The sequence below is a fragment of the Xiphophorus hellerii genome, chromosome 1, assembly GCF_003331165.1.
Source record: "Xiphophorus hellerii strain 12219 chromosome 1, Xiphophorus_hellerii-4.1, whole genome shotgun sequence".
NCBI lineage: Eukaryota > Metazoa > Chordata > Actinopteri > Cyprinodontiformes > Poeciliidae > Xiphophorus > Xiphophorus hellerii.
Window position 1 is genome coordinate 80882 of NC_045672.1, and position 231308 is coordinate 312189.

Consider the following 231308-nt stretch of genomic DNA (forward strand, 5'->3'; position numbering starts at 1 on the left):
TTTTTTTTAACCCCTCCAGGGGGTCTTTTTTTGGCTCTAGAGTCCCTTTTTATGAAATGAAATGGGTTTTATTTGCTTGTAAGCCTAACTGGCGCTGGTCTTACTTTTATATAACCTTTCTATTAAAATGCAAGGCCTCCAGGGAAACAGTTACATTGTGACACTATGTGCTGTCCAAAAAATTTTAAACTAAAGCTGAATGAAGCAATCGTACAACAAAGGCCATTCAAGAGTAATGGGGAGATTTTTAAGATAAGAAATTCCACCCTTGGTAATGATTTGGGGAGTCAAGTCATCTGCTAATGTTGGTTTTATCACAATTAAAGTCGGCACAGATCTCTGCCAGGAAATACTGGAGCAAATTATGCTTCCTTCAAATCACTGAGGTTAAGCTGGTCAGTTTTTGTACATGTTGTGGTATGTTTGGTTTTTTTTTTTAGTTCATGTTTAACTGTGCAAATAACATTGTTAGTTAAAACACAACCGGGAATAATGGCTTACCATATTCTTTTAGTTTTCCTACTTCCTTCCTGAGCTGCTTCACCTCCTCCTGTGCTGACTGCAGCTCAGGCTCTGAAACACAGAAAGCAGAAATATTACATTTAAATGTAATATTACACTTACAGCCACTGTTTTCTTCTTAAAACAGTGGCTGGCAAAAAGAGCCGTGAAAACAATCGTTTCAATTCATAGTCTTAGGATCAGCTATGAGAAATCTTAAGATTTCCTCTGTTCTTTTTTTCCACAGATTTTCAGAACATGAAAGTTTTACTTCAGACAATAATCTAATTAAATACAAGACGGTAGTTTTCAGGAAACAAAGCTACTCAAACCAACCTGGGCTTTTGTAAAAACGTAATTTCTTCCCAGTTAAATCATGGATTAACACTAATTTTGGGACACCTAATGTTATCTAAAAAAATGAAAAACAATCTAAAGAAATTCTAGTAAAAAAGTTTTTGCCTGGGAAGGGTAACAAAGCCACTTGTACAGCTTACCAAAAATACTCTGAGTGCATCAACAACTCATCCAGGAAGTCACAAAACACTAGTGATGTTACGTGATGTGCCGAGGCTTCGAGGCGTGTGTCGAGTAATGGAGGGGGAATTTCCGTAAAGCGCGTATCGAAGCTTGCTTCATTTAGGGGAGGAGCCGAAAACGATGACGTCCGAAGCCTCGCTGCCCGGCTGTACCACGTGACTGTTTCGGGAAGTGGCTCAGAGTTTGGCGCGGGGTTTGACAGCTTTAGAAACCCCACAGGCTCCATTCAAAATGTGGGTTGTTGTAGGCGAGTTGCGGTCAGTTGAGAGAGTGGATAGAGTTTTGATAGTTTGGATAGCAGAGTTTGGATAGTGGTTATTTAGTTTGAGACAGTTGGTTTGGTGTTTGGAGAGTGTAGGTAGGTAGGTAGGTAGGAGATTTAGGAGCACAGGACAGGATAGGAGTAGGATGGAGCCGGCGAGAAAGAGGAGGATTTCCCCTATGTGGGAACATTTTGATTTGATAAGCCCTAACAAGGTAAGGTGAACTGAACATTTGCAGATGCATTATGTTTGCTTATGAGGAACTGTATTTTTCACTGTTTCTTATTTTCTGTAAAGGTGAGGTGTTTATTGTGCTCCAAGGAGTTGGGGTACAATAATAACACCTCATCCATGTAGTGTCAAAAAAGAGAAATCGTTTGAAACCAAAAACTGTGGAGAAATTGCATTTCATGCATTTTTATTAAGTCTAAGTTACACAAGCATTAGCCTATTCACTACCCCCTCCCTAGTTCCACAAGCACTTTCACTGTCCTCTGCCTGATTAAGCCCATGCCATTTTTCTAGAGTCACAGAAAAACATTATTACACAACATGCCATATCACATGACACTACTATTTTGGGAATAATTACACACAGAGAATACATTCAAACAATATTTTATTATACACATATGTGTATACATAATTTATGTAGACAAATGATTTCGTCCTACACCTTTTGTGACGTCATTCCCAAGAGCCATAATAGACAAAAATTCAATGCATCACACATGTTAAGATACAGCTGGCTGTGATTATACACCTGGCCAGTAGGTGGTTTCGTGTGCACATGAAGCCTCAAGAAATGAACCCTTTCTCGAACCAGTTGGCTCAAGTGGTTCAATGCCTCATGAGGCTTCATCTCACCATCACTACAAAACACCCAGAGACTATTGTGCAGCAACAACTATATATATACATATAATATATAGTTGTTGCTGCACAACACTCCTCCCCCCCCCCCCCCCCCCCCCCCAGATGCCCCGCCCTTCTTCCCCCTATGAACTAGCCAGACTGAGCAGCCTGCAGCCAACTAGTTTCACAGAGCACACCTGTTAACAGTCACTCTTTCTCTTTATTACAGCTTGCACTTGTTACTGAACCAGGTTGGTTTTAGTGACTCAGGTCGAGTCCCAAGGATGTTGTTTTATATATAGTTTTGGGCTAAAAGCAACCTATAAAATATTTTACACCTTTTCCTCCCCAGAATCAAATATCATAGCTATTTTTCAACCATCAAAGAACTCTGAGGTGACTCATTAATTGAATGTCCACAAAATCTTTTAGATTTTCTTTATGCTAAAGATCTTATTAGTAAGGCAATTTTGCAAGGGTCAGTACAGCTTAATTAATCAGCAAAAATAATCAAATAAGTAAAATCAATCATTTAGCCTATCTTTCCCTAATGCTGACACTGAGAACTAAAAAGGAAACCTTTGAGAGAGATGGATGGAGTTTGGCGTTTCGAACCCCAGAACTGGCCTGATGATGAAGAAGGTGTTGCAGCAGGAGGAGGAGGAGGTTGATCGTCGAAGGCCGGATCTCTGTAGGTCTGATGAGCTTTCGTCTCTGCATGGATGGTGACTTGGGCGTCTCTGGACTTGGGTGCTGGCAGAAAGAGTACCGAATTAGAGCAGTAGGTCTCAGGTCTTAGGGTGACTTCCTCATATGTGTAGCGTTCCTCAGCTTCTTGTCTTGCGGCTCTGAAGCTCAGTTCATCTTGTCTCACGATCTTTCTGGTCGGTTGAGATGTAGGCGAGCTGACATCATGGAAGGAAGGCACCAGTTCTTCGTCTTTGCCTTTATCTTCATCTTTGCCTTGGTCTTCATCTTTGTCTTTGGGGTCTGAACCCAGCTGATGAGAGAAGTGCGATTTGAAGCCACATGTTGCGAGCTGACGGGTTGGTCCCCATGTGCAGGACAGTCTTCGGCTCTGTGGCCCCAGCTCTTCTTCAGCTGCAGAGTTTTTTTTGTCCATCTCGATCTTGGCTTGAAGCTGCCTGAAAGATCCAACCAAAGGTTCCTCTGTTGGACCCACCTTTTATAGGGTTTATCCACCCTTTTGGTGAGTTTGCATTGGCTAGCACTGTTACTGTGTCTGTTTCATTGGCTGTCCACTTGGATAGATCTCATATCCATCTTTGTCTTAGAGACATTATGTCTTGATGTCTGTGCTAATGTCTCAGGGTTGCTCAGCGGTCCTCCTACGTCCGTTGCCTGCACAACCTTGTCTTTGAAAAGTTTAAGTTGTTCAACAATCTGTTTCCAAGTAAGGCATTGGTCATCCCTGCTCTCCTGTTAGTTCCCCTTTTTCCCCTAACCTTTTATCTACCATCTACCTCCAACATATCAGTGATCTTTAATTGCAGTTACACGTTTTACACCATTTCAAGTTCAATATCAAAATCACATTTATTACTTCTTTAGCTTCTCTGATTTAGCATTCATTTATAATTTTATGATAACCATTACTTATTAGTTACTCTAATTATAATCTTAATGTGAGTTATTACAGATGGCCCTCTGAAAAGAAACCAAGAATAATCTATTATTGTAATTATTTGATACCAAAGTTACAGTTACTTGTTTTACTTGTAAGTGTTCCCACAAATGTAAGTATTATTATTATAAGTAAACCAATATCAATAGAAGTATTTTACTTTGGGTCTTTATTTATTGTTACTGTTAAACTAAAATCTCCAGCATGGGGAAGTGGGATGATCTTGTTTTTTAATACTATATATATATATATGTATATATATTTTTGTCTAACATTATATTTATTTAATTTATTTGATTGGAAACATTTGGGTGTTACCAAAAAACACAGACAAGTAATCTGTAACAGACTATTTTTACCACTCTGTAAGTGACTGACTAATATGTTTTACCATATGTTTTCTGGGTAAAGTGAGCAGACTCCAGTTCATCTTTCAAATGCCGGATCTCGTTGTGGGCCATGGCCAACCTGCGGGAACCTTCTTCCACATCCCGCTCCAGTCGGGAACACTCCTTCTCCAAACGTCTTGGTTCACCGGCCAAAGGTGTCTCCCCACCCTGGAAGGGGATGAAGACACATGCTACCAAAATGGACAAATCTGAAGCAATTTAAATGTTTGCAAATAACAAAGAAAGACTTGAGTAAAAATATCCAAAAACAAGCTGAGACAGAGACAACACCTTGAGGTACGATCTGGAGAAAGATGCATGAGTGGTGTTGGACCTTGAACTTCTGTCATGCAAAGTTTATCTGCTGCTGGCAAGATTAGTATCACTGGAAAAGGCAAAACAAAGAGTGACGTTAGAGAATAAAAAAACTGGCATGCAGAAGATGCCCACAAAGTCAGTTTCATGATCATCCAAATGACAAAAAGCAGTTTCATAGTTTGTTAGTCCATGCAGAATACAATGCTGCTTAGTATGAAAGTGCTGTTACAAGATCAATAAAGATATTTTACAGATTTTCTCAGTCGCTTCGGTGCATTTCTCGAATCATTCTCAACATTTGCAAAACGGTAAACACATTTCTCAAAACAGTTTGTACAAACAGAACACCATGGATTACCTGCAAAAACCAATGTCTTTCTCAAAATCCTTAGCTCATTTCTCAAAATTAAATATCTGTGTCAGTGAACACGTCAAAGCCTCAATAAGACAAGTCCTTATTTCATCGAGTACAAATAAGACAGTCAAACTGATTAGTAATGTTGTCAATACAAGAGTATCCTGTCCAGTCCCTTGTCTTTTCATTGTCAGAAACGTAACATCGTCTTGTGCTCCAGCTATACAGTATAATCTATATACCGGACAGTTGATGGTTCATGAGATGCAACTTTGAGCTACTTCAGAAAATTGCTCGATCTTTGGTTGAGCTGATGCCTCACACATTTTGAGAACGTCAGGATTCACCTGGGAGCAATGTACCAACTCAGGACAGACTTAGTAAGAAAAGACTAATGAAAATGTATAGAAATATGCCCAACATATTATTACAACTTTGCATGTTAAGACTTTTGCTTAAATGTTGTTTAGGTTGAGATGATTCAAGAGATAACTACACATTTCAGTCAACGTGACATAAGCAACAGAAAAGGTAGGAAAAAGTAGAGAACTGTACATAATCACTTTCATGGATATATCAAAGCATTTCAACTGGTTGAAAGAAATGAGAAACTGCTTTTCTTGATGTGCATGAGAGACGCAATAATACGAAGGTTGGGCAAGTAGCTTTGAGAATTACAGTTCTGTTCTGAGAAATGCACCAAAGTAATTGAGAAAAACTGTAATACTGGCCAAATGTTCTGAGAAAAGAAAGTTATCCAAACCAACCGAGCTCTATGTTAAAAATCCCCCAAACACTCATCAAAACCTGGTACTAGCTTTAGTGAGCTATTAGTTTTTAATATTGAGCTGACTTGGCTTGGATAGTTTTGTTTCCCATCCATAAATTAAATCAGAATTTGAAAACTGTATTTTGTATTTACACAAGTTTTCTTTATGTGATATTTTTTTTCTCGCATTTTTAAAGGGAACACAGAAGCAAAAACAGAAGAAGTCTGTAAGAGGGCTAAACATGTTTCCTTAGCACTGCAGTTAGAAGCTCGTATACATACAGGTACGAAGGTGTGCTTGCTCTGCAAAGTCTTATGGAGTCCAAATATTTTCTTCCAGGAGCTTTGTAAAGGTCGTGGGGACCTCTTGTGGGTGGGCTGCAAAATTACAATTAATACCAGAAATTATTCATATAATAATCAAGAAAAAGGAAAACATGTAAACTTTACCGCTGCAACCTATCATTCAATCAATCAAATGCAAAGTGCTTTAATGGGGATAACAGCTTAAGATAAATTATGCAAACAAAATGTTCAGTCTACTACAGATAAAGTAAAATAACTACTAAGCAAATCCAACTAAATAATATATAAATTGTAAAATTGAGGAAACAGAGTATGTAATAAGTATGTATTGTAAAGAGGAAATAATTTAGAAATATTACAATTCTAAATTTGTAAGATTTTACTTCATTGTAAGAAAAACAAATATTACCGGTAACTGAACAAAAAATCTTTGTTTTATAAAATTGTAAAGACTCAAAAATAAAAAAAGGGCTTAGATCATATTAAAAATGCAACAAAACCAAACAAAAATAAAGCTTCAAAAAAATTATAAATGTTCTAAAGATGAATATCATAGTCAGCATATCTAATTCAACATTTAGTTTAGGTTTTTACATGATAAGAGTCACAAAAATCCTTCTCATGTGACCTGAATCGTCATAGTCAGAGGATTTTGACTATGACTAATTAATACTTTCAAAAAGCAATTAAAGCACCTTAAAATTGGTTCAAAAATGCACTTGTCACTCCCGCAGAGACTTTAGAATCAGTGTGGTGTGAACTCACTTTTTGGTCTTAATCAGCATTATAGACAAATGTTTATAATGGTCAGGTTGCAGACCAGTGCAGCAGAATTCATTAGAGTCTCAGCACTGGACTGGACTGAGATAGAAAAAACATTCTACTCCAATAAATCTCACTTTTTTACCTTGACAGTTTTTATCTGTGAAGACTTTAAAAATTAAACCCACACACCACGAAAATAATAGTACTACTGTTTCACCTACCGCACATATGACGGGGTTCAGTGGTTCTGCGTGGGTCCTCAGTCGACTCTCTGGGTCTCCATCACCAGGATCCTGATTCATCTCAAGCAGGGAAGCCCTCTCCACCAGGAGATACGCCACCTGCTCACTGGGGGAGCTGTGAATCAGCTCAGTGAGACCCTGCTGGTACAACATTTTAGCAACTTCATTTATCTGGGAATCTGGAAGAAAGGAGTAGGAGAGGTGGATGTAATTTAACTCATAATCATTACATTTCTGGGGTTAAAAGTGTTTTGGTGATTTGGTGTTACATGAAGACAGATATTGATAGCAAAAGCAGCACATGTTGCATCAATAAAGTGCTACATTTAATTAATTAAGAACAGAAAATAGATAAGAGAAAAGGGAGAAGGTGGCTCATTCCTATGTAATATCATACTGCAGTCACAAATAAGCACTGAAAATGTGCCAGAGGTTTCGTCAACTGTCTATAATTACTCAAACTTTTACACAATGTGCAAGTAAAAGTCCTACCTTGCAGTGAAACGAGGTGCAGCAGCTGCTTTCTGAGTTGTTCGTTCTCATCTTGTATCTCCTGAGCCAAAACGTCTTTCTGCTCTGTGAAGATTTTGATCTGCTCCAAGGACTTGCGTACCTTACAGACAAAAAGATCGCCTTGCTCATCATTACAATCCCAGACAGCGCTGATTAACTGAGCAGTGATAATCTACCTCTGCCATCTCCGCAAAATGTTGCAAGCGTTTTGCTCCCAGATCCTTAGTCACACTGTCCAGACAGCTTCGTGTGTGAAGGAAGGTACGCCACAGAAAAGCCAGCTGAGCCTCTTTGGAGGCCTCGGGTGCAAAACCTTCCTCAGTCAGCCATGTCAAGATCTGCTCCAGCTCCTGGAAGAGGAAGCATAGACAGGATTATGTGAAGCAATAGACAGCACTTTTATGCCTGTAAAGCTTGTATTTATTTATTTAGCTTCTTGAAATGAATTAGAATCCACAAAGGAAATAAACATCTTCCTATACTTTTAATCAAATACAATGATAAAAGCACCATTCAGTTTTTATACTTCACTAATCTGGAACACACTTATAGAAAACTGCAAAACTGATTAAACAGTTTTTTAAATCAAGGCTAAATCCATTTTGCTTAGAGATGCCTTTGATTAATAATACCTGGAACATCATAAAGTCTACTTTATGATGATGTTCACTTTATGATGTACATCATTGTTTATCCTTGCATTTTGTCATTGCAATGTGATTTTATTGTTGTTTTATTTTTCCTTCTAGTCATGTAAAGCGTTTTAGAAAATATGTTCTTATAGGGTCTTGCCTTGTCAATCTTCTTTATGTTTTCAGGCACAAATTTAATAAATAATAAAATAAATTGATAAAATATACTGTAATGACGCCAACACCGCAGCTGTAGTCCCGCCAAACAGGGTTTATTAGAAATAGGTACACGCTGCTATTCCTGAGGCTGCAGCTTACGCCTCTAACAAACGGGCACACTCAACTGTTAGCTTCATTGCTAACTCCCCTCTGAACTCTCCCCCACTTCCGGTCCTGGTACTCCCGCTCCACCTATCCCCCGCCCACATGACAGGCCTATCACATGAGAGTGGGAGCCAGCAGAGTCAGACAGGGAAAGCCCATAACACTCTAACAGAAAGGATCACAATGTAACTTATAACAAATACAAATAACCATATGAACCCCAGCAGAACTAAAACACAGAATCGTTACACTACCCCCCCACTACAGAGTTCCTTGCCCACGAGGGAACAAACAAAGTCATCAAACCGTCTCGGGGCCCTCCTCGTCCGCTGTGGGCGCGCTCCCTGCGGCGCTTCAGACGGCATCGCTGGGACATCATTCGGCAACAGCGGTATGGCTGCTGGAGAAGCTGGTAGCGATACCGGCGACCCCGACTGATGGCCTTCTGGGGCCTGTGGTGCAGCTCTGCCTTGGTAGGGGGCCAACCTGTCCCTGTGCAGTGCTAGTTTTCTCCTGTTCTGGAGCATCTGCACTCTGTAAACAACCTCCCCCATGCGCTCCAACACTCTGCAGGGGCCCACCCACTGACTGTCCAGCTTCGGACAACGACCCTTCTTTCTCCGAGGGTTGTAAACCCAGACCAACTCTCCTGGTGTAAAGTGTCGGCCCTTAGCTCTTACATCATAGTTCCGTTTTTGACGCACACCTGCTTGTTCCTGTTGTCTCCGAGCAAATGCATGTGCTGTCTCCAACCTATCCTGAAGCTTTCTGGCATACTCAGGACCAGCTGAAACAGCAGGTGCATCCGGAGGGCATCCAAAAGACAGTTCAGCTGGTGTGCGCAACTCTCTCCCCAACATGAGGAGCGATGGAGTGCACGCTGTGGAGTCCTGTACAGCTGAGCGGCATGCCATTAGCACCAGTGGAAGGTGCTAGTCCCAGTCCCGCTGATGCTCCGCTGTGAGAATGGCCAGCTGCTGTCCCAAGGTGCGGTGGAGTCTTTCCACCAGTCCGTCGCTCTGGGGATGTAGTGGTGTCGTTCTTGTTTTCTGGATGCCAAGACGGCTGCACATGACAGAAAAAACCCGTGACTCAAAATTTCTGCCCTGGTCACTATGAATAATGTCTGGCACCCCAAACCTGCTAATAAATCCCCCCAACAAGGCATCTGCCACTGTCTCTGCCTCCTGATCAGGGATGGCGTAGGCCTCTGGCCATTTTGTAAAATAGTCAATAGCTGACAAAACATAACAGTTTCCCTTGTCTGAGCGTGGCAGTGGACCCATAACGTCCACCGCCACTCTTTCCATAGGGGCCCCTACAACAAACCGTTGCAGGAGGGCATGCGACTGACCTGTCGGCCCCTTCCGTGCTGTGCAGAGGTCACAGCGGCGGCAGAAGTCCTCCACGTCCCTCCTGCACCGGCCCCAGTAAAACCCCTGCCGGAGGCGGCGGAGTGTTTTTGTGGCGCCAAAATGTCCGGACCCAGATGCTCCATGCATGGCCTGCAGGACTACGTCTTTCAGGCCTTTGGGGACTACAATTTGCCACCGCTCCTCACCTGTGGCAGGGTCTTTCCATGCCCTCTGCAGCACCCCGTCTTCCAGACGCAGAGCCTCAAACTTGGACCACAATCCTTTAGTTGCCAGCGAGAGCCCAGCCACCTCCTCCCATGGTGGTTTCAGTTGTCTCTCCACCCACTGTAACACAGGCTGGATGTCAGGATCCTGTTCCTGTTGATGCCTCCAGCTGTCTGTGCCAACCGCCTGCAGCTCCCTGCAGATTACTGGGTCACCCCGACATGATCCTGGCTGGCTCCGTTGCAGCTGTTCCTCCTCCAACCTCTCCCTCCGGTCACAGTAACTGCATCCCCATGCAGCACAAGGGCGACGGGAGAGGGCATCGGCATTAGCGTGCTTAGCTCCAGCCCGATGGACAACTGAGAAGTTGTAGGACTGCAGCTCTTCCAGCCACCGGGCCACCTGACCCTCAGGTTCCTTAAAAGACACCAGCCATTGGAGAGCAGAGTGATCAGTCCTTATAGTGAAAGGCAGGCCACACAGGTAGTACTTAAAATGACGCACAGAAAGCACCACCGCCAGCAGCTCCCGCCTTGTCACGCAGTAATGCCTCTCTGCTTTGTTAAAGGCCCTGCTAAAATACCCCACCACTCTCTCGCCTTCTTCCCCCAACTGGGAAAGGACACCCCTGACTCCCACGTTACTTGCATCCGTGTCAAGAATGAAAGGGAGAGAGGGGTCAGCAGGAGCGAGCACTGTGGCCTCAGTCAGACTTTGCCGCAGACAGTCAAATGCTCCCTGGCACTGTTCAGTCCACACGTAGTCTCGGTTCTTCTGGAGGAGTTAGAACAGGGGAGCCGCTATACTTGCAAACCCCCGCACAAACCTCCTGTAATAAGAAGCCAGGCCCAGGAAACTTTTAAGATCTCTCTGGGTTGAGGGGATTGGCCACTCTGCCACCATCTTTACTTTGTCCTCCATCGTGCTGATTCCCTCCCTTCCAACCCGGTGACCCAGAAATGTCACTTCTTGTTGCATGAAGTGACATTTATCTGGGTGGAGCCTCAGCCCTGCTGCTCTAATTCTCTCCAGCACCCGACGGAGTGAACCCAGGGCCGTTGCAAAAGAGGTGCCATGGACCAGTATGTCATCCAGATACACCAGGCACTCTTGGCGAGGGATGTCAGCCAGCACCCGGTCCATCAGTCTGGAAAAGGTGGCAGGTGCATTGCACAGCCCAAATGAGAGCACTTTAAACTGCCAAAGTCCCCGTCCCGTGCAAAAAGCAGTCTTTGGTCTGGCACTCGTTGATAGGGGGACCTGGTAATAACCGCTGCGAAGATCCAGAGACGAGAACCAGTTGGAGCCTGACACTAGGTCCAGTGACTCATCGACCCTAGGTAGTGGATATGAATCTTTTTCTGTCACCCCATTCAGCGGCCTGTAATCAGCACACAGGCGCCACTCTCCATTCTTTTTAGGCACCATGACAACAGCAGCCACCCAGGGACTGTCCGAAGGCTCAATAATGCCAGCCTGCAACATGTCCAACACTGCCTTGTCACATGCTTCCTGCCGGGCCAGGGGGAGCCGACGGGGCCGACATTTTATCGGGGGTGCATCTCCTGTCAGAACGTCGTGCTCCACCAACCGAGTCCGCCCCACCTGGTCTTCACTCAGAGCAAAACTGTCCTTAAAGTCCACGAGCAGCTGCCACAGTTGTTATTCCTGCTGGGTGTCCAAAACCCTACAGTTCTCTGCCCAGATCTTCTGCATCATGGTCACCGATGCATCTTCTGTCTCATGAGGCATCCAAACTGGGGGTATAGGGTATGTAGGTGTGGGGACTGTTGCGGCAGCAATCTGGTTGATCTGAGGTGAGATGTGCTCAACAGCTGCAATCTGAGGTTCTGTGTGACAGACCACAGGCCCCAGCAGAACTGGGTCAGAAACTGCGGGCATCAGCGGAATGAGGGGGCCTTCTTTAAAGCTCCATGTCCCCCCTCCCAAATCCAACTGGCACCCCGCAGCCCTTAAAAAGTCCAATCCTAATATGCACATGTCCTGCACCTCTGCTACCCACACGGGGTGGGTGATAGATCGGCCACCTACATTAACAGTCATTGTCCCCCTCCCCTTCATAGGTGCCATGTCCCCTGTGACTGTGCGCTGTAGTGGGCTGAATCCAAGTCCAGTCTGGCACCACATCAGGCCTCACTAGCGTTATGGTGGAACCAGTGTCAATCAGGGCCGTGCAGGGAATTCCTTCCACTGTGACATAACAAAAATCCCCAACACAGGTGCGGCCAACCACTGCAACCATGGTCGGTTGGCTTTGGCTTGAGTGCATGTCTGGGGGAGTCTGGGCCAGGACCCCCTGATGACGCTGTCGGGCCCCGCCTGCTGGCAATGAAGGTGTGGAGGCTACGGCAAGGGTCTGCGATGCCTCCCCCATGCAGACCCCGTATCGTTTCCCTGCTTCTTGACTGCTTTAGGACACCGTCTGAGGAGATGCCCTGGTTGACCACAGCCCCAACAAAGGACAGGGGCTGCGGATTTCCGCCAACTCTGAGGCCCAAGCAGGCTTCTCCAGGTTCCACTCTGCTTCCTCCACAGATCTGCATGCTGGTGGTTGTCCTCTCTGGTCCTCTCCAGCTGCTACTCCAACCAAGCACTCCCTCTCCACAGCTAAATCCAAAGCATCCTGCAGGGTTTGGGGGTGCATCAGCTGGACCTGCACAGCAGCTCCGGAGGTGACAGAGCTCTGATGAACTGATCTTTCGCCAATTTGTTCTGTACACCTGACTGCATGTGTGCATACGCTCTGCGTGTGAGGCTCTCAATGTCATTAGCTAAAACACGCAAGGGTTCACCCGGCAACCTGCTCCTGCCACTGACTTTATTTTTAAAGATGTCGGGCTGTACACATTGTCCAAACCGCCTCTTTAGAGCTCCGATTAAGGCATCATAGTCTTTTCTGTCCTCTGAACCGAGCAGCAATAAGCAGTCCAATGCATCATCTTGTAGGCAGAGAGCTAGCTGCAGGGCTTTATGCTCCACTGTCCAACGTCCAGCCTGTGCCAGCAGCTCAAACTGTGCATGGAACGCCTCCCAGCTTGACCTACCGGAGTACTTGGGCGTCTTCAACTGAACAGCCATGCTATGGACGCCACCATCATTGCAATAGTCCTGCCCGCCACCACACTTGTTGACAAGATCGTTCGGCGCTTCCTGGGACAATGGCGTCGACGGGCGCAACTTCGCACCGGCACCCAGACCTGCTTCGGCAGCCATCCTCGCTGCGGAGCCGTGCAGGGAAGCCTTCGCCCGAGCCATTTTATTAAGCTCCGCACACCACGCCTCACTGTCCTCCTCTCTTTCCGACTTAACTCTCACGTGGGGAAACGTGCCGTCCATGATGCTAGCGCAGCCGGCGGAGATAACGAGCTAACAAGACCCACTCGGCTCCGCTCGTAATGGTTTACTTCTGACACCGATGTAATGACGCCAACACCGCAGCTGTAGTCCCGCCAAACAGGGTTTATTAGAAATAGGTACACGCTGCTATTCCTGAGGCTGCAGCTCACGCTTCTAACAAACGGGCACACTCAACTGTTAGCTTCATTGCTAACTCCCCTCTGAACTCTCCCCCACTTCCGGTCCTGGTACTTCCGGTCCTGGGACTCCCGCTCCACCGATCCCCCGCCCACATGACAGGCCTATCACATGAGAGTGGGAGCCAGCAGAGTCAGACAGGGAAAGCCCATAACACTCTAACAGAAAGGATCACAATGCAACTTATAACAAATACAAATAACCATATGAACCCCAGCAGAACTAAAACACAGAATCGTTACAATACGTTTGTTTTTAATATATCCGGACTATAACATAAACACTGCATTTACACTTCGTCTTAAGTTTCTGCTAAAAAAAATGATTAGATAATTTCACTTTTACAAGAAGTTTGTGTTGTTGTTTTTTTTTTTTTAATGAACGTACATGATTTTTGTTTTTAAAAGCAACCATGACACAAACGTTTCTGAAAACGGTGTTATTCTGATTGTCCTATTAAGGTCTGCAGTGAGAACTGCGTCCTCTGTTAGCTGGAGGAGTCGCTGTTTACTTTAGCTGCTGAGATTGTCTGCAAAGTTCAGCTTCGGATCCATCCGAAAACACCATGTGACGTTTCTACTCTTGTTTTTGCGGAGAACCGTGTTTTCAGAAGAGCTGCTGCGTCTTAAAAGTTTCACGCTTCGGCTCTTCCAGCTATTAAGAAAAAATATATATGTTCACTACCTCTGCTTGAGCCATCAGTCCTGAATCGAGAAACAACTTTGAGTGGTGATGTGTGAACAAAGACGCCCTTTACTTGGAGTTGTCTATTCGTCCAGGTTACTACAAAATGCTAACACCGAGATTCAGAACCATAAACGTATGAGAAGTTTTTTCTCTTTCCGTCGGTCAACAGTTATAAACTCGGACCGAGAGATGCGTTCAATGTACTCCCTAACGTAGGATTTAGTAACCCGAGCCCTGAAAGTGCCATGTGATGACAACTTGAAATGTGAACTAAAATGCAGCATGGCATGAGGTGAATATTTAAAGTATATATAATCACGTTCTGTGGTAGTAATGACAGCAAGAGAGCGATATTAAGTTTGAACCGCAGTGATTTGTCCGGTGGTCCCTGAAGGCGTCACAGGTTACCAAACTGTTCGGTACGTCACGTTGTTTGGGTGACGTGTTGATCATTTCTCCTACCTTTTTTTTTCTTCCACAACTTAACTAAAAACAAAACAAGAATCCAAAAGGGGTGGATGATAATTCTTAACATATTTTAAAACCCTCTTCTGAACTGAGTTTAATCAAATTCGGCTTTGCACATCAAGAGACTGTTGTTTTTTTTTATTATTTCCACATTCTTCCATGCAAAAAGACTCAGTTAGATGGAAGCTCATGTATAAATATAAATGTCCAGGTCCAACCATAGTCTTTTATATTTAGTTCTGAACACCGATATGTCATTGTTCTATTTCATTGTTGAAGGAAAGCGAGCATCAGCATCAGTCCAGGTTTCTCTTCCATCTGTTTAACCATCAGCTCTGACCAGCTTTTCTGTCTTTGCTAAGCAGGCCCACAGAATAAAGCTGCCACCAGGGTGGGGATGATGTGCACAGGGCTATGTGTTGCCAGTTTAAATAATATTGCACACTTAAACACCTCCATGCATTTCAAAATCCAAATATATATTTTCAGTTTATTACTCCTGTAAAGTTAAAATAAATAGCCATAACACCTATATGATGTACGGCAAGCCAATTACAAAAAATGTAAGTATCTTACACACATAGCATAGGAATGATTAAGCATCTGATGACATGTTGGTAACGGGGTCCCTATCATATACAGAACTCTTACTTTATGTTGCTGTTATTTTGTTACTCTAACTGTGGTTATTGCAGAAGACTCTTGGATGCACAAGCGCTGTGTGTGAGGTTCGGGGTGAATACCATTAGAGATGTCGTGTGTTTTTCAACAGTCAATAAAGCTGACTTATAAAAGATAAAACTAAAGCTCGTCCATTCCACAGTCCCCATTTAAAAATCTGCTCAGGGCTAAAAAAAATGGCTTGGCTCCAATTTACCCATTTAAAGACAAACTCCAAGGATTTTCTGCTTTATTCATTTTTATTTTAAAAGACTGAGAACATCCCTGTAAAGAAATCAAAATGGTCAGCAAGGAATTCCCAGGAATGAAAGGGAACCAGGATGGATGGAGGGAGGGAACCAGGCATGGATGGATGAGTTCATCTGGGTCAGAAGGCAGCTTCTTATCAGGACGGTATAGTTAAATCCTCATTTTCTTCTCTCAGATCTGCCCAGCAGGAGAAGCTCGCTGCGTCTCCTCTCTTCCAGCGTCCATCGGCTCAGTGTGACATAGCGACTCAAACTCAACAGGCGAGGCCGTTTTCAGGCTGTTTGATCTCAAATCTCCCCCACCAGTGGCGCCTCAGATGAGCGAGTCGTAGCGACACACCGCCGACCCGTTCGGCTCATTACTGACGGTACCACAGCCCGATTCTATCAAGCTGCTGTGGGACACCTGATGAAACTCTCCCTGCTCAGACCCAAATAAAAAGGAGAAACAGGAACTCAGACATGAATTATTTTCATCAACATTTGTAAGGTTGTTGTGATGGAAAATAAAAATCCAACTGAGAAAAAAGAAGCTGCTGAGTGGAGGACCGAAGGGAAAGAGTCCTCTTCTTCTGGTCCTAACAGGAAGAAGACATTTAAATTTATTCTGGACACTTAAAATGTCTTCGGGTTCTAGTACTAAATGTTCATTAGAATTTAAAGTTTATTGATATTTGAGAATGTGTTTTTGCATCATTGTGCCATAGCCACTATATTAGTTGACAATGGTATTAAAACAACATTATCGTTTATGGCAATAACTTCTGGGACAATTTATTGTCCAGCAAAATTTATGTTGACAACCGTCACAATAAGTTTTGCTGGATGATAAATTGTCCAAGAAGTTATTGCCATAAACGATAAAACGGTAATGAGACCATTTTCAACCAATACAATGGCTAAAGCATAACAATGCAAGAACACAGTCTCAAAGATAAAACTTTAAAAACCAAACTGAGAAGAAAGAAGCTTCTGAGTGGAAGACTGAAGGGGAAAAGTCCTCTTCATCTCAAACTTTAAATTCTAATGAACATTTAACACTGGAACTGGAAGACATTTAGAATATCCTAAATACATAAACAGAATCTACAAAATAAAAGGAATTATAAAGTGCATGGTCTCAATTAAACCTTGTTTTAAAAGAACAATTTTGTTAACAAAACACCAGATTGAAGACTTTATTTGTCCAGTTTTTGGTAGAAACAGAGAAACAAATCAAATGGAAATTGAGGACAGGAAGGCGACAACAGGACAGGTGCAGGTTCTAGGTCAAGCCCTTTAACGACTCAGAATATAATCACCACTTTTCAAAAACTAACTTCTAAATATTACTTAAATAAACAGCAGAATACCTGCAGCATTCCTTAAGAAAGATTGCCAAGAAAGTTCCAAGTCAACAATCAGGAAGCGACACCTGGGAAAACTTTCAGGGTTTCCTACAGAAAACCTGTGTCCAGTGGAAGAGCTGCTCTTACATCAGCGGTCTGCTGCGTGTTTCGGTTATAAAATGTCAAGTTACAGAAAGTCTGAGGTGCAGGATCAGGAATCAAAACTCAGAAATAACAGCATGTGAAGCCAACGGAAAACTGATGGGACGGCACAATTGGTTCACAACTCCTCAGTCAGTTCAATGTCTTAACTATAAACCTTTACTTTAATCTGTCTTTACCATCACTGGTGGAGAAAATCCCCATCTAAAATAACAACCCAAAGCTTGGTGAGGGGAGGGAATAAAGCCTGGTGGCCCCGCCAGGGTGATAAAACACTTGGAGAAACTGACTTCAGTCTATAGCTCTGGTGGTAAGCGGGAACCCTGTATATATCGTCATCTCTAAATAGGAACACTGTATCTATATTTCTAAGCAATCTTTGGGCTGCTCTTGGTCAGATCCCTCACCTAGGACCGTTTGCCCCGGCAGACCCAACCCAAATAGATGCATGAAGCCTCCGACAGCCCTAGGATCACTGGGACACTCAAACCCCTCCACCACGATAAGGTGGCAGCCCACGGAGGGGAAAAACAAAGACAGAAACAGTTCCATTCTCTGACCTGAACTGATCTGTAGAGAGGCCAGAAGGTGGCGCTCTTGTGTTTCTAACTAAACAACAAGTTTAGTTAGAAACTAAACCTTTTCTAACTAAAAAGCTTAGTTAGAAACTTAGCTTTTTGTTTTCTCAGTTATTTTTCTCTCCACAGAAGCTACACCTGGTCTGGTGTTCTGACTAGCTGTGGTTGCTTCCTGGAAAAGGTCATTGGCTGACATGATGCTGCCATCACCTAACCGTTCTCCCTCTCCTTTTCATTTCCACGAACATGGAAAGTTCTCCTGATCAGTTGACCTGTTGTTGTGTCTCTGCTCTGTCTTCTCTCACCTCCAGTCGGTCATAGCAGGTGGCTGCTGGTACTGAGCTCGGTTCTGGTTCTGCTGAAGATTTCTTCCTGGTAGAGCGGAGTTCTTCTGCTGCACTGTCGCTACATGCATGCTCTGTGTTAGGGACTGCTGTAAAGTCAACAACTCAACACAAGCGATTTGCTGTCGCCCCCTGCTGGTCAGATGGAGTGAATGCTGTAAGTAACGAATCCATACAATCTGTTGGGTTTTATTTGGTACAAACTTTTTCAACTACTTTATAATTAAGTGAACCTAATGAATTGATAACTTGGATCAATAGTAATCTGACTAAATTGAAATGACTTTTTATAAAATGCCTCAACAACATCGTTGTGAATTAGCGTTATAATTATAAGCTTTTAATGTTTTGGTATCTATTTTGGGGGTTTTGAATGTTTTGGTATCTATTTTGGTGTTTTGGTATCTATTTTGGGGGTTTTGTATCTATTTTGGGGGTTTTGAACTTTCTTGTATTGGTTGTTGGGGTTTTTGTTTTTTTATATTGTTTATTTTTGGGGCTCATTTATTAGTTTGAAAGTTCAATTTTATATATTGCTAATTCACAACAAATGTCATCTCAATGCACTTTGAAGTAATTTTACTTCAATCACATGTATTCATATTGCTAATGCTATAAGCTCAATTGATTATTAAAGTAGTCTAAAAAGTTTGTACCAAACTAAACTCAGCAAATTGTAAGGAGTCGTTACTTACAGCATTCACTCCATCTGACCAGCAGGGGGCGACAGCAAATCGCTTGTGTTGAGTTGTTGACTTTACAGCAGTCCCCAATACAGAGCATGCATGTAGCGACAGTGCAGCAGAAGAACTCCCCTCCAACAGGAAGAAATCTTCAACAGAACCAGAACCGAGCTCAGTATCAGCAGCCATCTGCCATGACCGACTGGAGCTGAGAGAAGACAGAGCAGAGACACAACAACAGGTCAACTGATCAGGAGAACTTTCCATGTTCGTGGAAATGAAGAGGAGAGGGAGAAATGTTAGGTGATGGCAGCATCATGTCAGCCAATGACCTTTTCCAGGAAGCAACCACAGCTAGTCAGAACACCAGACCAGGTGTAGCTCCTATGGAAAGAAAAATAACTGAGAAAACAAAAGCAGTTGACATAAATTATATACAAAAAAAAAAAAAGACAAACAGCATAAATACAGACAGATCACAATAAACCAGTCTAAGCCTACTCATAATAAATGCCATAACCATGGTAACGCTAAAATGATGCAAAAACACACCCTCAAACATCAATATACATTAAATTCTAACATTTAACATATCTAAAATAAATAAAACTAAACAAAATTGTTCATAAAAAAAGAGAATGGCTAGAGAAGGCCAAAGTACCAGACTGAAGACTTATCCAGTTTTTGGAAGAAAAAAAAAAAAAAAAGATAAACTGAAGTCGTTTTGATAAGCGTTTCAAGTTCAGTTATTTCTTCTGTCTGTCGATGGTGGGGGCAATGAAGTACAAAATCCAAAAGAAAAAGAAAAAAAAAAGACGATCCAGGTGGATTCCTGAACGACAACCGGACAGGTGCAGGTTTAACTCTTTAGCAACTCAATGAATAGTCACTTTTCAAAACTCACACTTGTAAATATCAAACAGCAAAATACCTGCAGTATTTCTTGAGGAAGATTACCGACACTGATGATAGGGTAATTAATGTCATCCATCAGCAGGGGGTTGGAGGAGGAGACGAAAGCCTTTTCTGGTGGATGATGGGGATCCGATGAAGGGCGAATCCGAGACGAAAAACTAGATGATCCAGGAGAATTCCTAAAGGACAAAAGGACAACAAGACAGGTGCAAGTTTAAGGTCAAACCCGTTCTCTGAAGTCATTTTCAAATACTCAAAATACCTCTCTAATAACAGCAAAATACCTGCAGCATTTCTTGAGGAAGACATCTGAGCCCGATGGCAGGGTCACTGAGGTCATCCATCAGCCGGGTGGCATTAAGGTTCTTTTCCGTTGTTGTTGGGGCAATGATCCAGGAGGGTTGCTGAAGGACAACCGGACAACAACAGGACAGGTGCAGGTTTAACTCTTTAGCAACTCAATGAATAGTCACTTTTCAAAACTCACACTTGTAAATATCAAACAGCAAAATACCTGCAGTATTTCTTGAGGAAGATTACCGACACTGATGATAGGGTAATTAATGTCATCCATCAGCAGGGGGTTGGAGGAGGAGACGAAAGCCTTTTCTGGTGGATGATGGGGATCCGATGAAGGGCGAATCCGAGACGAAAAACTAGATGATCCAGGAGAATTCCTAAAGGACAAAAGGACAACAAGACAGGTGCAAGTTTAAGGTCAAACCCGTTCTATGAAGTCATCATTTTCAAATAGTCAAAATACCTCTCTAAAAACAGCAAAATACCTGCAGCATTTCCTGAAGAAGACATCTGAGCTCGATGGCAGGGTCACTGAGGTCATCCATCAGCCGGGTGGCATTAAGGTTCTTTTCCGTTGTTGTTGGGGCAATGATCCAGGAGGGTTGCTGAAGGACAACCGGACAACAACAGGACAGGTGCAGGTTTAACTCTTTAGCAACTCAATGAATAGTCACTTTTCAAAACTCACACTTGTAAATATCAAACAGCAAAATACCTGCAGTATTTCTTGAAGAAGATATCTGAGCTCGATGGCAGGGTCACTGAGGTCATCCATCAGCGGTGGGGGAGACGAAGGCCTTTTCCGTCGGCCATTGTTGGGAGCAGTCGGGGAGTGGATGGGTCACTTGAGGACTTTTCTCCCCCATCAGTCGCTGGGATTTTTGTTGTCACTGCAATAGTTTTCAAGCATTTACCTGTCGGCCGGGTTCGTTTTCACACAACCCCGACCGAAAGGTAACCAACCCTTTACCCGTCGGGAGAGTTCGTTTTCACACAAACCCGACCGAAAGGCAACCAACCCTTTACCCGTCGGGAGAGTTCGTTTTCACACAAACCCGACCGAAAGGCAACCAACCCTTTACCCGTCGGGAGAGTTCGTTTTCACACAAACCCGACCGAAAGGCAACCAACCCTTTACCCGTCGGGAGAGTTCGTTTTCACACAAACCCCACCGAAAGGCAACCAACCCTTGACCCGTCGGGAGAGTTCGTTTTCACACAAACCCGACCGAAAGGCAACCAACCCTTGACCCGTCGGGAGAGTTCGTTTTCACACAAACACCACCGAAAAGTAACCAACCCTTGACCCGTCGGGAGAGTTCGTTTTCACACAAACCCGACCGAAAGGCAACCAACCCTTTACCCGTCGGGAGAGTTCGTTTTCACACAAACCCGACCGAAAGGCAACCAACCCTTTACCCGTCGGGAGAGTTCGTTTTCACACAAACCCGACCGAAAGGCAACCAACCCTTTACCCGTCGGGAGAGTTCGTTTTCACACAAACCCCACCGAAAGGCAACCAACCCTTGACCCGTCGGGCGAGTTCGTTTTCACACAAACCCCACCGAAAGGCAACCAACCCTTGACCCGTCGGGAGAGTTCGTTTTCACACAAACCCGACCGAAAGGCAACCAACCCTTTACCCGTCGGGAGAGTTCGTTCTCACACAAACCCGCCCGAAAGGTAACCAACCCTTTACCCGTCGGGAGAGTTCGTTTTCACACAAACCCGACCGAAAGGCAACCAACCCTTTACCCGTCGGGAGAGTTCGTTTTCACACAAACCCGACCGAAAGGCAACCAACCCTTTACCCGTCGGGAGAGTTCGTTTTCACACAAACCCCACCGAAAGGCAACCAACCCTTGACCCGTCGGGAGAGTTCGTTTTCACACAAACCCCACCGAAAAGTAACCAACCCTTGACCCGTCGGGAGAGTTCGTTTTCACACAAACTCCACCGAAAAGTAACCAACCCTTGACCCGTCGGGAGAGTTCGTTTTCACACAAACCCGACCGAAAGGCAACCAACCCTTTACCCGTCGGGAGAGTTCGTTTTCACACAAACCCGACCGAAAGGCAACCAACCCTTTACCCGTCGGGAGAGTTCGTTTTCACACAAACCCGACCGAAAGGCAACCAACCCTTTACCCGTCGGGAGAGTTCGTTTTCACACAAACCCGACCGAAAGGCAACCAACCCTTTACCCGTCGGGAGAGTTCGTTCTCACACAAACCCGCCCGAAAGGTAACCAACCCTTTACCCGTCGGGAGAGTTCGTTTTCACACAAACCCGCCCGAAAGGTAACTAACGCTTTACCCGTCTGTAGGGTTTGTTTTCACACACTCGACCGAACTGTATGTGAAAAACACCTAACACACAACCTTTTGTTACCAAGGGTAACCCCTTTTGTAACCAAGATCAAAAGTTAACATAGCCTACCGTGTTTTTCATGAGTGGAGCATTGTGCCTGGAATAGATCAACCCCTTCGTTGTACTCATTTGTAACTAAATACCTTAAACTCATCCGATGACTTCATAGCCTTGAGTACCAAACCACATTTCCTGGCGTTGTATTCACATTCCTACCTACCTTTCAGTCCGAGGCCTTCTGGCGTCTTGAGTCGTCGTTCCATCTCAACAAAAACTGTTGATTGGCTTCCATATCTTCCCGGTCCATATACCATACCTTCCCGGTCCACATACCATAGCTTCCCGGTCCACATACCGTGTGGTGCTGAGAAGGCCTTAAATTCTCAACCATGACCTCAAAACTATCATTCACCACCATAGATACTGCGGATGCATGTGGTGACAGGGGAGAAAAAATCTTCCCTTTAACAAGAAGATTTCCAAAAAAAAAAAAAACGGCCATCAAACATTGGCTAAAAGTCATAAAAGCTTAAGCTTAACACTTTCCAAAAAGAAAGACTTCCCTTTAACAGGAAGACTTTCCAAAATAAGGTTAACGCTAAAACACTTATTTAAATTGGTTAGTAGTTAAGCTAAAGCGATGACTTGTACTGAATATAAAATTGGCGACAGTGGAGAGGAAAGACTCCCCTTGACCAGGAAGATTTTCAAAAAGAAAGACTTCCCTTTAACAGGAGGACTTTCCAAAAATAAAAACTTCCCTTTAACAGGAAGACTTCCAGAAACACTAACACTGCACCAATTACGTAAATTAATTATAAATAAGCTTAAACAATGCCTCCTACTGAGAATCCACGTGGTAACAAGAATGGAAACATTTCCCTATAACAGGAAGATTTTCAAAAACAAAGACTTCCCTTTAACAGGAAGACTTTCCAAAATAAGGTTAAAGCTAGAACTATTATTTAAATTGGTTAATAGTTAAGCTAAAGCAATGACTTGTACTGACTATCCAACTGGTGACAGTGGAGAGGAAAAACTTCCCTTTACCAGGAAGATTTCCAAAATAATAATTAAACACCACACCAATTATTTAAATTCAATAAAAGTAAAGTAAGCTTAAGCAAGGCCTCCTACTGAGGATCCAAGTGGTGACTGGAGAGGAAAAGCTTCCCTTTAACAGAAAGACTTTCCAAAAAGAAGAACTTCCCTTTAACAGAAAGACTTTCCAAAATGAGGCCAGCACTGCACCAATTATTTAAATTGGTTAACAGTTAAGTAAGCCAAATCAATGCCTCATATTTAGAATGCATGTAGTGACAGTGGAGCGAATAAACTTCCCTTTAACAGGAAGAACCCTCCAGCAGAACCAGAAGTTGGCTCTGTACGAAAGCCATCTGTCACTACCCCCGGGGGATTTGAAAGAACAGAATAAAGAGAGAGACAGAAAAAAAAGAGCTGCTTCAGGAGTGTTTCTATAGGAGAAAAGGGAGTTAGTTGTAGTAGAAGCTCCTGTGGTGGCTTCATCCGAGAAGAAAAAAAAATTATTTGCAACAAAAAGTCCACCAGTTGCTTAGTCTAGGAGGGAAAATGGGTTAAAAACAAATTTAAACACTGAACAGGTCCCAGTTGATCCTCTCCAGATGGAAAACAAGGAGCTGAAAACCTGTAAATAAGAAATGGTGGATTACAGTGTGAACATTACCTCTGCATCCTCCGGCCTGCAGCTCCAGGAGATCTCGCCGTTGTCCGCTGTCGTCCAGAAGAAATGAAGTCCCATGATGAAATTAAAATTTGTTTGAATTAAGTTATGAAAGTATGGATCCTAAATTTCAAACTAAATTTTAAGTATCGGTAGGTACAAAAAATAAACGTATGTTGAAATGTAAAGACCTCATCTTCACTCAAAAACTGTATTCATTGGAAAGATAACCATCCTAATGCAGCTATACTACTGTGAACATAGCCACAGTATATTAGTACTAATAAGTAGGTAATCAAGGTTTATTATAGTGATATTTACAAAGCCTAAGATGAATCCCTTCCTACAGCCTCTAAACTGTATTTGCCAAGTCTTTGGCAGCCATTCTAGATATCAGATTCTAGTTACACCTAAACCTGCACAGGTCACAAGACCACAGCAACTGATTCAAACACTAAAACCCAAAGACAGAAGGATTTAAAACAGCAGAATCCTTCTCAGCTCATTGACTCTCAGCAGAGAATCAAACCAAACCAGCACAGCAAGAGGCCTAGCGTTGGCCTTCAACAAGCGATAGCATCAGCGGAGTAGCACAGCAAAACCCGCAACAGCTCCTACCCTGAGATGTCTTCTGGACCCGCCATTGGAACAGTTCTTTGACTTAAACCTTTGATGGGTTGGGCGGATCCGCCAGGCACCTTGTAGCAATTCCTCAGCTTGATTGAAGGGAATCCTCAGCTTGATTGAAGGGAATCCTCAGCTTGATTGAAGGGAATCCTCAGCTTGATTGAAGGGAATCCTCAGCTTGATAGGAGGGAATCCTCAGCTTGATTGAAGGGAATCCTCAGCTTGATAGGAGGGAATCCTCAGCTTGATTGAAGGGAATCGTCAGCTTGATTGTAGTACATCCATAATCGATCAACTGCTGGCGATCCTCAGCTTGATTGTAGTACGTCCATAATCGATCAGCTGGCAGCTCCAGCTGCCATTTTATCTCCTCAGATGTTTCAGGGACGCCAGCAACCAAACAAACCGCCGCTGAGAGGCCATGGTCGGGTCTCTCCTTGTGTGCTGCTCTGTTTGGACACAAAAAATTACTTCACTAACCAGGCCCAGCGGCAGAATCAGCTGTGTGCCGCCTCCCCCTCCCCCGAACTGGAAGCCATTTGTTGTTTTCACTTTAAAGTGGCTAACTCTCTGTTATTCCTATATTGATTTGATACAATAAGGGCTTCCGCACTTCCCATAACTGTAGCTTCTGTCACTTTATTCAGCAATTAAAACTGTTTAATCCATTGTTAACACGTCGTAACCTGCTTTTCCAAGCCGCCTTTAAACGTAACATGATCGTCAAGATGCTCGCCCTGGCTCTACACCTGTGCAAAGGAGACCAGCTGCTGCTGTGCAGAGCTGCACACGTGTGTTAGAATCATGGCAGCAAACCAGCAAAATGCAAAGACCTTTGCACGGTTTTCCCCTCAAACTAACCGACTAACTGAGTAATGCTGTTGGATGCAGGTAATGTTAGCTAAGAGATGACAAGCTAATACCAACACAGCACCTTAAGCTTGTTAACAAGCAGCCTGTAGGCTACTGGTGTTTTTGTTCAAAACTGGGAAGTACTTGTTACATTCGAGTAGCTTTTTTGGGGGGGGGGAAGGTACTTGGAGTAGTTTTATTGCACTGTACCCTTTTCTTTTACTTGAGTGATATTATTGCTACGTAGATTAATTTTACACCCACAGAATAAGCCGATGCTATATGGCAAGCCGTATTAACATAAATTCGGTTTCTTCTGACTATCCGTAATTACGTTCTAGATATCTAAAAATGCATTTTGACTAGACAAAACTACATTTTGACTATCTGGAGCGGTAACTTAAGATATCTGCATTTACATTCTGACTAGTAAGAATAATAATTCGAGATATCTTCAATTACATTTGACGAGTCAAAATTCCTTTCAAGATATCTCAAATTACGACACTGGTTCCGTCATTAATTACAATTTAAGATATCTTTAACTTAATTATGACAAGTCAAAATAACAATTTTAGATATCTGAATTAAGAATTGCGTGAAAGCCGCTTTGTGCTGTCCAAACAGTTGCCTGCAGAATTTTATGTTTCCCGCACAAAATTGTCGATAAATGCCACAACATAGAAAGAGCTCGGCCATGTTGGATATGCAGAGAACTCAAAACTTCATCAACTATAAGACTGCTTCTCAAATCTGCAAAGAATTTCCTGTTTATTCGTTTCCGACAAACCGAATGCACTTAAAAACTGCTTTGAAAAGCTAAAATTGCTATTGTCAAAGCATTTTCAACATATGAAATGTTTTTTTCTATTTTTTTTTTCTTCTATTTGTCATTGCTTTATTGAACTTTCAAATTGCCGCGTAAGTCAGGGTCGTTTTGACTACACATAATACATATTCAAGATATCAGTTAATGTCATTCTGACTAGTCAGAATGTTAATTTAAGATATCTTAAATAGAAAAGCTGTGTAATTCAAGATATCTCCAAATCATTCAGAGATATCTTAAAAAGAATTTTGACTAGTCAAAATTACAATTCAAGATATCTTAAATTTAGTTTTGTCTAGTAATTATTTGCTTTTAAGATATCTATAATTTAGTTTTCACTAGTCAAAACTACAGATTTCCTATTCAAAATAAATGTAAGATATCTCGAATGTTGTTGTCATTCGAGATATCTTTAATTAGAATTATGACTAATCAAAACTAAATTCGAGATATCTCGAATTTACTTTATGATTAGTCATAATTTGATTGTAGATATCTGAAGTGTGCATTTCAGATAGTCAGTAATTCATTGTAGATATCTTGAATTGAAGTCTCCATACAACTCTATGATAAATCTGACGTCATTTCGACTAGTCAGAATGTAATTAGAGATATATCAAATAGGTATTTTATCAAGTCAAAATATAATTAGAGATATCTTAAATCGCTAAAACGTCTAGTCATAAAACAATTTGAGATATCTGGAATGTAAGGGCGGCAAAACCGAATTTATTTTAAAACGGCTTGCCGTAGGTTAGCCCCCCTGTTAAACTCGTCTGGAGCCGAGCCTGTCGTCGATGGAAAAAGACAAAAACTAAAAGTAAGGTTTCCGAAATATAACTTACCGAATAACCAACGCAGCAATTTCAAACATGGCACTCCAGCGGCCTACTTGCCGTCACTGCAGCCTCCTCGTAGGTCAAGTAGGCCTCGATGTCCATAATCGATCAGCTGGCAGCTCCAGCTGCCATTTTATCTCCTCAGATGTTTCAGGGACGCCAGCAACCAAACAAACCGCCGCTGAGAGGCCATGGTCGGGTCTCTCCTTGTGTGCTGCTCTGTTTGGACACAAAAAGATTTTCACCATTTTCACACATCCACCAACCCTGGCATATCACACATCCCCGCACTCAGGGCTACGCCCTGAGCGGACGGAAAACCGACTCCCAGCTCGATCCGACGCTCCTAGCGAAACTTGAAAAATCAATGGGAGTCTATGGCAGCTATAGGAAGGGGAGGGGCCAGGGCCACCAAACTTTCAGGGAAGGTGGGTGGGGTCGAGACATGTATACACACCAAGTTTCAGCCCAAGAACCCTTACCGTTCGGGACTTACAGAGAGTGAACCGTTTTTTTTTTATAGGGTGTCAATGGCAGCTAGGTCAAGGGAATGAGCTACAGCCACCAAACTTACAGGGTACCTGGGTACCCTCCACGAGTACCTCGAGGCCAAGTATGGGCCCCATAAGTATTTTACTTTTTGACTTACAGAGAGTGAACCACTGACTTTTCTGGTTTTCATCCTATATCCTAACCCAAACACAAGATTCTTCACTTAACCTAACCAAACACAAGATTCTTCACTTAACCTAACCTCACAGGAGTAAGAACGTCTCACAAAAACCTCTCCCAGGACCACTCTCAATGCACTCAGGAGACTCCAAAACATACTCTGGTAAGGTTCCCACAAGTACCCCAAACTACAACACTTGGAGCAATTTTTACACTTTTTGCAAACTCCACCAACCATGGCAAATGACATGTCTGCGGACTCAGGGGGACCGGCTGAGCACGGAAAACACAACCCCACCTCGATCGACGCTCCTATACAAACCTGAAAAATCAATGGGAGTCTATGGCAGCTATAGGAAGGGGAGGGGCTAGGCCCACCAAACTTTCAGGGAAGGTGGGTGGGGGAAAGGGGTGTATACACACCGAGTTTGGTAACTGTACACCTTATGGTTCGGGAGTTATAGAGAGTGTACCCTTTTTTCAAATGCATGGGAGTCAATGGCAGCTATGTCAACGGAAGGGGCTACGGCCACCAAACTTACAGGGTACCTGGGTACCCTCCGTGAGTACCTCGAGGCCAACTATGGGCCCCATAAGTCTTTTACTTTTTCACTTACAGAGAGTGTACCATCGATTTTCTGGTTTTCATCCTATATCCTAACCAAACACAAGATTCTTCACTTAACCTAACCTCACAGGAGTAAGAACGTCTCAAAAAACCTCTCCCAGGAACACTCTCCAGGCACTCGGGACACTCCAAAACACACTCTGGTAAGGTTCCCACAAGTACCTATTTTCACAACACTTAGTGCGATTTTCACCATTTTCACACATCCACCAACCCTGGCATATCACACATCCCCGCACTCAGGGCTACGCCCTGAGCACGGAAAACCGACTCCCAGCTCGATCCGACGCTCCTAGCGAAACTTGAAAAATCAATGGGAGTCTATGGCAGCTATAGGAAGGGGAGGGGCCAGGGCCACCAAACTCGGTGGAGACCTGGAGGGGGTCGAGACATGTATACACACCGAGTTTGGGGAGGATGGCACTTACGGCTTGGGAGCTAAATACGATGAGACGATTTTTCAAATGAATGGGAGTCAATGGAGCTATGTCAAGGGAATGAGCTACAGCCACCAAACTTACAGGGTACCTGGGCACCCTCCATGGGTCTCTCGAGGCCAAGTATGGGCCCCATACCTCTTTTACTTTTTCAGCCAAATACGATGAGACGACGACTTTTCTGGTTTTCATCCTATATCCTAACCCTTACCCTAACCCTAACCTACCCTCCCACAAGTACCTATTTTCACAACACTTAGTGCGATTTTCACCATTTTCACACATCCACCAACCCTGGCATATCACACATCCCCGCACTCAGGGCTACGCCCTGAGCACGGAAAACCGACTCCCAGCTCGATCCGACGCTCCTATCGAAACTTGAAAAATCAATGGGAGTCTATGGCAGCTATAGGAAGGGGAGGGGCCAGGGCCACCAAACTCGGTGGAGACCTGGAGGGGGTCGAGACATGTATACACACCGAGTTTGGGGAGGATGGCACTTACGGCTTGGGAGCTAAATACGATGAGACGATTTTTCAAATGAATGGGAGTCAATGGCAGCTATGTCAAGGGAATGAGCTACAGCCACCAAACTTACAGGGTACCTGGGCACCCTCCATGGGTCTCTCGAGGCCAAGTATGGGCCCCATACCTCTTTTACTTTTTCAGCCAAATACGATGAGACGACGACTTTTCTGGTTTTCATCCTATATCCTTACCCTAACCCTACCCTTACCCTAACACAAGATTCTTCACTTAACCTAACCTCACCCAAGATTCTTCACTTACCCTAACCAAACACAAGATTCTTCACTTAACCTAACCTCACAGGAGTAAGAACGTCTCACAAAAACCTCTCCCAGGAACACTCTCCAGGCACTCGGGACACTCCAAAACACACTCTGGTAAGGTTCCCACAAGTACCTATTTTCACAACACTTTGGGCAATTTTCAGGATTTTCACCAACACTGGCCGCACTCAGGGCTACGCCCTGAGCACGGACGAGGCACCTGCCGCACTCAGGGCTTCGCCCTGAGCACGGAAGACACTCCAACAACTCCAATTTTACTTCACCCAGGAACACTCTCCACGCACTCGGGACACTCCAAAACACACTCTGGTAAGGTTCCCACAAGTACCTATTTTCACAACACTTAGTGCGATTTTCACCATTTTCACAATCCAACCCTGGCATATCACACATCCCCGCACTCAGGGCTACGCCCTGAGCACGGAAAACCGACTCCCAGCTCGATCCGACGCTCCTAGCGAAACTTGAAAAATCAATGGGAGTCTATGGCAGCTATAGGAAGGGGAGGGGCCAGGGCCACCAAACTCGGTGGAGACCTGGAGGGGGTCGAGACATGTATACACACCGAGTTTGGTCAGCTTGCCGCTATACTTTGGAAGTTATCGAGCTTGTCCGAACTCGTCCGATGAATGGGAGTCAATGGCAGCTATGTCTTAGGAAGGGGCCACAGCCACCAAACTTGCAGGGTACGTGGGTCCCCTCAGACGATCTCTCGAGGCCAAGTATGGGCCCCATACCTCAAATACTTTTTGAGTTATCGAGCTTGTCCGAACGCGTTTTCTGGTTTTCATCCTATATCCTAACCCTAACCCTAACCCTAACCCTTACCCTAACCCTAACCCTTACCCTAACCCTAACCCTAACCCTAACCCTAACCCTTACCCTAACCCTTACCCTAACCCTAACCCTTACCCTAACCCTAACCCTTACCCTAACCCTTACCCTACCCTACCCTTACCCTTACCCTAACCCTTACCCTTTTCTGGTTTTCATCCTATATCCTAACCCTTACCCTAACCCTAACCCTACCCTACCCTCACTCGGGACACTCCAAAACACACTCTGGTAAGGTTCCCACAAGTACCTATTTTCACAACACTTTGGGCAATTTTCAGGATTTTCACCAACACTGGCCGCACTCAGGGCTACGCCCTGAGCACGGACGAGGCACCTGCCGCACTCAGGGCTTCGCCCTGAGCACGGAAGACACTCCAACAACTCCAATTTTACTACACCCAGGAACACTCTCCAGGCACTCGGGACACTCCAAAACACACTCTGGTAAGGTTCCCCCAAGTACATATTTTCACAACACTTTGTGCAATTTTCAGGATTTTCACCAACACTGGCCGCACTCAGGGCTACGCCCTGAGCACGGACGAGGCACCTGCCGCACTCAGGGCTACGCCCTGAGCACGGACGAGGCACCTGCCGCACTCAGGGCTTCGCCCTGAGCACGGAAGACACTCCAACAACTCCAATTTTACTACACCCAGGAACACTCTCCAGGCACTCGGGACACTCCAAAACACACTCTGGTAAGGTTCCCCAAAGTACATATTTTCACAACACTTTGTGCAATTTTCAGGATTTTCACCAACACTGGCCGCACTCAGGGCTTCGCCCTGAGCACGGACAACGCACACTGGCCGCACTCAGGGCTTCGCCCTGAGCACGGACAACGCACGGACAATGCACCCTGGCCGCACTCAGGGCTACGCCCTGAGCACGGACGAGGCACCTGCCGCACTCAGGGCTTCGCCCTGAGCACGGAAGACACTCCAACAACTCCAATTTTACTTCACCCAGGAACACTCTCCACGCACTCGGGACACTCCAAAACACACTCTGGTAAGGTTCCCACAAGTACCTATTTTCACAACACTTAGTGCGATTTTCACCATTTTCACACATCCACCAACCCTGGCATATCACACATCCCCGCACTCAGGGCTACGCCCTGAGCACGGAAAACCGACTCCCAGCTCGATCCGACGCTCCTAGCGAAACTTGAAAAATCAATGGGAGTCTATGGCAGCTATAGGAAGGGGAGGGGCCAGGGCCACCAAACTTTCAGGGAAGGGGGTGGGGTCGAGACATGTATACACACCAAGTTTCAGCCCAAGAACCCTTACCGTTCGGGACTTACAGAGAGTGAACCGTTTTTTTTTTATATGGGTGTCAATGGCAGCTAGGTCAAGGGAATGAGCTACAGCCACCAAACTTACAGGGTACCTGGGTACCCTCCACGAGTACCTCGAGGCCAAGTATGGGCCCCATAAGTATTTTACTTTTTGACTTACAGAGAGTGAACCACTGACTTTTCTGGTTTTCATCCTATATCCTAACCCAAACACAAGATTCTTCACTTAACCTAACCAAACACAAGATTCTTCACTTAACCTAACCTCACAGGAGTAAGAACGTCTCACAAAAACCTCTCCCAGGACCACTCTCAATGCACTCAGGAGACTCCAAAACATACTCTGGTAAGGTTCCCACAAGTACCCCAAACTACAACACTTGGAGCAATTTTTACACTTTTTGCAAACTCCACCAACCATGGCAAATGACATGTCTGCGGACTCAGGGGGACCGGCTGAGCACGGAAAACACAACCCCACCTCGATCCGACGCTCCTATACAAACCTGAAAAATCAATGGGAGTCTATGGCAGCTATAGGAAGGGGAGGGGCTAGGCCCACCAAACTTTCAGGGAAGGTGGGGGGGGAAAGGGGTGTATACACACCGAGTTTGGTAACTGTACACCTTATGGTTCGGGAGTTATAGAGAGTGTACCCTTTTTTCAAATGCATGGGAGTCAATGGCAGCTATGTCAACGGAAGGGGCTACGGCCACCAAACTTACAGGGTACCTGGGTACCCTCCGTGAGTACCTCGAGGCCAACTATGGGCCCCATAAGTCTTTTACTTTTTCACTTACAGAGAGTGTACCATCGACTTTTCTGGTTTTCATCCTATATCCTAACCAAACACAAGATTCTTCACTTAACCTAACCTCACAGGAGTAAGAACGTCTCACAAAAACCTCTCCCAGGAACACTCTCCAGGCACTCGGGACACTCCAAAACACACTCTGGTAAGGTTCCCACAAGTACCTATTTTCACAACACTTAGTGCGATTTTCACCATTTTCACACATCCACCAACCCTGGCATATCACACATCCCCGCACTCAGGGCTACGCCCTGAGCACGGAAAACCGACTCCCAGCTCGATCCGACGCTCCTAGCGAAACTTGAAAAATCAATGGGAGTCTATGGCAGCTATAGGAAGGGGAGGGGCCAGGGCCACCAAACTCGGTGGAGACCTGGAGGGGGTCGAGACATGTATACACACCGAGTTTGGGGAGGATGGCACTTACGGCTTGGGAGCTAAATACGATGAGACGATTTTTCAAATGAATGGGAGTCAATGGCAGCTATGTCAAGGGAATGAGCTACAGCCACCAAACTTACAGGGTACCTGGGCACCCTCCATGGGTCTCTCGAGGCCAAGTATGGGCCCCATACCTCTTTTACTTTTTCAGCCAAATACGATGAGACGACGACTTTTCTGGTTTTCATCCTATATCCTAACCCTTACCCTAACCCTAACCCTACCCTCCCACAAGTACCTATTTTCACAACACTTAGTGCGATTTTCACCATTTTCACACATCCACCAACCCTGGCATATCACACATCCCCGCACTCAGGGCTACGCCCTGAGCACGGAAAACCGACTCCCAGCTCGATCCGACTCCTATCGAAACTTGAAAAATCAATGGGAGTCTATGGCAGCTATAGGAAGGGGAGGGGCCAGGGCCACCAAACTCGGTGGAGACCTGGAGGGGGTCGAGACATGTATACACACCGAGTTTGGGGAGGATGGCACTTACGGCTTGGGAGCTAAATACGATGAGACGATTTTTCAAATGAATGGGAGTCAATGGCAGCTATGTCAAGGGAATGAGCTACAGCCACCAAACTTACAGGGTACCTGGGCACCCTCCATGGGTCTCTCGAGGCCAAGTATGGCCCCATACCTCTTTTACTTTTCAGCCAAATACGATGAGACGACGACTTTTCTGGTTTTCATCCTATATCCTTACCCTAACCCTACCCTTACCCTAACACAAGATTCTTCACTTAACCTAACCTCACCCAAGATTCTTCACTTACCCTAACCAAACACAAGATTCTTCACTTAACCTAACCTCACAGGAGTAAGAACGTCTCACAAAAACCTCTCCCAGGAACACTCTCCAGGCACTCGGGACACTCCAAAACACACTCTGGTAAGGTTCCCACAAGTACCTATTTTCACAACACTTTGGGCAATTTTCAGGATTTTCACCAACACTGGCCGCACTCAGGGCTACGCCCTGAGCACGGACGAGGCACCTGCCGCACTCAGGGCTTCGCCCTGAGCACGGAAGACACTCCAACAACTCCAATTTTACTTCACCCAGGAACACTCTCCACGCACTCGGGACACTCCAAAACACACTCTGGTAAGGTTCCCACAAGTACCTATTTTCACAACACTTAGTGCGATTTTCACCATTTTCACACATCCACAACCCTGGCATATCACACATCCCCGCACTCAGGGCTACGCCCTGAGCACGGAAAACCGACTCCCAGCTCGATCCGACGCTCCTAGCGAAACTTGAAAAATCAATGGGAGTCTATGGCAGCTATAGGAAGGGGAGGGGCCAGGGCCACCAAACTCGGTGGAGACCTGGAGGGGGTCGAGACATGTATACACACCGAGTTTGGTCAGCTTGCCTTATACTTTGGAAGTTATCGAGCTTGTCCGAACTCGTCCGATGAATGGGAGTCAATGGCAGCTATGTCTTAGGAAGGGGCCACAGCCACCAAACTTGCAGGGTACGTGGGTCCCCTCAGACGATCTCTCGAGGCCAAGTATGGGCCCCATACCTCAAATACTTTTTGAGTTTCGAGCTTGTCCGAACGCGTTTTCTGGTTTTCATCCTATATCCTAACCCTAACCCTACCCTACCCTAACCCTAACCCTAACCCTAACCCTACCCCTAACCCTACCCTTACCCTAACCCTAACCCTAACCCTACCCTAACCCTAACCCTAACCCTTACCCTTACCCTAACCCTAACCCTAACCCTAACCCTAACCCTAACCCTTACCCTAACCCTAACCCTTACCCTAACCCTTACCCTACCCTACCCTTACCCTTACCCCCTAACCCTTACCCTTTTCTGGTTTTCATCCTATATCCTAACCCTTACCCTAACCCTAACCCTACCCTACCCTCACTCGGGACACTCCAAAACACACTCTGGTAAGGTTCCCACAAGTACCTATTTTCACAACACTTTGGGCAATTTTCAGGATTTTCACCAACACTGGCCGCACTCAGGGCTACGCCCTGAGCACGGACGAGGCACCTGCCGCACTCAGGGCTTCGCCCTGAGCACGGAAGACACTCCAACAACTCCAATTTTACTACACACCAGGAACACTCTCCAGGCACTCGGGACACTCCAAAACACACTCTGGTAAGGTTCCCCCAAGTACATATTTTCACAACACTTTGTGCAATTTTCAGGATTTTCACCAACACTGGCCGCACTCAGGGCTACGCCCTGAGCACGGACGAGGCACCTGCCGCACTCAGGGCTACGCCCTGAGCACGGACGAGGCACCTGCCGCACTCAGGGCTTCGCCCTGAGCACGGAAGACACTCCAACAACTCCAATTTTACTACACCCGGAACACTCTCCAGGCACTCGGGACACTCCAAAACACACTCTGGTAAGGTTCCCCAAAGTACATATTTTCACAACACTTTGTGCAATTTTCAGGATTTCTACCAACACTGGCCGCACTCAGGGCTTCGCCCTGAGCACGGACAACGCACACTGGCCGCACTCAGGGCTTCGCCCTGAGCACGGACAACGCACGGACAATGCACCCTGGCCGCACTCAGGGCTACGCCCTGAGCACGGACGAGGCACCTGCCGCACTCAGGGCTTCGCCATGAGCACGGAAGACACTCCAACAACTCCAATTTTACTTCACCCAGGAACACTCTCCACGCACTCGGGACACTCCAAAACCACTCTGGTAAGGTTCCCACAAGTACCTATTTTCACAACACTTAGTGCGATTTTCACCATTTTCACACATCCACCAACCCTGGCATATCACACATCCCCGCACTCAGGGCTACGCCCTGAGCACGGAAACCGACTCCCAGCTCGATCCGACGCTCCTAGCGAAACTTGAAAAATCAATGGGAGTCTATGGCAGCTATAGGAAGGGGAGGGGCCAGGGCCACCAAACTTTCAGGGAAGGTGGGTGGGGTCGAGACATGTATACACACCAAGTTTCAGCCCAAGAACCCTTACCGTTCGGGACTTACAGAGAGTGAACCGTTTTTTTTTTTATATGGGTGTCAATGGCAGCTAGGTCAAGGGAATGAGCTACAGCCACCAAACTTACAGGGTACCTGGGTACCCTCCACGAGTACCTCGAGGCCAAGTATGGGCCCCATAAGTATTTTACTTTTTGACTTACAGAGAGTGAACCACTGACTTTTCTGGTTTTCATCCTATATCCTAACCCAAACACAAGATTCTTCACTTAACCTAACCAAACACAAGATTCTTCACTTAACCTAACCTCACAGGAGTAAGAACGTCTCACAAAAACCTCTCCCAGGACCACTCTCAATGCACTCAGGAGACTCCAAAACATACTCTGGTAAGGTTCCCACAAGTACCCCAAACTACAACACTTGGAGCAATTTTTACACTTTTTGCAAACTCCACCAACCATGGCAAATGACATGTCTGCGGACTCAGGGGGACCGGCTGAGCACGGAAAACACAACCCCACCTCGATCCGACGCTCCTATACAAACCTGAAAAATCAATGGGAGTCTATGGCAGCTATAGGAAGGGGAGGGGCTAGGCCCACCAAACTTTCAGGGAAGGTGGGTGGGGGAAAGGGGTGTATACACACCGAGTTTGGTAACTGTACACCTTATGGTTCGGGAGTTATAGAGAGTGTACCCTTTTTTCAAATGCATGGGAGTCAATGGCAGCTATGTCAACGGAAGGGGCTACGGCCACCAAACTTACAGGGTACCTGTGGTACCCTCCGTGAGTACCTCGAGGCCAACTATGGGCCCCATAAGTCTTTTACTTTTTCACTTACAGAGAGTGTACCATCGACTTTTCTGGTTTTCATCCTATATCCTAACCAAACACAAGATTCTTCACTTAACCTAACCTCACAGGAGTAAGAACGTCTCACAAAAACCTCTCCCAGGAACACTCTCCAGGCACTCGGGACACTCCAAAACACACTCTGGTAAGGTTCCCACAAGTACCTATTTTCACAACACTTAGTGCGATTTTCACCATTTTCACACATCCACCAACCCTGGCATATCACACATCCCCCGCACTCAGGGCTACGCCCTGAGCACGGAAAAACCGACTCCCAGCTCGATCCGACGCTCCTAGCGAAACTTGAAAAATCAATGGGAGTCTATGGCAGCTATAGGAAGGGGAGGGGCCAGGGCCACCAAACTCGGTGGAGACCTGGAGGGGGTCGAGACATGTATACACACCGAGTTTGGGGAGGATGGCACTTACGGCTTGGGAGCTAAATACGATGAGACGATTTTTCAAATGAATGGGAGTCAATGGCAGCTATGTCAAGGGAATGAGCTACAGCCACCAAACTTACAGGGTACCTGGGCACCCTCCATGGGTCTCTCGAGGCCAAGTATGGGCCCCATACCTCTTTTACTTTTTTCAGCCAAATACGATGAGACGACGACTTTTCTGGTTTTCATCCTATATCCTAACCCTTACCCTAACCCTAACCCTACCCTCCCACAAGTACCTATTTTCACAACACTTAGTGCGATTTTCACCATTTTCACACATCCACCAACCCTGGCATATCACACATCCCCGCACTCAGGGCTACGCCCTGAGCACGGAAACCGACTCCCAGCTCGATCCGACGCTCCTATCGAAACTTGAAAAATCAATGGGAGTCTATGGCAGCTATAGGAAGGGGAGGGGCCAGGGCCACCCAAACTCGGTGGAGACCTGGAGGGGGTCGAGACATGTATACACACCGAGTTTGGGGAGGATGGCACTTACGGCTTGGGAGCTAAATACGATGAGACGATTTTTCAAATGAATGGGAGTCAATGGCAGCTATGTCAAGGGAATGAGCTACAGCCACCAAACTTACAGGGTACCTGGGCACCCTCCATGGGTCTCTCGAGGCCAAGTATGGGCCCCATACCTCTTTTACTTTTTCAGCCAAATACGATGAGACGACGACTTTTCTGGTTTTCATCCTATATCCTTACCCTAACCCTACCCTTACCCTAACACAAGATTCTTCACTTAACCTAACTCACCCAAGATTCTTCACTTACCCTAACCAAACACAAGATTCTTCACTTAACCTAACCTCACAGGAGTAAGAACGTCTCACAAAAACCTCTCCCAGGAACACTCTCCAGGCACTCGGGACACTCCAAAACACACTCTGGTAAGGTTCCCACAAGTACCTATTTTCACAACACTTTGGGCAATTTTCAGGATTTTCACCAACACTGGCCGCACTCAGGGCTACGCCCTGAGCACGGACGAGGCACCTGCCGCACTCAGGGCTTCGCCCTGAGCACGGAAGACACTCCAACAACTCCAATTTTACTTCACCCAGGAACACTCTCCACGCACTCGGGACACTCCAAAACACACTCTGGTAAGGTTCCCACAAGTACCTATTTTCACAACACTTAGTGCGATTTTCACCATTTTCACACATCCACCAACCCTGGCATATCACACATCCCCGCACTCAGGGCTACGCCCTGAGCACGGAAAACCGACTCCCAGCTCGATCCGACGCTCCTAGCGAAACTTGAAAATCAATGGGAGTCTATGGCAGCTATAGGAAGGGGAGGGGCCAGGGCCACCAAACTCGGTGGAGACCTGGAGGGGGTCGAGACATGTATACACACCGAGTTTGGTCAGCTTGCCGCTTATACTTTGGAAGTTATCGAGCTTGTCCGAACTCGTCCGATGAATGGGAGTCAATGGCAGCTATGTCTTAGGAAGGGGCCACAGCCACCAAACTTGCAGGGTACGTGGGTCCCCTCAGACGATCTCTCGAGGCCAAGTATGGGCCCCATACCTCAAATACTTTTTGAGTTATCGAGCTTGTCCGAACGCGTTTTCTGGTTTTCATCCTATATCCTAACCCTAACCCTAACCCTAACCCTTACCCTAACCCTAACCCTTACCCTAACCCTAACCCTAACCCTAACCCTAACCCTAACCCTAACCCTTACCCTAACCCTAACCCTTACCCTAACCCTAACCCTTACCCTAACCCTTACCCTACCCTACCCTTACCCTTACCCTAACCCTTACCCTTTTCTGGTTTTCATCCTATATCCTAACCCTTACCCTAACCCTAACCCTACCCTACCCTCACTCGGGACACTCCAAAACACACTCTGGTAAGGTTCCCACAAGTACCTATTTTCACAACACTTTGGGCAATTTTCAGGATTTTCACCAACACTGGCCGCACTCAGGGCTACGCCCTGAGCACGGACGAGGCACCTGCCGCACTCAGGGCTTCGCCCTGAGCACGGAAGACACTCCAACAACTCCAATTTTACTACACCCAGGAACACTCTCCAGGCACTCGGGACACTCCAAAACACACTCTGGTAAGGTTCCCCCAAGTACATATTTTCACAACACTTTGTGCAATTTTCAGGATTTTCACCAACACTGGCCGCACTCAGGGCTACGCCCTGAGCACGGACGAGGCACCTGCCGCACTCAGGGCTACGCCCTGAGCACGGACGAGGCACCTGCCGCACTCAGGGCTTCGCCCTGAGCACGGAAGACACTCCAACAACTCCAATTTTACTACACCCAGGAACACTCTCCAGGCACTCGGGACACTCCAAAACACACTCTGGTAAGGTTCCCCAAAGTACATATTTTCACAACACTTTGTGCAATTTTCAGGATTTTCACCAACACTGGCCGCACTCAGGGCTTCGCCCTGAGCACGGACAACGCACACTGGCCGCACTCAGGGCTTCGCCCTGAGCACGGACAACGCACGGACAATGCACCCTGGCCGCACTCAGGGCTACGCCCTGAGCACGGACGAGGCACCTGCCGCACTCAGGGCTTCGCCCTGAGCACGGAAGACACTCCAACAACTCCAATTTTACTTCACCCAGGAACACTCTCCACGCACTCGGGACACTCCAAAACACACTCTGGTAAGGTTCCCACAAGTACCTATTTTCACAACACTTAGTGCGATTTTCACCATTTTCACACATCCACCAACCCTGGCATATCACACATCCCCGCACTCAGGGCTACGCCCTGAGCACGGAAAACCGACTCCCAGCTCGATCCGACGCTCCTAGCGAAACTTGAAAAATCAATGGGAGTCTATGGCAGCTATAGGAAGGGGAGGGGCCAGGGCCACCAAACTTTCAGGGAAGGTGGGTGGGGTCGAGACATGTATACACACCAAGTTTCAGCCCAAGAACCCTTACCGTTCGGGACTTACAGAGAGTGAACCGTTTTTTTTTTTATATGGGTGTCAATGGCAGCTAGGTCAAGGGAATGAGCTACAGCCACCAAACTTACAGGGTACCTGGGTACCCTCCACGAGTACCTCGAGGCCAAGTATGGGCCCCATAAGTATTTTACTTTTTGACTTACAGAGAGTGAACCACTGACTTTTCTGGTTTTCATCCTATATCCTAACCCAAACACAAGATTCTTCACTTAACCTAACCAAACACAAGATTCTTCACTTAACCTAACCTCACAGGAGTAAGAACGTCTCACAAAAACCTCTCCCAGGACCACTCTCAATGCACTCAGGAGACTCCAAAACATACTCTGGTAAGGTTCCCACAAGTACCCCAAACTACAACACTTGGAGCAATTTTTACACTTTTTGCAAACTCCACCAACCATGGCAAATGACATGTCTGCGGACTCAGGGGGACCGGCTGAGCACGGAAAACACAACCCCACCTCGATCCGACGCTCCTATACAAACCTGAAAAATCAATGGGAGTCTATGGCAGCTATAGGAAGGGGAGGGGCTAGGCCCACCAAACTTTCAGGGAAGGTGGGTGGGGGAAAGGGGTGTATACACACCGAGTTTGGTAACTGTACACCTTATGGTTCGGGAGTTATAGAGAGTGTACCCTTTTTTCAAATGCATGGGAGTCAATGGCAGCTATGTCAACGGAAGGGGCTACGGCCACCAAACTTACAGGGTACCTGGGTACCCTCCGTGAGTACCTCGAGGCCAACTATGGGCCCCATAAGTCTTTTACTTTTTCACTTACAGAGAGTGTACCATCGACTTTTCTGGTTTTCATCCTATATCCTAACCAAACACAAGATTCTTCACTTAACCTAACCTCACAGGAGTAAGAACGTCTCACAAAAACCTCTCCCAGGAACACTCTCCAGGCACTCGGGACACTCCAAAACACACTCTGGTAAGGTTCCCACAAGTACCTATTTTCACAACACTTAGTGCGATTTTCACCATTTTCACACATCCACCAACCCTGGCATATCACACATCCCCGCACTCAGGGCTACGCCCTGAGCACGGAAAACCGACTCCCAGCTCGATCCGACGCTCCTAGCGAAACTTGAAAAATCAATGGGAGTCTATGGCAGCTATAGGAAGGGGAGGGGCCAGGGCCACCAAACTCGGTGGAGACCTGGAGGGGGTCGAGACATGTATACACACCGAGTTTGGGGAGGATGGCACTTACGGCTTGGGAGCTAAATACGATGAGACGATTTTTCAAATGAATGGGAGTCAATGGCAGCTATGTCAAGGGAATGAGCTACAGCCACCAAACTTACAGGGTACCTGGGCACCCTCCATGGGTCTCTCGAGGCCAAGTATGGGCCCCATACCTCTTTTACTTTTTCAGCCAAATACGATGAGACGACGACTTTTCTGGTTTTCATCCTATATCCTAACCCTTACCCTAACCCTAACCCTACCCTCCCACAAGTACCTATTTTCACAACACTTAGTGCGATTTTCACCATTTTCACACATCCACCAACCCTGGCATATCACACATCCCCGCACTCAGGGCTACGCCCTGAGCACGGAAAACCGACTCCCAGCTCGATCCGACGCTCCTATCGAAACTTGAAAAATCAATGGGAGTCTATGGCAGCTATAGGAAGGGGAGGGGCCAGGGCCACCAAACTCGGTGGAGACCTGGAGGGGGGTCGAGACATGTATACACACCGAGTTTGGGGAGGATGGCACTTACGGCTTGGGAGCTAAATACGATGAGACGATTTTTCAAATGAATGGGAGTCAATGGCAGCTATGTCAAGGGAATGAGCTACAGCCACCAAACTTACAGGGTACCTGGGCACCCTCCATGGGTCTCTCGAGGCCAAGTATGGGCCCCATACCTCTTTTACTTTTTCAGCCAAATACGATGAGACGACGACTTTTCTGGTTTTCATCCTATATCCTTACCCTAACCCTACCCTTACCCTAACACAAGATTCTTCACTTAACCTAACCTCACCCAAGATTCTTCACTTACCCTAACCAAACACAAGATTCTTCACTTAACCTAACCTCACAGGAGTAAGAACGTCTCACAAAAACCTCTCCCAGGAACACTCTCCAGGCACTCGGGACACTCCAAAACACACTCTGGTAAGGTTCCCACAAGTACCTATTTTCACAACACTTTGGGCAATTTTCAGGATTTTCACCAACACTGGCCGCACTCAGGGCTACGCCCTGAGCACGGACGAGGCACCTGCCGCACTCAGGGCTTCGCCCTGAGCACGGAAGACACTCCAACAACTCCAATTTTACTTCACCCAGGAACACTCTCCACGCACTCGGGACACTCCAAAACACACTCTGGTAAGGTTCCCACAAGTACCTATTTTCACAACACTTAGTGCGATTTTCACCATTTTCACACATCCACCAACCCTGGCATATCACACATCCCCGCACTCAGGGCTACGCCCTGAGCACGGAAAACCGACTCCCAGCTCGATCCGACGCTCCTAGCGAAACTTGAAAAATCAATGGGAGTCTATGGCAGCTATAGGAAGGGGAGGGGCCAGGGCCACCAAACTCGGTGGAGACCTGGAGGGGGTCGAGACATGTATACACACCGAGTTTGGTCAGCTTGCCGCTTATACTTTGGAAGTTATCGAGCTTGTCCGAACTCGTCCGATGAATGGGAGTCAATGGCAGCTATGTCTTAGGAAGGGGCCACAGCCACCAAACTTGCAGGGTACGTGGGTCCCCTCAGACGATCTCTCGAGGCCAAGTATGGGCCCCATACCTCAAATACTTTTTGAGTTATCGAGCTTGTCCGAACGCGTTTTCTGGTTTTCATCCTATATCCTAACCCTAACCCTACCCTACCCTAACCCCTAACCCTAACCCTAACCCTTACCCTAACCCTACCCTTACCCTAACCCTAACCCTAACCCTTACCCTAACCCTAACCCTAACCCTTACCCTTACCCTTACCCTAACCCTAACCCTAACCCTAACCCTAACCCTTACCCTAACCCTAACCCTTACCCTAACCCTTACCCTACCCTACCCTTACCCTTACCCTAACCCTTACCCTTTTCTGGTTTTCATCCTATATCCTAACCCTTACCCTAACCCTAACCCTACCCTACCCTCACTCGGGACACTCCAAAACACACTCTGGTAAGGTTCCCACAAGTACCTATTTTCACAACACTTTGGGCAATTTTCAGGATTTTCACCAACACTGGCCGCACTCAGGGCTACGCCCTGAGCACGGACGAGGCACCTGCCGCACTCAGGGCTTCGCCCTGAGCACGGAAGACACTCCAACAACTCCAATTTTACTACACCCAGGAACACTCTCCAGGCACTCGGGACACTCCAAAACACACTCTGGTAAGGTTCCCCCAAGTACATATTTTCACAACACTTTGTGCAATTTTCAGGATTTTCACCAACACTGGCCGCACTCAGGGCTACGCCCTGAGCACGGACGAGGCACCTGCCGCACTCAGGGCTACGCCCTGAGCACGGACGAGGCACCTGCCGCACTCAGGGCTTCGCCCTGAGCACGGAAGACACTCCAACAACTCCAATTTTACTACACCCAGGAACACTCTCCAGGCACTCGGGACACTCCAAAACACACTCTGGTAAGGTTCCCCAAAGTACATATTTTCACAACACTTTGTGCAATTTTCAGGATTTTCACCAACACTGGCCGCACTCAGGGCTTCGCCCTGAGCACGGACAACGCACACTGGCCGCACTCAGGGCTTCGCCCTGAGCACGGACAACGCACGGACAATGCACCCTGGCCGCACTCAGGGCTACGCCCTGAGCACGGACGAGGCACCTGCCGCACTCAGGGCTTCGCCCTGAGCACGGAAGACACTCCAACAACTCCAATTTTACTTCACCCAGGAACACTCTCCACGCACTCGGGACACTCCAAAACACACTCTGGTAAGGTTCCCACAAGTACCTATTTTCACAACACTTAGTGCGATTTTCACCATTTTCACACATCCACCAACCCTGGCATATCACACATCCCCGCACTCAGGGCTACGCCCTGAGCACGGAAAACCGACTCCCAGCTCGATCCGACGCTCCTAGCGAAACTTGAAAAATCAATGGGAGTCTATGGCAGCTATAGGAAGGGGAGGGGCCAGGGCCACCAAACTTTCAGGGAAGGTGGGTGGGGTCGAGACATGTATACACACCAAGTTTCAGCCCAAGAACCCTTACCGTTCGGGACTTACAGAGAGTGAACCGTTTTTTTTTTATATGGGTGTCAATGGCAGCTAGGTCAAGGGAATGAGCTACAGCCACCAAACTTACAGGGTACCTGGGTACCCTCCACGAGTACCTCGAGGCCAAGTATGGGCCCCATAAGTATTTTACTTTTTGACTTACAGAGAGTGAACCACTGACTTTTCTGGTTTTCATCCTATATCCTAACCCAAACACAAGATTCTTCACTTAACCTAACCAAACACAAGATTCTTCACTTAACCTAACCTCACAGGAGTAAGAACGTCTCACAAAAACCTCTCCCAGGACCACTCTCAATGCACTCAGGAGACTCCAAAACATACTCTGGTAAGGTTCCCACAAGTACCCCAAACTACAACACTTGGAGCAATTTTTACACTTTTTGCAAACTCCACCAACCATGGCAAATGACATGTCTGCGGACTCAGGGGGACCGGCTGAGCACGGAAAAACACAACCCCACCTCGATCCGACGCTCCTATACAAACCTGAAAAATCAATGGGAGTCTATGGCAGCTATAGGAAGGGGAGGGGCTAGGCCCACCAAACTTTCAGGGAAGGTGGGTGGGGGAAAGGGGTGTATACACACCGAGTTTGGTAACTGTACACCTTATGGTTCGGGAGTTATAGAGAGTGTACCCTTTTTTCAAATGCATGGGAGTCAATGGCAGCTATGTCAACGGAAGGGGCTACGGCCACCAAACTTACAGGGTACCTGGGTACCCTCCGTGAGTACCTCGAGGCCAACTATGGGCCCCATAAGTCTTTTACTTTTTCACTTACAGAGAGTGTACCATCGACTTTTCTGGTTTTCATCCTATATCCTAACCAAACACAAGATTCTTCACTTAACCTAACCTCACAGGAGTAAGAACGTCTCACAAAAACCTCTCCCAGGAACACTCTCCAGGCACTCGGGACACTCCAAAACACACTCTGGTAAGGTTCCCACAAGTACCTATTTTCACAACACTTAGTGCGATTTTCACCATTTTCACACATCCACCAACCCTGGCATATCACACATCCCCGCACTCAGGGCTACGCCCTGAGCACGGAAAACCGACTCCCAGCTCGATCCGACGCTCCTAGCGAAACTTGAAAAATCAATGGGAGTCTATGGCAGCTATAGGAAGGGGAGGGGCCAGGGCCACCAAACTCGGTGGAGACCTGGAGGGGGTCGAGACATGTATACACACCGAGTTTGGGGAGGATGGCACTTACGGCTTGGGAGCTAAATACGATGAGACGATTTTTCAAATGAATGGGAGTCAATGGCAGCTATGTCAAGGGAATGAGCTACAGCCACCAAACTTACAGGGTACCTGGGCACCCTCCATGGGTCTCTCGAGGCCAAGTATGGGCCCCATACCTCTTTTACTTTTTCAGCCAAATACGATGAGACGACGACTTTTCTGGTTTTCATCCTATATCCTAACCCTAACCCTAACCCTAACCCTACCCTACCCTAACCCTTACCCTAACCCTAACCCTTACCCTAACCCTTACCCTAACCCTAACCCTAACCCTAACCCTTACCCTAACCCTAACCCTAACCCTTACCCTTACCCTTACCCTAACCCTAACCCTAACCCTAACCCTAACCCTTACCCTAACCCTAACCCTTACCCTAACCCTTACCCTACCCTACCCTTACCCTTACCCTAACCCTTACCCTTTTCTGGTTTTCATCCTATATCCTAACCCTTACCCTAACCCTAACCCTACCCTACCCTCACTCGGGACACTCCAAAACACACTCTGGTAAGGTTCCCACAAGTACCTATTTTCACAACACTTTGGGCAATTTTCAGGATTTTCACCAACACTGGCCGCACTCAGGGCTACGCCCTGAGCACGGACGAGGCACCTGCCGCACTCAGGGCTTCGCCCTGAGCACGGAAGACACTCCAACAACTCCAATTTTACTACACCCAGGAACACTCTCCAGGCACTCGGGACACTCCAAAACACACTCTGGTAAGGTTCCCCCAAGTACATATTTTCACAACACTTTGTGCAATTTTCAGGATTTTCACCAACACTGGCCGCACTCAGGGCTACGCCCTGAGCACGGACGAGGCACCTGCCGCACTCAGGGCTACGCCCTGAGCACGGACGAGGCACCTGCCGCACTCAGGGCTTCGCCCTGAGCACGGAAGACACTCCAACAACTCCAATTTTACTACACCCAGGAACACTCTCCAGGCACTCGGGACACTCCAAAACACACTCTGGTAAGGTTCCCCAAAGTACATATTTTCACAACACTTTGTGCAATTTTCAGGATTTTCACCAACACTGGCCGCACTCAGGGCTTCGCCCTGAGCACGGACAACGCACACTGGCCGCACTCAGGGCTTCGCCCTGAGCACGGACAACGCACGGACAATGCACCCTGGCCGCACTCAGGGCTACGCCCTGAGCACGGACGAGGCACCTGCCGCACTCAGGGCTTCGCCCTGAGCACGGAAGACACTCCAACAACTCCAATTTTACTTCACCCAGGAACACTCTCCACGCACTCGGGACACTCCAAAACACACTCTGGTAAGGTTCCCACAAGTACCTATTTTCACAACACTTAGTGCGATTTTCACCATTTTCACACATCCACCAACCCTGGCATATCACACATCCCCGCACTCAGGGCTACGCCCTGAGCACGGAAAACCGACTCCCAGCTCGATCCGACGCTCCTAGCGAAACTTGAAAAATCAATGGGAGTCTATGGCAGCTATAGGAAGGGGAGGGGCCAGGGCCACCAAACTTTCAGGGAAGGTGGGTGGGGTCGAGACATGTATACACACCAAGTTTCAGCCCAAGAACCCTTACCGTTCGGGACTTACAGAGAGTGAACCGTTTTTTTTTTATATGGGTGTCAATGGCAGCTAGGTCAAGGGAATGAGCTACAGCCACCAAACTTACAGGGTACCTGGGTACCCTCCACGAGTACCTCGAGGCCAAGTATGGGCCCCATAAGTATTTTACTTTTTGACTTACAGAGAGTGAACCACTGACTTTTCTGGTTTTCATCCTATATCCTAACCCAAACACAAGATTCTTCACTTAACCTAACCAAACACAAGATTCTTCACTTAACCTAACCTCACAGGAGTAAGAACGTCTCACAAAAACCTCTCCCAGGACCACTCTCAATGCACTCAGGAGACTCCAAAACATACTCTGGTAAGGTTCCCACAAGTACCCCAAACTACAACACTTGGAGCAATTTTTACACTTTTTGCAAACTCCACCAACCATGGCAAATGACATGTCTGCGGACTCAGGGGGACCGGCTGAGCACGGAAAACACAACCCCACCTCGATCCGACGCTCCTATACAAACCTGAAAAATCAATGGGAGTCTATGGCAGCTATAGGAAGGGGAGGGGCTAGGCCCACCAAACTTTCAGGGAAGGTGGGTGGGGGAAAGGGGTGTATACACACCGAGTTTGGTAACTGTACACCTTATGGTTCGGGAGTTATAGAGAGTGTACCCTTTTTTCAAATGCATGGGAGTCAATGGCAGCTATGTCAACGGAAGGGGCTACGGCCACCAAACTTACAGGGTACCTGGGTACCCTCCGTGAGTACCTCGAGGCCAACTATGGGCCCCATAAGTCTTTTACTTTTTCACTTACAGAGAGTGTACCATCGACTTTTCTGGTTTTCATCCTATATCCTAACCAAACACAAGATTCTTCACTTAACCTAACCTCACAGGAGTAAGAACGTCTCACAAAAACCTCTCCCAGGAACACTCTCCAGGCACTCGGGACACTCCAAAACACACTCTGGTAAGGTTCCCACAAGTACCTATTTTCACAACACTTAGTGCGATTTTCACCATTTTCACACATCCACCAACCCTGGCATATCACACATCCCCGCACTCAGGGCTACGCCCTGAGCACGGAAAACCGACTCCCAGCTCGATCCGACGCTCCTAGCGAAACTTGAAAAATCAATGGGAGTCTATGGCAGCTATAGGAAGGGGAGGGGCCAGGGCCACCAAACTCGGTGGAGACCTGGAGGGGGTCGAGACATGTATACACACCGAGTTTGGGGAGGATGGCACTTACGGCTTGGGAGCTAAATACGATGAGACGATTTTTCAAATGAATGGGAGTCAATGGCAGCTATGTCAAGGGAATGAGCTACAGCCACCAAACTTACAGGGTACCTGGGCACCCTCCATGGGTCTCTCGAGGCCAAGTATGGGCCCCATACCTCTTTTACTTTTTCAGCCAAATACGATGAGACGACGACTTTTCTGGTTTTCATCCTATATCCTAACCCTTACCCTAACCCTAACCCTACCCTCCCACAAGTACCTATTTTCACAACACTTAGTGCGATTTTCACCATTTTCACACATCCACCAACCCTGGCATATCACACATCCCCGCACTCAGGGCTACGCCCTGAGCACGGAAAACCGACTCCCAGCTCGATCCGACGCTCCTATCGAAACTTGAAAAATCAATGGGAGTCTATGGCAGCTATAGGAAGGGGAGGGGCCAGGGCCACCAAACTCGGTGGAGACCTGGAGGGGGTCGAGACATGTATACACACCGAGTTTGGGGAGGATGGCACTTACGGCTTGGGAGCTAAATACGATGAGACGATTTTTCAAATGAATGGGAGTCAATGGCAGCTATGTCAAGGGAATGAGCTACAGCCACCAAACTTACAGGGTACCTGGGCACCCTCCATGGGTCTCTCGAGGCCAAGTATGGGCCCCATACCTCTTTTACTTTTTCAGCCAAATACGATGAGACGACGACTTTTCTGGTTTTCATCCTATATCCTTACCCTAACCCTACCCTTACCCTAACACAAGATTCTTCACTTAACCTAACCTCACCCAAGATTCTTCACTTACCCTAACCAAACACAAGATTCTTCACTTAACCTAACCTCACAGGAGTAAGAACGTCTCACAAAAACCTCTCCCAGGAACACTCTCCAGGCACTCGGGACACTCCAAAACACACTCTGGTAAGGTTCCCACAAGTACCTATTTTCACAACACTTTGGGCAATTTTCAGGATTTTCACCAACACTGGCCGCACTCAGGGCTACGCCCTGAGCACGGACGAGGCACCTGCCGCACTCAGGGCTTCGCCCTGAGCACGGAAGACACTCCAACAACTCCAATTTTACTTCACCCAGGAACACTCTCCACGCACTCGGGACACTCCAAAACACACTCTGGTAAGGTTCCCACAAGTACCTATTTTCACAACACTTAGTGCGATTTTCACCATTTTCACACATCCACCAACCCTGGCATATCACACATCCCCGCACTCAGGGCTACGCCCTGAGCACGGAAAACCGACTCCCAGCTCGATCCGACGCTCCTAGCGAAACTTGAAAAATCAATGGGAGTCTATGGCAGCTATAGGAAGGGGAGGGGCCAGGGCCACCAAACTCGGTGGAGACCTGGAGGGGGTCGAGACATGTATACACACCGAGTTTGGTCAGCTTGCCGCTTATACTTTGGAAGTTATCGAGCTTGTCCGAACTCGTCCGATGAATGGGAGTCAATGGCAGCTATGTCTTAGGAAGGGGCCACAGCCACCAAACTTGCAGGGTACGTGGGTCCCCTCAGACGATCTCTCGAGGCCAAGTATGGGCCCCATACCTCAAATACTTTTTGAGTTATCGAGCTTGTCCGAACGCGTTTTCTGGTTTTCATCCTATATCCTAACCCTAACCCTACCCTACCCTAACCCTACCCCTAACCCTAACCCTTACCCCTTACCCTAACCCTACCCAAAAATGTCCAAAATGTCCAAATTGTCCAAAAATGTCCAAAATGTCCTAAATGTCCAAAAATGTCCAAAATGTCCAAAAATGTCCAAAATGTCCAAAATGTCCAAAAATTGTCCCCATCACAAAATTTGTCACTTATGCTAACCCTGAACCCTGGGTCCAAGATGTCCACCATGTTCCCCATATACAACATGTCCCCATGTCCAAAGATGTCTCCTTAACAAAGACTCTTCACTTACCCTAACCTCACCCAAGATTCTTCACTTACCCTAACCTCACCCAAGATTCTTCACTTACCCTAACCAAACCCGGGTTAGAAAGTCTCCCAAAAACCTCTCCGCGGACCACTCTCCAAGCACTCGGGACACTCCAAAACACACTCTGGTAAGGTTCCCACAAGTACCCCAAACTACAACACTTGGAGCAATTTTTACACTTTTTGCAAACTACACCAACCTTGGCAAATGACATGTCTGCGGACTCGGGGGGACCGGGTGAGCACGGAAAACCGACTCCCAGCTCGATACGACGCTCCTATCGAAACTTGAAAAATCAATGGGAGTCTATGGCAGCTATAGGAAGGGGAGGGGCCAGGGCCACCAAACTCGGTGGAGACCTGGAGGGGGTCGAGACATGTATACACACCGAGTTTGGGGAGGATGGCACTTACGGCTTGGGAGCTAAATACGATGAGACGATTTTTCAAATGAATGGGAGTCAATGGCAGCTATGTCAAGGGAATGAGCTACAGCCACCAAACTTACAGGGTACCTGGGCACCCTCCATGGGTCTCTCGAGGCCAAGTATGGGCCCCATACCTCTTTTACTTTTTCAGCCAAATACGATGAGACGACGACTTTTCTGGTTTTCATCCTATATCCTATATCCTAACCCTTACCCTAACCCTTACCCTAACCCTAACCCTAACCCTAACCTTACCCTACCCTAACCCTTACCCTAACCCTAACCCTTCCCACAAGTACCTATTTTCACAACACTTTGGGCAATTTTCAGGATTTTCACCAACACTGGCCGCACTCAGGGCTACGCCCTGAGCACGGACGAGGCACCTGCCGCACTCAGGGCTACGCCCTGAGCACGGACGAGGCACCTGCCGCACTCAGGGCTTCGCCCTGAGCACGGAAGACACTCCAACAACTCCAATTTTACTTCACCCAGGAACACTCTCCACGCACTCGGGACACTCCAAAACACACTCTGGTAAGGTTCCCACAAGTACCTATTTTCACAACACTTAGTGCGATTTTCACCATTTTCACACATCCACCAACCCTGGCATATCACACATCCCCGCACTCAGGGCTACGCCCTGAGCACGGAAAACCGACTCCCAGCTCGATCCGACGCTCCTAGCGAAACTTGAAAAATCAATGGGAGTCTATGGCAGCTATAGGAAGGGGAGGGGCCAGGGCCACCAAACTCGGTGGAGACCTGGAGGGGGTCGAGACATGTATACACACCGAGTTTGGTGACATGTCATCCTACGGTTCGGAAGTTATGGAGCTTGATCACTTTTTTTTTTGTATGGGTGTCTATGGCAGCTATGTCAACGGAAGGAGCCACAACCACCAAACTTACAGGGTACGTGGACATGTTCCCAAGGACTCTCGAGGCCAAGTATGGGCCCCCTACCTCAAATACTTTTTGACTTATTGAGCTTGATCACACTCATTTTCTGGTTTTCATCCTATATCCTTACCCCTAACCCTAACCCTTACCCTACCCTACCCTAACCCTAACCCCTAACCCTAACCCTAACCCTTACCCTAACCCTAACCCTAACCCTAACCCTTACCCTAACCCTTACCCTCACAGCATTCCATGTCAGGAAAATATCAAGCAAGCAATACAAGTCATGGCTCATAAAGTCATATTACAAGAACCAAAGTATATCATAGATTGCTTTAATGAAATTTTCAAAGACATTGTATAAATGAAGGACATCAGCTGGATGAGACAGATTTAATGCGAGTCCAAAAAAACAACAAACAAAAAAGTAGTTAACATGCTGCAAACAGAGTCTTTGTCCCTGTCACAGAAAGAGCAGACAACATTCACTTACTTGCAAAGGTACATTAGGAATGCAGATCAGCGCAAACTAGAGAAATTCTTGCGATTTTGCACAGGGTCCTCCGTTTTATGCACAGAAGAAATTAAGGTAACATTTAATGCTGAAACAGGTTTTGGGAGAAGACCTGTTGCACACACATGTGGAGCAATCATTGATGTGCCTTATACTTACAGTTCCTACCCAGAATTTAGAACAGAGTTTGACAGTATCTTGGCAAGCAATTTCATGTTGATGGATATTATTTAAGCTTTTAAAGGTAGTTGACATCTTTGCTAAAATAAACACTATTATTCTGTATTATATACCATGTTCATGATGCTGTGTGATTGTTAGTGGTATTCTATTTTCAATGCTTAAAAGCTGTGCAGTGTCAAAAGGTTTGTGTTAGCATGAAAAACCAAAGGGTGAACAATTTCCAATTTTGTATAATTTCCAGAATTGTTATAACCGCCTGTTGCGATTAGACCAGTAGTTAGTTTTCACATATGTTTTAATCAAGTTCTGACACTCAGCTTAAATTTTTAGATGTTTTAATAGTCCGGGTGTTTACAGAAAAATGGTTGCAATATAACCAAATTCAAAGTTTGACTAATTCATCAAAATACATTCATTTTTACCCTTTCTTTTCTGTTGCACAATGTTGACAACATAAGATGTTAACACTGGTTTAAAAGATGTGTTGCTTTTAAAATGTTCTAAAGCGATCCAATGTTAAAGGGTGTGTTTAAGAATTAAACTAAAGAGCAAACAATTCCCAGTTTTCTTGTAGTGTTGACAATTTTATCTAATAGTTCCTGCTAATATTTGAGCAGTACGGTTGCTGTGTTTTTGTCTGTACCCGAGTAGGTTTACAAATTCAGAAAGTTTATTTAGATGGTTGGATAATGCAATGAAGTAAAGAGAACAATACTTAAAATACAACAAAATTCAGAGGGTTTGTAACATCCTCCAACTTCGATTTTATGGTGATCTTTGTGGTGTTTTTTTTGTTTTGTTTGTTGCTGTATTGGAGGGGCAAAAATGTTTTAAGTTATTCTTAAAAATGAAGTAATATTTGTAACATTTGTCTTGCAATGCTTATATTTTTGATACATGTTTGGATTTCCTGTCAATGTTCACAATAAATGTTTACACAATGATGCAATTTGTTTCCAGTGCTTTATGTAAATTATGAATTGTATTTTCAGGACTTTCTTAGTCATTTGATTTAGCTACAGCTGTGAAAAGTAATTTAACTGTGTGCGTGTTGACTTCTGCATTTTGAAAAATTAAATCCAATCAGGACTTCTTAAATGGAGAAATGTTGTCATAGGAACATTTAGTTTTCTGCTTCAATTTTAATACATTAGAAAGGCAAAAAAAAAACTGTCAGATGATTTTCAAGTTTAACAGTTAGAATGCATGTTAATGTCTGATAATAGAAAACAACCAGATTACTTTCAGACATTTGGAACCCTACTAACATAGCAGGCTCTTTCCAGTCAATACTCACAGTAATGCTCCAATGGTATCTCTCAGTAACATGTACAGTTTCATAGAATCATATGGATCTGATGGTGTCATCAGGCCATACTCTGCCATTAAAACATTGCAAATGTCATATATAGCTGAATCACATGGTATGGTCTGCCGAAAGGTGCATGCACCTCCACACAGTTGAATATGTTCAACTTGGAACAGGAGTGAGGAAGTCTGTAGTACTGTACAGTTCAGGTAGAGCATACATCACATTGGGCCGACTGCTGGGAACTTGCAAGTTTTTGGATGGCCTGATGTGGTGTGTGTTCCATACTTGTACTGTGTCATTCAGCTCATTCTGTAACAGATAAAACAGAAAAATTTAGTACACTTTTGTTAACCTCAGCTGGAAAAAAGGATTAGGCATAGTCATTGTCATAAGAGTCAATGAACTTCGGACCCTTTGAGAAGTAGTTTCTTCTTTGAAGATGTCTGGCTTGCCTTGAGGACACTCCGGCTGGATCTAATTCTCTCATGATCAGACGGACATCCTCCTTTCTTACACGAAGTCCATGTTGCCTGCATTTAGCATACATCCAACGATATCCGTGAAGCTGTCCAGAGGACTGAAGTTCTCTCCTGACGAATTCCACCAGACTTGCCAAGTCAGCATAATACACTGCTCAAAAAAATAAAGGGAACACTCAAATAACACATCCTAGATCTGAATGAAAGAAATATTCTCATTGAATACTTTGTTCTGTACAAAGTTGAATGTGCTGACAACAAAATCACACAAAAATCATCAATGGAAATCAAATTTATTAACCAATGGAGGCCTGGATTTGGAGCCACACACAAAATTAAAGTGAAATAACACTACACGCTGATCCAACTTTAATGTAATGTCCTTAAAACAAGTCAAAATGAGGCTCAGTATTGTGTGTGGCCTCCACGTGCCTGTATGACCTCCCTACAACGCCTGGGCATGCTCCTGATAAGCTGGCGGATGGTCTCCTGAGGGATCTCCTCCCAGACCTGGACTAAAGCATCCGCCAACTCCTGGACAGTCTGTGGTGCAACGTGACGTTGGTGGATGGAGCGAGACATGATGTCCCAGATGTGCTCAATCGCATTCAGGTCTGGGGAACGGGCTGGCCAGTCCATAGCTTCAATGCCTTCATCTTGCAGGAACTGCTGACACACTCCAGCCACATGAGGTCTAGCATTGTCCTGCATTAGGAGGAACCCAGGGCCAACCGCACCAGCATATGGTCTCACAAGGGGTCTGAGGATCTCATCTCGGTACCTAATGGCAGTCAGGCTACCTCTGGTGAGCACATGGAGGGCTGTGCGGCCCTCCAAAGAAATGCCACCCCACACCATTACTGACCCACTGCCAAACCGGTCATGCTGAAGGATGTTGCAGGCAGCAGACCGCTCTCCACGGCGTCTCCAGACTCTGTCACGTCTGTCACATGTGCTCAGTGTGAACCTGCTTTCATCTGTGAAGAGCACAAGGCGCCAGTGGCGAATTTGCCAATCCTGGTGTTCTCTGGCAAATGCCAAGCGTCCTGCACGGTGTTGGGCTGTGAGCACAACCCCCATCTGTGGACGTCGGGCCCTCATACCATCCTCATGGAGTCGGTTTCTAACCGTTTGTGCAGACACATGCACATTTGTGGCCTGCTGGAGGTCATTTTGCAGGGCTCTGGCAGTGCTCCTCCTGTTCCTTCTTGCACAAAGGCGGAGGTAGCGGTCCTGCTGCTGGGTTGTTGCCCTCCTACGGCCTCCTCCACGTCTCCTGGTGTACTGGCCTGTCTCCTGGTAGCGCCTCCAGCCTCTGGACACTACGCTGACAGACACAGCAAACCTTCTTGCCACAGCTCGCATTGATGTGCCATCCTGGATGAGCTGCACTACCTGAGCCACTTGTGTGGGTTGTGGAGTCCGTCTCATGCTACCACGAGTGTGAAAGCACCACCAACATTCAAAACTGACCAAAACATCAGCCAGACAGCATAGGTACTGAGAAGTGGTCTGTGGTCCCAACTGCAGAACCACTCCTTTATTGAGTGTGTCTTGCTAATTGCCAATAATTTCCACCTGTTGTCTATTCCATTTGCACAACAGCAGGTGAAATTGATTGTCAATCAGTGTTGCTTCCTAAGTGGACAGTTTGATTTCACAGAAGTTTGATTTACTTGGAGTAATATTGTGTTATTTAAGTGTTCCCTTTATTTTTTTGAGCAGTGTAGTTGCGAGGAGTGTGTCCTCTTGCACTAAGTATTCTTTTTAAATGTCGCACATGTGACAGTCGTGCTTTTTGGCAAGCAGAGACTGAATATCCTTATATTGAAGGAGAATTTCAAAATAAAAATCCACAAAACTCACACATGAGTGTACTGTCTGCTCCATTGTCATCTGGTTCCGGAACGCTGCCTCAAACTTTTGCGTTACCTCGCAAAAGGTTTTGAGAGGTAGCGCAAAACTTTTGCGAGGTAACGCAAAAGTATTGCGAGGGAATGCAAAAGTTTTGCGAGGTAACACAAAAGAAAAAAAATTTCCCATGTCCCATAGACCAGTGGTCCCCAAGCTTTTTAGTCGCAATGATTATACAATGAAATACTCCATAATACATTGAAACCAAAGAACAAAACCTTTTTACAGGCCCAAACATTTGTTTAACAAATAAAAAGTACTGTATAAACAATTTTTTTTTTTTTTTTACAAATACCTACTGTACTGTAAAATAAAAATTTTAAAATGAACTGAAAGCGGATTCCCGTGCCAGAATTGCGGAGATCAGCGCCGCCCCACCGCGACCTGAGTTATTGGATTAGAACGGGAGAAAATAAAAAATGATTATGGAAAAAAAACAAAACAAAGTACAGTAGGACAAATAGTGACTCGTGTATTTCACTGCTCTTCTGACTGAGCCGCTGCATCCTGACTCCGCTCTGTAGCAGTTTTTTTTCTTTTCTTCTAAAGCCCGCGGTGCAGGTGTGTTTTTTCGAGAGAAGAACATAGTTATCGGTAGTTGTTGTCGCTCTTTTTTCTTCTGGCCAAAAAGATTCTTATAAACCGACATGCCACCATCGATTATGTTAAATATGGCAAGCTGTTTTACGTATGTGTACATATTTAACCGCAACGTTGTTGACACACAGGTAGAGAAGAAGCGGAGAGACTGTTTAGCCAATCAGAATGCAGAACACAATGCACGATGCAAATCCGCAAAGCACCGAGACCGTGAAAGGTGAACCGCGAAATAGCGAGGGTTTACAGTACTCCGATGTTGTTTTGTTACTCATTCTGCTGCAAGTTGTCTCAATTTTGACGCGCAAGAGGTAACCAGTAAAATCCGGTTTAGGATTTTCAAAATAAAAGATCCGGAAGTAGTTCATTATTTCTTGCGCGGCCCGGTACCAATTGGTCCGCGGACCGGTGGTTGGGGACCACTGCCCTAAGGGCTCCGTAGCTCCGTAAAGAAGAATATATGACAGAGAATAAAAATCAATTTGGGAATGGGAATTAGTTGTCTTTGCAAATATTAAACTATCCCTAATATCTGCTGATAGGGCTCGTGCTTATAATAGAAATAGCAACACGACTAAATTTCAATGTTTTTGACAAAGTAAAACGTTACCAACAAAACAACTGTGTCCTGTTGCCGTCCGCGTATTATCGCGGGACTTTAGAGTCAGCTCAGAAGGTTTTTCTATCGTTCTGGAACCTGCTGTTGTCAAATATCGCGGGAGCCGCCTCCCTAATCACTACGTAATGTGCCGTGCTGCTTCTAGCGGCGCTGGTGACAGTGCTGAAAGCTGTTGGGGTAAGTTTTTGTTAATAATTCAATTTCGCTAAATGGTAAAATGCACTTTTGTAACGTAAAGTGGCGAATTTTCGTTTTATCATCCAACGAAGCTCTTGAAGTAAGCTTGGTGCCTGTCGTTTGATGTTAACGCAGGCGTCGGGCCTAGGTGGGGGCGCCTCGGCATAAATCTCACACAACGGGCCGGGGAGTACGGCAGCATGATCGAGCTAACTGAGGCTAGCCACTTAGCTCCAAGAACGACTCAGCGACTTTGACCAAAACTTGAATAAACAAGTTCGTAATAACTACAAAATGTCCCCATAATATGCAAGAGATGTTTTTGTCAAACCGAAGTCAAATCCAACAGAAATACTCAAAACTGTCATAAACGTGTGCTCGAGCCTCGTACGTGCTTTCTTTGTTTTCCAGTCCTCGTGCCGTTAGCCTAGAGACTGTTTTGTTCTCTACTTGCTGTCAGACAAAAACAAATACTTTAAATTTAATGGACCACTGCTCACATTAGTCTGGAATGAAGATTTATATAATCTCAGACTGGTTTTGCTGTAGATTTTCCTTCTATTTAATGAATATAGCCATGGGAGGTTTAGTGTGATTAGGAATCAAATAGATTCTGTTAAATGTCTTACTTGAAAACCAGCATAGTTGATTTAGAAATAATTCACCATTAAGTTCCGAGTTACATTTTATTACCAACCTTGAAACCACAAAGAGTAGAAGATTATTTTTTCCAATATAAAGTGGTTTTTTTTGGTGACTTAAAACTAAAGCAGGGTAACCTAATGCATATGCCTCACACTAACCAAGTACACACATACTATTCCTCTCCTCGTTGATGTTTAAATTTCTCTTGGTGGGAAAGGCCTGTGGCGTAATGACTGTTTGTAAAGCGATATTCTAATCCTGTCATTAAGGCGACGAGTCATTAATGCTATCTCTGTTGCTTTCTTATACAGTTATCCGAAGGGGAGTTAATGTCCCCGTGTTTATGTTCTGACACAACCCAGTTTAGTGTGTTTTTCAGTGGAACCTGTTAGCTTAGGTTAGCCTGGATGTGACGTTTTCGATGGCGTTGCATACTGCAACGTGTTGGCTCAGGCCGTTCCAGCTGAGGATAGCGGATTGTCAGGAAGTCACATGCCTGGCTCTGTCAGAGCGCTTGTCTTTAGGGCCCAGGAATAGTTCGAGTCCCTGGCCTTATAATAACAGAGAGGTTGTATTGGTTTTCCTTCTTTTTGTTTAGTTGCTATCAGGCCAAACTGTACTAACGCCAATGATTAGCCTTTCTAAGCTTGTCTGCTCACATATTTTTTGCTTTAAGAGTACTTTTTCTCCAGGGCTGTTTTCACTGAAATACCCTCTGTTCTCTGACCTTTAACACACTAGCAATTCATAACAGCTGATAATTTAGTGTAAGGTTAATGTAAATGGATTTTTAAAACAAATCCAACAACCTGTGAGCTTCACATTAACCAGGTTGAAGCTTGTTATGACTTCACGTTGTAGCCTTTGGGATGTGGATCAGACCCATTGCGACACAGGACGTCATATCAAGTATCACTGGGGTGCCTGAGTGTTTACAAAACAGTTCATTTAGGTCAATAACATTCTCCCCAACCCCACTAGTTGGGTTTGAGTTACAAAATAAATCAGTCTTCACACATGTGTTCCCTGGATTTATTCTATTGGTTTCAAAAACCAATGGTTTTAATGTTAGATTGTATCCGTAGTAGAAAAAGGAGTTTGGTCTAAAATGGAGCAATGAATGTCACAAATGTCACAGCAAGTGAATCTATTTGTCTTTGGTTCTTCTCAACATGTTTGCTTTATGATATTGTTCACCTGTTAGATATCTGAGAATATTTTTCTTTTTACTGTAGCAGTTAATAATTGTGTTTTCTCTAAAAGCCTTAGAAGACGTGCTCAGGGTTGTGGTCATCTTTTTGTTCAGAAAAAATGTGAAACTCCTGTTATCCAACGTCAAAACAACATGAAATGATATCGGTATAAGTGAATTAAATTCACCATACTTGCATAAAGTATGAAAAGAACATGTGACATGACCTAATCACTTAAAAAAAAGGTAACTATTGTTCCTACTGTTTTTCTTGCCTGAAAATGTTATGACGCAGCCCAGTTTTCTTACTTGTAAGCGAGGAAAAGCGGCTTGCTTTCAGCTAACTGACCAGCAGAGTTCAGGGGTAATTGAGGTGATGGTTGTACAGAGAAGACTGCAGTCAGCACTTTTTCTCGCATCTCATTAAAAAGATTGTAAAACATGGTAGCGGTATGGATGAAAATTTAAGTAATTTTCAAACCGTTCTCATAACTCAAAAAGTAATTTGTTGTCTTTTTGAGGTTTATGTCAGGTGTCTTGGAGTCTTCTCACTTCTTTTTTCCTCTTTACATTAACCTTAGACGTTTACCTGAATGCATTGCAGTTGGTTGCATCTCTAACCTAATCTTTTCTTTTTTCCCCCCTAACAGTATGAAGTGAAACCGAACTGAATTTTTGTACCATCTGCAACTGCTTCAAGTTCAGATCACAACTAAAGGAACTGAAGACAAACCTCCCAGATTAAAAAAAAGTTGTAACACTGAAGCCACGTGGGGGGAGAAAAGGATCACTTCAAGGATTTAAAAACACAAGAGAAACAAAAATCCTGAAACGACCAAAGAACACGCACATCAGCCCAACTGAAACGTGAAAGAGAAGCAATCCTATGCCCAAGCATATTCTATGAAGAAAACTGATCTGAAACCAGAAGTTTGTGCCTACTCAACAGCTTTGACAAAGCACACGTCCCAACGCTGCTCCTAGCCCTCCTCATCCCAACTACGCCGCCGACTCGCCACTAAGGTGTAGAGTAGGCTGCTCTCTGCTAGTACCCTCCCATAGTCTCCCCTGTCTCTCTACTCCACCTTTTTGTTCTCTGTAACTTTTCTAAGCAGTGCTATTGCACCTGCAACTGCCTTTTGTGTGCTAGGTTTCGTTTTTCTTTTCTTCTTTTTTTTTTTACTTGATGCAACCACCTTGGTCTTGTGCCAGAAACATGTTAGGAGTGTGCATGTGTTAAAGTGTGTGTATGTGTTTGTGTGTGTGAAGCTCTGCGAAGTCATCAAGATCCAGAGACAAAAGACAAAAGAAACGGTAAAGGTGAGTCACAGTTATTGTCACCACTGTTTAAAATTGTATGCTTTTACTTGTTGTCATGCTAAGGGGATAGACTATCCACTGCACAGTGATAAAACACGTGGCTCCTTTTTTGTTCCTCAAAAACTGTGAAATGGGTTTTCCCCAACTTTTTGTTTTCTTCTTCTGATTTAATTTCTAAGAAGTTCACTGACATAATAAAGCTAATATTGATCCTTCCAGAATGTTGTAATGTTTACAGTTTTTGATTGTTGCGATCTAAAATTATTGATTTTTGCAGCACTTTTTTCAAAAAGTTCTAGGTTTGATTTTTGACATATGATCTTAGATAAAAGTTTAAACTGCTGCATATTGCCTTTCCCCTAAAAAAAGACATAATTTTAACATAGCTAATATTTAAACTGCAAATAACATTTTTAAGTACCTTCTTGAAATGTCACCCTTAATACAACTACAACCACGTCCTGAGGAGTTGTTAAAGTCGAAAAGAAGAACTCCATATTGGTGATTCAAGTTAACATGAACTGTATGTAAATCATACAGGACATCTCAAAATTGTTTTTGGAAGGAATAAAAGAAAACAAAAGTCAAATATTATAGTTTAGTTTCACATTCTTCCGTCTTCCAGATTTGTCTTTCAAGAGATGTTGTCATGAAGCAGAAAGTTAGAAGGGGTTAAGATTGGTCAAAATTCAGCCTAGTTGAGGTGATGGGTCAGATTTGCAGAAAAGTTACAATAACTGGTCAAAATCCATGCAGGTCCATGCAAAACATGTGAAAGATGAGTGAATTAGGATTAATATTTATGGTTGTAACTTCCCGGAGGGCCTATTTTATGAGGTTTTCTACCAACAGTAATGTCACTAAGTGTGGTGTTGGTGTCCTGGTAGCAGTAAGGTGTCACTGGTTCACTGAACTGTAAATGATTTTGATCTGGTGACCAGGCTGTTTCTCTGCATCGCTACATGAAACATTTTTCTGTCTGTTTTTTTTCCTGCCTCTAAATCATTTAGGATTTACTATTGAATCAGAAAATAAGTGAATCCTTATGTTGATTTTTAGACTTTTATGCTTTCCAAGTAGAAGGAGCATCAGGTTTTAGTTAGAAATGACCAACTTTTCATTGCATTTTCTTGTCTCAGTGACTTGTAGCCTGTTTTATAAATAAGACGAACTGGCCCGTCCAACCAGTTGCCCCCACCTATGCTGATAACTCAGTTTTGTTGAATGTTTCAATTCACACAACCAACTTTGCATCGATTTTTTTACTCAGTCGTTTTCTCCAATGATGCACTTTTGCTCTTCAAACCCCCTCCATTTGGAGGGGGTTGAATTTTAAAATTTTCCCCTCACAATTCCCGGAGAGTCCACATCGTTGTTTTCTTTTTTTAGTGGCACTTAGTACACTGGCTGACCTTCCTCACCCATCATGTTTGTTCCTCTCTTCACCCTTGCAGACATCCAGCCGTGTATCACTGGGTGGTTACTTAACTGTTGTCCATTTAAAAAAAAAAAAAAAAAAAATCAAGCAGAAATTCTAACAAGTGCTCAAGCAACTTTGGTTGAAGTTTATGGGAAAATATGGGCAGCCCCTGGAAAGGCTTTGTTGAGTTTACCTTGCCTGCGTCACCACCCACCACATTTGTTAGTGCTGACCTGAGCAGCACCTCCCCTGTGGGACTCAGCCTGTCGCCATATGGCCGATCCGTAAGTTTCACCTTCCCGCCTCCTTTTTCTACCGAGTTCCCACCCATCAAACACCCATCCATCCACCTTGCCCTGCATCTTTGCTGTGAATGGCCTAATTTTCCATTCTTTCCGGGCTCCCGAGACTAGCCTCTGCTCAGTTGCGCTGTTGCAGGGTGAGAGATGTGTCGGCGAATAAACTGAATGATTTTTTTATTTTTCCTCACAATTCCCGGAGAGCCTTTATTTTTCTTTTTAACTTTTCGCTTATGTTTTTACTTTGCAGAACAGGCTCCTTAGGACATTTGGAGCAAATCATGTTTGGATTGCATGCCCCTGCCTTTTTCCCCCTTTTTTTCAAAATAAACAAGAAAATTGGAGAAATGGTGCGTGAAGTGCCCACCCATCACTAAAACCCTGTGTGATCTGATTTCCAAATGAAAGCATAACAAAATATTTAAATCTCCTCTAAGAGTACCTGATGCTCGTCGCAATAATCCAGAACATGATTACAAAGAAGAGGCTTTTCTGGGATTCCCCTTCATTACCCATAATCCATCACCAGCTGTGTTCACTGTAGATGCATCACTGTTTGAACTGTTTGTGTTTTCTGACTCCTCATCTTCAGTAGTATTTGTTTTTTATATTAATTAGCAACAATGCACTTGAACCATTTTATAATAACTGGTTGTGTCAAGATGTTCCTTTTGCTTTCTCTGTGAACTTTTCAGGTTTTAAAAGCATTGTTATTGTCATGGCTATTGGTGCTAAACATTTCTTTAATCGAAGGTTGTCATGGTTGCAGATCTGTTCTTTTCTCTGATTTTTAGGCTATGGTGTTTCTAAACACGTGGCTTTATTTTTACAAATAACTCTGAAAGTACCGTCTGAAATATTTGTCACTGAGCGTCTTCTTAAAATATAAAATCAGGAAATTGGTGAGAAGTGAAGCTGCGGAATACACTTTTGACATTAAAGGGATAGTCTGGAATTTTTTTAATTTAAGTTTTGTATCGTAGATGGATGATATATCGCTGAGTTTGTAGAAAAGTAAATAGAACAGTGAAAGGCTAGTATCCAGAGGGGTACTATTTATACTATTAATGAAATAAAATGACCAAAGTCAATCCTGGCAACCAGATGGAAATGATCAATATTAACCATTTAAAAATGTCAAAACTTTCACGTTTGTCTTTTTCTCAGCTAAAAGATTGAGTTATGTGAAAGTTACATTGACCAACTGTCTATCCACCTGATTGGCTTATTGTGGGTCTAATGGGGTAAATTCTGGTGAAAACATGGAAAATACACAAAAACAAGTGACACTGTTGCAAAATCCAAAAGTTTACTTTTCTATTGGCCAACCTACAGCAAAGCGATGAGTCACAGCTCATGATCGATCCACCTGGTGGTAAAGTTAGCGTAGCAACATGAACATTTTGTGTTTGACTTGGGAAAACGCCAAGAAAACTTGAGACTAATTTATTGACTAACATCTTTTCATATTGTAATGTGTGCTTCAAGTGTGAACATTTCCAGTTTGTTGTTTAAAATGGCTAAAATGTGTCATTGCAGCCTACCACCTCTGAGGATTTGACTTTTTCCCAGTCGGGATGATGTGACATTTTTCTACTACAGTATTCATTCATAGAACCTCATTTGAAAAAACCTGAACTATCCCTTTAAGACATTGTTTTTCTTTTTTAAACATTCATAACAAGTGACGACCAGTAATTGTAGGTAAATTGTGAATAGCAACATACATAAAGCTTTGCCTTTCCCAACAGCGAGTTGCGGCTCTGTCCCCCGTGTCAGAAATGGAAAGGGGCTCCTCTGAACCCCCTGTTACCCGCAGCAGTGGCTCGGCCCCCGATACCGCCACTGCTCCCATACCCATACCCCGTTCCGCCTCTGTCTCTTGCCACCCTCACCCTGGAAGTAAAAAGTACAAGCGGACTCCTTTGTATCAGAGATCAGTAAGGGGAAATGTTGAGCAGTGGCCATGTTGGCAGAGCTGCTCTGCTGTTACGTCGCCTTTGCTAACAGCATGGCGTGTAGATGTTAGCAGAATTAAAAAAATTAACCAGGGTGTTGGAAGTTTTTGCAGCTTTTTTACATAAAGTTCTAGCATATTAACTGATGTTGGTGATTAGATGAATTGTTTGACCCTGCAGCTGCATGAAACTACTCAGTCTGCGCTTGGATGTTTTAGTTGGTAGTTATTTGAGTGAATTTGTGTGTTGGTTTTTTTTGTTTGGTTTTTTTTGGGGGTTTTTGCATGATAAAATTGAGAATATTCACAAGGTGTTGGACGTTGTGTGTTTTCAGCTACACTGACGTTATTTTTCCCCCAGAAGGTTCTAATGTATTTTTATTTTAATGTTTTTCTCACCATATTCTCTAAATGTTGTTATTGCATGTTTTTTCTTTTAAAGTTTTGCATCAAAAACTGCATTAATTTGGCTTTTCCACTCCTTTTCTGTGTTTGAAAATGCTGATGCCTTCCAAATGCATTTACCAGTTTGTTCTCGTTTCAGATGAGTTTTGACCCAGGCATGCTTCATAACAATGGACACACTGCATATGCCAACGGCTCAGGGCCTGGCATCAGAGAAACCGGTGTGGTGGAGAAGCTGTTGACTTCCTATGGATTCATCCAGTGCTCAGAGCGCCAGGCTCGTCTTTTCTTCCATTGCTCCCAGTACAACGGGAACCTGCAGGAGCTTAAAATAGGAGGTGAGATGCCTGGGAAGAGCAAAATCAAAGCCTCTGTTGCTACTTCGAGTGGCTCTAAAGTTTTGTCTGCTTTTTCTTCTTCTCCTCTCAGATGATGTAGAGTTTGAGGTGTCCTCTGACAGGCGCACTGGCAAGCCCATAGCAGTGAAGCTGCTTAAGATAAAGCCAGAAGTGCTGCCAGAGGAGCGCATCTCGGGCCAGGTGGGGCCAGACCTGCACGTCTATCCCTTTACTGTGCTGCATGGTTATATTCATCCAGTTAAGAGCACCGTTTTATTTTTGGTTGTCATTTGTCTGTCGGCTTTACTGAGAAAATCAGTTGTTTTTCTGTTTCCCCTCTCTCCAAACATATGGGTGACTTTTTTCTCCCCTTACGTTTACATGACTTGAATTTCTCTCTCTTTGTCATTTTGCTTTAGGGATGTCCTGATCCATCTGACTTTAGTATACCCAACTAAATTCTAATCCTGATGAATTTTGCTTTTTTAAAGTTAGCTTTTTCTCTCTGCTACAACTCTCAGTAATACATGCTGCCATTTTTGCCTTTTTTTGTTTCTTTTTAGGTTTTCTGTTTAAACAGTTTGCTAAACTGTATTACAGATTGTCCAGATTATGCTCTTTGTCACAGTTTACCTTGTTTTTTTTGAGTTATCAGACTGTGTCATGTGTGCTTATAAATGACTTTATATTTGTTGCCATTGACCATAAAATTGTCCAAATTGGAATTCCAAGAAAACATTTGCTTAATGGAAACACCGCTATTTTGAAAAGAAACAAACCCCTCAGGTTTTTGGAAAAGTTCTTGCACCAGGATGAGGTGATTATTCAGCTGTTGTATTTTGCCAAACTGCAGTGGAAACATTGTTTCACATCACACCAGTCATGTGATCAACTGCATGTAACTACTGGTAGAAAAGACCAACAAGACGACAGGAAGTGGTAGGAAGAACATGGTACAGCATTTTTTTTTTTTTTGACAAACTAATTCACATACGATTTTAATTGCATTTCTTATTTATGGAAACACTGAAATTGCGGATTATCAAAGTTTTATGCATATATGTAATGGAAACAGATATTGAGGGGTATTTTGGACTAAAGGTTCTGACTGGGACATCCCTACTTTGCACACCTGATTGCTGAAGGTTATTGCATGAACTGAACAATGAATGGATCAATGTCTCTGGGAATTATGTTTTTAGTGTCTTAGTCTAAACTCAAATGCATATTAAATTTGACCCATTGAGCCATCAGTTGCTCAGATTTAGTTTGTCAAGTTCAGGGTTCAGAGCGCTTCGTCAAAGTAACTTAACATTTATCAACTCATGGATTCATACATGAACATCCAAAACACATTGAGCTACACACAGTTAAGTTCATTCTAATAACTTTTCTCACAAATTGACTCATCATTAAATGTGGGATGTGATCTGATGAATTTTGCTGTGATTTGCAAAGCAGTGCGTGTTGGCCTACACCTGAAATATTGCCCCTTTCTTGCAGGTCGTCTCATCTGTCCCACTGAACTTGGATGGCAAGGCCGCTCCGGGTCAGGTTCCCACTGGGAGTGTATGTTATGAAAGAAATGGAGTAAGCAAAGAGACACTTTCTATATTATTATTATTATTTTTGTTAATTTGTTTTCCAACCCCCCTTTAATGCTGTTGGATGTTGACTGCAGGAGGTTTTTTATCTAACCTATACTCCTGATGATGTGGAGGGGAATGTCCCTTTGGAGACAGGCGACAAAGTCAGCTTTTACATGGAGACAAACAAGCAGTACGTTTTAATATGAATTCAGGAGATCATCGTGGCTTGGACTTGATTTCATAGTAACAGCCTGTTTGTGTTTCAGTACTGGTGCAGTGAGCGCTCGCAATATTCAGCTTGTGAAGAAAAAGCAGGCAAGGTGCCAGGGTGTGGTATGTGCTACAAAGGTAAGTGTTGCTCTATAACAAAGATGTATAATACTGCAAAAGTATTGGATTGAAATCTCAGTGTACTTTGTTGGCATTTTATGCAGTGGAATTGTACAAACTCTCCTTTTCTTCCACTTCAAAATTCTACATGAATGTAACATTGTGGGTGTTTGGCTAATGAAATCCCAGTCGTGTGCATTAAAGGTTGTTGCAACCTAATAAAAGTTCGGTGTGTGAATACCTTTTCAGTCTACTACCTTTGGTATCATTGTAAGTATCAAAGTTGTGTTTTATCATTCAGGAGGCCTTTGGGTTCATTGAGAGGGCAGATGTGGTGAAGGAGATCTTTTTTCACTACAGCGAGTTTAAGGGTGACCTGGAGGCTCTTCAGGCTGGAGATGATGTGGAGTTCACCATCAAAGACAGAAACGTGAGCTGCTGTTTCTGAATAAAACATGAATCTGTGCTGTTGAATGTCCACCTGACCGATTCCTGTTCCCACAGGGCAAGGAAGTGGCTACGGACGTGCGCCTGCTCCCTCAGGGGACCGTCATCTTTGAAGACATAAGCATTGAGCAATTCGAAGGCACTGTTGTTAAAGTTATTCCCAAGGTTCCCACGAAAAACCAGGTGAGTAGAGTACAAACACAGAGCGTTTTAAAAGGGAAAAAAAGAGAATAGAAATGTATAAACTGGATATGCTAACACGTCCTTCCTGTTCCTGCAGAGTGACCCTCTGCCTGGGCGCATCAGTACGAGGATTGGTTTCTCTGAGAAGGAGCTTCCTTTTGGAGAGAAGGACACAAAGTCTAAGGTGACTCTTTTGGAAGGAGACCACATTCAGTTTAATATCTCCACTGACCGCAGGGACAAACTAGAGAGGGCTACAAACATCGAAATCCTCCCAGACACCTTCAACCTGACCAAGGAGACCCGTGAAATGGTTTGAGTTTTATTTTTTACCTGACCTTTTGTTCATCAAGCAGAGTGTCTGATCCTCAACCCTCACTCTTCCTCAGGGCGTGATTGCAGCCATTCGCGACGGCTTCGGCTTCATAAAGTGCGTGGATCGAGATGCCCGAATGTTCTTCCACTTCAGCGAGGTCCTGGAGGAGAGCCAACTGCACATCTCGGATGAAGTGGAGTTCACTGTTGTGCCTGTAGGTTCTGTTAAGCTTTTCACAAAAGTATGTATTACCTGAAACTGGCTAAAGCGAGTATATTCTGATTTGTTTGTCACGTACCAAACTGAAGGAAATGTCGTTGGCAGGATATGCTGTCTGCTCAGAGAAACCATGCGGTTCGCATTAAGAAGCTTCCCAAAGGGACAGTGTCTTTCCACACCCAGTCTGAGCAGAGGTTTGTGGGCGTCGTGGAGAAGGAAGTCGTGTCGGCCTCCAACAAGAACGCAAGCCCCACCAAGGGAAAGGAGAAGGTATGTTTCTACACTAACGAGGAGTATGTGTCCTACTTATTTTCCAACCATTGTTGTAGTTTTTCGTCCCTCTTCGCCACCTCCTTTCAGTTTTTAGTTCTAATGCTGGTCTTTGTTTTCTCCCTCAATGACCTCCCCCTGCTCATGCTTCTTTGGTTAGAAAAAAGACAAGGTAGGACCGGCATGAAGCCACTTGTTTTAGAGAGAAACTAACATTTAGCATAATGAATGCCTTAGTTTTGTGTCTCAGTTGACCAGTCTTAATCATAAAACCTTTTGCCTTTATAAGGCATGCTGTCTAATAGTTTACTGTTCTTTGATTTTTTGATTTAAGGGTAAAGTTGTAGAAAAAGTTTGTGTTCAGGCCTCAGGCCCTTTCATATCTTTGTGTTTATAGTTGGCAGCATGGTATTGCATCACCTAGTCCATCAGTAGAAGGACTAGGTGATTGTAATTGTACAATTTAATTGGACTTGTACAATTACAATTAAAAACGGCAATTTCTGGAAGAATTTTAAAAATGGCTGATGTGGGTGATGAGATGGAGGGCTGGGCGATGTAGCTTAAAAATTCATTTATTTTTTTCCTTTAAAAAATTACGAACGGCTAGGCCTGTCACGATAGCAAATTTTGCTGAGCGATTAATTGTCTCAAAAATTATTGCGATAAACGATAATATTGTTTGAAGATCTTTTTACACTGATTTAATGGAAATGACATAATAATCCATGCGATTTCCTGCCAAAGATAGATACACTTTATTTTCAAAAGAACACTAAACACTGGAACTGATAAACAAAATAAACAAAACAACCAAAAACAAAAATAAAATGGATTCTCAGTCTCCATTAACAAAAAACTCACTTGGAAAAAAAAACTAAACAACATAAAGCCAAAGTGGAAATAAATACTGCATTCAACCAAAAGAATGCAGATTATGAAGTCTGTATACTATGTTGCCCTTCAGTAATAATTAGATTTAAATAGAGAAGACGGGCACATCGACTACCTGATGCAATAATTCACACTACATGATTTTTTGCTCCTATTTTTCCCCTTACAACAATCTTAGATCGTTGGTCTTTCTAAGATTGTGTGGTGTGTTACGGTAGATCGTCGTTGCCGCTCCGATCTAAATCAGGGGTTTTCACCGACTGGGATCTTAACGCAGCCTGTTGAATGTGACAGGCAGCCAATCAGAAAGCGCGGATTCTCCTCTGTGTTTTCTGATGGGAAATTACGTCGGGGAATCCCAAACAGCTGACACGGCGCAACCCGAAGTCCAGCGGACATTGGAGATGATATGTGGAAACAACATTAATGTTTATTCAACATGCAAAGAATATAGAAATGACAAGGGGAGCAGCTGGAGCGAAACTGCTACCGCAGTTGATAAACCCGGTAACTTTTCAGCTGTTCTTCGTTAACGTGACGTAAATAGATTATAATGATTTTCATTCAGTCAGGACTTTACGCTGACACTAGCCACATGCATTGCAGGTAGATTGTAGTAAAGCACTGATTAATGCCTGGTTTTAAAATTAGTTCACTAAACTTGTAGCCATTATTTTGTGCCCATTGTTGGACACCACACGGCAGGAACGAACCCGATCGAACCGTTTTACCTAGGATTTCTGTCGGGTAATGTGTGGTCTGTCAGGTTTTGAAAATGAGCCGACAATCGGCCGACAGCTCTAAGATCGTGCAGTGTGCGCTGGGCTTTACACTAAGGAAATGAGGAAGGGAGGCACCGGAGTTGAGCCTTTTTTCATTCAGTCTCATTAGCTGAAAGAGAAAAAGGTCGGAAGAGACGATAGTGCCGATAATTAAAATGACGTCGATAGCTTTAATTTATCGTACGATTAATCGATTTATCGTTTATCGCGACAGGCCTACGAACGGCAGAAAATACACTCCTGATCAAAATCTTAAAACCAGTCAAAAAATTGCAAGAATTTGCATTTTGCACTATTGGATCTTAGGAAGGTTCTAAGTAGAACTTCACAATATTAAAAGAAGAAATCAGCGTAAGAGGCAAAACCTTTTGAGCGGGGAATTAATTGAAAACTGCATTTATACTCAAACATGATTTTTTCAGCTGATCAAAAGTTTAAGACCATAGCTCAAAAAAACCCCGAAAACCCCCCAAAACAGAAACAAAGTGTCAAAAAAAAGGACTCAGTAATGAGTAGCTCCACCATTCTTGTTGATGACTTCAAACAATCGTTTAGGCATGCTTGATGCCAGTGTTTCCAGGAGGCTAGTGGGAACGTTGCTCCAAGTGTTGAAGATGGCTTCACGAAGGGCATCCACTGTCTGGAACTGATGTCCATTTTTGTAAACTTCCCTTGCCATCCATCCCCAAATGTTCTCAATTGGGTTTAGATCCGGGGAACATGCAGGATGGTCCAAAAGAGTGATGTTATTCTCTTGGAAGAACTCCTTTGTCAGGCGGGCATTGTGAACTGCAGCATTGTCCTGTTGAGAAACCCAATCATTACCACACAGACGAGGGCCCTCAGTCATGAGGGATGCCCGCTGCAACATCTCCACATAGCCAGCTGCTGTTTGACGCCCCTGCACAACCTGAAGCTCCATTGTTCCATTGAAGGAAAACGCATCCCAAATCATGATGGCGCCCCCACCACTGTGCCGTGTAGAAAACATCTCAGGTGGGATCTCCCTGTCATGTCAGTAACGTTGGAAGCCATCAGGACCATCAAGGTTAAATTTTTTCTCATCAGAGAAGACGACTTTCTTCCACCTTTCAATGTCCCATGTCTGGTGCACCCTGGCAAAGTCCAAACGGGCAATTCTGTGGCGTTGAAGAAGACGTGGCCTTTGAAGACGTTTTTTGTTTCTGAAGCCCTTCTCTCGCAGATGCCGTCTGATGGTTATTGGGCTGCAGTCAGCACCAGTAATGGCCTTAATTTGGGTAGAGGATCGTCCCGTGTCTTGACGGACAGCCAATCGGATCCTGCGGCTCAGAGCTGGTGAAATTTTTTTGGGTCTACCACTTGACTTTTTTGTTCCATAACCCTCAGGATCGTTTAAAAAATGCAAAATGACTGTCTTACTGTGTCCAACCTCAGCAGCGATGGCACGTTGTGAGAGGCCTTGCTTATGCAGCTCAACAATCCTACCACGTTCAAAGTCGGTGAGCTTTTTTGCTTTTGCCATCAGGAGGTCTTGACAGTGTAAAGACTTCACAGAAAATGACATGGAATCCAGATGTTTGCACAGCTTTTGGCTTTTAAAGACTATGGTCTTAAACTTTTGATCAGCTGAAAAAATCATGTTTGAGTGTAAATGCAGTTTTCAGACAATTCCCTGCTCAAATGTTCTTGTCTCTTGCACTGATTTGTCCTTTTAACATTGTGAAGCTCTACTTAGAACCTTCTTAAGATTCAATGGTGCAAAATGCTAATTCTTGCAATTTTTGGACTGGTCTTAAGATTTTGATCAGGAGTGTATTTTTAAAAAGTGTCATTTATTTTAATCATCTCCCTGTGAGTTGACCTGAATTTGAAGTTGAAATAAACAGAAGCTGTAAAATGTTCTTGTCAAACAAGATGGCTGTTCTTGGGCGTGATGACATCAGTATGAACTATGGAAACACAAGGAATCCATTGGAGAAAAATAATATTTTCCAAGAATTAAATCTTTAAAAACTGAAAAGTAAATTAAAATGTTATTAAATTGTTTATTTATTTCAATAACTCAATTGACTAAGTGAAACACATTGATTAATAGCGCATATTGAAGTTATGTTTGGTTTTTTAGCTTACAACAAATTAAAATAAGACATTTGAAATCAATAAAACAATTTTAATTCGGAGGACTTGAAGAAAATAAATGTTTTATACCTCCTTTTAATCTGACACAACTGCTTTATTAACATAGGACTGCATCTACCATGCCAACATTTTCTTTTTACACAAACATTGTGTAATGCTCATATTGAGGACTTTACATAAACTCTGGCTCCATATTTCTGCCGTGCCACCTTCCCGTCTTGGCAGCTGTCTCCAATACGGCTGAACTTTGCATGTTTCCAAAGTAAGTCGGAAGAAAATATGAACGTCAACGCGGGCATAAGAAGTTGATGATCTGAGTAATCTTCTCATTTTCTTTATGTTAGAATTGGAATAGTTTATGTGGTAATGCCAGTAGCTAAACCTTAATTATACAGCCCAATGCTGTAGGCTCTAACCACAAGCTGATGCCAACAGCCATAGCTGCTGTAGATGCACACGCTAGCTGTGCTCATGCTTTCATAGACTGTTTTCACTTTTTCGTCATGTAATGCTACTGGTTTAGTTGTTTTGGGTTTTTTTTCAGACATTGCCATCTCCCACCTCCCTTGTGAGGAACTTGCCTTTCATTCTTTGATTCAGTTCTCAGGTGTTGCACATATTTAAAGGAACAGTAATGAGTGCAGTGTACTCTCCTGTCTGTAGGAAGCTGAGGAGGGAGTGATTGCATATGAAGACTGTGGTGTGAAGCTCACTGTGCCGTATCATGTCAAAGACCTGGAGGGAGGAAGTTTCCCTCAAGCTGGAGACAAGGTAATATTAATGAGGTTTGGTATAAAATTAAATGCTATTGTTTTTTTAACGACTCATCATTATTTTATACAATATTCAAAATTTATGAAAAGATACAAATAAACAAATAACTCTCTTTTAAATAAACATTTTATTGCCTAAATGCAATAACAGCATGTTTTAGTGAATGTTTGATCATTTGTAGCAAAGTACAGAGCTAAAACTACATTCCTAACACGAACATGTGAAGAGCTCAGGCCTTTCTGTTGTAAGGCAGATCTGTTGATTAATTTTTTGATTAACCAATTAATAATTTCACTGAACAAGGTGCTCTTTAGAAGATTTTTTACATAACTTGAACCAGGTGAAGTTAAAACTACACCACTTGAGTTCTGGGTAGAATACATTTACAATGTTTTTTTGTGTGTGTGTGTTTTTTTTCCTTCTTAAATGCAAACTGTATAAAAAATGTACACAGTTTTGGATGTAATTACTGTTCTGAGTGTGGTGTTCTTTTAGCAAATGGTCTATTTTTGATTCTGTATACTCCAGTTAACGATTATTTCAATAATTAATGATGCTTAATCAGCCCTAGTTGTGCCTGCAGTTATAAACTGAAAGCTAATTCATCATAAGTCTACTCGTACTTGAATGAAAACATGCAACACAATGCCTGTGATGAACTGTTTGTCCACTAGGTGGAGTTCTGCATCAATGAAGTGAAGCGGACGGGCCATCAGAGCGCAGTTTCCATCAGGGTTCTCAACCGCAACGCCTCCAACTCCAGACGACTGCACGGATTTGTTGCTGCACTGAAGGATAACTTTGGATTCATTGAGACAGCAAACCATGACCAGGAAGTTTTCTTTCACTACAGGTAGAGTAGCTCTGGGTGGAGTCATGGGTTAGGGGTGAACATGTGGAAAATGCCGACATGTTTTGGTTTTTCTTTCAGTGAAATGTGTGGGGATGTGGATAATTTGGAGCTGGGTGACACGGTGGAATATACTCTCTCTAAGGGGAAAGGAAACAAAGTTAGTGCTGAAAAGGTTACCAAGGTGGCTGCAGGTAAGGGAGGATGACTTGTTTTTACTCTTTTTAATATTGGTTATCATGTCTTTTATATTATAAATTTTTCTTTGTTTAGTGAACGGTACTGGTGACGATGTTGGTGTGTCCGTGTTGGCGGGAAAAATCATCCGTCCCATCCGCAGCGTGGATCCCTCCCAGACTGAATACCAAGGACTCATTGAAGTGACTGAGGAAGGTCCGTGTCGTGTCGGCAGCAGCACAGCTACAGCCTACAAACACATCCAGTTAGGTTAGGTTAACCTGAATACATTTGGTTTGTTCCCAGGTGAAGACAAGGGGCAGAACTATCCCTTTGGAATCATGGGGATGACGAACAAGGCCGACTGCCTGCAGAAGGGGGAACATGTTAAGTTCCAAGTTTGCACAGTCACCCAGACTGGCCAGAAGATGGCGTGCAACGTTGTTCCTCAGCGCAGAGCTCCAGTGGAGTGCGTCAAGGACCAGGTAGAGTTCACCTGACGAGAGTGACTTTACATGCTGGATTTTACAGTGCTGCTTAGGATGTATGGCTGCAGGAAAACTGAGCTTTAGGCCTGTCACAATGTGAAACTTGCTTGATGATAAACTGCCTTGTAAATTATTGCAATAAACCATAATATTTAAGCTTTGAGACTATTTTCAAGTATAATCATAATGGCATAAAATTGTAAGTTTGCCCTTTCAAAGACCAGTAAACTTTAATTTAGTAAATAATTCTTATCACTGGAGCACATTTTAAATAAAGTAACCAAAACAACAATAACTTAAATGGATAATGACTTCTGTGCAACCAAAGTTACATTTCAAAAAATATTTTACTTAGACAGTGAAAACGGGTAAAAGTTGCAGGTAGTCCAAACTAGCTACTTTGTACTGTACGTTTTCTCAAAAAGCTCATTTTTCACCGATACTGAAGGGGAACATCTCTTTGACTATTATGGTCCAAATGGAAAGTAATTTATCATGTGATTAATTCATTGATTATTATGACAGGCCTAGTTAATTGCAGTCCTACTGTTTTGACAGCTTTTAGTTTAACTTGTATTTTCCTGCATATGAATAGGACCTTCTGCCTGTAAAAAGGACAAAAATATCAAAAAGCTGCATTTTTGGTTTGTAGCTTTTTGATATTTGAACAGCTTTTTGATATTCAGTTCAAATTTGAACTAATTCAGGGTTTCTCCCAGAAAACTTGCTAAGCCCGGAGGTCAGGGCGCTGAGGCGGTCCACCAGCAGCCCACGTGTTTTTGTATTAAAGATGCTAAATAGACAGGAAAAGTTAAAATATTACTGGGTAATTAAATGTTATGGGAAAACATCTCCAATGAAACGCTATTTAAACCCACAACTAGTCTTCAAAACAACCAATCAAAAAATACAGTTAAAATGAATATTAATTATCTGCACTTCTGTTTAATCCAAATTAAGTCAGTGGCTCCATCAGGCCCCCCAGGGCTTTAGGAGCCCATAAATGCTAATATTTTAACACAGACCACAGATACATAAATGTAATATTTGTTTATTGAGATTATCAATGGTGCTGAATTTGATTTAATGGTTTCAGCATAATTAAATTAAAATGTTTTCAAATGTTTAACATTTAAATGTAAGATTTTAAGGAGCTGGCTAATTTACTTTGTAAAAGTTCAAAGAACAATCTTCATAGTTGGATTGTTTTGTTACCATAGCTACAATCTGATGCTGTGAGTTTAATCTTTGAGTTTGAGCTGTTTGTTCACAAATACAAATTAGTAAACTGTAATTATAACCGATTGCTTTTTAGGTTGGCCAAATAAACTACTCCCCATCTCCCATTTAGTGAAATCTGTGTTAGATTTCACTAAATCTAACACAGAAGCTGTTAGAGGTGCTGATGTTTTAGCAGCAAGAGGGGCCCCTAAGTCAAATTCTGCTCAAGGCCTCATATAGCCTTGGACCGGCCCTGCTTGATGAGTTAAATCCTCTGCACTGCGCAGAGATGTGGAACAAACGGGAGATTTAATTTAATGCTGCTATAATGTGGCTTTAGTAGCTCTTCCATTTTGTGTCTTTTGGGTTTTTAATACACAGAAACTGTTCTGGCCGCTCAAGTTTGTGGGACGAGATTTTCAGATCTCGGCACAGCCGTGTGCATCAACTCTGGCTGACTAAGTGGACAAAGCGTTTGATGTGGTTTGGTGCGTCGTTTAAAATAATACTAAAAATAATATAAAACCAGCTTGACTACGAGGCGAGCGCGAAAGATCCTCACTAGGCTGAATCTGCATGATGAGGTTAGTGCTGTTTCGTTAACCACTAACACTCTGGTCAACTGGGAACACATACATAAACTTTGCAGGGAAGACAGAGCCAGAGATGTAAACGCCGTATATAATTCTGTCCACAAATGTAAATCATTCTCATCCCTCCCTCAACCCTCACCTCTGAAAGCGCAACTACAAGTTATTCCTGCGGTTCACAGAGCTACACAACCAGAGCTAACGCGGTTTGTTTTAAACTTTTACCTTGATATTTCTCCAAAGAAACATAATTCCTCACAGGGGGTTGATGTAAATATCCTTACAGGTGAGCTTGTCCAGTTTGAGTGAAGGAGGCATGCATGATCCGCGCTGAGGTAAACGCTGTGTGATTGGTCCGCTCTCCTGGCTTTAAATGCAATTTTTTTTTTTCCCAAGATGGCGGCGCACGCAGTTGCAGCGGCTCATTGCTCTCTCGGTCGGTGCTATGTTTGGCTGCTTGTGTATGTGTTGATTTGTGTTCCGTACTCGTCATGTCGGACAAACAAAATATACAGTCGGGACGATCTCCTGACGATCGGTGCCCGCTACGAACTAGATGTTACAGCTGATTTTCAACGCTTGTTCAATATTCCGGGGGACATAGCGAGGAGCCCCGGCGCGCCGTGGATTACCATCGCAGCAGGGAGGAAGCGTCGGCGGCGTAGAGAGAGAAGGCAGAAGCGGGGATGCAGGGCCGGCGTGCTAGCTAGGCTACGGAGGCAACCACACAAACCACCGCTCCCCAGCCTGTTTCTCTCGAACGCCAGATCCCTTGCAAACAAGATGGATGAACTGAGACTACAGGCTGCATCTCACAGCGCAGTGAAGGACAGCTGTATTCTTCTGATCACGGAGACCTGGCTGCATCCAGACGTAGCGGACTCTGCCATCGAGCTAGCAGGCTACACAGTACAGCGCCACGACAGAACGAAAGACTCCGGTAAGAGCAGAGGAGGGCTCTGTGTGTACGTGAACAACACCTGGTGTACTAACACAGCGACTGTCATCAGCCATTGCTCCCCAGACCTGGAGTATGTGACTGTTAGATGCAGACCAATATACCTCCCCAGAGAGTTCACCGTAGTCATGGTAACCGCTGTTTACATCCCACCGAATGCTAATGCTAAAACAGCTATTGGACTTTTGCGTGGCAGCATTAGCCATCTGCAGAGCATCTATCCAGATGGTGTGCACATCATAGCGGGGGACTTCAACCATGCAGACTTGAAGACGGCACTCCCCAAGTTCCACCAGCATGTAAAGTGTGCTACAAGAGAGGCTAACACTCTGGACAAAGTCTACTCCAACATCAAGCTAGGCTACAGGGCTAGACCACTTCCTCACCTGGGTCAGTCCAATCACCTGTCCCTGCATTTAATTCCTGCTTATGCCCCCCTCAGGAAAACTGCTCCAACCATCACCAAAACCATCAAATCCTGGCCCGAGGATGCGACACAGCAGCTGCAGGACTGTTTCGACAGGACAAACTGGGATGTTTTTGAACATCAGGACCTGGAGGTTTTTACAGACAGTGTACTGTACTGTACACTGTACAGTACATCAAGTACTGTATTGACACTGTAGCTGTGGATAAACGCATCCGGGTCTTCCCAAACCAGAAGCCCTGGATGACTCAGGAGGTCCAGCGACTGCTAAAGACCAGGAATATCGCCTTCAGGTCTGGGGACAGGACCGTCTACAGTACAGCTCGAGCTAACTTAAAGAGCAGCATCAGAATGGCTAAGTCTGACTACAGGAGGAGGATAGAGGGCTACCTTGACAGCAACAACAGCAGGCAGGTGTGGCAGGGAATCCAGCATCTCACCAACTACAGGACCAACCTCGCAGCTGCGGAAGGCGACGCCACGTTGGCAGAGGAGCTGAACCTCTTCTTTGCCCGCTTTGAGGTGAAGCCAACAGAGGCAGCCACACTACACCAAGCGACCCACAACACCACACCCCTCGTTGTAGAGGAGCATGAGGTGAGGCGCACACTGCGGGCTGTCAACCCAAGGAAGGCTGCTGGACCTGATGGCGTCCCTGGACGTGTCCTGAAAGACTGCACCGATCAGCTGGCTGGAGTCTTCACCAGGATCTTCAACCAGTCCCTAGCCCTGTCTACAGTCCCATCCTGCCTGAAATCTTCCACCATAGTCCCCATACCCAAGAAACCTCGCATATTTGGCCTCAACAACTACCGGCCAGTGGCACTAACCCCTGTGGTGACGAAGTGTTTTGAAAAACTGGTCCGGGGTCACATCACAGCACTTCTCCCTCCTGGCTTTGACCACCACCAGATCGCCTACAGAGCCAACAGATCCACAGAGGACGCTGTGATCCATGCTGCTCTGTCACATCTGGAGCAGCAGGGGAGCTATGTGCGGATGCTCTTTGTAGACTACAGCTCTGCTTTTAATACCATCCTCCCTCACAGACTGGTGGACAAATTGGGGGACCTGGGCCTCCCTCACTCCACCTGCATGTGGATTCTGAGCTTACTGACCAACCGACAACAGAGAGTTAGGATGGGAAAACATACATCCACTGCCCTCAGCCTTAGTACTGGCTCTCCACAGGGCTGTGCACTGAGCCCCCTGCTCTATTGTCTGTACACATACGACTGCACCTCTGCCCACCACAGCAACACCATCATCAAGTTTGCTGATGACACCACAGTGGTGGGGCTCATCTCAGGAGGCGACGAGTCCGCCTACAGGGGTGAGGTGGAGCGGCTGGTGGTGTGGTGCAGGGAGAACAATCTGCTCCTCAACAACTCAAAGACAAAAGAACTCATAATAGATTACAGGAGGAATAAAACGGACATTACACCACTAACCATTGGGGGAAAATGTGTGGAGAGGGTAGCTGATTTCCGTTTCCTGGGGGTCCACATTGAACAGGGCCTCACATGGAACATGAACACCTTCGAGCTGATAAAAAAGGCCCAGCAAAGACTGTACTTCCTGAGGGTTCTCAGGAGGAACAACATCAAGGAGAAGCTGCTGGTGTCCTTCTACAAGTGCTCCATAGAGAGCATACTGACTTACTGTATCTGCGTATGGCACAACAGCAGCACTACGGCTCAAAGGAAAGCTCTCCAAAGGGTTGTGAATACAGCCCAAAAAATCATTGGCTGCCCTCTCCCCTAACTGGAGGACCTGCACAGCGACCGCTGTCTAAGAAAAGCACAACACATCACAAAGGACACTTCTCACCCCGGACATTCTCTGTTCACACTGCTGCCTTCAGGCAGAAGATACAGAGCAACCAGAACAAGAACCAACCGTCTCAGAGACAGTTTTTACCCGATAGCAATAACAAAACTAAATGCAATCAAAAACAACCATTAATCATCATGAATGATGTATGTGAAAATGTGGCTGTTCTTATTTATTTATTTTTTTTGGGTTTTTTTTCCAGTTATTTGTTAATTCTTACATTGTGTGTGAATTGTGAGACAGTTATTTTTTGTTTTTAAGCATATGCACTGACTGATGGCACCTTTTAAATTTCGTTGTCCTTGTGACAATGACAATAAAGATTTATCTTATCTTATCTTATAAACTATAAACCTATCTTAGAAATAAATCTGCTCTGGGAGTGGAACGCTCAGAACAGAGACACTTGCAATCCTGTATAAAGGTTTGTAAAATAAGAATAAAAATTTAAGATCTCCCCCCCCAATTATACATTTTTTAAAAATAAAAGCAAGCACCGCTTAGCCTGGCGGGGGTCCTTGTAAAGCATGGCCGTCCACCAGGCTTATGATACACTGGGGGAAACCCTGTAATTTGAACTGAATGTAGATATTCAGTTCAAATTATAGCAACATTTAACTCTTAAGAACACATCTGCTCTGTCTTCAGCTTTCAATATAAACCAAAGAATCTTTTCCTGAGCAGATAAGATATTTAGTGGCAGATTTTAAAACAGAAGTCACACCAGTTGTGATTTGATCCCTGTGATGATGCAGAGGAACGGATTGAAAATGATTGCCTGTTTATCTGGCTCCCCTCAGTTTGGCTTCATTACGTACGAGGTCGGAGAGAGCAAGAAGCTGTTCTTCCACGTGAAAGAAGTGCAGGACGGCGTGGAGCTCCAGATTGGAGACGAGGTGGAGTTTTCCGTCGTCTTCAATCAACGCACCGCAAAATGTAGCGCCTGCAACGTACGCAGAGTTTGGTGAGAACCCGCCGTTAGATGCAGAGCCTTCCTGAAACGCAGGGCATGTTAAAGCTGAACTTCAGCTGAAACAAATGGCTCTGACTGACGTGTGTGATGTCACAGTGAGGGGCCCAAACCGGTGGCCACGCCTCGTCCCGACCGCCTGGTGAACCGATTGAAGAGCATCACTCTGGATGACGCCAGCGCTCCTCGTCTGATCATCCTACGGCAGCCTCGGGGTCCCGACAATTCAAAGGTACTCCTTTTCACTTTGAAACTACGCTCGTTGGAGTTTTCTTAATTTCAATATGTTAGAACAGTGCATCGTCATTACAATGTAGATTAATATTCATATTTACAGTGCACGGCAAAGTAAATATGCAATATGCAAGGAAGAAAAACGACAAGTGACTGAGGGTTATTGCGCGTAACGGAAACCCTGTAAATTCTAGACACTAACAGGTACCATAGAATTGCACAAAAAAATCTGTGAGGGACGGCGGAGTCCCTGCTCGAAATTCCGTGAAAGAGGTGTACGGAGCCTTGTGCCAGAAGCCCATTAAAATGCTGTCTACATCGTTTTAAACTTTGGGATTGTGAGCGTGAGTGGGAATAAAAATAGCAATAGGTATTTTGTTCCATATAACACAGTAGGAGTGTAACAGGTAAACCTTCTATGGATTCAAACTCGACTAAAAACCCACCTGTTTAGGATTGTATTTGAAATGTAATCAATTACAAATTTATTGATGGAACCTGACTTAATCTCATGTTTTGATTGTTGATTCTATGTTGCATTGTGTTTCTGTGTTTGATATGATGTAAAGCACTTTGAAAGGCTTTGCTGCTGAACTGTGCTATACAAATAAAATTTGATTTGATTTTGATTTGAAAAGATGGCTACATTTCATCCTAAGATAAGTAAGCAGGAACAAACAACCTCACTATACAATACACAGAACACAGTACATTTTACTTGTATAAAGGTTTGCTTCATAATTATACAAGATGAAGCAAACCTCCATCTTGTATAACGGAGGTTAGCTTTTTTTTTTTTACTTTTAAAAGAAGTAAAAAAATCAAACCTCAACAAAAACATTTACATAAGGAATAACAAACTAATAGACATAAACAGTATAAAAACAGGTTCAGGTATATTCAACTCCCAAGGGGCAATTAATGTTACAGAAAGTACATGTACACAAAAAAGACATAAAAACTAAAGTGAGGGACAAGACAGTGTCCCAAAACATCAAATACCAGAAAATTATGATTTAACTGTCTGCTATAAGCAGTGGCAGATATGATGAAATAGGTGGATCACTAGTTAGCTTTCAACCAATGATTGCACCATTTAATGGTGACTGGTTTCCATTGTTTCTGGTAGTTTGTTCCATGAATGTGTGAGTGTAACAGACGCCACCTTCTGGCTAAACTGTGTTCTGCACCTCAGTATGCTGCAGTCTCATCTGACTTGTGTGCTGATTTTTATTTTATTATCTGAATGAAAATGAATCTTTGAAAAATAATACAGACATGATTATATTGGATGAGAATTTAGGTTTAAAATGCTTACTAATGATTTTACAATAACAAAACTGGAATGGTTTCTAAGATTTTTCTTGTCCTCTTGTAGAGACACATGATGGGTTTGAATTGTAGTGGTATGTGGTCAGATTGTATAACAGTGTGCAATACGATGAAAAAATTATTGCTTGCATATTAACTCCAACTGTGTGGTGAGAAAAGATCTTGTATAATGGAGGTTTGTTAAAATGAATTTTATGACATTTGACATTTTCTTACTGTGATTTTTAAAAGTCAGATTTGAGTTAAAAATGAGTCAAAGATATTCTCGTTGAAACAAACTTGATTAAATTTTCTCTGTGTTGTGCAGGGCTTCAGTGTGGAGCGGAAGACTCGGCAACCTGGAGTCATTGACTGAGCAATACGCAGCCAGCCCCATCAGGCCTTGGAGGGATGCAGTCCCTGAGGGAAACAGCAGAGGGATCTGACGTACTGCTTGTGAACCAACTCATCCATGAAATATAACACACGCATGCAAGAAGTGGCATGTGTAATCCTTTGCCCTCACCTGTAAGGGAACGTCCCCTTGTCCCCTCCATGATTGTTTCTGGGTTCAGAGTACCTGTGTGTGTGCGTGTGTGTGTGAGAGAGAGAGAAATGTAATCTAGAAGAGATTAATGTCAATTGGAGGTATTTGTTCCTAAGGGGCCTTGTCCCTCTAAGTCCGTTTGACGACTGACTGCGTGGCTGTCGGCATCCCGATCTTTTTCAAGTCCGCTTCGTCTGGAATTCTGCACCTGTAACCGGTCCGTTCGTCTGACTGGGCTAGATGAGTTTTGTTTTTTTGTCGTCTTTTTTTTTATTATTATTGCTGGCATGTCTTTAACCCTCTGCTTCATTTATGTTCCTCATCGCTCTTTTACGTACTGGAAAACTTTTGATCACCAAGTTTTCTCCAGTGTACTTTTTTCCTACAAAATGCTTAAAGCAATGGTTCCCTCCATAAGGAGGATAATATTTCATACATGTGCGAACTTTTGAGGATTCATCTCTGCTCGGTTTTTTTGAGCAGTTTTTAAAATGCTTTATTGAAAAAGGCTGGAGTATAAAAGCATGGCGTGAGTGTGACGTATGTGAATGTCAAAGTAGTTTCTCTGAAGGAAGTTACCTTTACCAGTCTAGAGCCTTGACATGCCTTCTTGGTATTCACATGCTCCGCTTAACAAGTTTTTCCCAGGTGCAGAATTCCTTGTGGCATCTTATATCTGCAGTTCTTTTATACTATTTCCTTTCTTGCACATAATTTTGCTTTGTTTTTGTTTTTTTTTAATTGAAAATTGATCTGCTAATATTGAATAAATATAAGGTGCCTAAAACTTCAAACAAAATAAAACAACAAAAGAAAAAGAATAAATAAAAATTAGATGCATTTCTTCCCAGCCAACCGTCAAAATATTGAAAACAATCTTTGGGGTGGCTTTTTTTTCCCTAATAGAAATAATATGAATATGCATCCCAAACTTGTGGGTTGAATTATACTGTATCTTCTCTGTGTGTTTTTTTTATTTTGTTTTTTTTCCCCTCTCTGGGTGTAAGCTCCCAATTTCACATATAATTTACCTAAGGAGAAGGGTTATCTGTGAGAAATTCTGATTTAATAAAATAAAAACAAACTGAATCAGGATCTCAGTTTTTGTTCTCTGGAGAAAAAAGGATGAGCTGTCGTGCCTCTGAACATAAAGTTGCTGTCAGATCTGATTTTTTTTTTTCTTTTTTTTCTCTGACGATCAACAGGTTTTCAGATGAACCCATACTGAGGTTCTCGTACTTTTGTTAATGGTCTTGAATGAAACAACTGAATAAAGTTTTATGAAATTCAAAGTTTTGTCATTTCTGTAAAACATTTCTTTTGTGAAGTCTGGTCACGTGGCATATTCTGAAGCTTTGGTGGAACTCTGCATGCAGTCCATGGCTATTTGCTTGATTTTGTATCAAAGTGCAGCAGTCCAAGGAAGGCACTACAGCCCCACCTTGTGGTGACAGAATGACCTAGGCAACCAAAAGCTATACTAGCTGTCAATGAAATGAGAAACTACACAATAAAATGTGAAAATTTTAAGACTTGGAAATAGTTTAAATTAAATGTACAATTGGTACAAAAACTTATTTTCATAGATACTGCAGTGCTGTGAAAAAGTTCCTGCAATCTTAGAGTTGATTTTTATTTTTAAAGGTTTCGTAGAACAGGATTTAATATCAAAGAGAACATGAGAATGTAGTTTAAATTGTGATCAGCTGTATTTTTTGGACATTTGAGCTTTAACCGGGGCTTATTAATGCCACACTTGTGTTATCAAGAAAGCAGTCTTTTTAAAATTCATTCCTTTTAATCCGTAATCCAACAGGTTCAGAAAGTATTGGATACAAAGTACACACAAGTAAAATTAGAGAATCAGTTATGTGTTTGGTGATGCACAAAGTTCCAGGTGCATGAAGAATGGCAGTGAAAATAAAGCTTTTAGAGCGTAAACACGAACCCGTATTATAGCAGTGAAAGCAGAATAATCTCGCTCTGGTTCATTGAAGACGTCCTGATCGAGATCTCATGGTGATGTCACAAACGGGAGTTTGGATTGTTGTGAGCTGGTCCTAAACCTTGGTACTCCTCAGGTAAATGGTGAGCTCAGAGCGGTGGATCACCTTCCTTTCATCCTGGGGTGGAGCTTTTTGAGCTTCTGACCAGCGCTTCCACCACTCCCTCAGCTCGGTGGGTCCCGTGGGCCGCCGCTCTCTTATCTGATTTGGAGGAACTAGAGCATGAGGGGTGCTGTGCTCTTTGGGCAGGAACTTCCTGTTGATGTTTCTTTCCACACTGGACTCGTATCCTTCCAGATTTTCTTCCTTTTTTGAGCTGTCAGACATCTTGGTTGCGACTTTTTCATGAGCTTTTAAAACCCTCCGGTCTTCTTGAGCAACGTTCAGATTGCCAAAAAAATCCAAGCCCTGCATTTTGCGCCTGTACTCCTCCAGTTTAGCTTTGCAATCTGCAACATTGGCTCTCATCTCGAGGAACTGACGCTGCAAATCTTTCTCGTAACTCTCCTCAGCTTTCAGTTCATTCTCCCAAAAGTTGATGTATTCCATCTCCTCAGCCACAAGCCTCTCCTGGACTTCTTCTTCAGCTCTTTTGGCTTTCTGCTTTTGCTCGAGGTCCAAAATCTGTTTGTCTGTGTTTGTTATCTGGACTTGTAAATCCTGCAAGCACAGCAGCTGACATATGATTGAGTCTCTAAGGCGATTTTTCTCATCTTCGGTTACCACTGCGCAGATTGAGGTGCTCAGGTCAGATTTTACCTCTTGGGTGTTCTTTGAGCGCCTGCTTTTCTCCTTGGTCTGATTGCTGATGCAGCAGGATGTTTGATGGTCAAAGTCTGATTTTGAACTTTTCTGACCTCTGTCTGTACATTTGCTGCTTTGATCTTGATGTTCTTTTGTGACAAAAAGGGACAAATCCAAAGCGGCCTGTCCCCTTTTATCAATCCTCTTCTTGCTTGGCTTGTCACACGTACTGTAGACCTTTCCTTTGCCAAGACTTTCCAGCCATTCCCAGGCCTCCTCCATGAGAGTCAGAGACTTTCTTCTAGGCGTCTTCAGGGTGTCTTTCTTCTGCTCAGCCTCTTCTCTCAAACAGGTCAATGGAGGCAAGCTTTGGCGGTGCAAGCTTAGGGAGCCGCTCCCTCTCCGCATTTTAGGCCCAACGTCTTTCCGTCTCAGTGGCGGACAAGGCTGGTATCTGCCAACTTTTACTTTGCCCATTTCATCCCAAGCGGAGAGGCCGCTGTGTTGGAGACTGAGCTGGACCTCCTTGGCCTGCTCACCGTACTTCTTCAATGTCTCCAGAAGTCGTTCATCGGGAGTCATGCACCGCTCAAAGTCTTTGAACTTCTCTCGCAAGGTGTAGCGTCCTGGCTGCCCTGAAAAAGAACAGTGATAGTGTTTAGCCAACACATCTGACATAGTTTCAGCAGTGTGTGGACTCATAAAGATACTTACCAAGGGACTGAGCCAACACTAGCACCACGTCTTGACACGTTGTCTCCTCTGTAACTCCACACACAACACGTGGGATGCCTTTGACAGACACCTTCACTTCCATTCTGCCCAGTTCTTGATCTGTAAAAGAGTTGCTCTCTGACTAAACAGAGAACCTTGTTTCTCTTGAGGAAGTTGTGGAGACAGCTTAATGACCCTTAATGGCGCTACAGTAACTTATCAGCCCATCATGTTTGGGACTGGCCTGAAAGTGGGTTAATATTTCTCTACCAAAGCAAGTCATCTTGTTAATACAGCTTTGCCAAGAGAATCATAGACACCTACCTAGTTGTCCCGCTGTAGAAATGATCCTCAGACCTGCTCAGTCTTGATGTGAATGTTGTGGCCCAATGGAACAGCAGAGCAATTAAAGCTCATTAAAATTCCTCAAGGCAGCTTCCACTAGGGACACTTTAAGATCCCACCCATCTTGCATGATTAGCATCTAAAAAAAAAAGGAAACACGAACACTGAATGCAGCAAACAATAGTTACCGCTACTGCTGTCTTAGTGGAAGCTTTGGAGCTCACCTGAAGCTTCTGTCTGGTTTACCTCTGTCTTTTTCTCAGTTCTGTGGACAAGTTTTAAACACTGCAGAATATAAATGGACTGAATTTATATGTGACTTTTCTAGTCATAGCAACCACTGAGAGTACTTTACACTTGAGCCACATTCACACACACTTCATTCATACACCAGTACACAGACTGATGGGGGTTAGTACCTCGCCTTGGAGCACAACAACACTGGACAGGAAGAAACTGGAATAGAACCCACAATTTTCAGAAGATAACAACTCACTGCACCCATAAACTCTCCCTCTTGCTAAATAACAGGTGAACAGACTAAAGTAGGTGGAAGAAACATATGGAAATATAAGACTCTTAAATCTGCTTCGGACATTTTTACACCACACAGAATCTCCACACGCACCTGTTTGAATACGTGGTCTGCAGTTGGACTCGTACACTAATGATTAAGAACTGGGATACCATTTCATAATGGTACAAACAGAATCTTTAATGGATTTTATTGGGGTTTTATGTTGTGCACCAAAACAAAATTATACTCAGGAAAAATGATTCACATCAGCAGATGCCTCATGTCTATAGCAAATTCAAATTGTAAATTCAGAGATGGCCCCATCATTTTTTCATGTTTAATGTAACACATTTTGAATTATCTTGTGATCCAATGTATTTTTTCCAAAACATTTGGCTGAGTTTGTGACATTAGAATGGCATGGTTTATCTTTTGTTGTTTTGGTTTATTTATTTATTTTTAACAGAGATGTTTTATAGCTCTGGGTGTTCCTTTTTATCTTTTCAACAGGAAGAGTGATAGCAAGTCAAACAGAACATGTAAACAAGCTCCAACTCTGTCCAGCCTGATCTGTGCATTCACTTCTTCCTCAGAGCTAGAGCTAGGGTTAGCTCTGAGAAATAACTTGCATCCTAAAACCTAATTCACACCCCAGCTCTTTAAAACCTGACCTCTAACCCTGTACCAGGGATCCACCGTACTGGGACTGGGCTTTGGTCCCCATAAGATCCACTGGTCTAGAGAAGGTTAGTAAATACAGTATGTCAGTAATGGTCCTAAATACAATAACTAAACAAGTACTCATAAGCACTTTGCATTGACTTCCATTCATTTCTCATTAATTTCTATAGCCTGATCTTAAATCGTTACCGGTACCTGGCTAACCCCAAACCTAACCTGAACTCAATTCACACCAAAGTCCTAACACACACACACACACACACACACGCACATGCACACCCCCACACACGCACGCACGCCCACACACGCACACGCACACAATTATATTTTTGAAAGATGCAGCATCAAGAGAAATCAAACCACATTAAAGTACTGTAGCCAATGTAGGACGTCTATGAGTAAAATATTTTGTCAACATGGTAAATATTGTTGAAATCCATAATTTAAAGATCAAGCACACACTTTAAGACAAATTATTTTCTTGACAAACTGATGAAACCAACAGATGTAGCTGTGGTTGGCTAGCTGTAGAACAGACAGCAGAGCATCAAGTTAGTGGACGAGGGTTTACTGCCACACTGTCACCATCATAAAGGTGAGCTAACTGAACTTCTGTAGGTTAAAGACGGACTGAAAGTTACTCCTAAGTGAACTGAACATTCTGCATGGCGATCATAGTACTGAGAAGTACTCAGCAGAATTTAATAGGCTTGAGCTAGCAAAGGCCTCAAAGATGGTAGAAAAACAACCTCTCCTCTTCTTCTTAGAACTCGTCTTGCCCAACAGAAATGAGAGATTTACAGTGCGGGAAACCCAATCCAGACGCTTTTTTGTGGGCTGAGGGGATCAGGAAACCACAGGTGGAGAGCTCAAGGCGGTGGTTCTTCTTCATAAAATTATGCTGGTTTGATTCAATTAGAGTGAAAAACATTTTTAATACTTGTTCATGTCTGCATTGTGGAACATTCAACATGAAGAGAAGGAACTTTGTTTTTGCTGCTGTTTTCACCTTTACAACTTCCTGAGCAGTAGAGGGAAAATCCTTGTAATCCAGTACTGGCTCACCGTACGGCTCAGGAGGATCAGGGTAACACGAGCCGCATGAACTTGAACGCCTCACTTCGTTGTAAAACACGGATCTTATCATCTCAACTTCACGGTCAGGAACAGTCTGATCCCGTTCAGATTCTTTAAAGAAGTGGTCATTTCAGTTACCTGGAGTAAATCTTTTGGTAATTTGTTGCGCAGTGTTACGTTTTTGTGATGTTGAGGCCAAACAGGAAACGTTCTGTCTGAAACTTTAAGATTTAATTTTCAGATGAAATACAATGATATCTAGTCAGATTTTAGTAAATGAGTCATTGAAACAAAAATATAATGTTGAACATTGATTTTTTTGTTCAGATGGTAGTCAGAATCTGATGTGTAAAATCTGATTATGAAACAGACTGGAAGTTTTAGCCTGGAATTTACTGCAGTAAAAACTTTCCAATGGGGGTTTCAAAAATATTTAGGATCTGCCTCTGATTTAGGATAAAAAAGAAAAAAAAACAAATTTACTTTTCAGTATTTGAAAAGTGACCTGACTCGTTGGCCTTTTCTAACCTGATCTCTTTAACTAGTTGTACTGGAAGGGAACCTTTGACATTTAGGATTGCATAGCTAAAAATAGATGTTCAGTGAAGTGTTCTCAAGCAGCCCATACAGGATGAGTAGACAGCAGGTCTGCAAATAATCAGTCATATCTGAGCAAACCAGAAACATTAAAATGTTGTTTTTGAATGACATAAATAAATGTGTGGAGGAGGGAGTTAGGACCACCTACCTACCAAATGTTTTTATCCCCCTTTAATCTTTTCTTTTTTTTGTCAAAGTGTAATCCCAAACATTAATGTATTTCATTGGGATTCAGTGTAATACATCAAAACAGTTGGGTTTAAGTGTGAAGTAGAGGGAGAATGTACTTGACACTTTTTAAAAAACAAATTAAACTTTTAAAGTGTGCTGTTAATACTTTGTAGAAGAATATTTTATACTTAAAAGCTGAATGTTTTACTAATGTAACGTTACTAAACAACCTTAGTTCAGTCAGGAGTTTAATACTGTCATCAGCTCTTATGAATTCAGTTGGAGTTGCATCTGGACTTTGAGTAGGCTCTTCTAAACTAACAAAACTAACTTTCAAGCAGCTTTTCAGCAAGATGCATGAGCTTGTTTTAAGTGAATAATTGTTGATGAAAAAGTTTTTGCTCCACTGGCTGATTATTTTAATTATGATATTTTCAATCATTTTATTTAAAACATTTTTTAAATCAATATTAAAGAATTATTGACTTAAGCTGCTACATCGTGCTAAAAAGCTACTTGTAAGAAATTTGTACTGGAAATTAAAGCAGAAATACTTCACATAACAGCTCCATTTAATCTGGGATTATATCCACACAGGTTTATCCTGTTTAATAATGATCAGACTCTCAAAGGCAGCTAGCTTCACTGGACTTTATTTGACAGCAGAGAGAGACAGAGTACAAATGCATTCACTTTTCAGATTTTAATTATTAAAAAACATAAAAATAAATATCACTCTCCATCCTCTTCACATCTGTGTGGTGATCAAAATTCCCTAACACACATTAAAGTTTGTTGTCCTACTGTGATAAAATGTGAGAAGTTCAAGTGACAAGACAGAGTATTTCAGGAACTTCTTCATTCTAGAAACAATGCTGCTGGTTTAGGAAGGCAACAAGTCCCACACATGAGCTGAGCCAAGGTGGATGGAAAATCAGAATAACCCAAATAAACCAAAATAAACTGATTTTTCAGATCAAAATTAAACAGTCACAAAAAATGAGACAATATTTTCTGAATTTCTCCTGGAAACTTCATCAGGATTTACGTTTCCTCATCCTTTCTCTTTTTATTGGTCACCTCGGTGTGTCATGACCCTCCAGCTGATCACCAACCAATCAGTTTTACTGTCCCTTACGTTGCTGTTAGGATGTTATGTAACACGGACTGCCACACACACACACACTCACACACACGCACGCACTCACGCGCATCACTTTATGAAAACATTATGTCTGTCAGTGACACCTGGGTGCACACAGACACCCTAAAATAGATGTTGACACATATCAGCCCCCCCATCTCTTACATGAAGGCACGTTCATGAGGGGCGCAGTGCGTCCTGCGGACACGTGAGGCAGACTCAATTTAACAGAGCCGACTCACGCAGGGGGCTTCACTCCGGCGCACTGACCTCCCTCTCCTTTCCACAGGAAGCGACTCCTGCAACGCCGTCGCCATGCCCAAAGTCCAGGTGCCAGGTGAGTGTTGGCATAGTAACCACAGGCTGTCATGATTGGAGGACTGAAGCTGTTCATGGCATTCTCTCAGGTGTTCCACAAAAGATGTGGTCATCATGCTGAACTTTTTATTTTTATTTTGTGTTTTAAAAAATGACCCACAGGATGGAAAAACATTAGAAAAATTGAGAAAAGAGACATCAGCATGAAATGCACAGAGTTGATCAGTAACTAGTTACATGTACTCAGTATTTTTATTAAGAAATATCTCTGCTCTTACTTGAATTACTTCACTGAATGAAGAACAAACTTGTTTTGACCAAAAATCCACCAGACACACACCTACCAGTTTTGTCAAAGTTTCATAACTTTGAAATTGAAAGAAATTTATCTGGAGAATTTTTTTCTTTTCCCTGTTTTTGTCAGTTGTCACTATGTTCTTTTATATTAATATTTTAATTTATTTTATATTCATTATTTCAATTTTGGTCATTAAAATACCACATTGTACACATAATTTTATATTCTGGTCAGTCTAATGATGTCATTTTAAAATATTAAATGTTTGATGTTTGATCACTCAGGACCAGAATAGATTTTTGACCAATTACTTTTTTACTCTTCAGTGCAGTCTTTGGATACTCTACCCACGTCAGTAAACACATCACATCTTTTAGCTTTTCATAGTAAATTCACATCCTAGCTGTCAACTTTATCTGTCAGATCACTTTGATTCTGATGCACTTCATTTCAAAATAAAGATTGATCTTGACTTGTAGCGAGTTCTTATCATTTACTCCTGCAGCTTTAAATGAGGAGGATATGATAAAGCTATAATAAAGCAGAATATAATAACTGCTTCAATATCACCTCTAAAGGCGCAGCAGGATGATGATAGACGTGACTTGTCAGCTGAGAGTCCCTTATTAATGTGGGATGAGCGCGGATCGAGTAGTTTTATACTTCTTATCTTGGCTCATCCAACCTCTTCTGGTTTCATTGGTTGTATCAGATCTGCAGCATGAAAAAGTCCGTTGGTTTATTTTGACCCAGAGCTCTGATGGGAGCTAATTATAGGCTTGCCTTTACCAGGCATGAGACATCTGGCATGTAGTGTAATGTAATGTAGTAATAGTTGGTGGAGAATGGGATTTAGTCTGATAGTTCTACAACGCTGTGGATCAAAACTCAATCAAATCAAAAGTGAATGACCAAATAACACAAATCAGCCAGAAGGAAATGGCTTTTCTTCCAGAGCCAGCTCATGATATTAGAGATATGACTCCCCACCCAGGGTGGCATGGTGAGGCGGAATGGGGGTTGGCAACAATGTTACCTGTTTGGTTCACTAAAATAAACCCTCCTGCAGCCTTCTGTAAGACTGAACTTGGCATTTGATGCACAGTGATTCAGGATAATGTCACGCTGACATCATGCTAACTTTATGCTAACGTCACGTTAAGGTCAAGCCACAGTCATGCTACAGACATGCTAACATCATGCTAAGAGCTTCCTCATTTTATGTGCCCATTTTATCTTACATTTCTTTTCTTTTCTATTTTTTTTAAATATTGTACTATTCTTGAGTTGGAGAAACAGAAGAATTCCAAAGTGCTTACACATCTGTGCAAATGGTAATAAATTCTATTCTATTCTATTCTACTCTTCATTTGATCATCTCTCATTCAAAACCTGAAACACTTACAGCAGCTAACATCAGCTGGATTAGTTTCAACTAAACAAAGAGCTTTTCAAGCACAGCTGGAGATTTTTTTTAAACCTTCAAAATAAACAACAAAAGTCAAAACAAATGTATTCTTAATTCTTTTATTTAGTTCTAGACCAAAAAATGAAAACCACTATATGCAAATGGTTGAAAATGTTATGGAAATATTCCATAACTACTGAAGGTTCACTAACATTTATGTTTTTACTTCTTCATAGAGCACAGAGCTCTCCTCCTTCATTTTCTGTTTTGTAAAAATTCACTTTGAAAAGGTTTATTTTATAAAAATGTAATGAAAGCTTTGAATAGAAGAGGTAATATTTATGATAAATGGACTGAAAGTGGAAACAGCACAAAGTTTTCAGAATGAACAGCTTTTGAACATTCGCACAATAAAGTCAAATTCAATCACAAGTTATTGACCTAAACAGTCAGAACAAGATTTACACAAATGGTTCTTAAAGCATCTGTAAGTGCCTGTAAAATCCACAGCATATTTTTTTTCCAGTTCTTGTTTATTTGACTCAAAGTTGCTCTGCTGGGAAATCAGAAATCTTTTGCATGGGTTGTGAAAATGCAGTTACCATCTCTTTATGATTCGACTGATTTTACTCACAAAGAAGCCGTTGACTTCATGAAGCTGTTTTCATGATCATCCTCACTTTTAAACCCTCATCTAACCTCCAGGTTCCCATCAACACTTACTGTAGTAGAACATCTACGATACTTTATTTTTAATATGTGGTTGTTTACATGATTATAACATTTCTAACTGATGTATTTATAACCCTCTCTTTTTGTGATTTTTATCCTGTTTGATGCAACTTTCCTGAACGGTACAATCAGTTCAACAGAGTAAGTATGGAAGCTGAGAAGCCAAGCATCATTTTTAGCTCCCTGTTGGATTAGTTGTGTTGCTTTAGACTTTGTTGGCTGTACAGTAGGAGCATGTCACAACCAGACACTCGCCCTTCTTTCTAATATCATCTATCAATCAGAATCACTTCCAGAACTGTCCCTTGTTTTCTTATCTAGTCCTTACAAGGAGTCAGACCTTCTTGGTTTCCCAAACTTTCAAAAACTCTGGAGAACGATTGGTTTGACTGCTATGGTTACAAGAAAGTCTGACACCTTGAAAGCAAAGATACTTTACAAAAGAGGGTTAAACACACAAGTCTAGGCTTGAGTGTTGAAGATATTTAATCCATAGATCTGTTGTCAGAGCTGCAGATTTGTAGTGTTTGAATCAGTCTTTGGTCATATCTATTCAATGCATGTTATGGAGTCTGTATGCATCAGTTTAAATAAGCTTTACATGTGACCGTCATGTACATGGCTGTCATGTTTCTGCAAACTAGATTAGAAGTTGGTCCTGAATGCGGTTTGAGCAGAGCTGTCCAGTCCTGCATGGGGTCAAGGACGATACATTTGAGTTAGTAAAAATGTTTGTCACACCTGGCAGAGACCGATGACAACATGAGGGCCTTCGCCGAGAAGGTTTTTGCATCGGAGACTAAAGACGAGCAGGTGCGAGATGAAATCTCATTGTTTGATGTGGCTGAAGACTGTCCCATCCTTCACCAGGAGATGGCACACCACCTGCATGCCAATGACAACACAGAGAAACGGTGAGATGGAGCACGCTGCAAAATAAAATAAAAAGAATCCAGATTTTTAAATTCAGGGTTAGCTCATATAGTTTAAAGTGTAAGAGTGAGCTCGCTGAAGTGTTTGTAATGTTTGTCTACGGCTAACAGCCAAAGACTTCAGCGCAGCCGTACCATGGCCGCCCCCCAGGCAGCTGCTGCCCCCGTGGTGGTGGACATCCCAACCTATCTGGAGGTCCCTGACTTCCAGAGAGTGGACATCATTGGTGACTACGCTGCTGGGGTACAGTCTACTTCCTGGAACAATCTGGAAGACTAGAAGCTTAACTACACTATATAAGCCTAAACTAGTGACTTATGGTGACATACGTTTATTTTAATGAAGGTGGGGAAGGAGAAAAGTATTTATTATTTACTGTAAAAAAAGAGGTAATTTAATGTTAACTTTGGACAAAACGTTTGGCTCTTTCCTCTTTAATTTTCCCGGATCCTCAGCGAGTGGCGGCGTGCTGCTAAAGTGAAAACAACAACAAAGCGCGTTGACGTCACAGATCACAGAGTTTAATCTCATACAAAGCAACGCATGAATCAATCAACAAAGCTGCAGAGGAACAGAGATATGCATTTTTCTCATAAAAATAAAGACAGACAAGGGGAAGACAGACAAACACAAAACAAAGACAAACAAAAAGGCAAGGACGTCTTTGGAGAGAGAGCCGATGCAAAAAGGCAAAAAATAGTGGCCGCTCTCTGCATTTTCTCTCCTGACACGAAATCTTATACTAAAGAGGTGTTTCCCTATTTAATTTATGCAGTCAAGGCGTTCCTCCTGTTGACCAACTGGAAACTCCCTTAGGCACTCAGAGAAACTTGGAACTCCCCTCAATCTACGGCCAAGATCAAAGGACCATCTGTCTCTAGCACCACAAAAGGGCGTCCTGACCCCCTGTGGTCCCACGGCCATCCCGGGCACAGCAAAATCCTGAGATAAGACTTCACAGATACCTGTGAAATCTATCCAGTGCTCCTGCCCTGCCGGGAATGCTAATTTTATTGCCTCCTATGGCCCGGCCTCACAGTGGGGAGGCTCCATTGAGTGATCTGCATTTTGGCCCCTGTTTGTCTGAATGCCTGCTCATCTGGCTCAATCCCAAATGCTCAACAGAAAACTGTTCCAAATAAGAGTGTTGACTATACCTTTTACACATGTCGTAAGATTAACTGTATTAAGCACTAAAAATAATCATTTTTCCTTAACATTACCTTCCAAGTATTTCAAATGAGGTTGGAATGCCGCTGTTTCCATCATCCTAATCTTTAGCTCAGGGTCAACTTCCAAAACATAAATATTACTACTAATATTAGTCAGAAGACAAATGTTAAATCCAAATCTGAAAATAAATCCAAATCTGGTAAGAGTAAAAAAAATAAAACTTTGTCCTCGAAGGCACCAAGGCACCATGATTTAGTACAGATTTGAACTTTACCAAATCTGTACTAAATCATGGTGGGTTTAACAGGAAGTACCCCCCAACCCCCACTCCCCATCTAATTCTGCCCAGGGCCTCATAAAGCCTTGGACACCACCCCCAGCTTTCTGTATACAATATACTCCCTAAATTCTTCCAAGTATGAACTTTTGTCAAGATGTTGTTGTAATGGACCTTACCAAGCTCCGCCCACAACCGACCCACGCAAGTCTCACAAACAAAGCCTCTTGGCCCGTTGTTTCTATGTAAACATGACTGATTAGTGCATCATTTCTACCGGATTTTCACAATATATCAACTACTACAATGGACAGAGGAACTAACAAGTTCATGTCATCATCTGGGAGGAGGTTACTGGTTTCTCAGTCACAAGCTGGTTGCAAACCTGAGGCCAGCAGGTGTCAGTCAGTTATGGTAGATCTGAAATTTGGTTTGATGACCTCAATATGAGAAGCTACAGACTGATAGGAGGAACCAAAGAGCTCTGTAAAGGTAAAGGCAAATCTTCTGAAATTGGGATATAATTAATTTAATTTCACATAATTACCACGATAGAAGCCATTTGTTTGTTAAAATTTTATGAAATATATTTGTTCTATTTGATGCTTGTTGTGAATGACGTAAACTCACAAACGAACGAGGTAATTAGTCCAACGTTTAGAAACTACAGCGGCTGTAATGCGCCACAGCAAAGGTAAACAAAGGTAAAATAACCCGAACAGGTGATCAACTCTTCTTCTTCTTTTGTTTTTTATTGGCGGCTGGCATCCAACTTAAGGTGCATTTACCGCCACCTACCAGGTGATCAACTCAAAACCACTCCTACCTTTTTACTCTCTCTCTCTCTCTCTCTTTGTAGTTTAAGCACACCTGTTACCGTGGCAACCGCCTGCGCCCAGCAAGACGAGCAACGATTACGTTAAAAACATAACATTCAGTCCGTTACGATATCAAGTTTCCAGGCTTGATATTTATTTCTCGATTATTAATCAACGCTTCCCTGAACACAGCGACTGTTGATTGACTAGCTGTACCTGGTGCTAACGTGGCTAACACGAGTAACAGTTTAGTCCAAAGCCTTTTCTGCTAAAATAAAATCTTTAGTGTATGTCAGATACAGTACACATTGCATATTGATCTGTTTAGCTAACGTAAGACTGTGTAGCAGACAGGCTTCAAGGTGTAGAAGTTGTATCAGTTCTGCCATTATGCTGTACTTAGCTAACGGGAAGCTAAGTGTGTTTGTGAGACGGCCACGCACGTGACCACGCGGCTCCTCTGGTAAGGTCCATGTATTGAAGAGATGTTAATAGGCTGTGTTAAGGGGAAAAGTTATTATGTTAGCTTAAGTTTTGGAAAAGCATGGCTCTCCTTTTCCTCCTGTTAGCCGGGTCGAGCGGGGTTCTCCGTGAGCGTCCTGCAACCGCGTGCTGCTAAAAACGAAACAACAACAAAACGTGTTGACGTCACAGATCACGGAGTTTTAATCTCATACAAAGCAATCGATCACAAAGTTGCAGAGATACAGAGATATGCATTTTCTCATGAAAATAAAAAACACACAAGGGAAGACAAACGAACACAGAGACAGACAAAGGCGCCCAACGTGGAGTAAAAAGATGGAAAAAACTCTCCCCTCTCCGGCGCTGACCTGAAACTATAAACCAAAAGGGTGTTTCCCTATTTAATATATGCAAAGAAGGCGTTCTGCTCTTCGACCAATTAGAACTCCCTCAGGCCCCTAAAGAAAGTTGGGACTTCCTGATTTATAGCAAAGGTGTCTGTTTTTTTTATCTAAGCAAAAGGCGAACTACCCCGTGGTCATCTCTGCCTGATACGGAAGATCTCTGGCGCCAAGAAGTCTCTGACCCCTTTCGGGCTGTAAATTTTATTGCTCTGTGTGTGGGGGAGGCAAAAGGGCCCTGCTTTGTTTGAATGTCTGCTATTGTGAGCTCCCTCATGCTCCACAGAAAACTGTTCCAATAAAGTGTTGACTTTCCCTTTACACATGTCATAAGATTAAGTGTATTTTTAGCATTAAATAATCATTTTCCTTAGCAGCTGTTACTGAATAACTGGTGTGATGAGTATTTTCATTACAGAGAAGTGATAAAATATATGGCAAACTTAAAATTTGCAGTATGTTGATCACAGGTGTTGTTTTCACTTCCCTGATATTGAATTTCACTGACTGCAAGTTTCAGTGAATGACCGGCCATCACCAGAGGCCAGGGCCGGATCGGAGCTCAGGTTTCAGGGCCACGAGTTTGGTATCTCCACTTCCTGGAAAAGAATGCTGTAGATGAGCTGGCTTGTTATGTCTGCTGCAGCTGCAAGTCTCACAGTTAGCATGAACCCACCTACTCTAATAACAACACAAATTCTACATACAGACATTTTGTAGGGTGTGTAGTTGTAGGTTTGATTCCACCTTACCTCTGTCACATGTCACACACTGATCTGTGCACTGGTGTATAAATGTGTGTGAATGTGGCTTTGACTGGTCAGTGTGACTGGAAAAGTTCAGTCTAGTTACCATTTTAAATAGAAAACATCTGTGAGAAATGTGATCGATTTTTTACATCTTGTAACACTTTTTTATATGTACTTTCCAGGCACATAGCACCATTTTATAACACAGTCAAGTAACTATGTTACCTTCAGTTGTTATAAAAATGCTGCAGTGGTGGGAAGTAACGAAAATTGAACTTCGTTAAAATTGTACTTAAGTACAATTTTTATGTATCTGTACTTTACTTAAGTAGATTTAAGAATGGATACTTTCGACTTTTACTCTACTACATTTTACAGTAAGTATCTGTACTTTCTACTTCACTACATTTCTACAAAACCATCGCGTTACTAGTTGCATCCAAGTCGCGTTGCGCTTTTTTTCCGTTATAATGTGAAGTTCAGGGACTTAACATGGCGCTGTAAAATCCAAGCAATAACGTGACTTGCTGATTCCGTGTCTATTGTCACCCATCGCCTCCTCCTTTCATTCGCATGCGGAGCTCCGAGACATGCGCAGCAGTTTCCTATGAGCGGGAGAAGATGTCTGTCTAATAGTCAGTAATAGAATTTCGCTACATAAAACATAAGATTTGGCGACATGTAAAATCAGCAGCGCTTCGCTTTCACAGACGGTGGCGTCACTTGAAAAGGATGCGTAAAGAAAGATAAGCTCTGTGGACGTGATGTTAGCAAAGCTAGCTGTACAGAGACAACTTTTTTTCATCGCAGATGCAACCTAAGTGTCACTCATGCGCTGAATTATTGTGCGGAGGTGTTGACTAACGTGCTGCATATATGGGACAACGCTGTGTCCAAAGTCTACAATATAGTGCTATAACATTTACGAACGATCTGATTCTTCTGGACGGATCTTTACTAAGTCCTACAGGACTGAAGCCTCATTGAGAGCCGTTCTTTGTTCTTGTGATGCTCTGCGTACACTGCAGTCGCTATTATTATTTTATTTAATTGAAAGAACGCAGAACATGCTCATTGCTCTTTAATTGTTTTCACCTCCTGTCATGGTGGCAGACAGGGTGAGAACAGTCATGGTGCTCCTTCTGCTTGGTTACTTGGTTGCGCCTTGGACAGTGTTCGTAGTTGAGCGTTGTTTACCGTTAATGCGGTAAACAACTAATGTTGTTTACCGTTAAAGCAATTAATGTTAATTAAACATTAATTGCTTAATGTTTAATGGTGCAGACACTTGTGGTTTCTGATATGGGCAACCGCCCAGGGCGTTATCTTTTTAGGGATGGCAGGAGACCTCCGTGGATTGTGGCACAGCAGAATGAAGAAGAGTTTGAACTGATAATGATACTGGTTAAATTTATTCCAACTCTAAGTATTTAATATCTAGGTTTTTTATGGGAATGTGGATTTTTCAAATCAATTTGAGAAGCAATTGATAGGTGCACTTAATTTTATTGTGTCATGTAGCACTGGGCGCTGGTCTTGGTCTTGACTTGGACTCGGGTTTGGTGGTCTTGACTACAACACTGCTTCATGGCTCCTTGGTTGCATGTCCCCCCCCACCTTCTTCCCATCCCCTTTCTGTTGGATTTCTTTCAAAATAAATGCCATTAGTGGCAAAAAAAAGTGAAGTTCATGCTATGTTAGGACAGGAGATGAGATGTTTCCGTCCCTGAAATTATGATGCATAGAATCACATATCTAAGTCTAAACTGTCACAGAGAGTAAACACAATAACAACATGCTTTATCTGTGGCATTGTTAATTAAAATGGCACATTTCTGATATATTAAAATTAAATACGATAGGTACTCTTAATGATATTGTATTAGCGATTAGGTAATGCTTTCAGCAAGTACTTTTACTTTTAATACTTAAGTATTTTTAAAAGCCAGTACTTTTTTACTTTTACTCAAGTAAAAATGTTAATGTGGTACTTTTACTTTTACTAGGGTACATTTTTGTCTCTGTGTTTGTACTTTTACTTAAGTAAATTTTTATGAGTACTTTCTCCACCACTGAAATGCTGTACATATCAAACATGACTTTGAGAAATTTGACTTTGTAATTTAAAGCATTGAAATTGGGTTTCAATGCTGTCTCTTTAAAAACTCCTGCTCTTTCTGAAGCTCCGCCTTCAGGAAGTCATCATGACATGGCTCCTCTATTAACCCTTTAATAACGTTATTACAAGTGTTGCTCTGAGGAATGGCTCCTATAATTAACTCAGCAGTTCCACCAGCCAGTTGCTGCTGGCTAGTCTGAAGGAGCTGAATGGGGGAGGGGAGCTCTGTGAGGCACTGGAAACTGCAACTCTGAAGAGGAGCTTTGTCCTCAAAGGCAGGGCTAGGTCCACCCAGGCATTTTGCACAGCTGTAACCCTGGAGATTACAGGATTTCTCAAACATTCATGAAAGAATCAAGGCAACTCTATCTGTATGTTTTTGATGAGGAAATAATATTATAACATGACGTACAGCTCAACAAAGTAAATTTTACTGATCCTTACATACATAAATCAAATTTATTCAAGGTAATACCAGCCAACAAAAATGGAAGTATTTACTCTCCTTTGAAAAACTGGGCCTACTGGATATGTCAGACCTCAGACCTTCTATATTTTTATTCATAAAATCGTTCAGTTGAGGTCAACTCTAAAAAATGTTTTTAATAAACAGGTACAGTATATTTTGTCTGTTTTTTCTCATCTGAGCAGGTGACCATGGATGACTTTGAGTTGTCTTGTAAGGGTCTGTACCGTGCCTTAACCATCAGGGAGAAATACATGAGGCTAGCCTATCAGCACTTTCCCAGAACAGCCTCCCAGTTCCTGTGTCAGATAGAGGGGAACATGTTTAAAGTTGAAGATGAGGTCCAGCCAGGTGAGAAGACAGAAAGACTAGCATAGTGATTTTACCCAAAACAGACAAGCATCATCCACAAAGCAAGATTTATTCTTTGCCTTAATGGCTTTTCTTTCTACCAAATCGCTGGATCCTCAGTCTTCAATGCTCCTCCAAAAGATGGGGAGGACCCTTTGGGCACCTCAGACCTGCCAGAGAATCTTGGCTATGTGGCTCGTATGAAGGACGGCCTCATGTATGTGTACAACGACGTTGCAGCTGCTGACAAGCATCAGCCCAAGGACCTACCTCATCCAGACTACAACACCTTCATTGATGACATGAACTTCCTCATCGCGCTGATTGCTCAGGGCCCAATGTGAGTCCGTTCTGAAACATCTACTTAACTTTCATTCTCTAAACGTTATGAAAACTATAATTTCTCTTCAACTAGAAGTGACTGAGAGTGCAAGCCACCAAATGCTGTCCAATAAAACAATGTCATGTAAGGAGGATAAATGTCAACCCATGCTAAACACATGGGTTTTTAGCATGGGTTGACATGCTAAAAACCCTACCTCAGTGATGTTCTACCTGATGTATTTTTATTCAGATTTGTTCTTAAGTAAATCTTTTGATCAGAAGTGCTGTTATTGTTGTTATTTACATCTACTCACCATTTACACAAACTCTTTGATGCTATCGCCCATAAATAGAGTTTAATTTCTTAGAGTTTTCTACAAGCTTGTATTTATTTTTTAGGAAGACTTACACTCACAGGCGTCTGAAGTTCCTCATGTCCAAGTTCAATGTGCATGAGATGTTGAACGAGATGGAGGAGATGAAGGAGCTGAAGATGAACCCCCACAGGGATTTTTACAACTGCAGGAAGGTACTGCAACAAATTCTGCAAACACAGACTACTATGAACAATTATACAAAACACAAAACATAACGCGTAATAATTAATTAAACATAAAATTACCTGTAGGTTATAAAAAAACAGTTAAAAGGGATAATACTGAAAACATGAGGAAAGCTGTTACTCAAACTGTTCCTCTGCTGTGGCTCCCTCTAGTGACCACATTCAGGCATCACACCAAGCGAAACGAACAATTATAATTTGTTATTGCCGTGTTTCAGGTGGACACCCACATCCATGCTGCTGCCTGCATGAACCAGAAGCATCTGCTGCGCTTCATCAAAAGGTCTTACCGTGTGGATGCTGACCGGGTGGTGCACAACCTTAAAGGGAGGGAGGTCACCATGAGGGAGCTGTTTGAATCCCTCAACCTGCATCCATACAATCTCACCGTGGACTCTTTGGACGTGCACGCTGTAAGCTCCTATTAGGAATAGATTGCATCAATTGGATGTCAATATACCGTTAAAAAAATTAAAAAGGTCAAATTAACATGAATGAGTGCATACTTAATATATGAAAAATATTCAACATCTACAGACTGTTAGAAAAAATGTATGAAATGTGTTTATGAACTGTTTTTCTGAAGGGGAGACAAACATTCCAACGTTTCGATAAGTTCAATGCTAAGTACAACCCTGTAGGAGCCAGCGAGCTGCGGGACCTCTACCTGAAGACCGAAAATCACATCAGTGGGGAATATTTTGCCACTATTATTAAGGTCTGCTCGTACAAACTTAATTCTGCAATGCAATAAATATGTAAATGTACTGTTTTAAAATGCATTTATATTAATTTCTACAGGACAAAAGTGCTCTCACAGAAAATGTCCTATAGTTGTAAATGCAAACATATCTGGAAGTTTTCATTTGAGCATTTTAGCTTCTCATGTTATGATATTGATAGCATAAATACCAATGTATCAATGTAGCTTGAGCCAATGCTAAAGAACAAGCTAGAATGTGCAAATATGTAAACTAATGTTGCCATATGCTAAAGACGGCAGTTATCGTGCTATAAACATAGTTTACAGTGTAAATATTTTTCCCTGAAGCACCAAAGTTAGCCAACATCTAAATAGGACAGGCTTTTAAACAAAGGTACTTTTTTTTAATCCAAAGCTACTTTTTTACAGCTACTGTTTGCTAACATGCAATTTTACAATTTTAGCAGGTTATCTTACCAAACATACTAAAGTTAGCACATGTTAGCATTTTAAGCTAATGATGGTATATAAGTTCCAATATTGTTTATTGATAGCATTTTTGATTGTATTGGTTACCAGTCTGAATCAATAGTGAAACCATTTAGAGATTATTTAATGTTTTTCTCATTTTTAGGATGTGGTCCTTTTGGCTTAGTTAGCCGATGGTGTCAAAATGAGGCCTAAAAGGAGTATCTGCAGATAGGTTGTTTTATCAAGCTGCTGTAATTCTGGTTAAGCAGAATTAGGGTTTTGACAATGAAATCCGTAGCACTTTGTCATTAGTTAAAAAGACTCAGGAAACTTGAAAAGTGGCATTATTGTTACATACACATGTAAAAGAATAACTATGTGAAATTTCAAGAACTAAATTGAGCAATGTTCAGCTTTATCTGACCTTGTTCTGACTACAGGAAGTAGCCAGTGACCTGGAGGAAGCCAAGTACCAGTATGCTGAGCCCCGTCTGTCTATCTATGGTTGTAATCCCAATGAGTGGGGTAAGCTCTCCAGTTGGTTTGTAAAGCACAGAGTCGTCTCCCCCAACCTCAAATGGATGATTCAAGTTCCCAGAATCTAGTAAGTGTTCATAATTTTATAGAATGACCGCCTCTGTAGCATTTTTAACATAGACTTTTCCTGTTTTGTATGTTTAAAGTTATCTAAAACCCTAAACCTATTTTGCATGTAATAAACATCTGTAATGCTGATAGTGGTCCAGAAGGGTAAATGATGTTCTTTTTCTGTCATTTCAACCTCAGTGACATCTTCAGAGGCAGGAACTTTGTGCCACACTTTGGCAAAATGTTGGAGAACATTTTCCTTCCCGTGTTTCAGGCCACCATTGATCCACAGTCCAACCCAGAGCTCAGCATCTTTCTTAAGCACGTGAGTCAAGATGAAAATCTAAATATTAAGACAGATCTTAGGAAATAATTATTTTGAAAACACTCTAAATAATTAGATAAAGATTGCCCTAAAATGAAACATTATTATTGTATTAAAGGTAAGCTGTTTTCCTCTTGTTGTGCAGGTGACAGGATTTGACAGTGTGGATGATGAGTCCAAACACAGTGGCCACATGTTCTCCACAAAAAGTCCAAAACCAGAAGAGTGGGACATCGTCAAGAACCCCTCCTATACTTATTATATCTACTACATGTATGCCAACATTGCTGTTCTTAACCAGCTGCGTAGGTCAGTATCTTTGCTTCCAAGCACAATTCATTTGACTCTAGAAGTAAAGGTCATGTTGGCTGTATTTTTGGGGATGTTTTTGTGTTTACTTGCCTCCTTCTTGCTCTTTAGACAGAGAGGATTGAACACGTTCACATTCAGGCCTCACTGTGGTGAGGCTGGAGCCATCACCCACTTACTGGCAGCCTTTATGACTGCTGACAACATCTCTCATGGTCTTAACCTCAAAAAGGTCAGTCAAGAAACATGTTTTCAATAAGTGCCATCTCTTCTGCCAACCTTCTGTCAAGAAGGTGTGAAGGGAAGAGACTATTTAATGATGGTATTTATGAACACAACTTAATTCAACTCGTCAAACATCACCGAAGGAACGATTGGGTAGGTTAAGCTGAACACTTTATTTCGAAGTCCTGAAACAGTGCATAGCTTTCCACATAACAATAATTTTAAGTAATAAATATTTTTTCACTTCCAGTGGTTTGCAACCTGTTTGAACCAGTGAAACATATCACTGCTTTCATCTATTGATGAAGATATTCCTTTAGTGTTAATTATCAACTTGTCTTGGCAATAGCTGCCAGCACCAAAACAAATTGTTATGTTCACTATTTTTTGACTTACAACTAGAACGATCTCAACTTTGATATGGGATTACAAAACATATGTAGCGTTATTCTCGCACAGTTCAACTTGCAGTATTGCAAACAAAGGCACTTCAAAATAAAATAACTTCCTGTTACACGTGTTAAGAGACTCAATGTTAATCTGATTCCATTATTGTGTTTTAATTATAAATGCAAATGTTTTGTTTTTGATGGAATTGTCCTTTACACTTTGCTAATATTCAAAGTAATTCAGTTCCTAAAAGCTCTGGTACGTCTTAAGAAATGTCCTGAGAAAATATCTTTAACTATTTATGCTGAATCAGTCAGATTTTTTATTAGATATAATAGTTAATAGTGATAAGAAATTAAATAAACTGCATATATTGGGTGGGGCCAGCCCCAAAGCAAATTTCTGTCATTTTTAACCTAAAAACTAAATACTAAAATCTGCTAAATGCTAATTACTCTGCTTGTAAAGTGTTAATACTGTTGAGTGTATTGCTGGTTTTTAACAATTCTTTGCTAGTGACGGTGACAGAAAAATATTTTTGAAAGATTGGGTGTAAGGTAAACAGTTTCTCAGACTGCCAGGTATCTAACCTTGGAAACTCATGATTTGCACCTGTCAATGTTTTTCCAAACAGAGTCCAGTTCTCCAGTACTTGTACTTCTTGACCCAGATCCCAATCGCCATGTCCCCTCTTAGCAACAACAGCTTGTTCCTGGAGTATGCCAAGAACCCGCTGCTGGAGTTTCACCAGAAGGGCTTGATGGTGTCTCTGTCCACCGACGACCCCATGCAGTTCCACTACACCAAGGTCTGCGGCCCTTAGGGCCACAATGATGCACATCACAATCACACACTCAGTGCTATTCACAAAGGCTATTATAAAACCTATAGTTCTTTAGAATAATGTTTTTAAGATCAGAAGTTGGTCTTTGTGTTAATTTTTCACAAAGACCAATTATGAATTGCCTTGTCCAACAAAAGCATGAGTGAAAAACATTGTACATAGGACACACACAAAATATGTAAAACCCTTTTTTAACTTAGTTTTTATGTTCACAGGAACCCCTAATGGAAGAGTATGCCATTGCAGCTCAGGTGTTCAAGCTAAGCACTTGTGACATGTGTGAGATTGCCAGGAACAGTGTGCTGCAGAGTGGCTTGTCTCATGAGGTAACTAACATTATGACACTGCTTTAAATGAAAAACACCTTTGTATTCACCTGGCACCAACCAGGCTTGTTTTGAGTAGATCTGCTTCTCATACCTGCGTTTTGGTTTCAGGAAAAGATTCACTTCTTGGGTTCAGATTACCAGAAAGAAGGCCCAGAGGGCAACGACATCCGTAAAACCAACGTGGCTCAGATCCGCATGGCCTATCGCTTTGAGACGCTGTGCTATGAGCTCAACCTCATCAAGGAGGGCCTGAAGGTGGAGTGAACACGACGGAAACACGCAAGCCTTTTGTCAAAGCTCACCTGAAACGGGTGTAGACAGGATTATGCTAAAGTTTTTTACAGGAGGACTTTGACAAAAGTAACCATTTACAACATTTAAAGAAACAGACACTTCTGATGAACTACTGTTGGATCTTTCTGAGACAGAACGGTTTGGATAAATGGATTTCACTGTTTCCAGAGGGGGAAACATTATGCACAACAAGTAATGGAAATAAAGCATTACAAATAACAACTAACTCTCTTTCATTTCTTTTTTTTGTTACTTGCATAAACTTGCATTGATTTAGTCATCATACAGTTACTTAGCTTGAAGCAGCCGTTACAACAGCAATAAAATATATGTGAGATCTGAACGATTTTAATGAGCATGTAAAACCATGAGTATATGGTTTTATACTCATGACAATACATGAAGAATATCAAATTAAAATGAGAAATAAACCGCTAAATGTTTGGGTCCATGAAAAAGAAACAGTTGAATAAATAAATTCATAATTTCTTGCTACAAAGAACTCTGAAATAGCATTGTAAACAAGCAATTACATGTTGTTGAATTGTGCTGCCTGTGAAAACTTATACCTATTTTTATGTCGTTCAAAGTTTAGGTCTATCTCGATTCTTTGTGTCAGCACAAAGAGGAACTTAGTTGTTGTAAATGGTCATGCACATTTTATGAAGTTGTTTATCGTCTTGATTTATTATACATAATCTTGAGTCTTGACAGGAATTCCTTGATGAAATGCTTATATAGGTAAAAATACTAATATAAATTTATATTATGAGTTAAGTGGATTGACTTTTCAAATAACAAAATGTAACTATCTACATTTTGAAAGACTGTTCTTAACTACAGTCTCAAATCTACGGCTTATTTATATATTTTAACATGCGGTTTGGTGCACATGTGGGGCTGGTGTCTGAATTTCCCGGGACACGTGAAAAAATCAGCACGTATTCATGTTAACAGCTGCTGGAGTGGATACGGTGATGTCTTCCCACTTGAAAAACTCCAAAAAAAAACTTTCTCACAGTCCAAAACTTTGTCAAGTTACACAGAAACATGTAGAGACAACTAGAAGTTTTTGAACTAGCATAATAAAAGTTTCACCTTCCCATGAACATTGCTCCTTTGGTCGCTCTGTATGGCTTCCAGGTTTTATTTTGAAAAGCATATCCGGAAGTAGTGCCTGTCCGCCTGACTTAATAGTCATTGTCCAGAGGCTGGGCGAGAAGTGATTTGGTTTATCTGCTTTTCTTTCTGTGTGCCCCTCTTCTTCGAAGCTGTTGTTGTTTACAGGTGGTTGAATATACGACTCGTTTTTATCATCTCTTTAATGATCGGTTCCTATTAGCGGAAGTTTCCAGTAACTCTGTCTGAATCCCAACGTGGCCACCTCCTCAGCCTGAACGATGAGACCGAGGGGATTTTATGTTTATCATTTTTTAGGAAGCAACACTAGTAGAGGATATAAATTTTACTGACCGCTATGAGCTGCAATGGTAAGTAGTCTCATTCTTAGAGGAAGTATTATTGCTTATGTGTTATTTTGGCTTTCATTTAACTTTTATGACTCTTTGTTTAAGTTAACGACAGGTAAACAGCGATTTGCATTCAGTTGCTAAATGAACGTTATGCTAACTGTTATAAAATATGTCTCACTCACATTTATGTTACGCTCTATATGGTGAAAATAATACAATGGATTTTAAACTGTGTTATTAATTACTCCTGTCACCTTCTTTCCAACATATTTCTGCATCGTTTAGTCATCTTGTTTAACGATATTAAGGAAATTAAGCTGCATTTTTAGTATAAGCATTTTTTGTGCTTCTCTTTCTGCCCGTGGCGTGTTTTTTAAAACCATAATAATATTTATTTGCTTGATGAAATAGAAAGCGTGTATTATTGAGCCATTATTCAAAAGTTGATTTATTTAAATCATATGCAAGTGAAGGAAAAACTGCTAAGTCAATGAATGTCCCCCTACTATTTATGTATGACTATTTTCTAAACTTTTTATTCTAAATGATATAACTGTCATGTTACGAAGGTTTCTAGTGGAGTCCTCCAAATGAATGTAAAGCTTTCTGCTGTTTGATCGGTAATTTATAGACTCTTGCTTGGTTCACTCTTTTATCCTGCTTGTAGCAAACCAGCAGTTTTCCTGTATTACAGCATTAACTGTCACCGTTGATGGTAAGCTAGGGTTCCTGCAACAGCTCAACTACAACATGTCCTGTCATGCTGCCATCTTGAAGAGGGCGTGTTGGGGTGGATTTTGAAGGTCCAATTAGGTTAAATTTAGTTGCTGTAAGTGATGACAGTGTACTTTGTGATGCTGTCTAACCTGACAGAAATATATACTGGTATCAACGTTTACTGAGGTTTTAAAAAGGTATGGTTTTAAAACTGCAAGACATTTAAATTTCTTTCACAGAAGTGCCACAGTATGTAACATGACAAAAAAAATTCCACATATTTGTTAACGTGTCACCATGTCATGACAGAAAAATACAACAGATAATCTGTGAAAAGCTTGATCTCCTCCTGCTCCTCCCTGAGCTGCTACTGAAGAAATGCACCACTTCCAGTCAAAAACAACCAGTCAGAGCCAACAGGAGGGGCTTAGCGCTGTCAATCAATCTTGTGAACGGCATGATAAATGTGCCAAAGAAACTGTTATCAGCTCTGCTAATAACGGTATGCACATAGACAAGATTGACAGCGCTAAGACCCGCCTCCTGGCTCTGATTGGTTGTTTCTAGTTAACACTGGGAGAAGCCAAAAGAGCTCAATATTTGATTTTCACAGATTTGTCTCATACTAAACTTTAGTGACAGTTTCCACAAGTATGTAAAAAAACAAAAATTTTACCTGCTGCAGCTTTAAATGGAGCATGGAGTAAAACAGTTCTGCCCTCCCTCACTAATTGCTGTGGACTGCTGATCAACTAGCTGAGAAATATGCTTTACACTTCTTCTGGCTTACAACAAAGACTAATTTGTTAGTTTGGAAATCATTTCTGCTGTAAAAAACGGGAACACCCCCAACACTGAGGTGACATTTTAAAGCTGTGAGTGGGAGCGGACTGCAGGCTACCTATCCAATTAACCAGCTTTTATCAGCTTCTTAAACTTCTGCAACACTCTTTACAATAAGCTCTTAAAAACAGAAGAAATAATAATTAGTGACTGTTTTATATTTTCTATCTATTTAGAAATTGTAACAATGAACAAATATAAACATTATAACTGACATAATCAATACATTATTTATGTACATAAATTTGTGTTTTACGTTTTTTGTGAATTCCATGAAAGTGTGTTTACTTCACGGGTTTATCTGGTTTACTTTGGGTGTCGTACCATGACGGTCTCATACCGGCTCATGCTTATTTGCCAATATGGTACTATGGTAACTGTCATGCAGCCAGTGGATTTCAGAATTTAGTGTCTTTCAGAGGTACAGTTTGATTGCCATCACATGGTGTGATCATAAATTGTCCAAAGATAGCTGAGATCAGTGTTCACAAATCTCTCTGTACCGTAATTACAGACAGGCTGTTGATCCTTCTTCCTGCCGCTCAGGAAACTCAGCTCATGCCTTCCTGTGCAGTCCAGACAAATGTTGCAGAAGTGGGTCAGTTTGGGGATGTATTGTCATCTCGAGGTCTGGCAGTTTTAGGGCAACATATCAGTGCATACATTTAATTTAGGTCAAACTAAACAAAAGCATAATTTTTAGGCCGTCCCTATTTACATCTAGACTTTCCTGGCCCTGGTGTTGTGCTGCTCTGCAGGAATTCAGCTCATAGTTATTATGATTGTGAGCATATCTTTCCCTTTTACCAGGTTCTTCCAGCTTCCTCATGTGCAACATGTCCTAATAGTTAGCTACCATGCAGTGAGAGGAGCCTCGGTGTAGGAGCATATAGAGACTAATGCTGAATAAGAGTCAAAGTGGATCCTGATATAAACGACTTAATGTCTGCAGCCAGTCGTTATCGCTTCATGTGCTACAGATAGAGGAGGGAGTTCATTTAGTTCCAAATATTTATATTATGTCTGAGTTTCATCATCCATTAAATGTGGGTGAAATGCTTTCTATCATCAGCTGACACCGGCTGGTTATGTTTGCCTTTTACTGAATGTTTAAACCTTCATATTGTCTTCTCTGGGCTCAGATTACCGTGAGTGAGGTTGTAAGTTAAAAGTTGCAGTTGTAAACCAGGTTACATCATCACCCGTTGAAAAATATCTGCCAGAGACGTGCCTGTCTGAGCATGTGCAGAAAGGAATGTGTGTTTGACAGAAACTCATGCAAGGAAAAAACTAAACAAAAAACTGAAGATTTTTATTTGAATGTTTAAGATGACAAGAATGCAATTGTAAATTTCCAAATCAGAAGGCAGATAAGTTTAAACTAAATTTCAAACAAGGGTTTTTTTTGATGCACCCACCAAAACCTTTATGCTTTATGATGATTATCCTTTGTCTTTAATACATATACTGTATAAAAGATAATAATACAGTATTCAAAATGTTCTGACCTTCCTCATACAGACCTACTAGAATATTCTTGAAAAGTCCATTAATTGCAGGAACTTAACCATGACGTGAAACACATTATATAGGTTATTTACACACAGATGGATCTTTGAAAGGCTTTATTTCTGTTAATTATGATGATTTTTCACTTACAGAATATTGTAAATGGGTAAGGGTTAGCCTCTTGTGATTTCCTTAAGCCCTTGCTCTCTCTTACCCTCCTGCAGCTTCAATGAATTGAATGAAGATATAATTTATTTTTAAATAGATTCTTACTTCTCTCTGCTTCCTCTGACTTCAGTTTTAAATACTTCATCAATTCTAAAAGTGGCAATGCGAGTCTCTTTTTGTAACAACTTTTATACTGAAGAGTGTTCCTGCTAACACAACCTGTAAAATTAGGTATTACAGTATGTATGTACTGATCCAAAGAAGGTTTTTGACCTGTCATTTATGGGTTGAGAAGATAAAAATCAAGTCTCTAATACAAATAAAAATAAAATAAAAACCTCAAAATGTATTAAAAATGTAAGAAGTTTTTATATGACAAGAACACATCACAAACTCACAAGTCAGAAATGAGCCACATTAAACTTGTGAGAATGAAGTAGGATTTCCTGACTGCCTGAAAGTTGGAGTTGTGGTGAGAAGCTTGTAGTGAGACTCATAACTCTGGACTCTTTTTGATGGTACTGCGTCTCTCATTGGCTCTGACTGGAGCCCATACTTTCCAGTCCTGTGAAAGGCAGCTTTGTTGTTGCATTAAATAAGATGCAGCACTTTGTTGTATCACTGGCATTTCATATTTAGGCAGCAGTGAGGTTTCCGATGACAGCAACATAGAATTTCCCTCCGGCTGAAAGCCTGGACAGCTCAAGCCACAAACCAGCTGTAGAGCGCTGGGGTAATCTAGTTCCCTGTCACCGTCTCTCTTTCTTCTCTAAATGTATTTCTTTTTTTTGCAGCTGGTCTTTTCATTCTGTTCTAGGGCTGGGTATTGTTAGGAACCTCACAATTCGATTCGATTTCGATTATTGCTGTTGCGATTCGATTCGATATTGATTTAAAGTTGTGAAGACACAAATGATTTAAGATAATGTTGACATTTTTAAAATATTTATTTTCATACAAACTTCTGTAACATCACATTTCTGAGCAAAGAAACAAACTTCTTTCTGCAATGTGCTTAAAGTAGAAAACTGTTCTTAATAAACAATAAAAAATAAAGTGCATGTAAAATAAAATTAGGCATAGCTTATCTCTTGAAAGTCTAATATAAATAAAAATGCATTTCAATAACATCTGTGCATATTAGTGCAGATTTAAACACAAATCATAGGGTTGTATTCAACTGAATTGCACTGAAAAAGTTTAGTGCTTGTAAACATTCTTAGCTTTTGAACATGTAGTGATTAACCTCTAATTTTTGAACATATCTTGAACTGAACTATAGTACTGTAGCCAGAAATAAAGAATTGTACTGTAACAGTACAGTTCTTCATTTCTGGTTACAGACTAAGTGGGCACGTGGAGATTCTTGTTCAGAAAAAGCAGCTGATCCACATGCTCAGGCTTCAATGCACTTCTCTGGGCTGTGACTATGTCACCTGCTGTGGAAAAGATCCTTTCAGCAGGTACACTACTGCCTGGGATGCAAAGGTACCTTTTAGCTTGGCATGACAACAAAGGGTATTCCCCCTCGTGCTCTCTCCACCAGTTGAGTGGATTTGTGGAGAGTGGCAGTGGTTGTACCTCTTTGTAACGCACCACCTCATCCAATGCCTTGGTATCTGTGGTTCTGGACACTGCTACTGGAGTTGTATATGCGCTTCCAAAAAGATCAGCCAGAGCACAAGAGTCCCTTGTTTTCTTTGGTGATGGTCCAGAAGGGTCATCAACCGGCTCTCCCTGCTGTTCAATTGCCTCACGGTCTTCATCCATCAGCCCACTCTGTTGCTGCAAAAAAAAAAAGAAAATAATCGCATTGGTAAGAAGAGCTTTATCATTTCAAATAGCTTATTTAACATGCATTGTAGGGCTAAATCATTAAAATAAAAAGTATATTAATTTGCCAGTGTTCAAATAATTGCAGACCGATAGCATGATAGCATTCCATAAGACAACAAAACAAAACTATTCGGTGTGTATGTGATAGAATGCATTTTTTATTTATACTTTAGTACTTACTGAGCTTTTAACAGTGGCCAATTCTTTAGTGAGAGCTATAAGATGCGTGAACACTTCTTCTCGCTCATCATCATCTGACAGAAAAGGTAGGGCCTTAAACCTCGGGTCCAGAGCAGCAGCAATGGAGAGCTCATCCTTCAGACCCAGGTACCTTAAAAAAATTTTAAGTGACTTTGTGTACACCATAATCATTGTTTTTAATAAATATTAATGACAAATTATTTAATTGTGGGCGTGCCGTGGTGGTGTAGGGGTTAGCGCGACCTGTATTTGGAGGCCTTGAGTCCTCGACGCGGCCGTCGCGGGTTCGACTCCCGGACCCGACGACATTTGCCGCATGTCTTCCCCCCTCTCCTTCCCTGTTTCCTGTCAGCCTACTATCGTATAAGGGACACTAGAGCCCACAAAAGACCCCCTGGAGGGGTAAAAAAAAAAAAAAAATATTTCATTGTGTTGCAAAAAAGTTATATATATATATATTAATACCTTTTTTGGAGATCCCTGCACATAGCAATCTTCATTTCCTTCACCACTGCAGAGTCACTGGATGATGGTTGCATCTCCTCTAGAAGTCTTTCTTTTAGAGGTGCAATGACAGACAGAGTTGGGGTGCTTTCCTGAGACATCACCAAGGTGGCTTTCTTTAATGGCTTCAGAGCCTGTGCAATATCCTCTGCTGCTGTAATGTCTGTCTCTGTAAGGGAGCATAGATCTTTTTCCTGCTTTCGCACTTCAGGTGCAAGTAATGCAGCAGAGACAGCTGGTTGTTGTTCCAAAAATCTCTCCAGCACATCTAAAGCGCTATTCCATCTCGTAGAGACATCAGTCACTAACTTGTGTTGTGGGAGGTCCAACAACTTTTGATTCTTCTTGAGTGCATGACAGGCCAAAGTGCTTCGATGAAAAAAAGCAGAGATGCGCCTCACTCTGCCCAGAAGCCGTGTGACTGCAGGGGTTTTAAGAGCAGCCAGCGAAGCCAAGTTGAGCACATGGGCAAAGCAGCCAACATGCAATAGATCAGTGAGACCGACAGCAGCTAGCATGTTAGCCGCGTTGCCTGTAACAACAGCAGGCACTTTTCCGGTTATGCCCCATTCATTTATTGCCTCTGTCAACAAGTTTGCTATATTGTTACCTGTATGACTTGCATGAAGGGGCCTGGTCTGAAGCACATTTGACACCAATTCCCACTCGTTCGATATGAAATGAGAAGTGATGGTTACGTAGGGGTCAGTCGCTCTCGAGGTCCAGCCATCACACGTCAGAGCAACTCTTTCGGCCGACTTTAACGACTCCAAAACGGCTGTCTTCACCTCTGTATACAGTGACGGCACAGCGACTTCTGTCATGTATTTACGTGTTGGTATTGTGTAGCGTGGTTCGAGTATCTTTAGCATATTCTTAAAACCCTTGTTTTCAACAACACTGTACGGTCGTAGGTCCTTGCAAATACAGACTTTGTGATTTTTTGTGCACGGGCAGAGCTTGGCGGAAGTTTAGAGATGAATGATTTGTCGATTTGTGTCCGTTTGGAGTCAACAGGTTGTGCTTCGGGTTTTTGTAGCGCATCTGCGTGGTATCTGGTTAAGTGGTTGCGCAGGTTTGTCGTGTTACTGCAGTACTTTAATTCTCTCTGGCACAGCTTACATACCACCTTGCTTTTGTCGACTTCTTGAGTTCCAGATTTAGACGGGAAAGCAAAATGAGCCCAAACATCTGACTTAAAAGTTGACAGAGTTAGCTTTCTACAGCTGCTCGCCATGACTGTTGTTATGCGCTCAGGTGCTCAGCACAGTAACCAAACTCGCAGCGCCCCCAACGTGTCAGGAGGTGAATCGATTCTGAGGAGCCCCCTAATCGATTATGAATTTTGCGTGAAATTATTGCGATGCATCGATTCTTCAATTATTTTACCCACCCCTATTCTGTTCCTCACTCCACCTTTTTTTAAACTGTCCTGGTCAGTGATGGCATAGTTACTTTGAAAGAGTAACTTTAATCGGATTATTGATTACTCCTTGAAAACATAACTTAGTTAGATTACTGATTACTTGATTTGTAAAGTAACTAAGTTACATTAAAAGTAACGTTTTTAGTTACTTTCAGCAGCTGCTAACAACAACGCTCTGCTACCTGTGAAAACTACATTGATCTTTTTCCAATACTTAATTGCAAGTTATTTTATAATGCTAACATCAACAATGTGTCTCCACTTATGTGATTGAACTGAAGGGGAGATTATTTACTGGTTACAACGGTACAAAAAAAACTTTAGTAGTTTGTGCGTGTGTGCTGCAGTATTGTCTGGAAAACTATAAATAGGATTTTAGTCGCCCCTCCCACTCCCTGCCCCAGCGTCCAGGTTCTGCGTTACGGCTCTGTGTTTGCTGTCAGAGCGCAGTGCACAGAACACCTGCTGCGGTGTTCAGATGTCCCGCTGCACAGATTTGTGACACTTATCTTAATATTACTGATTATAATGATGTTTAGTTGCACAACTTTACAGACACGTTCATTCCTGGCAGGGCCGTGCAGAGACCTTTGGAGGGGCAGGGGCTCAAATTTTAAAAAGGGGCACATTGAACAAAAACTCCGTACAACAACATAGCAACAACCCATATTAATCAGAATCTAATTGGATCCTACTATATCATTGCCATCATGCGGGGACAATGCAAAGCAAATGTAGTATATTTTCCCCAACAGGTATAAAGTTTCTGTTTCTGCTGCTGACAGTCCTGGAGGGCTGAGTTGATCTGAGACTGTAGCTGTTAAACAGGCCAGAGGAGAGAAGGTCTCTGGTTATAAAGTTATGAAATAAGCTAATTTGCTGCCATTTTATTAATGAAGCCCTAATAATATCTATTTAACCTCTAGAAAAACCTGGCTGCAGACTGATTTATAGATCCAAAAAGCTCTAAAGGGTTAACTCTATATAATAGTTTGATGTTAGCACCTCTGAGACCTAGAATTATCAGACTGGAATATCAAGGCAAAGAAAACTCAGTAGCTGCTGGTAGGGGCCATTAAGGGGCCTCCAGACATTCAGGGGCCCCTAGAAATGGTTTATTTGTAACACAAACCATAGATCTAAACCTGTAGCATCATTTATAGAGAATGAAAATGTTATTACATTTTATTTAATGCATTCAGCTGAGAAAAATAAATAGTACATTTAGGATTTAATTAGGAAGTTTACTTTGTAAAAGTTTAAAGAATCGTCTTGATAGTTTGATTGTTGTGTTACCATGGCTGCAATATGGTGTAATCTTTGTGTTTGAATTGGGTTTGTTCACAAATACATCACAGCAAATAACCAATAATCAGTGATTGATTTTAAACTCGGCCAATAAACCTGGTCTCCCTCTCACAGATTCACCTTATCTATATTTAAACATGTTGGCAATGCTGATGTTCTTAGTAGGAAGAGTTTCAGGGGGGGCGGAGGGGTTCTGTCTAAGGCCCCATATTACCTTGGGCCAGCCCTGCATGAACAGCCGCTGCGATGCGCATCTCTGGAATCTACCTGGAATCTACCTGGAATCTACCTGGAATTCCCCGGTGGCCCCTGTCAGTCCGCCGATGCTTTGGAGACGTTTTGATTAATTTCATTGTGGCATATTTGGCTTTTTGCTGCGGTTCTAATTATTGCTACAATATTTTCTCTGATGTTTATTTTGTGAACTCTAAATGCTCTGGGCCGAATCTTCCTTAAAGGTTTGAGGTTCTGCAATAACTTCTATTTACAGCCCAGAACCTCCAGGCCAGATCCCGTCAGCAGTGGCTTTAAACCGCCTGGTAGAAACGTTAAGGAGAAGCAGAGCGAACAGTCAGCAGGTGGTACCAGGTGGTACCAGGTGGTACTGGGGTTTTAATCTGCGACTCGCGGTGACAGTCGGTACCGTGTCTTATATCAGCATGTCTGATATAAAGACAGATATTCTTTATATCTGTCAGTGGACCGACTCAGACTGCCTGTAGTGAACCGGGCTTTTAGCAGAATGATGAAGTTAAAGTCAGAAGTTTCCTCTGCAGCTGAAACCTTTCTGTGTTTAGGGGCGAGGCGGGTTTTTCCCGCTATTGCAAGGACGATTATAAAAATATAAATAGAAACAGTTTTTCTAACGTCAACATCAGACCTACGTTTTTATTCACAAACCAGTGTATGAAAAAATATTCTTGTCCATAATTTGATAGTTAGAGGGCACAGATCCGCCCCCTCCTCCTCACCATGGACCTGGAGTCTGAACAACATGGAGGTTCTGAGAGTCATTATTAGACTGAGGGCAGCCAGACTAGTTTATTTTTACTAAATTATTATATTTAGCTAAATATTATTGCTGAGGGGCACAAACAGGCTTTCTGACATACAGATTAAAAATAAAAATAAAATTTTTTTGAAAAAAATAAAAAACTCAAAAAGGGCACTAGGGGCATCAAGGATAAAAGGGGCAGGGGCTGAAACCCCCTTGCCCCCCACTCCGCACGTACCTGATTCCTGGCTGTTTTCACGTTTATTGCGCTGTTCATATTAGTCTCAATGTTTGCAGTTTTCTGGAGCGCAACGCAAAGCTCGACGTAATTCAGAGGTAATATATTAAATTGATATTAACAAAGAGGGACGGATCATGAGTCTGACTAAAACTAACTGGATGACAAATTCTGGGGTTTATGTCTGCTTATTTCCGAGCCCAAAAACCGCAACCTGCAACTCATTAAATCTGCAAGCGATTTTAGAAAAAAACAAGCTCAAAGCTGCTTATAATAATCGGACTTGGTGACCGAAACTCAAAATAGTTTCTGTTTTTCCAGCAACAAAATGTGCATCTCCCTCTTCCCTCCATTGTTTATGTTTCTGTCGCTGCTGATACTGTCGCATAGAAACGGTGGTCACTCCCCAAGACGCGTTGAGGAAATAAAATTTAATTACAAAAGAAAATAGTAACGCAAAGTGATTTTCAATAAGTAACCGTAGTCTGACTACTGGATTTGAAATGGCAACGCGTTAGATTGCTCGTTACTGAAAAAAGTGGTCGGATGTCAGTTACTGACATCACTGGTCCTAGTGTCGCCTTTTGATACCTGTGACCTCGCAGTGTGGTGGCTGGAATTATGTTTTTAAAAGCAATTTTTTTGTCTTTGCTTCTTTTCAGATTGTTTACAAAATGAGACAAGAGAGAAATGACTCTTGGTTGGTTCAAGAAGACACATAGAAGGAAGCAGCTTTAAGTCTGTTGGCTCATAACTTGGACCAAACACCTGATCAAGTGGATTTTTGCTCTCCGGTTTGTTAGAAAGGCCTTTCCTGTGTTCACTGATGGAGCAGTGGAGGTGAGCCGGTTCGCCCCGTCTCACCATGCTGGCTCTGACTGTGGAGCAGGGCAGGCGGGGAATGGATGAGGCCAGCACCGTTCGGCAGGGCCGGCCGGCAGGGCAGCGGGTCAACATTAAGGAGAAGATCTCCCAGTGGGAGAGTCGGACCCAACAGAGCAGCAGCAGAGATGGAGGACTCAAAGCATACCCTCCCGTTGTGTGCAGAACGCTGTCCAGTGACCTGCTGGGGAACGGATATTCCAATGAAGGCTTGGGAGTCGGAATTCATGCCAGAGATAGCCGCTCAAGAGCAAAAAGCACAGAGTTAGACTTCAGGGAATCTCCAGCTCATGACGTCCACAGCGTGGCTGCTCGAAAGTCAGATCTGTTCAAGAAATCCTCTACTTCATTTTCAAACCCATCTCCTGGAAAACACAGCACAGCAAAAACTTTTGCATCTTCCAAATTTAACACAGACACCCTTTCTTCAGCCTACCCAGTCTTTTCAGCCAACAGCGACCCCAAACCAGATCTCCTTCCTGACATCTTAATCGTCTCCAAGCCTCTACCTCCTTCAGCTGGCGATCAGGATGACAACATGCCTGCTGGAAACTTCTACACGTCTCGGGGTTTCTGGAGGAAGCTGGAGGGAGACAGACTACTGTGGGAGAACAGCAGGAGCAATGCAGGTGACGTGCTGCCCCCTCCCAAACCCCAGCGCACATTCCAGTACCGCGGGACCAGCAACAACACGAAGCCGTGCTGGGACAGCGGCTCTCCTCACAACAACAGCAGTTTCAACCTGAGGAGCAGGAGGGTGGTGAAGCCGCCGAACTTCCCACCTCCACCGTGTCCTGTCATCCAGACCGAAGGGCTGTCCAGGCATAAGAAGAACAGGTGAGGCCAGGAAGATAACCACTACACCACCATATTTCATACTAGCCTTTTATTGAGCAGAATAAATGAAAACAGCTGGAGCTTTTAAAGCATTACAAAGGTTAACCAACTAACAGTGTTTTTAAAAAGCCAGTAAACATGAAAATAAATCCATTTATAATGAATTAAACTAAGTTAAATCAGTATCAAGGAGTGCTGTTTTTTACCTGGGTGGTTAGATTTGGGGTTGGGTCCCTGCCTGGGGGTGGCTGGGCGGTTGTATTGTCAGATTTTAATTGCTGGCTGGGGTCACATGCTGTCTGGCAGCTTTCTTCTCTATTGTCTAGATGGGGCCCAGTTTGATAGCACAGATAGGTCCAAGTCATAAACATTTACAAACACAAACAGTCCACATGCACCATGAAAGTAAATGAGCTGCGTAGCTCATTTACTAATATTTATTATCAGAAGAATTACGGCCATTCAACATCTTTTTTTCACTGTAGTTAACCTTACATTTGCACAAAAATAGACTTTTAAAAGCTAAGTGTTCTTTCACCTTTTGTCCTTCCACTTTAACTGTTTAAGTTTATTTGTTTTTTCCAGGTGACTCTTTTTTTATAGCTTCAAATTAAGTCAGTATCTCCTTCTGTTTTTATCCATTACAAAATACCTTCATGGGGAGAAAATATTACACCATCCTGAAACGCAGTTAAGAAATAGTTTCTGTTTCTAGCTGCTACTGTTCTACATTACAAAAGCATTCAGAGATAATTAATTAGGAAATTTCTTGTTGAGTCTCTCAGTACATGTGGTAAGAATGCGCCGTCACTGAATTTCATGAAAGCTTATCGTCGTCTTTCATGCTTTGCATCACAGAGGAACTTTTCTGGGGCGTTTTTAAACCAGAAACAGTTTTTGTTTTCAACTAAAAACTACATAAAAGATTGTCAATATTCTGCAGGTTATTCGGTTGAAGTTGTTTTTAAGCTCAGAAGAAGCTTAAGGACAACTCAGAAAAGACGTGATGTTAGAGGATATAGAACTAAAATCAAGTATTGAACCAATTTTTCTCGTGTCCTTACTGTAGGAAGTCGTTTGAGTATGAAGATGCGACTCGCCTGACAGCGCAGCAGGGCACTGTGGGAAACGGAGATGTCCACCCCGACCTCTACCATGCCTACTCTGATGACAATATTTATGAGGATATTGTGTGTAAGCCAAATTCCATTCATTGACTGTGTGGTGTAGTAAATGAATTTATTTCCAGATTATGATCACTCAGTTCTGTTACATAACAACAAAGGCAGGAAATCATTGGCTGGTTTGTGGCTGCCGTTGGTTAAATGGACATTTTTTAGTATGAGCTTTCCTGGAACACATGTGGTAATCTCACAGCCTCTGGCTGCTGTCAGTTATGATCTTTCTTTCAAAATATGGCATAATAAGAGTTCAGATTTTAGTCATTTCCCACTAGAGCTATTTAGAAATACGCTTACTAGTCGCTTTTTTCTTAGTCTTTTTGTTTTGTATGGATTTTTTTCATCTAAGATATGTTATTCAGAAGAAGAAATGTTTAACATTTTTAGAAATATTTCTGATTTCTGGGATGTGGCTAAGACCTTTTCCTGCATTTCAGTGGGCAGTCTTCCACCAGCATCTCTTGAAGTGCTTAGAAACTAAAATCTGCATTGTGTTTTTGAAGGTTTTTAGACATGTCAGATCATCTGGTATGATTTAAATCTTCCAGTTTTTCTCTCCAACATGTTGTGTGACTGTCTACCTGCAGGTGATGGGATCAGGGATTACCCCTATGAAGATGTCAAGCTGTCCACTATGTGTCTTCCTATAAGGCCCCCAGGTCCAAAGGTAAGGAAGGAAATTCAAATAACTTTTTGACTTATTAGGAATGTCTCAATAAGGATTTTATTTCTCTGTTTTCATAATCGACCTCAATCATTTAGCTGTAGGTACAACGCTTGTGTTCTAGTCATGATTCTCGCAGCAGTTCCCGTTTTTCTTGACAGTGTCAGATATTTCGTCTGAACAGGGATTTCTGGATAACAACCTTTTATTTCTAAATATATGTGTCACCTGACACACATTTCTGGTCTCAAATAAACTCCTATATCACTTTTGCTGCTAACATTATCATTCAGTACAGTTTGCTAGGCTAATGACAGCATTTTTATTATCTGTTTTAATAGGACTTGTTGATAATTCAGCATGTAACATGTCTCACTGCCATTCCAGTAAATAAGACAAACCTTACACGAAGAGCAGTACTGCTTCATAATTTTGCTAATTTTATGTCCTCAGTTTCTGTTCTGTTGTAAATTCTCGCCTGGAGGGTCAAGGTAGAGATAGCAACGTGTCTGTCTGTGTCACAGACACAGACAGACACGTTGTGCTGCAGCCAATACCGTCTCTCTTTCCAGCTCATATTTCTTAGCTCAGCAGAATAAAGTTCAAGGTTTATAAAATAGCAGCTGTTATACAAGAAGACACTCCATGGCTCACTGGGGCTGACAAAGTCACTCAGAGTAGATTTACAACAGCTGTTTAATCAATCTGAAAGATTCTCTTATCATAATCACAGGATGATACTTTGATTGGATCAGGACATCCCTATTTATTTCTGTATCCCTAAAGTAAAATAGTAACTATCTCACCTGATAGAAGAAAAGATTGTCACAATATACAAATCATGTCTTAAATTTTTTTGTTTGCTTCAGTTTTCTCCTAAAGGTCAGACGTTGCATGGATATGCTGGGAAAGTGGACAAGAACGTATTTCAGGTGTTGGCGTCCAAATCCTCAACTTTTACAGAATCTGCTAAATCAGCATCGCCTCGATACAGCAGCGCTCAGAAAACCCACGGGTCTCCTCAGGTAGCTGCCTGTGTTTTCTAAACCGTTTTATGCATCTAAATGCTTCAGCTCAGTGGGAAATATTGCCGTGTAAAACGATGAGTCATGGTAAAAGTCGCAAAGCAACGACAGGCGCGGTAACTTGCCGAGCAGGAAGGAGAGGATGCTGAAAGAAACAGATAGGGGTGAAGCAAAATGCAAGTCCTTCTGTCACATTTAGGCTCTTTGAACGAGAAAACAAACTTCTAACTGATGGCTTTGGGAAGCCGCTGGACTGGGACAGAATTTAACTGCAAGGTAATTCATCTGGCTGAGGGAGAAATAGAGGAGTGGGGCTTTGAAACCTGCCTGACACTTTTACTGTGTAGTTAGTGTGTTGGATAAATGCCAGACGTTTATGGTTAGCTCTTGCTTTAGCATGTTTTTGCTAGAATCTTTTCCTTCACGAGACAGAAACAGAAAAACTGTTAGATCGTTTCTAAAGTGCTGTTCTTGTAAATTGATCAGTTATTATAGTCTATTATACATTGAAAAAGGCATAAGTATGTGTGTGTTTCTCAGCTATAGATCAGTGATGCTACAGAAACATTCTGGTTGTTTCTGTACTCTGTCATTCACGTTTGTGTCTTTTAACAGCAGCAGCAGTCTAAACTTCCTCTATATGTTTTCTTAGGTGGCAGGAAAACAGAGATGTCAGATAAATAACTTCTGTAAATGTTAATGTACAGTAGATTTCACACCCCTGGCAAAAAGAACAAGTTTTTTTCTGTAAATGAGACTGCAAATTATTTAAAATGCTTCCCACCTATTCCTGTTTTTCCATACAGAAAAACTGTACATATCTAACATAATTATTGTAAAGGATCAATAATCTTGTCTCACAGCTTAACTCAGGTTCAGCATTAGGTCATTAGGTCAAGATGTGAGTCAGAAACTTCACATCTTCACTTTGCAGTATTTGTTCCTTCTCAGCCATGGAAAACTTCTCTATATCTACCTAAGAACAGCCCAGTTTCAGGAGATTTCTGGACTCCGGGTCATTTATTCTAGTGAAGTTATTCTTTTGTTGATTTGAATTTGCACTTGGAGTCACTGTAACGCTCTAATTATACAACCCCTCTTTATTCCTGCTTACTGGCAGAAACATTTAGATAATAAAGGGTGCGTAGCGTATTTTTCGGACTATAAGCCACTACTTTTTTCCCACACTTTGAACCATGCGGCTTATAGCTGGGTGCAGCTTTTCTGTGGATTTTTCTTCAACCACCAGGGGGCTCTTTAGCAGGAAGTGAATCATTGGAAGTCAAAATTGGAAATCAAAGAAGAAAGTGCTGATTTCGTATGATGCAGCTTTTAAGTTGAAGGCTATTGATCTGGCAGCACAGATCGATAGCCGCTGCACGTAAACTCAGCGTGAATGAATCCATGGTTCGCCGTTGGAGATGCAGGGCTGCGTCCTTAACAGCGGATTTATTAAGGACGCAGCCCTCTGCTGGGTCCTCATGGAAAACTGAGAGCGGCGGAGATACCAGCGGCTTATAGCCCGGTTCGGCTTATATATGTACGTTTTCAGTTTTTAAAAAAAAACTTTGTGGGTGCGGCTTATTGTGAGGTGCGCTCTATAGTCGGGAAAATACGGTATTCTGAATTGAATGTAGCTTCTTGAACCAAGATTAAATTAAAAATCCCAACTCTAGATAAAAAGAAATGGTAACCCCAGTACATGATGCTGCCACTACCATGTTTCTCTGTGGGTTTCTTCTGATGATGGTTAAAGTCGTTTTGGCACAAACATCCAACTTGGCTCATGAATCTGCAGCACATTTCCTTCGAGGTTTTAGTTTTTAATCAAGCCCTGGGATACGTTTATAATCCTACTTCTCATTCAATTCATAATCACAAAAATTGATTTTTAATCAGAGGAATAACTCCACACTTGGAACTTTGAGAAAGTTTGAAAAAAATTCCTGCACCTCTTCAGCTTTATTTCCAGCCTCCCTGGCAGCTTTCTGTGCATTTTTAAATTGTTTTTAGACATTCATCCAGTTTTCTGATGTCACTGTTATCACAAATGCTCTCAAATCTTTTTGATCTTTTTTATACTTCATCAAACCCTAACTTCAGCTAATTATGCAAATTAGCTGAGGCTTATTTAAACCCAATAAGATTCACTGCACTTCATTGACATGAAGAAGAATAAATTGAGAATTTGAAATAAAAAGGTGATTCAGCCAAGTATTTGGTTGTTCACACTTATTCAGTCAGTTCGTTGCAGCTGGTATTTTCTTTAAGGGATGTACATATTTAAGCTTGGACGTTTGGATAAAAAACCAAGGTAGTATGTACATTATCCTTCCACCAAATCACAAGTTTATAATTAGCATTTGTAAATTACATTTGAAACAAAATAACTTCTTTAAACCTTCCTGAATAAGAAAACTGAGATGTTTGGTTTGAGACAATGCAACATTTAATTGTGATTAATCTGATTAGATTTTTAATCGATTTACAGCCCTTACTCTCGTGACTCTGTATGGACGAGGCTGTGAAGTACATGCGTGTTTGCATTTCTCCACAGTATATCTCCAAGATTGAGACAATTTTTGATGACAAACGAGGCAGAAAAAGAGTGAAGAACCAAGGGCCCTTTGCACGAGGTAAGAGCTGAAACAGAACATTTCATCAGGGAGATTAAAACGAGCTTCTTGCTGAAAATACCCAGCTTCTGATAATGCACTAACTTAAGGCCAGCAGGGGAAGGGCCAGGCTAATGATTATCAAACAAAGGCTTACTGTCTTCATGTGATTATAACTTGTCGAGGCTTTTCATTCCCATCCTGCTGACTAATGTTTGCTCCTCATGGCAGCAGAGGAGACCAGCGGGACAGAGAGCGATCCAGAAGACAACACTAAAGGTATCAGCAGTAAGATAAAAGGTTTCTATTTGGAGTTCACAACTCTTATGTCTGAAAGAATTACTCACTAAAGTGTGAGCATAATGAAGAACCTGGACAGTTTCCAGTTTTCTTTCCTTAAATGAGCCTTGGTGAAATGCATTCCTTTGCATTAGCACATAATCGCTCCATGTGTTCAGCAGGAAGGTCCGTTTACATCCAGTCCACACTGAGGCGACGGCCCGGGTATCGCACCCTGGAGAGGGACCTGATCCAGCTGCAGCAGCAGAAGCAGCAGCTCTTCCAGATCTTTGTGGTTGTGTCGCTACGGAAGAACGCCACAGGAAACACGTACTCCCCTGAAATTACTCAGCAGTTCCCAAAAATGGTTAGAGGGAGCCTTTACTGTAACATTACCCTGCTCTGCTGACAACCTAAATGTGCTTTAATTGCTTTAAGTGAATGGAATCTGTTGTTTGCATCCTTAAGATGATTTTGTTTTATGATTGGAAGGGGAATTTCCCACACTGGCATGAGTCAGTAAATGTTACGAGCTTTGTCTACTCATTTACTTCACTCTAATATCAGCATCTTTTCATGCCAGTCGGTATAATCAGTTTTAACTTCCAAATGAGAAACTCAGCTATGTAAATAAGGTTTTTTGATTTATTTATTCAGTCAGTCATCAAATAAAAACCTCCAAACACTACAACAATGTGAACAGCTGGACTGAAATGTGCAGGCTGATGTTTGTCTGTCCTGCACATCAAATCATTACAATATATGAAAAAAACTAAACGTTATTTACACCGTTTCATTTCAGTTTGAAAAGTCATCCCGTCTCTCCAGAGAAGCTGAGGATCAACTCAACGTGATTCCCAAGTTCTGCTTCCCGGATCCCCAGGACTGGAAGCCATCTGCACACACACCCAGGTCAGCTGCTGCACCGCAGTGACACACAAATCCGTAAACAACAGGGGCGCAATGGTAAAAGAAACACTTTACTGATTTCTTTTAGCATCTCAAAGCTAATGCCTTCATTTGTTATTATATAATGTGGTTTAAATACCTTCTTTTGTTTCTGTTCCATATTATGTGTATTATTCCATCCCCTCTTTTCCGTTTATGTCTTCGGCTGTCAACTCTAATCCCTAAATTCATCTCAGCTTTCATGGCTTAAAACCAAACTTTTTGTTGCAGGACTTTTAACTTCACAGATGTAAAGTTAAAATTAGCCGTGGGCCACAAAAACATTTTTCATCTCTTCTTATAAAAAATACAAAAATAATAAAAACAAACTAAATGCACAATATTTTGATGAAACGTCCTAGCAGAAATAATTTGTATGTCATTTTAGAGGTCGATCTGTCGATTAACTGATTAATTGCATTAAAAAAATTGGCACATGTGGCAAATTCTTTTTATTTAACCACTTAAGCCTTTTTTATGGAATATTAGAAATACATTAAAAGATTCTTATAATTAATTTTCCTTTTTAAATAAGAAAATAAGCAATTTGTGCCTAAAATGCAATAAAATGTGAATATTTTTTGCACTGTTGTGACTTACTTAAGTGACTTACTTAAGTCACAACAGTGACTTAATTACAGACAGTGTGTGTTGTTTCAGTAATATTGCCTATTTTTTAGACTGTATACTCCAGTTAATCAATTAGTATATTAGTTAGCAATTATTTAATTAATCAATTCATTAGGATTAAAACTTTCAGCCCTGCGATGTGCTACAAAAGGGCCCTGTAGTTGATAAAAGATGAACAGTTTGTGTTGTTGCTCCACTTTTAAGACTATTTGAATTTATTTTTAATTTGTTTTCAGCGCATCACCATCACCGGTCTGGTGAAGCAAAGCTGGGTCCAGAGCCGCACATTGGACACCCTCACTTAAAACATTCAAAAGACAAAATACACTGCCTGGCCAAAAAAAAGTCGCCACCAAAAAATGGTCACACTCTCTAATATTTTGTTGGACCGCCTTTAGCTTTGATTACAGCCCGCATTCGCTGTGGCATTGTTTCAATAAGCTTCTGCAGTGCCACAAGATTTATTTCCATCCAGTGTTGCATTAATCTTTCACCAAGATCTTGTATTGATGATGGGAGAGTCTGACCACTGCGCAAAGCCTTCTCCAGCACATCCCAAAGATTCTCAATGGGGTTAAGGTCTGGACTCTGTGGTGGCCAATCCATGTGTGAAAAAGATGTCTCATGCTCCCTGAACCACTCTTTCACAATGTGAGCCCCATGAATCCTGGCATTGTCATCTTGGAATATGCCCGTTCCATTTGGGAAGACAAAATCCATTGATGGAATAACCTGGTCATTCAGTATATTCAGGTAGTCAGCTGACCTCATTCTTTGGGCACACAATGTTGCTGAACCTAGACCTGACCAACTGCAGCAACCCCAGATCATAGCACTGCCCCCACAGGCTTGTACAGTAGGCACTAGGCATGATGGGTGCATCACTTCACCTGCCTCTCTTCTTACCCTGATGCGCCCATCACTCTGGAACAGGGTAAATCTGGACTCATCAGACCACATGACCCTCTTCCATTCCTCCAGAGTCCAATCTTTATGCTCCCTAGCAAACTGAAGCCTTTTTTTCTGGTTAGCCTTACTGATTAGAGGTTTTCTTACGGCTACACAGCTGTTCAATCCCAACCCCTTGAGTTCCCTTCGCATTGTGCGTGTGGAAATGCTTTTGCGTTCACAATTAAACATACTCCTGAGTTCTGCTGTTGTTTTTCTTCGATTTGATTTGACCAAACGTTTAAGTAATCGCCGATCACGATCATTCAGGATTTTTTTCTGACCACATTTCTTCCTGGAAGACGATGGTTCCCCACCATCCTTCCAGTTTTTAATGATGCGTTGGACAGTTCTTAACCCAATTCTAGTAGTTTCTGCAATCTCCTTAGATGTTTTCTCTGCTTGATGCATGCCAATGATTTGACCCTTCTTAAACAGACTAACGTCTTTTCCACGACCACAGGATGTGTCTTTTGCCATGGTTGTTTAAGAAATGAGGATTTACTCATTGCATCAGCTGGGGTTAAATAACTTGTTGCCAGCTGAAAGATAATCGCCTATGCAGTACTTATCCAATAGGAGGCTTGTACCTATTTGCTTAGTTAAATCCAGGTGGCGACTTTTTTTTTGGCCAGGCAGTGTAGTTATTATTAATATTAATATTTGGTGCTCTCATTTGGCTGTAGCTACATTCATTGTTGGATTTACTTGTTCCTGATTTTTCCGGTTTCATTTCCAGTGAGACCTTCTCCTTTGTCCTCACCGGAGAAGACGGGAGTCGCTGGTTTTGTTACTGCCGTAAGATCCTGGTGAGTGAGGACGTGTGCTGACATCTGGATGGGAGTTATTGGCTCATGTGACTGTGCGTGCGATGACCTGGCAGCTCGCCGCGTCATTACTCACTATCTCTGAGGAATCACACTCTAGCTAGCTCTGAACTTGTGACACACAGCAGAAGGAATGTCGCAGCTTCCTCCTCTGCTTGGTGGTGTTGTCTCATTTAGCGCAGCGTCTCAAACCCATCTGTTATTGTTTATCAAATTAATCAGAGTTTTGTCTCAGTTGGAGCGATGTCATCAATATGCAGAGTTTAAATCTGCTGCTGGCCGTAAAGCTGTAGTTTGGTTTGTAAAGTTTGGCATAAAGGGAAGCAGAAACTGGCAGGTTTGTGTCTTGTTGTGTGTGAAACATGTCTGCTGTGCCCTGCTGTCTGACTTGTGCAACTTTCTGTTTTCAAGCCCAGTGGAAAGGGGAAGAGGCTTCCTGAGGTGCACTGCATTGTCAGCAAGTTGGGCTGTTTCAACCTGTTTGCTAAGGTAAAATCACTCACTGAGTGTGTTGCCTTGATCAGTATTCATGCAGCTTAAATCCTGTTTTCTGCATTTTGTCACAACACAACCGAATACTTCAGTGTATTTTGTCAGCAGAAGAACCTTAAACATCTAGTCAGAACTACAGATTAAATTAGACGTGTGGATTGTTGTGTGTCAGAATGGCCTAGTCAAAGTCTAGGTCTTAAGAATATGCAGCAACAATTGAAAACTGATATTAACTAGGACTGCAACAATTAATGGGATGAATCAATTATTCAAAAAAATGGTCACCTAATTTAGTAATCAATTAATTGATCATTTGAGTAAACAGACTCAAAAGGTCTCAGAGCAGCAATTAAACCACAACTGTATAAAAATATACATTTTGAATACAAGAACAAAGCTTTGTCTGTAAAATGTTCTATCCTGAACTCTTCAGGTGACTTGGTTCAAATTCTGCTAAATAATCTCCTCCAGAGCAACTTCTGCTATTATTAATAACCAGTTAATCCGCAGAATAATCAATATATCTCACGTTCAGTCCAGCACTAAGGCTTCTCACATGTTAGAAATATTTTAATTGCTTCATTTGTTACAAATGATTCCTCATCATATGTAAGGATTGCTGTCAATGCATTAAAATTGAATTATTTGTTTCTTTGCATCTTTTAGTGTATTTTTAATATTGTATAAAAAATACTTGAATAAGAAATCGTTTTTATCAGATTAATGTTGACGTTCACTTCCACACAGTCCAAATGAGCCAGGCAAAGTACTTAGAGTACTAGACCATTCGGTCAAAAGGTTTTAGTCTGCATACACGGATGTTTGTGGCTGAAAAGTCTCCAGCAGGGGGAAATACTTTTACAAGGTGCCGTAAATCTGCTCACGTCTCTGCTTCAGAAGCCTCGGCAGAAGAAGTGAAGAGGATATGTGTTCAGAGTTAGTGGCTATGAAAGTTTGACCTCTGACCTGTCCTGTAGTTGGGTTTGAAAGACAGCGAGTTGTTGTGTCTGTGTTTCTGTCCAGATCCTGGAGGAGGTGGAGCGGCGCAGAGAGATTTCTCCGCCACTGGTTTATACATTCATGCGCAGCGTGATGGAGGCCCCGTTCCCGGCCCCCGGACGCACCGTCACTGTAAAGAGTTTCCTCCCCGGCTCTGGGAATGAGGTAACCCCGGCACAGAAACAGGAAGTCCTGATCAGCAGCCATGTGGCTCGTAGCTACGCCACCTCCTCAGACCGTTTGGAGGCTTTAATTGCTCTGGGTTACATGTTAACATTCAGCTGTAACCTGCTTCGTCACTGCCGGGAACAAAATGACTAAAGGCAGTGCTGTAACCTGTTCAGCACTCTGACAGTGCTGCAGCTCGGAGCTCAGTGGTTTGTTCTGCTGCAGGTTCTGACTCTGTGCCGACCGGTGGACTCCAGGCTGGAGCATGTGGACTTCGACAGCCTGCTGCAGTGTCTCAGTGTAGGGAAACTCCTGCAGGTGTTTGCTTCCCTCCTGCTGGAGAGGAGAGTCATCTTTATTGCTGATAAACTCAGGTAAGTAACATCGTCACGCTGACAGTTAGCATCCTGCAGAGCTTTGGGAATTCATTTCATTTCCCTCTGAACACATAAACTCCAGTTCTGAGTCAGCTCCTTAGCAGCATTGGTATTTTATCATGGGGTGATAATAAATCTTGATGTAAAAATGGTTTTAGTTTTGTTTTTTTCCCAAAGCTGCTGGTTCAGATCAGAGATCAGCTTGTTGTGATATTAGGACATCTGTTTGCTGGGATTTAGGACATTTAATGGATTTTTGATTAAATTCATCAATATACTTTAAGCTTTGAGTCTTCTGGAGTAAATTGAACCAAAACATCCCAACAGCCACAGCTTCTGGTATCCCTGCTGACATATCACTACTACATCATTTGGGTACCAAAATGTGTTGAACTTATGGGAAGTTTTTTTCACAGTTTCATTCTCCTGAGTCAGCTGTCCAGGTGTGTCTCATGTTATAACCGTTTTGCTCTCTCTCACCTCTCTCAGTGTGCTGTCCAGGTGTGGCCACGCCGTGCTGGCGCTGCTCTACCCCTTCACCTGGCAGCACACGTTTGTCCCGGTGTTACCAGCCAGCATGCTGGACATCAGCTGCTCTCCCACGCCGTTCCTCATCGGTGTGCTGGCTCCGTGTTTGCCAGAGGTGCTGGAGCTGCCCATCGAGGAGGTAAAGCAGCTGGAGGTCTCCTCGTCTCCTCTCTGCTTCCTCTTTATGCTTCAACATGAGAAAGTCACACTGTTGCTCTGACTCATCTAAACTCCATTTATTCAGCTGTAAAGTAAATGTTGTTCCTTTTTCCTGTCTTCCCAGGTTCTCATTGTGGATCTGTGTGCTGACAGGTTTGTCATACAGGTGTGTACACTCAGAGACAATAGTGCAGGAGGGCGTGGCTCCTGTGGGAGAGGCGGCTTTGCCTCCACTTGTCGCCTGCAGGGTGGAGTGCTTTAGGGACAAAGGAAGTGATAAAAGCATACAGGACATGAGCCCAGAGCAGAGCCACACTAATATGTTAATAACCAATCTCCCACATATCATTCACCCTTTAGTTTATTTTGAATCCTGTTATCATTAAAAATCTTAGAGGAATAGACCGTAACTCTGGATAAATGCTATGATGTGCTTTTGATGTTTTTCTGGAAAACGCACTTCAAAATCTAAAACTGGAACTTAAAACACTTTTCATCATAACAAGCACTGGCTTGTTCAGCGCTCTCCGCTAGAGAACTACGGACACTGTGAAAGCTCAAACAACGTGTTTCAGCAAAATTATCCCACTTTTTTCCAACTGCGCCCTAATCAGACGCACATAGTGCGTGTTTTCCCCCAATCTCTGGGGGAACGGTACCTGATGGGGAAACGAGAATCGACGTGCCTTCAAGTAGAACTTCTTTTTTTTTTTAAATACATGCTCACTTAGCTTCAAAGAACCTAGCACCAACTAGTGTCGTGGCGAGAACATTACACCTTTTCGATGTGTACCGTTACTGTGTAAAAAAAGATTGTAATTAGAACGTCTTCATGTAAATGTGTTAACAGAAACGAAACAAAAATTCCATTTTCGTTTTATCATTGTCATGTAAACAGGGCCTACATCTCTGTCCTCCTCAGTGTTCTATTGCTATGGTAATTAATCCTGTCTGAAAACTGTCATGTGTGAGTGAGACACAGAGGGGGAGACAAAATTCTATCTCTGCTTTGAGTCTAAGGCTGAGTCTAAGTGACCCAATTCCCATTTTTTTTTGACGTAATGTGACCTGTATCCGATCTTTTCATGACAGTCTGAACAGCACAGGTCGGATTTTTTTCGAATGCGACCCTGGCCACAAAACAGTGTCAGTTAGAATTTGTTTTGATTTGAATTTGGCACGTTTTTCACTAATTACGTGAGTACGTTGGCATTTCGAGTACGAAATGCCAACAGAAGTAATAGCCCCCATGCCGAGATCCAGCCACATGTGGGAATGCATGCAGCGGTACGAGCCGCATTAACCGAGAAAAGGAAGCGGCAGTTATTTTGAGGTGTAGAGTAATAGGTGCCTTCCATGCATTGCAGGGAGGCAATGCTCTTCTATGCTTTGGTGTGGCAGACCCCAATATAAGCATGTTTTTGCTAGTGCCACTGTAAATGTGTTGAAGCTCAAAGTAACGACATGCAGGGTGATGCAGACTGGATGTGAGTGTCTGCCTGCTCTGTGCTGCAGCTCGGAGATGAAGACTGCATTCTGCCCAGCAAACTTCAGGCGGCGCTGCAACAGGTCCTGGAGGACAGAGAGGACATCCTGAGACAGGACAGCAGAGACGCATGTGGAGGTTTGTTTAACCTGCACTGTTTTACCTCCTCATGGTGTCTGAGGTTTTAGGTGGCAGAAAGCAGAACTAAGCAGTCAAAGAAAAGTGAAATGTGGTTTTTGACAGAACTATTCTAATTCTGAGTTACACATTGTTGGTAGTTTAGCTCTGCGTAATGCTCTAACGTTTTCCTAAAGTTGCTTCATGTCCTACATGCTGTGTGTGGTGAAAAGCTAATTCTTCACATAATCCTGGAAACAGGGCGCAAAACGCCTGGTTGAACCTAGCCCCGCCTTCAAGACGCAGCTCCTCCTCAGAGTTGCAGTTTCCAAGCTACCAATCTTCAGCCCCACAGAGCAGCTCCTCCCACTCAGCTCCTTCAGACTAGCCTGCAGCACTTAGCAAACAGCTGGTGGAACTGCTGACGTCATTGTAGGAGCTACTGCTCCGTAAAATGATGGTAAAAACTTTGTTAAAGGATTAATAGAGGAGCCATTTTGGGATGACTTCCTGAAGCCAGAGCTTCAGAAAGAGCAGGAGCTTCTTAAAGAGACAGATGCCCAATTTCAAGGCTACAAAGTCACATTTCTTTTAAGTCATATTTGATATATACAGCATTTTTATAAAAACTGGAGGTAAGACAGTTAGTTTATTGTGTTATAAAATAATACATTGTGCCTGGACAAAACATGATACTGCCCCTTTAAGACACATTGACCTTTGTTGTTTTAATGTGTGAAAACCTCAAGAGTTTTTAAATATATTTGCAGGGCAGTGTGATAAAGAGGATGTATTAGATGTTTTAATTAATTATTAGATGTTTTAATGAAGTGTTTCTTGGTGGAGTGGTTAAACCTGCTGTCTGCTCCGTCAGAGCGGCCGGCCGACCTGAGCGCCCTGTTGTCCGAGGCTTTCGTCCGGTTCTTCGTGGAGCTGGTGGGCCACTATCCTCTGCACATGGTGGAGGCTGCCGGTGGAGCCAAGGAGCTGCAGAGGGAAAGTTTTCGCAAGTCTCATCCCTCACGAGGAGTCCGGCAGTTCCTGCAGCTCTTCATGGAGACACAGATGTTCGCCGGCTTCATCCAGGACAAAGAGCTGCGCAAGGGAGGAGGGAGAGGTGAAGATGTTCACAACCACAGCAAAACTCATCTTTAAACGCTCAGTTTATGTCTTCTAAAACAAGCCAGATTTTGCTCATATTTAAATGAAGCTCTCTAATGTTAGTTGGTCATCAGACAGCATTTAGTATAAATAACAGGAACTTTATTATTATTATTAGTTTTTATGTTTCCTTCTGAAGAATCATTCAGATCCCACTTTATTTTCTTGTTTCCCCCAAAATAGACAACATAATTAGTTGTGAGGAAAAAACATGAGGGAATGACATTTCATATGAGATATAATATTCTGCCAATAATTCATATGTGTCTAGTAATTTAAAGTTCAAAAAACAACTTTAGAAAGGAGAGCTACATATTTAATATTTTCTAGAGGTGTGCCGATCGATTGCCCACCGATAATAACGGCCGATTTCCATGAAAAGGTGTCATCGCCGATCACTGTCTCTTGTTGCCGATCACCTGCATCTAACATCGCAGCCTGCGTGTGCAGCTTATCTCCTCTTTCCTTCACATTGCGCAAGCGCGCAGCAACAAATTCTAAGCAATGTTGTGTGGAACTATAACGCTCTGAGAGTGAATGGGGAAGTTTGCGTGTTGCGACGGAAAATTACGTCGGGGGTGAAACACGTCAAAATGCAACAACACAACGAATCTAATATGACATTTAAAAAACCAACACTTGACGGAGTTTGGCTACATCGAGGCTCAATGCAGGAAAAAAAGGAATTCCAGAGCAGCCAGATAGCAGCGCACAACTACCAACACTCACCCGGAAGACCATGACGGTCAGAAAGCTAAGCTAATAATCCGATAAATAATTGAAGTCAACGAGTTAGCCGTGTAAGACAGGGGTGTCCAAAGTGGGTCCTCGAGAGCCGGCATCCTGCATGTTTTAGTTCTCTCCCTGGTTTAACGCACCTGGATCAAATGATGACCAACGAAGAACATCGACATGCTAAAGGTTGTTACTACCACCAGGGAGAGAATAAAAGGTGCAGGATGCCGGCCCCCGAGGACCCACTTTGGGTGCCCCTGGTGTAAAATGTTGGTTCTGCTCTCGCTGTTGGACCGCTGCGCTACGCTGCTGGTAGTAATATTTCACACACGGAGCCGCTCAACCTCCACCAGACTGAACTGTCACACCGAACGTCTGCTTAAAGCTGCAGCATGTAACATAAACAAAAAAGATTTTAAATATGTATTAAAACTTTTGCTATGTCCTAACATAAGACAGATAATCTCTGAAAAAAAATCGATCTCCTCTGCCTCCTCCATGTGTTGTGCAGAATTACTAAACTCAGTCAGAAACAACCAATCAGAACCAGGATTACTCAGCTAGCTGTTCTCACAGGAAGTTTTGATTTAGTAACTAAGGATCGTTTATTTTAATGCAGCCTGCATTTGACTTAGAACGAATGTTTCTTTTTTACTTGACATTATTTGATATAGACAGTGTTGTGAGGTTTATTTGACTCATGTATAATTTAGGGTACAGAGTCTTACTGTTGAATATTGTTTTACTGATTGCAGGTTTTTCAGTTGTCATTTTGACTGAATAGCTGCTGTATTGTGCCTGCAAGTATTTTCCATGTTTTGTGTCTAAATTAGGTGAATTTATTACCACATCATTTTTTACATTTTGACAGATCACATAGTAGCATTTATACATAAAGTGAAAAATTAACAGCCAATCCAGGTGATGGGCAATGATCGGTGATCGGCAGTGAGTTTTCCTGTCATGAGTGATCGGTATCGGAATCGAGAGCAAAAAAACCTGATCGGAGCATCCCTAATATTTTCATAAGTTCAACCTCAGGTCATTACTGTTTCTTGTAAAAGTATTCTCACCCTTTATTTTCTTTTCCCCACGTTTTGTCCTGTTACAGACACAAACTTCAGAGCATTTTCCTGAAACTTTATGTGACAGATCATCATAAATAATAAGGCTGATGATTATTTTAGTAAAAATTATTTTGGTTGATCCAATAAAAAAAATGTGGTGCATATTTTCTATCTTAGGTCAAGCTTATTTTATGCAATATTATTATGCATTAAAAGATAGAAATAAACAAATAATTCAAGTCCCTTTTAATGACAAATGAAACATTTTATTGCTTAAAATGCAACAACGCATCATTCCTTTAGTTTTTGATTGATCATTTGGAGCAAAGGATGCATCTGCAGATATTTCTTACATCAACATGTGAAATTTAAGACATTTCTGTTCAATGTAACCATTTAATAACATTTTATTTATTACATCATTTGAACCAGGTGAAGCTGAAAGTGTGGAAGTACTGGGCAGAACATATTTACAGAATTTTATTTTTATCTTAAATGCAAAATGTATCTAGTTTTAAACAGTTTTGGTTCTGAGTATTTTGTTCTTCCTTCCTTTTTCTGAATCTATTTACTCCAGTTAACAATTAATCGATCGCTAAATTAGTTGAGGATTATTTCAATAATCTTTTCATCATGATTAATTTGATTAACGGTTTCAACCCTAGAAAATAATACAGTGTTTTCATTTAAAACAGTGAAAGTCTGAAAAGTGTGGCTTTCATTTGCATTCTCTTTGTTACTAACACCTGAAAATAAAATCCAGCTTTTTCCTTCTGAGGTTCATGATGTTTTAAAATCTCAGTAAAACTACCTTTAAAACTTTATTGTGCAGCAGTTTGAGAGAATGTGTGAACATATTTGCCCTTAGTTGATGTTTAACTCTGATTGGCTAACCTCTCCGTCCTGGCTCTCCTCCCAGGACTCTATGAGTCCAGAGTGGCTGAGTATCTGGATTCGTGTCTAGAACCCGAGCCGAGCGGCGTGAACAAGTTTCTCAAAGGACTGGGTTCGTGTTGCTCTCTGACACATTCACTCTCACAGATGACTTCATCAAAGTTAACCCTTCCTGTTCCTGCTCTGTTAGGAAACAAGATGAAGCTGCTCCAGATGAAATGACAGAAAACGTTCAGTCATCATTCACCAGAGGAGAGACTCCAGGTTTAAAACCAGAGCAAGTGTTTCTGCTGGCTGGCTCAAGGAACCAGATGTGGAAAGTCTTCATGCCGAGTTGGAAACCCGCATGTCCGATGGCACCACACACACCTCGGATCAGAACTCGGAACTGGAAACACTTCACTGTCTGTCTCCTCCTCAGAGCCGTTCACTGAGAGTCAGGCGTTGCGTCTTGGTGAAAGTAAAACAACGCTCCAGCTACTGAGACTCTCAGGTTTAACCTGTGGTTGTGATTATGAGCTCCATTTTAATGGAAACTGTTTACTTTGAACTTCCAGTCAGGAACATGTAACTTGTCAGTCCTGTATGTACTTTAAAATTGTGAATAACGGGTGGTTCCAACCTGGAGGATTTTATTGTTCTCTTTTACGTACAACCTGTTATTGTTGCTTCTCTTTCTACTAAAAGCTAAAATCTTTCTGCTTCCTTTTTCTCTAATCATTTACATTTCAGATCCATCTGAAGGGTCTCGACTCTCACAACGTTTACTATGTGAATTCATGTTTGATTTTGTACCTGCTGTCCTTGAATTTCTGCATAACTGGATTTTTCTTTTTCTTTTTTTTTACATTTTGCACATGCTCAAGACTGTTGTACAGTGTTAATAAAACATTTTTTATAAAGCTGGGCGTGTCCTTAGTTTTTAAATCAGTTTATTTGCAGTGACCCTGCAGAACTAAACACCTGTGTGCATGAAAATCCATTTGTTGTAGTCCAGGGGTGTCCAAACTGCAGCCTGGGGGCCATTTGTGGCCATTGGAATAATTAATTGTGGATCCAAGGGTGTGATAAAAATTCAACCTTCCTGAAAGTGGAGCCGATGGACACTTGTAATTTTTACACATTTACATATTCTGAAATGTAATGCAACACAAAGTATTTTTACTCTGCTAGCCTTCTTTTTAGTTTAAAATAAATATTCAATGACATTTTGGTCTGTAACAAATTTGGACACCCATTTATTAAAATTAGCTGAGGGTCTTAGAAGAAAGGCGTTTTCATTAGAATAGACAAAAAACATTTTCTAACAGAATAGAAAATATTCAGACCAAAAAGCAAAACAAAAACTGTACACCTTCCGTTAAGGTCAAAATGTTTGTACTTTTTGCAAAGTGCAAAAATGATTTTCTTCTGTGTTTTTTAGTTAAACACACTCAGGGGCCATTTTGTTTTATAACTTGCAAATTTTGGCCTGTGGTGCAAAAACTTTGGACAGCATAGCTGTCGCCTGATCTTTGAAGGAGATGCAGTATTTTTCCTGGCTGATAGATTTTTTTTTTTTCTCTAAAACAATAACAACTGAGTTTCTGAGCAAATTTACAAAACATTCTCTGCTGGTTCTAAGATTGTTTTCTCACCTATTGCTATTCAGCCATTTTTTCCCCAGTTTGAGATCTTCATCCTAAAACTGACTAACTCGTTTTGCTGAGTTTCATGGAGAAGCCAATAAAATTTGAGATGTTTTCAGATGCAATTTCCATGCTGTGCAGCATCCAGACAATGCAGTAAATCACAATGACCACACGATGGCGCTGACTCTTTAGGTATTTACTAAAAATATCAGGGGAATATGTTTCTGTCCGCATGAGATCAGATGCACCTTCTTCCAACAGATTGTGATATCTGGAAAATTGTTTGACGTTTTTTTTTTATCATGTTTCTCATTAGTGTTATTATTAACCTGGATAATTATGACCTTTATCATTAAAAATGTTGATATTTTAATTAGACTTAACCACAGATGGGGAGTGGGGAATTTCAGCACACACAGACCTTTGACCCAGTTCATAATCACACGGTTCCATGATGGTGGCAAAATCCACAGAGCATCAAGAAAGTTGATGTTTGCTCTTTAAAGGAAACAGGCTGAAGGAACAAGTTGCTGCCCAGCATGAGGACTCTGGAAGACTTTACATGTTTTTGGGTCTCAAACACACACAACTCTCTAGACTCTTTCTGACCGGGAGCGACTGTAACACTTTATTCAATCTTGAAAAGACCCTCTCTCTTTCACAGAAATTTATATATGGACTTTATTTGTAGACTCATTAGACCTTTTCATAGAAATCCAAAGGTTGTGTAGCAAGAAAAGGATATCCTATTATCATAATGATAATAATCAATTTTATATAAAATGCCCTTTATAGCTCATGTTCTCAGTACAAGCAGGAAACCTTACAGCTCCTATGACCTAATCAAGTCTCTATTAGCTATTTATAAATGAAGTGTGCAGTAATTTTAAAAAATATTGACATTCTAACTTTTCTATGCATGACTGACATTTACACTTTCAAACTCAGAAAACTTTTAGAAAAAAAAAACATTCTGTCAAAAAAAATTCAAAGTTTTGAGAAGTCAAAAATGTTCTCAAAAAAGTTATGAGACATTTTACCTCACCCATTTTGACCCCATCCGCTACCTTAATTTTTTAAAGTAGCGGAAAAAAGTTAGTAGGTAAAAAAGTTGAGTTTTTTTTTAGAAAAAACTCAACTTACCCTCTTCTGGTCCCTTTTAGGCAATTTTTCTTGTTGAAACGCATGTATGATGAAAATGAAACATTTTTTTCTGCTTTTATTTATTTTTTTATAGATATGTTTATTAATTTTTTTTGTTTAATAACAACAGTAAAGATGACCCTGGTTTGGGGCCAAGTAAGCTCTAAGTGAGCCAATAATTTAAGTTGCCAATAATTTAAGTTGCAACGCCCAGCAGCGATTACAAGTAGTATTTTTTTCTGGCATAGTTCCAAATACTGCTCCACATTTCATCAGTAATCTGGATATTCAGCTTCACAGGCCTGGGCCAGAGTTGATAAGTGACGCTTATGACATTTTAATGTTTTGTAGCACATACTGAGTGACACTTCACAAGTTCTGAAAAACAGTTTTTCAAAGCCCGAAACCTCAGTGTCCCTGAGTGGAGTTGTTTCTTTTTTAACAAAGTCTCTTAGCTGGAAGAAAAAGAGGTTATTTTTCCCTACTCGTCCGCGATGTGATTGGTGGCGAACCTGGGGGCGCAGTCGTGTGTCATCAGAGTGAACAGCAGGACGCAGCCCTGAGGGGAGCCTGTGCTGAGGGTGATGACATCGGAGGTGTGTTGTCTGATCTGGACTGATCAGTTCCTCTGTCGGTGAGGAAGTCTAGCAGCCAGTTGTGCAGGGGGGTGCTGAAGCCCAGGTGTCCCAGTTTTCCTGCCAGATGCTTGTGTTGGGGATGATTGTGTTGAACGCTGAGCTGAAGTCCAGGAACAACATCTGCACATGAGTGTTCTTCTCCTCCAGGTGAGCCAGGCTCAGGTGTAGGGCGGAGGAGATGGCGTCCTCAGTGGAGCGGTTTCGGCGGTAGGCAAACTGGAACGGGTCGAATGTGGAGGGGAGTCTGGAGACGATGTGATTTGGTCCACTGTGGATCCATGATTTGTGCCAATTAATCTGGGACCATAAGGTAGTTTTTTCCCTGAAAAAACAACAAAAGGCCAACAGGGTTTTTCGATCTTATACAAATGGAAGAACAATCATGGAAGCAATGGACAGTGTGTTAATCAATGTATAGGAATTATTATATTAGTAATATTATTCACTCATGAAAACAATGTTTATCCTCCCATTTAATTTCTATCCGTTTTTAAGAGACTTTTATATACATTTAAAAAGGTTTATATCAATCGTATTTTCCCCTGTACAACAACAGAACATTCAACCATTTTTCTTTTGTATACTCTATTCTCAAATCTCTCTGCCATAAAAGTTTAATGTTTGTCAACTCACTACTCAAATTATAACTTAACAGCTTATGAAATTGAGAGGCAGTGTGTTGATCACGCGGCATTCAGAATATAATTTTCTACAGTCTTTTAAATTTTTGAGGTAACACATTTGTCTCATCTGTAGATATTTCCCAAAATTTTGTAATTGCAGTCTTGAATAATTTCTGAGCTTACTGTGCTTTGTGACAACATTTATTATGAATTGAGTAAACTGAATTGAGTTAAACAAAATATTAAACATCCAGGAACATCCAGATATTAAACATGCAGAAAGAGCAGGGAATGGAAAACAGACAGAAACCAGTAAAGAACATTTAAACCAGTCAGATTTTGTTGCCTTCCAGTCAGAGCGGGGTTCATATCTGGCCTGAGAGGAACAGTTCCAGTTCAAGTTGTAATTAGCATAGCTAGGCCATAAACATGGTTTGTAACACACTTAATTTGTTCAGTTTGTAGTTACAGGTGCTATTCCTAGTAAAGCAGATTCTTAGTAAACCGGAAATGTTCTCACTCTTCTAGCAATAATGAAATGAACTGAGTATGGTAAGACCATTTATACAATAATTCAGGACTTAAAAGTAATCAAAATATAACAGCAAATGCCCATCGATCATAACAAACAACTAATATCAGTGAAGAAAAACAAATATTCTCAACCCAGTGAATCCAGTGTGTTGGCTACGCTACTGGATGCAAAACATGAAATGGATTTATTATCAGTTAAATTGTCAGGTCTAAATACCTATTAGAGACAATTTAAACAAATACAGGAAAGACAAGAGAGTTAGATTCTTTGTTTCTCGCGAGGAGAGCAGACAGAGATGTGTTTACAGTTACAAATCTCTGACCGCTCTGCAACACATCTGTCTGTTCCTCTCTTTTATTGATCTTTAGGAACCCTGCCACAAGGGGCGCTGCAACTCTAAAAGGGTGGAGTCAAAGCATTCATCACATGGTTGCAGCGCTAAATAACATTCACTTCTAGACACATGTTATCTATACTCTAGATCCCTTTTGCTTCCAAGAACGGCGTTGAATAAGACACGTTGCATAGCTTCAAAGCAACGGCTTTGTATCACAAAGAAGCACAGAGCAGAGTTTATTGTCAGGCATGTAAAACTCTGCTGGGAGCAATTAACACCTCTGTCTTGTAGGAAGTCCTGCAGGGCAACAGCTGCTGAGAGTAGCTGTCACCCCTATTTCCCAGGGAAGTCTCAGGATAGAATCAAAGTTATTTAACACACAGAAACATTATCTAAATGTAACTACAAGGCTACATGATACAACAAATATTTGATAATTACTAATACAATTTACCTAACATAAATCAATGAGTACTACATGTGAGGTGATTTTCTAAAAGTATCAGTACCGCTTCTTATCATTGCTCCTTAGGGGTTAGGGTTAGGGTTAGGGGTTAGGGCTATATAATTTCGTGAATGTTAGTTTATAAACTAACATTCATGAAATTATATAGCTTTAATTTAAAGGAGTGCAACAGAAAGATCTGTTTGATGTTTATATAATACCAATTTGATGAAAAAAAGATAAAGAAAAAAAATAAAGCAACTTCAATTTACGTTCAAACAAAACATTATGAGTTACAAACTCAAGCTAAATAATAAATCTGCTAAGTATGTAGGTCATATCTGCATCTGATTGTTGAGGTCAAAATGAAATCAAAAACAAAGCAGGTAAACATCAAGTATATTGCTTTACAAGCACACGACTTTATAGTTTACTGTAATCTTGTGGAGTCATTAACTTAACTTTATGGCTCACATGCAGCAAAACATTCATGTTCTTCATCAACTAATCTTTGGCCGTGCGTATGTATTACTGTAGTAATTTTGTTGCTGATCATTTGTGGAGGAAGAAGGAAATAAATCCTTTCATTACTCGTCTTATCGTTGTTGTTCAGACACCAACCAAGAAATTACAGTCCTGTGGAGGAGGGCTCAGTCTTCTCAGAAAATATTATCTGATTTGCGGCCAAGGTGTCATGACAACAGTTTTCCATGACAAGCCTAATTCACGTGAGGCCTTGGAAAAGGACATTTTTTACAAACACTGACCTTCCTTGTTTTGGCATGTTGAGATCATTTTATGCTGCAAAGCAAGGAGACTTATGGAGAATAATGTCAAAATATGTGTTGACTCATTCACATGCTCTGAATGCGTTGTGGCTAGAAGGCAGAATTTATGGCAAATGCTACAGTTATTAATAGTCGTTGAGACGTATCTGTGTGATACTTTCTCAGTATCACACAGATTAATGAGAACTGTTTAAGCTTTTTATATTTTTCTATGTGTACATTTAGAAATGAAAACATTACTCACTCATTATACTGTATTGTCAACATGTGGGTCCGGATCTGCTTTTGTTCTGTGTGAAAATATGAACAAAATGAGAAATCAGAAATTTTACTACTCAGCACAATACCTTTATTATTTGAGAACATCTACATGAATACTTGCTATTATTGTTGTTTGGTTGTAAATTTATTTCTAGATGAATAAAAAAATTAATATATATAATAATACAACTGCAGCTTAATTAGTAAATGTTAATATACTGAAGTTCTTTCAGTCTTAAAACAAAACATATTAAATACTGTAGATTCATTATCTGGACGTTAAAAAGGGTTTATATATTAATACTGACTTATAGACATGTTGCATTTGGCACAGCGCTGAAGGACAGGAAGACGATTCTTTAACATGTAATAGTGCTGACGCGGTAGAACAACACAGTTAACTAAATCAAACCTGGAGATGAAGATATTATTCATCTAGTGCCACAGCAAAGGGAGGAAGAACCTAAAACGAGTCTAGTTCTTCTCTTTTCTCACTCTGTGTCGGTTACGGTACATCCAGAGCCATTGCCATAGCAACTGGCTGACAACAACCGAAACGCATCAAATTCTGCAGCACATGTGCTGACTTGTCAAAGTCAAGCTGCATAATTCACAGCAAATATCATCTCAAGGTGCTTTACAAAATTGTTTTCAATTTAATCATTGAAAAATTCATATTTTCTATTGATAATTATCAAATAGCAAAGTATGCTCAATTAGATGTTTCTATCAATATATGCTGGTATCATCTGAACATGTAGCATCTACCAGAATACATAAAATGAAAATAATGGCAGATAATATGTGAAAGAGATGGGCAGATATTTTCACTGTTCTCTGGTTTCACTCTTTTGGATTAAAATACTGGAGGCTCCGAGTGCCGGGCTCAGCTCAGAGATCCCTCAGACTCCAGAACCGTGTTTATTAGGAGACAGAACTCAAATGCCGAACATCCCAAAAGGAGTTTTTACAGTTGTGGTGGTCGGTCTGGTGACATCTTAAGACATTGAAAGACCACAAAGTGTCCCGAGCTAAATGAGTGGATTAAATCGATGACGGCCACAGCTTGCTCAACCATGATCACGGACTGGGATAGCTGATGGGACTCACTGAAAAGAATTACGGTCTCTGTGTGGAAACGTCAGGATGAGGCTTCTTGGATTTCCTGGACAACTCCTTTTTCCCAGCTACTTGAACTAACACTGTAACATGCATGTGATGTATAGCTGAGGGAGCTGAGGTCTGTGCACCAGACATGTTCTGTTTGTGTTTTTGCTTTACATTCAGAAAATCAATAAAAAATGTTAATTACAAAAATTATGCTTAAAATCAACACTGCACAAAAGCTTAATCAACACTGCTTTAATATGCTAAAAGTTCCTGCTGAACTCTGTTGAGCCAACCTGAAATTGTTCAGTGTAGTCTCTCCCCATTTTAAATACTTTTGTTTCAAAAGAATGATAAAAGCCCTGAAAACGTTATTAATCAATGAGGTCAGAGTAATTTATGTTCTGGAAATGATTTTATAAAATGGAAATATTTCAAGTCACAGCAAGTAACACCTTTATTGTAATCTTTTTCATTTATTTTTTTATTATCTATGAGCTTGTTTAGTCAGCAGACATTTATTACAGCTTTTGGAGTGGTGGAAACGCAGAAGGAGCTCTGATCAGATGAGACCATAACAGAACTTTTTAGCAGTTTAATGTTAAACTGTTTAATGTTAAACACACCATCTTCTTGGTGAAACATAGTGGTGGCAGCCATCAGGGAAGCTGGTTGGAGGTGATTGGGAGATGGATGGGAAAAGGTGGGAAGGTGGACCTCTGTCTCAGACTTCAGACTGAGACAGAGGTTGGAAGGTGGACAACAGGACAACAGCCCCAAACATGCAGCTACAATAAAACATCTGATATCAAGAGAGGATGTCTTTCAAAGTCCAGATCTAACTTTGATTGAGAATCTTTGGCAAGACTGTAGAACTGATGTCCAGTTCTCCAAACTGAATGAATTGATAGGCTCAATAGGACTCACAGGCCTGACTACAAACAGGGAACACTCAAATATTATTAGTAAAAATCTTGAAACCCAAGACTCAGATCCTAATTTTCACTACTTTGCATCAGTCTATCTAAAATCTAGATAAACCAATCTAGATGCCAAAAATGACATCAGTACCGCCTGATATTAGTCATTTTATTGATATTAGCCCAAATTATCCCAATGAAAACATTTTGTGATGTGAAAATGTGAAAAAGTTTGAGGTGCTCTTCGCGTTCCACACATTTCAGATCAAGTTTGATTATCAGAACTCGGATCAAAATATGCCAACACAGCGAGCAAGTGGGTTGGCACAAATGTAACATTGTGTTTATTATTTTCCTGGACTTTCCCCTTTGTGCCCTGAAACTATCATCTTTCTGTCAGTTCAAGTAAGTAAGGTTGGGTCGTTTTATGGCCACAGCTTCACGTGCTCTGGCCCGGCCCGGCCTGGAAAGATAACGCTCCGCTTCAGAAACTCACCTACTTAAACTTTGATATGTTTTATTGTCGGGCATTCAAGGAAGCGGAATAAGACCACTTATCGTTTAGTCCCATTTCTCAGTCCTTCCCAGTCTGAGTGTGCACAACAGAACGGCCAATAAATGACTGTGCTCAGGTGAGCAGTATTTGTGTTCGGGTTACTAAATAACCAGGCCGGTTAGGCAGCTGTTACTGAACGGACATGCTATCCCTACACAGGCATTAGTCACTAGAATGGACCCAAAATTAAATTAAATTAAAACATAAAAGACAAACACATTTATTTGATAACCTGACTGTGGTGCTGCTTTTATTTCCAAAATACTTTCTAATCATTCTTACGAGATGCTGACTCAAAAAGCAGCCTCACTGAGAGTCGCCTCTCAGTGAGGCTAGCTGTGGTCAGAAACAGTGAAGGAATCAGGTGGTCGCTGTCACAGCTCCTGTGTGAAGACAGTTCAGCAGCAGCATCTGTTAGAGTTCAGAATATTCACTGAACTCTGATCCAGAACCTCACAGCATTCTGGGATGTAGGCAGAGGAAAGGCATTATCCACTCAACCTCTCACTAGGTGCTTAGGTCTCAACCTAAGCTAGGTTGGCAGCAACAACTTGCAGCAGTTTCATGTTTCACCACCATGATTCATAACTGCTTAAAAATTAAGAAACAAAAGGCTGGAGAGAAAACTGTGGATAAAACATGGAAGGTCACACTACCAGTATTTCAGACATTTAAAGCAAAAAACTAATCAATAATCAATCAATCAGTATTGATTTTCAGCCATAATGAACTTGAAAAAAGTTTCACTGTGACGAAATGTAACAAAAACAGCTGGTAGCCAGACAGTCACTGATCCTCAGTTTGGACCTGGTTAATATATCATGGCTAAATTCTGCTCTGTTTGGCGAGTAAAATTATATTTAATAAATATAAATCTAAGCAAGCTGGCATCACATCTGAGCTCTACTTATCTTACTGTTTTGGTATTTTTATTTAGTCAGGCTCATACAAATTGCTGCTTCAAATCTGTTTCCGTGTGTTCTGTGAAGCAGAAAGTTTGAACTGTAATTCAGAAAGCAACATTTGGTTACAATAAAACAGACGTTTCTAAAAACTGCCAGGAAACAGCCACCTCTGGCTCAAACTCCCAAACCATTGCAACTCTTTTGGTCTGGTTTGATTTACTTTATTGTCCCCAGAGCAACTCATTGGAGTAAAGTCGACAAAATTCATACCACAACAATAACACTGTCAATACAGAGGAATGTCAGGACTCAAACAGCGCAATTCAAAAACCCAACAGCTGAAGGAATGAAATAAATAGGTTCTGGTTTATTTTGCTCTTTGGAGGTCAGTAAACCTGGTTGTTGTCTGATCTCAGGGGCTTTCAGATGAATCTTGCTTCTTTGTGACCTTTTGTTCACCTTCACGCCTTGAGTTAAGTCTCTTAAAGTCTCTTAAGTCTCTTAAGGACCTTAACTTTTCTCCTAAACCTTTTTTTTATTTACCAGGAGGAGGTTACCAAACCAAAAGAAGAATAAATTATTCTTTAAAGAGATTGATCATCATTAAAAGCATTCAGTTTATTCTCCAGTTGGCTCTTTTGTAAATGAAGTTAGTGTTAGCGTCTTAAGCTAACAGGTAAAGTTAGACTGGTGCCTAAAGATTTAAACTGGCTGCTACTGTACCATTAATTTATTTCATTTATTTTGAAATGTGTGAAAACCTGCTACTGCATCATTAGCTTACCAACTGATTGGCTCTGTCCTTGTGCCTCTCGTGATGTCATCAGCTCAAACAAAAACAAAGAGGAATTAGCTTCTTTTTTTAACATGCCACTTTTTAAAACTTTTGTAGTTTATGAAATTCCGATGTGTAAATCCATATTTATAACCCACCCTTGTTTTATCATTTTATGGTGATATAAAATATCCATCACTGGGAATGTCTTTAACTTGGCTCCAATAAAAGTTTGACTTTGCTTTAAGCCACATTCTGAGAATCTGGTGAGTTTGGGTGTGAATGGCCATCGGTTCTGATCTGGTTTGGATCTGGTTTGGATCTGGTTCTGTCTAAAATAAATGTAGCTGACACCTGAGGGATTTCTATTTTCTCCAGGGTTGTACTGAGTTATTCCAGTATGGATGAAAGGTGGAAATAAAGGTGGAACTATAACAGTATAAACATGGGAGGAGTGTTTAGTGGAGGGAAATCAGTACAGCTCTACTCAGTCCTAACTCCTCTTCCTTGTCCTCCTCCTCCACTGCAGGCGCCACCCCAAGGCCAAGTCTTTCCATTTGCATAGAGGGCTAAAAAGGGAGCTGACAGAACAGGGCAGGTGGTAACGGCCAACAGACTGAGGAGGAAGGAGGATCAGCCTCCAGCACTGAACGCCCGCTGTCTTGCTCAGACAGAACCGCAGAACAACATCACACCAGTAGGAGCAACCTGAGCAGAGGTTTCTGAATCCAGCCCATAAACTGTTCCCATGTGGAGTGGCAGTGAGCTGAGCCAGGCTGGGTGACGGATCAACAGGGGATCTTCATCCTCTAACAGGTAAACTGGACTTCTGCAGATCTAAATCTTCTGTTTTTATGACATTGACTCAGGAGGAACACTCCTTATGCTGTGTTAACACGCAATGAGTTAGTTTGTTTTTAAGCACATCATCAATACTGAGTGTTCTTGACTTTTATAGCTGAATTATCAAACAGAATGAACTCTGAGCCCTCATAGCAGACTCATGGTCTGCATGTTGGACTCTGGTGTCTCTGCGTTAGTTCGCCCGCATTGTCTTTCTTGTTTACACTCGCTCCCATCTGCTTCTGCCACAGCCCACCTCACATTCAGCTCTCCGCATCTGAACGGGTCCACCCCCTCACTCTGAAGACGTCAGGTAGATCAGGTTTCATTTGCTGTGCAAACTGAGAACAGGTAGTGCTGCATTGAGCATGACAGTTGAATTTACAGAAACAGGCAGTTGGAGCAAACACAAAGAAGTTGCAGAAGTCTGAATGAGGCTTGCTAAAAAAAACTAACAAAAAAAACAATCTTGACTGGCATCCAACTGAGCTGGGATTGGTTTTCAAACAGGTCAGTGGGACAGGGAGGAAAAACAGATGATATGAACAGATATTGATAATTATCAAATAGCAAAGTATGCTCAATTAGATGTTTCTATCAATATATGCTGGTATCATCTGAACATGTAGCATCTACCAGAATACATAAAATGAAAATAATGGCAGATAATATGTGAAAGAGATGGGCAGATATTTTCACTGTTCTCTGGTTTCACTCTTTTGGATTAAAATACTGGAGGCTCCGAGTGCCGGGCTCAGCTCAGAGATCCCTCAGACTCCAGAACCGTGTTTATTAGGAGACAGAACTCAAATGCCGAACATCCCAAAAGGAGTTTTTACAGTTGTGGTGGTCGGTCTGGTGACATCTTAAGACATTGAAAGACCACAAAGTGTCCCGAGCTAAATGAGTGGATTAAATCGATGACGGCCACAGCTTGCTCAACCATGATCACGGACTGGGATAGCTGATGGGACTCACTGAAAAGAATTACGGTCTCTGTGTGGAAACGTCAGGATGAGGCTTCTTGGATTTCCTGGACAACTCCTTTTTCCCAGCTACTTGAACTAACACTGTAACATGCATGTGATGTATAGCTGAGGGAGCTGAGGTCTGTGCACCAGACATGTTCTGTTTGTGTTTTTGCTTTACATTCAGAAAATCAATAAAAAATGTTAATTACAAAAATTATGCTTAAAATCAACACTGCACAAAAGCTTAATCAACACTGCTTTAATATGCTAAAAGTTCCTGCTGAACTCTGTTGAGCCAACCTGAAATTGTTCAGTGTAGTCTCTCCCCATTTTAAATACTTTTGTTTCAAAAGAATGATAAAAGCCCTGAAAACGTTATTAATCAATGAGGTCAGAGTAATTTATGTTCTGGAAATGATTTTATAAAATGGAAATATTTCAAGTCACAGCAAGTAACACCTTTATTGTAATCTTTTTCATTTATTTTTTTATTATCTATGAGCTTGTTTAGTCAGCAGACATTTATTACAGCTTTTGGAGTGGTGGAAACGCAGAAGGAGCTCTGATCAGATGAGACCATAACAGAACTTTTTAGCAGTTTAATGTTAAACTGTTTAATGTTAAACACACCATCTTCTTGGTGAAACATAGTGGTGGCAGCCATCAGGGAAGCTGGTTGGAGGTGATTGGGAGATGGATGGGAAAAGGTGGGAAGGTGGACCTCTGTCTCAGACTTCAGACTGAGACAGAGGTTGGAAGGTGGACAACAGGACAACAGCCCCAAACATGCAGCTACAATAAAACATCTGATATCAAGAGAGGATGTCTTTCAAAGTCCAGATCTAACTTTGATTGAGAATCTTTGGCAAGACTGTAGAACTGATGTCCAGTTCTCCAAACTGAATGAATTGATAGGCTCAATAGGACTCACAGGCCTGACTACAAACAGGGAACACTCAAATATTATTAGTAAAAATCTTGAAACCCAAGACTCAGATCCTAATTTTCACTACTTTGCATCAGTCTATCTAAAATCTAGATAAACCAATCTAGATGCCAAAAATGACATCAGTACCGCCTGATATTAGTCATTTTATTGATATTAGCCCAAATTATCCCAATGAAAACATTTTGTGATGTGAAAATGTGAAAAAGTTTGAGGTGCTCTTCGCGTTCCACACATTTCAGATCAAGTTTGATTATCAGAACTCGGATCAAAATATGCCAACACAGCGAGCAAGTGGGTTGGCACAAATGTAACATTGTGTTTATTATTTTCCTGGACTTTCCCCTTTGTGCCCTGAAACTATCATCTTTCTGTCAGTTCAAGTAAGTAAGGTTGGGTCGTTTTATGGCCACAGCTTCACGTGCTCTGGCCCGGCCCGGCCTGGAAAGATAACGCTCCGCTTCAGAAACTCACCTACTTAAACTTTGATATGTTTTATTGTCGGGCATTCAAGGAAGCGGAATAAGACCACTTATCGTTTAGTCCCATTTCTCAGTCCTTCCCAGTCTGAGTGTGCACAACAGAACGGCCAATAAATGACTGTGCTCAGGTGAGCAGTATTTGTGTTCGGGTTACTAAATAACCAGGCCGGTTAGGCAGCTGTTACTGAACGGACATGCTATCCCTACACAGGCATTAGTCACTAGAATGGACCCAAAATTAAATTAAATTAAAACATAAAAGACAAACACATTTATTTGATAACCTGACTGTGGTGCTGCTTTTATTTCCAAAATACTTTCTAATCATTCTTACGAGATGCTGACTCAAAAAGCAGCCTCACTGAGAGTCGCCTCTCAGTGAGGCTAGCTGTGGTCAGAAACAGTGAAGGAATCAGGTGGTCGCTGTCACAGCTCCTGTGTGAAGACAGTTCAGCAGCAGCATCTGTTAGAGTTCAGAATATTCACTGAACTCTGATCCAGAACCTCACAGCATTCTGGGATGTAGGCAGAGGAAAGGCATTATCCACTCAACCTCTCACTAGGTGCTTAGGTCTCAACCTAAGCTAGGTTGGCAGCAACAACTTGCAGCAGTTTCATGTTTCACCACCATGATTCATAACTGCTTAAAAATTAAGAAACAAAAGGCTGGAGAGAAAACTGTGGATAAAACATGGAAGGTCACACTACCAGTATTTCAGACATTTAAAGCAAAAAACTAATCAATAATCAATCAATCAGTATTGATTTTCAGCCATAATGAACTTGAAAAAAGTTTCACTGTGACGAAATGTAACAAAAACAGCTGGTAGCCAGACAGTCACTGATCCTCAGTTTGGACCTGGTTAATATATCATGGCTAAATTCTGCTCTGTTTGGCGAGTAAAATTATATTTAATAAATATAAATCTAAGCAAGCTGGCATCACATCTGAGCTCTACTTATCTTACTGTTTTGGTATTTTTATTTAGTCAGGCTCATACAAATTGCTGCTTCAAATCTGTTTCCGTGTGTTCTGTGAAGCAGAAAGTTTGAACTGTAATTCAGAAAGCAACATTTGGTTACAATAAAACAGACGTTTCTAAAAACTGCCAGGAAACAGCCACCTCTGGCTCAAACTCCCAAACCATTGCAACTCTTTTGGTCTGGTTTGATTTACTTTATTGTCCCCAGAGCAACTCATTGGAGTAAAGTCGACAAAATTCATACCACAACAATAACACTGTCAATACAGAGGAATGTCAGGACTCAAACAGCGCAATTCAAAAACCCAACAGCTGAAGGAATGAAATAAATAGGTTCTGGTTTATTTTGCTCTTTGGAGGTCAGTAAACCTGGTTGTTGTCTGATCTCAGGGGCTTTCAGATGAATCTTGCTTCTTTGTGACCTTTTGTTCACCTTCACGCCTTGAGTTAAGTCTCTTAAAGTCTCTTAAGTCTCTTAAGGACCTTAACTTTTCTCCTAAACCTTTTTTTTATTTACCAGGAGGAGGTTACCAAACCAAAAGAAGAATAAATTATTCTTTAAAGAGATTGATCATCATTAAAAGCATTCAGTTTATTCTCCAGTTGGCTCTTTTGTAAATGAAGTTAGTGTTAGCGTCTTAAGCTAACAGGTAAAGTTAGACTGGTGCCTAAAGATTTAAACTGGCTGCTACTGTACCATTAATTTATTTCATTTATTTTGAAATGTGTGAAAACCTGCTACTGCATCATTAGCTTACCAACTGATTGGCTCTGTCCTTGTGCCTCTCGTGATGTCATCAGCTCAAACAAAAACAAAGAGGAATTAGCTTCTTTTTTTAACATGCCACTTTTTAAAACTTTTGTAGTTTATGAAATTCCGATGTGTAAATCCATATTTATAACCCACCCTTGTTTTATCATTTTATGGTGATATAAAATATCCATCACTGGGAATGTCTTTAACTTGGCTCCAATAAAAGTTTGACTTTGCTTTAAGCCACATTCTGAGAATCTGGTGAGTTTGGGTGTGAATGGCCATCGGTTCTGATCTGGTTTGGATCTGGTTTGGATCTGGTTCTGTCTAAAATAAATGTAGCTGACACCTGAGGGATTTCTATTTTCTCCAGGGTTGTACTGAGTTATTCCAGTATGGATGAAAGGTGGAAATAAAGGTGGAACTATAACAGTATAAACATGGGAGGAGTGTTTAGTGGAGGGAAATCAGTACAGCTCTACTCAGTCCTAACTCCTCTTCCTTGTCCTCCTCCTCCACTGCAGGCGCCACCCCAAGGCCAAGTCTTTCCATTTGCATAGAGGGCTAAAAAGGGAGCTGACAGAACAGGGCAGGTGGTAACGGCCAACAGACTGAGGAGGAAGGAGGATCAGCCTCCAGCACTGAACGCCCGCTGTCTTGCTCAGACAGAACCGCAGAACAACATCACACCAGTAGGAGCAACCTGAGCAGAGGTTTCTGAATCCAGCCCATAAACTGTTCCCATGTGGAGTGGCAGTGAGCTGAGCCAGGCTGGGTGACGGATCAACAGGGGATCTTCATCCTCTAACAGGTAAACTGGACTTCTGCAGATCTAAATCTTCTGTTTTTATGACATTGACTCAGGAGGAACACTCCTTATGCTGTGTTAACACGCAATGAGTTAGTTTGTTTTTAAGCACATCATCAATACTGAGTGTTCTTGACTTTTATAGCTGAATTATCAAACAGAATGAACTCTGAGCCCTCATAGCAGACTCATGGTCTGCATGTTGGACTCTGGTGTCTCTGCGTTAGTTCGCCCGCATTGTCTTTCTTGTTTACACTCGCTCCCATCTGCTTCTGCCACAGCCCACCTCACATTCAGCTCTCCGCATCTGAACGGGTCCACCCCCTCACTCTGAAGACGTCAGGTAGATCAGGTTTCATTTGCTGTGCAAACTGAGAACAGGTAGTGCTGCATTGAGCATGACAGTTGAATTTACAGAAACAGGCAGTTGGAGCAAACACAAAGAAGTTGCAGAAGTCTGAATGAGGCTTGCTAAAAAAAACTAACAAAAAAAACAATCTTGACTGGCATCCAACTGAGCTGGGATTGGTTTTCAAACAGGTCAGTGGGACAGGGAGGAAAAACAGATGAGTGAACGGAGCCAGCAGCAGAGAGACCCACTCAGAGTTTGAAGTTTATGTTTTGGATTGAGCAGAAACTCAGTTAATGTTTGACTGAGGAGTTATCAGTCTGGGAGGCATTTTTAGCAGCAACTCCAGATTCTTTTAAACAGTTAAGAACCTGATTGGGTTTTTTACATCAAACTGTTTGTTGTGTAAAAAGACATTTAAACCACACCGAGACATTTTATCTAAAATGCCTAAAATAATGCTGAGGTAAACGATTGCTTTATTTGGATAAAGCAATTGTTTTTAATTCAAACCGGATATAAATAGATAAAATCAGAAATATTTAACAATATTTATCCATTTATTATTCTTTTAACTTAAGAAATAAAATGGAAAATCATAAATTACAATTTGAGAACAAGTATTTTATTTTTTAAAATTATTTCATAGTTCTTTGGCAGTGGACCAAAAAATTAACCAAACTATCAATGAGGCTCATTCCAGCTGAGACTGAGAAATAATTCCTGATGGGATACAGCATGGCATACATAAAATAATGAAAAACAAATGATTATATAAAATAATTCATTTTTTGTTCTGGCTGTTTTGGACATCCATGCTGAGGGAGGACAGAGAAACATTACTTTTAATGCAAAATGTTTCTTTGAGACAATTATTCCCTATTTAACCAAATCTTGGATCAGACTCACCGTTCTTCAGTTTTCTATAGTTTCAGATGTTGATGTAACTTTTTACAAACAGGGAATTTATTTCTGTTGTGTTCCTCCTCACTGACCACAAGATAAAAAATTGTAAACCTTTAACAAAGTGGGTGATGTGGTTACTAAGTTACTGTCAGGTCACATTGAGCTAAGGGCTAAAAGCTGAGGCCAGCACTGTAGATTTTAATTAAAGGTATTAATGGTGGGTTTTTAAATCTGTTTACATGTCACAAAAACTCACCTATTACAACTAAGATATATTTAAATATTTTGTGTGTAAAAAATATATGTAGAAATGTGATTAGATAGCACATGATTAGATATTAGCAGCAGAAATCTGTTAGTGGGTGTTTAAAAAGCCACAATATTGCATAATGAAAAATATACAATATTTCATGTTAAATATATACGTAGAACTTGAAGGTTCCTGAAGCTAGAAATATTTTCTTAGTTTCAGTCCAAATCCATTTGCAGTGGTACAAGCTCATTTATTTATAGAACCGTTAATTACATTTACTTAACTTAATAAGTTAAATATTATTCAGGAAACAGATTTTGCTTCATCATTTACCACAGGAAAAGAGACCACACCTTAGAACTGAACTTCAGAGAATCTGATGAGATGCCATTACAATTACACAGAAAAATCTGTCCTAATCCCTGAGAAGCACGACCAGCTTCAGGAATAAAGGGGGAGAGCAGCAGGAATGTCAAGGGCAGACGGAGCCGTTAGCTGGAGAACAAGCGGAGCCTCTGTGCCTGGGAGAGCCGAGCAGGACCAGGCCTGAGGGCAGCGCCACAAGAACACCTGTGTTCCTGCGACGTTCACACACACACACACACACACACACCCACACACCGTGATGTGTGTGATGTTTGGGCTCTTCAGAACAGAGCAGTTCAGGACAAACAGAACAGCTGCATTAAAACTCAGCTTAAACTACACATTTTTACCTATTAGGTAACTTCTGAAGGCAGTTGGTGGAACTGGATTTTATTTAATATAAAGAACTAAAAATTAATGCAATAAAAATAATGTTTTGTTGATCTTGAATGCAGTGATCATTTTTCTGATCATTTTCATGACGCTCTGCTTTCTGTTGGTCTAAAATATAAAATCTTAATAAAATACGTGAAAGTTTGTGAATGTAGCATGAAAAGGTTCATGACGGTGTAACCAGCGCCCTCTGCTGGTACCTCTGTCAAACTGCCGCCATTATTTTTCATGGGAAAACACATTATTCACAGATGCTGCAGCATCATTCACAGGTAGAGGGTGATTGTCAGATGAAGTACTTCAGATGCTGTAAGAAACATAACCCAAACCTTAACTCATGTGAATTCCCTGGTCTAGTGGGCTTAGTGGACTTACTAAACAAAACATTATTTCTTTATTAATAATCTTCAAATGATCCAAAACAGAACAGATCAGATTCTAATTCACTTTTCTAAAAGTGTCAGAAAAATGCATGTCAGAATGGCTTTCTGTTAAATATAGATTAAGTTACTCACTATTGTGTCTTTCAGAAATATTGTTTATACTAGAACATCTGTGATTTTATTTCAAAATATATTATTTAGCCAAAATACAACTTATTTTAGAAGGCATGCTATTAAAAAGAGATCCAGTTTACAGGAAAGAACTGTTGTTCTGTAGCATAATGCCAAATGATGTTATATTCAATGAGAATTTTAAAACAATATTTTAGTAAATAGTAAACAATGTAAATCCTGGTTGTGGACTATATATATTACACCAGTTAATTATGTGTTTAACCTGAAATTACATGTACCCTGCCGAGTTGATTTCCATGTGTTTTTATTTTTTATTTCATTTCTACAAAGTTTTTTATTGATGTAATTACTGTAATATGGAGTAGCATCCAAACAGCAGCCGAACATGGATCCAAACTAAACTAAACTAAACTAAACCTTGGACTTAGAACATTTCCTTTGGACCTTTCCATCATGACGCTTCTGCCCCGTAAATTAAATATCCACTTCCACTGTCCAAACTAAACTAAACTAAACCTTGGACCTAGAACATTTCCTTTGGACCTTTCCATCATGACGCTTCTGCCCCGTAAATTAAATATCCACTTCCACTGTTGTGCCGACTACACCCAGCTCTTTTTATCCACTCTTTTATTCTTCCCTCCCTCACTTCCTGTTTAAATGAAATAAAATCCTGGTTTGCATCAAACTTCCCCAAACTAAACAGTGATAAAACCGAGTTTTTACTCATTGGCACTAAATCTAAAGTCAACAACTTTTCCCTCACAGGTCTATCCAGGCACTCAAGTTAACAGTCTGGGTGTCATTCTTAACAGTACTCTCTCTTTTCACTCTCACATTAATAGTATTATTCGGTCTGCACACTTCCACTTCCGTAATATTTACCGACTTCGTCCGTCCCTCTCCCTGCTCTCTGCTTCCATTCTAGTAAATATTCTGGTTATTTCTCAAATTGATTACTGTAATTCTCTCCTGGTTGTTCTGCCTCATAAATCAATCCGTTAACTTCATCTGGTTCAAATCTCTGTTGCTCCCATTATTACCAAAATGGCCTCATTTCACCACATCATTCCAATTTTACAACTTCACTGGCTTCCTGTTTCTGTCAGAATTCAATTTAAAATCCTATTGTTCAGTTCACAACCTGTCTGCACATCACCACCTGCTCACGTTCCCTTCGTTCTTCCTCTTCCATCCACCTCAGTGCCTCTTGTCCGTCTCAGGAGAAGAGGCATGGAGAAAAGAGATTTCTCTTACTGGAACGCTCTTCCCCCTGACATCAGTAACATTGAATATGTTGAATATATTGAATGAAAGCAACACAGAATGAAACAAACATTTCTAGACCTGACCTAGTGAACAGATGAACTCTTTGCAAAGTTTAGAAAATCGAGGATTAGCATTTTCAATATTTGACAGAATAATCTGCATTCTTTTCATCCAACTGAGTTGTTTTCTGTTTAGTTTGTTTAGTCCACATGTTTAACGGTTTAACATTTTATCCTCAACACAACACACAACAGTTAGCTCTGAAAGAAGTTTAGTCACATACATATAAGTTCTTTGATTTACGATTGAATTAAATGTCTTTTTTACCTTTTCTATTCCAGGTTAAAATGTTTTCATGACTGAAACTCTTCCATGAGGGACACTGTGTCCTAGTTAAAGCCTACGCTGTACCTGAGCAGATGCCCACGTAGCAAATGTTGACGCACGTTTTTACTCTTTGCTGTTTTTACTGTTGGTTTTTGCCTGATCACCGAGTAAATTGACAACATTACTCATCACGTTTGACCCGATTCGCCTCATCCTGACTGAATTACTGACCTTGCAGAGCAAAATCCGATCAGCTTCATAGTATGTGTGTGCACTGAGAGGGAAGGTAAAAATAGCTCAGGGTTCAAACAGCTGTAGCTTGTATAAAATCTGCTTTGGTTGAGTTGGATGAAAAACAGATTTTACAATATAACAAATCTCTCCTCTTTATTCTCTCTTTAAATAAAGAGAGAATTCACAGAGCAATAAAGACCAAAGTGTCAAAGAGACGACTTTGACAAAGAGAGGAATCTTTACATCTTGCAAGATGGGAGAAAACACTCCACAGATCTGGCACATGCAGATTCTTGGGCATGAAGTTCCAGGTGAGCTGCAGAAGAAGATATCGGTGGCCAGCCAGCCGGAGTGCTCCATCTGCTACAACACCTACGACAACGTCTTCAAAACACCCAAGCTGCTGGAGTGCACCCACACCTTTTGCCTGGAGTGCCTGTCCCGCCTCATGGCCGTCTCCCTGACCGATCAGGACGAGGGCGCTGGCAGCACACGCCTCTCTTGCCCCTTCTGCCGCCATCCCACTATGCTGCCAGAGGACGGCCCCCCCGCCCTGGCCACCAGCCGGGAGGTCCTCTGCAAACTGCCCAGCCACCAGCAGCAGGAGGAGCCGGTGTGGCTGGAGGGGGAGAAGCTGTGCTACAAGACCTCCAGACAGGACGCCCTATCCGGAGCGCCTGACAGCCCCACGGCCTTCTGCATCTGCATCGACATCGGGGCCAGTAAGTCAGCGGACGCTCCGGTCCAGACCAGGCGCCGGAGCTCGGGTCTGATGGGCCGACTGGCAGACTGGAAGAGGATGGTGCTGTTCGTGGTGCTCATGGTGCTGCTGGTCATAGTGGTGCTGTGGCCTCTGCAGTGTGTGTTCACCACCGGAAACATGCGCTGCATGAGAAACGGACCCCACATCAGCACCACGGCAACCACCACCACGACCATTGGCCCGTCGATAAGCAGGTCCGGCCTGAAAGGATGAGCAGCTCAACTTACAGAACTTCACCATGACACGTTCTTTTGAAGAGTTGCATTCTGGGTAATTAGTGTCTGCTGCCTCTGATGCTGTAGCTGGGACCGGACCTGGTTCCCCTGCAGCGATGACTGAAGGGCTTTTCACTGATTCACTCAGACTTTACAGCTCCATTTCTGTCAACATTTCCCTTTTAAAATGGCTGCATCGCCAAGGAGTAGATAAAACTTTGACACATTTGCACTTTGACCCGAGCTTGTATTCTGAGATAAGAACATCTGACTGGTTCTGTTTGGTACCGATGTAGAACCCTGAAGTCCAGGCCAAACGGCTCAGCACATTTACTGAGCCAGTGTGGAAATGTGAACTTTGTTGGATGGGATCCACATGTGTATAAATGACAAATGTGTATAATGTGACTGATTGTGACTTTTGATACATCTTTGTTTACAAAACTACAATTAAAAGTGAAGTAGTCTGTGTCCACTGTTTCAAAATGGAAAGACGTGTTTAAAGTGATATTTTGTAAAAAAAAAAAAAATAAATAAATAAATAATCTGACTTTTTAACCATGAAAACAAATGATCAGATTTCCTCCTCCATCAACCTTTGACCTCTGAGGGTAAATCTTTGCCAGGAAGCTGGAGGAGGAAAGCCTGAACTCTGGGTTTTTCCAGTTTGCTCAGATATTAAACAGATAAGACCTGTTTAAGACCTCTGAAGGTTTTATTTAGAAGTGGATTATAAATGCAGAACTTCCTTAAAGACCCATTTGGACTGCTGGGAAACAGTTAAACATTAAGCATGGATAAATGCAAACGTGGCAACGCTTTGAAACAGCAAGTTCAGATGAATGTGCTTACTCTTATTTTCTCCTCAAATCTTCAATTAGTGTCATTATGAATCACCAAACTAAGATTGGACAGTTTCCTTTCTCTGTACTTGTTTTAGTGGGCACTTTGAATCTGTGGATTATTTAATCCATACTAATAAAACATCAAACATTTACAGCAAACACAAGAAACAAACACACATGACTTAGCATACTGCGGCATCATAAAGTGTTTTATTCAGTATATGATATTAGAGGCAGTTTCAGACAGCTCATCACACCAGCAGTTGAAGCCAAAACTCCCAAAAAGGCGTGTGGGCGGAGCCAGTGCAAGACCAACAGGAAACATGGAGGACAACGTCAGGGAATCCAACAAAAATCACATCAACAAGTTCAAGTAAAATGTCAGAGGACCAGCTGAAATAAAACTCGGTGTCACGACTGCAGTCCACGACCTTCAGTCATCAAAACATGGTGAGAAAAATAAAACCTCCATACCAAACAGAAATCCAAGGATGAATGAAAGAAAACGAGTCTGAAGGAAAACACGTGAACAGCATAGTGCACAAACAAAAACACGTCTGATGGACTTCCACACAACCTGAGAAAAAACAGCTCACACTTTCAAGTACTAAAGTTTCACCAAATCAGACACAATGTGAGAAACAGAGCAAAGTTACTCAGAGTAAACAAAACAGGAAACAGATTCCCTTTCCTGGTTGCACAGGAAGAGAAACACATTATAATGAACATGGAGCAGTGCAGCATTTGAAACAGGCAGTGCAGAGCAGAGGCAGCTTTCAATCACTGAACCAGAGCTATTGACTACAAATCATTTATTAAACAGCATTTCAGTAGTTAGAGCATGAAAAACCTTCAAACTTTAAAACGAGGGAAACAAAATGGCTGCTGGAGTTACATTCAAACTTTTCTACATTAGAATCATTTCAGTGCAGTGCTGAGAGTATTATTAGTTCCACCATGAATCACGTCTGTGTTTGAGCCATTCGGCTGGACAGAAGTACAGTTTGTATTAAACTCCTCAGATCTGAGGTCAGAAGGGTGACAACTTTTCCAAACGTTGGATATTTTCATGAAGATCCTGACATGCAGGATTTAATTCCTGGGGTCAAACCCTGAGCTGTTTGTGTTGAGCTGGGGCAACTGGGAGAGGGGCACTAAGACGCCTGGGGCAGGTGGTGCATAATTCATACTCCTTCAAACTTTAAGGAAATTTCTTTGAATTTTTCTTTTCACAAATACAATTCTGAAATGTTTGGCCTGCAGTAGTGAACATGAATAATTTGATATATTTTTCAATTGAAAGTCAAAGGTCAACACATTGAGCCAGTTTCAGAAGTCTAGTGTTCTGGTTTTGTTCTCGATTCTCATTTCAAATATAAAAAAACCCCCAACCAAACAAACATGAAATTAGTGAGCAGAGTTGCAAAATAAAACCTGAAAACATTCAGAGAAATTAAAGAATGTTGCTCCACTGAAGCTACTGGGCGACGGCAACAATCACCAAAACGACATCAAACCCAAATATTAACGCTTTGGACAGAAAACCTGCAGGTTTTCACTTATGCAAATGAGCAATAAAGAGAGAAATGATGCAGTCATCACCAGTAGACCCAACTTCTGAGAGCAACTGGAGATTATTTAGGGGTGTCAGGGTAAAGTGGGTTCATACAACTGCACACCAAACTTTTCAGATATTTCCTCTTTTAAACACTTTTAAACCATGATTTTCCTTCAGGCAGCTCTTTGTGTCCATCTATCAAAGAAAGTCCAAATAAAACTCTGTGATGTTTTTGCTTGAAACATGAGAAAATGTGAAGGTTGAAGGAGGACTTTACTCTCGCCTTGAACCGGACCGGGTTATTTTGGATTCAGGAGGCTAAAAATATCCAACAATCTGCGGGAAAGTGCAGAGGGCTCGTTGCTCTACAGCACCACTCTACTTATCCCATAAATGACGTCGCTTTACTCGGCCGGCTGGCATCAGACCTGGATTACATTCGTCTTCTAAATTACTTTTCAGAGACAAATCTATTCTTTAATCTCAGGCAGATGGCCATCTGGGCCGCTGCAATCGGCCCGTTTCCTCATCTCCTTTTGCCAATCCCATCCTGACAGACGCTGAGCTATTAGAGGACGGTTCATTCACCATTCACTATTCATGTCAGGAAACGTGAACTGAAGTTCCGCTTTAGAAAGACCCTAAAATAAAGTTTATACATGACCTTTAAACCATCGTCACACACAATGAAACGGTAATGCGTTGAAGGGAACAACAAACACGCCGATAATTTGTGTGTTAGAGGAAAACCTGAAGACGAGACAGAGATGTTCCTGAAGTCGTCTCTCTCTGTGCTCAGGAACAGAACCAGCGCGTCCAGCAGCAGATCGCAGCACATCGTCCTCCTCACACACACTTCACACACACACACACCACAGTCTACATATATCTGAAGGGTGGGGCTTGGTGCCCTTCCTGAGCCTTGGGACCCTTCCATCATTCAGGAGCCGCGTTAATAAACCCCGCAGCTCGCCCCGCGAAAACAATGCAAAGTTGAAAGTTCAAATGGCTGGAAGAGCAGCTGGGCTCTGACCTCGGCTCGGATCCCACAAACCCGCTTCGGGTCAGACCTGCCGCCTGATGTCGCATCCAGCAAGTGCAGTTTACCGGGTTAGCTTTGATTTGGAGGTCTGTGGAAGAAAAAAAGAGGAGAAACGGGTGGGGGAGGGGCTAAGGGTTACAGACACTTCCTGTCACAAGGCACTGGAGCTGGTTCTGACGGGACAGAGTGGAGGGTCCTCTGGTCACAGGGTCAGAGGTCAGCAGCATGGCAGCAGGAGAGGAGTCAGCTCGCTGCCTTCAGGACGAGGCTGGGGCCCGTTAACGCATCACTTCCTGTCAGCCCCAAAAAGGATTTTTACAGACTCTGGCCAGCAACAGCGCTGCTGAAGCTGCAAAGAGACAAGAGCAACTGGTGAGAGGACGGATGGCTAACTGTCACCAGCGAAGCAACTCACTGTTGCTAATCAATTGTTCTGTCAATTATTTTGTCAATTAATTGTCCACATTCTGCAGATTTTAACCACTCTAGCCTTTTTATACATTTAGAAATATATTAAAAGATGCAAGTGAGTAATTCAATTCCCTTTTTAAATAAGAAAATAAAATCAATCAATCAATCAATCAAATTTTATTTGTATAGCACATTTCAGCAGCAAGGCATTTCAAAGTGCTTTACATCATTACAAACACAGAAACACAATGCAACATAGAATCAACAATCAAAACATGACATTAAGTAAAGTTCCATCAATAAATTTGTAATTGATTACGTTTCAAATACAATCTTAAACAAGTGGGTTTTTAGTTGAGATTTAAAGGAAGTCAGTGTTTCAGCTGTTTTACAGTTTTCTGGAAGTTTGTTCCAAATTTGTGGTGCATAGATGCTGAAAGCTGCTTCTCCTCGTTTGGTTCTGGTTCTGGGGATGCAGAGCAGACCAGAACCGGAAGACCTGAGAGGTCTGGAAGGTTGATACAACAACAGCAGATCTTTAATGTATTGTGGTGCTAAGCCGTTCAGTGATTTGTAAACTAACAACAGTATTTTAAAGTCTATTCTTTGAGCTACAGGGAGCCAGTGTAGCGACTTTAAAACTGGTGTTATGTTCTCTATCTTCCTGGTTTTAGTCAGAACGCCAGCAGCAGCATTCTGGATCAGCTGCAGCTGTTTGATTGATTTGTTGGACAGACCTGTGAAGACGCTGTTGCAATAATCAATACGACTGAAGATGAATGCATGGATGAGTTTCTCTAGATCTGGCGGAGACATTAGTCCTTTAATCCTGGAAATGTTCTTCAGGTGATAGAAGGCCGACTTTGTTACTGTCTTTATGTGGCTCTGGAGGTTCAGGTCAGAGTCCATCACTACTCCCAGGTTTCGGGCTGATCGCTGGTTTTCAGTTGTAATAACTGAAGCTAATAATAAAACATTTCATTGCGTAAAATGCAACAACATAGCATTATATTAGTGTATGCTAGAACTGGATGCATATGCAGCAAAAAATATTTTAAACATCAACATGTTGACCCTTTTCTGACTGACTTAACAGTGAACGGCTGATCTGTTAACTTCTTTTTTGATTAACTGATTAATAATTTGTAGGAGATTAATAGGAGATATTTTTTGTTGTGGTTTTATAGGGTTAGGATTAGGGTTGGGGTTGCCCTAAAAACCCTTTTTTAATCTGAGCCAGCAGAAGCTCAGTCTGCCACCTCAAGAGTTTTGTGTAGAACAAATTTACAGACAAAGGTGTTTTAAAATAGTAAAATGTATGTGATTAAGTTGTGGCTTAATTACTGCTCTGAGCGTGTTCTTTAAGCAAATATAGTTTTTTTGCACAATGGCGTTGCCTTGATAGCACTGTTGCCTTGCAGCAAGAAGGTCCTGGGTTCGATTCCCGGCCCGGGATCTTTCTGCATGGAGTTTGCATGTTGTTAGTTTCTGACAGACCACCGCTAACATTTCCATCTAGTTTCATCCCATCATCGAGATAGTTTAGTTATAGTCCCATGCTCAACATTAATTTTTGTGCCGGTTTATTTAATACAAACTCAGCTAACTGTGGCAATCCTACAAAAAAAATCTTCCTCACACACAAAAAAACATTTATTTACTGAAAGCAAAGCTGCTGTTTTCTATCTTTGAAAATCCGTACAGTTTTAATTTCAAGAGACATTTGTTTTTCTTGACATATGATCCAGAGCTTTAAGTTTTGGATTTTTTCACCCGTTACTTTCTCCTTTTACTATAATCACTAAAGTGCAGCTGATTTAAACTTTAGAGCTGCACTGAAACAGCAGCTTCTCTCCTCAGTGTTGTTCACAGATAAAAGTCCATCAAAACAGTTTCCTGCTTCAATCTAAAGCACTTACCAGGAGGCAGATAAGAGAGAAGCAGCTCTGCAGCAGCCATTTTATCTCCTGGTGTTACTACTGAACGATGCCTGGGGGGTTCTGAAGTTTATATTCTCGTACACGCTTGAAGAATCATCATTTGTCATTCTGGAAAACACCAGCAGAGATATTTACCGTTAGCGCATGCTGCTAACGCTCAATGATCCATCGTGTTCCAATTCCTGTGACACGCACACTGAAGAAGACCTGGAGCACGCCATGTTGTGCTTAGACCTGGAGTTGGTCATCTGTGGATACTTGATGTTTGAATATTCTCTCTCCTTCATTTTATTCCTCTGAAAAAGAACAAAACGTCACACAGAGACTTTACGCTCTGCTGGATGTTAAGGAGAAGTGGACTTTCAGAGCACCTGCTCCTCCTCCAGCCTCTTCTGGACCGTGTCTATGTACTGCTGCACCGCCATGTAGATGAACTTGTATTGCGCCTCAGTCTGGACCATGCCGGACCGCTGCTGCCGGACCATCTGGATGGTCTTTGGGATGTCGATGTCGCAGTCCAGCCCTGGCCCAGAAACACACACATGAACTGACATCCAGGAGGAAACTCCAGACTCATCAGATTCCTTCCCACCTTGGCGGTTGATGATGTCGATGAGGATGTCGATGACGATGATGGTGCCGGTTCTGCCGATGCCCGCGCTGCACAGGCAGACAAAGTGTTTGAAATTAATAGTAAAATACAATTCTAGCTCTAATTCCGGCAGTAGCATCGAAATCTATTTATCTATAATGTTTTCTCATAAATACGTCTGAAACAGAGCAACCAATAAGCTATCGATGATTCTGATGATTAGTCCATTAATTGGATAAAAAAAATTGGGACATTCTGCAGATATTTCACCAACTAAGCTTATTTTAATACATTTAAAAGATCAAAATGAAAACTTTTTAAACTAAAATGCAATAACTGCTCTCCTTTAGTGAACACTTCATGATCTGCAGCTGACAAATACTTCAAACATCAACATATGAAAATCAATACAGAGTAAAGCTAAAATGATTAATAAATAGACAGCAAAAGGTCAACCTGATAAAGTTAAAACTTCTGACATTTACAAAGATTTATTTTTTATCTTATGTGGAAAATGTTTATATTTCTGGTACAGAAATATAATTACTGCTTAATTACTGCTAAATATTTTTTTGAGTCAGTGTGATCCAGTTAATGATAAATTAAACACTACATGATATTGATCACAGACAATAACTTAACATGAATTAAGGCAGAAGTGTAGTAGAAGAAGGAAACACTGCCACCTGCAGGTGGGAGCTAGCATCACTTAAATCTGATGTTTTTGAACATTTTGGCTGAAAATTCGCAATAAGTCAATAAACATAAACATAGTGTGACACTGCTGAATCTGCTGATTCTGTCCAGACAGTCTGGACTGCTTCATGTAAATTAGCAGTAGAAGCTATTTGATAAAATAATATGCACATGTCAGTTATCTGGAAGGGTCCATTGAAGGGTCCCTCAGGAATCCCAAGGGCCACATAACAAGCTACAGTGGGCCAAATCCACACAGCGGGTTTGTGACGTTTCCCCAGAAATGACACTGTTCTCGTCACATTTCCATAAAATGATTCAGGTAAATAATTTCCCCTGCATTTAGAAGCGAGGCGCTGCTTTGTGTCACTTTGTCCCATTAAAGCAGCTCGACCTGCTGTAATGGGAATAGCTCTGTGGTTCTGACCAGAGCTATTCCTCTGGTCAGAACCACAGAGGAATAGCTCCACTGCTGTACACACTTTCCCCAGATGACTTAAAAACATGGCTGCTGATTTTAACACTTCTAGTGGCTTCCTGAACTCTGGAGAGTCTTTATCTGTACAGTCTGTCCCATTCTCTTCTGTAGATATTCTAAAAAGAAAAAGCATGTGCTCACAGCTTCCTGCAAGCTGCTTGTGAAGTTTGTTTTTTTTCTCCAGACGTTTCAGGGAGGATGAGAAACTCTGAGCTGATGCTGCTCGGGGGACGTTGGCTGATTCCACATTTATCCAGGGATCAAGGATCCTGTTTGAGCCGGATCGTGGAAACATTCAGCAGCAGGACAGATTCAGCAGAACCAGTTGCTTAACACACACACTGCAGCTCTGACAGTATCTGTGCGATTCACCTAAAGACCTCGTATGTTCAGAGTCTTTAAAAGGACTTCATAAAACACATAGAGTAAAAAGCAGTCATGCATGTTTTAGGGTGCTCCACCTGAATGGCTGTTTATTCAGCCAACCAGCAGAAAGTTCACAGTTTTAGAGCCAAGAACTGACTTTATGCATCAAAATAGATTCACTTCAGATGTTCAACCTCATTCATGAAGAATGAATTCACCAAGAGGAATAACTTGTCAGGTTTTCCATCATTTCAGTTTCTCAAGATACTCCATACTTCACATTATAGTTGTACTGAAATTAAAGTTTAGATATTTGACCTGAACCCAGCCCGATATTTGGGTGGTTTGGTCTTCTGTGGCGCGTTTCATTAGCCTGCAATACATTCAGCACAGCGAAAATCAAATGATGACATGATATAAACTATCTACTATCATTTACACTATTTATTGTAAATGGAGGAGTAGATAGTTTAACCTGTTAAAGAGTTTAACCCTAAAGAATTAAAGAAAGTAAGTACAGAGAAGAAGTTAATCAGAGCCCACTGATGATAAGATCATCACACATCCCAGATGATTTGACCTTTTCTCACCCTGCAGCTACAACAAGCAACAAAATGGAGCTGAAAGACATAAGAAGCTAAAAACAGGAGAAGTTACACTGCTTACTTAACTGCTGGTTGAAAACAAGAGCAGTAAAATTGTACATAAAATAATATACCAGGTTTACTTTGTGCTCAGATCTCTAATTAAAGTTAATCAGTTGAGTCAGACACAAAGCCTGTGGACCAGCTTTTACTTTTCAGCTCTAAATTCTAGCTTACATGAGCTCTTCCCAGTTAGCGGTGCTGGTTGTACCTGCAGTGGACGACAATGGGTCCAGTATCCTTAATGGTGCTCTGTGTGCAGTTGACTTCCTCCAGGAACCAGAGGACGCCGCCGGGCTCGTTGGGGACGCCGTGGTCCGGCCAGCTCAGGTACTGGTAGTGCCAGATGTACCGCAGAGGCTCCTTCTACACAAACACAGCATGACAGGAAGTGAGGAAGTTCTACTGGAACCAGTAAGCTTCAGCAGCTTTAAACGGGTCAGAACAGCCTTCACTGTTAAAGAAACTGAGAGCCACAACAACTTCACTGTCATTTTCATGGCATAGTCTAACTGGTAAACACAAACAAATAAAAATATTAATCACTTTTTAAAAATATGTATTTAAAAACCCACATAATAAAACAAGAGAATGAGCAGTTGTTTAATCCAGTGCAGTAAAGCTAGAGTAATACAAAAATATTGTATTTTAATACATGACTTTCACTTTTCAGAATGAATTATTGAAATAATTAATAGTTATTTCCTCTGTTCCTGACATGAATGTGTGTAAGGAGACAGAGTGTGCTGCTCTGCTGTGTTACTGGACTGTGCCGTTCACCTCTGCTGGTCACATGACAAGTCGCTCTGAAAACAGCAACAGGAACTAATCACAGCACTGCTCTGATAAATCCAACTGTGTTTAGTTAGCATTCAAAATGAGCTGCTCCTTTATCACACTCTGGCTCTGCACAAAAACCTGAGCCTGTTGGACATCTCTGAAGTCTAATAATGTTCCAGATCTTTATTTTACTGACTTCTATTTCGGTGAAATGCCTCCTTAAGATACTTTCAGCAAGTAATAGGAAAATCATAATTTGGAAATGGCTACAAACTGACCACTGGTGAGGAATTATAAAAGAAATGTACAATAAGGAGAAACTTGTACGTTTACCTGAGCTGGAGAAATGAACCAAATGCTGGAAAAAAGGAATATTTATACAGAAAACTTAAACTGGATGAATTTATCAGTCCATTTTAGTTACTTAGCTAGTTTTATTTTTCTATTTTACTTTATTTTTTTTATTTTACTGTACTGTACCCATGTTGTTCACATGTTCTTTGTAATATATAAAATTAAAAAGTACAAATTCAAATGAGCCTGCAACTCTCATAAGCTCTCATAATGCTGTAGTTATACGTGAGGAAATTATCTGTATTATAGCAAACATTGAATATTTATGTTGAAATAAAAATAATTCAAAGCTCAATTTCCACTTGAATTGGAGTTTAAATGTGTGAAATGTTATGTTTTAGGTGTTATCAGTATTATAGTTATCATTATTAACTAATATGGTAATGCTTACCATATTATCACTAGGAACCACTAGGAAAGAAAAATTCATCTTTATTCCTGACAAAAGTTGTAAGTTTGTTGTGTTTTTTTCACTTATTGCTCCATCTGCCAGTCAACCAGATGAGTCTTGTAAGCTGAAGCTCAAACTGTTGGCTTGGTAATCTGACTCCAAGTCAGAGGTCAGCCGTCCCTACCCTGTCCAGGCGCGTCACCTCCAGCTTCCTCAGGATGTAGTCCTGCGCCGGCTGCTCTTCCACATTCCTCACCAGGACTTTCCCAAACTCTTTAGTGCCATTGAGGTCCGGCCAGTACCGGACGCATTTGTTCTGATAGAACCATGAAGGTAGAGAGAGAGAGAAAGAGAAAGAGAAAGAAATAGAAATGGACAGAGAGAGAGAGAGAGACTGGCATTAGACAGTCTGAAGAAACGGCTCAACTCAAGCAGCTTTTCAGGAAGCTTATCTGTCATGCTATCCCCTGCTAGTCCCTGTGTGTCCACCACACTGACACATGTACATCATCCTGACACTCACACGCTAAAGCACTCGCTGCTTTCCACTGATGACTCATAAAAAGGATATTAGATTATCACACAGCCGAAACATTTTGAAAGTGAGAAACAGAAATGATTCATGATTGGCTTGTTTTTGTCAACATGTCGTTAAAACTGAAAGGCACTGATATGTGGTCTTCTGCTTTTAGTTTTCTTTTTTTTTTTTACAAGAGAAGGCTTTCTGATCAGGATAACCTGATCGATTCCTTATTGGAAGGAGTGAGAACTCCTACTTTCCCCCAGAAGCTCAGCCAACAAATGTGGCTGAGTTTCAGAAAAGTAAATATGGGAAGATCATCGAATTCTCCTCACCCTAAAAATCTAATTTTCCTCTCAAGACAAATTTCAGACAACCAGAACTTTGGCTTGAAGAGAAGAAACAACTCAAAGATGTGTGACAGAGACAGACACAGTTTGTTAACTGACTACAACTTATATCTCAGGATATTAGGATGCAGCCAGAACATTGACATGAATCATCATCAACATCATGCCTTTCTTTACCTTTGTAACGTTTTCATTTCTACTTTTTCAAAGTAGAACATCAGGTGATGGTGCTATCAGCAGTATAAACATCTGGCCATGTGCACAGATCAAATTCTTAACAGCACAATTTGATTCAAAACATTATGATGATGCCCTTTAAAAAATAGACCTTACGTACAACTGATGACTGCAGTTTACCTTTAATAAAGGCTCAAAAAAGGAGAAACTCTAGAAAAACATCTTGTCTAGTTTCTTTCATTATTTAAGAAAAAATACAAATTTATAGGGCCAGGACTTTCATGCGTTAATTCTAATTAGATTATTTAGTAGATTTTAATAAGCTAACCATGTTAGCACAATTAAGTGTTTTTTCCCAAGCCGGAACCTTTCTGTGGTGTTTCTTTTACACGAGTAACTCTGATGCACAAGCAACATTGGCAAACAAAGTCACCTCTCTGAGGGTAACTTTTGCTTCTAGAAACAATCTGATGCTGGAAAAAACTACTGTACTGATACTGCGCATCAGTGAAGCTATTTAAGTGTAAAATAGCATCTCAGTGCTAAACATGTTGCAGCAGTGCAGACGTCCCCAACGCTAATGGCAACATCCACAGTTCACATTCTGAGGATTGCTTTTTTAAAGAAGTTCACTGGATGATCAGCGGTTCCTGAGCCACTTTAAATCTGAATGAGTCTAATGAAACTTTGAATAACCTAAAGAAAAAGAAAAACAATAAATATCTGTTGCTAAGCTCATATGTTTATTCAATGATTCAGCAGCAAAAGGGTTTTTGAATTGAAAATATTGGTTATGTTTTTTGATTAAAAATAGATAAAGTATTGATTATTAACTTTTAATCTGGTCCCACCACGACTAATGCAGCACCAAGCAGTAATTTAACCCTTTAGCAACCTGCTAAAGGGTTAAAGTGCATCAGAAAGACTCATCGAGGACTGGAGTAAGCATGAGTGACACGGAGGCGGCTTACCCTTCCCCGCTCCATCTCCTTGGTCGTCATGACGATGACGTGAGCATTCTCCTGATACACCATCTTCCAGAAGTCGTTCACCGTGTTCTGCAGGCAGCCCTGGGTGGCAATGAAGACTTTACTCTCCTCCACATGCCGCCCGTCTTCACTCACGTTCTGAATGGTTGGACAACAGGAACAATTGCACATGAACTGTTTTTACCACTGAGTGAATGTTAATTATGTAATATTAAATGTCTAAAAATATATTTAACATCCAAAGTGTGTGGAGGAAGTCCTTCCTGGTCACATACACTCACTCTGATATAGTTAGCGTTGATGTAATCCGAACCTGGAGAGTCTGATTCAGAATCTTTAATCACAACTCGCGTTGTGTCGACTGCAAACACAAAGTTCAACCAATTAATGCATGAAGGAGCAGTCAGTCCTGAAACCACACAGACATAATGCAGCTGATAGGCTCAGGCTATTAAAACACTATCTCTATGCTCTGTCGTCTGTGTCACTCTTTCCACAGGAAGTTGGAGAGACAGGAAATAGCAGGTTGCTGTGCGACTCACAGGGGAGGATGTTCTTGTATCTGTTTTTACTCTTGTTTTCTGGCTTCTGGCCCTCTTTCCGGGGATACAGCAGTTTGCACTCTTGCTGCTGAAGTACCTTTAAAAGAGATGGAGAGAGGACAAAAGAACAACATAAGATAGACAACATGGGAATTTCAATGGGTTATCGCCACATAAAACAGTTCCAGGAAGAGTAGAGCAAAAAACAATACTCTACTGACATTTTCAAAGACATTTAGGTAACTGGAATACTCCGAATAACGCTGGGTGTAAAACAGTATAATGAGCTTTTATTACAGCAGCGGTCACCATGGGGAGAAGTCAGAGGGAAACATCTAACAACTCAGGGTGTGTGATAATATTCACTGTTCCAATGCCTTCATTTTAACACAGATTCACACCCACACTGGGTAATACATTCATTTCATGACAAAAATATTTCAAACAAACGGTAAACATAGTACTTTTCCAATATGAAAGAAATTGGGTTGTTTTATTTATAGACTCTCAGACTTTCTTGAATTGCTTATAAAACATTATTTTCCCCTTTATTTCAATGCTGGAGGTGAAGCATTGGCTAATTATTTGGATAATTAGCGTTGTAATAGAAATGGCAACACACCAATTAACTTTTTTTGCTCATAAACTTTCTAAATACTTACTTAGAGTTCTATCTTTATGTTTATGTTTGGCATTTTCATGTCAATATGTTTGGTTCTGCTTTTCGGCCACGCGTTTTGCTTCCAGAGGGCATTAGTTACACTTTAACATGACATTATGATGAAACTGGAATAATATAAATGGCTGTGCTGCACACACCTCAAACTCCTCCCAGAATCCTTGTTTTGGCTTCTCTGAGTTGTCTGCTACTTTGTTGAGTTCTCGTACCCGGTTCTCGATGTTGGCAGCATTTATCCTCGTGGCGTTAAAAGGCTGCCATAGTCAAACAAAAACACAAACATTTTAAACTGGCCACTACAAACCAGACGGTGAGCTATAAAACAATTACCAGAGAATATTCTTAGTTGTATATTTCCCTAACTGTGTCTTTGTCACCTGTTTGAGATGCACTACAATGCCGCTTTTTTCCACCATGGGGTTCTTCTTGTAATGATCCACCAGATCGGCCAACGTGTCAAACCGTTCACCACCTCCCACATCATACTTGCCTTCCTGCAGAACAAAAATGTTTACAATTAAAAAGGAACTATAACTGCAAGCAGTTATCAAGTTATCAACGGGTTCCAAGCCCCAACAATGATCAAACCAACCAATGAAAATCCTTCTTAAAGGCATGATATGCGTCCAAAAGAGCAATCTTACCTGGAAGCGAATCATAACGTGTGTGACTTTGGTTTTGCGGTCGATGTTGTCGTGTTTCTCCTCGTTGGTGAGAACCGACAGGACAAAGTCTCCGGGTTTACTCTGACTCTCCCGGACCAGAAAGCTGCCGGCTTTGCCTTTTTCTGTGAGGAGTTTCTCTGCATCTCTCCCAGTGAGGTGACCATGGTACCACCTGGAGATTGATAAACAAGCATCTTTCTGGTTGTATGAACGGAGAATCAATATTTAATGGCATAAAACACCCGGGACAAGAGCATCAAAGTACATACTGCAATCCATATGTTTGTCATCAGGCTTTTGTTTCGCTGTTAAATCATAACTGTAACAATATAAACAGATTTGTTTGGTTTTACAACTTTACAGCACTGTGTGAAATTCTGTTGAGATTGCTTTGGTAAATATTGAAGCTTTATGTATCTTTATAGATCAGGGGTGCTCAATATGGGAAGGTTTTAAGTCGATCTCGGCAGTAGGTAGCAAACTGAATGCCACGAGGAGACTGAGACCAGCACGTCATCTTCTGACACACTTATCAAAAATATTCACTAAGATCCAAAACGTTTGTAACTTTATTGAAGAATAAAAAAATCAACAAAATGTGTTCAAATTAATCATCCAACAAAAATAATAATCCCAGTAATTACTGTTTCAACTAGATGTTGCGCAATTCTGTGCGTTTTGGTTCCATTACAAAAATAATAACAAAATAATAAACACCGACTCTCTGAGCAGAGCAGGAGTTTAAAACTAGCTCATCAACCACGCTGTGTTCAGGGAGCACTTATTAATAATCACAAAATAAATATCAAGCCTGAAAACCTAATATCGCAACGGACTGAATGTTATGTTTTTAACGTAATCTCTGTTCGGCTTGGGGAGCCCAGGCGGTTACCACGGCAACGCATTACAGCCGCTGTAATTTCTAAACGTTCAATAAATGACAAACTTGGACTAATTACCTCGTTCATTTGTGAGTATCCGTAATTCACAACAAACATCAAATACGGTAAATACGTTTCATTAAGTACTTAAACAAATGGCTTCTACCGCGATAATTATGTGAAATTAAATTGTCTAAAAAGAATTTTTAAATAGCTTGGTGTTTTCTGGCGTCTTGCTTTGAGTTCAGAGTCTGAGAGGCTTTTCCTCTATCAACCTAATTTTTTTGTCTCCTATTTAGTGGAAATATTGATGTTAATGAGATTTTCTCTAAAATGATAACTTTTTTAACCTGCACAGCTCCACTGTTGAAAATGAGAAGCTAACATTCACAAATGACATTGAAATAAAATCCAGTCCAACATCTGGTTTGAGGCGATTCCTCTGGAACCTGTTGGAGGAAAAATATCCCAACTTCACAAGATGTGCTTTAACTTAACAGAGCTCTTTGGTTCCTCCTGAAATTTCTCATATCAAGGTCATCAAACCAAATGTCAGACTGACCTGCTGGCCTCAGGTTTGCAACCAGCTTCTGACAGAGAAACCAGTAACATCTTCCCAGTGTCAGAATCTCACTAAGGAAGAAACTGGATTAGGTTTTCTATCACTTTAATATGTCTACTGATGTATATTCACATATAAAATAAGTCAATAGAGTTTCAATTACAATTTTTATGTCTTCGTGTCAGGAGGTAGATCTCAGCCGGCTGATGAGAGAAAAAGTAGATCTTGGTTTCAAAAAGTTTGGGCTCCCGTTATAGATAAACACACATGCAGGACTGGACACTACTCAGTAAAATGTATGATGGTGGCGTCCAAACTTTTTGCCAAAATTGTTCAGCTCAAACAAGGCTGGACAATACATCAATAATATACAGTATATCGTAATTGACATGTGATTAATAGATGACATGTCTGGTAGAATAATCAATACACAGAATATTCTGCACAGCATTATGGGGGATGTAAATGGTAAATGGCTTTGTACTTGTTTAAAGCACTTCACAGTCATTCACACACACACACACCCGCCCGCATACACACACATACTCACACCCTGATGGTGACAAGCTACTGGATAGTAGCCACATCTGCCCTAGGCGGTCCGACAGAGGCTGCAATGCACCGACGTCACCGTGACCTCTGACCCCACCAGCAGGCAAGGTGGGTGAAGTGTCTTGTCCAAGGACACAACGACATGTCTGGACACGCCTGATTTATGATTTGCAGCCACACGCTTATTAAATATGGGCACCAGAGTTTCACCCTTTTAAAGCGGACATATTGTTATATTAACTTTTCTCTGTTTGCAGACTCAAGCTAAAGTTCCAAATAAAAGATTAATCACCACGACAGCAGACAGAAATACCAACACAGCATTTCTCCTTCAGATGCCTTTATTCACCTGCTGCTTCTCTACCTAAGAGACTCAGATACACACTTTGTGTCTGAGTATCTCAGGGTGGATGTGAGTGTAAGGTAGATAAATCAACAAGACGAATAAGTGAGATTAACTTTTCCATCAGAGGGGGCGGACTGAAGGAAGTTTCCTGTAATTCATGGCTTGAATATAATTTAAATATATATGTGCGCTATGTGTAGACTCCCACTCCAGAGTGATAGCGTCTCTTATATGGCTGCAGGCTCACTTCACCTGATTTTCAGATGAAATACTCGCATGTCGACATTTTGTTTCCTGTGTGATGATGAGCCAGAACGTAAAGGAAGTGCCATCAAGAAAAGCACCCAGAATGGAAAAACCACATGAACCGTAAACCAGAAGCAGCTCTTACACCTGATAGATTAAAACACACACACAGTGCAAAGCAGATGTGCAGAAATAAAAAACATTTGTATCCAGTTTTTTTAGGAGAACCATGCTTTGCAGAGTAAGGCCGGATTCTGCATTCAGAACATAAATATTCTATGAAGTACGTAATTGTGTGTATATTTGCAAAAGCTTAGACGTGAACCAGTGAATTAATCCAAACATGCCTTTGGGAATACACAGTAATTTATCTTTGTGCATATAAATTTCATGAGTGGGAGTGTTTATTCAGAGTATCCTCTCCTCAATCTCTGTAAACATGTAGGTGCGCTGGTACATAATTAACTAGTTAATGTGGATTGCTAACAGTCAGTCCACTGAACACTTTGCTAAGTGATGGGCCAGTGGGCAAGTAATTCAATATTATTGCTTGTTCTGATGGCTCTGAGTGGATCAGCAGTGAGGCGGTAACATCAAACTGGAGAGGTTTCCAGGACCGCTGCTTTGCCTCATTCTCTCTTCAACTCTAAGCAGACTATGGAACCAGTTTACTCATCTATCCACATTAGGACAACCGATGTTCTGAATGGGCGATGTATAAATTAACTGACTTTGAAGTGGCATCATGTTTATGTGATGAGAATGTTATTATGCATCATTTGTCCTGTTTGAATGTCATAAATTCAGTCTAATGTGCGCCTGGAAGGTGAAGTGAGAGTGAATGTTTAAAGTGGGCTTTTAAAACCCATCATCTTGTTCTACGCTTTGCTTCGTTTAGAGCAGAGATCTCCAAGCTTTATGTAACAGTCAAAATGACTTATGGACCAAAGGAATTTAATTTTTTTATAAAAGCTCGTACTTTGATATTTTTTCAAGTTAAACGTTTAATTAAACAAATAAATTAGATTTGTTTTGTTGAAAAGAGATAGGTTATCTATCTTCTGTCTATCTACTTAAAGGGGCAGTATTATGTGTTTTCCAGGCACATAGTGCCATTTTATAGCACAATCAATTAACTATGTTAACTACAGTTATCATGTTTGTTTGTTTTTGATGAGAGAATAACATTATGTAAACAGTCAATTTTTGAGCTTCACTGTCACTTTAAGGGTTTACATGTTTGGCTTATTAAAATAGATGTCTGTCAGGCTCCTGTCTACCCAGGTCTCATGTTTGTTAACCTTTTTTAGTTTTTTGGATTGGCTGCACTGTAACTAATTTTGTTGAACGTTCTGTACAGCAGAAAGTGTTTTTGAATTGAAATATTGCTCATTTTGTCACTCAAAGCTATGGTAATATTGCTGAAGTGGGTTTGTTGAGGCCAGATGTAATACTAAAAATAAAAATATTTTACAGAAGGAAACCATAACAGCTTATTGAAATCTTCAGTCTCTTTTCATTGTGGTTTCAGGAGTTTGTTCTTGTCCCATATTTGTCTGACATTAAGGGGAGCAGCAGCCGTTTTTAATTTAAACCTCTGGTTCACAGACTGGAAACTGGAATTGGGTTGAGCTCCCTGGATATTGAGAGGACCTTTGTCCTGTACAAATCAGAAGTTTCTATGTTTTCTTTGTTCCAGTTTCTTTTACCAGCAGGATATCTGATGAGCCTCTGCTGCTGCAGCACCTCTCTGCAGCTGGAAGCTCACCTTCTCACCATCACAGTTTCCTCTGAAAATGTTTGTCTGGATGATCTGTGTAAGCTACTAATTTCACTCTTTGTGAATATTCTTCTGAACAGAACAAGAACATTGAGTTTTATACTGCTCTGATCTGAGTTTTGTTCATAACCATTTCAAACTGATTTGATTTTAAGGTTCTCCAATGATAAAAGTTGCTTCATGTTTAGTTGTCTGGTAGGCACTCTGGGTTTCTGTAACAGGTGAAATCAGGTGGATTTGTCCTGCTGCTGTTCTCGTGCTGTCTGGATAGTGATGTTTACCTCTCAGAGGTGGGATCCTTGCAGTTGAGTGGATACTTCAGCTCGATGACGTGGCCGTTCCTCTCGCGCAGCAGGTCCTGCTGTTCAGTGTAATACTGCACCAGCTCGGCTAGCGTGGCAAACTTCTCGCCGCCGTACAGGTCATAGTAGTCCCCCGAGTTCTGGATTTTAATGTGGGTCACCTCATTGTTACGCCTGAGTAAAAAATTCAACTTATTATTTTCACAGAAGAGCAAGGAATTTAATCAAAACAAGCTTTTTTTCCCTTCTTGTTAACATTTTCCCTCTTCCATAGCTACCCTGCGGAAATGTAAAAATAAAGACCTGAACAGACACAAACAGCCACCCACGCACATGCCCATGCAGTATAGAGCTCACACAAAGACATCCAGACTTCGCCCACACAAGCCCAGCATAAACACACATAAACATGTCCAACTTATCAAGCCATCTGCTGCCTTCCTGCCTTACTCCCAGCAATCCTCCTTCAAGAACATGCAGATCATGTCGAATCACTTCAAATTGTTATTTAATCCACTATTCTCTGTATTTAAGGATCTGCTTTAATTTTTACATTCAAGAAAATGCACAAAGATGAGAAATTTGCTTCAATCTAATATGAAATGGAAGGAAATTATACATATAAAGACAATATATGAAGCGTTTTGTGCATTTGTTTTCAGACTCTTTTACCCTAATGCCCCAAAATAAAACAACCAGTCATCCAATAAATAAAAGTCTTCTTGTTTGCAATTTAATGAGAGTAATCCTATGAAGACCCAGAGGTCAAAGATAAACTCTGGAGGAGCTGGAGATTTCTATAGATCAGGTGGATAAATTTGCTTCCAAGACGACTAATCGTCCTTTAATTATCCTCCCCTGTGGTATGAAGAGCGCCTTCGTTAAAGGAAAGCTGTACGAAGTGCTGGCTGGAGATTGCCACCAAAAAAATCTGAAATTTTGAGATGAATCAAAAGATTTCCTAAAAAAAAGTGGAAATTTCTGAGTTTGAAAGGTTGAAAATTTGCTAAAATTTCTGATTCTGAAGCTCAAAAATTTTCAAGATTTTTTCTAGAAATTTTTTATTTTAATCTAAAGATTTCTAAGTTTTTTATCAGAATTGTTTCTCTTCCTTTTTTATTTTCTATGTACAACGACCCTAATAAGCTGCCATAGGTTTATAACTCAGATCTGGGAATGACTTTAAATCCAACTAAACCATATTCCAAGTCCAAATAATAAGTCCAAATTATTTTTTACAGCACAGACTACAAGGTTTAGAATAATACTGTATTACTATAATAATATTCACCTAATCTGAACTGTGGCTATTCGAAGTGACATACAACAAAGCGAGGATGCACTGATATGTTTTATTAAGCAGACCAGTGCAGATATGTTAAACAATGACTAATAGATAGTTTGTAAGAAATCTTGCAGCAAAGAAAGTTCTACAAAGTATTCACTCAGTGGATTTGAAACAAATGCAAACCAGTTTTCTGGTTTCTATTTGCAAGAAATTTGAAAGCCTCCCTGAATTTCAAATGTTTCTTTTAATTAGAACATTTATGGACTACTTTGTGTTGGTCTGTCACAAAAAATTACGATAAAGAACACTGAAATGTGTTTGTGTTACAAAAATATGAAAAAGCTCCAAATAAATACATTTGAATATTTCTGCAGCGAAATTTATCTGCAGTTATCGGTTTTTATCTGGAGTTATCTGTTTTTATCTACAGTTATGGTTTTATCTTCAGTTAGTTTTTATCTGCAGTTAGGTTTTATCTGCAGTTATCTGTATAAGTAAGTTTTTTCCCTAATTTTTAGCAACTTTTGCTTCCATGTTTCACTGGGAAATAGACAACACATATTTGGGATGAGGACACAGAAAACACAAGCATAAATCAGACTCAGAGTGGAGCCGGGCAGTCAGTGCTATCTGATCCAACTCTTCATTGGCTAATGGTGATATCAAATGGCACAAATCCTATTTTCCTCCATCAGTTCTCCTGCAGTCCTCATACGTTTAGCTGTTTTCTCTCACAATCACTGCTCTCATCCATTCTCCTTTTTAATCCATCTCTTCCTCACTCCCCATCCATCTCTACTTTTGTTTCCTGGTAATTGCTTTATAGCTTTATTAGTGACTGCTGGCAAGTTGCCACAGGTATGTGGCCCAGTTAAAGGCCCATCCTCAGCTCTCAGGTCAGAGCCCCCTTTTTCCTACGGAGTTTAACTCCATTAACTCTGGAATGAGAAAAACACATCCTATTAGATTTCCCTTCACTCTGACATGCTGATAACCTTTATGGATTTATTGCAGTTTGAAACTTGTGTGGCATCAATTTGGTTTGGGTCAGGATGAATCTTTACTGCTAGAGAAGAACCAAAATATTGGAATATATTAACAGAGGAGATTGTGTTGTTTCTCATTTATCGTGATCAGTTTCTGACCGTTACAAGGATTTCGATTCATCGTTGTCATGACAAATTCCTTATAATAATGTTTTTTAAAAATAAAAACTAAGCTGTCTGAATTTTCACGGTTATTATTTTTACTGTTTTCTCTGCTGTTTATTTAATGAGAGAATCACTAATCAGTCATTTCTTTGTGCCCGATGTCCTGAAGGAGCTCACTACTACCTAATGTTTGTGTTTGATTCCTGTTTCAGCCCTGAAAAAAGAACCAATAAACAATTCTTATTGTCACTTTTAATGTTATCACAATAGAAACACAAAATACTGTGAAAAACTTTAAGTCACCACATATTAACATTATAATGAAGGAAATGACGAGATCGCTCTGATTAGATTTTTACATAGTTTTTTATAAATTGTTTTGCCAAAGTATTCCTACCTCTGACTAACCTTTTCTTCACATTTTGTCTCGCTGCAGCTTTAAACTTTAACTTACTTTAATAGCATTGTGAGAACCGGATCCACACAAACTAATTGTGAAGTGGAAGGCCAAATGTTTAGTGCTTTTGGATTCACCCTGCTTTGATCTGTACTATTTTATTGTTGACCAGCTTCTCTTTCCTTTCTGAAAGGCATCCCCACAGCATAATCCTGCCACTACCGTTTTATCACAGTGGAGTGACGTGTTCAAGGTGATGAGAAGTGTTTGTTTGCTCCACAAATAGAACTGTACATGTAGGTGAAAAAGTTCCCCTATGGTCTAATCTGGTCAAAGGAAGCTTTTTGTTTGCCATCTGTCCTTACATGGTTTTTGTGGCAAAACACATATTAAACTTTTTATGGCTTTGTTTAAAAATGTATTTTTGATGGCTTCTCTTCCATACAGACCAGATTAGTGGAGAGCACCAATAACAGTTGTGCTGATGGAAAATCTTTTTTAGAGTTAGCATCGTCTCTGTGGCTGCTTTTCCGATTAACAAAGAGATAACTATAAGGTTTACCCAACTCAAATTTAAGACTTTTTAAGACCAGTATGAATGGAATTTAAGACCCAGAAATATGAGAACTTTGTCCAGTCAACTGATGATAAACGTGTACTGACCCATGATGGAAAAAAGCTAGCTAGCTAGCAACAGTATGCAGTATGTAGCAGTGAGGTACCTCACTGTACCTCACTGCTAGCTAGCTAGCAACATACTGTAGCAACATACTGTTAGCAGTGGAGCCTCCACCGTCTCAAGTCGCTAGCAATGAAAATGTCACAATGATTCAAACTTTTGTCTGACAGAAAAGTCCAGTGAGAAAAGAACACAGATCTAAGACCTCTTATTAAAATATTGAAGGATAATTTCATTTTTACAATAAATGTAATTTTTAAGGCCTTAATTTTAGATACATTCATTTCAGACTTTTTAAGGATGTGCTGACAGTGATCTGTACTACTAATAAATGTCTTGATGTTATGGATTCAATAGATTATGCAGAACATTCTACTACTACACACTGAATTTAAGTGTACTCCTGTTTACGATGAACATACATTTGCTAATTCTATATGAGATTGCTCACATACTAATACTCTCATTTTCATGGTAGTTATATTTTAATGTTGTTATGTGCTCCGGCACATTGTATTTATTTCTGTCTATTTTTTTTTACTTGGATTATTTAGTATAGAAGTTAGTTGTATGATTTTTGTTTTTGTTGTTTAATATACTTTAGAGTTTTGATCATTCTTTTTGTAATTGGTCCGTTAATTTATGACGCTGTTGGACCGCCTATAAATAGGCTGGGTTGCGCCAGGTAAAGGCGACGCCCACTCCCAACCAACAGCCAGGATGCGTTCTGACGCAGTGCGCACGTCTCCAGCCTGCCACACGGTAGTTTTTGTTAGCTGTTTGTTTGGTTGATGTTTTTTTTGTTGTAATTTTTGACCTGGTGGGACCGGTTGTCTTGTTTTCGATTTTTCTTTAACAGTAGTTTCTTTTTTCTTGTAGTCCGGTACTAGCAGGGGCTTCGACGGCCCTGTATAGGGTTGGCCCCCTGCTGTACCATTTTGTTCTTTTTGACCGGCTCATCAGGTCCAACTTTCTGTTTATACTTTGGGATTTTTGTGTTCTTTCTTTTTGGGACACGGGGAACCGAGGATTTAATTCTCTTTTTTCTTCACAGAAAAATCAAAAGAAGCCCATCTTAAAGAAAAGCTCGAGAGAATTAAAAATAAAAATTACTTTTGAATCCTCAATTTTGTCTTCGTGTCCTCAAGTATGTTGTGCCCTTTGTGGACGTAACATATTTATGGGGGCTCGTCTACACAAGGTTTGCCTTTAGCGCCTAGTTGTGTCCTGAGTTTGTTTTGCGTTTCTTCCGGTTGTGTGGTTTTTCTCTGCAGTTTGGCACAGCTGGTGTGCGTTGCGGTGGTTTAATTGAGGTAGTGGGCGTGGTTTTCTGGTAGCTTTTGTTTGTGCATGGGCTTTTAGCGCGGAGTGTGGCTTGATTCTGTGGTCTAGACATGGAGTTTGACCTGGATGAGTTTGTTAGAAAGCCCACGTTTGAGTCCTTGGGTACCTGCACAAAGGATCAGTTGCTGTTGGTAGCCGATCAGTTCAAGGTTACGGTAAATAAACGTGCTAAAAGAGGAACAATTGAGGCTGAGTTGTTGGCAGCACTGGTTGAGGTTGGGATTTTTCCTGCTACAAGTTTGCCAAAAAGTCTTGTTGGGTCTCCATCCAGGGCTTCTTGGCCTGATGATCCGGTTCGTTTGAAGGAGCTTGAAGTTGAATTAGGACGGCTTGCTTTGAGAGAGAAGGAGCTGTATCTGGAACAGAGGAAAGTGGAGATACAAGCCGAGCTGCGTTTGAAGGAACTTGAGTTTGGTGCTGCGTCTTCGCAATCCCGATCAAATGATTTTGATGTGTGTAAAAATGTTCGCTTGGTTCCTCCATTTAATGAGCGTGATGTTGATAAATATTTCACGTTGTTTGAAAGGGTGGCGCTCACACTTAAATGGCCTAAAGAGGTGTGGACTTTGTTGTTGCAGTGTACATTAAGTGGCAAAGCGCAGGAGGCATATGCGTCTCTGTCTGTGGCGGATAGTCTTGATTTTGACAAGGTTAAAAACTCTATTTTGCGGGCGTATGAATTAGTGCCTGAGGCTTATCGCCAAAAATTTCGTAAGTTAAAGAAGCAGTATAATCAGACTTATGTGGAATTTGTTAGGGACAAAGAACTTCTCTTTGATCGCTGGTGCTCTGCTAAGGGTGTTGCGGATTTTGTACAACTTAAGCAGCTTATTTTAATGGAAGATTTTAAAAATAGCTTGCCAGACAGGGTTACCACCTACTTAAATGAAAATCAAGTGTCAGACGTGTCAGAAGCGGCAGTGCTCGTTGATGAGTACGTGTTGACGCACAAAGCTAATTTTGAGCGATCACATGTTTTTGACATATTTAACAAGTCGGAGAATAACAGGAAGGAGTGTGTAGAACCTGTTTCATTCGTGGGATCAGATACACCTGCTGCGCTCAATGGCGTCGAGGGTGAGTCGGACCGTGTGTTGGATTTAAAAGCGAATGTAACGTGTTTTTATTGTAAAAAGAGAGGACACATTGTGGCCAATTGTCCGGTTTTACAGAAGAAGTCCACTAAGCCGGTCGCTCTAATTGAAACGGTAAATCACGTTACCCAGTCACATTCGGATACAAAGTCTTGTGAGTATGCTGATTTTAAGCCTTTCGTTATGGACGGATTTGTTTCTGTGTCTCTTACTGGTGAGAAAATCCCTGTGAAAATATTGCGGGATACTGCTGCTTCTCAATCTTTTATTTTGGAGGGGATTTTGCCGTTTAATGGTGACACTGCAATTGGTTCGGATGTGCCGGTTCGTGGTTTTGGCATGCAAGACTTTGGTGTTCCTCTGCACAAAGTCGTGATCCAGTCTGAGCTGTGGTCTGGTGACGCTGTGGTTGGCGTGCGCCCTAGTTTCCCCATACCCGGCGTCTCCATGATCATGGGCAACGATTTGGCTGGGGGTCGAGTGTTGGTTACTCCGGACGTTACACCCGTCCCGGTGTTGCGTACCTGTCCGGATGTGCTTGCTCGTACCTTCCCGGATGTGTTCACGTCGTGCGCAGTTACGCGCGCAGCACTTAGGCGTCAACAAGAGGGCGATAAAGTTGACCTGGCTTTGAGTGAAACTTTTCTGTGCAACGCTGAACCCGAACAGGTCCCATTACAGAAAAGTGTGGAGGACAGGTTTGATGTCGAGGCTCTGTCATTGTCCAGACAGCAGCTGATGGCGCTCCAAAAAACTGACAAAAGCTTAGCGTCTTTGTTTAACGATGCATTAACTGATGAGTCTGACTCCATGACTACTGGTTATTTTTTTAATGATGGGGTTTTGATGCGTAAATGGACGCCTTTGACTGTCTCCCCTGTTGATGAATGGCGTATTGTAAAACAAGTTGTTGTCCCTGCCCCGTACCGACCAGAGATTTTGCGACTAGCACATGACAGTCTACTAGCTGGTCACCTTGGAATAAGGAAAACTTATGATCGCATTTTGCGTCATTTCTTTTGGCCAGGGTTGAAGAGTGATGTCGTGCGCTACTGTAATTCGTGTCATTTCTGTCAAGTATCTGGAAAACCCAATCAGGTAGTTCCTCCTGCTCCGTTGTATCCCATTCCAGCCATCTCTGAACCATTTGAACGAGTATTGGTTGACTGTGTGGGTCCGTTGCCTCGAACCAAAGCGGGGAATAAGTTCTTGGTAACAGTGATGTGTGCCTCCACGCGTTTTCCGGAGGTTTTTCCGGTGCGAAGAATATCTACGCCAGTGGTGGTTAAAGCATTAACGAAGTTTTTTTCATTGTTTGGTTTACCTCGGGTTGTGCAGACGGACCAAGGGTCTAACTTTATGTCTAAAGTATTTGCGCAGGTTTTAAATCAACTTGACATAAAGCACTGTCATTCTAGCGCCTATCACCCGGAAAGTCAGGGCGCACTCGAGCGATTCCATCAAACGTTAAAAACAATGCTTCGCACCTACTGTTTGGAGTTCGAAAAGGACTGGGATGAAGGGGTACATTTACAACTGTTTGCTATACGGGAAGTGGTTCAGGAATCTCTGGGGTTTAGCCCATCGGACTTGGTTTTTGCTCACACTGTTCGTGGTCCTTTAAAACTATTGAAGGAGAAGTGGTTGTGTGTAACCTTTGACCAGAATTTATTGGACTACGTCAGTAATTTTAGGCTGAAGCTGAGCCGTGCCTGCGAGATAGCCAAAGAAAATCTTCAAATTGCACAGGCTAAAATGAAGTCGTTATTTGACAGAAAGGCGGCCGTGAGGGTTTTTGTGCCTGGTGACAAAGTGTTGGTGTTACTTCCGGTTCCTGGTTCCAGCTTACAAGCACGCTACAGTGGTCCTTATGTGATCAAGAGTAAGGTCAGCGATAGAGATTATATGGTCTCTACTCCTGATCGGAGGCGGGCGTCACGCCTATGTCATATTAATATGCTGAAGCCTTACATCGAGCGTGCGCCCTCTCTGACTAAAGCGGTGAGTTGCGTTTCCAGTGAACGCGCTGACTCATGCGTTGGTGCAGGTGCGGACGCACGGGAGGAACTGTCCAGTGCTGAACCTGAAGGTGACGTCTTTTTCCCGGATGTCTCAAAAGGACAGTTTCCAAATTCGGCGGTGTTGGAAAACTTGCCTCTCTTGTTGACTCACCTTGATTTTTCCAAGCAGGCTGATATCGTTAATTTGATCCTGTCTTATAGATCGCTGTTTGCAGACATTCCAACTCAGACTCGTGTGCTTAGTCATGATATTGATGTTGGTGATTCCAAGCCTATTAAACAGCATCCTTACAGAGTGAACCCGGACAAGAGACGCCGTTTGAAAAAACAGGTGGAGTACATGGTGAAACATGGACTTGCTGTTCCAAGCAGTAGTGCGTGGAGTTCGCCATGCCTCCTTGCTATTAAAGCCAATGGAGAGGACCGTTTCTGTACGGACTTCAGGAAGGTAAATGGGGTGACTAAGCCGGATTGTTATCCACTACCGCGTATGGAGGACTGTGTGGACCATGTGGGGGCTGCCCAGTTTGTGACCAAGCTAGATTTACTGAAGGGATACTGGCAGGTCCCCTTAACAGCAAGAGCCCAGGAAATTTCCGCTTTTGTCACACCCGATGATTTCCTTCAGTATAAGGTGATGGCTTTTGGGATGCGTAACGCCCCAGCAACGTTTCAACGGCTTATGAATGTGGTTTTGTCCGGTTTACCATTCTGTGAGGCTTACTTGGATGATTTGGTGATTTGTTCTGCTACATGGGCTGAGCACATTGAACATTTGAGTTCTGTTTTTGCGCGTCTGAGTGACGCTAATTTGACGGTTAATCTTTCCAAATGCCAATTTGGCCAAGCGACTGTGACCTATCTTGGAAAAAGGGTGGGGGGAGGTCAAGTTCGCCCAGTGGAGGCTAAAGTAGAGGCTATTTTGTCTGTCCCTGTACCCACCAGTCGTACTGAGTTACGTCGCTATTTAGCGATGGTTGGTTACTATAGGGGGTTCTGTAAAAACTTCTCCTCTGTAGCTGCCCCTTTAACGGACCTACTTAGCCCTAAAGTAGCTTTTATTTGGTCTGACCGGTGCCAAGCTGCTTTTGAGCAAACTAAACAGTTACTGGTTAATGCTCCTGTGTTGTCTGCCCCTCGTTTTGATGTGCCGTTTAAGTTGGCCGTGGACGCGTGTGATTCAGGCGTCGGAGCTGTCCTTCTGCAGGATGGTTCTGATGGGGTGGAGCATCCGGTTTCTTATTTCTCGAAGAAACTCAATAAGTATCAAAGATGGTACTCCACCATCGAAAAGGAGGCACTAGCGTTGGTCCTGGCTTTAGAACATTTCGAGGTGTACGTAGGCGGTTCCAGCGGATCTGTGGTTGTTTTTACGGACCATAATCCTTTAGTCTTTCTGGACCGCATGCGTAATAAAAATCGCCGTTTGATGGGCTGGTCTCTGCGGCTTCAGTTTTTTAATATCGCTATCCAACATGTTCGAGGTAAGGACAACGTAGTTGCCGATGCACTTTCACGACTTTAGTCTGTTTATCTTTCTTTTTCTGAATGGGTTGAGTTTTTTTTTACAGGTTGCCTCAATCCCCATTCAGAGTCTTTGTGTGGGGGTGTTATGTGCTCCGGCACATTGTATTTATTTCTGTCTATTTTTTTTTACTTGGATTATTTAGTATAGAAGTTAGTTGTATGATTTTTGTTTTTGTTGTTTAATATACTTTAGAGTTTTGATCATTCTTTTTGTAATTGGTCCGTTAATTTATGACGCTGTTGGACCGCCTATAAATAGGCTGGGTTGCGCCAGGTAAAGGCGACGCCCACTCCCAACCAACAGCCAGGATGCGTTCTGACGCAGTGCGCACGTCTCCAGCCTGCCACACGGTAGTTTTTGTTAGCTGTTTGTTTGGTTGATGTTTTTTTTGTTGTAATTTTTGACCTGGTGGGACCGGTTGTCTTGTTTTCGATTTTTCTTTAACAGTAGTTTCTTTTTTCTTGTAGTCCGGTACTAGCAGGGGCTTCGACGGCCCTGTATAGGGTTGGCCCCCTGCTGTACCATTTTGTTCTTTTTGACCGGCTCATCAGGTCCAACTTTCTGTTTATACTTTGGGATTTTTGTGTTCTTTCTTTTTGGGACACGGGGAACCGAGGATTTAATTCTCTTTTTTCTTCACAGAAAAATCAAAAGAAGCCCATCTTAAAGAAAAGCTCGAGAGAATTAAAAATAAAAATTACTTTTGAATCCTCAATTTTGTCTTCGTGTCCTCAAGTATGTTGTGCCCTTTGTGGACGTAACAATGTGGAGAGAAATAATTAGTCAGTTATCAGAAAAATGCTTTGCACATATCTGAAAACCAGGTTTACACATTTCCATAGGAATCTTGGCCGACTCGTCTCTACAGACTAAATCTGTTATGTTTCTTTAACTTGGCAAAGCATTGGCTCTCTTAACAGATTAAAAACCTTTCTACCAAGCTGGTTCCAGAGTTAAACTGTAGTCAGTGCAAGCCTGGTGCTATTTCCTTTTGTTTTCACCGTTCCAAACACTCTGGCACCACAAAACTGGAACCATCTCAGTCCTGAGTGCAACAGAGCAAATAACCACCTTCACCAGAGACTGAAGCAACCAATCCAAATGTTGCCATGCTTAAAACTCCTCAGTTAGCTGTGTTATTAATCTGCCTAATCTGAGATAAACCTCTAAGCTTCAACATTAATAAAGGTTGGATTAGCAGGGGAATAACATGAGCTCACCGTCTCATTTTCAGCTGTTTGCTTAAATTTCACCAGACAGTCACTGAGTTATAGATGGGTTAATGCGCTGAAGATGACTGCTGCTTGGATCTGAGATTTTAAGATCAATTTCTTAAAAAACATAGTGTCTCAACTAGCACTACTGAGATGAATGATGTGGTAAAAATGTCTCCCTGCTCTGTAATGCTCTGCAGAAATGCAGAACATGACACAGTCAGGATTAAATATCTGCAGAAAGATCTGAATGATGTTCAATGTTTCCTTAGACAATTTGTTTAAGTGAAGTAATGATGTGGTGCAAAGCTGCTGACTGGTTTGTGGACCAAGCCAGTCAGCAGTGGTCTGTAGTGGTTTATATTTAGTAGTTTCAAGGTGCTTCTTCTTAAACCCCAATGTTTGTTGCTTGGCAGCAAAGAAGGAGCATTTCTTCCATCTTTACTGTTGTGGCTCAGGTCAGAAGGTTCTCATTCTATTTCCTGGTGAACAGCTCCTTCCACCAAACCTTTCAGAACCGTGACTCAAAGAAGAACAGCACAAGGTTATAATGTTTCAGCTCTGTGCTTCAATAGCTGCGTTTCAATTACTAATGTGTGCAAAACTTTGACTATACTCTGCTAGCCAAAAAAACGCAGTTGTGCTGTTTACATTATAAATATTAAAAAACTATTAAAATCACACGTCAATTAGTTTGCTCACACGATGACTCAATTAAAAACACGGCAGTGACTAAACAGTTAAATTCATAAATCAGCAATGGTGGCACTAGCGCTCCTCATTTCTCAGCCAATCAGAGGAGACGTCCATGTCTCATTCAGGTCTTGGAGCAACAAGCCCCGCCTACTAGGGAGCGGCTACGTATGCTGCGTTTTGGGGAAACTGTAGTCGGCGATGGATTCAACAGGTTGGAAAGACAATCTCAGCTTCTTATGCAGATCTAATCAGGACATCTTGATCATGATTATCTCAGTCTTCTTATCAGGATGTTACACAACCAACCTGAGAAATCCTTCATGTTTTCAGTGGGAAACCAAAGTATATTTCACTCAGCAGCATTCAGATCTACGTTTATATCAGGTATTTTTTTGGGACTTTTGGTTGATATTCGGTTTCTTTTCAGTAAAATGAAACCTATATGAAGATTAAATACTGTTCACTTCTTTGAGAGAAAACTAAAATAATCAGCAGCATTTTTTTTTATTTTCTCCCTCATATCTAACTAACATATGACTCAGTCTTTTGATAATATTAGCCGTTTATTTTTTTGACACAAGTTACTGTAACATCAACATTTACCTCAAAGACTTCACATTTAACACCACAATGTTTTTACTAAACTTGATTGAAGCAAAATGAGATTTGAATCCAGTATTCAGATGGCATTTCGTTCTGTTTACAGAACCAAAGGCAGACATATGATCAATGCAGGAAGTTTATTGGTTGGGCAAAAATAGTTATGATACAGTCCTTGCATGAGGAAATGAGATTAAAGACTTCCCAAGCTGCTTTATGACTTCCTGTCACTGCCAACGTCTGAGTGCTTACATCCCTGTTAGTTAGGCTGAGTGGACAATAAATAACAGCAGCTCTAATGATGAAGAAGACGACAGGAAGTGGTATAAGGATGATGGTGCAGGATGTGTTTTAATGATTATCGCGTGAACAACCTTATTCACAAGTGATATTAATTGCATTTATTTTTTAAATAAAAACACCGCAATTACAAAATTGTGTTTTTTGACTTTAGTGAAATATTAGCACAGTTTTTTGGACTACATCCACTGAAGTTTACTCAAATTCTCACATAACCATACATACAAATTAGAAGGCTTCTTCCTTCTAACTTTAGTTTTCTTTTCAAAGAAAAGTCTGTTAACTTTCCTTCTAACACGCTGGTTACTAAAACAGGCAGCACTAATTAAAAAGAGCTGGATAGGAACACAGACAAGATTAACAAAATGACCTGATGTGTGATGATTTGCCAGGCGGACATGTTGGATTTCAAAATCAGTGACAACATTCATCAGTGATCAAAGTTCATCTCTACTGAGATGATTACCACAGAGGAGCAATAACCCCACAACAAAATCAATAAAGTCAAGTTGGTAAATAATTCAATTTGCTCAGACGACTTGTGCTAATTCGATACTTTATTACTGGTGATTTATTTTTTTCAATTATTATCCAAAAGCAGCTTCTATGAACAAACCGAAAATTCTCTCATTGTTCTCCAACAATAAATGTTTTTTTTGTCTTTAACATACTGGGAGATTTTGAATAAAATCCAGTTGACTAACAATGAATCATCACTGAATCTTTTAGAAGGATATTGATTCAAAAATTATTACTAAAATGAATAAAAATAGTTCAGACACAAAATCAATCTTCTTCCTGCACTGGGAAGCAACATTAAGTAAATTCTAGAAAAGAAAACACTAAAGTGGACCATATGGTACAAGAAAATACTAATAAAAAAGACACAGCCAATCCAAACCCATGAAACACCATGAACTTAATTAACCAATTATCCCAGTTAAAGCAGGTCTGATGCAGCTGAGACTCTTCACTGATTGGCCAGGATGTTCAAGTAGCAGCTTGTAATGAACTGTTAGCATCAGGGAAAATGATTTAGCTTAAAGATAATTAGCAAAATACTGAACAGCACGAAGCATAACAAAAATTAGCTTAAAAAACTGAGAGATAACTTCAAAGTCAGATCATTTTTAAAAAAAACAACAAATATGAAAATATAAACATGAAAAATAGGTTTACATCTAGTATTTATGCAGGTTTGTTTCGGCTAATCCTAAATAAACCCAGCAGATCTTAAAGTTTCCACTGTGATTGGGCTGCAGCTGAAGTTGATGCCATAATCCATGGAAACTACATAAAATCCTCAGCAGATCCATCCACACAACAGCACATTCAGGAGAGATTTTACACATCCTTATATAGAGGTTTTTCTAATATTTAGTTTTAGAAGGTGAAATAAATAAATGACAACAGTCAAAAATCAACTAAAACTAGGGATGTTCCAATCAGGTTTTTTGCTGCGGATTCGATACCGATCCTCCCGATCTCTGCCGATTGCCTGGAATGGCTATTAATTTTTCTCTTTAGACATAAATAAATATAACATAAATACTATGTTATCTGGCAAAATGGAAAAAATATCTGGCAATAAATTAACCTAATTTAGACATAACAGACATATCTAAAATCTTTTTTTTATTATTTACATGCTGCAGCTTTAAGCAGACGTTCGGTGTGACAGTTCAGTCTGGTGGAGGTTGAGCGGCTCCGTATGTGAAATATTACTACCAGCAGCGTGTTGCGGTGGTCCAAGAGCAAGAGCAGAACCAGCGTCTTACACCGCTAGCTCGAAGACTTGAATTATTTTTTGGGTTATTTGTTGAGCTTTCTGACTGTGATGCTAATCCGGGTGAGTGTTGGTAGTTGTGCGCTGCTATCTGGCTGCTCTGGAATTCCTTTTTTTCCTGCATTGAGCCTCGATGTAGCCAAACTCCGTCGAGTGCTTGTTTTTTAAATTTCATATTAGATTCGTTGTGTTGTTGCATTTTGACGTGTTTCACCCCCGAGGTAATTTTCCGCCGCAACACGCAAACTTCCCCATTCACTCTGAGCGTTAAAGTTCCTCACAACAGGATTTTGCGCTTGCGCAGTGTGAAGAAAGAGGACATAAGCTGCACACGCAGGCTGCGAAGTGAGATAAATGTGATCAGTTTTGGTGATCGCCAACAAGCGACAGTGATGGGTGATCACCAATAATACACTTTTTCACGGAAATTGGCTGATTATGATCGGTGGCCGATCGATCGGCACACTTCTAACTGAAATAAATTTGTTTTTAGACAGTGCAGGTGCTCCACCAAACCTGCTAGTTTTTTGTGGGTCAGATTGGCAGACCTAGTTTTCACTGCGGGTAACCATCAGTGACCCTGAGGTTCACTTTCACACATATTTTGATATTTGCTCAGGTTTTGAACCTATGATGAAATAAGAATGTGAATTTCACACAGTGGGAATTGGACCACAGAGTTGCAGCAAAGCTTTACTGCTTTATACGGGAGTCCTTTTAAAATAAAATATTCTTTTTAAATGTTTTTACAGAAAACCTTTCAGAAGTATTTTCAAAAATGTACATAAGTTTATGCCTTCACAAAGCTTAAGCTGATACTTTTGCATTGCTTTGCCCACAGGCTACTCACATTAACATATTCTGAAGATAAAGCTGGATTTTGGTTTTAAATATCTGTTCTGCATTTTGTCATCTATGTTTTAAATGTTACATAAATTCTGTGAAATCGTGGTATTTTTAGTCAGTGTTGTATTTTGGGAATATTCTTCTAACTTCATTATTTAAGATTATCATCGAAAGCTTTTTTTATTTATTTTTATTCCAACCCCTCTTTTGTATTATAAGAAACAATAAAAATGTTTTAAGTCTGGAAGAAGCAACAGAAATAACAATAACTCCGGTGGTAGGGAGATTCTTTCTAACATCAATCCTGAATTATCAGCAGAGCTTTAAGTTCACATATAGTCAGAGCTGAACTTAAACAATAACCACAACTCATCAAATATTTATGAAAGAAAAGAGATAGAAATCACACATAATAATATTATAATAACCATAGTCATAATAACAACAACAACAATAATAATAATAATACTCTTTACCTCTCCAACATAGAGCTAAAAAAAAGCTGAGCTCAGTGGAAACGTCAGCATTAACCCAGAGTAGTGTTATATAACAAATCAATTTGCTCTCTGTTGTAATGTGATGTAAAAAAAAATCTCTTTCAAGATCTACTTTAGCCTCCTCCTTGGGGTTTATTAAAGTATATAAAGAGCATGAAATATGACGGCAGAAACTCGGCCAACAGAACTCCACATTTCAATTATGCCCAAACTTTTTCTGCATTTAACTTTTTTTAAAAGTCCATCTTTGAATTTTATTAGAGTGATTTTTTTTCCAGGTTTTTCCTGGTTTGGTTTTCAGCTCAGGCTGACCCTCCTCAGCCTGGGGGAGATTAGAGGAGATGCAGAGAGAGAGGATAAGAGGAAAAATGAAAACTCCCTCTCTAAACCACACATTTATAGAGGAATTTTTCTGCCATAATCCAAGAGCATGTTCAGTCTGAAAGCAGAATTTTACATCTTCTGTTCTCAAAACTTGTAATACTTTTGCTTACATTTATATTTTGAAAGCAGGACTTCATGTCTTTCTTCTCAAAACTTGTACTCAAAACTTCTCCTTGCGCTCACACTTAGTCTCTGCTCAGACTCTCTGCTCGCTTGGGACATATGGAACTGCCTTTTTGGCACAGTCGCCCAGCAACCTCTCAGCCAATAGAATGAAAGTGTTGTGCTGGGTGCGCTTGTTTCCTTCTAGCGGGTATGCCTGTGTGGCTACTATTGATTGTAGCAGAAGAATATATATTAAACTACACATATTTATATGCACATGCATATATACTGTACATAATGTCTATATAGATTTTATTCATGTTTTCCAGCCGAGGAGTTGTAGCTTAAGAGAGATTCAGCTGCTGAGATTCATCCGTGCGGTGCAGTGAATCCGTCTCTCCTTAAAGACACTTCCCACTTCTTCCTCACATCGTTGTCTTTATGAAACTTTCAAAACAAAACCGGGAGCTATCTTACTTTTGACATAGTGAAATAATCACATATAAATAACAGTCTTTGCCACCTTGTGTCGCATAATCTAAATCAACGTTAGTCTGATGCGAGAACTTTTAAGTACAAGCATTACAAGTTTTGAGAACAAAAGACATGAAATCCTGTTTTCAGACTGAAAATGTGTGCTCTTGGATTATGGCAGAAAAATTTCCCCATACACATTTAATATGATGAACTAGGTAGCAACAATTAGTGGTTATTGTCACTCAGGCACATGCTGAGAAGCATTTAGTACTGATATCATTTTGAATTCTTCAGGAATTAGTGTTAACCTGTATGGTCTAGTGTGTTTTTAAAATCTGTCACATATCGGCAGAAAAATAAAACAATCCAGCAGCCTATTGGAGTACATTATTGGGTTACACAATAAAAAAACCTATTTAGTCCTTTAGAGATTTTTTTTCTGTTCCATTTAGATGTAAAATAAATAATAAAACACAGAGCACAAAGCATAGAATTAGACTGAATAGATCTGGAATAGATAAGGCACACTGTCACTGATACTTGATCTAGATTGTTTTTACATTATCTGGACCAATGCAGATATTGACATCAGATCGGAGCATCTCTAAAGGCTGATGTTTTGTTCCCTTTATCCATTCAGTGCTCCATAAAAAGTAATCACCCTAATACACTAATGAGTTTATTTCTTGTCCAATACATCAACAGTTGGAGAGATGTAAAGTCATATTTTGATTTAAAACGTGAGGACCACCCTGCTAGCACACCAGGATGTATCTGCGTCTGAGCGATTATCTAGGTCAGTGATTGATCCTGGAGCTGGTTAGTGTTCAGCTCACCGTCTGGAACGGTTACTGGCTGACAGGAGAAATACTGAAACTGAGCAACAGGACATGCTGCAGCTCACAAACTGAGCTCTCCATCTCCACACAGAGAATTGTGTGTTTTCATTCTGTTATATAACTCTGTTTAATACAAATTCTGCTTTATCCTCCTTTCTTTGTTTCTGCAGTGAGGGGGGAGAGGCTGAACATTGGTCATTTGACCTCAGAGAGTGCATTGCGGTTTAAATCTGTCATAAACTCACACAGCTAACCATCCGGTGGTTATTTAGGACACCAAGCATCACAAAGCTGCAAACCGCATGTCTAAAAGTCAGAGCCTGCCCAGATCTAAAATCTCCCTGCCTTTCTGACTGAAAGGTCTTTTTCTCTCTTGCTCTGGAGGTTCTTCCCTCCTTCACACCCGCAGGCCGTGTGACCCGGTCAGCTCCGTCACAGAGAAACAGAGAAACGTCTGGGCTTCCTTCCAGGCGCTCGGCCAAACCATCTGAGACTAAAATGTTTTTGCTGTCCAGAAAGAGTGACTCTTCACTTTCTCCTCTGTATCGGTTGATTTCCTGCTCTCTGTTATCGCCACAGCATGAGGAGCTGAGTCGCCTTACACACACACACACACACCCACACAGCTAACCACCAGGGCTCTTAATTAACGTCTACTCTAGTAGTTCTCTATGACTACTATGATACCACATCACACATTCCAACCTGCAGGGGTGTCCAAAGTGGGTCCTCGAGGGCCCGCATCCTAAATGTTTTAGTTCTCTCCCTGGTTTAACGCACCTGGATCATATGATGGCTCACTAGAGGCCTTAGGGGAACACTGACATGCTGAGCAGGTTGTTACTACTACCAGGGAGAGAATAAAACATGCAGGATGCCGGCCCCCCTGTACTAGAGTTTCTACTAGTTTCTAGTACTAGAAACTACTAGTACTAGTAGTTTCGGAATGCTTGATAAAGACTCATTCCGAAATACGGCATGAGTGATAAAGACGTTCATTTTAACACCAAAACGTGAGTCACTGCACCCTGCTGACCAAAAAAAAAGATTTCACTTTTCTTTGAGAAAGTTACCACATCACACATTCCAACTGAGTTATCCAATATGTTCCTTGAAACACTTCCCCCCCCACACACACACACACACACCAACACAGTTTAAGTGTCATGTATTCACCAGGTCTCTGCTGATGACCCACAGGGAGGAATTTATTGGAATTGTGTCGGACAAACCAACTGGGAATTGTTTTCTGGGAATTGAGCAGCTTACATGTGAACTGTGTGTCTTCAGGATCATCTGGACTTTTAGTCTCACTTACACCCAGATGAAGGTTAGAGGTCAAACAATGTGGGTTTTCCTACAACTGGTGATGATAATTAAAGGCCAGGGAAGCTGATGGCTGACATTCCAGTTATTTTTTTACCATTTAGTTGCTTCTTAATTGGCCTGTTATTTTTTAAACCTGGAATAACAAATTTGCCATTTTCTTTAGGTACAAAGCATCTGAAGGCAGAGAAACACAGCAGCCTTCACACATTGGTAATTTCTATTACTTTTGTCGATATTTGGCTAGTGTTGAAAAAACACAATTGCGGTGTTTTCATTAAATGAGAAATTTAATCAAAATAACTCGTGAATAAGTTTGTCCACAGAATATGTCATTAAAAAACAGGGCTGTGACAAATGTAAACATTTACATAAAGTTATATTCATAAATCAGCCATGGTGGCGCTAACGCTCATAATCCAATCAGAAGAGACAATGGGAGCAGCTATGTATGCAGCGTTTTGGGGAAACTGTAGTCGCTGATTTTACAGCACAGTAATTGTTTCAACACGTTGGATCGACAAATGGAACTTTTTATGAACTGTGATGCATTTAAATTGGTGCGTTTCCATAAAGCAAATTATTTTTCTAATTCCAATTTGCACAGTTTTATGGTCAATAGAAACATAATAGGACAGTTAGCATCCTGAGCTAACCGTCCTCAGGATGCTGCCAATAGACGATATTTAAACTATTAAAGCATATTTGAGCTAGAATTATTAATTGGTTCAGATATTTACATACCTTTAGTATTCCTAGATCGGGCTTAAATCCTTCTGTGAACGTACTTGAGATGTCAAATATCAAAATTTAATAAACTGTATTTTTGCTTACTCACAGGTGAGAACTGTGAGGTCAAAGGTGAAGCTGCTGGTGAATGCACTACAAGGGCAGGTTGAAGTTACCTGACAGACAGGGTAAAATCCCCAGGATTGCTCTTGCTGGGCCGGGCCAGGAAACTGCCGTGGACGCCCCGGGTCAACAAGACCTGCTCTGCCTCGATTCCAGTGATGTTGGGGTGGAACCACCTGCAAACAGTGAAAAACAGAAAGGTTACAGCAAAGGTCAACAGGAGAAACAGCTACACGTACTGAGGTTTAGCAAAGTTACAGATTAAAAGAAACACTCTGATTTTGCAAGATACAGGCAATTTATGAGCTGTCCCCCACAGGCTGCTAGTTAGCTGCTAGTTACCTCAGCGTTTCCCCCAGTGTATTATAAGCCTGGCGGCCCACCATGCTTTTCTAGCCCCCCTGCCAGGCTAAGCGTTGCTTGTTTCTAGGAAAATGATAATTAAAAAAAAAAAAAAAATCACTTAACTTTTTTTTTTTTTTTTTAATCAAGCAGGGTTGCAAGCTTTTCTGTTGCTCTGAGAGTTTCACTGGAGGAGCAGATTTATTCCTAAAATATAGGTTCATAGAAGATAGGTTTATACTTTATGCATTTAAAGCCGGCAGAGTGAACCAATCACACAGCTGAAGCCTCTGCGCTTTGCCTTGCACGCTGCCACTGTTTGATCTCTAGTTTACCTCAGCATGGTTCGCGTGCACCTCCTTTCACTCAAACTGGACACAGGCTGACATGTATGAATATTTACATCAACCCCCTGTGAGGAATTGTGTTTCTTTGCAGAACTCTGCATCGAGTTAAGAGTTTAAAACCCGCCGCGTTAGCTCTGGTTGTGCAGCTCTATGAGAACCGCAGGAATAACTTGTAGTAGCGAATTCAAACGTGCCCGTTGAGCGAGTGGTGAGAATAATTTATATTTGTGGACAAAGAATTTTGTGGGGCTTTTCCATCTCAACACGCTGCCCAGCGTGTGGCTCTGTCTTCCCTGTAAAGTTTATGTATGTGTTCCCAGTTGACCGGTGTGTTAGTGGTTAATGAACCAGTTCTGACCTCATCATGCAGGTTCAGCCCAGTGAGGAGCTTTAGCGCTCGCCTAGTAGTCATGCATCACGCTGGTTTTATATTATTTTATTATTATTTCTATTATTATTATTATTATTAAAAATAATAGCATCAAACCATACCAAATGCTTTGTCCACTTAGTCAGCCAGAGTTCATACGCACGGCTGCGTGGAGATCTGAGAAACTAGTCCTTTAAAATCCCAGCAACCACAACAGTTTCTGTGGCCCTTAACTCAATAGACACGAAATGGAAGAGCTACTAAAGCCACATTAGCAGCATTAATTTAAATCTCCCGTTTGTTCCACATCTCTGCGCAGTGCAGAGGATTTAACTCATCAAGCAGGGTTGGTCCAAGGCTGTATGAGGCCTTGAGCAGAATTTGACTTAGGGGCCCCTCTTGCTGCTAAAACATCAGCACCTCCAACAGCTTCTGTGTTAGATTTAGTGAAATCTGGGAGATGGGGAGTAGTTTAACTGGCCAATCTAAAAAGCAATAAGTTATAATTACAGTTTACTAATTTGTATTTGTGAACAAACAGCTCAAACTCAAGCATCAGATTGTTGCTGTGGTAACAAAACAATCTAACTATGAATATTGTTCTTTGAGGTTTTACAAAGTAAACTTGCCAGGTCCTTTAACACCATTGATAATCTCAATAAATAAATGTTACATTTATGTATCTGTGGTCTGTGTTAAAATATTAGCATTTATGGGGCCCCTGAAGCCTTGGGGGGCCTGATGGAGCCGCTGACTTAAATTTGGATTAAACAGAAGTGCAAATAATTGATATTCATTTTAATTGTATTGTTTGATTTGTTATTTTTAAGATTCTGTAGTTGTGGGTTTAAATAGCGTTTCACTGGTGATATTTTCCCGTAACATATAATTACGCAGTAATATTTTTACATTTCCTGTCAACATAACATCTTTGAATACAAAAACACAGTGGACCGCTGGTGGACCGCCTCAGCACCTGACCACTGGGCTTAGCAAGTTCTCTGGGGGAAACCCTGTAGCTGGCTAAAAAACAAATGCTACCAGACTTTCTCTTGCTAATAAAAAAGACTAGATCTTCTGTCTGCATGGGCCAGTGGGACAAATACACACAGCTGTCGTGTAGAGAAAAGCTGCATAACCAAAGCTCATCATTGATTCATTAAAGCGCAAAGAGGAAGCAGCAGGCTATGCAAGAGTGCCTTCATGAAGCTCGTCCTGTGATGATCATATATATATTCCTTTATTTAACCAGGTAAACCCCGTTGAGATCTAGATCTCATTTTCAAGAGGGACCTGGGTAAAAAATTTGCAATAGCAAAAGATTTGCAATAATATCTGAGACAGCGGGCGAGCATTGAGGCGGTTCTGTTTTTGTGCCTGTATGACACAAACCCATGACAGTATGATAAAAATACGACTCATGCGTCAGTTCAGCAGATCTGGTGTCACCCAAAACTGGCAAACGGACACCAAAATACCTCTGTAGTCGCTGCAGTAGCCGGGTCTGGCTCACCACACAATGCTTCATTCAATCCCCTGAAAACTCATTCAAACTGCTAGATGAAGCTGACTCAGTCCTCATCAACTGAAACTGGAATTTACTGCAAATAAAATGTGAAAGGTTTAGAAATATTCTTTCAGATCAAAAGATAAACGCTGTGTGGGTTTACACACACAAGAAGAAACTGTCACTTTTTTCCATCCAGCATATAGATCTAGAGTGACAGAAAGGGTTCATCAGTCAGACTGAGCAGTTTGGATTCTGACAGAGGGAGACATGAGGACCACTAACGGAAGAAACACACTCAACACAACACACTCCTAAAGACCCTTCCATTCTTATACCGAAATACAAGACATAACTGGACAACTGGATGTAAATACATTCTGGGTCTAACCTGAGTAAAATAAAACTAAAGCTGGACAAGCTCTCTACCAGCAGACCTCACCGGCCCAGGCAGCTGACGCAGACTGCATCTGACCCCTTATCCTCAGCAGGGGGTGAAACCGAGCCCCTCCCTGCTGATCCTCAGGCAGCAGACTGAAGGAAAGGTAAGAATAATAAAATACAATCACATAAACGTCGGCCTGGAATGAAATAAAGAGGCCAGAGTGAAGCTGAAGCAACAGGCTGAAGACTTTTATCATCCAAGTTTTGTTACAAAGAGAGAAAATGGATTGAGCTTGTTTTAATTGATTATGTGATTAATTGTTTTTTTGCTTATTGAGACAGGCCTACATAAACATATTTAGGAATGGAGAACAAAACTTCAACATTTTCATCTCAACTTCCACAGCACAATCCAGATGCAATCGACTGTAATTTTTTTTTATCAAAAATCTGATTTGTTTCTAGCTGATGAGGTCGACATCACAGAGCAGCTGGAATTACTGATTACAAAAAAGCAGAAAAACCCATCGTGGTGAACGTCAGTGTTCGTTTAGTCTTTAAGCATTTCATCATAGTGACGTTCACCAGAATAAGTGGACTGTATGTTTTGTATCTGGAAGCATCACAGTGACATGTCAGGACTTCATGTTCTATGAAATGCTCTTCATTTCCTCCTGGTTAAACTCTTATCTAATCTTTATTTAGATATGTACAGGAAGCAGCCTCTGAACACCTTGAAGAAATCTGACCTCATCTTTAGGAAATGAGCTGCACAATTAAACTTTGAGGTTATCTTACATGGTAATGTCATCTAAATCTGAATAATTATAACCTAAACGTTTTGTTTCCTCTTCAGCTGCATTTTTCCAAATCAATTGAGAACACGGTGTACTACTAGGAATATTTTTTTCATATTTCTAAACAAATTGGCCAATGCCTGTAGGTCAGTCTGCTGAAGAGCCATCGATGAGTGATGGACGTCAGCTGGTGGACAGATTAGTTGTGTCTTGCTTTTAATCCCGATTCATAAGGAAAAATACAAAACAGTGGGATAAAAACCGGCCTTGTGTCTGTAATCCCTTTCTAATCCTTTATCACAGTGCTGCTGTCGTTCGTCAAATTAATAAACACAACAGAGATGGGATGAAATCAGACTCAAACACCAGGCCAGGAGCCTCCAACATCCAGATTCCCTCTAATAAATTATGCAAAAAAAAAAAAAAAATGCATGTAAGCAACTGAAACACTGGAGAACACTTTGCAAATCCTTCACTGACTCTGAGAGCGAGGGGAGGGGAGGAGGGGGAGTGTTACTGGGTTAGACAGAGACAGTGCGGAGAGACGGGGAGCGGGTTGTCAGAGCGCTAAGACAGAGAGTGTGCAGTGCTGGCGAGGGGCGGAGGATGTTTAATCTGGGATTTGGATGAGCGTCAGCAGGCCTGATACCAGCAGCGCTGCCTCCTCACCTCTGTCCTCTGTCCTACCCCAGACCAAAGGGATAGCGTCCCACCTCAGATAAAACGGGACAGTGTCCCACCTCAGACCAACGGGACAGTGTCCCACCCCAGCCCAACGGGACAGTGTCCCACCTCAGACCAACGGGACAGTGTCCCACCCCAGCCCAACGGGACAGTGTCCCACCTCAGATAAAACGGGACAGTGTCCCACCTCAGACCAACGGGACAGTGTCCCACCCCCATCCTGCCTCACTTTTCCTCCACCTTTAAAGCTGGCGCGGCCTCATCCTCCATCGAGGCCTTAACCTCCGGACACGCTCTGTGACAGTAAAGCCATCTGTGGCTATATCACGGGCCGGGCCGGGCCGGGCCGAGGTGCCAGAGTCCCACTAGCTCCACTGCAGGCTGAATATGCCAGCTGGCGGCCTGCGGCTGGAGATTACGAATGTTGTAGTTACATCGGATCATAGTGAGGTCACGGCGAGTTAATCCAGCCAATTCAGCAGAACACCATTAGGCTATTAGTTTTACAGGTCGTGTTAGGAAAGCTTTGCTGCACACAAAGGATGGTACAGATTTACTGAGTTTAATTCTGCTAAACTTAGCTCTAGTTCTATATGGGCAATATCAAGTTTGATTTCTATTTTCTTACAGAGTAAAGAGACTTTTAATGCAACAATCTTTATAAATTTATTACAAACTGAACTGAAAGTAGCAACTTAAAAAGAAATCACTAATTAATAGTAAAATGATTGAAAAAGTTTGCAACAGATATAAAAAGTCACAGAAGTTTTAAAAAAAAGTTTCTGGTTTCACAGAAAAATAAGAAACATATTAAAGGAATGTCAACATGACTCCAGAACAATCAGAACAGTAATAGCATTAATTCAACTGAGCACTGAAATTCTACATGTGGATTATTCTATATTTTAATCTACAAACAGATTAAAATACAGCACACACTTGACTTAGTAGAGATTCATTTTAAATCTAATTTGTAGAGGATTTTATGTGGCTAAAAGGTTCTGTACCGGGTCCATTGTTGTTCATTCTGGACGACAGAAACCCAGTCTCTAAAACTCTTATAGTTGCCTATTTTAACTTGTCAAACACCAAATATGCCTTAATATTCATTAATGTGGAAACCACATTAATAATGTCTGGTCTTCCATAGTCCTCAGGGTCCAGGCTGCTCCGGTTTCTCATGTTCCCTGTGTTTTCTATCAGACATTTCCCCCATTTCATCTCCAGTTACTGGCCTTCCCTCACAGCTGGACCCAGTTTCTAATCAACCACCTGCTACAGTCATCAACTCTCCTGGATAAATATCTTTAGTTTTTCTGTTCTGCGCCATGTGGTTCTCGTCTTACTCATGTAGATTTTATTGAACTTTGATTTTTTTTCAGGTTTTTGGTTTTTCTTAAGTTAAATTTTTAAATCCCCACCTCCTCTCTGCACTCTTTGCCACTAGAGGAGTAAGGTCAGATCAACACACAGCAGCTGCCTTAGAAATCCAGGCACACAGTTGATACAAACTATTACAACAGAAAATGTATAAATATGAAGTTTTCTTTGTAGCAATTTGGTAAAACCAGTATAACACTGAACTGTGCCATTTGCCTTGCAACATCTTTACAGTTTTCTCTGAAGAAAAATCTATGTTTAGGGCCAAAGAGCTTCTGCAGCAGACCCAGAGTATTTCCCCTGCTACATTCTTGCAGCATAGCGTAATTTTAGCTTTTATTCAAATTCTGTCTTTTCTTATGAAAGGGCAACAAAATAAAGTATTTCTTTTTGAATCATGAACTTTCTTTAAAAGTCACTTACATAACCTTCTTGGAAGTTTTTCTATGAAATCTTGCTAAGATCTGCACTGATGAAGCTCACTGTGCCTTGCAGGGAGAACGAATGCTCCTCTACTCTGTTACTTCAGTCAATGATTAACTGGAGAAAGAAACAGGGAAAAAGTCTTTTTAGCTAAAACTTTGGAAAGGTTGGGTGTATTATGAACCAAATTTTAATATTATTATGAAGGAAACATGTTTAAGTTTTATAAAACAATCCAGAGAGAGAGTATGCAGCTGTTGTACTGAGTGTTGTGTTCACTGTCAGTGAAGCGTATTAGAGACCAACCTGTCGACATGCATGGTCCTACTATGATCTACTGAAAGATGATAAACATAAATGTAACACCACAGATAGCTTCTCACATTTTTTCATGTTGCAAAACAATTAAACATCACTGGATTTTGAGGATTTATGTGATTATATGAAACCATTTTCAACTAATATACTTTAATTTTCGTAAAGAACACTTAACACTGGAACTGATCGATATTTCAAATATCCAAAACAAACAACAATTAAATTAGAAATAAAAAACACACACAACAGAAACCATAAATAAAATGGATTATGATTACTGCCCTACAAAACTTATTTATCATCAGAATAAAGCTAATATTTATTTATCATGCTTATTGTGACAGGCTTACGGACTGATACAGACATTAAAATCGGATCGGTTTCTTCCTAGCGGGAGTGACTCCAGCTCTTTCAAGAACAAGGTTTGACCCTCAGCAGATGGCCCTCATTCCCCTGCATCCGGCCCTGGCAGCTCGGCTCGAACGCAGCAGGTTTCAGACACACTGCCTGTGTGTGTGTGGCAGGCTGGGGGTCAGACAGAAGCTCAGGGAGCTGCTGGTTGCCCCTGAGGGGAAACAGCCCCGCGCTGCGTCCAGCCAGCACTCTATCCTCTTACATAATGTCTCAGGTTCAATATAACCGCTGGGCTATTTAAAGCAGGCCTATCTAGGCCTGCTGACAAAAAGGTGATATACTTAGCAGCCGCGGCGCACCATTAAACCCTCTGCTGGGGTTATACTGGTCACATGCAAGCTCTGGACTGCAAGCTACTGGCGAGGCAACAATTATTCTGAGCCACATTTACATGAACAGAGGCAGAGCTCCAGGACAGCCATAAGCAGCGGTTTCACTCCAAAGTTGGATACAACAGTCCCAGGAATGCTGCTATTTAAAACAAGCAGCCTGCACCTCAGGACAGAACATTTCTATTTACATGGAGTAAACAGGGCTTATGCAACGCTGATTAAAAGTGTCTCCAGGCATCATGGTTAATAAATAACAAACACCTCTAACCGTATTTTAAGCAGAAAGGAGCTTCAGTTCAGACGGCTTCCTGCCTGAAGGACCGACACGCTAACATGCAACTCCAGAGAAGTTTGTTTGCTTAGTGGGAATTCACTTTACTCACTTTTCCTCGTTTTGCCAGCCAAACAAAGAGGGGAGAACTGTTTACATAATTGCATCTGTGACTAATATTCAAACCAAGAAACAATAAGGAAGTATTCCCCCTCCAGATTCAAGACTTTTCAATGTTTCCATCAAGGTGTTACGAACATTGTGAAGTATCGCATTAGAAACGGTTGATGGAAATGGCAACATTCAGAAAAACTTCCTAAATTTGACAAAAAAGTTTTTATGTCCGCTTGCTCTGTGGTTTATGGATTTTCCAAAGAAGAGATGGAAACACATTTTGTCAAATAAGATCCCATCATCCCCAGGTGAGATTGTGACAAAAAATTTCAGAGTCTATCTGATGAAATTATGCTTTGAGTAATTTGAGTAATCTACTTCAGATGAAAACACACCTAATTCAATTTTTTTGCAACATTTTAGAGGTTTGCTCAAACTGTGGAGGGACTTCAAACCAAACCACTCTTTAATGCAGGACTCTTCATTCAGCCACACTGCTGGGCATTTTGAGCAAGAACAACATCATACTGCAATACCTCAATATGACAGAAATGCAGACTTTGACTAATCCACTCCAATACCTTGTTTTTGTCTTGGTAAGTTATTTGTCCTGGTTCCATTAATTACAGCAAAGCACCCCCCATCCATCACACTGCCACCACCATGTTCGACTGGATGATATTTTCTGAAATGATGTTCGTTTTACGCCAGATGTAACAGACTGCAAACCTTCCATAAAGTTCTACTTTAGTTTTGGTAATCCACAGAATATTTTCTCAAAGTTTTGGGGATTATGAAGATGATTTTTAGAACATGTGAGACGGGCCTTTGTTTATTGTTTTCAATGCCTTTTTGATGTAGATGTCAATGACTTTGTTTCATGATCTGTTCTTTAACTTTGAGCTACTGCTCAGAGCAATGCTGGTAAAAACATTATTAAAGGGTTAACAGGGGAGCCATGTTGAGATGACTTCCTGGAGGCGGAGCTTCAGAAAGAAACAGAGGCCCAATTTCAAGGCGTTAAATCACGAAGTAAAAATTCATGTTTGATATATGCAGCATTTTTATAACAGCTGAAGGTAACATTGATTGTGCTATAAAATGACACTATTTGGCTGAAAAACAAATAATACTGCCACTTTAAAAATTGGTATTTGACATTTACACTGGTCATGTTTGTCTAAAAAATGACTGTGGGACAAAAAAGGTGTAAGCTTGTAAATACATTTTCACAGAGTTTGATTTATAGCATCATATATTTACATAAATCTATCAGAGTTAATTCCTCTAATTTTGGACAATGAGTCCTTTAAATAATTTTTCAGACTGTGCATTCATGCTTTGTCTCCAACAACCTGCCTACATTTCTGTCCTGCTCAAGTAAATGAGTAAAATGCAAAATGTGTAAAAAGGAAAAAGCTGCTGTCAGTGGGATCAGAGCGCCGCTGGAAATGTTTGCAGCACTATCTTATTCCTCCACCTGGGCTGTTGTTTTCCTGGCAGCTTATCGTGCAAACTGACTCACCGCTCTCAGCTGGTCGGCAGAGTTTCAGTGACGGATGAGGTCCGTGTTCAAACAATAGAGAGCAGAGGTGGTTTCCAAGCGTGGAAAGACCGCAGCAAGTCACGGGATCAAAAACAGAAACGTAAACTAACAAGGCATCATGAAGCGAGCCACAGTGGCATCGCAGCGTGGGGCTCACAGCCCACGTAAACGCTGCTAAAATGAACAACAACGACAGGAGTCAATGCTTCCTCCATGACCAAGCCGCTACACTACACAGACAACACATGTGGAAATGACAACCACTTTCTGGTGAACTAAAACCCTCCCCGAAAAACACAGCTTGACTTAAATCTTTTTAAATTAATTCAAACATGTGGAAATAGAGCTGTTACATTTTGTAAAGAAAATAGAATATAATAGAAACATAAAATAAAAACATAATAAAATTAGGGCTGGTTTTTAACACATTAATTTAATTAATTACATAGATTTTAGTGAGTTAAACATTTTGATATAGGGTTAGGGTTAGTCCCATTTTTTATGGCATGTACCGATTCACTTTTTTTTCACTTTCAATATTGATGCCAATATCTGAGGTTCAGATATAGAAAAACAGCTGAACTGACTTAAAATGTTTGTTTTTATTAAACAGAAATAAATGTAGTCAATTGTAAATTTATTTGATAACTCTGCAACACTACACCACATTTAAACAAACCAACAGCTTATGGCAGTATTGGTCTAATCAATTTTTCATCAATCAAGCTGTAAACTAGTAACTTCCAGCCACTGCTTACTTCCTTGTATCTCTACTTATGCCACAAATTTAGGCTCTAAAACATTTGCACAAATGTAGACCAACATAAGCTTTGTTTTATCGCACACTTGATGCACATCCAACCAAGCAAATGCAAATAAAAGGAGAAAGTCAAAGTGGCTGTTGCTCCAGTTTCTCTTGGTAACATTTTCAAACAGGTTAAGAACTTGAAACAGTCATCAAGGATGCAGGCCTCCTGGCAGGAGGATGATTATGCTTCTGAGTATTTTTAAAAGTAGTAACCACTCAGCACCTGACTGCCACTATCAACTTCCAGGTAAGAACAGGAGAGCATCTCGCTGCCTGAGCTGATTGCTTCAGCTTTGGTGAAGATTCAGAGGTTTTAATGGGGTCAAAAGAGATGAGAAAATCAGCTCCAGTTCCAGCAGATGAGAAAAGTGATCTGGATCAGTCAGAACAGCGCTTTAGCATAAAAGTGATATTTTTGGGACAAATCCTGACAAAATGCGCATATGTTTATAACATTTCAATATAGGAAATGAGAAAATAACTCCCAAATAAGTAAATATAACAGTAGTGAAGAACATGAAGTAGGGATAAACGATATATCGGCACCAACGTTTTTTATTGGACTACAATAGTCATTTTTTAACAAATCAGTATTAACTGGGCTAATACTAGTATCTATTTTTAACTTGTTTCTGGACGTTTCTTTTTTTAATCCCAGAGCCGTCGAAGCGCTAGAGAAATGTACATAACATTAGTAAACATTGGTCATTGGTCATAGCAGCAATATTAATATCAATTATCAATATCGGCCCAAATGTTCCTATCGGTGCATCGTTAATGTAAAGGTAAACAGATGAGACATTGAAGAGTAAAATTAGTCAGTGATGGGCTCTGACCAGAGATCTGCACGTCAAACACTGAGGATTTTCTTTCACTGATCATAAAACCTGGAAACTATTCTAGAAACTGATTTTTAATAACCCATGTTTTCTTTATGTACTTTGTTTGGAGTTTGGGTGAAAATCAGATAAAAGTTTCAGAATCCTTTCATCTTCTGTTGAATCATACACAACCTACAGCAGATCTTTTCTTTACATTTATTTATCCAACCAAGCCAGCGTATTAAAAATAGTTTATGTATCATAGAAAGAAGCCTGAAGGTCTCACTGTAAAGGAAACCAGACATCAGTGTCGCCTTAATGGTGCAAGTCTAAAAAAAACACATAAATATTAAAGCTGATTTACAAATAATCTGTTTACATATGCAACACCACATGCTACTGACTTTATTAGAAAATCCTTGTACTGCATAATTTACAAGAGATTAGTTTGTGATCACTGATTAAAAATTTGTGCAATTTTAATTTTATTTTAATCTCCTCCATAGCCCTCCTGTCCTGCTGTTGTAAAACTCTGAAATGTTCTATCAAAAACATCATAAAACTGAGATTAAATATTCCTCATTGGGTAATTTCATCAATACCTATTCCAAAAATGGTTTTATTTTTGTGAATTAACAAGCACATATATTTTTATGTGGCATTAAATCACAACTAAATAACTAAATCAAGTTAGACTTACTAATTGCTCTGTATGTATTCATATATCCATACTCTAGAATGTAGTGGCTATTTTTAATTTACAGAATATGTAAAGTGACAAAATACAGAGTAAAGAAAGGAGATGACACACTCCGGTGTGTAAATCCATTCTGAGTGAAGAGATCATGGAGGTAAATTTCATAAAGGCTGAAAAGTGACTGAGACTCGGCGTCTGCTTCCCCTGCGGTATCTCAGCTCAGGAAGTACGAAGCGAGCCACAGAGCAACAGTCGAACATCCTCCGACCAATCATTAGCCATGGAAACTAAAAACATCTTCAACTTGAACTCTGTGTTTCCTTCAGAGTCTGTCTGATGTTGGTCTGCTGTAGGTGCTGGGTCCTCAGGAAACCTGCGCCTCCATTCTCAGTGATTCTCAGAAAAATCTACTGAACTGAACTCATTTTTATGATGAGAGTTTCAGGCTGAACTATATTCCGTCTCCTCCAACAATTACCTTAAAAAGGTCATGAACGAGGTGATATGTCACGTATGAGTAAAACACGTCACTGTCTCAGGAAAGGAAAAACTATTTTTTCAGCCAGCGGCCCACAGCTCTATTTATAAGAGGAGAAAACTTTTTTATTGAGCTTTCCTTAAGAAGCAAAATACACAAATGTCCTCATTCCTTTGTAGGGGCCACTTTCTAATTTCTTTTAATAAAAAATAAAAAAAAGTTTAGTTTTATCACAGTATATAGCTATATAAAAATATATGATCCAGGTGCTTTCATTTAAAAGTATAAAGGGAATAATTATTCCTTCTCATGCTGAGATATTCCAACAAATTGATTATTACTGTTAGTTTTATCTGTACGTCTCTATCCAACTACTGTGAGGAACATTATTTCTTTAGCTGTTCTGCTCTTCATAGAGCAACATGTTTCCACTACAAACATGCCAAACAGTTTTGTAGATGATTGAGTTTTGCAGCATCTTTTCATAAGCATGAGCAAAAGCAAAAGTTTTGTGAGCTTCTATTTGTGGAAAATGCTGTCCAGAGTTTCAAGAATTTTTGTTCTGACAAAAACAGAAACAAGAATTCACATTATAATGGTTTTATACCCACCAGGTACAGAAGAACTGCATGTCCAACACATTTTCCACCCATATATCAGTGGACAGTTTGTTTCAACTGTAAACTCTGCGACTGCTAACACTGCGTTTTCTAAAGTGCAAATCAGCAGCAGGGGACAAGAGACGACTCCAGGATGGAGTTATTACTAACGTATTTTCCGGACTATGGAGCGCACCTCACTATAAGCCGCATCTACAAAGTTTTTTTTTTAAAACTGGAAACAACCTACATATATAAGTCTCACCAGGCTTTAAGCCGCTGGTATCTCTGTCGCACTCAGTTTTTCAGAAGAACGCAGCAGAGGGCTGCGTTCTTAGTAAATCTGCTATTACGCAGCCTTCCGTCTCCAACGCCGAACCATGGTTCACGCTGAGCGGCAGCGGCTCTATTTCCCTCCTGTACTACCAGATCGATAGCCCTCAACTTAAAAGCTGCATCAAATCAACTTCCTCGTGTTGTTTCCATGATGAGGGGGGTATGAGTTTGAAGAAATTTCTCTGTTGTGCCTGCTGCTAGCATGTGCTTGTTCTAAATGAAAATTAGCACTTTCTTCTTTGATTTCCAATGTTTACTTCCAATGATTCACTTCCTGCTGGTTGAAGAAAAATCCACAGAAAAGCCTCACCAGGCTATAAGCCGAAAGGTTCAAAGTGTGGGAAAAAAGTAGCGGCTTATCCACCAAATTCCGAGCCCCCATGAGCCTTTGCGTGATTTATGGGAGCGACTTCCGGAACCGCCATTTGTTGACATGTTAGCAACTCCCTAACCGGCTTTCGTCAGAGCTTTTGGGCTATAAAATATGTGCGAACATCAGCTATCACAGCATGAATGCAGCAATATTGTTTTACTGCTACCTACAGCTATTGTGGGGAGGGATGGTGATGCGAAGAAATGGCCGCAAATAACCCGCACTGGCATATCTAGCTACTTCACTGACTCAGCTGCTTTAGTTACAGATGCGGGTTTTCTTCCTATGGCTTTTTTATCCACACAATGAAATAAGCACACATAAAGCATTTTGGGTTCTCTGTTCAAGTTTAGAATTTTTAGCCAAATTCTTTTTGTTTCCTTATCTGTTGGTAGGTGATGAAAACTACCACTTACCACGGAAACTCTGCCTTTTTGTAGGCCTGTCGCGATAAACGGTAAATCAATCTTATGATAAATTAAAACTATCGACGTGATTTTAATTATCGGCATTATCGTCTCTTCCGGCCTTTTTCTCTTTCTGTTGATGACACCGAATGAAAAAAGGCTCAACTCCGGTGCTCTCCACTGACCCCCCCTTCCTCATTTCCTTAGTGTAAAGCCCAGCGCACACTACAAGATCTTAGAGCTGTCGGCCGATTGTCGCCCCATTTTCAAACCCTGACAGACCACACATTACCCGACAGAAATCCTAGGTATAACGGTTCAACCGGGTTCGTTCCTGCCGTGTTGTGTCCAACAATGGGCACAAAATAATGGCTACAAATCCAGTGAACTAATTTTAAAACCGGGCATTAATCAATACTTTACTACAATCTACCTGCAATACATGTGGCTAGTGTCAGCGTGAAGTCCTGACTGAATGAAAATCATTATAACCTATTTATGTCACGTTAACAAAGAACAGCTGAAAAGTTACCGGGTTTATCATCTGCGGTAGCAATTTCGCTCCAACTCCTCCTCTTGTCATTTCTATATTCTTTTCATGTTGAATAAACATTAATGTTGTTTCCACATATCATCTCCAATGTCCGCTGGGCTTCAGGTTGTCAGCTGTTTGGGATTCTCCTCTGTAATTTCCCCTCAGAAAGCACTGAGGGAATCCGCGCTTTCTGATTGGCTACCTGTCACATTCAACAGGCTGCGTTAAGTTCCCAGTCGGGGAAAACCCCTGATTTAGATCGGAGCGGCCACGACGGTCTACCGTAACACACCACACAATCTTAGAAAGACCAACGTTTTAAGATTGTTGTAAGGGGAAAAATAGCAGCAAAAAATCATGTAGTGTGAACTATTGTATCAGGTAGTCGATGTGCCCGTCTTCTCTATTTAAATCTAATTATTACTGAAGGGCAACATAATATACAGACTTCATAATCTTTTGGTTGAATGCAGTATTTATTTCCACTTTGGCTTTATGTTGTTTAGGGGTTTTTTTCCAAGTGAGTTTTTTGTTAATGGAGACTGAGAATCCATTTTATTTTTGTTTTTGGTTGTTTTGTTTATTTTGTTTATCAGCTCAAGTGTTAAGTTTTCTTTTGAAAATAAAGTGTATCTATCTTTGGCAAGAAATCGCATGCATTATTACGTCATTTCCATTAAATCAGTGTAAAACGGTCTTCAAACAATATTATCGTTTATCCCAATAATTTTTGAGACAATTAATCGTTGAGCAAAATTTGCTATCGTGACAGGCCTACCTTTTTGTTTCGGGACCACGTTCAAAACCCACTTGCTGCTGCAGCCACAAATAAAACTTGGTCTGATAAAACAAAGGCATCTTACGACACTTTCCAGTGTCAAGTTGCTCTCTATAACAGTTTAATGTATGATTCGGTTTGGTTCTAGCAGTCCAGTGGGGAGATTCTCTGTATTACGGTCTGAAGCGCAGCAGCTGCGGTCATTTCTCCGCTGATTTGCAGCGACACTCAGTAACGGTTCTGATGGACTAAATAATCCCAGATATTTTATTTTGTCTTATAGAAATTTATTGCTGGCCCATACATAACGATAAAACACACTTGCTGCAGCCACTTCATGAACTTTATTATTTTTTAAATTCAAATGAAAAATCTAATTCACATCACACCAAGCTAAGCTAATATTATGTTGTTCTGCTGTTTTATACTGTCGGCGCAAACCTGCAGCTCAGATCTTTGACCAGCTTCGCTGCTTTTCTCGTCTTACTGTCAGTTCTTCAGAGAAACGAGCTGCTAGCAGCACTGCTAATTCACCGTGATTGCGTTATAAAACTTATTGCTGTGTTCCTGTAGCTCCCCATGATTAAACTCACAATTACAACCCTCTGTACTGAGCAGCTCTCTGATAGCAGACAGCTTGTCCGTAAACTAAATACTAAATATTTACTAAATAATGCCCCACTCTGGAGCCAGGCCTGGAGGGGGGGCACGATGGCGAGCGTCTGGTGGCCGGGCTTTTACCCATGGAGCCCGGCCGGGCTCAGCCCGAAGAGGAAACATGGGCCCCCCCTCCCATGGGCCCACCACCCGTGGGAGGGGCCAAAGGGGTCGGGTGCAGTGTGGGATGGGTGGCAGCAGAGGGAGGGGACCCTGGCGGTCCGATCCTCGGTTGCAGAAACTGGCTCTTGGGACGTGGAATGTCACCTCTCTGGTGGGGAAGGAGCCGGAGCTAGTGCGTGAGGTCGAGAGGTTCCGGCTAGAAATAGTCGGTCTCACCTCGACGCACGGCTCTGGTTCTGGAACCAGTCTCCTTGAGAGGGGCTGGACATACTTCCACTCTGGAGTTGCCCAAGGTGAGAGGCGTCGGGCAGGAGTGGGCATACTTGTTGCTCCCCATCTCGGCGCCTGTACGTTGGGGTTTACCCCGGTGAACGAGAGGGTAGCATCCCTCCGCCTACGGGTGGGGGGACGGGTTCTGACTGTCGTTTGTGCTTACGGGCCGAACGACAGTTCAGATTACCCACCCTTTTCGGAGTCCTTAGAGGGGGTACTGGAGAGTGCTCCTCCTGGGGACTCCCTTGTTCTGCTGGGGGACTTCAACGCTCACGTGGGCAATGACAGTGAGACCTGGAGGGGCGTGGTTGGGAGGAACGGCCCGCCCGACCTGAACTCGAGCGGTGTTCTGTTGCTGGACTTCTGTGCTCGCCATGGATTGTCCATAACGAACACCATGTTCAAGCATAAGGGTGTCCATATGTGCACTTGGCACCAGGACACCCTAGGCCGCAGTTCGATGATCGACTTTGTCATCGTTTCATCGGATCTGCGGCCGTATGTCTTGGACACTCGGGTGAAGAGAGGTGCGGAGCTGTCCACTGACCACTACCTGGTGGTGAGTTGGCTCCGGTGGTGGGGGCGAAAGCCGGTCAGACCTGGCAGGCCCAAACGTGTTGTGAGGGTCTGCTGGGAACGTCTGGCGGAATCCCCTGTGAGACGGAGCTTTAACTCCCATCTCCGGCAAAACTTCGAACACGTCCCGGGGGAGGTGGGGGACATGGAGTCTGAGTGGACCGTGTTCCGTGCCTCCATTGTCGAGGCGGCCGATCGGAGCTGTGGCCGCAAGGTTGTCGGTGCCTGTCGCGGCGGCAACCCTCGAACCCGCTGGTGGACACCTTCGGTGAGGGATGCCGTCAAGCTGAAGAAGGAGTCCTATCGGGCCTTTTTGGCCTGTGGGACTCCGGAAGCAGCTGATGGGTACCGGCGGGCGAAGCGGCATGCGGCTCGGGCGGTTGCTGAGGCAAAAACTCGGGCGTGGGAGGAGTTTGGAGAGGCCATGGAGAAAGACTTCCGTACGGCTTCGAGGCGATTCTGGTCCACCATCCGGCGTCTCAGGGGGGGGAAGCGGTGCAGCACCAACACTGTTTATAGTGGGGATGGTGTGCTGCTGACCTCTACTCGGGACGTTGTGGGCCGGTGGGCAGAGTACTTCGAAGACCTCCTCAATCCCACCAACATGCCTTCCACTGAGGAAGCGGAGCCTGGGGACTCTGGGTTGGGCTCTCCAATCTCTGGGGGCGAGGTCGCCGAGGTGGTTAAAAAGCTCCTCGGTGGCAGGGCCCCGGGGGTGGATGAGATCCGCCCGGAGTTCCTTAAGGCTCTGGATGTTGTAGGGTTGTGTTGGTTGACGCGACTCTGCAATGTCGCATGGACATCGGGGGCAGTTCCCCTGGATTGGCAGACTGGGGTGGTGGTCCCCCTGTTCAAAAAGGGGGACCGGAGGGTGTGCTCCAATTATAGAGGGGTCACACTCTTAAGCCTCCCTGGCAAGGTCTATTCAGGGGTCCTGGAGAGGAGGGTCCGTCGGATAGTCGAACCTCGGATTCAGGAAGAGCAGTGTGGTTTTCGTCCTGGTCGTGGAACGCTGGACCAGCTCTACACCCTCGGCAGGGTCCTGGAGGGTGCATGGGAGTTCGCCCAACCGGTCTACATGTGTTTTGTGGACTTGGAGAAGGCGTTCGACCGTGTCCCTCGGGGAGCCCTGTGGGGGGTTCTCCGGGAGTATGGGGTACCGGGCCCTTTGATACGGGCTGTCAGGTCCCTGTATGACCGGTGTCAGAGTCTGGTCCGCATTGCCGGCAGTAAGTCGGGCTCGTTTCCGGTGAGAGTTGGACTCCGCCAGGGCTGCCCTTTGTCACCGATTCTGTTCATCACTTTCATGGACAGAATTTCTAGGCGCAGCCAAGGTGTTGAGGGGATCCGATTTGGTGGCCTTAGGATCTCATCTCTGCTTTTCGCAGACGATGTGGTCCTTTTGGCTTCATCAGATCGTGATCTGCAGCTCTCGCTGGAGCGGTTCGCAGCCGAGTGTGAAGCGGCCGGGATGGGGATCAGTGCCTCCAAATCCGAGGCCATGGTCTTGAGCCGGAAAAGGGTAGAGTGCCTTCTCCGGGTCAGGGGGGGTGTCCTGCCCCAAGTGGAGGAGTTTAAGTATCTCGGGATCTTGTTCACGAATGGGGGAAGAAGGGAGCGGGAGATCGACAGGCGGATTGGCGCAGCGTCTGCTGTCAAGCGGGCGCTGTACCGGTCCGTCGTGGTGAAGAGAGAGCTGAGCCAAAAAGCGAAGCTCTCGATTTACCGGTCGATCTACGTTCCCACCCTCATCTATGGTCATGAGCTTTGGGTCATGACCGAAAGAACGAGATCGCGGATACAAGCGGCCGAAATGGGTTTTCTCCGTAGGGTGGCTGGGCTCTCCCTTAGAGATAGGGTGAGAAGCTCAGTCATCCGGGAGGGACTCAGAGTAGAGCCGCTGCTCCTTCACATCGAGAGGAGCCAGTTGAGGTGGCTCGGGCATCTGGTCAGGATGCCTCCTGGACGCCTCCCTGGTGAGGTGTTCCGGGCACGTCCCACCGGGAGGAGGCCCCGGGGAAGACCCAGGACACGCTGGAGGGACTATGTCTCTCGGCTGGCCTGGGAACGCCTCGGGATTCCCCCGGAAGAGCTAGAAGAAGTGGCTGGGGAGAGGGAAGTCTGGGCCTCCCTTCTGAAGCTGCTACCCCCGCGACCCGACCTCGGATAAGCGGAAGAAGATGGATGGATGGATGGATTTACTAAATATTGTACTATACCAGAAAAGAGAGATGTAACTTCTATCATGAATATAAATTAGTAAAAAACCCCTACAAATTACAGTGAAATACTGATACTTCTGGTGGGCGCCGGAAGTAAAACCCATAATCGTTTCCACAGTAAACCTCCCAGGAATAAGGTGGACAGTCCGAAAAATACGGTACTTCATATATAACTTACTATCATGTGCTTCTGTTCACTAACGGTTCCAGGAAATCCAGGTTAAAACAGCATCTTCTCTCTAATTGCTAGTCAAGCAATAAGATCAATCAACTTTAGGTTAACTCAATATCTTGCGTCTCTAATTTAAAGCGCAATTATTTTTTTAACATGAACTCACAAATATGCCACTTAGTGTTTTAAACATGCCAGACATCTAGGGGGCAGCGCTGCTCAAAGCTAAAACCTGTGAGCCAATCAGCTTGCTTCAAAACAACCTTCCTGTTAGCAGTATGCAAAGTGGAAACCAGCTCACCACTTTAACATCAACACCTCAATGTATGTAATTATTGTTTATTTGTTTTTATTATTATAATATTTTAATATCTGTCTTTGAGTTAACATCTGTAAGTATGTTCATGTTATTTGTTTGAAATAAAGTTAAAAAAAAAAAAACAGCTCACCACCAAACTGATGTCTATAGTTATCTCCACTCTTCAGGAAACAGCCAATCAGCACCAAGGAAAACACACAGCCCTTCTGGATTGGCTGCTTTGCAAGCACCAGCCAATAGCGTGTCATGTACCGATACGTATTTACTTTTGAATTTTTCAGGTAAGCTATGAAAAAAATCTGTGATGCAAATTTTTCACAAATAATTTTGAATTACATTCCACAGAAAATTAACCAATAGGTGAATCTGACCTGTGAATAGAAATGGTTCAAATGTATCGTCTTATTTTGTCACATGAACATATAAATATGTTTTTGCATTAGGGCTGCAAACTTTCAGGAAATGAATTCATTTGTGTACAACTGCTAAAAGTTACGCTTCTTACACATTTTGTTTGGACATTATTATTTTACCAATCATGACTTAATTTTCCAGAAGTCTTGTAATCTCAACTACTAGACAAAAAGACCTGATGTGAACATTTAGAGATGTTAAAGTTCATTCTGAAGGCTATATTTGGTATGAATATGAAGCATCATTCACACCTGAAACATTAAACATACACTGCACACACCGACACTGTAATGTATGATTCCAGCCTGAGCACTGGTTAGTTCTGTTTATATCCCAAATGATTAAAAACGTTACATTGAGATGAATTTTAAATTAGTTCAAAATGTCCTTTGAATGTCACAGTGAAGTTTGTATTTCTACATTTTGTGCAGGAAGTGGAGGCCCCTGGGTGGGGCCGACAACTTGGTTATTCCTTGGGCTTGCTCTGGTGGTGAGAGTCTTATAGATACTGCTGGTTTAAACAACAATCTCATATTTTTAAGGTAGAAATACAGGAAACTGCAGTTTAAAAACAACTGAAGTAGTGATGGGTTGATTCCCAGCGCAAAAGTGAACCCAAGATTTCATGTTTGACTTTTAAATGGACACCAGGGAGACTGAGAGCGTAAGTTTGGATGGATCTGTAAAGAAACGCCTTTGTCAGACGTTCCTAAACTTTTACCTCTGCAGAAAAAACAAATTTGCCCTTTTGGAAATATTTTTGGTAAACAAGTCAGAAATAACTCAGAAACCAAAGAACAGCAACAAAAAAAACAAACTTGTCTGTGTTGTATATTTTCAAAAAAAAAGTATGTTTTGTTAGAACTATTATTTTTTGTTTGTTAACAATAAGAATAATTGTTCTTAACCCTCAGAATTTCATAATATGATCCATACTTATTTAAGAAGAAAAAAATTGATTCGGTCTCATTTTTATTTATTTTCTGATTTAAGTGGCCATTTATTTATTGAGATTAGGTAAAGTATCCTTCAGTTATTACACTTTTTAAAATTACAATCAACGGTTTATGAGCTTTAGAGAAATTTTATTAATTCTGTGACAGAGTCTGGATTTCTAAAATCCATAACAATCCAGTGTCCTCACCAGGCAAAGAGGCTGGACATTAGAAATCTGTGACAGCGACCGAATAAACTGCGATAAGTCCAAACATGCTGCAGCAAAGAGGCGCAGAGGACCGAGGCTTTCTGCGACACACGGACCCAGAACGCGTTATCAGCGGACCGACTCGGTTTAAAGCGTTTATCTGGACAGCAAGCTGCGAGAAATAACGCCTGTCAGCGCAGTAAGTCAGGTGTACAGCTGCTGCCAGCAAGTCAGAAAACCACTGAAACATAGCGGATATTCCTGAATACATTTCACTGTGTGTGGATTAGAGGAGCCACAAGAGCGGCAGGAAAAAGTTCAGGTTCCCCGGCTCTGCCTGCCTTATCTCGGCTCGTAAAAAAAGCAGCCCGGAGGCTCACGCTGAGGAGATTTAACAGAAATAAAAATAAAAATGAATAAATATACGGTGTTACCTGCGAGATGTCATAGCAGACTCTGAAAGTTGTCAAGTATCCCCAGTGATCCCGTCCTACCTCTGCTGAGTCGATGAGCGGATACGGAGCTCCGCAGAACCCCGGCGTTCAGCTACAAGTGATCACTGACACTGCTTCCGGTTAGCACCTGTCACAATAAAAGCATCAGAAAAGGTTTGCTCCAAGAGGTTCATTTAATCACAACAAATTTAATCTTGAGGCACTTTACAAAAAAGTTATTTAAAGTTAATCACACATACATTCCAATTGATTCTTGTTACCAAACAGTGTGTTAAGTTCAGGTCATTCTTCAAATTAGGTTAAAACGTTTTCAGTGTAAGGAAACCCAGCAGATCGCATACAGTCAATGCATTCACTCCAAAAACAAACTCTAGCATCAGCAGCTATAGGGCAAAAAACCGTGACTCAATGAAAATCCACTCGGTCATATTCAGCTCAAACAACATATTGAAAACAATAAAATAACACACAGCCCTTCACTGTTTTTAATTAAATCAGATTAAACATTTCCTGTCTTCCTGTCGGCCTTCTACGGAAGAGGATTAGGGCCACCGAAGAAAAAAAAAAAAAAAAGAATTCCCCCCACAGGGCTCCCCGAGGGACACGGTCGAACGCCTTCTCCAAGTCCACAAAACACATGTAGACCGGTTGGGCGAACTCCCATGCACCCTCCAGGACCCTGCCGAGGGTGTAGAGCTGGTCCAGTGTTCCACGACCAGGACGAAAACCACACTGCTCTTCCTGAATCTGAGGTTCGACTATCCGACGGACCCTCCTCTCGAGGGCCCCTGAATAGACCTTGCCAGGGAGGCTTAAGAGTGTGACCCCTCTATAATTAGAGCACACCCTCCGGTCCCCCTTTTTGAACAGGGGGACCACCACCCCGGTCTGCCAATCCAGGGGAACTGCCCCCGATGTCCAAGCAATATTGCAGAGTCGCGTCAGCCAACACAACCCTACAACATCCAGAGCCTTAAGGAACTCCGGGCGGATCTCATCCACCCCTGGAGCCTTGCCACCGAGGAGCTTCTCAACCACCTCGGCGACCTCGTCCCCAGAGATTGGAGAGCCCAACCCAGAGTCCCCAGGCTCAGCTTCTTCAATGGAAGGCATGTTGGTGGGATTGAGGAGGTCTTCGAAGTACTCTGCCCACCGGCCCACAACGTCCCAAGTAGAGGTCAGCAGCACACCATCCCCACTATAAACAGTGTTGGTGCCGTACTGCTTCCCCCCCCCGAGACGCCGGATGGTGGACCAGAATCGCCTCGAAGCCGTACGGAAGTCTTTCTCCATGGCCTCTCCAACCTCTTCCCACGCCCGAGTTTTTGCCTCAGCAACCACCCGAGCCGCATGCCGCTTCGCCTGCCGGTACCCATCAGCTGCTTCCGGAGTCCCACAGGCCTAAAAGGCCCGGTAGGACTCTTTCTGCAGCCTGACAGCAACCCTCACCGAAGGTGTCCACCAACTGGTTCGAGGGTTGCCACCGCGACAGGCACCGACAACCTTGAGGCCACAGCTCCGATCGGCCGCCTCGACCATGGAGGCACGGAACACAGTCCACTCAGATTCCATGTCCCCCACCTCCTCCGGGACGTGTTCGAAGTTTTGCCAGAGATGGGAGTTAAAGCTCCGTCTCACAGGGGATTCCGCCAGACGTTCCCAGCAGACCCTCACAACACGTTTGGGCCTGCCAGGCCTGACCGGCTTCCTCCCCCACCACCGGAGCCAACTCACCACCAGGTAGTGGTCAGTGGACAGCTCTGCACCTCTCTTCACCCGAGTGTCCAAGACATACGGCCGCAGATCCGATGAAACAATGACAAAGTCGATCATCGAACTGCGGCCTAGGGTGTCCTGGTGCCAAGTGCACATATGGACACCCTTATGCCTGAACATGGTGTTCGTTATGGACAATCCATGACGAGCACAGAAGTCCAACAACAGAACACCGCTCGAGTTCAGGTCGGGGGGGCCGTTCCTCCCAACCACGCCCCTCCAGGTCTCACTGTCATTGCCCACGTGAGCGTTGAAGTCCCCCAGCAGAACAAGGGAGTCCCCAGGAGGAGCACTCTCCAGTACCCCCTCTAAGGACTCCAAAAAGGGTGGGTAATCTGAACTGTCGTTCGGCCCGTAAGCACAAACTACAGTCAGGACCCGTCCCCCCACCAGTAGGCGGAGGGAGGCTACCCTCTCGTTCACCGGAGTAAACCCCAACGCACAGGCGCCGAGATGGGGAGCAACAAGTATGCCCACTCCTGCCCGACGCCTCTCACCTTGGGCAACTCCAGGGTGGAAGTATGTCCAACCCCTCTCAAGGAGGCTGGTTCCAGAACCAGAGCCATGCGTCGAGGTGAGACCGACTATTTCTAGCCGGAACCTCTCGACCTCACACACTAGCTCCGGCTCCTTCCCCACCAGAGAGGTGACATTCCACGTCCCAAGAGCCAGCTTCTGCAACCGAGGATCGGACCGCCAGGGTCCCCTCCCTCTACCGCCACCCATCACACACTGCACCCGACCCCTTTGGCCCCTCTCACGGGTGGTGGGCCCATGGGAGGGGGGGGCCCATGTTTCCTCTTCGGGCTGAGCCCAGCCGGGCTCCATGGGTAAAAGCCCGGCCACCAGGCGCTCGCCATCGTGCCCCCCCTCCAGGCCTGGCTGCAGAGTGGGGCCCCGGCGACCCGCGTCCGGGCGAGGGAACGCCAAGTCCAATGTTTTAATTCATCATTGGGGTCTTCGGGCTGCGCTTTGTCTGGTCCCTCACCCAGGACCTGTCTGCCTTGGTTGACCCTACCAGGGGCATGAAGCCCCAGACAGCATAGCTCCTAGGATCTTTGGGGCACTCAAACCCCTCCACCACGATAAGGTGGCAGCCCAAGGAGAGGTTCTTAATATTTGCTAAACTAAAAGCATGAAGAATGGAAATGGTTTATTTGTAATGAACATGTAAGGATGGGCGCATATGAGCTGAATATCTTCATTCAATCTACATATTTTTGATCAGGAATTATTTTTCTTAGACTTGGTTTTGAATTTCTGTGATTGCAGTTAACTGTTGATTGACTACTACTACTACAAAGAAGAAGAAGATTTTTATTTTTTATTTTTAACAAAACATTTATTGTACAATAATTTAACAATAAAAACATTACATAATCAGGTCAAGGATACTAAAAAACACAATAAATATTTACAATAACAGCTTGTTGTATTTTAGTTCTCCTAATTAGAAATGGTGCACAACACATTAAACCGCACAGTTCTAAAAAACCCTTCCAATTCCCGGTGGCTCTATGGAAGCAAAATTCCAACCTCAACCTGGCCTTGATGTTCACCTTCCACAGAGCCACAGCATCAAGTTGAGGTCTAGCCTGCATTTTGTCCCTTCGAGTTATGTAAATAGCCATTTTGGCTTCGGCTATTAAATAATTTTACATCCGGGATTTAAAACTAGTGGCTCGACTGTACTGTATATACACCATTGATAAAAACGGAATTGGTAAAAACCACACCAAAGAGGCTAAAAATGCTCTTTAAAAAAATCTAAAAAACTGAGTAACCGTACACAATCCATAAAAACATGAAACACACTCTCGGACAAACTGCAAAAAGGACACTCATTCAAAACCCCTGATGACCGATAAAAACGAGTTTGTGGCGATGGCGCCGTGAAGTACCCTCCATTGTAGATCACCAGTCCTCTTCTTTATTAGAGGCTTGTATAAAGTTCTCCACTGAGGTTTTTGTCCTCCGAGTTTGTGCATCTAAAAATTCATTTTCAGTACAATTAAAATCCCCAGCTATAAAAACATAATCCTCAGACCCACAATCACCCAACCTTTCCCCAATTTTGTCAAAAAAACACTTTTTCTCTGCATTGGTGTTAGGAGCATAAATACTAATAAAAACCATGTTAAAATGATCAAACTTTGTTTTGACTAAAAGACACCTCCCCTGAACGATGTGTTCAACTTCGGTAGAGTTCGGAGTGAAAGCTTTTGAGAAGAAGAAGCCCATCCCTGAACTCTGGCAGGTGCCGTGGCTTAAAATGACCTCCCCCCTCCAATCTCTACCCCAGTCTGTTTCAGTTAAATGATCGCTATGAGTGTCTTGTAAGTACAGGACGTCAATTCTCTTTTGGTTCAATATTTGGTAAATTAAAGCACGCTTTTCAGCCTCCTGCACCCCATTAAGATTCAATGATGCTATTTTAAAAGAATCCATATTGGGTAAGAAGCTAAAACCCACACACAACAACCCTATAAAAAATATTAAGAAAGTGCTACTGTGCATCATTCTGATCAGAGTTGTTTTCTTACTTTAGACATTATTTTCTTTAACCTAAAAATTTATTGATCTCCTAAACCTGATGTCTCTTTGTTCCTAATGTTATGCCTAGCTGAGAAATAAAAATATCGTAAATTAGGAAAATAGCTTTCAATTTTCTTCCTCTAAAACCTTTAGTTTGTTTTAAAAAGGTTTTAAAAGATTCTGCAGGGTATCTAGATTCTTTAATACTAGATTGAGACATGGATACTTCACTTGTATCTGAGAACCAGCTCTCAGTGTCGCTGCTGTCCGACACCTCCTTCCTCTCTGCAGCCAGCTTGCTGACCTGTTTGCTGGCCTGCACAGCATCACCACATTCTTTCTTTCACTGCGCCTCTTTATCGGGGCAGAAGCCTCCAGCTCCATCTCCTCCTCTGCCTCAGCTATCCCTCCCTCCACTCCAGCTCCAAAAGCCGACTCTACACTGAGTCTTTCATTCTGTCCACCTACCTCCACCTCTCCTTTCCCTCCCTGATCTCCACACACTAAATGCTCCTCGTTGCCCTTCACCTCCTCCTGCTCCCCCTGTACACCATCTCTCTCATTTCCAAAGTTTTACCACTGTCCACCACTAACGCTTCAACAATACCGTCTGCTGGCTCTTCTGCAGCGGGCCCTCCGCTGCCCTAGCCTCACTAGGTGGGTCCCCTAGTCAGAAGCAGCGGGCTGCTGCTTCGCCGAAACCGACAGGGCCGGCCCGGACCTGTGGGGACACATTTTTACAATGTGACCCTCCTGACTACAAAAAAACCCACTTCATATTTGAAGACGTGACAAACAGGACATAATCAAAGTCATCTATCCTCACATGAAACCGAAAACTGAGTTCCTCATCTCGACGATTTAGAATCATAAACACGTTGTCTCCTATGAGAGACAACGTGTTTCAGCAATGGTGATTTGCACCCCGTCGGAACTTTCTTAAGTGGTGACACCACCTTATTGTGCCTAGACAGTTCTTTTATCAAAAAGTCGTCGCTGATGAAAGGAGGCACGTTAGACAGCGTTGCTTTGGTAGCCGGCGGAAACGCCCATCTAAACCAACTGTTGAGCCTGCTCCACTTTCTCTACAAACAAAACAACAGCTCCATTCATTCGTGCTGCCGACCTTATAGACCCGTGCCCGATCACCTTACCCACGGCCAAACACACTTCCTCCACGCTGCACGGAGAACCAGCACCCACCTTGATGCCGTTCTTCCGTGTCAGTGTGCAGAAAGCCCCACCACCAACCACCATGGCGTCCTCAGACGCCGGCCTGACGACCACACCCGAACCCAAAAAACCCCTTACAACGTGACAAAACTAACACAAAATTACAACTAAATAAGTAACATAAACACCCAGTGAAAAACAGTAAGAAAAAAAACCAAAGAAAGAAAATATACTATCACTCACTCTCTCACTCTTCTTCCACTTTTCCACACACACCCTCCTCTCACACGAAGCAGCAGAAGAAGAATAATTGATTTTTAGATTGAATAAACTTGCAACTATACTAAAATTGTTCCATGGTCAGATGAAGCTAAAATGTAGAAGTTTGCACATAGTAACTTTTACATTTTGTTTGGGAGCAGCAGGAGGGACTGGTGCACTTCACATAGCAGAGGGCAAAATGTAGAAGAACATTGGTGTGGAAATATTGAAGGAACATCTCAGACATCAACCAGGAGGTAAAGATTAGATCACAACAGCAAATTAAGAGTGTCTGTCTCAAAGGCCTGAACTGAAAAGGTGTGCAAGCAGAATGATACAAACCTTACCCAGTTCTGTCTGGATGAATCGACCCAGTTCTCCCAGTTTCACATGTCCAGATATCTGAAGCCTGATGAGATTAACATAAGGTAAAGTTCAAAACATTGATCTTACATAATTGTACACCTTTAACAATTTTAAGTGAGAGTAAATCTCGGGGTGTGCTGATTTATCAGAAATTATTTTTTTACTTCAGTTTAGAAAAAATTTGAAATACTTTTCACCTTCAATCATTACATCATGTCCAGAAATAGATTTTGTAAAGATTGGAAGTTGTTTATCTGATGTCTGGTTATAGGAGGCATTAGGTAAATGTGGGTTATAAATATTTTAAAAAAGGGAAGAGGTGGGCCAACTTATTCCTCTGACATCACATTCCATGAGTTCCTCCTGGATGATCAATGTGAAAACTACTCCACCATGGAGCCACTTAGGATAACTTTGATTTGTTATGATCACCTTTTGGGATCAAGGGAGAGTTTGGAGTTGAGCTGCTGCTTCGACGTTTGAGAGGAGTCAGAATGAGCAGAAGAGAAGGAGGGATGAATGATTGCAAAATGTTGGTCATAAAAACTGAACTATGAATTACTCAAAAAAAAAGCTTCATCTTCAAATTGTACCACAACATTTTATTGAAAGGGACCTGCTATGCTTCCTTTTAAATAAATTAGAATAGATTTATTGGCTACATAAAAATGTTCTTTACATTTTTGGCACAAATCCTTGAAATGAGATTTTAGCTGCTCAGTTTGGCGTATTTTGAGCTCCTTTCAGAAGGAACTGTGTAGGGCTCTGTCACTTTTATGCAAATTAACTGCTGCTAGCCTTTTCAGTGTTTCTACTTATACTTCCTCATGTCTGGCATTTTATAAACGTGAAAATAACAGCAAAGAGATGCGCAAATGTCAACAAACAAACTTTTTTCTTTACCAGCAGCCACTGTAAAACCAGCTGACCAGATTAATGAAGGGTCTAGCTCTGCTTGGGTTGGTAGGGTAACAAGGCAGAGGTCGCCGACTGTGATGTCAAAACCAGGAGATCAGCTACAACAGTAAAGCTGCAGTATGTAACTTTAAAAAAATGTTTTTTAACATATTGGTTAAAGTTATCATTATGTTGTGACTGTATAAGATGTAAGGAGGAGGGTCTTAACGCTGTCAATCACTCTCGTGCTCATCTCTCCACTTAGTCTTTGCTATACTACAGCTGGTTCATTACAACATAGCCTGTCACTTAACCCTTCTGTGTATCAGCCTGAAGCGATACAGATGATGCCGACTCAAGGTCTGAGCGAACCCCACCGAGGCAAAAACGACACAGTTGATGCTGACCCTGGGGGTGGTAGCTGGCAGGGGTCCGAATAGACCCTGCCCAGAAACGAAACGAAATCGCAAACAACGAAAAAAATGTACTACATGTTTTGAAACTTTTTATGGGTTGTTGAAGCATAGAGGTCATTCAAATGAGCATTGTCCCCATTGATCAATGCTATTTTTTCACTGAATAAAAAGCAAATAAAAATAGCCAGTAACTTCAAGTTATTTCTACTAATATAAACATTTTTTGATATACTTTAACCTAAATGAAAGAAATATGAGAAAAATACATTAATTATTTATAAAATAGCACTTTTTAATCATGTTGCTCCACTTTTGTTCAACCCTGTAACAGCCTGTAACACAAAGCAAACAAGTTAGCTAGCTACCAGAGGCTGCTAGTGATGTAGCTCAACACAAAACACAAACACCCTAGCTACCGCTAGATGCCGCCATGCAGCCGAGTGAACACAGTTAGCTAGCTCCTCTCTGTAACTCAGAGGAAGACAACCTGATCCTTCTTGTTATGAATTAACACCACCACCATAATACATAACAGTATGCCAGTAGGCCGTGTTATGCCAAGTGAGATCTGATACACCCCCACACAAGGGATAATGCTAAAGCTAGTTAGCGTAGCCATCAATGGAGCTGATAAACGGTTTTCCTGTAACGATAAGTTGTTTCTCCACAGTGAGCAAATTTAGTAGAGTATATGAGGATGATTAACAGCGATAAGACCCTCCTCCTGACTGATTGGTTGTTTCTGACTCAGATTGCTGCATTTCTTCAACAGTCTCAGTGTGGATGTGGAGGAGCTTGATTTTTTAAAAATTTTTTACAGAATATCTGGGTCATACTTTACTGTCACAACATGGTGACAGATTTACCAAGTATGGAAAAAATATATTTTCATAAATGTTACATTTACCTCTGGAAGGAGAAAAATTGGCAAAACTGAATTTTTCATAAGTCCACCTTAAATGTTAAGGTAAGTGGTTTAAGTTGAAACCATTTTACAGTGCAGTACATCAGTACCTCCCATTGTAAGTTCTCACTTTCTTTCTTACTCAGCCATTGTTTTTCTTATATTATTACCAATTATGTAAGAGAATAAAACCTGGAGGCGACTGCTAAAGCTCAGCTAACGTCCTGTGAGCGATAAGGCTCTCTGTTATCATCATGGGCCAGCTCTCTACAATCTAAAGAGGCGCATGTTGGTGATGCAGAAGAGTAGGCTGAGCGCTGAGGCAGAGCCGTGCTGACGTCAGTAGCGTGTGGTTATCACTGTAGGTTAATCTACTCTACCACGGCTGGGCTTATGCAATTGTCTGTGAGCCCACACGCTTTGGATCTATGGATTAGCTTTTCCACTGTTGCAGCAGCAGCAGCAGCACTGAACACCAGGGCTGCAGAGAGAGAATTTGTCCCCTCTGTGAGTTTCTAGGATCTAGTTTAGTTTAGTTTTCTGTTTGTGCCAGGCTCTCTGCCAAGTCGCTTTCTGGATCTGTGGTTCCTACAAAATATGACCCAAATGATCCATCTTCATCTGGGAGCAACCAGATAGAAATGTGGTGCAGAAGTATTCATATCTAAATATCAATGTTTATTATTATCATTATTATTATTGGTGTAATAAATTGTCCCAGAATTCTTTGCAATAAGTGATAATATTGTTGTTTTGAGACCATTTTCAAGTAAAATAATGTTACTGATAATGCAAGACCACATTCTCAAAGATCCAACAAACATCTAACACTGAAACATTTTCAATATCCAAAATAAATAAACAACAGAAACAACAAATAAAATTAATTCTAAAGTCTCTGTAATCCATCCATCCATCCATCCATCCATCCATCCATTTTCTTCCGCTTTATCCGGGGTCGGGTCGCGGGGCTAGCAGCTTCAGAAGGGAGCCCCAGACTTCCCTCTCCCCATCCACTTGTTCCAGCTCCTCCGGGGAAATCCCGAGGCGTTCCCAGGCCAGCCGAGAAACATAGTCCCTCCAGCGTTTCCTGGGTCTTCCCCGGGGCCTCCTCCCGGTGGGACGTGCCCGGAACACCTCACCAGGGAGGCGTCCAGGAGGCATCCTGACCAGATGCCCGAGCCACCTCAACTGGCTCCTCTCGATGTGAAGGAGCAGCGGCTCTACTCTGAGTCCCTCCCGGATGACCAAGCTCCTCTCTCTAATGGAGAGCCCAGACACCCTACGGAGAAAACCCATTTTGGCCGCTTATATCCATGATCTTGTTCTTCTTTCGGTCGTGACCCAAAGCTCATGACCATAGATGAGGGTGGGAAGGTAGCAGGGACGTGCGGTGAGGTTCATAGCTGGTGAGGCACTGACTTAATCATATTCAGATTTACAAATATAGACCCCCTGCATGTTATTGTTTATGTAAGGAAATTGCGCGCATGTGGACAACGCTGGAGGGCAAAAAGACTATTTCCGTTCACTCAATCAAACTTGGACATGTAGATATTATTCATTTCGTGCTGTGCTCCACAGCGAAGGGGAAACCCGTTAAAGTACAACCCAAAACCACGTCTTTTGTCGCTCTCGGTATCAGCGCAGCTACGCGCAGACTCGTTGCCATAGCAACTGACAACAACGCCACAATAAAAAACACTCAAATATTTCCCAAGCAAAAAGCAGAACATTCAGTCTGTTGCAGTAGTATTGTTTTAGTATTATTTTGCGATTATTAATTAATTACTGTGGTAAGAGGAGAAAACTATAAATATATCGCTGCACTTGACTTTACTGTATGGCTAGCTCCATGGCTAGCTCGCTTACAGTATCTTACTCTGCAGTTGTGGAATCACAATGTCTGGGATCATGAGCGCCCCCTGCCATGAGGCAAGAGAACTGCCTGCCTCACCTCGAATCTGTTCTCTGCCGTTTTTGATCGCTCTTCAGCACATGAAACACGTTACACACACAATTGGTGACAAAAAACACTGTACATTATATACATAAGCTAAATTATGGAAAATCAGCTCATACATTAAATGTTTTTTAGCCATTTTATTGGCGACGTACAGACAGGAGGAACATGCTCTCAGAATGGCAGCCAGTGCAGTTAGCGAGAAGTTGCGCAATCCCAGGTGAGGCTCAGCTCGCTGCTGCCTCACCAGCTGAGCTTCCGAGCATTTGAATGGGAAAATGCAGAAATTCAGCGATTTTGAAGAAACAATAATCTGAATTTTTTTTTAAGTTGAATGAAAAATAGGTATAGTACAAACCACAGGGTGAAAATAGCAATATAAATGATTTTATCATTATTATTTTTCCATGATTACAGGTGAGGCAGAGCCTCACCTGCCTCCCCTGACCGCACGTCACTGGAAGGTAGATCGACCGGTAAATCGAGAGCTTTGCCTTTTGGCTCAGCTCTCTCTTCACCACGACAGACAGGTACAGTGCCCTTACCCAATCTGCCTGTCAATCTCTCGCTCCCTTCTTCCCTCATTTGTGAACAAGATCCTGAGATACTTAAACTCCACCACTTGAGGCAGGACACCCCCACTCACCCCCAAATTCCCCCAACCCGGAGAAGGCACTCTACCCTTTTCTGACTCAAAACCATGGTCTCGAATTTGGAGGCACTGATCCTCATCCCGGCCACTTCACACTCGGCTGCGAACCGCTCCAGTGAGAGCTGTAGATCACGACCTGATGAAGCCAATAGGACCACATCATCTGCAAAAAGCAGAAATATGATCCTAAGGCCACCAAAACGGATCCCCTCAACACCTTGGCTGCGCCTAGAAATTCTGTCCATAAAAGTAATGAACAGAATCAGTGACAAAGGGCAGCCCTGGAGGAGTCCAACTCTCAATAGAAATGAGCCCGACTTTCTGTCTGCAATGTGAACCAGACTCTGACACCGGTCATACAGGGACCTAACAGCCCGTATCAAAGGGCTCGGTACCCCATACTCCTGGAGAACCCCCCACAGGGCTCCCCGAGGGACACGGTCGAACGCCTTCTCCAAGTCCACAAAACACATGTAGACCGGTTGGGCGAACTCCCCTGCACCCTCCAGACCCTGCTGAGGGTGTAGAGCTGGTCCAGTGTTCCATGACCAGAATGAAAACCACACTGCTCTTCCTGAATCCGAGGTTCGACTTTCCGATGGACCCTCCTCTCCAGGACCCCTGAATAGACCTTGCCAGAGAGGCTTAAGAGTGTGACCCCTCTATAATTGGAGCACACCCTCCGGTCCCCCTTTTTGAACAGGAGGACCACCACCCCGGTCTGCCAATCCAGGGGAACTGCCCCCGATGTTCATGCAATATTGCAGAATCGCATCAGCCAACACAACCCTACAACATCCAGAGCCTTAAGGAACCCAGGACGAATCTCTATCTATCAGCAGGTCAAATATTAATCATGTCCTCTATGATTCTGCCCTTTATGGAAGAAGAAAATCTGCTAAAAAAACAGTTATAAAGTTCTTTTAGCGACACAGTCAAAATATGGAGGAAGATTTTCTGGTCAGACGACCTTTTCAGTCTTCATTCAGAAAACTAAGTGAACACAATCCTCATGGTGAAACATGGTGGTGGCAGCATCATGCTGTAGAGATGCTTTTCTTCAGCGCTAAAGGGAAGTCGGTTGAACAGGATGGACTTTATTTAATCTAGCACATGATTTTTGTGCTTATGTCTATGATGTATTCATACTTGAGGAAAACACCATTAGTAAGGGAGATGACAAATTAAAATATTACAATCTTTTGTGCATGACATTAATTTTTTCACTGTTAGTGGAGTTGACTTTGACTTTTCTGTTCAACCATGAATCAGAATTTGTATTGATATGAACTTTTTAGAGTCATGTCAATGACTAGAAACAGCCTCAAAACTCGATCATCAAAATATTCACTTGGCTGTACTACCTCCAGAATGTTTAATAACAGGCCTGAAGTCTTAAAATAACGTTGTCCTGGCAACCAGAAGTAGCTTTACTCTAGTGAATTGATTGATTGGTCAGAATTTATTCATGTGAGCAACAAAACCAATATTGTGATGCAGCTTGAACAAAGTCGCCTCAAACTGTATTCACAAAATCTCCAGTTTGGTTTTCAACTTCATGCTGTATTTTCAGTTCATGTTTCACATTCTGTGAAGGCTTTAAGGTCGATAGAGAGCGACTCAATCTGATGCTAATGGCAAAATGCTCCATGGAGGAACATCAAGCCTGCAGCATAAAGTTTTCTCGTTTATTGATTTGTTTGCTGCACATGATTTTTGAAGGGTTAGAAAGTCCTATTTAACTTGATAACACACTTAAATCCATTAACCCACTCTAAAAACCTG

The 231308-nt window shown here is 42.0% G+C and overlaps 8 protein-coding genes and 1 long non-coding RNA gene across 25 annotated transcripts in view; 4 read left to right on the forward strand and 5 right to left on the reverse strand.

The window, feature by feature from the left end:
• LOC116724781 (coiled-coil domain-containing protein 30-like) overlaps positions 1 to 14424 on the reverse strand; it is a 22661-nt gene extending 8237 nt beyond the window's left edge. For 2 of the 3 annotated variants that reach the window (XM_032570523.1, XM_032570516.1), the window contains exons 1-7: positions 14237 to 14424; positions 7638 to 7811; positions 7441 to 7561; positions 6928 to 7127; positions 5918 to 6013; positions 4196 to 4361; positions 502 to 573 (exon numbers count right to left, since the gene is read on the reverse strand). In XM_032570523.1, coding sequence (XP_032426414.1) covers positions 502 to 573; positions 4196 to 4361; positions 5918 to 6013; positions 6928 to 7127; positions 7441 to 7561; positions 7638 to 7811; positions 14237 to 14251 — 844 coding nt within the window. In that variant the 5' untranslated portion in view covers positions 14252 to 14424. Of the gene's footprint in view, positions 1 to 501; positions 574 to 4195; positions 4362 to 5917; positions 6014 to 6927; positions 7128 to 7440; positions 7562 to 7637; positions 7812 to 14236 lie in introns of those variants that run through there. The other variant, XM_032570531.1, reaches the window with a different exon arrangement.
• Positions 14425 to 57669: 43245 nt separating this feature from the next.
• Positions 57670 to 84194, forward strand: csde1 (cold shock domain containing E1, RNA-binding). 9 transcript variants are annotated; one of them, XM_032562762.1, is made up of 23 exons: positions 57670 to 57795; positions 60283 to 60952; positions 62407 to 62656; positions 64423 to 64611; positions 65173 to 65371; positions 65463 to 65629; positions 66875 to 66961; positions 67053 to 67150; positions 67227 to 67308; positions 67592 to 67720; positions 67795 to 67920; positions 68018 to 68233; positions 68310 to 68477; positions 68561 to 68725; positions 68886 to 68897; positions 73186 to 73293; positions 73971 to 74149; positions 74228 to 74340; positions 74420 to 74539; positions 74630 to 74808; positions 80641 to 80804; positions 80910 to 81042; positions 82684 to 84194. In XM_032562762.1, the coding sequence occupies exons 3-23, from the start codon at positions 62531 to 62533 to the stop codon at positions 82729 to 82731; spliced, it is 2808 nt and encodes a 935-aa protein (XP_032418653.1). In that variant the 5' UTR covers positions 57670 to 57795; positions 60283 to 60952; positions 62407 to 62530; the 3' UTR covers positions 82732 to 84194. The 9 variants fall into 9 exon arrangements, with proteins under 9 accessions (XP_032418653.1, XP_032418672.1, XP_032418689.1 ...); XM_032562781.1 differs by having other exon boundaries at positions 68310 to 68450; XM_032562798.1 differs by having other exon boundaries at positions 65463 to 65572.
• Positions 84195 to 84571: 377 nt separating this feature from the next.
• On the reverse strand, positions 84572 to 87283 carry rassf11 (Ras association domain family member 11). Of its 2 annotated transcripts, XM_032563036.1 has the most exons (3): positions 86691 to 87283; positions 86367 to 86486; positions 84572 to 86287 (listed from the first exon to the last, which is right to left on the reverse strand). In XM_032563036.1, the coding sequence occupies exons 2-3, from the start codon at positions 86467 to 86469 to the stop codon at positions 84963 to 84965; spliced, it is 1428 nt and encodes a 475-aa protein (XP_032418927.1). In that variant the 5' UTR covers positions 86470 to 86486; positions 86691 to 87283; the 3' UTR covers positions 84572 to 84962. The 2 variants fall into 2 exon arrangements, with proteins under 2 accessions (XP_032418927.1, XP_032418936.1); XM_032563045.1 differs by having other exon boundaries at positions 86367 to 87283.
• Positions 87284 to 91111: 3828 nt separating this feature from the next.
• Positions 91112 to 106999, forward strand: ampd1 (adenosine monophosphate deaminase 1 (isoform M)). Of its 2 annotated transcripts, XM_032562974.1 has the most exons (16): positions 91112 to 91238; positions 93790 to 93798; positions 94406 to 94571; positions 94701 to 94833; positions 101244 to 101409; positions 101530 to 101749; positions 102133 to 102262; positions 102514 to 102708; positions 102882 to 103013; positions 103910 to 104073; positions 104256 to 104382; positions 104528 to 104691; positions 104803 to 104923; positions 105941 to 106114; positions 106366 to 106476; positions 106588 to 106999. In XM_032562974.1, the coding sequence occupies exons 1-16, from the start codon at positions 91217 to 91219 to the stop codon at positions 106741 to 106743; spliced, it is 2190 nt and encodes a 729-aa protein (XP_032418865.1). In that variant the 5' UTR covers positions 91112 to 91216; the 3' UTR covers positions 106744 to 106999. The 2 variants fall into 2 exon arrangements, with proteins under 2 accessions (XP_032418865.1, XP_032418872.1); XM_032562981.1 differs by lacking the exon at positions 93790 to 93798.
• A 950-nt stretch (positions 107000 to 107949) lies between these two features.
• dennd2c (DENN/MADD domain containing 2C) lies at positions 107950 to 137911 on the forward strand. 4 transcript variants are annotated; one of them, XM_032562844.1, is made up of 19 exons: positions 107950 to 108263; positions 118652 to 119708; positions 120778 to 120902; positions 121477 to 121556; positions 122423 to 122578; positions 125136 to 125214; positions 125425 to 125472; positions 125652 to 125839; positions 126275 to 126384; positions 128738 to 128807; positions 129237 to 129314; positions 130341 to 130481; positions 130710 to 130858; positions 131351 to 131528; positions 131673 to 131714; positions 133064 to 133172; positions 134026 to 134268; positions 137034 to 137120; positions 137199 to 137911. In XM_032562844.1, the coding sequence occupies exons 2-19, from the start codon at positions 118855 to 118857 to the stop codon at positions 137228 to 137230; spliced, it is 2769 nt and encodes a 922-aa protein (XP_032418735.1). In that variant the 5' UTR covers positions 107950 to 108263; positions 118652 to 118854; the 3' UTR covers positions 137231 to 137911. The 4 variants fall into 4 exon arrangements, with proteins under 4 accessions (XP_032418735.1, XP_032418754.1, XP_032418746.1 ...); XM_032562863.1 differs by having other exon boundaries at positions 125655 to 125839; XM_032562855.1 differs by having other exon boundaries at positions 125428 to 125472.
• Positions 112625 to 113709, reverse strand: LOC116720093 (zinc finger BED domain-containing protein 1-like). Its single transcript, XM_032563154.1, has 2 exons — positions 113499 to 113709; positions 112625 to 113267 (listed from the first exon to the last, which is right to left on the reverse strand). Exons 1-2 carry the CDS (start codon positions 113688 to 113690, stop codon positions 112827 to 112829), a joined length of 633 nt encoding a protein of 210 aa, XP_032419045.1. The 5' UTR covers positions 113691 to 113709; the 3' UTR covers positions 112625 to 112826.
• A 10262-nt stretch (positions 137912 to 148173) lies between the features above and the next one.
• On the forward strand, positions 148174 to 159523 carry rnf223 (ring finger protein 223). 2 transcript variants are annotated; one of them, XM_032563115.1, is made up of 4 exons: positions 148174 to 148488; positions 153176 to 153462; positions 153741 to 153802; positions 158249 to 159523. In XM_032563115.1, the coding sequence occupies exon 4, from the start codon at positions 158328 to 158330 to the stop codon at positions 159048 to 159050; it is 723 nt and encodes a 240-aa protein (XP_032419006.1). In that variant the 5' UTR covers positions 148174 to 148488; positions 153176 to 153462; positions 153741 to 153802; positions 158249 to 158327; the 3' UTR covers positions 159051 to 159523. The 2 variants fall into 2 exon arrangements, with proteins under 2 accessions (XP_032419006.1, XP_032419015.1); XM_032563124.1 differs by lacking the exon at positions 153741 to 153802.
• On the reverse strand, positions 156552 to 156816 carry LOC116720188 (uncharacterized). The gene is made up of 2 exons (XR_004339345.1): positions 156756 to 156816; positions 156552 to 156661 (listed from the first exon to the last, which is right to left on the reverse strand). It is a non-coding gene; the product is annotated as an uncharacterized LOC116720188 (long non-coding RNA).
• A 556-nt stretch (positions 159524 to 160079) lies between the features above and the next one.
• ptpn11b (protein tyrosine phosphatase non-receptor type 11b) lies at positions 160080 to 218711 on the reverse strand. Its single transcript, XM_032563006.1, has 16 exons — positions 218560 to 218711; positions 197218 to 197340; positions 177720 to 177914; positions 173051 to 173243; positions 172784 to 172900; positions 172547 to 172660; positions 171728 to 171824; positions 171467 to 171546; positions 171168 to 171323; positions 169334 to 169465; positions 167836 to 167990; positions 165441 to 165508; positions 165220 to 165371; positions 165044 to 165144; positions 164828 to 164956; positions 160080 to 162846 (listed from the first exon to the last, which is right to left on the reverse strand). The coding sequence occupies exons 1-15, from the start codon at positions 218571 to 218573 to the stop codon at positions 164869 to 164871; spliced, it is 1785 nt and encodes a 594-aa protein (XP_032418897.1). The 5' UTR covers positions 218574 to 218711; the 3' UTR covers positions 160080 to 162846; positions 164828 to 164868.
• Between the last annotated feature and the right edge of the window lie 12597 nt (positions 218712 to 231308).

Bases quoted from the DNA above. Each gene is read 5' to 3' on its own strand.
- csde1 (XM_032562762.1), top strand. From the start codon at position 62,531: ATGGGCAGCCCCTGGAAAGGCTTTGTTGAGTTTACCTTGCCTGCGTCA. The intron at 68,234-68,309 runs GTTTGAGTTTTA...ACTCTTCCTCAG, and splicing joins CCAAGGAGACCCGTGAAATG to GGCGTGATTGCAGCCATTCG. The intron at 74,150-74,227 runs GTAGAGTAGCTC...TTTTTCTTTCAG, and splicing joins GAAGTTTTCTTTCACTACAG to TGAAATGTGTGGGGATGTGG.
- rassf11 (XM_032563036.1), bottom strand. From the start codon at position 86,469: ATGGAAGTGAAGGTGTCTGTCAAAGGCATCCCACGTGTTGTGTGTGGA. The intron at 86,288-86,366 runs GTAAGTATCTTT...GTTCTTTTTCAG, and splicing joins AGTGTTGGCTCAGTCCCTTG to GGCAGCCAGGACGCTACACC.
- ampd1 (XM_032562974.1), top strand. From the start codon at position 91,217: ATGCCCAAAGTCCAGGTGCCAG. The intron at 101,750-102,132 runs GTGAGTCCGTTC...TTTATTTTTTAG, and splicing joins CTGATTGCTCAGGGCCCAAT to GAAGACTTACACTCACAGGC. The intron at 102,709-102,881 runs GTAAGCTCCTAT...GTTTTTCTGAAG, and splicing joins ACTCTTTGGACGTGCACGCT to GGGAGACAAACATTCCAACG.
- LOC116720093 (XM_032563154.1), bottom strand. From the start codon at position 113,690: ATGATTATGGTGTACACAAAGTCACTTAAAATTTTTTTAAGGTACCTG. The intron at 113,268-113,498 runs GTAAGTACTAAA...TTTTTTTTGCAG, and splicing joins TGGCCACTGTTAAAAGCTCA to CAACAGAGTGGGCTGATGGA.
- dennd2c (XM_032562844.1), top strand. From the start codon at position 118,855: ATGCTGGCTCTGACTGTGGAGCAGGGCAGGCGGGGAATGGATGAGGCC. The intron at 125,215-125,424 runs GTAAGAGCTGAA...TCCTCATGGCAG, and splicing joins CCAAGGGCCCTTTGCACGAG to CAGAGGAGACCAGCGGGACA. The intron at 125,840-126,274 runs GTTAGAGGGAGC...GTTTCATTTCAG, and splicing joins CTCAGCAGTTCCCAAAAATG to TTTGAAAAGTCATCCCGTCT.
- rnf223 (XM_032563115.1), top strand. From the start codon at position 158,328: ATGGGAGAAAACACTCCACAGATCTGGCACATGCAGATTCTTGGGCAT.
- ptpn11b (XM_032563006.1), bottom strand. The intron at 172,661-172,783 runs GTGACAAAGACA...TGACTATGGCAG, and splicing joins TTGTAGTGCATCTCAAACAG to CCTTTTAACGCCACGAGGAT. The intron at 165,372-165,440 runs GTGGGAAGGAAT...TTTCTGGGCCAG, and splicing joins CGACATCATCAACCGCCAAG to GGCTGGACTGCGACATCGAC.